At 42.0% G+C, this 285,062-nt stretch overlaps 19 protein-coding genes and 1 non-coding gene across 23 annotated transcripts; 13 read left to right on the forward strand and 7 right to left on the reverse strand.

Moving 5' to 3' along the window:
• Positions 1-8,261: 8,261 nt before the first annotated feature.
• Positions 8,262-21,180, forward strand: mars1 (methionyl-tRNA synthetase 1). 3 transcript variants are annotated; one of them, XM_068742246.1, is made up of 22 exons: positions 8,262-8,367; positions 9,488-9,578; positions 9,900-9,978; positions 10,209-10,340; positions 10,961-11,036; positions 11,149-11,333; positions 12,034-12,140; positions 13,254-13,370; positions 13,603-13,806; positions 14,677-14,878; positions 15,263-15,337; positions 15,485-15,655; positions 16,028-16,123; positions 16,653-16,770; positions 16,871-17,084; positions 18,156-18,287; positions 18,589-18,693; positions 18,999-19,194; positions 19,785-19,856; positions 20,125-20,151; positions 20,416-20,550; positions 21,048-21,180. In XM_068742246.1, the coding sequence occupies exons 1-22, from the start codon at positions 8,265-8,267 to the stop codon at positions 21,165-21,167; spliced, it is 2,757 nt and encodes a 918-aa protein (XP_068598347.1). In that variant the 5' UTR covers positions 8,262-8,264; the 3' UTR covers positions 21,168-21,180. The 3 variants fall into 3 exon arrangements, with proteins under 3 accessions (XP_068598347.1, XP_068598345.1, XP_068598346.1); XM_068742244.1 differs by having other exon boundaries at positions 8,265-8,367; positions 20,413-20,550; XM_068742245.1 differs by having other exon boundaries at positions 8,265-8,367; positions 20,425-20,550; positions 21,048-21,170.
• Positions 21,181-22,584: 1,404 nt separating this feature from the next.
• Positions 22,585-25,361, reverse strand: ddit3 (DNA-damage-inducible transcript 3). The gene is made up of 4 exons (XM_068742247.1): positions 25,338-25,361; positions 24,106-24,168; positions 23,539-23,747; positions 22,585-23,366 (listed from the first exon to the last, which is right to left on the reverse strand). The coding sequence occupies exons 3-4, from the start codon at positions 23,692-23,694 to the stop codon at positions 22,590-22,592; spliced, it is 933 nt and encodes a 310-aa protein (XP_068598348.1). The 5' UTR covers positions 23,695-23,747; positions 24,106-24,168; positions 25,338-25,361; the 3' UTR covers positions 22,585-22,589.
• A 5,569-nt stretch (positions 25,362-30,930) lies between these two features.
• Positions 30,931-40,893, reverse strand: dctn2 (dynactin 2 (p50)). Its single transcript, XM_068742484.1, has 16 exons — positions 40,725-40,893; positions 40,372-40,440; positions 39,604-39,612; positions 37,806-37,811; positions 37,042-37,138; positions 36,283-36,344; positions 35,988-36,086; positions 34,863-35,023; positions 34,619-34,772; positions 34,438-34,503; positions 34,240-34,278; positions 33,999-34,076; positions 33,611-33,682; positions 32,837-32,939; positions 31,823-31,914; positions 30,931-31,695 (listed from the first exon to the last, which is right to left on the reverse strand). Exons 1-16 carry the CDS (start codon positions 40,758-40,760, stop codon positions 31,609-31,611), a joined length of 1,230 nt encoding a protein of 409 aa, XP_068598585.1. The 5' UTR covers positions 40,761-40,893; the 3' UTR covers positions 30,931-31,608.
• A 2,335-nt stretch (positions 40,894-43,228) lies between these two features.
• On the forward strand, positions 43,229-75,333 carry kif5ab (kinesin family member 5A, b). The gene is made up of 25 exons (XM_068742049.1): positions 43,229-43,357; positions 55,507-55,594; positions 56,685-56,758; positions 57,085-57,189; positions 57,430-57,478; positions 58,586-58,641; positions 59,247-59,334; positions 59,454-59,578; positions 60,478-60,582; positions 61,678-61,826; positions 62,862-63,010; positions 64,816-65,030; positions 65,423-65,491; positions 66,547-66,753; positions 67,861-68,007; positions 68,899-69,087; positions 69,327-69,444; positions 70,130-70,194; positions 70,751-70,860; positions 71,260-71,361; positions 71,793-71,853; positions 71,945-72,016; positions 72,180-72,281; positions 73,139-73,355; positions 75,104-75,333. Exons 1-25 carry the CDS (start codon positions 43,229-43,231, stop codon positions 75,331-75,333), a joined length of 3,021 nt encoding a protein of 1,006 aa, XP_068598150.1.
• A 10,027-nt stretch (positions 75,334-85,360) lies between these two features.
• Positions 85,361-91,147, forward strand: soat2 (sterol O-acyltransferase 2). The gene is made up of 9 exons (XM_068742050.1): positions 85,361-85,439; positions 86,669-86,753; positions 87,241-87,286; positions 87,551-87,680; positions 88,100-88,197; positions 88,746-88,844; positions 89,244-89,379; positions 89,764-89,909; positions 91,097-91,147. Exons 1-9 carry the CDS (start codon positions 85,361-85,363, stop codon positions 91,145-91,147), a joined length of 870 nt encoding a protein of 289 aa, XP_068598151.1.
• A 3,256-nt stretch (positions 91,148-94,403) lies between these two features.
• Positions 94,404-114,713, reverse strand: igsf8 (immunoglobulin superfamily, member 8). Its single transcript, XM_068742052.1, has 7 exons — positions 114,548-114,713; positions 99,252-99,632; positions 97,464-97,925; positions 96,805-96,983; positions 96,182-96,434; positions 95,610-96,056; positions 94,404-94,787 (listed from the first exon to the last, which is right to left on the reverse strand). Exons 1-7 carry the CDS (start codon positions 114,711-114,713, stop codon positions 94,660-94,662), a joined length of 2,016 nt encoding a protein of 671 aa, XP_068598153.1. The 3' UTR covers positions 94,404-94,659.
• Positions 113,703-113,775, forward strand: trnaf-gaa (transfer RNA phenylalanine (anticodon GAA)). Its single transcript has one exon. It is a non-coding gene; the product is annotated as a tRNA-Phe (tRNA).
• A 7,975-nt stretch (positions 114,714-122,688) lies between the features above and the next one.
• Positions 122,689-124,814, forward strand: sp7 (Sp7 transcription factor). The gene is made up of 2 exons (XM_068742828.1): positions 122,689-122,709; positions 123,477-124,814. Exons 1-2 carry the CDS (start codon positions 122,689-122,691, stop codon positions 124,812-124,814), a joined length of 1,359 nt encoding a protein of 452 aa, XP_068598929.1.
• A 7,869-nt stretch (positions 124,815-132,683) lies between these two features.
• LOC137898648 (RISC-loading complex subunit tarbp2) lies at positions 132,684-137,044 on the forward strand. The gene is made up of 7 exons (XM_068742690.1): positions 132,684-132,766; positions 133,618-133,932; positions 134,076-134,145; positions 134,264-134,381; positions 134,611-134,738; positions 135,664-135,859; positions 136,887-137,044. Exons 1-7 carry the CDS (start codon positions 132,714-132,716, stop codon positions 137,042-137,044), a joined length of 1,038 nt encoding a protein of 345 aa, XP_068598791.1. The 5' UTR covers positions 132,684-132,713.
• Positions 137,045-137,328: 284 nt separating this feature from the next.
• LOC137898058 (protein TESPA1-like) lies at positions 137,329-143,610 on the reverse strand. Its single transcript, XM_068742054.1, has 9 exons — positions 143,466-143,610; positions 143,088-143,130; positions 142,333-142,358; positions 141,766-141,819; positions 140,811-140,919; positions 140,389-140,597; positions 139,192-140,309; positions 138,187-138,199; positions 137,329-137,684 (listed from the first exon to the last, which is right to left on the reverse strand). Exons 1-9 carry the CDS (start codon positions 143,608-143,610, stop codon positions 137,620-137,622), a joined length of 1,782 nt encoding a protein of 593 aa, XP_068598155.1. The 3' UTR covers positions 137,329-137,619.
• A 3,339-nt stretch (positions 143,611-146,949) lies between these two features.
• Positions 146,950-151,849, forward strand: sp1 (sp1 transcription factor). The gene is made up of 5 exons (XM_068742637.1): positions 146,950-147,021; positions 147,599-148,967; positions 150,256-150,397; positions 151,061-151,251; positions 151,344-151,849. The coding sequence occupies exons 1-5, from the start codon at positions 146,965-146,967 to the stop codon at positions 151,634-151,636; spliced, it is 2,052 nt and encodes a 683-aa protein (XP_068598738.1). The 5' UTR covers positions 146,950-146,964; the 3' UTR covers positions 151,637-151,849.
• Positions 151,850-153,090: 1,241 nt separating this feature from the next.
• Positions 153,091-156,629, reverse strand: LOC137898905 (cell division cycle-associated protein 7-like). Its single transcript, XM_068742960.1, has 8 exons — positions 156,510-156,629; positions 155,913-156,257; positions 155,623-155,718; positions 155,256-155,399; positions 154,689-154,832; positions 154,381-154,530; positions 153,792-153,928; positions 153,091-153,130 (listed from the first exon to the last, which is right to left on the reverse strand). Exons 1-8 carry the CDS (start codon positions 156,627-156,629, stop codon positions 153,091-153,093), a joined length of 1,176 nt encoding a protein of 391 aa, XP_068599061.1.
• A 4,203-nt stretch (positions 156,630-160,832) lies between these two features.
• LOC137898289 (anti-Muellerian hormone type-2 receptor-like) lies at positions 160,833-165,467 on the forward strand. The gene is given in 12 exon segments (XM_068742310.1): positions 160,833-160,869; positions 161,101-161,292; positions 161,459-161,623; positions 161,813-161,917; positions 162,600-162,697; positions 162,817-163,038; positions 163,663-163,777; positions 164,528-164,679; positions 164,814-164,930; positions 164,932-164,971; positions 165,063-165,199; positions 165,309-165,467. Coding segments are annotated over 12 exon segments (1,539 nt in total).
• A 1,615-nt stretch (positions 165,468-167,082) lies between these two features.
• LOC137898290 (proline-rich protein 13-like) lies at positions 167,083-169,882 on the forward strand. Of its 2 annotated transcripts, none has more exons than XM_068742311.1 (4): positions 167,083-167,118; positions 168,151-168,219; positions 168,327-168,883; positions 169,199-169,882. In XM_068742311.1, exons 2-4 carry the CDS (start codon positions 168,204-168,206, stop codon positions 169,229-169,231), a joined length of 606 nt encoding a protein of 201 aa, XP_068598412.1. In that variant the 5' UTR covers positions 167,083-167,118; positions 168,151-168,203; the 3' UTR covers positions 169,232-169,882. The 2 variants fall into 2 exon arrangements, with proteins under 2 accessions (XP_068598412.1, XP_068598413.1); XM_068742312.1 differs by having other exon boundaries at positions 167,087-167,118; positions 168,330-168,883.
• Positions 169,883-171,261: 1,379 nt separating this feature from the next.
• LOC137898291 (proline-rich protein 13-like) lies at positions 171,262-175,704 on the forward strand. Its single transcript, XM_068742313.1, has 5 exons — positions 171,262-171,360; positions 172,526-172,594; positions 172,761-172,964; positions 173,019-173,368; positions 174,929-175,704. The coding sequence occupies exons 2-5, from the start codon at positions 172,579-172,581 to the stop codon at positions 174,980-174,982; spliced, it is 624 nt and encodes a 207-aa protein (XP_068598414.1). The 5' UTR covers positions 171,262-171,360; positions 172,526-172,578; the 3' UTR covers positions 174,983-175,704.
• Positions 175,705-175,995: 291 nt separating this feature from the next.
• LOC137898936 (poly(rC)-binding protein 2-like) lies at positions 175,996-186,001 on the forward strand. Its single transcript, XM_068742990.1, has 13 exons — positions 175,996-176,099; positions 177,154-177,276; positions 179,076-179,099; positions 179,599-179,631; positions 179,768-179,884; positions 179,969-180,100; positions 180,469-180,597; positions 181,331-181,405; positions 182,311-182,352; positions 183,316-183,415; positions 183,719-183,771; positions 184,915-185,084; positions 185,566-186,001. The coding sequence occupies exons 2-13, from the start codon at positions 177,208-177,210 to the stop codon at positions 185,999-186,001; spliced, it is 1,380 nt and encodes a 459-aa protein (XP_068599091.1). The 5' UTR covers positions 175,996-176,099; positions 177,154-177,207.
• Positions 186,002-189,782: 3,781 nt separating this feature from the next.
• On the reverse strand, positions 189,783-200,556 carry LOC137898542 (mitogen-activated protein kinase kinase kinase 12-like). The gene is made up of 13 exons (XM_068742587.1): positions 200,058-200,556; positions 197,944-198,127; positions 197,584-197,775; positions 196,609-196,767; positions 194,833-194,991; positions 194,516-194,624; positions 192,708-192,817; positions 192,499-192,615; positions 191,916-192,050; positions 190,982-191,693; positions 190,578-190,645; positions 189,993-190,293; positions 189,783-189,869 (listed from the first exon to the last, which is right to left on the reverse strand). The coding sequence occupies exons 1-13, from the start codon at positions 200,554-200,556 to the stop codon at positions 189,783-189,785; spliced, it is 2,832 nt and encodes a 943-aa protein (XP_068598688.1).
• A 10,126-nt stretch (positions 200,557-210,682) lies between these two features.
• On the forward strand, positions 210,683-221,916 carry myg1 (myg1 exonuclease). The gene is made up of 7 exons (XM_068742800.1): positions 210,683-210,961; positions 211,605-211,717; positions 214,690-214,849; positions 215,889-216,038; positions 216,846-216,968; positions 217,440-217,621; positions 221,470-221,916. Exons 1-7 carry the CDS (start codon positions 210,683-210,685, stop codon positions 221,657-221,659), a joined length of 1,197 nt encoding a protein of 398 aa, XP_068598901.1. The 3' UTR covers positions 221,660-221,916.
• Positions 221,917-227,185: 5,269 nt separating this feature from the next.
• LOC137898814 (leucine-rich repeat-containing protein 3-like) lies at positions 227,186-228,061 on the forward strand. The gene has a single exon (XM_068742864.1). It carries the CDS (start codon positions 227,186-227,188, stop codon positions 228,059-228,061), a length of 876 nt encoding a protein of 291 aa, XP_068598965.1.
• A 3,125-nt stretch (positions 228,062-231,186) lies between these two features.
• On the reverse strand, positions 231,187-263,704 carry col2a1b (collagen, type II, alpha 1b). The gene is made up of 54 exons (XM_068742294.1): positions 263,614-263,704; positions 260,274-260,483; positions 258,963-258,979; positions 258,586-258,618; positions 257,488-257,520; positions 257,197-257,250; positions 256,198-256,299; positions 255,527-255,604; positions 253,743-253,787; positions 252,761-252,814; positions 251,821-251,874; positions 251,208-251,261; positions 250,816-250,869; positions 250,669-250,722; positions 250,497-250,541; positions 250,320-250,373; positions 249,993-250,037; positions 249,788-249,841; positions 247,690-247,788; positions 247,512-247,556; positions 247,227-247,325; positions 247,054-247,107; positions 246,675-246,782; positions 246,247-246,300; positions 245,418-245,516; positions 244,350-244,403; positions 243,635-243,733; positions 243,352-243,405; positions 242,980-243,033; positions 242,559-242,612; positions 242,372-242,425; positions 241,836-241,880; positions 241,666-241,764; positions 240,655-240,762; positions 240,509-240,562; positions 240,300-240,353; positions 240,146-240,199; positions 240,008-240,061; positions 239,105-239,212; positions 238,720-238,773; positions 238,550-238,603; positions 238,101-238,262; positions 236,758-236,865; positions 236,120-236,227; positions 235,917-235,970; positions 235,714-235,821; positions 235,124-235,177; positions 234,771-234,878; positions 234,123-234,176; positions 233,860-233,967; positions 233,232-233,520; positions 232,890-233,077; positions 232,187-232,429; positions 231,187-232,001 (listed from the first exon to the last, which is right to left on the reverse strand). Exons 1-54 carry the CDS (start codon positions 263,702-263,704, stop codon positions 231,855-231,857), a joined length of 4,473 nt encoding a protein of 1,490 aa, XP_068598395.1. The 3' UTR covers positions 231,187-231,854.
• Between the last annotated feature and the right edge of the window lie 21,358 nt (positions 263,705-285,062).

A 285,062-nucleotide genomic window follows, 5' to 3' on the forward strand; every position in this document is an offset into this window, starting at 1 on the left:
GAAGAATTACATCATAGCACGGCTTCAAAGAAGTGCTCAAACTTACAGCAGCGCTAATTCATAAAATCTGCCCACAAACTGAGTTATTTTCTTCACTACTGAAAAAATGAAGATGAAACAAAAAAAGAAGCGGGAAAAGAGCACAGAATAAAAGAATTATGTCCAGCTTCATCCAACTGAACATGTGTTGAATTAGACACAGTTCCTGCACATGCACAAACACTTCACACAAGCAGAGGAGCCTACATCGTGAGATGTGATGTGCAAATTAGACAGTTACTGCAGGGTTGTGTTATTCACTGTTTAGGTACATTAAAGACTCCCAACGGGCTCTGTTTGTAAAAGGGAATTCAGGCCAATCTCAGCACATTACCGTACTCAAGATTTCAATTATTCCTGACTTATTCCCAAAAGAAGTCTAAAAGGCTACTTTAAGGAAATGCATAAGAGAATTAACTACATTAAAAGAGCATTTGTGATAATGGAGAATCATTAATTACTACAAAATGGGGAATAAGGTGAAGGCATGTTTTTTTTTTGGCAGGTTGGATGCCAGTGGAGAGGACACTGGCATCATGCGCCCAATGGTAGGGGGGGTGGGGGACCATATGGTGTCAGAGACACACACACACACAGTCCCATCAAAGCTTTTGATAGGCAAAGATGGTTTGTGCCAGGAGCTGAGGGCACAGGGCTGATGATACCAACAGCACACTAAACATGTTAAAGACAAGTCATGGGGGGAAAGGAATGGGAGAGGATGAGAGCGAACTTGGACAAGGGGAGTGGAGAAAAGCTGAGTGTCTGTCTTTGCTTGAGTGCTCTCACTCCAGCTCAGACGTTCGCCTGCAGGTCAGGCTGAACCACAGAAACAGGGGCAATGCAATTTGGGAGAGAACGACGGCAACTCACCACTCACTCCTGAAGTGACTCTATTTCAACGTGGTCGTCTCTCCACTCTGCAAGGCAGGCACAGGCAGCGTTGGTAACTGATAGCGGGATGACAAAGAGCATGGGGGAAACACAAACGAGCTTGTTGAGCAGGAGTGGCAACAAAGTTAAAGGAAGCAAATCTTGCAGACAAACACGCATCTCTCATGCCCGCACACACACACACACACAGCGTTCCTGCCGCTGTGCGTTCAACCTCTGCTGACCTGACCTTGGGTGACGGTGTCACCAGCATACCATGCACTCATAGGTGAACGATGTTTGAACATGGAAAAAGAGGAACATAACGAGGACCTGTGTGTTTCTCACGTGAAAGCAACCAGCGATCCAATTGATTGATTTGAGCTATTGATCCTTACACAGAGCCGACTGGTCAACACTGGGGGCATCAGAGATCGGGCATCAGAGATTAACTGAATGTTAGTGGAGGAGCAAAGGACATGATGTCCATTTAAAATGATCACAGCATTTGTTTGTTCTACTTTTGAGAGGAGTTCTTATTAAATAATATTATTAATAAAGAAATAAAACATGGATAAATATCTTCATACACAAAACAGACTCGCCAGGGTAAAGAGTGTAATTCTGAACCAGCAGCGTTTCAATTTTTCAGTCAGATCAACTATCCCAAAGGTCCCTGGATGGAATATTTCAGAGGCTTTAGGTGTTCCTGGTAGGTTTTCTTGCTTTAGTCATACATTTTGCAAAGCAGACATCAATTTTTATAGTTATAGTTCAGGCACAATGGTCAAAAAACCCACGAGAAATATTCTTGACATTTATAATCCATCCCTGCAGACATGTAATTGTATAAAAGCTTAAACAGCTGCTCCTGATTGGTGCATGATGTGATTGACTTTATATCTAACCCTTTCGAAGTTGTTGAAAATGAGGTGATGCGAAATGTGGAATGACTCCACTTAAAGGTCCTCTTCTAATGTTAATGTGATGGAGACGATTGGTGTTTTTGTTTTCTCCCTGCATGCCTGCACATGGAAAACATAGATTTAAGGTGAGCACAGAGAACCCCCCCCTTCAGCGACTCAAATGGCTAAAACCCTGCCCATGCATCATTGCACAGTGAAGGTAAAAGTGAAGCAAAAAAAAACTCTCTCTTTCAATCCGCTGGACAAAGTAGAATCATCATCACATGGTACAATGGCTGCAGGCAACTTTCTGTGTCGATGTTATTTGAGGTTAGACTGAGCTCAGGAGGGAGGGATGGATGGATGCAAACAAGCAGCACATAGATTATAAAGTGGCGGGTGATACATGAGAGAAGAGCACCACATTTTATGTGGATGAAGGGAAAGGTCTTACAATGCAATCCCCTAGATGACAGTTCAACTCCCTCAGAGGTTAAGATCTCAGGACCAATCAAAACTCAGCAGGACAGGAGAGGAATGAATGGCGCCGGTGGAAAGTTTGGTGTCGTATCACATCCATATTCATTCCAGACGACTGAAGTCAACCGAGGGTGGCTTTAATAATCATGGCTACATGGTCTTCAAAGAGAGATGAGACATGGGGAAGAGGAGTCGAATGAATGAGGAACTTCAAAGGCCTTTTCTTTGCGCGCGCTACCATATCCAAATACACAAAGCAAACAGACACACATACACACACACACGCGCGCTTGCACGTAGACTGTACGGTATTTACTTATGAATGTCTATAACCAACGGGCTCACAGAAAAACGAGGAAGAAGAATGGGCTGATCCACACGGCGGACATTGTTCAGTCACTTTGTTCATCACTCAAATATGTAAAACGTGTGACTGGATGTTAATAAACAGCCGCGCTCATGTCTGTATCAGCCAAACGGCTGCTATTAGTCCTTCTTAAAGTCCCATCTTGAAACCAAGCGAGGCAGAGAGGTGAAGTATTGCATCACGTATCCACGTCATGCATTATGGGTTACAGGAGTCGTAACAGAAGCGTACAGTATATCAGAATAGGAATCTAAAGTGCCTGGAACTCCTCCTAAAATCCAGTCACAAAATCAAAGCTTAAACTTTGACTTCCCCAGATCGTTTAATACTTAGAAATCATCAACTTTTTTTTATCCAGGATGATTTACAGCACTCTTTATCAAATGTATAAACACGATCAAGTGTTAGCTCTCCGGTAAAAAAAACAAAACCCAAAAAAAGGTAAGAACTTCCTGGTATTCATCAGTAAATAATCTCATCAATTTTCCAGAAATCAGTCCCCTCTCGGGTCGTCGAGCAGCCCTGACGTTCACGCAGTGTATGGATGCACAGTTAAAATAGTGGTGCTGATGTCTCGCTCCATGTGAGACACATGCCTCAAGCCTAAACAGTCTTTCATCCTCCCAAAGCCATGAATTATTGATGATCAGAACAGAGCGAGACGCTGAAACACACAGTGTGTCTCCCTGTGTGATGGCTGGCTGGCTCGCTGGCTGGCTGTGCGAACGCGTGTCTGAAAGCACATCTGTGTGTGCATGTGTCGTGTATGCGGCTAAACAGGTGGGCTGGATTCTTTCTGTGATTAGCTGTGTAAATGGAGCCAATCAAACAGCGGATGATGACAGTGGAGCAGCCATTGGCTCATGCCCCCTACTATCATCATGACAACAGCCTCTGTCACCATCTACCATCATCAGCGTCTCCGGCATGCGCGCTATTTGTTTCTTGTGGCTCATAACAGCTCGTGTGTGTGATGCCATCGTTTCAAGTGTTTGCTGATGCAACACTTGTGTTTACAATGACGCCCGCGGCCTGCATCGACACATTGCAAACTTTTTCTGAGAGTTTGCTTGTATAATATTCATTCATAGTCTCATCCCGCCCCCCTTTCAATGTAAGCCACAAGCAGACAGAACAGTTGGGAGGCTTGCTTAGGGGCCATTTTCAACATTTGAGAGGCTGCAATTAATTCAAGCGTCACATTTTTAATTGGCTTATGCTTTTTATGTGAAAAGTTGAAGGTGAAAAATACACCGCTACTAGTTACTTCTAGTTAAATTACACTGAGCCTAATTCAGCAGCAGAGATCATCTTATGAAAAATGCTCATGTCCATAAGCAGCCTTTCCTTTCAGTATAAAAGTGGCACATTAAGCTTTTACCTTTAAATAATATCAAAGCATTAATTATATTTTACCTCTTGATTCTTCTCTGCATAATTTTATTATTATTATCATAGAATCAGGGCTACAAATAAAAAATAAATAGAAAATCAACTATTTAATCAAGTGTGGAAAATCCTCTTAATTATTTGCCAGAACGTAAAAATGCTCTTAAAACCTAAACATATGAAATTTGTAATAATTTAATAAGAACAAAGAGGAGCAAATTTGCTTAAGTCAGAATTTGACAGAGTTGGAAAATGTGTACAACTAATATTTTTTGAGTAGGAATATTTAATATTTTAAGGGATTTCATTTTCATGTTCTACAAATAAGAAATTTAACTAAATTGTGCCACATATAAATCTAAAGGCACCGGGAGAAACTCTATAGATTGCTAAATCCACTTATATGGCTATAAGGGCCATTCATCCAACATTGTTCACATCATATTCACATGTTAAGTTCCAACCAAAGATAAACAGCCCCATTTCCCCCCTTCCACCATATTCCCACAATATTGTCCAACTGACAAATATGAAAAGCCCCGCAGACATAAAGAATCATCTTCAGAGACTATAGCAAAATAAACCTGCTCTCTCCGACTGGGCTCGTAGGTTTGTTGCTGAGCCTGTGGGAATGTGTGGAACATTGATGTTTCTGATGAAGAGCGCTGAGCTCCATTGATCCGCCGGGGATGAGAGCGAGCTGTCAAAAGCTATCAGGCGAGTCAAAGACCCACTTTCACTCCTGGGCAGCCGAAGAATTGTACTGCTGGGGCACAGAGAGCGGTTAGCGCAGCAAAGCCTCCCAAGGCAAAGACTATAGAGACGAGAAACACGCATACAGAACTTTGACGGCTTCACAGGGTTGAAGGGGTTATTTGTTCAATATAAAAGCATTATAAAAATAAGAATGATGAGTAAAACATTAAAGGGCGAGAGAATAAACTAGAAATGTGCAGCACGCTGTCATCACAGTTCATCTGCTCGATAATTCACTGAAATTCATTTCACAAGTTGCTGCCAATGTTTCTGCCAATCATATAAGAGACTAACTGGTGCAGGATTAATGCAAGCTTTGATGCTTTTTAAATTAGGCCTGGGATGTGAATTGATGTTTGAAAGATATTGTGATATGAGTCTAGATATCATCTTGTATTTTGACTCACATTAAAGTGTGATCTTGGGCTTCAAAGCAAAGCAATTTTCTGAATTTATCAAGCTATTCCAGCTGATGTAACCACTGCGTTCACACATTTACATTCCACATCCTGGATGGCCGATAGATCGATATGGGGTATTTGTTCAAAAACAATGTGATATTTAATTCTTTCTTGAGGCCCTGCAGCTTTATCTTAAATTGGTGACAGCATATGCAGCAGTGTCCTTAGTTTTCAAATGTTGTTTCAATCCAGAATTCATCATCTTCTTGATTATCTGGGGTGATATTTCTAGTGTAGACGACGTGCATATAATAGTGAAAGCACAATACTATGCACAAAGTAATCGCAGGATTAAACTGGATTAAAACAGAGCACACATGTTGCTGTAGTCGGAGCTACTATTCCATACAGAATAAGGGAAGCTCTTTCTACAGACAACCCAGCAGGATCCTTTAACTCTTACTGGACACAAACTGCATCCGACTGCATTCATTTTGCTTTTCTGTCCAGTAGATTTATTTTACTAAGGCAAATGTCTTTGGAGAAACCCAACTAAAAAAAGACAATAGACTATAGGCAATAGACTATATTAAACACAATCTGTCTGTCATAATGCAACAATGTGAGTTGGTCAACCATGCAATCTTCATTCTCTTCAGTTTATCCATTGCAATAATGCATTGATTTTATATAGCGCTTTTCTAGATACTCAAAGATGTTTTACATCGTATGTGCATTACTCATTCACTCCATACTTGGTCAGATGACAGGGGCGAGGCTGCCAATTTGCACCACCAGTCCTCCTGACCCCCACCTACATTCACTCGATCACTACATTCACACAGGCAATGTGGGTGAATGTCTTGCCTAAGGACACAACAGTGTACACATGTACCCGAGCCGGGAATCGAACCGCCAACCTCGATCATAGGACGACCCTCTCAACCACCTGCGCCACAGTCGCCCCAATATACAGAGATGAGACAAACATGTCATCATTACCCAGTATGCTCCAATAGCAGTGGATAATGCACTTAATAAAATAACAAATTTAAATGGTTAGTTCAAAAACAGGAATATAAAATGAAAACAAAAAAAAGAAATGCTTTGCTTCACTTTGTGATCTGGTAGTGTAACATTTTGTTCCACAGCTGACTCGGTTCAATAATCTAACTCATAATACGACACAGCGTAAAACACTTGAGCCTCTCAATCTGTCTCTAATACTGTATCCACAAAAGTGAAGCAAGTAATTACAGCAAACTTGTAACCCCCACTGCTAAAGCTGCACATGGTACAGGGCACTTTTAATCAGCCTGTGTTGTAACTGGAGAATAATCTTTCAAGCCTGTGTTGTTGCAGGCTGGTGAAAAGAGGAGCAAATCTTCTGTTCTGCGTGGATTTAAGAGAGATTATGTAACGCCAAAAATGCAAAGCGTCACTCAGGCTGTCAGGCCTGTGGTTAACCCATCGGTTGACTTTCTGTAAAAACTCACAGCAGTATGCAAATATTTCTGCATCAATAGAGATCTGTATGTAAAGTGCTGACATCACATATTTATTTTGTGTCTAAAAATAAGGTCATGGAGTCAGTACCGTTGTGATGATGCCATATATGAATATGTATCATTGATTACATAGCTCAAAAGTAAATAATGAATTTGAGATGACAAAAAGTGTGTGTGTGTGTGTGTGTGTGTGTATTGGACGGGCCATAGGAAACTAAGAAATGGTTTGATCATGTTGTTTTCACTTCAGAGGGCCTTTTCTGGCTTTTTAGCTGTGGTTACAATACAACAGAGCTGCTTGTGGTTTGACATCTATACTGTGGAAAAATTAGCTGTTTTTGAAAAGTAGGCTGGTTATTGTAGTACTTGTATGATGTATTTTTGGAGGAAGTACTTCCTTCCTGTATGTAGCTTAATACTAAAAAGTCACCATTGGTCTACAACGTTTTTTCAATTTTCTGTATAAGAACACAATAATAATGTCATAATTCTATCAACTGAATAAAAGGTTTAGACTTGATCAGTCCAACTATGCTTTTCCAAAATAAAGAATAAACAGCTTCCGTAAATGGACAAAAAATAGTGACAACACAGTAAAAATAAAAAAGTATTGAGAGCAATAATATAAATTACATGTATCATGACTCTGAATTAGTTATAATTTTGAGTAAGGACTACCGGTAATAAATCTGGAATAAAATCTAAATTACTTTTATTTTTTTGTATAACGAACAACAGAAACGCTTGATGTTGCAAGCAAACTTGTGACATTTCACAGCAAAAATAAATTGTGACAAAACAATTCAGCAGAAATCATCTTTGCATTTAGCGACACAACATCACTCACCTCGCAGCGACGTGATGACAGCTCAATTGTGTTTTTGTAACGCAGTGCAGAAAAAACAAGAAGTTGAGTCTTTTTTCCTAGTAAGAATAAAACTACTGATGGCTTCACATAATTCAGGTGACGGTAGCTGAGAAGAACTCAACCGTGCAAAGAAAATTAAAAGTCACACAAGACCACCAGCCTAACCGACCTAGACGGTTTTATTAAAATCCCTCTGGCGCTTTAAGTGGATAAAAAATAGATTTCGCCGTGTGCGTTCGGTGGTGTACGATTGGCTGCCAACATCCAATGTGATTTTACCCTAAACCAATAAGATCGCTGAATCGCCGGTGACGTGGTGCGCATTATTAGATAGGACAGCGTTGTCCGGTAGGTAATATAAGTCGTAAGAGACATATACCGCCCGGTGATACCGTGCTGTAAATAAAACAAGCGCACCTTGTAAAGCGCCAGGAAATTATTTATGGGAAATGTGGTCCATTTAACATCGCTCTATTTCCCTGTAGCGACATAGACGCAGCTCCAAAACTACAACGCCGCCATTTGTAATAGGACGAGCGCTGCTTGCATCAGCCACTCATTGGCAAAGTTTGTTCCAGCAGTTGCTCGTGTTGTTGTAAAATATTTTTAATATTTTTAATATTCCCAGTTAAACCCGGTCTTCAGTCCCACCATAGAGGAATATCTACAGACATCCTGATGAAGCTCTTTGTCAGTGAAGGCAATCCGCATTGCCTGAAGGTGCTCGCTGCTTTGGAAGTGTCCGCAGTTACGTGTGACGTCCAGTATGTCAACCACGAAGGTAAGAAAGTGATTACAGCGACACTGTGTCCACAGAAAGCGTGATTTAAGTTTAAATTGAGTTTGTACTCTTGCTGCTGTTACGTGGAAAGCTAACGCAATATTTCAGCATCCTGACAGAGCCAAGAAATCCCTTAATAGTAATAATGCGTCAAGTATAACATTTATTGAAAGAAACATCAAATGTTTCACTTTTCTGACAATAGTTTGACAGAACTTGCTTTTGGTTGGTTGAAAGGCCAAGTCCAATTGTTTATACTTTTTGTTTTGCGCTTCTTGATTTACCTCGACTTGGATGACTAACAGCCGACACAGACTTCTCGACTTTGTTGTTGTACGTCACTAAAATGAGTCCCGGATACCGCCAGACCAAAGGGTCCGCCTGCTAGTTAGTTCCGCACGCAAAGTCCCGCAGTTTGAGAAAGACTTCACTAATGCGTGGAATGAACGGTCTCTCTCTGTCTCTGCATCTGAGAAGAAACTCGAGCACTCTTACTGCTTTTTGTATTTTGATATAGTACTGTGTATATAGTACTGTGTTTGAACGCTTTGTGTAGCAATGTGCAGCCTCACACCTGACCTCTTGTACAATATACCTCCATGAAGCTGCACCGTTATGCCTGTAAAAATCCAACCCCTCTGAGTTAAAAAAAAATATCAGTTCCTTTCGTAATACCAAAAACTTTTGTTTTGATGTATGGCCTTCAATATGTAAGACCATTATTGGTATGAGATTCTGTGATCACTATCTGCCCTCCGCTTTGTTGAATTCCAGACCGAGGAGATCAAGCCATTGACCCCCCTCTGACCTCTGTCTTCTACATTAGTATGAAGTATTAAAGCTGAGAATGTCGTCCCAAGATTGTCCGTGAAGCGTTTGAGGAATCTGACGTTATTCGTAGACCATGAAGATACAGCATTAAGCTGTCCATGCACTGACACTAATTGAGTTTAATGAATGTATATTTTCATGCTTTCTCTCTCTTTAAGCACGGCTTTAGAAAGAGGATTATACAGGTGAACAATCGGGCGGAACCTGTCGAGAAACGTTCTCTTCTTTGTAACTATCTTATCTGTTTTCTGTGATCTTAAAAGCCATTGTGTGTTTTTTTTCTTTCCAGAGAGGGTGGTGCCCTCCCTTAGCCATCCTGATGTGCCAGTCCTGCTCCTGCCCAGCGGAACGCACCTTTTCAGCTCCAATGCCATCTGCCGGTGAGCAGCTTACTGTCCTTCCTGCTTGGTCTTTTATGAACAGCAGTGCCAAGTTTATAGGAATCGTGGATTTCAGAGATCATAATAGACCAATTCAACTGCAAAACTAAATCACTGAAATAGACGTATGAAATCCTGGGCTAATAAAAACCAAAACTATAACCATGCCTATATATATCATCAGGTATAAATGAGAAGACATTATTTTGTGTGTGTTCGTTTGTCCCACGTTAGTGTCGACTCTTTTTGTAACTAAGGTGGAGCTGTTTGACAGGACTTCCTTGTGTTCCCCCCCCCCCCCCCCCCGTTTTAATGCATTAGATATCTGTTTGAAGTGAGTGGACGAGACTCCAGTGATCTTTGCAATCAGTGGCTTGAATGGGAGGCCACAGATCTTCAGGTGAGCCCCACCTAAAGCAGACGTTTCAATTTGATGTTATCGGACTGCAAGGATGGTCTTCTGTCGACAGCAAAGTGCCGACATCGTTTCTACGCAGTCGTCGTTATCACGCACTGTCCCATGTTGGTGCTGACTAACAACAACGTGGATGAAAGAAAATGTCCAAATGCTTGTCCCGCCGTTTAATGCAATTCATTCTCATGAATCCCTGTTTTGTCTTGTTTGCATAGCCTGCACTGCTGCGGTGCTTTCACATGGCACTGCTGCAGGGCAAAGAAGCAGACATGTCCAGGGTCCTCCAGGGACCCCTCAACTACCTGGACCAAAGCCTGAACAAGGGGACCACACCCTACTTAACCGGGGTACTGCATTAGCATCATATTTTCTCACTGGTAGACGGTGTACTGGTGTGTCTATTAACACCATTAACCATTCTATGGACTTGAACAACCCTTTCAGTCTAAGATTAGGTCAAAAGTTCACGATGCCTTTTTGGAAACACAGCTGAGCTGAGATTATCGCTCCTCTGCCACATCGGGCTCCTCCAGCAACGTTTCCTCTCCTTGGCTGCTGATGCCAAGCTGGCGACGCACGGCTAAGTTAAAAGGATTTATCTGAGAAGGCCGTACGTCACTTTGCGGATGTGTCTGATTTTGTCGGGCGGGTAATTAGATTAGCGAGTCCTACGGGGTGACGTCTGCAGCACTTGTGACGACTCATCTGCGTTTATCATATATTTCGCAGGTGCGCAAATACGGTTAGTTAAAGCCTCTGCTGCCGTGGCTTTGCGGCACGATGTAAAGCTAAATAAAAATGTAAAAATGAAAAGCGCACAGAACGAGACACAAATGTACTATTTTAGTGAGATGCAGCGTTAAACAATCCTGCTGGAGATGGTCTTCCTAACGTGAAGTCACTGGAGTCTGCTGGATCCTTCTGTATTGTTTATGCATTTAGATTTTTAAACCACACTGTGTTTCAGGAGGCGGTTTCTGTCGCTGATGTTGTTTTATGGGCTGCGCTGTATCCCATCTTATCTGACTCTTCAGTAGTGTCGGGTACGTTTGAGTGAAATACAAAATTCTTTGCTCCTGGTCTTTTATTATTTGTCTATCCAGTTAAATGTCTTCTTTTTCCATTCCATCATTTTTTTTTCTTCTTCTTCTTCAGGTGAGCTGAAGTCTGTGAAGACTTGGTTTGACCGTGGCGCTGCTGTGTGCAATTTAGAATCTGCTGCTCAGATAGTGCTGCAGGGAAAAGGCCTTCAGGGCATGAAGAGCTTCACGCAGAGGCAGCCTGCCCCTCAGAGCAGCCAGTGCAGAGACGCACAGCTCTGCAGCAGCAACCCTGCAGAGGTATCAGCCTGATCATTGGAATAACTGTTTCACTTCTGTTTCGTGGAACAAAAGGCATTCTTTCAGTCTAAATATAGCAGCTGTGATTCATGCCGCTCCTCACGAAACATGCACGTCTTGTGAGCTGTCCAAGAAAATGTCTTTATTTTCCTTGCAGATCCACGAACGGCACCAAGCATTCATTCAAAGTGTTACAAATATTGAATTTACTTTGATTTAACTGAGCGAGGCTCTTATGTAAAACAGAAAGCGGTTTCGTGCCAGATTTACAATGGCTCTACGCGATGCAGCATGTTAAAGTACTGTTACTTTTTTTATTTACTTTCCTCTTTTTGTACGTGAACATTGGAGGATTTGAACGATATAGCAGCAGCTGCTCAGCCGTTTTGCCCAAGTTTGTCCATTTCAGTTCACAAAAGCCCTTTATAGAGATGTCCGGCTCCACTGGCCGTGACAAATAAAGAGAAATCGCCATAGTTGCATTGGAATTTGCTGATTTATTTACATGAACAGAAGTGAAATAGCTAATAGAAGATATGTAGATGAGACGAGAGTCAGTGGCTTTAGGTTGGTGAGTGAGTTGGAGAAATGGTAATGGAGCGGACAAGGAGAGTCCGAGAACAAATTAAATAAAACTCAATAGACAGAAGGATTAAAACACAAATGTCAAATGACTCAACGAATATTTATATTTGTTCAGGGTGAGGAGAGTGAACGGGTGGTGTCTGTACAAGAGATGGAGGAAGCTGCTCTTATGTGGAATAAAGGTCTGACTGCCTGCACTGCTCCAGACCGACTCCACCCCATGTAAGGACTCTACAGTCACAGTGTGTGTGTGTGTGTGTGTGTGTGTGTGCGTGCCTTAGTGTTGGAGCATTATATGGTGTGGAGATTCAAGATTGGTCAAAAGTCATGACACATCAATAGATACCAGTGTGTCCCCTGTAAGCAAGATCGATCGGCGGCGTTTTCCTTAATTGAGAAACCGATCTTATCCACCGATCCTTTTTACCTCCCCAAAGGTCTGAAAGTCGGCCACTGCCTCCTTCTGCTCTGCCGTGAGCTCACCGACAGGTCCGCCTACCTGCCCGAGCCTGTCGTTACACATGCTGCGCCATTTGTTTTGTAGAATGTTTAGCTTTTAGGAGCTTCTGTCCTGTAAGCTTGTTACAAGTTATTTTTAGATTGACAATTTTACATTGAAATCGTCACAAAGCTGCTGCATTTGAGCATTTTTTTTCTGTTTGCACTACAAGAAAGAACACCTAAAACTCAGGACACCTTATTGGTGGTTTCGGTTGTTTTGTCCGTTTGTCCTGTAGATGATTATTTTATTAACGACCTCAAACCTTGTGATTCCCTTGTATTTGTAAAAGCATGAATCCTGCTGTGCACGTTATCTTTAGTGAGAGGCTCTAACAGCTCTGCAGCGTAACCTGTTGCACAAGTTTGGTTTGAGTTCAATAAAATAAGATTGGAACATTGAAGCCGATCGGGGGGGGGGGGTATACATGCGTGCTCATTCGGACGCCACCTCATTTAATAGTAGGATGAAAAAGCTCCCTATGCTGCCCTTCTGCTGAGGATGGGAAGCTCCCCAGTATTCTTCTGGTGTAGCAGCAGACTCTTCCCTGTCTGGTGCCAGGTAAAAAGACCAGGGTTAAATATTGCATTTAAGTGTCATATTATCTTCACAATCTCCCCATCATCACCAACGATGTTCCGGGTGGCTGTTAGCATCTGCTCCACAGCCCAGCCAGGCCAATACAGTGATGTTTCCTGTTATCACGCTTCCTCTTGCTGCTCTCTGTGAGACAGTCAACGCTCTTACCCTCAGCCCTCACGTGCAGTCCCTAAAAGCATCCAGACTCTTTCAGGAGTTCTAGTCAGATTAACACGCCGCTGTTACTTTCCTGTCAGTTTGCCACAGGAGGGCAAGAGAAACCTTCTCGTGACCAGTGCCTTGCCTTATGTCAACAATGTCCCCCACCTGGGCAACATCATCGGCTGCGTCCTCAGTGCTGACGTCTTTTCCAGGTAGGGAGTAAATCTTTTCTGCATCTTAAAATGATGATCTAGAAATTATTCATTTTTGCTCCCGGCACATTTAAAAAAAAATTCCATGAGTATCCATAACATTATATCACCATCTCTCCTTTATGCTCTCGCAATTCTTTCACTTTCTTCTCTGGACCCACCTTCCTCATCCATCTCACCGAGCGTCTCCCATGCCTTACGCTTTTGCCTCCGTGCTCGTGCTCCTCTTCAGGTACGGCCGTCTGCGAGGCTGGAATGTCCTGTATCTGTGTGGAACAGACGAGTACGGCACGGCCACAGAGAACAAGGCTAGAGAGGAGGGTCTGACACCTCAACAGATCTGCGACAAGTACCACGTCATTCATGCCGACATCTACAAGTGGTTTCAGATCGACTTCGACTATTTTGGAAGAACCACCACGGAGAAGCAGACGGAGTAAGTTAAAGCTGGGAGCGGGAAGGTCCTGGGTTTGATTCCTTTCTGTTCTCCACAGGGCCCGTGTGGGTTCTCTCCGGGTTCTCTGGCTTTCCTCCCACCTTCTAAAAAATATGCAATTAGGTGCATTGGTCACATCATAATGTAGAAACGGATTAATTTTAGGAAGCGCTCAAGTCTGGAAGAGAAATTAAGACTCTTATGCATTGTTGCTTTAAGCGATTCCTGAGACGGTGAGAGCATGTAGCGAGTCTGACATATTACCATTGTGTGTAAGGACGAGCTGCCATCTGTTGTTTAGTTGTATCGTGCTAAAGAAAGATGGACGGATTTTCAAAGGGTTTGTCTTCCCACAATATACCGTACACTTGGCTGTGGGATAGAAAAGTGAAGCTCCTTTCCTGAGCAAAGAGAAAAAAGATTTATTGGACTTGTACATAAAAAAGGATTGCATTAGGTAAAGAGTACAACATAAAATACATCAAACACCAGAATGGACTTCTTTGAAATGAAAAGGATCGGCCGATTAAAGATTTATGACTTTATTCATAAAACATACTGTGGACGGTTGGTGTTATATTATCGATTTACTGTCAACAAAGAAAGATGGGGTTTTTTTTCATGGTTTTCTTCACAGATAAATACATTTTACATCATCTTCTTATAATATATTTCTCCATATTGGTGATTTCATATTTATTAATAACATTTACATAACAGTTGTTCCCATATAACTCTGGTCAAAAGACCAAAACACCATGAAAAAGCATGTTCTCCTGAATCCCAGACTCAACATCTACATGATCTTTGACCCAACTTCATCCCTCGCTATCCCTTCTTATCCTTTGTTGTCCTTCCTTATGCTTTCAGGATAGCCCAGGACATTTTCTGGAAACTCCACAAACATGGCTTCTTAGTGGAAGACACGGTGGAGCAGCTGCGTTGCGAGAACTGCCAGCGCTTCCTTGCCGACCGCTTCGTAGAAGGGACTTGTCCTCACTGTAGCTACCCGGAGGCGCGCGGCGACCAGTGTGACAAGTGTGGGCGGCTCATCAATGCCGTCGATCTCGGGGTGAGTTTGGAGGAGAATGAGCTCAGTCAAGCTGTATTACTGTTTGTTTGCTGCACAGTTTGATAGAGGTGATGGTTTAATCGCATCAGCACAAATTAGGCTTTTCCCAGAAGTGGAGGCAACAAATGAGCACGTTTTTCTTTATTCGTGCTGTTGTATGTACAGAAACCACAAACTGGTACTCTGTTGGAAACTCTATCTGTTTACACTTCTTGAAAAACCATAAGTCTACAAATAGTGACTTTCTCTTTCTAACCAGGAAGACTGATGCGTCAACCTTTTCTCATGATTACCTATTTTTTACTGCATTTGGAAATTTAGCAAATGCTTCTGCTCTGACAGAATTTAGCTTTACCTGTGCTTATTATTATTGCACCCTTCCAGGAACCGCAGTGTAAGGTCTGCAGGCAGACGCCAGTCATCTGCTCCTCTAAACACCTTTTCCTGGACCTGCCAAAGGTAAGTTTCTCACTGCAGTTGTCTGGATCGAACAAATTCCTTGGGAAACTATGTAATGATTTATTACAGCCATTCCTAGAGTAGTTTAGATTTAAGACCTATGGCTGTTTTCCTCAGCGTTGTCATTCTCCTCTTTCTGTCATGCAGCTTGAGGCTCCGTTAGAGCAGTGGCTTGGTAAGTCGACCAGCGCAGGAGACTGGACTGCTAATGCCAAACAGATCACTCGCTCCTGGCTGCGAGACGGACTCAAACCTCGCTGCATCACCAGGGACCTGAAGTGGGGAACGCCTGTGCCTCATCCTGACTTTAAAGAGAAGGTCTGCTGCTTCTTGCCCAGACTAGAAAAAATAATAATCCACAGACACTTTTATTCCAAACCATAGTTGTATCTTATTATACAATGGAAAATATGGAACCACCACTGTTGGTTTCCTCTTGTATTGAAGCATAATTAAGCCCTGCTGTTGAACCTACTAATTAACGGCTGACAAGACAAATAATGCACGCACGTATTATCTAAGGTCAGCTTCCTAATTAAACATTGAAAATGACCGTGCACTTCATTAAGTGTTTACAGGTGCTGCAGCGACTGATGATACTGCAGCGCTTTCTAATGCGTTCTCCTGAAACATTCCCCGAACACCAACGCACAAGGAAATTCAATTGAAGTCTCCTCCACCTCCCTGCAGGTGTTCTACGTGTGGTTTGATGCCCCCATTGGTTATGTGTCCATTACTGCCAACTATACTGACGAATGGGAAAAGTGGTGGAAGAATCCTAATCAGGTAACCTTAACCGCACTCAATGTATCAACTGATGCACAAGCTTGGCACCGCTTTTGTCAACACAGAATGGGTTTGATTGCTTTTTTTTTTTATTGCAGCATTAAGTTTTATTTTTTTGCATTCTCCTTTTAAACGACATCATTCCTAGTACCACGTATCCCTAATGTGAAATGAAATGAAAAGTACAAGCTTTTTAGATCATGACTAAAATGTGCACTCAATTTGTACGTACATGATGTCCCCCACATGCAGCAAGTGTCCAGCTGGACACATTCTAGTTGACTCTGTATTTGATTTACATGGGGACTTTTGATGCACCCTATAGATAAATAAGTAGCATATCTACTTCAGTCTCTGATTCTAAACCACATGAATTGAGCGTGATGGCCTATATATCCCAACACAGAGAGAGAGAGAGCGAGATGGGGGGCTGGGGGGGGAGCTGATAAGTTGTCTTTGAACTGCATGATGTCATGATGATTTAATATGATGTCATCCTACCAGTGCAATACTGTTTCTGTGCCATCAGGTGGAGCTGTACAACTTCATGGCCAAAGACAATGTGCCGTTCCACAGTGTGGTGTTCCCCTGCTCCCTACTGGGAGCTCAAGACAACTACACTCTGGTCAGCCACCTCGTCGCTACAGGTAAGACTGGCAGGTGTCACCAGTTGATTATTGATTAATTTATGTTTGATATATAATAATAATGGGCCGTGAATCCCCCCCCCCCCCCCCCCCCCACCAGAGTATCTGAATTATGAGGACACCAAGTTCTCCAAGAGCCGGGGTGTTGGCGTGTTTGGAGACATGGCGAAGGACACGGGCATCCCGTCTGATGTGTGGCGGTTCTACCTCCTGTATGTGCGGCCAGAGGGACAGGATTCTTCCTTCTCCTGGTCTGACATGGCTACCAAGAACAACTCTGAGCTGCTCAACAACTTGGGCAACTTCATCAACAGGTTGGCATTAGTGGCATGTCATATGGTGAATTCCACCAATCACCAATTAAAACAAAAAAAAATGGAGGGTTTACCACAAGAAGTAAAGTAGTAAATCACGGCATAACGGTCAGTCTCATTAGTAACTACGTTTTCCCAGTGCAGATGAACGGTTGGAGCAATGACTGTTCAAAGTCGCTCACCCTATTAGCTAAATTTGTTTGGGATGGTGTAATTTAGCCCCAATTACAAAGTCTCAAATGAGTTTAACAGATCAGGGTTAAATCTGACATCAAAGATTTTTCGCCGCAAATTCTTTTTTTCCCTCCTCAAAGTACCTTGATCTTTAAATATTGGTCTCGGGTAACAACTTCGATGCTTAATTGGCTCAAAAATGTCTCGTAGATTGCATCCAGCCTGAGGTTTTAGATGTAGAAAAGTATTCTGCCTCAGAAAATGAAGTCTGTCCTCTCCTGGATCCAGTTACTAAATCATTACATCATTAACAGCTATGTGCCCATCTCAGGCCACTATTCAAACACTGGCTGTGAGAATGTCAACTCGATGAACAGTTTGCATGAGAAAATATGGCTTCATTGATTGGAGTTCTGCCGTTATTTTGAGGATGGGAATGAGAAAAACCGTACGGCTTGGCAGTTTCGTAAAATCAGAATATAGGTCACACAAACATTCGCACTCATCAGAATCATGGCTCAGTGTAAGCTTGGGAGTCCTGTGAGGCAGAGATGTGCTAATCATAGACTGGTCTGTTGCATCACGTGTGACAAAAACCGTGGGAATAACTTCCTGTTTAATACACACAACTTGAAAAAAATGACAAAGTGCTTCTGACACAGCTACAATGTGGAGACAAAGGGATTCAGCACACTGTTATGCTAATTTCCACTCGTCGTATTACGACGAGAAACAACATTTATAATTTATAAACTATTAGCAAGTCAACTTGCCCTTTTTTTTTTATTTTACTCCCTCATCGTTTCTCTCACTGCATTGCCGACATTCTTCCCTGACCCCTTTTGGCTTGTCTTTTTTGTTTTGTTTTCTGAAAGCCTTTCTCCCCCTCTCCTCCAGAGCTGGCATGTTTGTGGCCAAGTTCTTTGAAGGCTGCGTGCCGGCGATGGAGCACCAGCAGGACGATAAGAAGCTCCTTGCTGTGGTGGGCTGGGAGCTGCAGCAATACATCCAGCTCATGGATAAAGTCAAGTAAGAGTGTTCTAGTCGCATACCTGTTGGGAGGATCGTGTTGGGATTTAGCCATTTAATTGAAGTGTAAATAGTCTGTTTTAATTTGAACGTATCATGGAATTCGTAGCATGTCATGCTTTGTTTTTGTTTTTTTAATTAAACTCTCCTGTCATTGGTAATTCCTTTATCTTGCTATTAAAGGGAAAACAAACGGGTAGATGAGTTCATTACTCTGGATATTGGCGTTTTTGCTGCCCACTTTCCTCCGTTTAGATTAAGATTGGTCTGTCATCAAATTTTCTCTCCCATGTTCCACCAGAATCCGCGATGCTCTGAGACATATCCTCAACATCTCTCGCCATGGCAACCAGTACATTCAGGTCAATGAACCTTGGAAGAAGATCAAGGGAGGAGATGTGGATCGGTGAGGTGGTCTTGATCAGGTTTATACAATATGTGACCGTTTAGTTCCGTACTGGTGGACGGGTCTATGTTGCACTTTGTGACTCAGATGTGTAGGACTCCTTTTTTTATTATTATTATTATTTTTTTTACAATTATGTATCTCTGATGACTGAAAAGGTTCAAGTAATTTATCAAAAATTGACTCCAGAAAATAACCTGAAGTAAATTCTTTGCACTTTCTTTTTTGCATTCCTGTTGGTTAATATCTGCTGTTATCATTTAGATTAATGATCTTTCTGACGGCCTGATCTGTCTCGTCTTCAGGCAGCGGGCTGGCACGGTGACTGGTGTGTCCGTGAATATCGCCTGCTTACTGTCAGTGATGTTATTTCCATACATGCCAACGGTCAGTCAAACTATCCGGGATCAGCTCAACGCCCCTCAGTCTTGCGTCAATACCATGATGCAAGGCACCGGCACCTTCGTCTGTGCCCTGAGAGCTGGCCACCGTATCGGCGCTGTGAGTACAACCTGGAAAAAAAACAAACATTCACGCACGGTTCATACATGTGGAGACACACAAATCAGTAAAACCAGCCGTATGTCGACGCTAGGTGATACAATAAGGATGCAATCGTCTGTCAATATGTCAGCGCTCTGGAGGAAATTGTCATCATGTGAACACATACTCACCCCCCCCCAGTTAAACATAATGGCGTTCCCAGGCTTTAGCGTTTCTCTCAGGCTTCCTTCAGGCCAAATTGTGTTGACCTGTCTCAGCAGCGTCCTGCCACTGCATTCAGTGTCCACGGCTATCACAAATCCGCTAACGAGGTCTCTAGAAAAGGAGCAGCAAAAGACACCCATGTCACAATAATGCACGATGCTCATGCACACCTGAGCTATCTGACAAAATCAGCCTCATGTCACGACTGTGCTGAGGAGGAGCAGAGCATGATCTGTCATAATCTGCTTTTTCCAGCTACGCTTTCCTTAGGCTGGATCCACAATTACAACAAATTTTCTTTTTAATGCTCACGTATTGCATGCCTGTGTGCGCACTTTCGTTTCTTCTTTTCCCTTTCCTTTGTTAACCCGTGTCTTTCCCAGGTCAGTCCGTTGTTCCAGAAGCTGGATGTGGACCAGATTGAGGCTTTGAAGGAGAGATTTAGTGGACAGCAGGTATTTGATGTTTATGATGCCTAATGGTCTGTGTTCAGTCGGGGCTTTTATGAATCCTGAAATAAGAAGTCGTGATGCACAGCTGATCACGAGCTTGTCGGACTGACACCGTGAATAAGAATTTATCCTAAAGTTTTATCTTATTCTTTTTTTTAATATTTTTATTAATTTGTTTGAATAATCATTAAACAACTCATCTCGGATAAAAAAAATTTTTTTATTATTATAATCCCTCACTGAACCTTCATCCCCAACTGCTTCTCTCTAGCTCGAAGACGAAACACTTCAACAGAAGGTATCGAGTGGTCTCCGTGTGTGAAGTTGCATTGTTGTGTCAATGTCTCTTCCCTAATGCACGACTTTCCTAACACGAGCCGATCACTGTTTTGATTCCTGCCCGTCCTGGTTTGTGGACCACTGTCCATTCAGACGTCTGACTCGTATAGCATTTTGAGCGATGAGTGTTATTATATGTGAAATGAAGTAAGTAATCCCTAGAAATAATAACCATGAAAACGTCTCAAATTCAGACGTGTGTGTGCGTTTCCTCCCACAGAAGACGGCTCAGAACGCTGCCAGCTCCCAGCCTGCCGCCGCCGCCGCCGCCGCCGCCGCTGCTGCTGCTGGGGTGGAGACGGTGAACGCCGTGGACCCAGAGAAAGCCAAGCAGCTCACACGGGCTGTGGCAGAGCAGGTGAGCGCGCTGGTGCCAATGTGTTGTCGAGCCGTGCAATAAACTCGTGTATTTGTAGAGATTTGTCTTTTTACAATATTTTAATTGTCTGGATTGTTTCAGTTGTTTTGGATTAGATCATCTTCGCTTAAAAAAAATTCAACAATTTAGAAAAATCAAACGCAATCTATATTCTAACGCTTGACGAAGTGAGCGGCGCTCATATTTCCGTGAGCGGCGCTCTGGAAATTCATCAGCAACTCTTTATTTATTTATTTTTTCTTTAATAAACTGGTGCATATGTATGCATCTAATAATTTTACACTTGCATAAATTCACTGGTAAGTATTTTTAGTTTTGTATCTCTTACAGTTGTGACATCTGCAAATTGTCGCCTTGTTTTACAGTGTGCTGTTTGACAAGAAGGCTGCCAAACCTCTCTTTGTCTATACAAAGCGAAGTGTTAATGCAAAGCCAAACGCGGGCGTGAGACGTCTATAATAAATATTTTCTCACAGGGGGAGAAGGTGCGCGCTCTCAAAACCCAGAAAGCAGAGGAGGCCGTGATCACGGCAGAAGTGGCAAAACTGTTGGACCTGAAGAAGCAGCTCGCTGCTGCCCCACAGAAGGGCAACTAGTGGGAACCGTGGAACCTAGTGAGAGGAAGGCGAGTGGAATGTTTGAGATATGATAATGGGGAATGGGAACAAGATGTACACTGAGAGAGATGTAAGGGTATTAGCTCAAGGCAAAGCCGTGACAGGATCTAAGACAATGTGGTTTTGGCACTGAGGACTAATGAAATGCTGGATAGGCCGGCGGGGAAACGGAAACGCATAAAGAGAGTGAAATGAATGCAGCTACAGAATGGAGGGATTTTACCAAATCCCTACACCAAAAGAAACCGATTTTATAGTCTCCCTGTGATAAAGTCAGCATGCGATATTAGCTTTGGAAGGTGTGTTACGCATTTAAAAAAAAATGTTTTATATCCTCAAAAAATATTTTTTTTTGCTGTGATTCATATTTCCTTTTTAATTTTTGTTCCAGAAAATTAAGTTCTGTCGGGTCTGCATCCATCCCTGTTGCTCAGTTACCTCCGGTGTACAATCCTTTCTGTAATGGTCGCTAAAAAGACAGACAATAAACATGAAGAAAGTTGAAAGTTGCACTTTTTATTATTGCAAATTCAGGATTACAATGAAAGGTAAAATAAACAGTATGGTAAAACATGTATATGATGCCATCAAAGATAAACGCCATGCATATTATTGTACAATTAACGGGACTACAGTGAGAAAATAACAGAATGGGGATATATACATTACAGTTAAAATATAAAAATAGTCTATCAGAGCAGGATAAATTCTGATAAGTCTACCAAAAATGTCCATATTGATAGAAAAGGTCACCATAGAAAGTATAGCCGGGTCCTACTTTATCTAAATACAAATACACCCAAGTCACGGGTTGTAAAAAAGTAAGAAAGAATGTGAATTCTCTCCCAAAAACTCAACTCTCATTTTCACACCGCACTGGGCACGTTCATACTTTTCCTGAGCTCCTTAACTCCTCACTGATGGGGCAAATAATCTCTGCGAGCCGGATTGCAGCCCTTAACGTGGAAGTTACAATTATTGCAGTACGCTGGGAACGGATGACAATGAAACGCACTCTCAAGATCATTTCTGTCCAAGACATAAATCATCAAACGGCCATATTTGGTGAGACTTCAAGTGAGACATTCTCTAAAACGACAGATCCAACAACATCCCTGCATCGTTTGTTCTGCGTTCTGTTCTCCTTCAACGTTCGGTTTCTCTTTCATTTGCCACACTTCTTTTGCAGCCCCCCCCCCCCTCTCTGTACCTTTCCTTACCATGACTTTTGTCACTTTCTTTCTTCTTCCCTTCTAAAGCTCTCCATCTTTTCTAAAAATCACCTTGCTTATAAAATCTTTGGTTTCCATCCCGTCCTTTTTAAGGAGGCAGACTTCTCGCCCCACCATCGCTAATTCTAGTTCTGTAGAACCTTCCATCTTCATCCATCCTTTCCTACCATCATTTCCTGGTGTTGACCAGCCTCTCTATCAATGCTCTCCGTGTCCGCTGTACTTCCTCTCCTAACCTTTCGATCTCTGCTTTCAAACGCTCGTTCTGCTCCGTCAGCTCTTGTACCTTCCGCTCGTTGTCCTGCTCTCTTTCTTTGCGGCTCTTTTTGGCAGACGAGAAAGACGAGGTCGCTCGTTGCGTGGATGAGGCGAAGGAGGACAAGGCACTGTTGACCCTCTCGCTGGCGGTCCGCTTGCGTTTCCCCAGGCGGGCAGACGGGTAGACCGAGGGAGAAGAGACGGGCGAGGATGGAGAAGAACAATTTTGAGACGGCGACAGGGAGGCGGAAGAGGAGCAGGATGGAGAATCCGGGACGCAAGGCAGCTCTTCCTCACTGGCCGAGGGAGACGCGGGTTGCGCGTCACTAGCCGGGTGGTTTTGATGGTTGTGGTAACAGTACACGCCGCTCAGCACCGTTCCACTCGAGTCCACCATTCCCACTCCTCCTTCACTCAGCAACTCAAAGAACTCAGGCGGCAGCAGATCGCTGCCCCCTCCTGCCGACCCGTCTCTACTCCTCCCACCCTCAGCCTCAGCTCGCTGCTCTTCCGTCACAGCTGGACTCATGCAAGAGGAAGATGAGGATGACGATGAGGTGTGATGCAGAGACTGGGCGTCGTGGACCTCCTCCGTTGCCCTCTGGGCGCCCTCGCCCCATGTCTGGTTTCCGTCAGTCAGCCACGTCAGAGAGCAACTCTCCAGGACATCCAGGAACTCTGGCTCCTTCTACAAGCACAAAACAGAAACGTCAAAGCCGGGTCGCATCGCTGGGAGAAGAAGAAGAAGAATCCTGTCGCACGAAAACAAAACCAGATAAATGAGAAATGTTAGCGAAAAGCAAACTCACGAAAACGCTCTCATTCATGTTTGTGGTAGCAATTTCATTCCATCGACTGACCTCGATGCACGTAGGGGCACGTGCCAGTTTCGCCCCTCCTGCATCCGAGCCCAGAATATCTTGCAGGTCCTCATACCACGCCTCCAACTCTGCACCACACAACGGCCCAACGGCAGGGGGGTACGGCGGGGGCAGGTGGAGCCACTCGGCAGTCATCTCGCCAGGCAGTCGCAACTCACAGGTACTCGGCCACGCGTTTCACACTGGACCTGAAGAGGGGGGGGGGGGGGGGGGGGGAGAGAAAAGGAGAACAATAAACGGAGGAAGGCATCGCAGCCGCGCGTCGGATCGATCTCTGCTCTGTTCGTTTCATCCATTCTAGTTACGTCTCGTATGTAGGCATGCAAAAAGAAGCTTTATTAATATTAAAAGCATTACAAAGAGTGCATTTAATCTGCTTCAATGTAAAGAAAATAAATGACAGTTGCTCAAATTGACAAAATGATTTCACCACTTTACAATTGCTCGTAAGAGGAAATCTGAGGATTCAAAATATGTAAAATACTTGAGTTAAATTTTACAAAATCAACATGCAGACTTCAAATTGTCAAGTACGATCCAATTTACCTTTATAAAAGTCTCAGTTTATCAAGTCTGCAGATTTGTTGGAGACAACTTGTCCCAATAATTCTGAAATGAAGAAGAAGGAAAAAAAGACACAAAATTGATTGATTAGTCGAACATAATGTGAGAACAATCTCTTCGTTGTCTGGAACTTGCTAAAATTTCAGAATTAAAATTATTTGCACAAATGCATAGCAAAAAAAAATGAAGACTTCTAAAAATTTAACACTAATTGCTGTTTGAAAAAAAAATATCAAAATCTTAAATGGCTATAAAAGTGTAAAATTTTCATTTGTTGCTAAAATGATGAGCGAGGACTGAGAAAATGTATTTCTTGTAAACAAAGACCAGAATGTTCTCTCCTGCGCCCCCTGCTTTCCACGAGGGGCCGAAAAACAAGTGGATCTTTAAATGAATGAAGGCAGTCTGACAGGTTTCCTTTTTTTTTTTTTTAGTAATTAACTCAAGATATCTCATTAAGTCCCAATATTATGGTTATTGTTGAATGAGCCTCGTGCTAAAACATAAGAATGTTGTATTTTCTCTAATTGAAAGATAATATTATCCAATGAGAGGCAGCGTTGGCAGCAAAGTTACAGTCTGATAAATGCTTCAACAGCTCTCCACCTTGATTCAGGTGTTCGCTTATTGACGGACTACATTGTCCAGCGTGCGCCAAGGCGAATGACGTCATGGAAATGTAAGTCCAGCAGAACGAATGGACGAAACAAAAAGGGAGTTGGCTGGGAAGCGACGGGACCGAAGGAAGATCCATCGATCCAGCGCTAAAATGTCGACTTCAGACCGGCTCGTCGCGGCAACAAACAACGAAAGCGCGTCAACAAGCCGGACCAATGACAGACGTGTTTTAAACGTGCGTGATTTTATTCTGTGCGGGGAAATACACGCTTTAAATTTCTCCGTGTCAGATGTCAAAGCGACATGATTCACTAATTTGTTTTTTTTAATAGTATGTTTTATTATAATATCTGAAAAGTCGAAAAGAAAAACCCTCCAAACTCCTTTCAAAAGTTCTTCAAACAAAGCGTGAAACGCATGAAAACATCTCGGCGACGCAAACGGATAGAGACAGCTGTTGTTCTAAACACGGCACCGGGACACCTGCCAGAACCGGAATTCCTTCGCCCCGGTTCGGAGACCACTCGGGGCTGCGTAAAAGAAGCTTTCACTCAACGGAGAAGTCGAGAAAACGGTTGACACGAATCGCTACTTACCCCTTTTTTTTTAGTCGTTCGCCTTCCCGACCGTCTCGAAATCGAATGTGGATATTTTAGTAAAGATTGCTGATGGCTCATGTTAACCATTGTTCAGTCTTGACGGCTGAATGTGATTCTACGGAAACTCCCGGCGGTGTTTATAAGGATGGAGAGGCCAACCGAACTATGCATGGGGAAGTGAGCGCCGTCAAAACCGGGTAGCGCGAGCCTGATAGATGTTCCCGATGGCCCAATCAGGACAGCGAAGTTAAGATCTTTCCCTTGGCGACATCCAATTACATTGCTCTAAATCAGCACTAAGGGCGGGGTTCTTAGAAGTGTCTCGTGCGGTTGTTCTTTCTGTATAGTTTGTGTGAGAAAGCAATTGTGATGCAGTCGTAAGACGGCCAGGACGAATTTGGGGCGTATGGGAGTCACATGAAAGGAATGATGCAATGCTTGGCAACCAGTTTCTAGCTGGGGATAACACCAGCAGAATCAGAACATGTTTTATTAAACAGTATTGGCTCTAACTAAAAATCTAAAAATATACATATATGCATGGATATCTAATGTCGAAGAATTGTTTGTTTCCGCACATAAAAGTATATTTTTCTCTCTCACGAACTATCTTATAATAAATACATATAATGTGTCAATTTACTGCTGACTTTGTGTTTTTTAATGGCTGTGCTGTAATTCGCTTGCTTCCATTGGGCTTGTCTAAAGTTAGTTTGGGACACGGACAATGCACGCACGCACGCACCCACGCACGCACACACGCACACACGCACACACACCCCTTCACTCCAGTATCCGCGAGAGGGAAAAAATAAATGCTCCCCGTAGAAGAAGCGCTTTTCTGTCTGGAGGGCAGATGTCCTTTATACGGCAGGAATGTCTAATATGGCGCAGTCGCGATGCTCGGAGTCGGTGTCGCGTTCTCGTTCATTTCATACCGCGCGCTCTGCCGCAGCTCCGCGAGACATCACGCGGTGCGGTGCGGTGCGGTGCGGTGCGGTGCGGTGCGGGGCAGGGCGGTGCGGGGCGGTGCGTGATACAACACTCTGTGTCCGGTTATATTTGAAGCTGTTGGTGATGGAATTGAGCAGGAATCTTCTTTAGTCTGCGATTAAAGAAAAAGAACATTATTTATTACACAGGCCTATTTATAATTTCCTTATCGCCATCGTTTTTAAATGTTGTAAATCAAGTGATTATCATGTTTTTACGTGCATTAAAGAGCGACTCCACGTGTCTGCTGGCACGTGATAACAAGCAGTGTATCGGAATGTGTTGATACAAATATATATAAAAATTCAAAATATTGTTTTTAAATAAGCAATGCAGTTACATTATGGTGTTAATTACAGAGATATAGTTTAAAAATATTTGTCCCAATCCAAATTAAGTCTGTATAACGACACATTTGTCAATATAAACAATCACTATGATTACCATTCAGATAAAATTATTTATAAAAAACAAATTAATAGATCCCTTAAGTGTTTGTTTGTCCATAGAGGATGTCGCCCAGTAAATATACAGATATAAATATCTGAGGAGAGATTTGATTTTTAACGTGAGTTAACAGAGATTCACATGAACATCACTGCGACACAATAAACTTATATCACAATATAATTCATGATTATTATCTAAACACACAGTTCGACAAGTTACACACAAAGCTCTGGGTGTCGCTCCGTCTGTGGTGCGTTCAAGTGCTGCTGGATGACCAGCAGGACGGCAAACAGCAGCAACTCTAGTGACACGGAAATAAAAGCGCCCTTCACCACGCTCCCGACACTTTCTGCCCTAATCCCAAACTCAGCACACGCAAAGTGTTTCCCATGCACGCCGCAACGCGCACGGCTAAACATGCACAGCCCCATAGCAACAGCGCCAAGCAGCGAATAGAAAGCTCAAATACTGTCTCTAGGACCCGGGTTAAAGCGCTGCAGGAAGCACCGTGAACACGTCACGGCTTGAGTGGCTGTTGCTGAGTAGTTCAGCACGCACCCCCCCCCCCCCCCCCCCCCTGCACCCCTCCCTCTCCATCCCGGCCCTCTGTTTATCTTGTCGGTTTCCGTCGTCTGTGTTGTACTCATTAGAAAACACTGTTTACAAGCCCAGATCAAGGATGCCTCTTTGTCAGTTTACATATTCATTTGTCATTCCAAAAAAAAAGATGCAAAGAACAAATACATTGGATGTTATTGAGATATTATTCATTCTCTATTCTGTCGTTCACTTGTTGTCTTGTTTACTTAGAATTGAAGTAAACAAGCCCTTTAAAATGATTATTTCCAAATCACGTGGATTAGTTTGAAATTAGATTTAGTGTTGGTGGTTGTATTTGGAGATATCAGTCACTGTCATTTACTCATTTTTATCCGTCTAGACTCCCGTAACCAAATACAATCCTATAGTATTAATTTATATGCTTAGTATACCTTCATTATTCCTATTCTACAATTACAAACACAGTTTTTATAGGGGAGTAAAGAAAAAGATCCCATTTAAATACGCATATGTTTGGGAGACACAAGCGATCAAATGAACTCAATTTTTGCTGGATTTAAATTGATTACAAATGAGAGACACTGATTTTAAATCTCGAAAGTGTTTGAGTGTGAACTGAGGATTGTTTTTTTAGTTGCTTATTTTTTGTGTGTGTGTGTGTGTGGTTTTTTTTTATGCTGCGGTATATAGAACAATGCAGGTGTTTGGAATGAAGATAACATTCAACGCTGACGGCGGTGGCTGTTAATGTGTTAATCTGTGGACCCCCCCCCCCCCCCCCTAAATCACACTTCAGCTTTAGTTTTTTTCTTTTGTTTCACAGGCAGGAAAAAGTCTGTGGAATTTCCAGCCGCCACAGTATCTTCTGTCTGTCCTGTGCCCTTGGTCAGAGATCCACACCCTGCCCCCCCCCCCCCCCTCTCACACACACACACACACACACACACTCGGCAGCTGTCAGAATCCTTCCCCTCTCTCAACTAAGTCTCAACTGATACAGCTGTCATCTTTCTGTCTTTTGGCACACGCTTTATCTTTTCTCTTTGTTTTTTTGGGACTCAAACAACCAACAGAAAGACCCTCCTCATTGTATCATAAATTCTGGCTGATCGATGAGATGTGTGTATGCCGCCTCACACACACACACACACACACACACACACACACACACAAATACAAATCTAGAATATGAATAATATGTTTTTTTCCAACCAATATTTTGGCACTTGTTCGTTGAGCTTTAGGTTCGTCTTCAAACATTCATCTCATTTGTCAATCGATGTCTCAGTGGAAGGTCAATATTGCAATTCTCTTTCGTCTGACGAGGCCCATTAATCAAATCATTTGTATTTTATGTCCTCAGGGGGTTCTGCTTTATCCAATATCTAGTATTCAAATAAAAAAAAAGAAGACACCGAATTGGAATGACCTGAAAGTTGAATATTGAGTCCAGATTTAACAGCATCGTCTCACCTGCTCAGGTTTCTGTGTAGGGAGCTTAAGGACGACTTTACAGACGATCTTGTTAAGTCTATAAAAGCAGTGTTTACCTCGCCGCTGTTTATATCCTCCTTTTATTCTGTGCAATGTAAGCCTCGTTCTGACACACAACGGTGTCCCTTTTTTTTTTTACTTGCTTACCTCCTCACCTGTCCAGAACATATTAAAGTATTCATCTATATATATGTCTGTTACCTGTGGCACCCTGTCACTCGATCTTTCTCTGCTTCTACCTTTATCGGCACCGGCTGTCTTGGAAAGAGTTTCCATTTTAACTTTAAATGTATCTGTGACATAGTTTCTCCTCAAAGTGGTTGTTGGTGTGATTTGATCTTTTATCGATTCTTTCCTGAAGGCTTTGTCTATCTGTTCTAAAAAAAAAATGCAGCTGCATGTTCTGTTTGGACCCCACTGATCTATCTCAACATAACTTTGCAACATTTGCTTAGAATTTGGTTTTTTACATTTACTCTCCACAGACACAACCATTTCAAAGGTTTTTAAAGACCCTTTTCTTATCATTGATGGTCCTTGTGTATTTTTTTGATCTTCTTATTATGGTCTTACTGCTGCATTTGTCACAGTGGTCCATCAGATGTTGCTCTCCACCCTCAAGCATCCACGGCAGTCATAAATTGGTTTAGGTCTATTCACACTGATAGAATCCCTTTTATCTGTGTAGTTGATTTCTCTTCTCAGTGGATTCCTTTTTTCCGGAGTGTGGCATGAGGGTCCATGTGTGTGTGTATATGAATCCCATAATTTCACTTCTATGCTGATGATCCCCCTGAACCTTGACACAAACTGGTCCAATACTTCTTTAACAAGTGTATATACATACAGTATATATAGATATTTCATTGTTTCTTGGGCCTACAGTGCCCTTCTGTTCACCTCATATAAAGCATCTTGAATTTAATTAATTACCTCCAGCTAGGTTATGCGGAGGTATTGTAATCTCTGTCTTTGTCGGTCCGCTAGCAAGATAACTCTAAAGGTTCTGGATGGATCTTGATGAAATGTCCAGGAAATGTTGGGAATGTTACCAGGAACGGATGACGAAAATTTGGTGACAATCCAGAAGAGATCGTGGATTCTTGGTCACTTTGAATATTTCTGTAACATTTCAGTCAATGGAGCTTCTAAATTTGAACTGGACTTGAGTTGTCACGGCGCTGACCTTTGGACAGCTGTGTGGATGACTCATCAGAATCGTCTGAGCTTTCACCTCTACTCTGCTTATCTGTTAATCGTCTGATTTCCTGTAGTAAATAAATGTCAAAAAGAATTCAGGTTTACTTAACAGATGAACTGAGTGACTTGTGTTTTTAGACTTTGAATGACAATGATGGTTTTGCTTGTTGACCGTGGACTCTGTGATACTTGTTGGTTTTCTCAACAGTAACTGTGGTTGTGTCCACAGTGGGGGAAAAGTTTGATCCATGGGAATAATGAAATGTTTAAGTGCAATAAAACCAAATAAGCAGTTAAATGAACCTCAATTTGAACATCATGTTTACATTTTAAGCAGTGTGTTAAAATCATCCTCTCAATGTTTTAATTCAGTTGGTCAAGAATCTCAATTTACTGATTTAATCAATAAAGATTTAAGATTTTAGGAGTGTAATAATCTTTGTCTTAGGAAAGAGTCCTTAAAATATAAATTATTTACCCTGATGGTATTTAATGTCCTTGAACGTGGAATAACTACGTCTGGGGATTTTTAATAGATGCCATGCTGCCCCCTTGTGTTCACAAGGGGCATAGCAATTCATCACAATGGAAATGTTTTCCTTTTATATGTAAAACTGTATTTTTTACAGATTAAAGATGAAGGCATGTTTGGTTTTCAAGCATATCCCCTTTATAAAACGTATTTCTGTGTAAAAGTACGGCTATAATTTGTCGTACCAAAGGCTGGTGACTCCTTTACCTGTACTCTTACATCATCCCTTCATTCTTCAGTTGTTTTTCAGTCATTTGGGCATCTGGCCAGACAATGTTATCAACATAATCTATATCGCCACATTTTTCACGAGGGCAATTATGGCGTGATCCTCATCTTATAAAATGAAAGGAGTCGAGCTCATTGCACATTGTTTTATTGATGTTTCCATGAACACAGAATAATACAGGTGACATGTAGGCGGTGACGGCGCAGATTGAAAGTTTGTCAGCTGTGTCTGGTTGTAGTCATAATATAGTTACAAGCGCCGAGCGTGAGGAAACGATAAGGTACACGGGCATATTTACAGGCATTCCTTCTTTGGCGCTCCCACAGACGGGCACCAGATAAAACGCTCCAAAAACAATAGAACCTGATCTTTGTTGCATCATCTATGAAAACCAACATGACTCTAATCCATTCAATTTGTATTCATCGAAATGTACAGTGCAAATTCAGTAATAGACAGGTTCCAAAATGGAGGAATTTAAAGTATTTGATACTAATACTTATAAAAACAATCCGGTCTAAATGTCTCAGCTGAACGGCAGACTCATTTGGTATCGATCAAGTGGACAGGTATGGATCTTTTTTTTCCATATATAAATTTTATACCAATGAGTGGACAAGAAGAATATTTGGTGTACTTTTTTGTTATTCCATCTCTTCCAACTTTCCCAACATTCCACTTCATGGAAAAAAAGGCAGAGTTGAAGAAGAGGACAGGAGAGGAAAACCCAAATTGCTCGTGTGTGCTCTCCGGCCACCGTCGTTTGTCCATGTCCTACACGCTTAGATCGGTCCAAACTGCGTCACCGTTTATTTGCAGAGCTTTTTAATCCTCTGATCTATTGCGACAAAGTTCTCCTCTACAGCCACCAGGTTCTCCTTCATCGTCTGCTGGACCTGGAGAAAGGGTGAAAATAAATACATTAGGTGAGAGAGGGAGGAAAAGAGGATTTGGAAAGGCCCGCTAGACACATATTGATGACACAAAGGCGGGGGGGGGAATAGGAATAGGAATTCTTCCTACCTGTGTCAGCAGGGTGTTGTTGTCCTTCAGAGAGTTGTTCATCATCTGCTGCGTGGTGTCCAGGTGGGTCAGCAGCTGACCAAACTGCATGGCTGCGAGAGGATGAATGAATCAGGAGGGCGAAGCACAGCGAGAAAGAGAAGTAATAAATAAGGATTCAATATTGGCCGTCACGTTTATAAATTTGAGGTTTAAAAAAGGGATAAAAATGAGCCAAAGCGACGGGAGGAGACACAAATAGAGCAATGCACGCGACATGAAATGGATTACTGACTGCGTGACGATTAAGGAATATTTTCTTTGAGTTGTTTACCTTCATCTATAAAGAAACATCAGGAAAAGCCGTATTGAGCAGAGAACACTTCAGCTGCAGACTGTGACAGATCGGTACAGAGTCTGGATGATAAATGACCTTCTGCAGCGCTCCGAAACAAATTATCGGTATAATCTATTCATTCCAAGGCTCTGGTTTTCTGCCCCAAATAATATCAAGATGATCATATGATATACAATAGCAGCATCTCCTTCTGTTTGTGTGTGTGCAGGGGGGGGGGGGGGGGGGTAACAGGACTGATGGATTTATTCTCATTGCATATTTTGGGCATCTAATAGAAATGCATGGTTCTGGAAGATCACATGATCAGCCTGAATATCATCCTCTCTTAGTTTCCATCCTTTGTCTCGCAGATTATACTCAAACCTAAGAGCAGTACTTTGTTCTTGTTTTTCATCCTACATATTTTGAATCTTTAAGCCCCCCCCCCCCCCCCCACTAACCTACATACATCCTCTCCTTGAACTCTCATGGGCGTGATCTCAAGGTTCTTACCCCACAGAAAACAGCAGGCCATAAATTATCCAGTTTTTACTCTTTATTATCCTGACTGGGAGAACATTTGGCCTCAAGCAACATTAGAAATGAACTAATTACTTAAGACCTTTTACAGTGAAGAGCCACACTATAACTACCTTTATATGAGGAAACAACACACATTTTAGCGCTCTGTTTTTTACCTTGCTCATGCAAGTCCTTTACAGCAACAAGCCTCTGCACCACTTGAGGCGTAGAGGTGGACATGGCATCCCACTTTTGAACCACGTCATAAAGCTGCGACACCTGGCAAGTAAACACATACAGGTACATAAAAAAAAAGCATGTTCGTTTCACCCAAGGCCACTCATTGTTTCCTGATGCAATAATTACTGAGCAGGAAATACTGTGAGAACACACTGGTTGCTAAATGCATTCTACTCTCTCTCGTCAACAGGGACTGAGTCCATTTATTATAATACGCAGGACCTGTATTTGATTATCTGTATTTGATAGCTAAAGACGTGCAGCTAATTTAACATACAAAGGCATCCCCACTGATCATAACATCATGACATGCCCTGCCCCCTACTGGCCATTTAAGAATACAGCACTTCAAAACAAGAGATATGAACGTCATAAAAACGTTCCGTTCCGTTCCTGATAATGAATTGAATAAATTAACTGAGACAATATTGAAAAATACAGAAAGCACAAATATGATGCAGCTCTTAACGCTCCCTGCTGCCATTTCTTATTGATCGTAATTATTCTTCAGATAAATACTTCCTGTAAAAGGTCAGTTCTCATAATTGTAGGAAACCTCTACTGTGACAGAAATCCCAGGTGGACTAAATGGAAGTGGTTCGAATATGCCCAATAATTACAATTTTCTTATGATTATCCTACTTTTTAAGACTTTAATTCTGAAAAATAATTACAATCATAACACATTGATGGAGGCAGAGATTACAAACCTTATTTTGTGTATCTGCATCCTCGATCGCTGATTTGTGTTTAGCAATCTCATTCATCTTCCCGAGAACACTCTAAAGGAGAGGGGGGGCATATATTTTTTATTTTGAAAGAAAAGCAGCATATTGGAATCATTCAGGTGTAACACAACAAACAACTAAGGTTAAATGTGTTTCTAACAACAGACAAATACCGTTTCAACACTGCATGCAGACAAAGGGCTAAGATCAGGAAGAAAATATCACTCCTTGCCTCATATTTTACATTAAAAAAAGATATTGACTTTTTGAAGCGCTGGATTTGGGCTGTGCCTCTGCCACAAATATGTTTCAAATACATTTTACATCAAAAAGGTTCTTCCATATGCTGCACATTGATTCGCTACGTTACCTGCAGTCTAGCCTCCACTTGATCCAGAGTAGCAGAATCCAACGCATTGACCCTCGCCTGCAGCAGCTCAATGGTGTCCTGCATGAACACGAACCCCCCACACACCTTGAGTTACATACAAGCCTGTGGACAACACGTTTGTTCTTGCTCCCACTCAGGGCGATTAGATAAAGGCCCAGTTCTCGAGTTGCACGTCAGACGTGCTTTTACAGTGCGTCCAAACAGAAAGAGGTCGACTCACCATCAAACTGACTCCTTGTATGCCAGAACTCAGAGGTCCCTGCAACACAACCACAAAGACGGAAAGTGCAGCTCAGCGAGAGATAAAAAGGCCAACCCCATCATTTACACAAATCACGTGGAAGCTCTGAGTCTTCTGAGATCTGTGTCCGGGTGCTTCTCAGAGTGTGTCTAAGTAAAGAACGCGAGTTGGACGTACCTGCTTTTCTGATCCTGAGCCAACGGCGATCTCCATCTCAGCAAGACGCTTGTCCAGTTCCGCCATCTAACATGGACAAAACCAGGCAAGGCATGATGGCGACAGCACACAGACCCCCCACGAGACAAAATACAGGTGAGCATAGCACCGAATGATTCATTCACATCCCTCCGTACTCGACCTTGGCAGACTGGTTGAATTTTTCCTGCTCTGGTCTGCTGTGCAGCTCATAGAGAACCACTCCATCTGGGCCCTTAGCTGAAGCCATTCGCTTCCCGTCTCCTGCACTACTGACATGGCTGCTCTTGGCCACCTCCAGCTGGGTGAGCAGGCGTCTGCAGGCAGAAAGAAAAACACGTTTCAGTTTCCACATGCTTGTCCTTTTGCGTCATATCTACTGTCCCACCACCATCCTCTCAGCTCACCGGGCCAGCGCTCCATCCGGGTCGGCCAGGTTAATGTGCGCCTGCGGTCCCAGCAGCGAGTCCAGGTGGGCGGAGACCAGCTGCTGTTTGAGCTGGGCTGCCTGTTGGGCCAGTACCACGGGGGTCAGGCGCTCCTCTGCATTGCTTTCTTTTGTAGCTGCCTGGAAGCAGAGGAAGACACAAGATAAATGATTTCCTTCAAACCCTGTTGAGGATAAAATGCACAGAAATTTATTTAAATGTAATTTGCAAAATCCAATGATTCGTGTGTTTACATCTGTTTCTATTCAGACAAGGTTGACCTGCTTTTCCCAAATATACCCGTGTTGCTGTTCGTGCTTCCTGAATCTCATTGACGCAGACGGCAACTGCCAAAATATTTTCATTCAGACCCCATAAGATTTCTGCTAGAAAACATTCATAAGAACAAAGCAAAGCTCATTATCAATCAAATCAAGTACCGGCACATCGTCTTGGATACTTCAGAATCCTGCATTACAATTGAACAGAATATCCATTATGTTAACTGCCTGTTCATTCATCATGTGCATGTCCAGCAGGTGGAGGGATAGTAAAAGAATGAGCTCTAATAAAGCATCAGGCACCCTAACGAACACCAACTACGATCTCAATCGGTCGGCTTCTTGCCATTTATAAATTACATTAAAGGGTTGCCTACAACTGCTGGCACGCTTTAACACATCAAACTAAACTCATTAAGTTGATTTAGCTCCAATTATTACTTACACGATGTGATGCAGTATTCTGGAGTAATACAGACGGTCCTCCCTTACTGACGTACTGAGTTACGACGGGCTTCCCGAAGCGTAAACATTTGTGTTAAGTGACAAGGAATCGCTGTTAGTTTGAGTGCGAGTGAGGACGCACACATGTACAGTATAAATGGCCTGTACGTATGCAAATACTTTTTCATCCATCAATTTTTTGCACCTTCCAGGTCACAGGTGTTTTGCTCGTGCCTATCTCAGGTTCTCTATGAGCGAGAGGCGGGATATAAACAGGAAGTGTCTCCAGCGCATCGTGAGGTAAACATTTTGAAACAAGTCCAGCTTGGCATAAAGACAAGTGTGTCTTGAACCTGTGCAAAACTGGCGGGCAGTTTACCTGGATGGCGTCCACCTCCTGGGTGAGTTCCTGGATCTCGTTCAGCAGGCGCTGGTACTTCTGCTGAGGAGTCTCTTTCACGCCACAGCCCTCTCCGAGCTAATCAAAGAGGACAGAGCAGCGACGCTGCATGAATATTACACAACAGCAAAGTGAGTCTATTCCAGAGAGCAACCAAGAACAATCCCACAATTAGGCCAAACGCCGTAGCAGCAAAAATTACAAATGTAACAGTGGCGTTTATCTTCTGAACATTTTTGAAGAAATGAACTTCCGCTGAAGAGACAGTACTCACAATTTCAAATTCTCCTGATTCATAGCCCACTCTTCTGCTTTTACTGATTCTGTCTGAGAAGTCTGAACGGGGGGGGGGGGACAGTTGTTAGAGAAGTTGACAAGGCAAATTGGTTGCTAGTGTAATGTCTGAAACCGAACAAGAATAACTTGGTATCAATCAATATTGCCTTCATTCATTCTGTCAGGCCTAGTCATACTCGTGTTGGTTATTTTGGTGAAAGGAAGGCTAAAACAGTGTAATCAATAATTCATTACTCCACACATTATATCGTAAAGTTTCTACATCAAAATGACAAGCATCTAATGTGCAATATTTCTCATAAAAAAAAAAAAATCACTTGCACAAATTGCTGCCTGAACATCCATTAATCTGTTGCTTTTGTAAATTGTATCCCAAAAAGATGTTTCTGACGATATGAATTTAAGCGGACACTCAACCTCCTTGCCACTGATGAGGGAAATGGACTCAGTTGCCAGCTGATGAGCTAAACTTATTGTCTCTTATACAACCGTCCAGCAAAGATCTGTACGTCAAAGGTTAGACTGTCCCACTTTTTACTGCCGTTGTATTCGAGAGTTTTGGTTGGTTCTAACCAAAGTCAATGCTGGAGTTTATGGTGCTTTATGGTTTAATAATTTCTTACACTGCTATATTAATATATAATCTAAGAGTAAGGTGAATAGCAGAAGCACTTAATTCATAAACTGGTTAAGATTTTGTGGTAAACAGATAGTGATGAACCGAACACGAACTGACCAAGTCCCTTGGTGGTGACGTGCTTGTCTTTGAACTTGTCATAGGCTGCGTTGGGATTGACAACAATCCTCTCCACGCTGTCACTGCAGAGCTCCTCCTGCCATTGAAACACCAATGAACATAGATGGATAGAATCCTAAAAGGGCATGGAAAACTACCCAGATGGCAAAGATGTAAAAATCGAAATCAATGAACCCAAGGTTTTGGCAGACTGATAATAAAGGCATTCTATGCTCGTTCGCTGCTCCCATTATTACTTTAAAAGATCAGGAATTATGCAGTCAAGTCAACAAATTAGAATTTTTATTTCTCATAAATTAAAAGCCAGAGGAGAAATGACTTGTGAAAATCAGCCATTATTAGAGGCTATTTTGGGGAGATCCAGTTTATCCCATCGTAATGTGAAGCATCAGCAGGCGAGAGATAAATACTCAAAATGACATTTACATGCATAGTTTAAACCCAGGCCTGATTGTTGGTGCTTTAGTAACATTAAATAGCACGGCACATGAAAGAAAAAGTAAAGCCAAAGAAGGGGGACATGGTCACTTCCTTCACTAAACGAATGGGGGATTGATTAGTGATTATGGGGAGCACATATCGATCAAAAGCTGCAAACGATCAATGATGAACTACAAGGCTTTGACTAATATTAACTCCCCACAGACAAATACAGACATGTGGCATGGAGCCGGACCAAGAAAACACACAGTTACACTAATGTAGTGAGGAGGAGTGACGAGGGGAGTTAGTCAGGCTCTTACCAGCTCCTTGGTTTTCCAAAGAGAATTAGAGAAAGCAACGGAAGAGCAGAGGGAGAGAAAAACAACACACACAGGTGGGAGAGAGAGAAACAACACAGATTAATATGGTTATCACATGCCATGCACACACCGGGGAAACATTGGCCAGGGTCAGGATAGACCAGAAAGAAAGCAGCGTTCTGGGACTGCTGCTAAAAAGCCTGGAGACGCACTGATCACACTGCTGACATCTGCAGTTCTTTCTCTCTTCTCCGTTTCAGGGTGCCGAGATGCTCCCCAGACACCAACAAGTTACTTTCTCTTTTGATACCGCATTGAGCAACATGCTCTCATGGAACGCACGTCATTATTCTATGTATGCGAGTCCATCGGTTAGAATGAAGGGTTGAAAGTGGCTTCAAGGTGTCTGTAAGATGTTAAGAATCTTAAACTGGAAAATAAACGTTAGTTAGTTTAAAGTAAACCACATCTGCTAATGAAGTGTGCGGTGGAACCTCGATAAACTCTGTTATGAGATGATTTTTGTTCATTAATCCAAGATGCTGTTTTTAGATCTCACTGATGGTTACCATATTAATGATGACTGATTATGACCATGAGTGACAAAAGACAGAGGACAGTGTCAGAAATATAGAATTAAATTCTTGCTATGAGCCCACCTGCTGCTGCTGATTTATAAAATAACTTACGGGTGTTACGTCACGGTTCAATATCGCAACAACAGCAGCAAAATGTAACAGGCATATAAAGTTTAAAATTTGTTTTCTTTTTTTAATGTGCAACCTGCATGAGTTATTGAATACGTACAAAATTTCATTCATTAAAATACCACCATGAGCAGCTCTGCATTAAAGTATTAACCAACTGGCCAATTGCAAAATGTGATGAAACCTTTTCCCAAACTTACGTAGGACCCACAAGGTCAAAGACAGTGGGGAACAAATGTGTGTCCTGCAGCCTAGTGCCACATATTGTTACTATGGAAACAGTGAATTCTATAATGAAGCTAACAAAATGTCAGCTTAATATGGATTCGTCATGCTTGGCTGAAATCCACTTGTTAACATCAATAGTGGTGCTGATACTAATCTGATATATCATGTGAAATTAGATCTTAAGTATAAATGTTGTATGTAACAGACATCAATCAAAGATGGAGAGGGAAAGGGGTCTTTGTGGAATGCAAACTAAGAAGGAAATGTTGCAGAACCACAATAAAACATGAGACAAAACCACCAAATGGATCAAACGCATACACGAGGAACTGATTTTACAGTCCGACATGTGTCAAAAACATATATTATTATCCTCTAAGTGTTACACTAAGTGTAGTAGTGCAGCTCCGTGATGTTATGACACACGGTACAGGAGCCATTAGACAGTAAAGTGTAGGAGGAGCTGTTGAAGACAAGCTAAATTATGGAAAGAGGTAAAACAAACCAAAACAAACTTCTTTCTCCTGCAAGCATTTCACACACAGAGAAACAAATACTTGAGCCTTTCACTGCTTTGTTAAAGCATCGCTGCGTGAAAGAGGGAATTAAAGTACTTCTGAAGACCCATTAACACCATAACAACACTCACACAAGAGCTTAAATATACAAGGCCAACAGGAGGAAAATAATCAATTCCTTGCACTTCAACAATCAAAAAAAGTGATGAATTAAAAAACTGTCACATTGATCAATTTCTCATTTCATCATCCCAGTCAGTAAAAGGTTAGAAAGGTGGATATGATATTTAAAAACATGCATAAAGAGCATGACATTAAGCTCACGGAGTAGAATACATGCCTTACTTGTACAAACTAGGGTCCCAGGAGGGGTGGGGAAGAGTCAAAAAAGGGCAAGGGTACGGGAAGAACGAGTGAGGAAACATGTCAATTGGGATCCACTCAGGTGATCAGTAAACAACCCAAAACTATTTCAAAGCCATTTCAGCCCAGCATCCCTCCCCTGTGTAGAGTGCCTTCTAGCATCTAAAAAAATAATATATATAAATATCTATAAAAGACTGTGGCAACGTGACCACAAACTACTTCTGAAGACTGCAGTTAGATGACGGTGAGCGCAGACAGTTCAAAGAGACACAAAATATTAAGATACATCTAAAGTCATCAACCGGCTTTCTAATATGTGGTACTTGAGAGTGCTTCGCTTTCTTTACCTTTCTCCTTCAAAATAAATAAGCAGATACTATATACCACCATAAGCCATATAAAGATGATGTATTAACCAATAACATGAACGGGCAACTCGGCTCTGTGATGAACCATTAGCAAAATAAACATCTTTTTGGAGGTACAATCTTTATGTCTAAATAAACCTTTGTTTAATTTGTATGCATATCCAACAGTTAGCACAGCAGAAACTTTATATTGATGATGTGCCATTTCAAATCAAATCAAGCCGCATTCCTGTATGTGTGTGTTTTTTTTTTTTTTTTTTATTCAGTGCATGAGTTATGAGCATGATAGAAATTATTGAGTGTAAACATTTGTTAGCTAGTACCATTAGCTTCAGATTCAACAATCACATCCAGGGTCGTGCTATAAACGTCCACTCACCGACTCGAACTGAGCCTGGTCGTCCTCTGGGAGGTCTCCCGTCTCGTACACGTCCGGCTCGTTGAAGGCCTGTTGGAAGAACAAGGAAACAATAGTTTATTGTCATTAGCTCGGCCAACGCCCCGTCCCATCAAATACTCTTATTTTACAGTGACTTGAATCACACCAAACAACACTGCATGGCAAGTATATGCAAATAGGAATCTACAATTATATAATTAAAATATATAACAAATGCAAACGACGTATAACCTAAGGGTTAATGGGAATATTAGCTAGCTTATCATAGATTGGTGCTAGCATTGCAAAATGATTTAGCTAGCCTGTCTGCTTGCGTTTGGTTAGCCACTTACAATTCCTGGCAGGTTTGCGTATTTAGGATCAGCCATTGTCCACGGGAAGAAAAGAGTAGATAAATAAATCACAATACCAGTTTTTAAATTAAGTAAATGATCGATTAACCAAATCAAATCGTATCGTATCAAATGCTAACGAAAGATGAACCAGCAGTGTCCTCTTAGCCGGCAAAGGTTTTCAGGCTAGCTGAATTCACTAGCTTGAGGGTGCGTTAGGTTTGTGAGAGGAGCCAGTCAAGAGCGCGATGCTGTGCTTGCTTCATCCACGACAGCGCGTCGACCGGCCCAGCCAAACCATTGAAACAAACATACCCCTGATGACGCGTCGTTACGCACACGGTGTTACGCACACGGCGTAACAACGTGTGCGACGCACTGATGGACCAATATGATTTTATATGGCCTTATGTTTTTGCCCGTTGTTTTCGAGTTTTGTTTGATTTTCCCAACAGTTATAATGTTTTCAACAAATAATTTGATATAGCACCAATATTAATCTCTCATTTTTAAAGGGTAGTGCAGCAAATCGTCACACAGTGGCGCTATAGGAACAAGTATTTAAACACCATTCAATTGTCACAAATGTTTGATTTACCAGATGTTTCACTGTGTAGAACTTGTTTTTCTTATTTGTCAAAAGTGGTAATTAAGTTTCGAGGTACATCCAGATATTACCACAACATTCGTGTAGATAATGTTGATGTATGTGTCTATTTTTGTAGTTTCTGGATCTTTCCAGGTCTCTGCTTGGCTGGCCATCTCTTTTTTTGGACTGTTGCCTGAAAACAACAATATTTACCTGTACTGTAATTATTTAGAATAGCATTATCTGTACACAAGTCCCCCCCCCCCCCCCGCACACACACACACACACATGTTAAAGTACGTGTCATGATTTTTAAATGTTTTAATTTACTGCATTTCCATTATTCACATTATTTATCCAATATCAATTAATCTCATTTTTTTAGCATGTCTGCTATTTATATATCCTATTAATTCTATTAATTAATGTGTTGTTACCAATATCCTCCTATAATATCAGATGTTGGTTGTGTTAAAGTCTCCCTCCAGACTTGTTCAGTGATCTACTTTAAAAAGCTCACACGATTCCTTGATTATGACAAGAGAAAAACATAGCAGTGATCAAGCAATATCATACAAGACATCTTTAAAAATGTAAGGATGTATAAAATACCATGATGCACATGGTCAAAGCATCAAATAAATTCTCCCCACTCTCTTTAATAAAATGATTCGCCCTGATCTGGTCCGGTGCCTCACGGGCTCGCCGACTTACAAGTCCACAATAGACAACAATCAGAGAGCAGTGAACTTATGGCACTGTTGCTAGGTTATGTTAATGTTTCCAGCTGCGTAACAACAACCATTTGGACAGCAGCCTTGACTCCCTTCGCTACGTGGTCAGAATTCTTCAAGAGCAGTGGAACTTTTTGTCAAAGCACAGTTATTATTCTTATGCTATAAATAGTAAATGGCATTATGAACCACGGTTGTGTGAGAGTTCAGGATAACATCTATAGAAAGGTATACAGTCGAGCCCCTTCCATCTTTTTGGAGCTTGACCCCCATATAATTAAAGGTCAAGCAATCAGGAGACTTTCTGCATCTTCTTCTTTCAATCTGGCTTCCAAGCTTTCCCTTTCAGCTTGATGAATGTGGTGCCGCATTGCTGGAGTACCTCTTTAATTCCCAGGACACACATTATTGAGCCTTTGGTTCCCCATGCTTGTCATGCAAAATAGCATTGCCATGACGACCAGTCTGGTGCAGACCTGTGGTAAAAAAAAAAAAATCATATGCTCTTCTCGTAAACTATCAATCACAGTAAATATATCCGTTCATAATTTGAGGATTTGTGTGCGACTGAAAGTGAACGGTGAGAACTTCCCTCTAGAGGTCGGTGCTGGCGCGTTTGCAGAATGCAGAGTCGCATCTCTTCTCCTGACTCCTCGATCCCCGTGCCCAGTGGTGCTGATGAGAGTCACTACTTGTTCACGCCCCGCCCCCCCAGTGAGAGAGCACGGGTGGCGGTGATGCAAGGCATGCTTCCGAGCATCCTGCAGCCGATCCAGACGCAGCCGAGCGGACCACATTGGACTATACTCCCGTTTACGCACTTCATCCACGTCTGTTCTCCGCCTCTCAACTGCACCTGAGTTTGTTTCGAAGGCATCGGAAGCAAGAGGCATTCTCCCAAAAAAAAAAAAAAAAAAAACAGGCTTCCTGTCCCATTCGTTTCACGTCTCTTTAATGCATTTGGCTGTGGTCTTTCCAAAAAACTCGCGGTGCCCATTCATCCAAACGCTCCACCCCGCCTTCCTCGTTACGCGTGTGGATATAGCCGACCTCCCGGTGCTTTAGGGAAAAGCCTCGCAAAGGGGGGGTATTTTTCTTTTTCAGTTAAATAAAGACATCTCTCTTTAGCTTTTGGAAGCGTATATACCCACTTTTTCTTTTCTACATCTTTATTTTCGACGATGGCTGACGCTAACGCGGAATGCAACATCAAGGTGCTGTGTCGATTTCGTCCGCTGAACAAGTCCGAAATTATTCGCGGAGATAAGTTCATCCCAATATTCCAGAGGGACGACACTGTGATCTTCGGGGTAAGTTATTATTCGTAACGATCCCTTCCTTGTCCGTCCCCTCTCCGTGCGCACGATGGACGCTAGGGGTGACGCTCGGCGTTCGGAACAAACACCCAAACGCAGGACTGCGTTATTTAAAGGTGTCTGACGGGGATCAAACGGAGTATCGCCTCCGTGCTCTGATCGGCACGTTGCGTCTTTCAGGTGTGCTGCTGCTTCCATTGCAATTAAAGCGCGACGCAGCTGTCAGATGGCACAGACAGCCATACCTGTTATCCAGGAGCCTTGAATGACGAGATATACTACATGCCATCCATGTCTTTAGCTGATTTGTCAGAATCATTCCTTTCTTGGTGAAACCAAGTGCACTGAACTCCAAAATGATGCGTTTGGGAAGGGCAAATGATTTTGGGTGTGTAAACCCCCACCTCTGTGATCCCTTGCCCTGGTTCCGTATTTCCTTTTTTCATTTGTCTGCTAAATTTGAGCGCGTTTCATGACTGAGGGAATGATGCAGGATTGATTGCAGATGTTTGCAGTCCTTTAGACTAGAGGATGTTTGAATGTTCAGGTGTGGCGTTGCATTACCCAATGAGAAACACAATTATGGCTGTGTCTGTTTTATCTGTCCAGGAGACAGGTTTTTAGTGCAAAAATGCATAAAAGCTGATGGTTGCTGTAACTGTTGTTGGAGCAGTAGTGAAAATGAACCAGCATATAAATGTTCATCATTCTGAGTGCTCTTAATACCAATGGAATATACAAACACACATGCACACACAAATTGGCACATATGCACATATTACTGTCTATTATTCATGCATTTTGCCCCCATAACACAGCCAGGGAGAGAGATCCAGCCATCAGCTTTCTTTGGTCTAACACACAACACAATTCTGGTTGTATAAAGAGGATGTCCAGCAGATTGAATGCTCGCATCATTTTGATGACAGGCTGTCATCGCTGCTGCTTGAAATCATTGATTGCCCTGTCGATCCTAGCGACTTTATTACAATGTGTTCTGGGTGCATTTAAAGGCAGCAGAAGGATGAAAAATTCATTTGGTTGTTCATTCTTGTAGATTGTGCGAGCTCGCCCTCAGCATTAAATTCAACACTCCACTCTTGCATCACTGTCTCATCTGGTATATTTGATGTCACTGCTTCTGTTCCATTCAGACTGAATAGGGAAGGGGAGGGTCAGATGAGAAGCCTGGAAACTGCGTGAAGAAATAAAGTCAGATAACTGCTACCTTTCACAATATAAAGACAACATGTTGTTGCTGTGTCGCTGTAATTCCCCAGCTACACGTCTGTATAGTAGCAGAAGGCTTCAAATCAGGCGATGTCTACAAACATATTTAGTCATTCTTGTACTACATATGGTCTGCAAATTCCAGATTAATTGATTTAATAACAAAGTAATGTGAGCAATCTTCATCTGTCTGAATGAACGTAAATCAAAGGGGTGTGAATTTTCAAGTTGTAGCATTTCTCTTGTAGCACTGGAATACTCTCTGAGGAAGTCATAAACATACAGCCCATGAGAGCTTAAAATGATGCACCGCGTCAGATTGCATCAGGAATTAAAATAGCAGGCCAATGGGCATGAAGCTGTGTTGTGTATTTGCACTATGCTGATAAAAACAATTTGGATCTCTGCAGTGTCGATGGCCCAACATTTGTCAAGTCCTCCCAGAAGTTTTTAACTGACAGAGGCAAAGAGGTGCACTGTCACAGAGGCTAGACTGTCTCTTCCAATCTGCTGGTTCAGAAAAAGATAGCCATGAGGAAACTCACCTTTGACCCAGTTCTATGAATAAACGAAAGATCAAGGCCACCACAGAGGCAGCCCAAGTGTGGGACATTTGCTTCTTGCTTGCAGGCACAATGTGTACCGGTACATACCAAATGCAAATAAAAAAGTTATCCGGCTGCAATTTGTTTGCCAAGTTGTCTGCCATCACCCTGAATGACTGCACATATGACTACAGTGTGATATAAGGAGTTAGTCCTGAGTCTAACTGATAAAAGCACATTAAAGAACCATTTGTCATTTGATGGATTCCCTTTCCCAGGCTGCTGCTCTCTTGTTTGCTTACATGTTAACCATAGAAACTCCAGGGTGTAAAAAGGCCTTGGGTACATCTTTAGGAAGAAAGGAGGATTAGAAAAATCTTGACTCGTGAGTATATTGCACTGAACATAATACATTTCATTTACGGGTTTGCTCTTTCCACTAGAATTATCCTGTGGTCTACTGAATGCATTTTCTCTGATTTATGAAAATGAATTATATTTTTTATTTTTTTCCATCTGCTATAGTTTTCAAAATTCAGCTTTTAATGATAAAACTTCACAGATTTCTAATCGTAAAATAAATGTTATTTGTGGATTCTGTTCGTGCTTTGGCTCTTTTTTGTCCTCACCTGAGAGCTGATTTTGTCTTCTATGTATCTCGACAAAGAACCATGGTAAAGAACAGAAGACAAAACAGCTGCTGTTGGAACCAACAGTCAACGGTTCAGCATAAAGTCATCTACCTGCATTCTTTAATTTATGAATTTATCAATAACTTTGTGATTGATATGTTTTTGCAACGGGCGTTGCTAACCAAAGGATCCAAAGGGCTCACCTCTTCAATGCACGTCTTTGAGGTGCACATACAGTATCTCCCATCAAACCAGCTGCCCCTTCAGATCAGACCTCATCTTCTCCCCCTATTTTTCCTTTTCTCGCTCCCTCTTTTTCAATATTTTACGGTACAATGATCCTGCTGCTTATTTCCCCATGACTCAGCAGCAATTTGGGGAGGACTTGAGCAACTGAGCTCAGTTTGTGGTCTCAGTGAGATCAGCAGAGGCTGCTCGCTGGTTTTAATGGTGTCGAGGCCGGTGAAGCTCCTGTCATTCAGGAGAACAAATGTCAGGAGATTTTGGTAACGATTCTTTCACGGCTGTTCGTTGAGAGCTCTGAGAATGTACAAAATGAAAAAAACAACATGCTGAGATAATTTTTTATATATTTCAAGGGGGGAAAAAATTAATTAACATTACTTCAGTGAATAAAAGGACCCACTTATCTATCCACAATCCATACTAGTGATGGCTGCCAGTTCTTCCTCTCATATATGACAAATAAATAACATTATATTGACACAGATTTCATCAGCAGCCACACTCTTTTGCCATTTGCTCTCATTTCCTTCTATTTATCTTTTTTTTTCTCTTGACGTGCATGCACGGTGGGGTTAGATAAGCATGTACCAGCTTGCCAACACTTTTTTCCTTTTGTGACAGAAGTAGGCTGTGAATACCAGGCTTTCAGCTCTGGGGAACGTTAACGGGCTGCGCTCTGCTCATTAGCCACGGTCCTGCCCATGATGCTGCCTGTTCGTCATGTCTGCCCTCTGTGCGCAGTGCATTGTAATCAAGTGCACGTGTTCACACACGTGTTTTCACATGTAGCCCCTCAAGCAGTTGATGCTATAAATATATCACAATTTAGTCACAAATAGCCTGTTGAAAAAAATGTTTGTTACTGTCATCCATGTATCACAGCGTTCTGGTAATGCAACCAGATCACTCTTCCTTACATTTGGATGACCTCAATTCCAAATGTACAAATAAATACAAAACGCAAGATGCAAGAGAATTTCAATGAGATGTTTTTTTTTTACTTTAACACCTTTATAAAACAATGGAATAATAAAATGTTAGAAAAGTAAATGGGGAAAAGAAAGATTATTGGACTCAAAAATGATTCCTCTTGTCAATATTTTGTCAGGAAAATGTCTTTCATCTTAGATTTAAATTTAGGATTATAGACGCAGCTGCTCTGCGATTTGCTAAGTCTCCAACCAGGAGTTGAAAAATATAATACTTTTTTCCTAGAAAACAAATACCCCCAATGAAACAAAAGCACATTTGTTCTACATAATACCTGAAAAATAAACACAAATGGCTATTTTACTGTAGATTTAAGGGGAAATGGAAGTTTCTAATTATTAGCATATATTTCACAGTAGTCCTGAGCGATTGCTGCTGGTGGATTGGTGCATTCAAATGAATCATGTGAGTTATTGAAGGTAATGGGAGTTGGTGGAGGTGAGGTGCTGGGCTCATAATCATCAAGATTGGTAGTAAATATTATATCCCTACCAAAAATCCCCTATTGATTATCAGTATTATCTGTAATCCTTTTCCATCTTTTATTTTTCTTTAATGGAACCCAATTATCTCTATTTATATCCTATGTAACACTGATCTGTACAATCTGCTAGTCCTCAGACCTCAGATAGGAATGAGTAAAATTCCAAGGAGTCAAAAGGAGCATCCTGTCCTTGTCAAGGACGCCGATTTCATTCAAGTAGTCGCAATGTATTGATTTGACACTTGAGACGACTGACATTTACCGCTAGGTCACTGAGTCCTCTAACTGTCACAGGAGATCCATGATTTCAAGTACACTGTCCTAAATGATTGAGTTCCTTTTATAAACTTGTACGTTTATCCAATAATTTAAATTGAGGTGATTCTGTTGCTTGCACTAAAAATCAAGGAGTAAACCTTTAAAATCACTTTCACCATAGACAATGTAAGATTGAGAAGCAATTTACATTGCCGCGATTGCGCATAAGAAAAAGAGGCAAAAATATAATGTGCCATTCTTGGGAGACTGATACTTTTAAGGATTGTAATTAAACAGCATGTCTACATAGCAAACATTCATTTCAAGCTTGGTCTGGGTCCAAGCCGAGACAATGACAGCACTTCTCCAGGCTGCAGAAAGCTATTGCTTTGTATAGCTACCGGTAGTTACACCAATAATCACTACACAATTACTTTTTTTTTTTCACTCTCTTAATTCAATGCTTTTATCTCCCAGAGTTTAAAATTAATTACATTTGTGCAAACTCTTGATATTGTTTGCTTGACTTTCTACAGGCTCTTTATTATACAAATGACAAAACTCAGTGCACAGCCCTTTCATTAGTTGTGGCTAATTAAGTAGAAAAGCTCCATAACCATGCTGCAAATTTGCTTTGTGCCTATTTTTTTAAATACTACTTAACATTACTTATTCGATTACTCATTTTCTACCAGCTATTCCCCTATATTCACAGACTTTAATAAATGCTGGCTAATGCAGGTGTTGATAGATATGTTTTATATATTTCACTATAACCTATTCTCCTATGATCTATTTCATTCTATTCTTATCCTTTTCACTCAGACAATGTGATCAATAACAACTTGATGGCGTTTCTTGCCATAATTAGTGGGCTACTGCCTGTGCCGCTCTCTGGCTTTCGAGGATCAGAGAGTTGAGGGTTGACCTCTGTTTCTAAATTTAGCAGACCTGGACATCTGCATTCATTGCTTGAATGGTTGCCTGCATTATATTCCACCTGAGCTCTTACCTAAATTAAATCAATGCAGTTGACTCAGTTTCATATAGATTGAATTATTGGTAGTCGATTGATGGCTGAGTTAAGTGCTTTGTTTGCTAACATGACTTCGCCAACAGTCCATATTTGTGGACTATTCCTGGATGACTTCATACACCCTTTAATACATAAGGATACAATTTCCAGTTCACCTGTTTTGGTGTTGTTTGGGATATTTTACACTTTCAGGGCTATATTAGCACTTCAGCCTTTTTTTGGTTTTACTTGCCTGAGAGAAGAAGAAAAACACCCAGGCACATTTATCATCCAATACTGAATTGAATGATAAATGTGCCTGACATTGTTCCCCGTTCAAACAGCACACACACTGAGACAAAGCTGCTACCAGGAGTGATCCTGTGCAGTGTGTTAATTAATTTTGATTGGACTGTGCAGGCTGTATTGAAGGAAGGGAGGGGGCTGTAGGCTGGCAGAGAGGTAATGACTTCAAGTTGGCATTCCTCAAGTCCATTCCTTATTCAGTTTCAGAGGGAGGACAGCTAAAGGTGGGCTCACAGACTGTCCCATGTTATAAAATAGGGCTCTTTATTAAAAATTGCCATATTTTTGTCCTTATCGTCCATATTTCTTCTCAAATTCCAGGTCACAACAATGATCTACCCCATTCTGGATTTGACTCCCTAACCCTAACCCTCTTTGCTCCAGGTTGAGGCTCGTGATCACAGTTCTTGTCAAGCATTTCATTTATTTGTCAAGTTTATTTAAATATATTCCATGATATTTCCCCTGGGAGGCCCGAGTCTTAATTTGGTATCCACTTCAATCTCCCTATGGCAGAAATTATTTTCTAAACAAATGTGTAATGGAGCTCCCCTTCCGTACAAAACATCTCTTGTTCTCTTTATCCTGATGAAGACCTTGAGAGGGTGGCAAAAAAAGGAACACTGCATGCACTGCAAAACCGGGTTTTTGCTTTGGACGCCCTTTGCCTTTAGATGATGTTCTGGGATCTCTCGGCTGTTTATGTGATCCTGACCTATTTTCAACGCAGTTTGCATCTTCGAGTCAAAATAACATTGCAGCATCTATGCCAGCTGAAAAATAAGACTTTCTATCGTGCTTGTCTTTAGAATGTAACAGTTCTCAACCTTGACATTTGTTTTCATTGAAATCCAATGTACAAGAACTTTGGATGTTTTTGGACTCCGTTGAAGAAGTAAATGTTCACATCTTTTTACTTTGTGAACGTCTGCTGCTGAATTGGAATTATTTAAATGGTCCAGCCGACAGGCGAGCCTTTTAGATTAGCGTGTCATAAAGAATGGAAATGAGGGTTAATACACTCTGCTCATCAGCACCTCTAAATCTTGATCATTAGCATATTGTATCTCACTGGCTGCCTGGAATCCTCATGGTGACAAAGTCACGTCTCGCAGAGACCAATGTGTCATTTTTATACTTAAACACTGCATGATTAAACGCAGAAGATACAAAGTATTTAGGCAGTTTTAGCGTTCATTTCCGCAAAGTAGCTGTTGGTTAGTGGGATGAATCTCATCTAATTCTTAGCAACAGAGAGAAAAATAAAATGTCCCATGTCTACCCATTTCTTGAATTAGTCCTTACCCTAAATGTGTAATTGTATATATAAAAGGGTATGAGTGGTAAACCTGCAGAGATTATCTCCTGAATCGAGCTGTTTGACCAGTTAACTGTTTTGGTTCCTCTACAGTTTTCTCATAATAAGGCATTTTATTTCAGCGACCCCCCCCCCATTTGCACACCCTTGGGTCTAGGTGGGATATATAGCGGAGGAGTATTTAGCAGCTGAAGAGCCAGAGATTTCCCTCAGGAGTTGGTGGAGATGAAAACAGAGACAGAGTGAATTTTGACTTCCGTTCACAAAGTGGCGAGAAACACAACTTAAAATAAAATGAACAAAAGTGGATGAATTGAAGAAAATGGCACAGAAACAAAAAGCATTAACATGAATAGACATTTAATGGCTGCCTTCACTCCACCTCTGTCTCCCTGTCATGACTATCGTCATCAGTTCCTGCCAGGTCTGTCTCCTCACAGTGATGCTGATGAGAGGCTCCAACGCTCTTTTCTGTTTCTTATTCCATTATGTCCATCGTGAGTTTTATGCCGCTCCTATTTTCTTGTCTGAAACTCAGCGGATGAAGCCTCGTCCCCTTCCCCCCCCCTCTGTTCTCCACTCGTCTGTATCCAGCTTCCCTCATTCATCCTGGTAAATTATGCAGGATATTCCACTTTGATCGGTGACTAATTGCTCCAGTTCAACATGCTCCTTATTGAACAACTTGAGTCGGGGGAAAATAAGTTAGATTATTAGCTGAGAGATGAAAATACAATCTTCAGTGGTAAACTTTGTTTCATTAAGCTTGTGATTAAGTAAAACAACAACCAGGCATCATGTATTGCATTGGAGATAACTTGTTACTTATAAATTATCGCCCATCATTGCATTTGAATTGCGTATCTGAGGCAAGGCTGCTTTGCCCTCAGGGCATTATCAGTCCATTTTGCCCATGCAGGCTTGTCAGCAGGGTAAATTAAGAACTACAGTAATGTTTGGTAATTCAGCGTGACTGGAGCTTTTTCATTCGTGCTGGGATTTCTGTTATTACTAATGATGTTTTCTGAGGCTTGAAGCCTGATTAACTTGACGAATGGTGCAGACTGGCAGCCTGGGCTCATCATCCTGTCAGTCTCACTGCTTGTGTGTTTGTGCGTGAAGAAGGGAGGAGCGGTAATGAGTTTGTTGGGGCAGCCTGATTTGGAATCCGATGGGAAAATACTTTCCTTCAGCCCCTCTCTTGTGATACTGCACACCAAACACCAATCCGCTGCAAAGGAACCACGGACCAAACAATGAGCAGCCGTTGGCCTGACAGCCCACCAACATGAAGGAGGAGTGAATGTATGCTTAATCTTCTTATCGACTCATTCAGTTCAGCATTACATCTCCTTCTTTGGGGAAGGGGGTTTTCATATGGAACTATAGGCAGGAGGGATGAGACAAGAATGCAACCTTTCTGAATGGGAATTAAATGTGTGTGGTTAGTTCTGTAAGTGCAGTCACCAAGTATTCACATGCAGAGAAAGGACATTTTGCTGCTTACGCCTAATTTTAGGGATGTTTATGCAGCATGCCAAAGGAAAAATCGTCAGTTCTTCATTACCTCCGCCAAGGAGGGTATGTTTTTGACTGCGTTTGTCTGTCATACTTTTTAGCAGGATTATGGAAAAACGCTGAATGGATCTTGATGAAAAATAAATCTGAAGATGGGTCTTTGTCTAATTTAGATCCAATTACATTTTGAGAGCAATTCGGATACAAATGAATCTGAATTTTCCCATTTACTTATAATGGAGGCCGAATGTCCTGACTGAACATCTTGAAATGCCGTGAACTAAAATACCTCCATTTAGATTCCACTGCTCCAGTGACCCTTTATCCCTGCATTCTCTTTGTTTTTTTTTCGAGTCTTGTGAAATCATTTCCTCGGCTTCAGGCGACAGTCTCGGTGAATGTTCCCCACCTCCTCTGCATGTCTCTGTTTCTGCTGCATGGATATTTTTATTTTTCTGCTCCCATAATTTCTACTCACTCAGTGTCTTTATTCTGTTCAACTATTCTTTGCACATTGACAACGACATTCAGTTTTTTAATTAGCCTTTCTTCTGTCTCTCATTTGTGCCCCCTCCTTTTTTTCTTTGCTTGCCTCCCATCACTTCTTTGTATTTTTGCACACAGATTGAAGGCTTGACAGGGCATGTGGATTCAACATGGTCAAGCATTATTGGATGTATTAGCTTCTCATGTACTTGTACTCACACGTATAGTGCTGTGACTGCCCATAATTCAGTAAATGTTAAAATATACAGACAAACATGTGTCCCCAAATTAACAGGTTGATGGACACGTACACAGAGTGCCAAGTATTCTATCGTATTTATGCAGCACATAATGAGATTAGCACATTAATGGTGGGCTATCAGAAAAAAGAGATAGAGGTAAAGCATCTCTTTTTTTTCCAGCCCACTGCAGACTGCATCATCGCCTCACCCCAGCCCCCCACCCTGGATGTGTGCAGCATTACAAGTAGCTCATTGCTAACCGAGCCAGCGCCAATTAGCTCTGATGGGAAGCTTCTTTATACCTGCAGCAGTGTTTAAAAGCACTTGAACACAACATTTAACAGCTCTTTCATCTTATCAAGAAAAGGAGGAGAAATAGTTGGATTCTGACAAGCTTTCTCCACTCTGGTTCATCATCAAATCATTATGCGGACATCTAATACTGCAAAGTGGGAGGACATTTCTGGAAATATTCCCCCCTCGATGTCTTTCAGTAACGCCTGGCTTTCAGCTACGACTCTTGGGACTGACAATTTGTATATTTCCTGCTTTGTGGGCAGGAAACAAGAATGTTTATAGTGAGTGGCAATATAAAAAAAAAGAAAAACATTATCTTTGTCAACTGAAAAAACAAGTTTAAGCTTAAAATATCAACACAACCAAACTAGGACTTGAACCCAAATGCACGTCTCTCGAGGCAAAGTAAACAATCTTTATTAAAAAAGTACAAATAAAAATCACAAGTAAAAAAACAAAAAGCTAATTAATACAAAATGTAACTGTAGATTCAAAGCAAAATAATAAACAAAGACACAAAACCTGACAATGCTTGGAACTTGGAAACAAAGACAAAATCTGAGTTGGCATTGAGGTTGGCATGGAAACGGCACCGGTAGTCTGACAGATGGGACAAGACGAACTGGCATAGGACAAATGAGATGAACTACCGGTATACACAAGGTGAAGGGGTGGAAACAATCAGGATGGGGCAATCACACTGCAGGGAAATGCACAAGGGAAGGAAGGAAGTTGCCTGAAATGAGAGGAGTTAGATCTTATAATAAAACAGGAAGTCATGGGGCAACATGAACACAAGACTAAATCAAATCGGAGTAACTTCTTTGACATGATATCAGTTTGTTGCGTCAGTATATCATTTGATCAAATAGTGCCAAGCAGTGTTAAAGAAATCAAAAATCTATAATTATGTATTTTGATGAGTATCATTCATATTATTTCAACTCATGTTTATATTGTACATTTTGGCTTGAGCTTAACCCATGTGCATGTGAGTCTGTTGGATGGGTGTCTTCTGCTACAGCCAAGATTTAACTGTGCATTACAATTAACACACATCTCACATCTAAAAAATTCTAACTGTGAATTTGCTGTCTCTGCAAATTTGCCTCAACAACGAATTGTTAAAATTAAAACACAATCATAATAAATGTGTTTGAAAACAAAAGGAGGTCGATAAATCAGGTGTCAAGCCATCAAAGCAGCCATCCATGAAAGCCCGGCGCAGAACTCATTAATCAAAGGAAGACCATGATGAATATGTGTGCAATGGGGTTTTGTTTCTCCTTGTTGACTCTGCTATTCAAAACGGTGTGAGAGGAGCAGGGCCTTATGTGAGGCAGGGGATTAAGGATGTATTTAATCCCAGATCATGTTGGTTTAAGCGTGGTTTACAGCATTCGCTTGTGTTGTATGGATTCACATGTCCTAAAATGTCATTTTGTTGAGACTATGTTATGTAACATTAATCAAAAATCTAAATGTCATGAAAGATGGTGAGCAATGAGTGGGACCTCATTGAAGCGCTCCACTTCTCCTTTCCTTTTCATGTCTTAATGGTTTAAATCCTTGTTTGTTTGTTTTTTAGTATTCGTTCTTGCTGTTGAATCATCAACATTGATATTATCTTGATAATAATAATACAAATAATCATAAGAATTTCTCCCCAGTAGAAAGAAATCTACTCTCTGCTAGAACGAGGATATTAGTAGAACAAGGCTCACCGAGCTTGCTTGGATTTAATGCCCTACTTATGCAACATGATGCTCCCACTCACTATGAAACCCTTAGGACTACTGTAAAGCTGCTGTGGCCAATATAAATGTCCTGTCTGTGATACTGTACATGCAGATTACATAAGATATATTTATAGTCCATTATTGTCCTACACTGGCGGCTTGTCCAGGGTGTACCCCGTCTCTGGATTCGAAACCAGTGCCTCGCCTAAAGTCAACAATGCTACTGTCTATTTATCATAATGTTTGATAGGGTAGCACACTTGACTCCCAGCCAGAAGGTTCCGGGTCCGTGCAGCATACAGATTTGATCAAACTTTTTTGTTATTGCTACAGTTGGGGGGTTTCCTCACCAACACGGTGGCATAGTTCAAATGGCCCTGATTTCAAATCCCACTACGGGAATGAGATGGAGCAGGGGTGGAGGTGGACCGGTCCAGTTCACTCCATCAGTCCTCTGCTCTACTCCACCACACTAGTTCTGCTCTTCACTCCTTTCTTTCAATGCTGCCGCTAATGGCCTCACCTTAGACATGATAGCACTCTCCTTCTCTGTCTAGATTTGCCCAAAGCTTCATGCGGCAGAGAATACATGCATATAAAATCAGATGTTTCAGTCAGTATCCATGCCTGTGGAAAGAGACACAGAAGAAGGGGGGAGGGGGGGGGTTACAGTATGCATCCTCTGCCATTAATGGCTGACACACTCACATGGACACAGCTTGATGTCACAAGCTGCCCAGGAGTCCATAGTAAATCACAGGAGGGGTGGATGAGTGCTGGGAATAAAGTATTCCTTTACTGTCATATAGCCAAGTGTGTTTGTGTTGGTCTTCACAGAAAAGGTCATATGTGTTTGACCAAGTGTTCCCCACCAACGCCAGTCAAGAGCAGATCTACAATGTCTGCGCCAAGCAGATTGTCAAAGGTGAGTCACAAGCATGTTAACATTTTTGAATACAGACGGCACACGCTGGCAGTACAATCCCAGCATCCTCAGGTTCTCCTCAGCGTTGTCAATTTACTGGGTCCAGCCGATGGTTGCATTCTTTGCAAGCAGTGAGAAAAGCACTCTTCATAATGGTTATCATATCATGGATCAAAATGCAGTGATGAAAAAGACGCTTTTCACAATGAGTCCATTAGCATCCCCTGTCAGCCTCAGCACACCTCCTTGCCTCTTTGTCCTCCTGTTAAGAGCCCTTTTCTGTGCCACGCTCGAGTGTGGAACTATTTCGATGGATTCATGACAAAGACTGATTTGGTGTGAAGATTACTTTGTTTGCAGAGGGAGAAGGAAATCAAAATGCAAGATAAATTTGGTATTGGAAATTAGTATTGGAAAATTTCATGGTTGGGCCTTTAGAAAAGTGAGAGACTGAGATTAAAAATGAGAGCTGGAATCTGTCAGAGGAAAATGGAAGTAAGCAAGGACAGATAAATATTTGGACACTTATCTGTTACTCTGTTTTGCGCTCTTGTCCTTTTGTCTGTCTTCATTTTAAACATGCTTGGTCTTTCCCTGTCGTGTTTTCCCTCTGGGTCTCTGTTGTTTAGTGATCTCCTCTTTAGTTCTTGTTGGTGAGGGCGCTTCCTATTTCGATATGAGAGCCTTTATGGTTAGCCTGATATGTTTTTCTTCATTTACATTATACATGGCTTTAATTGTCTTCTCAGCACGATGACATCCAGGCATGCAGCAGAGTCGCTGTGTCTCCAATTACATTAATTGAGGGAATAACATAGGATAGTTGCTCCTTGGTGCTGCACTGCTGTTGACGTCAATATTACAGGTAGATGCTGCATATCTGACCAAGTTTAATCAAATAAAGGTTTTCTGAGGCAGAGCTTGAGCTGACTTTGACATCAACGTATTTGTCTTACGTTTTTTTGTTTTTACCTTCCTGACTTTACACACTTACACACTACAATCCGTTTTCTTATTGGTGTCTTATTGCTATTCTATATATTTTTTTCTCTATAATTAACATGCCGCCCCCGCTCTTTTCTAATTATAGATATACTGAGTGGATACAATGGGACGATTTTTGCTTATGGGCAGACCTGCTCTGGAAAAACACACACCATGGAGGTACAGTGGAGCTAAATATTTTAACTGGTAGACTTCTTGCTGTGCCACAAACATTTGTGTAGTACCTACTGTATAAGTATCTGCTCCTTTGCTGGCCCTGATACATATCTCCATCCATCATTGCCATGTCTTCCTCTCTCATTTTATCGTACTTCTGTTAGAACTAATCTTCTTTACAACTCCCTCTGGGGAATAACCTCTCTCCCTTTCTCATGTCAAAAAGCAGGATTTCTTCTTTTCATTTACAATTTGCTCCACCTAATTCATTCCAGAATCAGCATTCAGTCTAAATATGTCATTCCTATCCTGTCCCGCTCTCCTCATAGGGGAACCTTCATGACTCAGAAGAAATGGGAATCATCCCCCGAATCTCAGAGGACATTTTTGAACATATATTTTCCATGGATGAGAACCTGGAGTTCCACATAAAGGTTGGCCTCGCTTTCCATGTTGGACAGCTTATTTGTGAATGTGGATTTGTCCATTTTTAATCCTGTAATATTTGTTGTGCTTTTCTGCCGTCGACACTGTAGTCATATAAGAGATGACAACACCGCCTCAAACATAGATGAGAGCAGATTTCTGCAACATCATTTTACAAAATTGCACACAGCCTGCACATTTAGTCTCTATATGTAATCAGTGTCCCCATGTTGTTGTTGCTGTTGCAGGTTTCCTACTTTGAGATCTACATGGATAAAATTCGGGACCTCTTGGATGGTGCGTTTGTACATGAAATGCATGGCTTTGCACAGTTCCCATTTATTATTAATACTCTACACTTGTCTTCTAGCAAACGGTTAGCAATTAAATCTCCTATAGCTGCACTTAGGTACAGTAACCTTGCCGTCGTGCAGCAGAGATTTATGGACTTTGTTAGCCCTGGCTTTTAACTTTCAGTGCGCACGCAGTCTGGTTTTTATTTTATATAGGATGTTGCGGATGATTAGAGCCTGAGAGGATGAAAATGTGCCTTCACCATGTTTTCATATTTTGTTCGTAAAATAAAAATGAATCGAACCCTTGCTCACTGTTGTCACACATATAATTGTGATTTAGGACAACTCTCAAATTAAAAGTTAAATGACCAACAAGCATCCTTATACATGTGTATATCTGTTTTAGATGACACATAATTGTCCGTGTAGACACACAGAAGCGCCACAAAATTTCAGATGGTTGTATAGTAGTATAAAATGACAGCGAGGCTTGGACAGGGAGTTGTCGGTGGCGTTTTTGTGATTACATCTTTAAGTGAGTCAGAGACAGTGGTAAAGCTTCCATTTGTTTGCAGGTGAGCTTGTAGTAGCCGAGGAACATGTAAGCGGTCAATGCAAAAAATAGTCAACAACAAACAAGATGGATTGAGGCAGTGCAGAGAACAGCACCCAGAAAATGTGATTGTATGGTGATAAAAGAAACACACTCGCTATAGGAAAAGAAGAAACCTCCACCCTGTTGTTAGATTTAATTAACATATGCGATTTAGTATCCGTGCAGACTAATGCAGGATTTAGCGGCAGCATTTACTTGTCCGTTCACTGCATTAGCTCCGGGGAATCTGCTTAACCTCTATGTGGCTCAAAATAATTTAGTTTCACTGAAAACATGCAACACTGACTTCCCTATACAGCGGGGGCATAGACAGGTCTGATTAAAACTGAATTGAATTGAATTGATTATATTACACCCCCCCCCACCCTGAAGAGCAAAGAATATATGAAGATTCTCATTTGCACACAAACACACACTCACAGATCAGATAATGTTTGGAGATAATGTTTGGAGTAAGACAATGACCTCTCTTCGTTTGCCCTCACATTCTAGTGACGAAAACCAACCTGTCAGTGCATGAAGACAAACACAGAGTCCCTTATGTGAAGGTGAGTCAAGCGCCGTTTGGCAAGATTTGGGTCGACTGCTCACACATTTATAGAGGAAAACAGTGCACTATTATACTCTTGTAATGGGTTAGGAGTACCAGAATCCAAATGGGAAATACCATCAAAGGTGTTTGAGAACAACAGAGCCAAGGCTCTGCGGGACATCACCTTCTAGATCTAAACTAACAAACAGTTGATGGCTAACCAACCAGACATAGCAGTGGTGGGCAAAGAGCAAAAGGGGGCGGTGGTGATAAATGTGGCGATACGAGCTCTGTCACAGTTCCAAAGGATAGAAGAACAGCTGGAACAGATGTGAAAGGTCAAAGCTAACATAGTCTCCATGGTAGTAGGAGCACTCGGGGCGGTGGACCTCCAACTGAGAGGGTGGCTTCAGCAGATTATAGGAAAAACATCGGAAGCCTCAGTCGAGAAGAGCACAGTTCTAGGAAGAGCCAAGATACGGCACATAAATATTAACCAGGCATCTGGTAGAGGACCTGAGCTTGATGATACAAATACGACCCCATGAGGGGGTAAGAGGGACATATATATTAATTTCCTTAAAGCACGAGTTAATGTTTGTGTGTCCGTCTTTCACTAAGGGCTGCACAGAGCGATTTGTCACCAGCCCCGAGGAAGTGATGGATGTCATAGATGAAGGGAAGGCCAACCGTCATGTTGCTGTCACCAGTGAGTCAAACACTTGACCTATCCAATGTTCTGATGCTCATGCTCTCGGAAAGCTTCATGTCAGAATTTTGTTTTCTAATACACATCATTAAATTCTCCTCTACTTGCTTTTTTTTAAGATATGAATGAGCACAGCTCTCGCAGCCACAGCATCTTCCTCATTAACATTAAACAAGAAAATGTGGAGACAGAGCAGAAGCTGTGTGGAAAGCTATACCTGGTCGATCTGGCTGGGAGCGAAAAGGTAGGATGATGCACTATTTTTTTCTCAAGACATCAATAATGCTGTTAGCTGTCAGCATTCACTGATCCTTTAACCATTGGGTTTCATCTCAGAAACGCATTTTGAGACACCCATGAACCAGAAACACAGTGCATGTCACCCTAAAAGCATTTGAGAGCAGTCAGTTATTGTTGGTTTTTTTATGCTCTCAGTCAGTGCTCTATATATTTTTTTAAATTCTGCTTCATAAGGGATCTGTCTCCGAGACGGGAGGATCCGTCCTTATTTCTAGGGAGGGCTCTCTGATGCATTTATGAAGATTTATGTTTGATCATTATGAATTTTCCAATAATTTTCACTAATATGAGCCAGACAAATATTTTCAGAGAAAAAGAGAAACTGATTTGTAATCCCCATTCAGTTCAGCCCTTAAAGAGGTTTCAGCTGAGAGTGGTCAAACTGAGGGGAGCAACAGACAACTATCTGTCCCCATGTTTCAGTGTCTTTAGGATGAAATCTGAGAGCTGCAAAAGAATTATGCCATGATGTGATATGCCTTTCTTCTTTGAGTCTTGCATCAATGCTTTCAAAAGGCAGAAGAATCTTTCTGCCTCCCATCTGTTTTTGACTTTTAAAATGCCAGGCAGACTGAATGTGCTTTCTTTGATGGGCCTATTATTTCTGTCAAATATTCTTTAAAAAAGGTCAAGTTTGATGACAGCAAATAGAGATTTCTGAGTCAGTAATTTTATTTGTTTGAATGGAGGCCATAGGCAGTAATAGTAAGTAGTAGTGGTAATGGTCAGATGAACATCAAGGAACTATAGTACCTTTTAAATGAAGTATAACAGGAAGATCAATGCTTTTAATGCTGATTAATGCACATTGTGAACGCATTCTTCCTATATTTCATGTGTCAGGTCAGTAAGACGGGTGCAGAGGGAGCAGTGCTGGATGAGGCCAAGAACATCAACAAGTCTCTATCGGCCCTGGGGAACGTCATCTCAGCCTTGGCTGAGGGAACGGTGCGTTGGAAACATCCTCGCCGCCTCTTAACTAGGCCTCTGGAGCACCACAGCTGCCTCATGCTTTACCTTGTAATTGCTTTGTTTTAACAGATGTGATACTTGCTGCCAAAGCAATCTGTTTTACAAGAGGGACATTATGCTGCAGTGATGTTATTGAACAAATTAGATGAGTGTCTTTCTCTTGTTTAAGCGACAGTGGTTGCTCAAAGTCATATTGCGTAAATAAGCCCAGTCTATTTATAGGAATAAAGCTAAACCTATTTGAGAGAAATGCCTTGAATGTTTTATGGAATATAATTACTTACTTTGTCGCTGAGGTGTTATCAGTACTCATGTCCATCTGTCGACATTTAGCTTACTTGCAGAAACTAGGGGGAAGACGTTTGTTGGGTTCAGTGAGCCTCTGGGACACTGACCAGTGCCTGTGTTAAGCTATAGCACATAAGGAGGTAGCTTTTTACCTGAAAATCATGAGAATGGCACAGGTGAATGATGCCTTTTCACTGCAGTCTGTGGAAGAATGCAAACGTCAAACACAATATTTTGCTTTCAATCATGCATGGAAAGTAATAATTTCAAAAGTGGCAGAGCGATAAGAAAAGTGTTGTTGCTGGATATAAGCCAGGATGTTGCAAAATCCTCTTATTTCTATTATGGAGTCATTGCAGTTTAATTTGGAATAATGCTTTATTAGCATGCCAGCTAACTATTAACCCCTAAATTATTCCCAGTTTGTAGCAAATAAAACATTACATCACCTACAATGTACCTCACATGGAATTCCTTGTCCAATGAATTGGCTCTGACTGAATCCCTCACAAGAATTCAGAGCTTTGCTGGCTTTCAATCTGAACTCATTAAGCAAGGTCATGGTGTCATTCAAGGTGATACAGTGAATGTTGCAGCAATGATAAATACATATTTCTCTCTCTTCCTGAAGATGCTCATAGTACTGCGTGAGAACACCTGTAAAAAGAAATGTGTGCAAATATTGATGCAGAAATTGAGATTCATCCTCAATCTTTTAATGCTTTAATGTCTTTGTCATGCCATCTTTATTCCACTCTCTTCTTTCCGTGATCTCTTTTTCAGAAATCCCACGTGCCTTACCGTGACAGCAAAATGACGCGCATCTTGCAGGACTCGCTTGGAGGGAATTGTCGCACCACCATGTTCATATGCTGCTCTCCCTCCAGCTACAACGATGTAGAGACCAAATCCACCTTGATGTTCGGCCAACGGTAACGTGCATCCATGCTTCAAGTTCTATGTTTGTTTCACTGAGATTCAGCTTTCAGGATGTTTTTATGCTCAGCTCAGATATGTTGTTCATTCATTCATTCATTCATCTTCCTAACACACACACACACACACACACACACACCAATGGGCACTTTAGTGTAACCAATTCACCTAATTTGAATGGCTTTTGGTGGTGGGACAACCCACGCAGACACAGGGAGAACTTTGCTTTGATCAACTTCAGCCTTCTTCAGAGGCAAGGGCTCCCTTGTAATTGGGTTTCAGATTGTGCTGAGATTGCTTAAAAAACCTTCCTTTTATCCTCTGGAGTTTCTGCAGTCATAGAAGCAGACATCTGTGTTCTTGCCAACTTTGCATTCCTACAGTTTGCTGTCAAATCACAGAAATGCACAGACGAGAAGAAAGACATCTTCCCGAAAGAAGAGAATTTTTATGCATCTGGAGTCTTTTGTTTTTCTCCTGACCTATGGGTTTCTTCAACAGAGACTGACATGACAGTTGGGTGAAATAAATAATATATGATGAAGAAAAGCAAGTAACAGAAACCACAGCAGATATTTTAAATGTCACTGAGTACTTTCCCAACAGAGTAAAATTAAGTGATATGAATTTCACATTTGGAGCAGAATGATACAGCTGCAGAATTATGAATGTTTGACATCTATAACGCCACAACTGAGTAATAATTTATAAACACATACAGTTCCCAATCCTCTGATGAATTGTGTGATTTCAATTTGATGTTAATATGTGTAATGAGGTCTGGTGCAATAAGGTTTTTGCCTCTTAGTGCCTCCCTTTCCCTACATGCGTCACAAAAAGCCAATTTGCATATACATTTATAACCATGAACATCATTTCCATTGAGCAGCTAAATCTCTTTTGGTAGTTCCTCTGCGCTCTGTTGTTTTCTCACATTTTCTTTCTTTGTTCCTTTCCGTCTCCCCCCTCACACCATTTCCTCCCCTTCTTCTCTTTTCCGCTCTTTCTCTGTTTCTCTCCATATCAATCAGAGCAAAGACCATTAGAAATACTGTATCAGTGAATCTGGAGCTCACAGCAGAGCAGTGGAAGAAGAAATATGAGAGGGAAAAGGAGAAGAACAGGTCACTGAAGGAGACGGCTCAAAGGCTGGAAGCTGAACTGAACCGCTGGAGGAACGGTAATACTGTTACTGATACACAGAATCAGTGCGTCTTCAGGTCGGGAAAGCACAGTCATCGCTATAAACATTTTATATCTAACAGTTAAGATAATAAGCAACAATATTATTACCTCCACAAATGGGATATGTAATCAGCCTGTTATTGCAGGCAGATGCATCATGGCTTGTTGACATTAGTTTTCAGTTGCTTTAAGTGTGAATTTAACTTCATGTGATATCATCTGCATGCACGCCAGACAGTGGATGATTTAGGACAGCAGCCAAACAGACTTGCTGAAGTTGCGCCAAAAACCGTAAACTTAAAAATCCCTTTTTGTCTGGTTTTTGTCTGACTATTCACATTTGACACTTTGTGTATTTTCATTCCCCATACACCGTGCTGAAGGCGACCGTGGATGCCTGATTTATGGCTTATTATGTGTAAATCATCCTCATAGCAGTGAGCGCTAATCACACCTAGGGATCGTCGTAACCTCTTCTGATCCTTTTGCTCTGTCAGCACCCATACACTTGCGTTTGTGCACACACACACATGCACGCATATGTAAAGGTTGAACACATTCATTCTTAATTTGGGTGCTCACCTTTCGAAGCGCCCTCCCTACTGGACTGTGGGCCCATTCGACTGTCAGCCCTCTCATCGGTAGAGATGGGCTGACATTCAAAGCTGTGTAATAAATCTTTTATGAAGATTTTTGTGTGTATTTTTTATTTTCCCTGAATTTTTGAAAAGCTCCTGCAGATCTTTATTGAACACCCATCACTGAAAATGATTTTAATGTATTGCTTCATCCCCCTTAGTTACGCTCAGTCTCCAACAGACACAAAAAAACAACAACTTAGTCTCTCCTTTCATTTTTTTCATCGATGCATCTCACAATTTAGTGCTTTTAATTTCGTAATGGATCATTTTGACAACACAGTTGCCTCCACTCACCCCCCTCTTAGGCTAAGAGCATCGAGGGATGAATGCTGCTGACCTCCGTACTGCACCGCATTACACGAGTCTTTAGTCAGGCATGGCTTGAAGGCAGGAACAGCTGTCTCACACAGTAAATTAAATTCCATCTTCTCCAGTCCCCCTGCAGACAGGTGGCACTTTAAAATGGACGAGAGTATGTGAAAGGTAGATTTACTGTAAGAGTCTAACTATTCATTTATTCTTCCTTTTCTCAAAGGGAGGCACAATTAATTGACACAATGCAATACAATAGTTGTCAGAGCAATAGCATTTGAAACAAATGCATTAGGATCTCTCACTGAAATAATGGTGGAAAAATACTCATAGTGATCATATATATAAAAAAACACTGATTGATATGTCAGCATTTAGTGCTTGCAAGAATATTTGATCTCACAAAATAAAATACTGTAGCATAACAGAATACACCAACCGAGTGCTTGGCTGCCTAAACAAGATGCAAACTCTTGATTTCTACTATTAACTCCTTGTATGCCATTCGAGAGAAAAAGCCAGAAAACAATTTAATAAAACTGAACGTACTTTTGGGAAACAGTATGGCTGTGTCTGTCCTCGTGAATAATATGACTAGTTGGCATGTTAAATATTTAGCTTATGTGAAAGGATCTTTGCATTTATCAGGAAATCAATAAGAAAAGGCTGTACTGTATATGTACTATTTTTTGAGGGGGCTATATTTATTTTGTTCAATTCAACAGAACAGATTTACTGTTTTAGCATAAGTCTGTTAATGCTTTTCAAGAAAAACAATCAAACCAGAGACATATACAAAGAGATAAGAACAACATCAAAAATGTTATGTTTCGTCCCTCAACTTTAGGTGAGGATGTTGAGTTAGAGGATGTGACTCCAGGATCAGAGGATATCCCCCTGGTGCCTCATGAATCCGAGGAGCCGCTTCTTGACATCTGCCACCCTTGCAGCCCCTGCAGCCCCTGCTCACTTGCCTCCTCCATTGTGGTTCATATCTCTGAGGAGGAGAGGCAGAAGTATGAGGAGGAGATCCGCAAGCTTTACAAACAGATGGACGATAAGGTGATGAACAGATGACGCTTGGTGATGTAGAGTCATGCATGCCACTCACGTATTATAAATGATAATGAATTGAGGATCGGGCACATAGCAGCAACTAATCTAGTTACTATTAGGAATAGGTGTCATTGAGGGAATAGTAATGTTTTGCATTAAAAAGGATGAAAGATGTAATTTACTAACAGATCTGTGCTGTGCTTAACGGGGCTTCGGTTTATGTTTGTTGTTCTCTAGATTTTTCACATGGGAAATAAGATGTAGAATACAACGTCTGATAAAATATGTCGCATGTTCAACACCTTGAAGCAGGTGTGCCTGTACTGTAACCAAAGCATGTAAATCAATAACACTGTACATGAACTGTTCCTATTCCATATGTCTCTTTGCCTCTGAAGGATGATGAGATCAATCACCAGAGCCAGATGGTGGAGAAACTGAAGAAGCAGATGCTCGACCAGGAAGAGGTAGAAGCCCTCGTTTTTAAATCCGTTCATCAGATTGGTTAAATGGCCCGTAGTTAGCAGCAGCTGAAAATGGTGCAATCAGAAGCCCGATCGGATAGAACCCATCCGTGAGCTATACTAACTCACCTTCAAGGTGGCTGAGGAAAAAAAAAAAAAGCAGTGTTCAGGTGGCAGAGAGCATTTGACTCAAGACACATAAAACTGTATTGTTTGTTGAGTGTGATTTGTGCATTCACATCACTTAAAATAGAGGTTTCACTGGTGGCTCAGAAACAAATGACTGCTGGACTAATCAATAAAAAGATTGATGAGCAACTGAAGAGCTGCAACATAACGGCCGATAAACGAATAAAGGAAGAGATCGCTACCTTTAGAAATGTTGCATGTTAGAGAGAAGGATTTTCAGCCCCTTTTCTCACATAAATCTGCAGTAAACAGGTCTGACTGTGTGTTTTTGGATGAACCAGAGTTAAGATGTAATTACGTGCATGCTGCATGCATTCATAGCAGGAGCTAAAACAGCGAGCTAAGCGTCCTGAGGCGAGGTTTGCCATGCAGTACAAACCGCCAAATAAATAAGCTCATTCATATTCCAAAAATGAGCCTGCTGGGGTTTGAACTGACATCATGGTAACTGCCCAACCTTAGCTTGTGTATGGTAATATCATTTTACATCCATTTATTCCAGCACAATGTGCGCCCAATGGTGCATACGGGCAGCCTGGGAGGAGGAACATCCACATTTAATGAGTTCCATTCAGCAAACCAACCCATGTTGCGAGGCAGCAGAACCAATGCAAGCCAGCAGCATTAGGACAGAACATTATCACCTCTGACTGTGTCAATATTTGGACTGTTTTTCATCTGTTCCTGTTATGGCGTGACACTGTTTTGCCTCTAATTAACAACACGAGATAGAATAACTTGTCTTGTGAAGACAGCAGAGGATTCTGCTCAACAGTCGACCATCTGTGTTCCTTTTTAAATCAGATATTTTATGAGTAGCTATGCGCATTCAAATCTTTTTTTTTTAAAACTGTTATTGTTTCTTATAGCTTTTGGCATCATCCAAGGGTGACAGTGAAAAGGTGCAGTCAGAGCTTGGCAGGCTGCAGACGGAGAATGAATCTGCTAAGTCTGAGGTGAAGGAAGTTCTCCAGGCCCTGGAGGAGCTGGCAGTCAACTATGACCAGAAGAGCGCGGAGTTGGAGGAGAAGAGCATCCAGAACAAACTACTGGCTGAGGAGCTTGCAAAGAAAATGGTAGGTTTTGCTTCAAGCTTAGCTCATAACTTCAGTTTGACATGGGGGGCCAGCGATCCATTTTGTTAAATTGTAAAATACATCTGGCACAGTTAACCTACAAAGCCAAATCTTAAAAAGGAAATTAAAAAATAATTATTTAACACAACATAATTTATAATCAGACATATGTCAATCTTTGAGGAAGGAGGCTTTTAATGTATTGAAAAAAAGTGCATTTTAAATTGGTGATTGTTTCCCTTTTGAGTTATGGGAATGTGGAGACAATGAAAAACGGCTTCCTTTCGCTTGACTGATGATCCGTTGGGGCAGTCACTCAAATACTCCATTAGAGAGGAGCTTGTGTACAATATTTGTGGCATTGTCCGATCCACTGATATAAAATGAAAACCTTCACGGTGTGTGTCACGCCACCACTGGACAAAAAAGTTCCCAAGCTATTGATATATTTGAAATGGTTCTTGCTCATGGTCGCACGGAACTAAACCAAGTACCAGGCTGTTGAATTTGGATATCCTCTTTGATGATTTCAAAATTGTAATTTTGAAAGCTGATTTTTTTTTTTTTCTTCTGGGGTAGCACTGGGATTATTTACAGATGTGTCCCATCCAAAAACAGACATTTCCACTTATGACAATATTGCCCTCCCTGATTTTGAATTGTCTTTGAATCAGACCTGTATAAATTGAACCCCAATTATTTCATTGGGTTCAAGCCCACTGGGGCTACAGTGCCGTTTAGAGGAGGCGATGGGGGTGTTGAAGCTCATCAGTCACTCTCCAACATTCTTTTATTCTGTGCTGATGCTATCAAACCCCATCTTGATCGTTTATTGTTTATTGATTTGTAATTTGGAGGCCATTTAATTTTCCTTCTTGGACGTCTTGGACGAGAATGAGGTCGGGTCAGTGTTTCATAGCCGTGGGAGCGCTCAAGTTAAAGGACTCTCAATTCTTCTATCTCAGTTTCTTGGCTACAATTTTTTATTATTATTATTACCCTGTTATTTTCCCATCTCCATCTCTCATACTCATTGTTACATACTTTGCTTGACACTCATCTTTTGTCTCTTTTTTGCTCTCTCGCTTCACTCCTGTCTTCCAACAGGCTCACCTAATGGCTTTAGAGATGGAGCTGTCGCATATACAGGAAGTGAGCAGCCACCAAAGGAAACGTATTGCTGAGATTCTCAACGGCATGATGAGGGACCTGAGCGAGTTTAGCACCATTGTTGGAAACCGAGACCTCAAGCTGGTGAGTGACAACAAGACAAACAAGCATGCCTAAATATTTAATCCCCATATTTCTATGCAGTCACATTCCAAAGATTATTTTTTATTTTTTTGGTTACAATTGATATCATTTGTATTAAAAAACATTATTTAAAAAAAAAAAATCCTATTCACCATACATGCACACTTCTGGGACCTTCACATTGAACACAAACTATGTCTGAATATAAATAAATGCCCAAACATAAGATTAGCATCTCATTTATAAAGTAATTAACATGAGATCCGATGCTACCCAATGATTGGAAACCACAACAATGCTGATACCCATCAGAGTTACTTGGTCCCCACAGGCTAATACTGCCATTGCCACAATTTAATAGACTTTCAAACTGCTGTGAAGACAATCTACACCGGTATCTGAAGCACGGTGATTGCAACCACTGTGATGGAGATCATGTGAAAATTAGATAATAAAATCTAATGGAAAAGTCAAGATGCACCCTCATGTAGATTAATTGACCAAGAGTTCAAGTGTCCAGGTTCCACTAGGACAAAACACTTTCCAATTTTAGATTACTATCTTGGATTTGGAACACGAGGAACGGGAATGCTGGTGGGATGCTTAAACTTATCTGATGGGACTTTAGATTCATTCAGAAAAGCCGTATCACACTGTAAAATATTAAGACCCAAGATAGAGTGGATGATTCTAAATCTCTTCTGCATCATTTCATACAGACATATGTCTAATTAATATGTGTGTGTTTAAACTGTATGCTGTTGACTTAATGGAGGCATAGCTATAATGGCAGAAAGAGCCCCCCCCCCCCCCCCCAACACTCAATCTGAACCAAACCCTATCGCAGCTCTTTCATCTATCACCACTTCTTCCCACTTCATTTATCTCTAGCCCGTGGAGATCACTGGTGTGATCGAGGAGGAGTTCACAGTTGCTCGCCTCTATATCAGTAAGATAAAGTCAGAGGTGAAGTCCATGGTGAAGCGCTGCCGTCACCTGGAGAGTCTTCAGATGGAGTGCCACCGAAAGATGGAGGAGACGGGCAGAGAGCTGTCCTCGTGCCATCTTCTTGTTTCACAGGTGAGGGAGGATTGGCAGGACCAACAACATAAATCTCTCAATCCAGAGCGAAATGTTGATACTTACATGGAAAAACCTAGACCTATAGCCACTGAAATATTCGCTGTCACCATTTTTTTTGCACTTTTAACCAGTTTCCAAGTGAATAATGATCATATTTTTTTATGGATTATATCCATTCCACAGTCAATGATATGTCTTTTTCTACTAATTATTATAAATTCTGTTCTGACTTTCAGCACGAGGCAAAGATCCGCTCTCTGACAGACTACATGCAGATTGTAGCGCTGAAGAAGAGACACTTGGAGGACAGCTATGACGCTCTGAGTGAGGAGGTGGCCAAACTCCAAGCTCAAGGTAGAATGATTACACCTTGAAATAAATAAAAATGAAAAGAGACAGCAAAATATGCACTTTCTTTATTGGTAATAAAACTGCCTTTGACTCTTCACTGGAAGCAATTTTACTGGCTTCAATGGATAATTTTAGTCCATGCCAGAGGCTTGTCTTTCCTGTCAAGAATGCGAAAAACAAGAATAAACACTGATGAACAACTTAGGCTTCCAAAACAGTCTATAGCACCAGCAAAAAATGTATTAATGTATATTTGAAATGTCCGTGAAGTCCAGCTGTCTGCAGATCCTCCCTGGATGCAAACCAGTCCCGAAGGCAATGCCGGTCATTCTTCCTGAAGAGTCACACAGTACTACATTAAATTACTTGTGGATTTAAGAGTAAATCAATTTTGGCCCTACTCCACAGTCAAGCCAGACAGTGCCCAGGTAATTACAGCGGTAGATTAGAACCAAGTGCTGGAGGTGATGTGGAACTCACAGTCTGATGTGAAGCAGAGAGACCCGTAATGTTATCAGCAGACATCATTGATAACACACCAGATTAGCATAAGACAATGCCATCAATTCTCCTTTTCGTAAACGTGCCTGCTCCTCTTCTTCCTAATATTTTTGTCATATCTTACTTTTCTTTCAAAAATATTTTCCCACTGTAATTTCTCCCAACTTTGTGTCTGCGTGTGTTTTAGAGAGCATGTCACAAGTGACCAGGGAGGAGAGTCGCACATCTGGCCAAGGCACTTGTGATATAAAGGTAATCATGGCATGACAATCATTTAGCAAGCCATTTCAACAATCAGCTGGTGTGTGTGTGTGTGGGGGGGGGGGGGGGGGGGGGGACGGTTTCCTGTCCTCATGCAAAGCTAGGAAAAGCTAACTGGCCACTAAATATTTATTGTTCAGGCATGAAAACATTCAAAAGGTCAATTATAAACCTTGAACTGGGTGGTTCTTGAGGGCCCCCCAGGAGCGATTCCTTCTCAGCTGTAATCGTTCTGCTTTCAGCTGCTAGTCACTCACGTGCAGCTGGGAGTATTTGCTGTTGTTGGTTTATGTTGTTGTTTGACAGGTTCATTGATCCCATGTCAGTGTGTGATGTGTTACCTTTCATTAGCCATGTCTCACGCCGTGCTCAGTGTCAGTGTTACGTATTCACGCAACCCTTTATATTCGTAGATGCACTGGTGTTTGTAATTTTATCCTTTCCTGTTTGTCAGTCATTTAATTTTCCCTCTCTCCCTGCCTCTGAACGATGCCGCTCCTCTTTTTCTATGTGTGACTGTCACCTCCTCTTGTTGTTCACACCTCAGAGGGCTCTGGAGCAGCAGATGGAGTCACATCGTGAGGCACACAGCAAACAGCTCGGCCGCCTGCGCCATGAGATCAATGAGAAGGAGAAGATCATCGACGACTTGACTGAGTCAGTGCCTCGTTGTCGTTCTTCTTTGACACATGAATTTGGGGATTCTTAACTCAGACTCCAACCTTCACTTCTGTGGGAGTAGAAAAAAGATGAGCGCTGGGGTTCTCGTCGGTAAACGGAAACCCCCATTGATCGACAACTTGGCTGACAGTGTATGCGGTCCAAAGATTTTTTTATATTTGAATACGTATAATACATTTATTTTTAACTTATTGTTAAACGAGTATGTCCAATAATTGCGAGTACGTAAGTGAGGAGCATCTGTACGTATCGCATTTTAAAGTCTTACACTTTCTAATGACAGAAATGCATAGTAACTACTATAATGACAATACTTAGAACCATAAATCTGTTCATGCTTTGAATCTCTGAAGAAGCTGTTGTCCACTTTTCCAGCTGCAACCAGAAGCAGCAGCTGGAGTTGGACCAACTGCATTGTGACTTTGAACATCTCCGGACCCTGGAGCATCACAAGAGCTGTCAGCTGGAAGAGCTGATGTGAGTCTGTGCTTTAACTGTCTTGGCCAACTTCCAAACATTTCGCCGCCTGGACTCAAATTGTTGCTGTTAATACACATCTAGCCCTAACCCTGTCTCTCCTCCTGTTTGTTGTATGCTGTATGCCTGTCTATGGAGTAATTCAGTTATATAGCCCGAGGGCTTATCTAGACACGATCTCTTCACTTCTTTCTCTGACTATCTTTGCACCTCCGTTATGGAGTTTTTGGCTCATACGCAGCTTTCTCCACTGACCTTTGCAGCATATTACATCAGAGCAGCAGATGGTGGCGTCCCAGAAGTGGGCCAGCTGGCCCAAGTTGCATTTGTTCTTTTATTTAGAAATTGTTTGGACACCGGTACTCATTTTCGTTAACTGGGATATAATTTGAACTGTTCTATCCGTCCTTCCTGGCAATATCTGTCTATAGATATCTGCATGAGCGGCATGAGCAGTCAAAGCAGGACCTCAAGGGGCTGGAAGAGACCGTTGTAAGTCATTTCTAACAGGTATCCCTCAACTGCACTGTCAATTTACTTTAATTGCTCCATTCATTTTCTTTGTCTTTCCCGTTATACAAAGGCTCGTGAGCTCCACACTTTGCATAATCTTCGCAAGCTCTTTGTTCAAGACCTCACAACCCGCGTTAGAAAAGTAAGACAAACACAAACTGAACTGCAGAACTCAATTAAAAGTTTAATTCCCTGCACATAACCATTGTAGCTTGATTATGTTTGTCTTTACCTCTATCGTATGCAAATGACAATTCTGTAGCTGCAACATTTGTGTCGAAGATCTTTATTGCTTCTGTCTGCAGAGTGCAGGAAAAGAGGATTATAGTGGGGGATTAATCATCCAGAAACAGAAGATATCCTTTCTGGAAAACAACCTGGAGCAGCTTACTAAAGTTCATAAACAGGTAACAACTTACAGCAACAAATATCAAACTGTTATAGTGCGAGACAAAAAATAACATTTATCACGACACCCTTTTCTTAAAATTCAAGATAAATCGTCTTTTTGTTTTTCTTTCGTCCAGAAGCCACATGATCACTCGGCATGGTTGCGTGGCTCAGCTAGAAAGAATATGAGACAGGCACAAAAACAGCAGGCTAAATAAAAAATTAGAGCAGTGTGCACCATTTGTCATTAGCCTCCTATGGGCAAAATGTTCGCCGGTAAAATCAGTCATCTCACGAGAGCGTCTGAGGAAAAGGAACCCACACAAAATAAAATCATTCTTTACATTTGACTAACACAAATTGAATTTACCTCATGGGTACATGCAATAATCCTGCATCGTTCTCCTCACTGCAGCCTTGCGTTCAAAAACACTGTACATACTGTAAACATGCACGCTTCCTCATTTTTCAATAATATTTTTCAATGCACTAAAGCAGTGGAGTGTTGATGTGTGAGCTGAAGTCTTTTTTTTTTTTTTTAACTACAGGGCAGCTTCAAATCACTCTCATTTTATTAAATCTGAGGAAGGCTCTTGGAGGAGTATATCACCAGAATGATTGAGAAAATATGCATGAAGTCATTATGTTAGAAACCAAGATTATTATTATTATTCTCATTCTTGCTTTTCAACTTGAATTCAAGAACAAAAAGTAAAACATGTCAGATATTAGACTAATTTGTTAAAAGTAGCATTTTAAAGGGAAGCATGTGATATATTACCAATAGAAATACACTCTTTTCTTCAAGTAATACATCCCATCAATACTTTCGAGTGTGATATCACTTCAGTCTGTTCTTGTGTTGCATGATTAGCTGGTACGTGACAACGCAGATCTTCGCTGTGAGCTTCCCAAACTGGAGAAACATCTTCAGTTTACAGCGGAGAGGGTGAAGGCGCTGGAGGGAGCGCTGAAGGAGGCCAAAGAAAGCGCCATGAATGAACGGCACCGCTACCAGCAGGAGGTAGAGCGCATCAAGGACGTGATGAGGGCTCGACCCCCATTCCGTCGGCCTAATACAGCACAAATAGGTAACACCTGCACTGCGCTTTCAGCATCAAACTTCTGCATGCCAAATAGCTGCATGTGCAATTTCCATAAAAGCTGTTTAATTGGAGAAGATGATGAGAACAAAGCACTATCCTCCGATTGGTACATCGGTGGTTTCCCCGTGAATCCATCCATCTGATCCGATCTGATGGTATTAAAATGCGGTATTCTAATATTTGTATTACATTCACATTGAAGCCATATGATTTACATTTATAGTGGTGTTAAATCCTTTGGTGGTCTCAGACTCAGACTCAGACTCAGATCCTTTGCATAAGCAGAATCCATAAATGCAATCTCAAGCTCAACACTTTGAAAAGCTCCATGTGTCGAGACATTAAATCCATCAGCTGGTGCATCTTAATTGCTCTTCTTCATTAGTTAAAAGGCACTACATTATCGAGGCCACAGTAACTTTATTTTGTTTCTCAAAATTAAATCACTCGTAATGTTTAATTTCCTTTGCAACTGAGCTGGCTTAGACTTTCATATGCAGAATTTTACCAAACCTAATTTCTTGACAGTATCTCTTACAGCGGCAGTAATATGCAAAGAAGAAATGGAGCGATGTCTCCGGATACTGCAAAATTCATGTTAGATTAGTTTAGAGGAACTGGAGTCGAAATCAAACCCTGTAAAATGTAAATCCTCCGCACCACCATATGTTCACTATTCTGTCTATCCATTCACACCATTCCAGTCTGTAGCTTTTCTGACATTTGCCCTTTAAATGCAGTGTTGTTCAAACATATGTTTCATGCCAGAGGCATGCTGCAGGATTTACATACAACTGCCCTGGTTGGATGTGCCTCCCTTCAGCTCCATCACCCGTTATCTATCCTTTTACCAGATCGTAACATATTCATACACAGCCTCCCCGTGCATGAGTGAGCTGTGAGACGTGACGGGTCTTTCTGCAGCAATCTTTCATATCTTTCAGTTCCAAATTCAGGAGCGCATCCGCTCTGACACAAAGCCCATGAGTATTACATGTTTTCTGCATTTCATGGTCCCAACAGAGATCCAATAGGTGTCTTATTGGAAAATACAGCTGCCGCCTACATTGTCAAGACAATAAAACGCTCATTTTGTTCACGTGACTGTGATACAGACTGATATTCGACTCCCACATTGAGAACATGAGTTCATCTGTATTTGATGGTTACATTTTTCTGATTATTTAATTAATTTCTGAAACTTTCACTGTATAATCCAAACTTCTCTGGATGTATTGTTTCTCATATAGTTTATGGAAAAATCTGAAAATGAGAATTGCAAAAATCCTGGTTGCAGCAGGAATGGCATGGGGTGTAAAACTAAAGTCTATACAGTGCAATTTGGAATGACTTGCTGTGGCCACCCTGTGAAACCTCAAACAGACGCTTTGAAAATAATGACTTTCAAGTCAAGTCTTCTCATTTTCTCCTCTCTTCTGCACAAGTGCTTTTAGCCTCCATTATAAATAACACCTTAGTTAGTTCATGGAGGTCATCGGCTCCACAGCTCTTACTGCACTGACAGGTTGATAAGCCTGAGAGAAGATAACCTGAGGCAGAATCCAGTGTCCATTCATCCTCTAGGGTTGTGTCTCCAGAGAGCCCTAAATCTAAAGCAAATGAGCAGATGATCTGACCGCCACTCCACTCAGACCTGTCATCACAACACAATCCATTGTCTTTTCTTGAAGAATGGATCAATCGATAAACCGGTTGGAATTTCTCATTAACAGCCAAGCCTGTTCGTGCGGGTCACTTCCCAGCACAATCTCCTGCCAACCCCTTCTTCATCCGAGGTTACAGTGATCACATCCCTTTCCTCAAAGCTGGTTTCCACAACAGCAACAACCTGGAAGCAGCTGCGTCTGCAACGACAGAGACCTGCTCCAACCAGAACAGCCCTAAAAAACACACTGAGCCCCGACATTCCCAGTCACCCAATGACATCCAGGGAAAAATGTGAGTAAGCAGTAGTACACGGTCGAATCCAGTAATGAACTGCAGCCGATTATGGTCGCATGGCTTTGTACTTCAGAGTTTGGACGACTCCATTGCTTTGAATCACATCTGCGTTCTTGACTTTATATCAGCCGTGGGTAAAACTAATCTCACTAACTAGCTCAAGATATCTGTGTACTGCAGTATATTGTGTTGCGCTCTAAAAGCGAAAAAACTGTTAAACTGCGCATTTTAAAGTCTAGTGTGCATACGTGTATTTTCAGAACAAGCATTTCTTTTAACAGTGATTTATTCTTTTGCGGCTGACTGAGCATTTGTGTGAACTTATATTTTCTATGTCATTCTACTTGAATCACAGACTGCCAATATCGATATGTTTAAAGCCCAACTCTGAGAGTTGCGTGTGTATCAAATATCTCTCTCTGCTGTTTGCAGGCTTCCAGCTGAACCACTGAGGCAATCAGATAAGAACGCTTCAGAGACGCTTGATTCAGAAAATGGTGAGCCCTGTTCAAACGAAGCCTGTTAAAATAACGAGGAATATTATGATCATCAGCAGGGGTGAAATCACTTCACCCCGGATTTTTAGTGGTACTATTATACCAGCCTTTATAATGGAGTTGAATGTTATTTTAATCGCTGTTACTGTTTGTGTATACTAAACCAGTTTACTGTAATTATATTTCCTGCTGTTTTCCTCTTTTTTATTTCTTTCATCTTCTTATAATGCGCTTGTAGTCAGCAGGACTGATCTTAATACTCTACCGTTGATGAGGGAGGGCTGCGCCCTCAGCATCAAACAGAAATCCTTTAGATAAAGTGTCAACAAATGTGTGTGTGCGTGTGTGTGTGTGTGTGTGTGTGTGTGTGTGGGGGGGGGGGGGGTCTGCTCCAACAGAGTTAAGAGGAAATCGATTAGCGTTGCAGCATCATTGCTCAGACAGACAGATAGCCAGTCAGACAGGCCACCTCAGCCTGCTACCCATAATGACGGGTGTCGAGTTGTGTTGTCTCTTTGATTCAACAGGAATATCAGTAAAAGTCAGAAACACTGTTAGACACGATAGAACACGCCAGCCTTTTTTGGGGGGGAGGGGTTAAATGATAGACATCAGTGATTCTTTGTACAGTGACCCTTTGTAGAATGTAACCTGGCTGGTTTTATTTTTTTGTTTCCCATGATGGGCTCAACCCTGTGAACATCAGGAAAAGCAAAGATTTACGTCTCTATCTTGAATAAGAACACTCAAAATAATCAATAATGATCAGTTCAAAATTGCACATAATTGCACTGTAAACAAGTGTTTAAGAGTATTTTCAATCAGTGTGATTTTGTTTTCAATATGGCATTCTGTCCTTCCTTCAGCATGGACAGTAATTTTCACATTGTGTCCTGCGTGTTAATAAAAATTTATGCAAAAGGGCCAAACTGAGGTTAGACAGCTTGGTAATTCATGCAGCCTAACTTATTTGCTGGTTGTATTCTGCAGAGGCGTAACCTTGACAGCTCCGTTTATTAACTGTCATTTTTAATAGAATAAGTTGAGCAGCCATATAATCCAGCCGAGCATGAGGCCCCTTGATAATAGCCTACTCCTAAAATTGATATACACTGTCTTCTGTGAATGACAGCGACTAAATGCATACAGTCTTCTCAGCTGCTGAAAATTGAGAAGCATCTGACATATTCTGATAAGTGATGGTGACAATATGTTGCATCACAAATTCTCTTTGTCAGGGTGGAACAGGCAGCGCACGGGCCCAGAGGGATCATATCTGCACGTGTTTTTGGAAAATTATTAACGTTAATCCAGCTAATAATTCGTGCGATCTTGATGCAAGAAGTACACAGAGAGACAACCCAATGGCCCAATTCTGCATGCGAGTACTGCTCCAGTGGTAATGCACCACTATGTTGCGTGGGATGGTGGAACAGATTGTGTCAGAAGTAAAATTGTCCTCATCAGAAAAATGTCAGCATTTGTTCAAACTGTGTTAAACACAAAACAAAGAAAAGACAGATGGTTTTTACTGTAACAGGCATGCAAATAAAAACCGCTGACTTGGCAGCTTGTTTATACGTTATGAAATAGTTCATACAAAACAGCAGATGGTCTGATACCGCTGTAAAAGCTCCACTGGAGAAGGTGGCGATGGACGTTACAAAGGGTTAACTCTCTCTCGCCGTCAGCAGCGTCTACCAGCTCTACAGAGCCATCATCGAACGACCACATCCTCTTTCCTTCAAGCCAATGTGCCTTTGTCTGGCTGGGTCATTGATTCGTAAAAAAGCACATTGGGGCTGTTTGCAAACGCAGTGACAAACATCCTGTTCTATCATTTATGTTATGAGAAGTTATTATCTCAGAACCAGCACCTCAGATTGTTCCAGAGTTGTGTGATGAATTGCTTTGTGCTCTCTCACAAACCCACTTCCCCCTTAATGCGCCACACTGCAGTCCCTCCACTGCGCACCTGCCTGCCTCCTCATGCACTTTTTTCCATCCACAGGAAACACCACAGATATCAATGACAACAGGTAAGACACGGTGCATCGTTACTGCGCAACTCCCGCTGCTTTTACTTGTCTTACTGAGGATCCTGAAATATTTGCTTTTGATAAAAGCTGATCAACAATCATTTGAAAGCAGGAAATGAGCCTCCAGTATGATAAATTATTGGAATAGAGCATGCTGAACAAAGACACTAGCACATGTATGTTGCATGCAGTGAGCCCCGTTGCTGTAACCTCACTGATTTGCCTCCTGCTCACTGCTGTTTCTCCATCGCCGCCGCCACGCTCCATTACTGCTGCTACTGCTGTGGATGTTGCTGCGATCACACACGTGATGGCCCCTTGACTGCGACGCGTTTGGTAGCATGTGTCTGAATGTGAATTCCGTGTCCCAAACTGACGTCTGCGACAATCGGGACCCAGCCAAACTCCTCAGCCTGCAGCCAGAGACCCCAGCCAGTTAATGATCCCAAAGAGGTAAGAACCACAGAAAAACAGAGCAGATACTCAGTTTGCTTGAAGACAGCTTCATGAATTATTCCTGGAAAATCCTCATATGTGCAAATCACAATGTACTTGCTTGTTGATTCCCTTCTTCTGGGCCTCTGGATTTGGTTTCATTAAAAAAAAACACATGTTATGACAATTGGAGTGGTTTTTAATTTGCGTAATGTTGCACCTCATCCATTTTTAAGATGCGACTAAATTGCACTGAATGTCATTGAAAATGCACTCAGTACGATGTGTGTACACTTTGGTCTTTTGCCTCAAATGGTTGCATTAAATATTGAAGACTAAATGCAAGGTCACGTGTATTAACTGATGCGAATGTCAAGTCTGACACATGCTTGTTCCCTGCAGCAGATTGAAGACCCATTTAAGAGTCTTGCGGGGCTTTTGCATGCTAATGCACAGGTCATAGAATCAGAATCAGAGGTATGACATTTTTATTAGATTACTGGGATACAAAAATAGACAGCCCTGCTTTTAATGAAAAATTACGGAAATAAATGGAGCATAACATTTTTCTGCAGAGTCCCGCATTAAAAATTCTTGCAATCCCTGACTGCTCTGTGAGACACAAAAATAGCCAAACAAAAAAAGCAGCTGCTCTCAGAAAGGAACCTTTTTGGATTTTATTTTTAAATCCCAGCAGTGGATTTAAAATTACACTCTATGAAAACATTCCTCAGGGAAAGATCCACATGAGAAAGGTGGATTAAATTATTGTCTCTAAGTCATTGCTTCATCCCATTACTTCAGCACAGGGTTCATTTAGTTCCTTTTCATGTATAATAAAGCAGCACTTGTCACATGCACACAGGGAGTGTGTTGGCCCCTTTTACAGAAGTAGTGCTGTAATTTAATTCAAGACATAATAACTATATTATTAGGTAAAACATGTAAAGTGCTGATATCCCAGACTTCTTTGTGAGACTTTTCAAGCTCCATAAACTGGTGATGTGGTAACGTTTCAACGGGGTTGGTAAAAAAAAAAGGAAATCCTATGAAATCTAAATTTAGCCTCTGAGTGCACTTCGCAGTGCAGTTCCTAAACATGAGTAAGTGATGAAACCAGAAATAAAATGACTCAAGACATGTTCCTTCTGGAAATTTTAGCATGTCTCACTGGCTGCCGTCTCATCGGATGCTCTCGCCCTGTTACTGTCAAATATACCTGACTGTTACTCTTCTCTCTCTGTGTCCCTCTCGCTCACTCTGTGTGTGTGTGCGTGCCTGTCTCTTTCTCTCCAGGCAGATGTCTTCTTTCTGAAAACTCCTCTGTAAATCTGCATGCAGCTAATCACTGTCCTCCTCTCCCGTCTCACCGACTGTAAACAGAACTGTCCTGCGTCCCTCGTCTTCCCCCTGCTTGCTCCCTTTCAATCCCATCTACTTCTTGTGCAGTGATGTGGTCCATGCGTGGGTATCATTATGATCCGTGACATCACTGCAACTAAAGTTCCTAGTTTGACAACTTACATCTGTATTGCTGCACACAGCGAGACGAGAAAATACGATGCAGTGCTGCAGATAACCACCAGGAAGTGCTGTTTTTCTTAGCGCTGGAATCACAATGGACATTAAGGCAGTGAGTTTATATTCAGCGTGCACATAAATCTGAATAATTTGAGTTAAACATAATCATCATAAAAAGTGTGAAGTCCAAGAAACCCCATATGAATCTTGTCTATGCATGAAAAGCATCATGCAATCTTTCTGTCTAACAGGACAAGCTGTAGGTGGACAAATCAGACTTTAAAATAGTTCTTGTTCCATATGCATTGTGCAGAAAGACCCAGATCAATTATGCATTCCTCTGTCTCAGTCTTTTCCGACTGCAGCCTGCTGCTGTTGACCGACACCTAAAGAGTATATGCATGCGCCGTCACAGTTTGCTGAAGTCACTGCAGTTACTCTCACCGAAAGGTCGAAAGTTATTACTGCGTGACTGATCTGCAGTGTCATTGAGAAGGTGATTTTTTTTTTTTTTTATGTGAACTTTTTGTTCTACAGTCGACTAAAAGCCAAAAGAAATAGAAGCAAAAACTGGCCTAAACAAGGTCAGCATAGATCAAACTGATATTCACAGTTTCACATTGTTCTAACAGGAAGGGACGTGAATATGAGGTAAAACAGAAAGCCTGAATATTTATCAGTGTCCTCATCACTTCAACTTTGCCACATTACCTTTGTAGGTCTTCAGTCTTTATTTTGGAAATGTTCCCGGTGGTTGAATCAGATCCATACAAATTTCAGGACACCAGATTCCTGGTACAATGTCCACATAAATGTCCATGAACCACTGCTGTGTCCAACTGCCCTAAATTTAAGGAGATCTTTTTGTTATATTTGCTCCTGTTACAGGTAGCCACACACATGCACACCTGTAATGCAACTTGTTTTAGATCCTTGCCAGATCTGATAGCTTTACGAAGCGGCAGAGACTAGTCAAAAGAGATGAGTCTTTAGCAGTGGGTGTTGACGGTTTCTGTCTGTCAAAATAATTTAATTCACATTTAAAAAAAAAATAGAACATCATCAGATTTCCATCAAAATCAGCATTGTAATAGTTTATAATCGAAACAGGAATTTCTATTCAGGAATATTAAGTTTTAGAAACAATGTCAGTAATTATAAAGTAAAATATGTACACAAGAGCGTTTCCCACATTTGAACTTTTTTCTCAAAATAAAGAAAAGTCAAGTTTAGTGTATACACACAGTACAGTAAAGTACATTACAGTACATTACAGTATACAACTATTTATTTTTGATATACCTGGAGGCTGTGTTTGAGATATTTAAATTCCTTCTTTAACTGAGAGGAATAACCCCTGTATATCCATATCTAGAGCCATTTCTCTGCAGTTTTGTACACGGCTTTATCTTTCCTCAAGCTTCCGAGGGGTGCGAGAAGAGAAACATACATCCATTGGTTAACATCAATTAGCACATCTGACCTTTGCGGCACTGTAATGGACTTCAGTGGTTGGAAAAGCAGTTCCATTTAACTCATGAAGTGAAGTCTAAAACACACTGTACCCGATTGTTGTTTTCAGAAGACCGTCGCAGTAAAGAGAATTTCAAACTGAGAATCATCCCTAAAAAAAAACCAGCCTGTCAGGGATTCTATGTCAGATATTCAGTTGTCACATCAACAAAAGCATGGCAGAGTGAAAAAAGGATTGAGTTGCAACTATTTTTATATTGCAAGTTAAACTTTAAAAAAAAGAAATAAATATATATATATATAAATTATCATTGGCTATATTTGAAATGTTTTTTGTTTGCTGTTCCTTTTTCATTTGCAACAGTTGTTGAATGTGAAGCTGTTGTGTAAATGTTTCTGTTGTGAGTTTGATGTTGAAGTTGTTTCTTGCGCAGCAGAAGCTTCAGACTTTAGATTTCTTCTGAAAGAACATACAAACTTTTATGCAAATGTCATTACAATCTGAAATTGTTAAGGATTTTTTATTTTATTTTTTAACCACATCAGATTCGTCTATACATAGACGACTCTGGAGCGAGATCTGATGCTGACGCAAGCCAAGGTTTACTATAGGATATCAGCAGCTGACTGAACTTTTCTTGTTTGGCAAATCGTATTACTAACAGACCCCGTCTGCTCATGCTAAAATGGGGCCTATCAGAATTAAATAAAGCACAGCATCACTTTATTTGTTAATCCTTAAACATTTTTAGACTGAATGTTTCCTTTGTCGAGTGTAATTTCCTCCGAAAGGTGAACCAGGTCATTGAACTTTACACTATCACTGAAGTTCAGTGAGTTTGCATGGCCTATAGAAACCACAAGTTGAATGAGAATGTTATTTTCTGTCCATCTGCTGTTAATCAGTGACACCAAGAAGATGATGATAATGATCCTCATGACTTGCTCCGTGGTTGTGTACTGAACTCTAAATGTTGGGATGGTTGAGACGAGAGGTTATATTCAGTCTTATTGTTGTCCGTTTTGTTTTACAGTACGTGTATCCAATCTAAAAATATCCTGGCACAGCAATATGGGATGCTGGAGCCTAAATATGCAGAAATAAAACTGTTATAGGAATGGCAGGGTGGTCAAAAAGAGGCTGTTTGTCTGTATCTTGGTGCAGTGGTTAGTGTGTTTGTAGCGTGTGATTTAGTGCATGCAGTATATTTTTCTGTAGCGGCTGAGAAACATTGGTATTATCGAAAGAAACTGCCCAATAAAAGTCCTCCTGTGTACATATCAGCAATGCTGTGTTGGTTGGTTATTTCTATGCTGCTCTAAATGTGTCATATTTTCACCCTCAAGTACACAAAAATACACATTAAATTTTTTAACATGCCATTGTTATAAAGAAATAGCAAATAACTGCATATATTGTTGTATTACTTATTTGTTTTTAGAATAAAATAAAATAAAATGTAAATCAATTATTGTTGGTGTTGCAAATAAAACTTCTGCACTTTGTGTTTTCAGCATAGTAGAACAGAACAGAAGCACAGCAACACAAACGTGTCTTAATTCAATTATTTGATAATGGAGATGTGAAAGCAGATGATCAATAAGCTGTCAATAAATCCTAGGGGTGGACTGGTATGCTTGATTTTCAGACTGTTGTGTCAAAAAGCAATATTGTTTAAAATAAAATAAATAAATAAGCCAAAAAATTAAATTAAATTGTGACACCCAACAAAAGAAATGTAGTCAACAAGCGGTTACGAAACAACGCAGACGGTCAGTCCTGCCAGTCAGCCTCGTGTCAAGAGGTTGATGTCTTATCTATTACTTGCTGTGCTTTTTGATGCGTTTCTCATATCTAGTAAATGAGTCGTGTAATCATTGTAAGTTGATATGTTTCTATGCAAATCTCTACTATTTGCCCAAGCTGTTCATTAACTAACCTGTGAAAGACCCGCACAGCAATGTCCTCAAGCCCCTTGTTTGTTTTAAAGAGAAAGATCGAGATCATTTGATGCTGTGGTGCCCATTTAGCTTTAGGAGCGCACCACAATGGGGTACAGCCAGTTTATTTGTTGATCATCAAATCACGTAAGACTATTAGGGCCTTTGTCGCTTTATCGGAATCGCAGCCTGCTGTTATGAGCATGTGGTTCTCATGAGCCGGAAATAAAACGCTACGTTTTAAAATGTGGTTCCAAGAGGTACATTTATTTAAAACATATATATAATTCCATCTTAAAAATGTTCCTCTGGATATTTGGATATTTGATCATTTCTGAGATGTTTTTCTTTTTCTTCTCCCTCTTCGATCTCAATTCCATGTTATAAATACTCAGAGAATCAAGCTGAGAATAAAAATATGAATTATGAAATATTGTTTGCGCATGCTACACATATACAGCAGGTAAATATTTATCAAAATGTGCACATCCATTATTCTGACGTAGTAGTTATAAACAACCTTTAACCTGTAAAATGAAATAATATTCACAAACTCATCAAGTAGAAAGTGCAAAAAAAAATAGCTGTAATAGCAGTAGCAGTAATATAATAGTGAATATGTTATAATATCAGTCCGTCTCCCAGAAAAGAAGAGACTTTAAGGCTAACTCTATATTTTGTTGCAGAAGAACAGAAATAGGGTTGGATACTTCTGGGCCCATCCTGCCCGGGAGCAGGAGGCAAAAAGGGCAAAGTGCAAAATGGCAACTGACAAAAGGACAGAACAGAGAGCAGATACCTGTGTCACAGTCTTACTCATCCCCGCCAACAACTCTCCATCAGTCGGACTCATCGAGTGAAACATCCCCCCCCCCCCCCCCCCCCCCCCCTCCACCGTGGACCACCAGCAGCCCGAGACAAGAAAACTGTGAGTATAATAAGAGGGACAATGCTTATAATGCATGTCACCACTGCCTAAGACATCTGTATCTATCTGACGTCATCTCAATGGTTTCAGTTTGCTTTAAAAATGCAGCGATGGATCATTTTGTTGTTGTTCTTAATTTACAAAAACAAAGAAATACAATAATTAAAGTATAGGCTACATCACTAGCAGAGGGACCGTGGACATGTTTGTTGTTTTGTTCCAGGAAATAGTCATTTTTAATCATGGATGCTCGTGAAGAGCGCACAATAATCAAAAACTGGGATTTTGTTTTTCAACTCCCAAATAATTAGATTACAAGATAAATGTGGAGAATTGATCAAGCAATGATCTCTCACTTTCAACTTGAATGAAAACCTAAGGCTGATCAGCTCAATAACAACTTCAACTTCTTCACTGATGTTTCGACCTCAGTGAAAAATGTTGTCCCCCACCCCCCATCTTAGACCATCTTTACCATATGTTTGCATGCTTTAGCCTAACTTGCAATGATTGGCGATAACGCCCTGCCAGAGGAAGATAACGTATTGTGTTATTTTTCAATCAGATCCAAATTTGTATGGATCTGATTCAACCACCGGGAACATTTCCAAAATAAAGACTGAAGGCCTACAAAGGTAATGTGGCAACTGCATTCATCCTGGCTTTTTCACTCGAGTTTAGGATTCAGGCGGGTTCTCTCACCTCCTTGGGAACTCCTTGGGAATATTAAGACTCTGCATGAGGCAACCTGCCAGCAATGGGCATGTGACCTCGTTTAATCTCTCAAATTGTAGTTCAAGATTCTCAAGTCTTCATCGTCAAACTTTTAACAAAGGGCAGCTTTGCATCAAACATATCAGTTCAACGTTTTTCCTGTACACTTAAAGTGTAAACGATAAAGTATAGATTTACCAGGAACTGAGCCATATCTCCAGTCAAAGTGTTGAAAGCTAAAACCTGGATTTGTCTGAGTTCAAAGGGTCAATAAACAACTCTCGATTGTTCAGCGTCATGCTAAGGTTGCCATAACCTGAAATAATACCTCCTATCAGTCAAGTATCAAAACATGATTCCAAATCAACTTGTGATAGCTACCATTTATTATGAGTGTGACTCTAACCCACGGCATATATCATATCCGCAGGATTGTTTGTGTGCGTCCCAGCAGAAAAGTGTTTAGGTCAAGATCGAGCCATGAGGTCTGCAGGGCCTCCGAAGGGACTGCATCACCGGAACACTGACCCCCCTGAGTCAGAACAGATGCCCAGCCCTGGTATAATCAAGAATATATTTACATCCATATAAAAACATATTTTCCTTTGTGTGTGTTTTTTTTTACAGATAATAATAGATTTCAGTTTGGTTTTTAATTATTATTTCATCCTGGATTTCTGGAGCTGACCAGTTAGCAGAACGCTCTCTCTCTCTCTCTCTCTCTCTCTCTCTCACTTTGCTCCAGTTTTTTGTCCTGCACCCATATTATCGTTGGATGTGCACACACCAGTCTGCTCTGCTCTTATAAAGCAAAATATGAAAATATTTCTCAAAATTCCTGAATTTGTAGAAGTTGAGCTGAGTGTAGAAATGCTACTTATATCTTAATTTAACTTATGTCTTAACTGCTCCTTAGCTTTGTACTTCATATTAATGATAATCTACAGTATGTTGTATTGTTGATGCCATTTTTTCTCTTCTTTTCTACAGTCTGGGGCCATAATAATGTGCAAGAAGATGATCTAAGACGGTGGCAGAAAGAAGCACAGGTAATTCATATTGTCCCTCCTCTTCCTCACTCAGTGGAAAGACTACATAAAGAAGCTGAGCTCGTACCGGGTAAACAGGACACAGCCCAAAATAACATTTTTAAAGTTTGCACTTGTACTGTACTTTATGTGTGAATTTTTTAATGAGGATTTTTTTCAATATTGCCTGACTTTGACTGAACCAAGCTCATAATCACAGGTGAAAGTCTTTCTCGTGCTGATAACTCAAACAGATCTCTCCACCATCCGAAGTTTTATCCTCCGAATATGTAGTAATGGATCCGCAGCCAGGGGCTACAAAGCTATGGTTAATTTCACAAGGTGAATTAAGTTTTCACAAATCAGCAATGAGTTCATTAAATGTCACTAGTATTCATAAGAGAGTAATAAAGCTTTTTTTTAATAAGTGCAGCTAATTTCCCCAAATAGATTAAAAGCTCAAATAGAGGCAAGGACATAATGGCTTAATGATTTTATCATAAATTCACTGCTATTTAATGTGAAAAACAATAATTTGTAAACAGGGCTCTGGAAGGGCATGGCAAATCTCTAGAAGTAGAAAGCAAATGGCTTTATGCTTCATATGTTGATGATGATGATATAATAATAAGTAGAACCGTAGATATTTCAGCAACCTATTTATTTTTAACCAAAGCCTTTTTCGCGCCAGTCTGAAAATGCAGAAAGCCACATTTTGGGAAAAACGATCCATGCTCACTAAATTGTGTTTTCTTTTCAGGACAAAGTCCCAGATTCCCAACATTATCCAGCTATCTGTACTTCCTCTTCTGTCCGACGCTCATCTACAGAGAATCCTATCCTAGGTAGGGAATCCACGTCGCTCCGGCCTGGAACCCATCTTTTGCTCTCAGATGGCGATTAGTGATATACTGTATTTTAGAGCCCATGCAGATGATGACCAACACATTGCCCCCATTGATCTCACTACAAACTGAATCATCCAAGGATTTAAAGAAATCATTTGCATTTAGATCCCAATCCCTGACACTGCATTTTACCAAACGTTTCAGGCATCTTCATGATGAGAGGTCAGAGTTGTATATATTGATAAGCTACAGTAGCAAATCATGTGTATACATAAGTAAAATGTATAATGGATTAATTCCATGTTCATGCTGCTTTTCTAACACACTACCATTCTGGAACACTTGAACACAACACAGATAGTTTTTGTCATAGACATCATGCATCATAGTTTAGATACGTTAAACTACTACAGATCGTTCCTTTATTCACAGATCAAACTGTATATTTATTCATGTTGAATTTTTTTTTGCCTGTCCTTCACAGGAACTCCCACATAAGATGGAAATATGTTGGTGTCACGGTTGGCATGGTGAGATGAAACTCATTACTTGGATCGTTGATGTCATTTTCAGTATCCCATGCTTTCATCTCTGTGTTTAATCAACTCGACTGAACTTGAAGCTTGAAAGACGTTTCGCCGCTCATCCAAGATCCTCTGCCTCTGGGTGTTGGTGGGCTGAAAGTGTACACAAGCCCAGCGACGTAATCCAACACAAAGGTCTAGCTCTTTTCTTTTCCAAGAATACCCGTGTAATTTCATTTCTTTATTTGCTTGTTATCGTTGATCCTGCAGATCTTGGGATGTCTGTTTTACGGCAATTTCATCCTGGTCCGCCTCTGTGTGCCCATCATCCAAGCAGAGAACAATCAGCCTTTTACTAATCGAGCATTCGTTCTGGCAGTGTTCAACTCGATACTACCAGGTAGTGGACTCTTTGTTCTCTAACAACATGTCATCTGTTTTTCTGGAAGCTATGAAGGAAATATTCAGAGGAATTCATGTGCAAAACAACCACGCAAATCTGTGGCGCCATCTCCGACATCACTTCTGCTTATATCCTCCATTATAGCTCCAGTGTACGACTCATCACTAGTTAATGTATCGCTTAATATGGTAATAGAGGACATGAGTCCCCAGAGGTTTCAAGTGTGTGTGATACGATTGAAGATGCTACGATGCACTCAGATGCTCCTTTCAAGACTGATGTGTTTACAACTCTCCTTATGTCAATAGCTTTTTAAGTAAGAGCCGATATGAGGGCATCATCAGTGTCAAGTTTCCCTGACGTGAAGCTGGATCAACGCCCAGAATTCAAGTCTCGCTCTCTGTCTGTCCTCTCAGGTATAATGCTGCTGCTGCTGTGTTTCTTTGCATTCCTGCACTGCTGGCTCAACCTCTTTGGGGAGCTGCTGCGTTTTGCTGACAGGATGTTTTACAAGGTGTGTATGTGTCACAAATGATTCTGCATGCCATCAACTCTCCTGTAGACACATTATTTCAGACATGCTCGCTTGGGACGGTAAAACGGCTGCTAAAAGATTGGAGTCAGGTGACAGGAACGATCCCAGAGCAGGTGAACTTTTCCATATCACTTTGGTTCACTTTGATCTACAACAAAAGACGCGACTGCTTTACGAAAAGTTTGAATATAAAGTTCCAGATTTGTTTTTGCTTAGTCAGACAGACTGTGGACACAGGTTTACAAATTGCATGGTGCTAAAACCTGAACTTGATCCACTTATCCATTTAAATACATAAAACACACTCAATATCAAATATACAGAATATATAAGAATAAAAAATAAAAAAAACTTCCTCTTCCTTCAGCTCAGTTAGTGCATCTCTGCAGAGGCTGGAGGCCATCAGCGATAGAACCTCCAACGTTTTCAGGCCACATTTAACGATGGGAATTAAGGTCGAACAGGTTTGGTTGTCTCTGTTCTTGTTTATCCAACACATTCCTTTCACCGTGTTGATTTATTTCCAGGACTGGTGGAATTCAACATCCTTCACCAACTACTACCGAACCTGGAACGTGGTGGTTCATGACTGGCTCTACTACTATGGATACAGAGATTTCCTCTGGGTGATGTCATCACAGCAAACTAAACATGAATATCTCACTAGGTTTCATTCCTCCACCGAAACATTACAGTCCACTTTAATTCAACTGAGGCAAACACAAACTCCCTTTAACCAAAATCTATAGATAGTTGCATACTATATACTTTATTTACCGGAAACCCCCCTCTAAAAACATTATTTAAAGCTGGTGGATCCTGATATCTTGGTGGAAGCATCAGTATTTGTTTGGTAGCTTTTTTCCTGCTTAAAAAAATAAATGGTGGATCCAAGAAAACAAGACTGTATGTGGGTTTAGCGTGTATTTCACTGCAGCATGTCACGCGATGAAGTGGATGTAGTAGTTCGACAGCTGTCATGTCACTCTGATCCAAGCCATCTGTCTTCTTTCTGATCCATGCAGCTGTCGGAGAGGAAATTCCGAACAGCTGCAATGCTCTCCGTGTTCATCGTCTCTGCCGTCGTCCATGAGTACGCCATGTCCATGGGCTTCGGCTTCTTCTATCCCATCATGTTCTTTCTCTTCGCCTTCTTTGGAGGTGAGAGTTACGCTCATTATCTGGGGAACAATCTCCAAAGTGATGGAGAGAGCAAATATTAGCATCTGACACTTTGACCTTGATTTTAAAATAATGCTGTGCCGCAGGAATGCTGTCTCTGAATTTTCTGCTCACTGCTTAAATATACAGAAATCCTCTCTTCCTCGCTGACTTCAAGTCGTCAAGGTTAAAATATGCAATTATTTCCTTACACAAGCAGTTCTCATTATATTTACAGAACATAGTCTTGTGTATTACATCCTTTTCCTCTGGGATTCATTGGACCCCCCCACCGCCACCACCACCACCACCACCACCAGCTCATGCCTCAAATGTAGCACAAAACACCCTGTTAGAACATTTCCTTGTTTCTTCCTTTCTCAGTGGTGTTCAACTTCACCATGAATGACAAGCGGAAGAGCTCGGTGTTCAACGTCATCATGTGGATGTGCCTCTTCATCGGCCAGGGGGTCCAGGTGTGTCTGTACTGCCAGGAGTGGCACGCACTGATGCGCTGCCCTCGGACGGGGGTACGTACCGTACTCGACCTGCAAGCACTGGTTTTCTTTAAGTTTAGCTTTACTCTGTGTGGAAGATATAGATTGATACAGACATATGATAAATAGATTGATCTGACGAGGTGACAAAAAAAAAAAAGATGGTCAAACCTGTTTTTGTGGTTGGGTTTTATGAGTTTTCAGGACTTTATCTGCAACATGTTTGATTTGATTGGAATAAATTCATAAAACATTCTGATTATGAACAGATTGTGAGGCTTATGCAACTTCACTGTGACTGTATGATAATATGCTGTGTTCGCCGGGTTGAACGGTAAAACTCTGGTACTGGATTGTGTTTCGGTTCGCCTCGGCTACATGACTGAAAATCTTTTCTGTAGACAGAACCTCAGATGCATCAAGTGGTACCAACAGTTTGTTTGTAGTGCAGTACTACAGTGACATAACATACTGCATCACCACAAAGGGCAGCATGGTGGCGCAGTGGTAAGCGCTGTTGCCTCACAGCAAGAAGGTCACAGGTTCAAATCTGACTTGTGGCCTTTCTGTGAGGAGTTTTCATGTTATCCCCGTGTCTGCATCAGGCTTCCTCCCGCCGCAAAAAACATGCAAACTAGGCGAATTGGTTACACTAAATGTGCGACACTAAGTGTGTGTGTGATTGATTGTCTGTTATTGGCCTTGCGATGAACTGGCAGCTTGTCCAGGGTGTGCCCCGCCCCGTGCTCTCGCCCACAAAGCAGATAAGAAGATGAATGAATTAATATATCTTTGAGTAAAAGAGTAGGATAATAAATTAATATAGCATATACACTGAAGTGGGACAATCACACATTTTAATAGACATGTGAAAATCTGACACGCATTTTTTTTTTAATCCTGTCTTTGAAGCCATAGATGTGAAGAGTTCACACGACAGATGTGTACTTAACATACTTAGTCTACTATGAACTTATGCCTCTCTGTATCTGACTGCAGCTAAGGCGTGTTCTAAAGCCAGCGGCATCATTCATGGCTTAACACGGATAAGCGTTGCCTAAATATAGAACTGTCATTCCTGAAGTGAGAACCCCCCCCCCCCCCCCCCCCATAGTAATGAGTGGACATTAAATTAGACTTAGAAAATAAAATAAAGACACAATGACTCGGAGGAGGAGTGATGTGTGAATATTTAAACCACCTCTTGCACTTTGTGTCAGCAGGGCAGTCTTCTGGAGCTGCTGACGCCGCGGTCGTGGTCCTGCAGATGAAGCGGCCCTTCCTCGAGGGCTGCCCGGATCAATGGCAGAATGATAGCAGCGGTCTGGACATCTTGATGGACTTCAGAGAGCAGTGAAGGACGAGTTGAGAGAGATGGACATTTTGATATTGTCAGTGTTGAGACTTCTGGCGGTACTGTTGTATTCTTATACAACTTTGATGTATTTAAGTTTTATTTGTAGTGTCAGTATTGCACGTTGTGAATAATTCAGGATGTTTTTTTTATTTTTTTATTACTGCACTAAAGTAATTATTAAGTGTTAATATAAAATAGTACTGTGAGAAAAGTCTTGCACATTAATCAACAAGAATGTGTCCATGGCTTCCGTGTCTGGCTCAAATACACGACAGACGTGTTAATCAGTGATTCTTTGACCTTTGGACAGAGTCGACCCGACTGTTTAGCAGCTGTTACCAGTTTTTATTTTTTACTTTAAGCAAGGAAAACCAACCTATGTTTCCTGCATGGCGAAAATAAGTCCTAACACATGTATATATTCTCATCTCATAGCAGCGTTGCATGTTTTCCTTTCTTTCTATTGCGTGTAGAAAACGTGCCACAGGTCCAGTCAGCCGCGGCGCTCAGCTGGCAGGCAGGTAGAACAGGTATGCCAACCATCCAATGACAAGCAGCGTGTTATCAGAACTGCTCTGTACGACTGAGTGTTCCCTCTGTATCCAAACAGGAAGAGGATTAGCATTGCCTCTGTGTTTACATTAGTGATGTAATGCTCTGTAAACCGATATACTGTAATACCAGAGGAGCTCAGAGGGGTTTAGAGTAGGCCGTTGGGTTGCATATGATTGTACGTTTGACACAGATATTCAAATCTTATGATAGAAAATATAATCTTTTGTTATTGGGTTTTTTCTACTGTTTAACATTCTTATTTTTTCTCTCATCTGACATACCTGTTGTCAGGTAGGACCAGTGTGGAGTTTGTATGTTCTCCCCGTGTCTGTGTGGGTTCCCTCCGGGTTCTCTGGCTTCCTCTCACCGCCAAAAACATGCAACATAGGTGAATTGGCGACTCGAAACGGCTGTAGATGCATGTTTCTGTTGATTTCTCTGATAGAAGTAAGGGTCCATATCAGCCATTAATAAGCCCACGTCTCCATCCAGGAACCAGATAAATGTACATGACATAAATGGGGAAAAAAGAAGTCGTTTGGGACCATAAATCCAAAATCTATAAAAAAATAGACTGTAGGGCCAGCCGCTCATCATCATCAATGAGTTAATCAGACTCACCCCTTTATAAACTGATCCGCTGCTAATGAACAAATGCTGATCATTTCAAATCTCACCACCAAGTATGAAAAGGAGCTGAAAAATCTGGCATGAAGTGAATGGAGTCATTTACATTCAGGCCATTCTGCATGTTTACCTCTAAAACTGCAACACAAAGTGCTGATAGTTAACTGGATCTGAAACGCAAACCTCTGCTTGGCTGGTCGTCGTGGGGAAATCAAGTAAAACCACAAGAAATATTTGGGTTTTTTTTCATGCTATTCAGATGGAAAATATGCACAAAGCAGACAGAGCGGATTATTTTTCTCCACACAGAATGTCCCACAGTACCCCTGCTGTCTGCAGAGGGCTCCGGTACGAAACGCTTGTCGTAGCAGGAGATGCATAGTGGAATAAATAGCAAGGCAAGCGGCTTCATAAATCCAGAGTGGTTTAATGGTTTATCAACTGGCAGGTTTGCCAAAGCACCGTAAGAAACAAACATCTTTAAACACTTCGATGGCAGCAAGATGCAATCAGAACAGTGGTTTTAAAGGAAGTTAAGACAATGCAAACCAAGAATAACACCTTCATCAAAGGGGTGAACTCAGCAGCAGCTCTCATACTTTGCATGCCATGTGTAACACTCTTTTATAGCTGGCCATATTTCTCACTGGGGCAGGGGGGTGCATCAGGACACGCTGCAGCTGTAAACGGGGATTAGAGGTGAACGCGCAGACACACACTTCTATCAGAAATACCAGCCAGTGCTATCCTGCTGCTGCTGTGTGTGTGTGTGTAAGTGTGTAATCGTGTGCTGGATGGGTATGTGAGGGACCAAATCAGCTTTGAGAAGATGATCGGGAACAAAGTGGTTCAGGATGTGAGCAGAGCTACGGTTTTATTCTCAAATGTTAGTGAACAACATGAATAATCCGGGGGTTTAAACAGCACAGGTTAGGGAGGACGGGCAGATTTATCAAAACCCGACCAGGAGGCACAAGACCAACCAAACTGTAGCACAGCGCGAAGAAAAGTGGGGAAATACCACCTGAAATAGCCTCCCGTGGAAATCACTCACTCACGTATCCTACTTTCAGTGATGCCAGTCTTGTGAGTTAACTTTGTTTTTGTGAGTGCTGTTCTCAAAATAATGGATTTTGCTCATGGTAAGTGCACAATCTAGAAGCAGGGGGGGTGATGTTCCTAACAAGACTGATAACTGTAGGGAGGCTTTGAAACATCTGTCAGGTCAGGCGACAGCATCAGGGAAGCACATTCTACACCACATGAACAAAGAGACAAATTCTTCTCCCAGTACTGTTTTTTTTTTAAAGCCCAGTCACTTGACAAAAGTAACAGGAAGCATTAAATGCACACAAACAAAACAAACAATAAACTTCTTGCTCAAGCACAGCAAGTAAGAAACGGTCTCGCTGGATGAAGAGCAAGCAAAAAGGGATTTTTGTTTATATATTTCATCTCAGTGTTTGTCTTTATCGAATCTATAGAAATCTGTAAAGAATACTCAGTATAAATTCTTGTGTTTAAATCTCGTCCTCACCGGGTTCTTGTCAGTAGAGCCCCCCCCCACCCCCCACCGCCACTGTCCTTATTCAAGACAGACAGCCTGGTTCTAGACTGCAGGCAGCGCCGCTCATGTTCGGTTTCTCGTGACTAAACTGGTCCCATCAGCATTCATGTGACCATTAGTGGCACTGGTGGAACCTTGTTTGCAAAAAACAAGGTTCTTTAATACTACTACTTAAAAAAAAAGTAGTTTCCGGAAAGACAGACTGGAACGCTATTTTCAACAATTTGTGAAAAAACATACACATTAAGATGCTTTTTTTTCTGTGTGGAAATAAACGCATCAGTGAAAGCATCATAAAGTAAAGATGACTCCTGGAGGGAAGTTCGCACCGAAACAATCTATTTTTTATTTTATTTTCATCTGCATTGTGTTAAATTAATTCTGATCTTGTAACATTAATTTGCCCTCCTGTTCTGACTCTTTTCCGGTAGGAAGTAAATGGGAAGATGAGATCTTCTGGCCACTGTTTGGTGCCTTCAATAATCTCAGGAATTGTCGTTGTTGGTTTTCAGGGAAGGTTTGAATACAAAAATACAATAGAATATTTGGCAGTGACGAATAGGTCGTAAGAGAAGCTCGTCTTACGGGTCGGGAGGCCTTCTGTCTCATCCGATATTTTCTGTGTGCCACTTCTTCGTGAGCTTCTCGACTTCAGACGGGCTTGCAACAGCGAACACCTACTTTCGCACGCGTTGCCTCGCCAGTCGCTTCATGAAGCAGCAGGTTACTGTCGCGATGATGATGATGCCCACAAACAAGGCAGCAGAGACTCCAATAACCAAAGGGAGAAGGAGGAGGTCAATAGCTGAGGAAGAAAAAAATACATCTAGTCTTAACTTCATTTAGTCACAGAGTAGAAAGGAGACCAACTGGTAAAGCATGATCTGTGTTAAGATGCACAAAGTATTTCAACAAATGCCCTCTAGTTTTTATGCTGTAGCTGGATGGGACTAAAATGGATAAAAATAATCAATACATGAACTCTGGCAGACGCAAGTCCACAGTCCTTTCATTCAAGATATGATTCAGCCATTTTTACTTTTATATGATAATTGGTCAAATTACCATGAGCAGATTCTAATTCAACATTTGATTGATTTGATTGATTTCATGAGAAAATATTTCTTCCTTTACTGCTTAACTTTTTCCATTGGACAGAAAACAAAATATCTTTGGGGTTTTATAGCTAAGATTATCAATCAACACTATAATAGGGCATTCAGTGATAATTAAAATGGCTGCTAATGTCAGTTCTGCTTGTAAGTGAGGCTTGAACTGGAGCCAAAACAGGAAAAGAGTCCCACAGAATTTAATTACAGCTACATGAGGCCATAACAAGGTGAATATCTACATATTTAGGATGCAATTACAGAGAAGCCGTGATCAACGATCAACAAGGGAGGATTAATCAATGTACTTAAAATGTGTAGGCGCCCCTCTAGGTCAAGAGTTAACTCTGGAAATCTGCACACAATATCCTGAAGTATGCCTGATCGATGATAAATATCCAAGGGAATAGTTTATTATTATTAAGCTCACATGGCTGGTGTACCGGATAGCTTCCACACACCTAAAACAACCTGGTATTTCTAATCTATTACTTTACACCAATACTACTGAAGCTCACCTCTGGCATACAGGTAAACCGTTACTGTGTTGGACTCTGCTTTGGCCCCGGTGTTGTACCAGCCTCCATGTGGGTCCCGACCCCACGCCTCAGCATGACAAGCATAAAGGCCCTGATCCTCCATCGTCGCCGTGTGGACCCTCAGCCTGTAGCTGACAGCAGACAGGCGGTCGACGCTAACCTCGCTACCGTTAGCGTAGATCTTTGCCACGCCGTCGTGCATCATTGTAGCGACGAGCGCAGGGCTTTCCTTAACAGCGGCGTCCGGCAGACTAACGTCGGATGCTGGCTTCTCCTTGATATTCGGGATTGGCCAGCGCAGCCACTGCACCTGTGCCTGGGTGGGGCCTGTGGTCGTGACGGTGGCGTTGCAGATCAAGACGATGGTGCTCCCTCTTTTTAACAGCGGGCCTCGAGGGAGACGAGCCACAGCCGAAACCAACACATCTGGGGATGTAGAGGGTGCGTTCAAGGGTAAACTGAAACCTTTGTGGGCATCATTTCAGAAGAAAGCTGAAATGAATGAATATCAGCTGTGGCCAATCAGATGTCCCCCAAGTGTTGTGTCTCACCTTTGGTCTTGAGGTTGACTGTGACTCCATCGGACCTCTGGGTGAGCGTTGCAGGAATGGAGGGGCCAGGGTTTGTTCTTCCAGCGTAAACACTTACCACACAGCGGTACAGCCCTGAATCCAAGGGGCGGGCTGAGAACAGCTTCAGGGAATACCTCCCCTCAGCCACTTTCTCCAGAGAGCCCACGCTAGACCGGCTGAGGTCATCCCCCCAGCTCACAACTCCATCTGGGCTCATTCGGGCCAGCTCCACCTTCATGTAAAACACACGTCTTTGTTTTCAAAGGTAAACGTAATGATTCAGTTCAAGCATTTATATTGCAGCTGTGTCCTAAAGCGCGTCATAGCTTCATAGATTGATGACGTTAATGCGAGTCATATCAGTGACAATATAACGTTGTTTTTTTTCCACTTACACACTTAAGTGTCATTTTTCAGAGCTCTGCCTGCAGCACTTGAACGCAACACACATTAAAATACTACATGAAACAATAATGTAACCTTGACATAAATAAATGGCGCTTATTTGTGAGTAGGATGGATTAGCTATCCACCTCTGAACCTCAATCAACTGACATGTAAACTGTATTATTCAAAGAAGCATTAAGTATGAAAAGTGGAACCTCGACTCCCCCGGCTCCCGCCACATCGCTGCTCACAGATCCTCTCCTCATCCACTGAACCAGCAGGCCCGAACTGACTTCGGATGGCAGCCCCAACACCTCACAGGTCAGGATGAGAGGCAAGCCGACCTGCAGGGTGACCTCCCCTCTGGGTGAGGACGTTACACTGAGCGACTCCGCTGGGAAATGGAAAAAGGAGAGCAGAGATAGTCTGGTAAGAGAAAGCAAATCCTCCTTTGTGGGAAAACCTCTAACAAGCACTGCATTATCCTTTCTGTGAGAAAGACATCCTGCCTCGTGCATCCTATAATTTAATGGACAAAGCAGAGCTGGACAGTTTCCCAGTCAGTTACTGATGCAACAAACAAGACTACAGCGCCATGGCGACTAAATCAGCTCATCTATCTGCCAGTCAAACTGGAAGCATCCTGCAGGCTGAGGCAGGCTGAGGCTGCTGGGAAAGAATGACGAGTCCTCGACTGACTTGTAGAAACAAAACCTCAGCCGCTCTACTTTTGTCTCCGGTTTGTTTCGTAAACCAGACCAGCCGGCTTTCGCTCTACAGCCCTGTGTGCTACCTGTGGAGCAGTCTAGCCTGCGATGATGTCACAATTCACACAGCACAAACGATGGCACCTGCTTCAGGGGGTCACACCAACCTAGCTGCCGAACAGTCAGGTTCCCGATGTCCATGGTCCTCTGTGCAATCTTCTGCCACGATCGATCGCGGTCCCGCATCCACTGAGAGGCCTCGCAGTAATACGAGCCGCCGTCGTCCGGCTGCACCGCCCTCATCTTCATCACGTACACGCCCAGTCCAGTGTCCCCGGCCCTTTTCTCCAGCGTGATTTCTCCGTCATCATACCTCTTCCTGAAGGAGCGTCCGGGGACGACCTCCAGCATTTTGTCGATGGAGATGAGCTCTCTAGCGGTGCTGACCTCGGCCCCCGTTACGCTATCCAAACCCTCTCCGTTGCTGCGCTTCCCAAATGTGATGGACAGGTGGGTGAGCTCATCCGATTGGATACCGGCGGAGCAGGTCAGCGTGAGTTCAGACCCCTCTGGGACGGGCTGCCCAGTGAGGGCGCGGGTGTAGCTGATCCGGAGAGTGTCTGGGATCACTGGGAGTAGAGACACAGACAATTCTATTACATCAGCAGGCTACGGGTGCCAGATGGTGGGGGGGGGGGGGGGGAGATGAGTCAAATCTAATATGTGTGGCCTGCGTCTCTTTGTTTAGACGTTTCTATGTTTAGAACAATAAATCATTCGCCGGGGCTCCTGAGGGAAACCGAACGCCGTCACCACCTCTGGCTCTGGGCTTTACCGAGGAGAGGAGGATTAGTTGACTGATAGAAAGATGACACCCATCAGTGTTAAAACCGACACCCAGAATGCCTCACACTTAACCTCAGTAGAGCACACAGACGTGGAGAGCTACAGATTCAGTGAAAACAGGAACGATCGGATCGGCCCAGGCAGAGAAGCAGGAAGCATGAAAGCGGAACACGCCCTCCAGATGGTGGATTAGAACCAAGTCAAACACAGAACGGTTTATTAATGAAAGATAGCATGCATCTGTTCTGAATCTGACACAGAGTCAATATTTGAAGAAACATTAAGCATGTTTTCTGCAACCCCCCCCCCCAATTCATTGTTTCGAAGACACCGAACGCTTCTGTGGCCGTAAAACAGCTTAACTTCTATAAACGTAAGCCGGACTCACGTGAGCTGAAGGAGAAGCAGCTGTGTAACATCAATAAAATGACAGGACAGCGTAGCTGTTGGCCTACGTTGTACAGAGAAATCCACAGAGGAAATGTTCGGAAAGCCGTGATCAATACTATTTATCCCTGACAGATCGTCGCTATTGGTTTGATAGCAGCTCACGTCCGTCTGACGCCTTGGCAGCACCGTCAGAGTTGCGCTCCTGAAGTCACGCATGTTTGAGCGGCCCTGGGGCGACACTGACTGCCAGGAGTGCAGATCCAGAGTCAGCTTCTGGTAGATGACATTTTATCAGCACATTTCCACCCTTACCAATGCAGGACAGAAGCGGAGGCTGATCCTGATGAGTCTTCATCCAATCAGACTTCTGGGATATTTTACAATCAGCAGCATTGGGTTTTAGTCCATCTTATTGTCTACATTAGTTGCATTTCTCTTGTCAGTGTTTATTACGGGAGTTATTAGTATAACTTGATCATTGCTTCTTTCGTATTTGATTATTTCTATGTCATTTCTGTCTCACACATTCTATGTCTGTTCAGAACGAGAGCTCTCCTGGAGGAACTGATTTTTTAAAGCTATTTCATTAATCTGATTATATTTTCCATTTTTATTTCCATGAAGAGACAAAACCAATCATTAACAGATCACAATGCATCTTTCAAGTCTCCTGTTGTCAGAAAGTGATTAGACAGAAGTGTAATAAGTCGCTGCTGTACCTTTGACATGCACTGTTGCGCTGTAGTTGCCCTGGAAGGTGCCGTCCGTGCTGGGCGTGTAGCACTCAAACTTCCCCTGATCTTCAGCCCGAAGCCTCTGGATGACCAGCCGGGCCTTGTCCCCCGAGTCCCTCTCCACCCTCACCTCCCCATTCCTCACCCGGGGCTGGTAGGGGGCGTAAGGAAAGCCCTTGTCTCTGGTGGACACCACTCCCATTTGCCTCCCTCCGGCATCGTCCTTGTAAAGGAACCACTCAAAATCCTGCATGCGCGGGCCTTCATAGCCCGACACGACACAGGGCAGGGACAGGGGGAACCCTGCGACGCGGTAGAGGGGTCCGGGGGGAAGGGTTACATCACGACACACAGCATACTGGAACACTGTCGATGAAAATTGGAGAGAGAGGAAGAGAAAGGTATTGATGAGTGATCGAGACAGACTGGAAACAGCCTTACATCGCAGCATGCTCGATGGATGGACTCAGCAATCAATATTCTGAGCTGATGACCGACTAACAGGGGATCAATACATTACATAGCTGTGGGTAATAAATAGGGGTGAGGCCTGCCTTGTTTTTTTTTGCTTTTCACTCACAGAAATGACATTGACCAATTAGTCCAGAACCAAATGATTAATCCAAGAATTAAAACACATTTCTCAGAATGGTTTCCGGTTCCAGAGACTTGCTCTCGTGCGGAACATCTGGTGGCTTCCTTCCAGAGGTGCAGCAGGTGGTTCGCTGGTGTTCGCTAAAGCTCTGTGAAGCTGGTCTGAGGGTCGCTGCGAGCAGCTGTTGTGTTATTCTATTCGGAAAATATGTTGCTGATGAATTATTGCACTTTTTAGTGTGCAGGAAAGCCCAAAGGTCTTTGACAGCATCGTTGTGGAATGAAGTAAACCTGATCTCTCCAAACTGCATATCACAAAGAAACGGAGTGAATCCACTTCCCTCAGGCCAAAAATAAAATATCAATGCACTCTGTGGCCTCGCTGTTTAAGAGGAGCCCAAAGACTTCCTCATAACGAGCATTAATATTCAGTTTGACGGCCTCTGCAGCGAGAAAAGCCAGCTTCAGGTTAAAATGTGATTTTAGCTCATTTTCTGTCAACGAGGTTATCAAAATCCTGGATCTGTCTTCCAGCCACAGGCACTCCTCATTCCAGTAGAAACTCTTTCATCATAAGGGCAGTCAGAGCATCCCCAGGTGGAATAGGGAGAACTCAAAGGCAATATAATATGGGTCCTGAGAGGAACACAAATAGTCAACAGGGATATAACATTTACCGCCTTTTTAATAAAATGATGATCGAGCCAAATGTAAATACAGACGTAAGAGATTTGGGGGGAAAAAAATGAACACAAGAATATGTTAGTAATACTTTAAATTACATAAAACTCAAATTCCTCATGCAAATCAATACTGACTTAAGGAATTCTGAAATGATATCATCATTGCAAATATTGATTTTCTATATTTGGAGTTGTGCCCCCATCGCTCACACAAACTCATTACGCCTTTCCCACACAGACTCGCCGTAGTTTTATAAACTATTTATTTCATCTGTCAGGCAGAATATTAATTGAGGATGCAGCCTCGGAGGCAGCACGGGTAGCGTCTCCCTTGAGCCGGTCCCAAGCCCGGATGAATACCGAGGGTTGCAGCAGGAATGGGATCCGGCGTAAAACTTTGCCAGAATTAAACATGCAATCGACTAGGATGTGACCGCCAACTTGTTCTGTTGTTGGCATGTAAGTGCATCCGGCCGGAGGCGCAGTCATTAAGAACCACATTGGGTTTAGCTGTTTATATAGGCTGCGTCATGAACGGGAAAGTCTTCTCTAAATGAGGAATCAGGAGTGAAGAATCCATCGGCTTGTTCTTCGGTTGGATAAAACATCCTGCTGAAACCAGAGACCAGAGGTGTAGATCTATGGGTGGGAATGAAGGAATGCTAAAATAAGTTATTTAATGCTGAGTTATTTTAGTGGACAGGCAGCCAGAGGCCAGACGGAGGAAAGAAGCTGGGAACACATTCAGCAAACTGACATCCGCAAAGTGAAACTGAACACAAGATCAACGCCGAGCAGGATTTACGTCACCCAACGCTGATAACTACCTGGGCAACCAGAAATACCAGACGGGCGTGCTGCGGCACTCCCCTCCCGTGACTGTGAGTCAGAGCGGAGCACGGCCGGAGTTCTGTCACGGCCATGCCGTAGCCTCATAACAACACGCCCATGTGGACGAGGACACGCGAGACAAGAGGGACGATTAAGAGGATCAAGTCCTAATTATCGTCGGGCTCGGAGCGATAGGGATGAGGGGCCGCGTCAATAATGTCTGGATTAGAAACGGCAACAAAGAGGGCGCCCCGGCCGTCTGATAGAGGACATTCAAAGAGACGCGCGTCAGACAGCAGAAGGATTCTGCACCAGGGCAGAAATTAACATGATCAATAACACTGAAAGCAGGGAGGGGACATCCACAGCATGAAATGAAGTAATCAGTTAAAACACGAGTACTTTCATCAAGTATTTAAGTGCATTGCTTACAGTTGGAAGCAAAATGACTTAAATCTCATTGTCTACAAGGTGTGCTCTAATGAGAGATCTTCATATAGGATCAACGTCGCCCTGAGCAGGAGGTTGAATGTCTGCAAAGCAGATGATATAATATATGTGCAAAGAAGTCTAGCAAACCAGAAGAGTGTCGTAAAAGATCCTGCACAAGTTAGAGCAGCCATGAAATGACCAGAGTGCAGGGGGGGGGGGGGGGGGTCCAAATGAATGGACACGGTCACAAACTGCGCAGCGAACGCGCACAACAGGGCAGACTCACTCACTCACCCAAGTGGAGAAGCACAAGCAGCGTCGTTTCCACGGAGGTCTTCATCTTCATCTTCATCTTCCCCCGCGACGTCCCGCCGGATTCGACCGATGAAGATTCGCCTCTCTGTCTTCTGATCGCTTATCGCCGATCATAGTTCATTAATGATTAGCGGACAAAACGCAGGCTGCAAACAAAAACCCGCAGACGCGATGGGATTATTTGGAGGAAAAGAAATAACATTATGCAACAATTCGATTCTAGCTATTGATCATCCGAGGTATCAATGCACGGCTGTACGTGGGATCACCTTTCTCATTCGCAGTCGCGTTCCGGTCGACGCACCTCCTGCCGCGTTTCCCAGGCCGGGCTTCGATTCAACAGACGGTGCCGTCCGGTCCGGCCATGAAGCGCTTCAGCATCACAGTGGGGGGGGGGGGGGGGGGGGGGGGCGTCGGGAATGAGAGGGGGAGGGGCTTGTATGCTAAAGCCTCCCAGAGAAGGAGGAACTGCTGCCATTGGTCAAGAACGCGACGGTGACGTTTGGAACCAATAATTATAACGCGGGGGGGGGGGGGGGGGGGTGAAACACTAACAGTCTACCGCCAGGGGGCGCCAGGCGAAAACAAACCAAGTCCACCCTGGATTTTTTTGTTTTACAATGTGTTTGCTCCAGATTTGCACCGAATAGCATGAAGTCACCGGATATACAAACTCCTCTAAATAATTAGGATCAGAACACTTTATTGATTCCAGAGGGAAATTTTATTAGCAACAGTCCTCTATTCAACAAACAGGAATAAGAAATTGAGACTAGAATAGAAAGACTTTATTGTCATTGCATAGTAGTGGATATACAACCTGATTAGGAACTATACGCACATAGTACAGTGATAGAAATATAATAGAAACAATATAATGTTTACAATGATGCATTGTTTAATTTTATTGCCAATTAATTGCAATAACATTTTATTGAAGAAAAGACCTTCTCTGGCGTTCAGTTCTTGAGGGTGTTGGTCTCAGTCTCAGTCTCGGTCTGTGTGAAGAGAACAGACCTGTTGCTAACAGTTATCGCTGTGCATGCTTTGGACAGTAGTATTGCATTATTGTGCATTTATAAAAAAAAATTGTATCTGTCTACAAATTGTGTTTGTTTTATTGTAAGCTTTTATTATAGACTGTCAATCGTATACTCAAAAATAACAAAGGTTTGAGATTCAGCCACTAGATGGCGACGACCAATTGCTGTAGACCTCCACACTGACTTAAAATTTAATAACACAAAATAAATAAATATAGTAAAGAATAGAATATGTGCTACTCTTAAAATGATACAAATACATAACAGTTTTTGTGAAAGTGGGCTCATTATGTATTCACATTCAACTTCCACTGGTCCTCCCTGAACCGTGAAGCAGTATGTCAGCTTTCTCAAGCTGACAGTGATGTAAAACAGCGATAAAACCCAACAAACATTTCTGTGGCTTGTGAAGGCAGTGGTGACGTTTCCACCATCTCTGTCTCTTTTTTCGATTCCTTCAAATGCATTGCAAGAAATGAGAATATTAAGTTCTCTAATTATTTTTCCACACTTCAAGTGGCGTCAGAAGAAATATTAAAACCTAAAGAGATCTGGTCCTGGGAGTGTAATGGACTGTATATATGGGTGTTTATTGGTGGACAGGAGTCCTTATTCGGCTTATTCTGACGATGTCTTCCATCAGAACGCACCTCATTAAAGGTACCAGTTGTCAGCCATACTGGAGTTTCCTTACCTTGCCTCCTCACTCCTGTCCCCTCCTCCGTTAGGCATACATGGAAACATGGGTGACTTCACAGCGTGGCTCGGCAGAGAGAGGGGAAGTCATTAGGGTATTCTGGGTTAACAAGGCGGCAAGCTGGATATGCAGACTTCAGCAGGAGCCCACATCAGCACTGAGGGATGGCACTCATGCAGAGTAAACTTCCTCAGCTGTATAGCTTCCAATATATCACAGTGAGCGGATGATGTCGCCTGATCCACTTCCAGGGAAAGAAATCTCCAACAAGCCTCATTTTTCCAGCACTGGGTTTTGTTGCTCACGTGTCTGTGCATTACTTAGAGCATGCAATTATAAAAATCTGAATTTCTTTCTTGCTATTAATGGGTGCACGCTTTAGTAGTTGAGTCCATATTTTTAAGCTCCTCAAAGTGTCTGTTTTATATTCCCAGTCAGGTCCAGTATCTATATTAAAATACTGTCCTCAACAACAGTTAGGACATGCAGTATGTGCCCTTTGAACTATAATGTTATGCTACTTTATACTTCTATTTTACCGCTGTATACTTTCAGAATGTCAAGTGTTAGTATTGTACTCCTCTACATTTCTTTGAGAGTTACTGATGATCTGATAAATGCATGAATATAATGCTCTGACATACGCTGTATCTGATACTATGTCATTTTCAACCTATTGCAACAATGAAATTATTTTTACACCCTAGTATATCACACACACACACACAGGATGGAGCACACACACACAAAGGGCACACACAGGCTGGAGCACACACACACACAAAGGGCTTGTAGACATGCAACAATGGAGAGATGGTAAAGAGAAGGGCAGACACATGCTGGCGCCCTGGGAGCAGTTTTTTGGGGGGGTTCGGTGCCTTGCTCAAGGGCACCTCGGCAGTAACTGAGGTTAACTGACACCTCTCCAGCTACCATTTCACACTCCATACCGTTGCCCCCCCCCCTCCAGTCCCAAAGCCAAGTCCATGTCGACTGAGCTGCTGCCGCCATAAACAAACATGAAGTAGAATTTGTATTTATTATGACATATTTCCCTCAATGCACAATATCAATTTTCCTCTTAGATATATATTGGTTTCCACACATGCCTGAGGGAAACTTGTACATCTTGCCAGTTGTTTGACTTGCCTGCTGCTGCTGGGAACTGCTGGGATCCCTGAAAACATTAAAAGCTTTTTAGAGCTGAGGGCAACTGGGTCAGTTCGTAATTCCCCGTGGGCTGGTCGGTAGAAATAGCCCCTTTCTCATTCACTATTTACTATCACAATTCTGCAGCACAATGGACGATCGTCATCACATTTTACCTGCAGTTTGCATACTTGCTCTTCTTCTCTTCTTTGTGTACTCACTCCCACTCTGTCTCCTTTAGTGCCACGACAGACTAAACTGTGACCTACTGGAGACCGTCTCTAATTAGTTTGTGCTGCAGTCACTGTAGTCAGGAAAACACCCCTGTCATTGGTGGGACTTCACCGCTGTCAGAAAGGATCCTTTCACTGTGTGTGGCATTGCTTCACACATATTGGCACCATTTGTTCATTCATCTTGTTCATGTTGCTCTGACATTATTTTTTTCGGTGCAGACAGAGGTTCTGTTTGTTTCTTTGTTCTCATCTTCCTCCTGTTACCGTGTCTTGTGTCAGCCATGTTTTTTATGTTTTTCTAAATCATTCCTCGGCTTATTTCACACACACAGGTATAGTGAATAGCAACACGTCCCGGTATTGACTATAGATCATTCTTTCGCGAGGCAAACACATGTACACATGTTCTATATCTGTGGTTCATTTGTTCTCCAGTTTTACGAGTGTGCCGTTACAAGGGGGCATCCAGTCAGCAAGTCACGGTGATGGAAGAACCATCGCTAGACAAAACAAAGCGCAGGAGCAGGGACCAACACTTAATTTACTGCTGACAGGATATTAATACATTTCGCTCAAAGGGGCTTTGGTTTTGTAGGTTACTTCTCTTTATTACAGAATGCAACAACAATGTTTGGCTAAGCAGCCGACCGCATCGTTTGACTTCTCCTGGTCACCGTCTTGGATTGTAAATTTGTGAGGTTGATCAGGCAGTTTTTCTTGGAATAGAATGTTGATGTATGTATGCCTGTGTGCAGAAACCACATGTAACATTATACCCCTATGAACTGTGTTTTTACAGTTTTACGTTCAGCTACATGATGAATATAAACCAGAAACTGGACAGATGAGGTACTTTATTGTCCACAAATATTAAATAGGTACAAATCCCTCAACTATAACACAAAATGCAACCTTTTGAAAGACGCCGTGTTTATCATGTCTTCATGAGGGATTCTGTTGATGCTTAGAAAATACAGTACAATGGAGCACATGCATGTCTGTGATGCATGTGTGTGTGTGTGTGTGTGTGTGTGTGTGTGTGTGTGTGTGTGTGTGCACGCAGCAGATATGTAATGTAAAATGTTAGAAGTGGTCTCCCATGGTGTAAGTAGCAAGACCGGAGGATGATTTTAGTCGGCTGCCACACCACAGACAGGCAGACAGCAGATAGAAAGTCTAATGGGCCATTTGGTGGACATGAAAAGAGGATGGAACACAAAGAGGAGAGGAGAGGAGAGGGCACAGGGAGGCCAAAAGAGGAAAGAGAAGGTCTGAAAGAGGGAATTAGAAACACATGCCGTTGTCTGACTGCTGGTCTTCCCCCCCGCCACCACCTCATCCAGACAACCGCACACAACAAAGACGGGAGACGGGCCAGAAATGGTGTGAGGCTGAGTGCGAAGGTGATGATACGTTGGCCAGTGTTTTCCTCCAGACTGGCGGTGTTTTATGGAATCAAGATGGCAACCAGCAAACGCTGTAAGCAAATGCAGAAGACACATTGGATTGTGTATTGTGTTGTATGAAAATAAGAATAGCTGGGGTTTCTTTTGTGTATAGTTTTGACAAGTACGGTATGCATATATTGTTTATTGGCAGAATGAAACCCCCCCAAAAATCATTTCCTCATTGTATGAAGGGGAATAACAGCTGTCGCACAAAGCAGTCTGAGGTTTTATGTGTAACAAAATATTCATATAGTGCATATTCATAGATTGTCTAGGCCTTTTTTTAGAAGGGCTGGGAGAACAAATGAAGCTCTACTGAAAGTTCAGAAAGGAAGATTATCCCTTTGCACACTTAAGCATGTCAGACATTGCAGTATAATGTCCTGCTGTCGTTGCCTGGCGCTGTCAGTTGAGATATCAGCTGTGATCAACAGCTGGTTGCCTCTAACCGACAGCTCGATGAATTCCATTGTTAGTATAGCGTTGCGCTCCTGTCTCTACAATATGGTTCTATCTGTATCTCAAGTTCTTCATGCGGCTGTCAGGATTCAGAACACTTTATTAATCCACCCTTCATCCTCCTCCATCCTCAGTCAATGCAGATCTACAAAGTTCATGATCTTATCAGCCTCAGCAGAGTCATCAGCCGCCACATCCAGTGTCTGAACCCTATTCTATTTTTGGCTGGATTGCACCTCATCAGTTCAGTCAGGTGATTTGACAAATGTGCCTCAGATAGTCACTAGTCACGGGAGAAACTAGTCAGGTAGAAGTCAAATGTTGCTGACAGAGAACTAACGGGGCAAAGAAAGGAGTTGACAGGAGATTCTCAGGCCAACTTTATGATTGTGATATCAGCATTTTGAATCATTATCAATTTAAAACGGAAGATTTAGGGTTTATTTAGTTCCATGGATATTTAATCCATATTTAGTACTCATATGTAATGAGTGCTTCCAAACGTCACAATAAATTTCTTTCTTCTAATTAATGCCAAATTATTTGAATGACTAACTAAAAATAAATAAAATACAATTTCAAAGATTTTGTCATTGTAATGTTTTTTTTTTTTCATTTCTGGTTTTTGATATTCATCAAAGAAAAACCAGGTTATTAATTGCATTATAAAAAGTTATAATGTATGAGAGGATGAGACAACAGCTTTGCTGGAATCTACGTAGCTCACCTCACAGTTTGGTTGCTAAAGTTCTGTTATACTTTCCCATAGTGGAAGAATGATGTGTACATCTGAAAAAGGGAATATACAAAGAGACAACACGTGTTATTACTGTGCAGAGAGATGAGAGCTGTTAACCTGAGTTGACTTGTAACAGAAAAATATTGCTGTGATTAACCTACATTCATAAAATATTGATGTTAACTTATAAAGCTTGATGAGTACAGGAAATACATTATCACTTCCTTCAAATAAAAAAAAACCTGATTTAATCATCTGATGCTTCACTTCTTCATGAACGTACTACAAGTACAAGTACTGTATCATACCTTATGAAAAGTTTCCTTCACCCCTCTGTATTTAAAATTATTAATCATTTTAAATCACAAGATTACATAAACAACCATTTCTCATTTTTCCAATAATGTTAAGGAGTAAATAATATATTGCAATAATAAAAACAAAAAATCCCATTACCGTCAAAAGTGAGGTATTTGTACTACTGAATTACTGTAAATTATTCCTCTTAAGTTTCTGTTCACTTTCATAAAAATAGAACCAAAGGCAGAAATGATAAATTATTCATGTCCTGTATACTGGAGCTAAATTATGCCAATCCCCTCTGTCTACAAACATGTGTGCATAAAGCTGCAAGTTGCCCACCTGTGTCCAGGTTCTGGTTTTGTGTAAGAACACTGTGTGTGCACTTTGCGCAAGTGTGCGGCTGCAGTCCGTGCTGTGATTAAAGTCCACAGTGAAAGACTAAGAGAGTGTAAGTATCATCGGCGCGGTGAGGGTGGTGGTGGTTAGAGAAGGAGGGGGGGTCGCACAGAGAGACAGACGCCAGCATTGGTTTGGACCTGAGCCTGAGGAGGACTGTGGCTGATGGAGCGTGGAGGAGCCGAGGAACAAGAGAGAGGAGAGGAGGAGAAAATCTGAAATATAGACGAATGGTAGGGGAGAGGGGAAAGTTGCAGTCGCAATTAATAAACTGAATGGGTACAAAGAGGCAGCAAAGACGAGAGAGTATGAGTTACTTAAGTTTGAAGGAGCTGAGGAGCAAGGGAGGAGGTGGGGGGGGCAGAGATGAGGAAGAAGAGGAGGAGAAGGGGGATAGGGGGCTCATTAACCAGTGCAAGATTGGAGCCTCAGTGGCTTGCTCGCATTTAACCACACTCGGCCTTTGATGAGGGCTGGATCCTCAAGCTCAATCAGTCCCACATGAGTCCAACTGAGAGAGGGAGACTGAAAGAAAGAGACAGAGGGGGTGGTGGCAATGATGAAACTGAAGGAGGGATGGGAGACAGGAAAGGAGAAAGGAGACAGGAAATGGTAGATGTATAGAGGAGAAGCGGAGGAGAAGTGACAGCCCAGGGGGAACAGAGGAGTAATGAGGGACGGTAGCATCAGGACATGGCTAAATGGACACTCACAAAGAGCCACTGAGAACTGGTTCTGGGTCGTTTCCTTCTGAAAAACAAACTACAGTCTGGGGTGGAAATGTTTTCATAATGCAAAAATGTTTGAACGGATACAGGAGTCATTGTGAGGGAGGATATACACAGGAAGCCAGTGACTGTGCATATATTGCTGTGGACTGCATGCTTGAACATCTGTTTTATTTTTTCTTGCTGTGTGTTAGGTATTTATGTGTGTCTGCGTACTAAAGGCACAACAAGTGTAACTATTTAATGTAAATCTGCATTGAGATGGTCTGGTTTCTGCATATTTTAAGTGTCAGCATGTGTATATTCATGCACAGGATGCACATCTGTGAAAAGTAACTTAAAAAAGCACAGTGGCTTCATTTCTGGACCTCCGAAGCTGAAATACGACTGAAATGCATTGGTCAGAAACCCACTCCACTCAAACCGCTCACTCACACACAAGAATGACATTTTTCTGTGACTTTACAAAACAAATTTGAGAAAGTAAACAGTGTTTAAATGTCTCTCTCTCTCTCTCGCTTGACCTCTTATTTCATTTTTCTCAAACGAATTCAGTCTTTTTTTTTTTTTACGTGAACAACCAAATGCGCCGCCTTGAATACCTCTGAGCAGAGACGGACGAGGCTACAGAGACATACAGCAGTTAAGAGTTCTTGGAGAGAGATGAATGCTTCCAGTGAGACATTAAAATGGCTGTAAGTGTTCTGAACATCTAGAAACATCTATTTCATGCTATCTTAGCATGCCGCAGCCTTTACGGTCCGCGTAGCAGCGTTCTCCTGGGCTTTCGGTGACATCATGGAGGTGTTTTCTCATCTCAGCAGGACAACACCATTTGTCTGTCTCCCAAGAACATTTCATGGTGGAAAAACAAATGCTTTATGATGCGGTGTCTCTCTAAGTTTGAGACACTGTAATACAGTCATCTGTCAAACCTTGCTGTATAAGACTTGCATTGTTTTCTACATTTGCTTCATGTTAGTTTTGTTTGTCCCACATTTCAGCATCACCTGTAAACATGATGAAAAATGAAACACTCACTGAGCTTCTTTGTCACTTTGTCGGCCGCTGTACCTGACGTGTGTGTGCATGTGTTATAAAGAGGAGAGGATGGGAGCATGTGTGTGTGTGCATGGGTATACATGAGCATGTGGCTGATCGGGTGACTGGCGTGCGGCATGGCGTCACTGGGGTGGATGAATGTGGCAGCATTTAGTGGTTCTACCAAAAGCTCAGGTCTCTCTCTCTCGTTCCCTCTTTTCCTTTCTCCTTTGCTCTCTCAACACCGCATCGGCACCAGAGGGCCACACAACCATTACCCAATTACTGCGTCTCCAGCATGAGGCAGAATCAAGCTCACTGCCCCATCTGATCCTTCCTTCGTCTTTCGTATCTGCAGTATTCTGCAGGAAGCAATTAATGGCAGCAGCCATGAGGATCACAATTAGCAAGATCTTCACTAGAACCTGCTCCTCTCACTACTCCACTGCGCCATAGTGGGGCAGCCGGCGGACATTAGCAGGGATTGACTTAATTAAAGGCTATCGAGCTGCCTGAATTAATTTGTCCTGTTGGCGCAAACTGACATGCAAGATGAAAAGATCAATGAAGAGCAATCTCATCCCGAGGGAAGCCAAAATCTGTTTTATATGACGTCCTGCTTCTGCAGCGGCAGCGGGGAGGACAGCAGCAGAGACGTAATTGCATCCGTGGAATAATAAAAGTGGATGATGTTATCGGGATGATAACCTAAAGGCTGAATGTAACTCTAAACTCTTCGGTTGAATCCCCTTTACCACTTGGCAGAGGTATAGAACTGAGGTTACTTTATTGGTTTCCCTAATTGGTGCCAGTTTCCATTTTCGTTTCCAAAAACTACAGCGGCATAGATTTGTGTTCACTCTGTGCACATCCACGCTACGTGCGCATTAGAGAGCAACAGGGAGATATGAAGAGGGAGAAAGAGAAGGGGAGGGTGAGGAAGAAAAGCAGAGCCGGGGGGGGGGGGCTGAGAGACTCTTCGCTGTGCTGCATGTGTAAACGTATGCAGCAGCCCTATGATGACTGTTTGTGCCTTGTTCTGTTTATGTGTGCGTTATGAGTCATCAGTGATTGGCCAAGTTGATGTGGTCAGCGATGGAGGCAGAGGGAACACTTTACTGTAAGTGCATCAATGGAAAAGAGCCTCTCTGGGAGGGAGGAAGAAGGGGAGGTAAGGATGGATGGTGGCGGTGCAGGGGAGGGGTGGTCAGAGCACATCATTTCTCCAATTGTAGGAGTAAATTACACAAGCGTTCACAAAACTCACCACAGTGGCGCTCAAAAGTCACTGCGACGAAGGAGCAGAAACAAAAAGGGTGCTTTAGCTTTGTAAACACACGTGCTGGGGGAGTAAACAAGAGATTTAAAAAAAATAATTTGCTGGGATGAATGCATCAGAATTATGAGAAGGGGGATGGACACATTTACGCGATCTGGCTGAGGAGAGCATCATTTTCTGTTATGCTCTACTCAAACAGGAACTCCTCGTCATCGCTGACTGCTCATCAGATGCATTCATGTTCAAGCAATTACACACAAAACACACCCTGGGAGGGGGCGGATCAGCATGGCTGCCCTGCAACTGCATGCACTGTGACCCATTATTCAGCAGCTCTTCCCTGTAAATGTGATAATTATATGCTTTCCCATTCACAGAACAGCACAAATCTACAAACCGTGTTGCTTCTGTTTATTCTCCCTGTAATTCCTCCTGTATTTCCTCCAACACTTAGTAAATGCATTATAAACCATCACATTTGCAACGCTTTGCTGTTTTTATGCACAACATTATTTTAGCGGCTTGTGTGCAATTATATCTCCTTTTTTTCCAGATGCAAAATGCAGTAAAATATAGAATATAAAGCTATTAAATGTGATTTTATTTTTAATTTTTAAGACGCAGACATCCGCCTTGTCCATCAGTGTGTGTTTAAGTATGCACAGCTCACTTGTGCGAGTGTGTAGGTGAACGTTTGAGCAGCCATGTGTGTACCAGTTTGTGTGTCCGTGTGCATGTGAGTGCTGATAGGCCAAAGCGCCATTGTGCTGCAGCGACTACAGCCCCCCCCCCCCCCCACCACACACACACACACCACAACAAAGGGCAATTAAACGCCGCTGCCTTGCCAGCTGAGGAGCCGACCGCCAGCCACACTTCCACAAACAGGCAGATCTGTTTAAAACCAAAGGGGAGAGGCAATAAAAGCCAACCTACCGGGAGCAACCCCCTCCAGCCCCCTTCCGCTGATTCAAACCAGAACGTGACTGACTGGCTTCACCCTATCCTTCATTGTCACTGATTCGTCCGCACGACAATCAGATTTGCACTTTCTGCATGTGAGATGCAGTGATCTATTATATACTGCTAATGCATATTGACCATATGGGCAAGGATGATCGGCAGCAGAGGAACTTTGATGGCAAACGTTGAAACATTCCAAGTTTAGCATGAGAGCACAATTTTGTTTTCTCTGGTGTTACAGGCTTCTAAGTTGAGCTTAGTCTGAGAATGTCCTTCAGGCTTTGGTGATGCATGTTTCCTTCAATGACAGGCTGCTCCTCTACAGGATGCGGAGTTGAAGCTGTGCTGTGTTTGTTTGACCTGCCAGAGCCCCTTTAAAAGTTTAAAGCCTTTCCCTTCACCGCTTTAAAACAGTGGAAATGATGGTACGCTGCTCACCAGCTCATTTCATTCTGTCTTTTTTTTTTGGCATCAGTCATGCCAAGAACCTACTGGCTGCAAATATTGTCTCCATTTTGTTTGTTTTTACTTTAAATGTAATGTTGGTGGAAGTCAAGCCCTTGCTGGGAAAAAGTCCAAGTTTGGCATTTGCTATTTTAATTAAATTGAGTTTAGTTATTTTCAGATAAATTTCTTCGCAAATATTTCATAAAAGAAAAGTGTTACTGATACATTCATGTGTAAGATTTTTTTTTATTTACCTTTAGTAAAGTTCCATTGTATTTCCCAAATGTAGTACTTTTAGCCTTATCAAATATCCCAAATATTTTCTACATATTTCTAGTTGAAAAAAAACATTTGTCATCTTTTCAATTTACAAGACAAGATTTTCAATTCATCTTCTAATGATGACTTTATATTTTGGGTTGGAAAAACATTGAGCAAGCATTCAGAAAAAGATCATTTGGGAGAATGTTTGACTAAAGATCTAAAGGTCATTGGTTCAATCCTGACTTTCTGCAGCATAAAAGTGATTTTTCACATAAAATGTACTGTGCTCAGTGTTTTTGATTCTTATTACTTTGTCAGGTTAAGTATTTAAAAAGGTTTATATTGTTGAGGTCACTTTTTCATGGGATGGAAGAAGCAGCACACACGGAGCTGAAATAGCTCAGTTGGGAGAGCGTTAGACTGAAGATCTAAGGGTCCTTGGTTCAAGCCCGAGTTTCAGCAACTACTTACTAAATTTTTCAATTCCACTGAGATAAGTCCAGTTAATTCTTACAAGTCTGTCAGATCAAAAGGTCATTGGTTCAATGCTGACTTTCTGCAGCATTAAAAGAAAAATTAAACTTATTTCTGCAGAATAATTGCCATTGAATCTCAGACCGGCTTCAGGTCTTGCCCTGTTGATTATACCAAACCTTCAAAGCAAGTTTGAAATTTAAGAGCATTATTTACTCATCAACTTTTCCTAAATAGTTTTTGGAAGTGTTCTAATTATTTAAAGCTTTTTTTGGATGCAAGAAGACTGAAGTAGCTCAGGTTGAAGAGTGTGGCTTTGAAGGTCCTTGAATCAATCCTGAGTTTTTAAATAAAACAGTGATTTTTCACATGTAATTCAATGAATAATGTAATTCCGATGAACTGGCGGCTTGTCCAGGGTGTATCCTGCCTCTCTCCCGTAGACTGCTGGGATAGACTCCAGCAATACTCGCAACCCGGATGTTGGATAAAGTGGTCAGGAAAATGAATGAATGAATGAATGTGAATAGTAATACATTGCAGTGCATTGTATTTTGTACATCCACTGAGGACATGGCTGATGAATATCCCAGTAATACAAATAGCTTAGTTTAATATTACGGCAATGAGTTTAATAACACTAAAACAAGCCAAAGCGTGTTTTAATTCTTTGTTTATAAAATTATACATTTTTTCACAAAAAAATGTTGTTGTTGTCTTAGTTCTCTGTGACCCCAGCAGAGGGCAGGAGCACAGGAACCTGCCATTGAGCGGCAGTTGGGCCTGTCCTGGCTCGGGTCTACCCCAGCCAGGCTCAGCCTGAGTTCAGCGTGGGCCACATCGTGGTGTCTCTGGTCAGGCAGCCTGGAGCCCTTGGGCACTGGCAAGGGGTGCGGGCGTCCGGGAGGGGCCCCCTCAAAAGCCATCTACGAGGGGCCACACCCACACGGCCATTACGGTGAAGGCTGTTCTGGGCTTCTCCCGAGGCCGCCCGACATCCATTTTTAGAGCAGGAACAGAGTAGACCACATGCTGTGGCTTCAAGCAAGTGGGGGGAAGGACAGTTTCTTTATTTTCAGCGAAAGCGCTAAGGACTTTAGAAGAATTTTGACATTTGTGCTCCAGTAGTCTCAGCGAGCACGGAGACAATGATCACGTCTTAAACTGAAAAACTGAGACGTAAAAATTAATTTCAAATAAAAACAACAAAAAATCTCATCTAATTTCCCAATTTTAAATTTGGTACCAAATTTTGTGTAGCGGCACGACCTCTTTCATTCCTTTAAATTCAAGAGAAAGTACACAGTCATGAAAAAAATAAATCAACTTAATGCATTACGTTTCGAGATCATGCGAAACGGGTGAAGTATGTTTGATTCAGTCCTGCGCGGTGTTTCTCAGGAGACCGTGTGGGTGAAGCGTTGGGTGGTCTAAAGGAGAGAAGACTTGTAGCTTCCTCTTGCACACATGTGGTGCGGCTAGGCCCTTTTGTTTTGCTTTTGGGGGTTTCAGGTTATAAGTAATAAAGTCTCCTTTAGGTATGCTTATTTTACCTACCTATAATGTCGTTCTATTTCTGTATGACATGCCCTGCCCACACCCCTCTCTGTTTGAGTCCTTACTGCCTTTTTCCAGCTCCAGCCGGCTGCTTCAAGTCCGGACCTTTTGCATCTGTCAGGCACAGGTTTTGACATATTTGAGGCCTGCTTTAATGTCTTGATTCCCCCCCCCCCCCCTCTCGTCTCTTGATCAGTATCACCAGGAAGTACCAGTCTCCTCTCCAAGAGAGGAAACGCAAGTCAAGAGCACTTCACTTCGGTACCACACAATCACTCAATAGACGGGGACACCGGATACTCCTGGTCACTCATCCAGGTTCTCTAAAACGAAGGCCTGTCTTCGGCCTAACTTGGATATATTATTCCTATTCTGCAGTCCAATATGTGTCTGATAAACAAACAACTGTTCCGGTCCTCCAAACCACATTGTTATAGCACCAAAACATCAAGTGTGAAGCTTTGAACGACCGTCTCTTTGAAGTAAAGCAGCCAGAGAGGCTTTGTCCTTTGAGTGGTGACAAAGCGGATTCGATTAAAAACAAGGTCTACACAGACAGAAACACTCACAGTAATAGTTATTTTACAAGCTGCAGCGCAGTGTTCTGGTTTGCATTTTTGGAGAATTCATTAAGGAAAGCCTTTAATAGAAAAGTACTCAAATGCAACCATCTGACAAATTTAGAGGGAAATCGCTCTTTGATGGAACAACCGACATCTGAAGCAAACATGGGCAGCAACCTTTTTGTAAGGCCCCCCCGAGTCAAATAGGTTGAAGGCAACTGAATTATTCTTTAACAAGGCGTTTTATTTCATGAGTTTAATATGCTTTAATGTCAAGAATGTAGTCTGAAATGTAATTATTAAGTGCAGCTGTCAAATATATTTGTGGTATAAAAAGTACAATATTCTAAAATGCAGTGAGTGAATTTCTTTCCACCAATGAATTTAGAGTATAATTCTCTTTAAACTTACAATAAAAAAATAACAAATAAAATGTACAAATCAGTGAGGACACGTAGGAAACAAATTATATCAATATGAAATTTAAATGTGTACTAGCAGTAAATATACATTTAAATTCCATGTAAAGATGCGTAGACAAGCTAATCACGGACATGTCTGCAACATTTTAAATACAACAATCCATAATCAGTGACCACAAACATTACACCAGTTCACGCATAGCCGAGCTCAGTGGCCACATTTAGTCTTCCTTTGTCCACTTCTTCTCTGAAAGAACTTTACTACATATGCAAACCAAAGCATAGAGATGACAAATGTTGAGCCGATTTAGTGAGATACATGCAATTAGCTCTATAGACGGCCCCTTTGAAATTTAAATACTTTGGTATTTAACTTATATTTAAGCTTTTTGTTACATTTCAAGACTGCGGCTTGGCATAATTGTTAATGGTAATGTATTAAAGCATTGACTATTTCTAAGAAAAACAAAGTTAGACACAGACACAGACTCCAAATGGTGAGAGAAATACTGATGATTTCACGTTCAGGAGGGGAGTTCATTAAAATGAAGGAGAACGGAAGTTATTTCCAGGATGAGGGGAGTAGAAAAAGACTGCTGGTCGCGCGCAAACACACACACGCGCGACACATGGAAGAGATCACACAATGTATGGAGTCGGATTTGCACATACGAATAAAGCAACTTAAAAAAGAAAACCTCAATTTACTCCCTTTAAACATCCCGTCCTTTTGGCAGGGCTCCACTAACGAGTAATGAGCTCCCACCCAAACCTCAGCACCAGCTGCTGTCAGGGTCTGGGGGCTCCGACTAAATATGGATAAACCAGTGGGGGAGAGGGGAGGATGGCGGACGGGGTGTGGGTTACATGATCACACTTTTAAAAAGCAGATACTTGATCAGCAGGATATTGGTTCTGGACCAGTGTCCAGTGGGTTCTGCCCACTGGACACAACTTTGCATAATCAGCTAAAATGTGCATTATAGTCAATGTATTTATTTTTTTCCCCCAACACTTTGATTGTCTATAGCTCTGGATGGCTTACCTTGTTAGCTGCTAGCATTTATTTTATTTTTATTTATTTTATTTTTGCATGGCTAGCGGTCTGAATGGATATATTCCTTTGAGAACAAAACATGGCAGTACATTTAGCTTCAAGTAAATAATTAAGTCTTAATGTCAAACACAGCAACCTGCCAAAAGATCAAGTATTTTATAGGCAAAGTTTTTTTTTTTCATCAAAAGAGTAAATGTTATCAGCACAACAACCATAAACTCGTTAGAATATAAATCCAAGCATGGACAGTGTAATGCTTTTGGGTTTTTATCAGATACAATTCATGCGCTTATTACACATCCGCACTGCATGCATGTTGCTTCTCGGCAGGCCAGCAGTGTCCAGTGAAAAACACGGCACACCTCAAAGTCCCTCTCATTTCACAAAGTACTGCATGTATAAAGAGATATTGAAACGAGACTGTCATTGTGCCATCCCGAGCAATTGCATGCATGACGCCTGTCAGGGTCATTAGGCGGCCACAGGTCTTCTCGACAGACGGAGAGATTACAGACCAGATCTCAGCTTGTATACACCAAGAAGGCGGAGGACTGGGATTTGTTTGGGAGTAGACGGACTTCTGTGTTTCAAGAGCTGATACTTGTATGCAAGCATGTTAAGCGTGTTGCACAACATTTCAAAGTTAGAGGATAATGTTCTCATTTTGCAAGCAGTAAAAAAAAAGAATCCTTATAGAGGGGAAACTCGACTTGCCTGGAGGTGGGCTGTCAGATTGGAATTGGAATTGAATCTTTAGAGACCTTATTCAAAGGAATTCTGTATGAAATGTTTTTTTTTTTATTTCTTTTATTTCTATTTGCTGCTTTCTCATTGCTACATGTGACTACCACCATGTCAGATAAGTGAATACGTTCGCTCTACGGTCGAAATGCTGCCTGTTTGTGGCCGAATTAGTGAAAACCCACCAACATGAGACAGACCGCTCCAGCCAGGCAGGTCATTTTATTAAAAGCATGTTGTTGCTTTTTCATGTCTGACTCATAGCGCACGAGGAGACAATGATCAACAGCATCAACAGCAGTACAAATAACACAATATTCACCTCTCTCTCCCTCTCTCTTTCTCGCTGTCTGTCTGTCTCTCTCTGTCTCTTGCAGTCTATCCATCTTTTTTTTGTCTCTGTCTCTCTCTCTTTCTCTGTTGTCCCCCCCCACACACACTTCTCTTGCTCTCTCATTTTCCGTTGAAAAGCTCTGATTCTTTGACCACACAGCCTGGAAAAATAGCACAGAGTCATGCTGCAAAGCAAGTATATCCCTGACCCTGATTCCCTCTAACCACATTTCCATCAGCAGCAAAGTAAAACACATCTAATCATTTCAATTTTCCCCCTCCGTCACAGTATTATTAACATTGTTAATTTTCTGAGGGTTGCAGCCCAGAGGGGAATGTCAAGGGAAATGCATTATGGTGAGATATTCCATTGATCCACCATTATACACACTTATTTGGTTGCTTTAATGGCCTAACGATACCGAGAGGCCAATTTAAATCCAATGTAAAAAACAGAAGAGCACCCCCCCCCCCCACACACACACACACAAACTAAGCAACATGTAGACATCAGAGGAGTTTCCTGCTTTTGTTTCCTGCTTGTTTGTACCGCTGCGCCGCTTTCATGGCACAACCAAGGCAGAGGATCTGGTATTATTCACTGCTATTTCAAGAAAAATGCCTGCTGGATGAATTTACTGGTGCTAAATTGTACAAAAAGGAAGCTGTTTGAAGTTCTGCATGCCTGCACTGCTTGGGGTACATAATATTTAACTTATGTAGTGAGTAAAAATAGTTCATAAAAAATTACAATAACGAAAAAAAAAAAATTATTTTTTTTTTATAAAATTTACTAAAATACTTAAAGAAGATGTAAATTACAATAAATGTAAGATGTCAAACAGTTGTGTAGTTGGTGAGGCAAAAAGCATTTCATTTAATTTACTGTAAACAGGATTCTAAAAATTCTACTGACCCGACACAAAGCAACTGTGCAAGAGCTGAAAAAGGAAAAAGCTGAGATCAGTTGAGTCTAAACTGCAAAAGGATTGTATCAGAAAATTAATCTCACCGACAGCTCATCACTTTGAAAACAGACAGTTTGAAACATCCGATTCCAGAGATGCATTTCATTTGAAACTCTACACATTCAGTACGGCGCCATGGCTACAGGGGTAAGTATGACTAAATAAATATCAGAGAGACTGAAAGGTATAAGCAAACAGCATGCCCACTTCCATCCCTCCTTTATATGTGTTACAGAGAGCGGTTTACTTTCTGCAGAGCTGAGTGACCAGCGTGAAAACGGCTTGACTATAAGGTTTGAATGGAAAAGTTGACCATGGATGAACAGGAACATGAAGCGTGGGAAAAAACTACAAATGCATTACATATGCTTGAGACCATTGTCATAATAGGCTTTCATCTTTTTCTAATGACATTGTAGCTTTCTTACGTGATAGTTTGATTATTTTTTTAGCTTTTGATGGCCATTAATTACACTCATTGTGCTGCAATTTGTTTTCCCCTTTTATAATAAGCCAAGTTCAATGTAATCTATAAAGGCCACTCACTATAAGTAACACATTGAGCAAGCCAAAACCTAAGTAGGTGCTTGCCTGATGCGCAGCTCAAAGACAGAGAGCTGAGGCCTCACCTGAAAATGATGAAATACTGGCTGCATGGAAAGACAAAGGTGTAACGTGTTTGCTTGGGTCATTCTTGGGCCAGAATAAACCAGAACATTACAGTGAACATTTGGGTAATTCATGAAAAACTGAAGCAAGGCTTTTTTTAGTAATCCAGCAAATCACATGTCGCTTGCCTAATGAGCAAGCAGCGCTACCAACACATGGAACTACTGCAACTACTAATAATCTGTCCAAACGAAACATGTAATCAGACTTGGTAATTGTGCTAATCGTGCCCACCCAACGCCCCAGGGCTCATCAAGCCTGCAGCAACCTACGGTGCACATCCCAGATCTAAACCGCGCAGAGTAGAAAATAGTAAATAAAGCAGAGAAAGCTTTTTGAAGGGGCTGTTAAGAGCTTAACGCATTCACTAATTATAGATCTCACTTGCTCCCTTTTGAAGAAACCTGTAAAGGGGAACACGCCAAAAGTTTACATTACTACAAGTCTTATAAAAAATGAGGAAAAGCAACCCAGTGCAGACCGCACTACAGCAGGATAGGAGCTCTTTTACCTCCCCTCTCATTTCACTTGAATGTAAAACATAAAGCGCTGATGAAGAAAGACTAAGAAGAGAAGGAACGGTTCACTTACAGACACACAACAGTAAAGCAGCATGTGTCAAATGAGAGGGGGAAGAAGAAAGTGTGAAAAGACTGCCACATACAACACATATGTAGATAGATAGATAGATAGATAGATAGATAGATAGATAGATAGATAGATAGATAGATAGATAGATAGATAGATAGATAGACAGATAGATAGATAGATAGATAGATAGATAGCATCCTCTGTTCTCCTCACGCACCTTCTAGAATAAGGAAATAAAGCGATGAAGGTCAGTCGGAGAGCAGACTGCCAAATATAGCTGCCGTGTTCATGTGAGGGCTAGACTCTGCAGAACGACAAGCCCAGCGCCGACCATGCCCTGTAATTGAGGAGAAAATAAGGACAGAAATTATATGTTTATTTTTGACAACAATTTTAATCTGCTGTGCTCTCCTCCTTCAGAGAACGAGACTCCCACAAAACAGCACTGAGAATCTGTCTCATGGCTGAAAGTTGAGTTTTTGACTTTTCCCAAACATAAATGGGTAAAAGAATGAATGTGACTGTTTTCTTTGCCGTATTTTGGTGTGTCTTGAGTTTAGACATTTCCAAGTTACGTAAAGTAAATAATGTTATTGCTATAAACCTATTTATTTGTCCCAGTATTAGGATATGTGAGTCTCCTTTTCCTGTGACAGTTTGTTTTTTTCCATGTATTCTTCCATGTATTCCTGTAACGTAGAAAACAGCAATGTAACACATTACAGGAACTGTTTTTTAAATGCATGCATTTCATAGCCAAATGTTTTAATAGAGTTAAAAATGTGTTTGTTTATTCTATATATTTTAATCTATATTTGTTAGCAAAGGGAAAATAGTTTGTGACAGAATGTTGTCAGCATTATAATTGCTCATTGGAAAACAACACTAAAAAACTAAATTGAGCTTTTCAAGTAACTGATAGGTGAAGCATTAAATTGAATTAATGTGGAGCCATAATTCTGTATTATATGAAATAGGTGCCAGGTCGACATTTTTTTAAATGAGAACTGACTTACCTGGTTAAATAAAGGTTGCTTAAAAAAAAAAGTGAGATCAGAGTAGCTCAATTTTCATCCCATACTAGAAAATCAACAATGCCAAAATAATAAATAACAAAAATAAAAAGGCTTATTTGACAAGACAGCTTTCCTGTTTTTAATGTTTTCCTCTTTTCATCAACGGTCTGACTTGAGGAAACAAGCTTCACAAGTTTGTTTTTCCCCTCCCTCTCGTGAATCCGTCATTTGAGTTCATTTAATTTGAAGCAATAATCTCCTCTTTATTTGACTTAATGGCTTTTTTTTTTCACTTGTCTCTACAGTTCAGTCTCTTTAACCATCACAGCTAGTGTCTGAAAGGCAGTTAACTCTATAAGAATGTTGGAAAGAGAGAGAGAGTGGGTTGAAACCAGAATAATAAAATCCTGATGGAAGCCACAGACTCAGTCAACGTAATTTTTGTGATTTATGCGGCGCAGGCCGGGGCTGCGTGTTCTACTGTTGCTTTAATCGCTTTTCACTTCTTATTTACAGCGACGTGTCTAATGGCTGGGGCAGAATTTACAGCACGCTCTTTAAGTTGAAATCTGTCGAGATCATTCTTTGTGAGATGATGTTATAGCCCCGTCAGACTCCACGGGACTAATCCAAGTGGAAAAAATAATACCGGTGTATAACTGAAATGATGTCGGCACGGTGATTGATGAGCAAACCCATTCATGCATTTATCTTGAGAAGGGATTGGACGCCCTCCGCTTGGGGAGGTGGGATTGTCTTCCGTCTCTCCACCAATCGCCATCCATTCTCCTCCATCTCTGGGTTTTTATTGCCTCTTAGCGTGTCTTCAAAGAGCCCCGGGGGCTGTAATTAGGGGGGCGGGCTCATGGAGCCTCAAAATACTTCCCCGCGTTGGAGCCCAACTTCTCCCAAACTGTCCCGGGACTCAGAGCTGCGCTTCTCCCCACTCCCCTCAGTTTCCTTATAGGATTTTGTTTCTCAGGGATGGCCGCATCTATTCTGGAGGTAGGGAATGTAATTGTAAGTATATATTTATTTTTCTCTTTATTCTTCTACGTGTACTGAAATGTAATTCCAGAATTCCAGTCTAAAGAATTGCCACATGCAAAGAAAAAAGATCCTGTTAATTCTATATGCAAGAGGAATTATATCTGGATGTCAAGTCATCTCATATGGCAATGAAACGGAGAATGACATGAAATGGACAGACGGTATTGTCAAGTTAAAGTTAAAGCTGCACTGAAGCATCATTAACTTGTTGGGAAAGAGAGACCAGTGACTGGAGAGGCAGTCTGAGCCACGATCATTTGATTTCTGTTACTAATTGAGTGAATATTATATCTAAAGGAATTACAAGAGATGCCTGGTTGGGAAAATCTTCTTTTTTTTCATTCTTATATGATTTCTCACACGCAGTGTGTTGAACAGTAGAGCGGCAGAACTCTTCAGTGATGTGCTAAGAGGTCAGTGACCTGCCACGTGCCAAAGAGAAGAGCCCTAATACAAATTCTTAGAAAGTGGAAAATGTTATCTTATTTATCCTGATAATAAAGAACTCCTACTTCATTGAGCAGGACCTTATCAAACCTGAGCGCTCGAAACCGCTCTGATCACTTTGAAAACAGAGAGAGTATGAAAACGGCGGCGCTGGCAGTCAGACATGAGTTTGTTTTATTAGAGTTGACACTGACAGAAGCAGCAGCAGCAAGCAGCAGCAAGCAGCCATTTCCTGCACACAGTCTCATTTTCTCCCATGTCTCCTCCTGTCCCAGGAAGACCCGCGTTATGGCTCCAGTCCTCTGGCTATGTTAACCGCTACCTGCAATAAGTTTGGCAGCACTAGCCCCATCGGGGATTCAGCTACACCTGGGAAAACCGGCAGCACTGCTCCAGTAAAGAAGCCCTACAACATGACCTCTGACCTTCAGACAGCGAAGAACGGACGGACCGCAGACGGCAGTGGCCTGGCGGACTCCTACACTGGCTCCTTCACTGCAGCTGGAGGAGGAGGCAGTGGGCTGCTTACCCCGAGTGGAAGCCCCCCTCATTCTGCTGGAGGCTACGCTACAGAATATAATCCCTTCTCCCACTCCTTCCAGACCTCCGCCTCCCAGGACCCGTCTCTTTTGGTGTCCAAGGCTCATGCCACGGCCGACTGCCTCACCAGTGTCTACACCTCGCTGGATATGACGCACCCCTATGGATCCTGGTATAAAGCTGGCATTCACCCAGGCATTACTGCTGCCCCGGCCAATGCCACGTCCTCCTGGTGGGATGTCCATCCCAACTCCAACTGGCTGTCAGCCACCCAGCCCCAGGCAGATGGAGGTCTCCAGGCCTCCCTGCAGCCTGTGGCGCCACAGGCCTCCCTGAGCCCACAGCTGCCCAGTTACACCACCGACTTCACGCCACTCAACCCAGCTCCTTACCCTTCTGTGGGGCTGGGCTCCTCCTCGCACCTCCTCCAGTCCTCCCAGCATATGCTGCCCCAGGAGATGTACAAGCCCAAGCCTGTGCCGAGCGCGGGGTTGATTGAGAGTCCCATGGGCCTGAAACCTGCTAGGGGATCAGGGGGCTACAGCGGTGGTGCCCCCACCAGGTCCTCATGTGACTGCCCCAACTGCCAGGAGTTGGAGAGGCTTGGGGCCTCAGCTGCATCCCTGAGAAAGAAGCCGGTCCACAGCTGCCACATCCCAGGCTGTGGGAAGGTCTACGGCAAGGCGTCCCACCTCAAAGCCCACCTGCGCTGGCACACCGGCGAGCGGCCCTTCGTCTGCAACTGGCTGTTCTGCGGGAAACGCTTCACCCGCTCAGACGAACTGGAGCGGCACGTGCGCACGCACACGCGGGAGAAGAAGTTCACCTGTCTACTGTGCAACAAGCGTTTCACACGCAGCGACCACCTCTCCAAGCACCAGAAGACCCACGCAGACGCTGCAATGCCAGGGAAAGCTGTGGACGGAGAGGCCGATCCCCGGAGCGAAGAGGCAGCAGAGCTCAACGCCAGCACCGTGCCCACCAATCCCGGCGCCGAGCAAATCGCCAACGGAGATGACAAGACTGGCACGCCCAATGGAGTGGAGAACAGCAGTGGGCTGCTGGAGATCTGACCTTTTCTTTTTACAGTTTTATTTTGAGATGTGGTGGGTTTATTCATGAGAGTGAAAAATGCACCCTTCAAATAAAAGGACAGCATTTCCTTTCGAGACATGCAGAGGAGTGTGTGTGTGGGGGGGGGGGGGGGGGGGGTAGGACCGTGTTTAAATAGACTTGATATGAAAAGTGACTGTGCATGTGCAGGGAGCGATCACTTTGGTGTCTCTGGACCACACACAAACACACACACACACACACACACAGATGCCAGGCTATACAGTACATGAACTCAATGATAGCGTGCACACAGACTGGCACACAAAATAAACACACACACAGTATATATATATGTTCTGCCTTTCAAATGAGACAAACCACTGGGGAAATTTAATCTGTAAAAGCAGAAGGAAAAGAGCTCCAAAGCCGCAAAAGGAAAGTTCTTTTAGATGGAGACTTACGGTCAGGATGATGCATGTCGAGAGAGAAATCTGATTTACAGCTGTACTTTGATACTTCTTCATTATTCTTGAAACAATCAACTGACTGCCTTCTGCCTCTCAATGCCAAAGACATTCTGATGAACAAGGTTTTGTATTTCACTTTTGTTTGCTGTTTGCATTTAATTTAAATACAAATCTACAAAAAAAATACTCTAATTTATGTCTTAAATTATACACATGTAATATTATCTTGCACCACGCAGTAAATATGATGCCTGAGATAACGTAAGATGTTGAAGCTGGCCAACAAGAAAATAAAATGCATTAAATTAAGATTTGTTTTTTTCCCTTATTTATTAGCTAACAGGATGAGTTTAGGATTATTTTTTAAAGATTTATTTATAGATCTTGAAGTTTGATATGTGTGTAAACTATTTCTATATAATCTTTTAATTGTGAAGTTTTCCACACCTGGTAAAGAAATGATAAATAAGGCTTGTCCTTGTTTGTACATACTATATATTTACAGCAGTATATAGATATTGTTAGGTGTGTTATTTTTCTACTTTTTGTGCATTTAAAAAAATATTTTATGTAACTTTCCAAGAAAAGTCTCTATGCATTGCTTTAAAGAAACTAACACTAGAGCTTAATGTGATGCTCATGTTGTTGTTGTTGTTTGTGGCAGAAAGGAACAACAACCTTTTATTGACTTGTGAAATGAGTGTTTACAATACTGTAAATACAGATAAAGCATTAAACCTCATAAAGGTTCACATGTTGTAAAAAAAATAAAAAATGTTGGTGCTTTTAAAAGTAAAGAAATTTCAAAATTCTTTTTTTGCTGGTGTTATTATGAAAAAGAAAAGCAGCCATTGTTTTTGTTCTCCTCACTTCATCCCCTGCTCTCCTCACTCAGTGTCGACCTCTTCATATCTTACTATGTTTCCACATCGTCGTAGCCAACCAAATACTTTCATTACCTTTAGCAGGGCAAACAAAGCCGTCCACTGAAGTGAAGTCCTAACTCTGCACAATGACCCCTTTGAGAGAGCCACTGTAGTTACACTCAAGACAATTACTCCACTCTCCATCTTGAGAGAGGTAATTACTGAGAGCGATGCGCCGGCAGAATCTGCAGAGAGGAGAAGGGAGATTAGGACAAGTGAGATGTGGCTCATTGTTTGGTGAGGGAGGCGGCCGAACAAAGGAGGACGCAGGATGGAAGGAGCAATGAAGAGGTACAAATGTAGAGGAGAGGCTGTGCTGGTCATGAAGGATTACAGCGTGTGTGTGTGTGTGAGTGTGTGTGTGTGGGAGCGTTTAAGTCACTCCAAGTGGCACTTGCGTCTCTGTCCAGTTTTCTGCCAGGTCACGCGGGCTCCGCTGCAGACTAATAAAAATACTTGAGGTGGGTGGACTCTGCATAAAAAGAGAGATAGCCTCAGGAATGAGGCCTGAAGTGGATGTGCACTCTTTCCCAACAGTGACCTTTAATAGCATGTAAATAACCATCATAGTTGGCAGGTGCCACTTGAAATAGATGCCGAGCACATAAAACAGAAATAGGTTCCAATAATCTCCTCCCCCAAAACAAAGAAGCAAACGGGATTTTCCAGTGGCAAAAAAAACAAAAACACACACACATTCCTGACAATAGTTGACATATAAAGTGTGTCATCCCTGCGATGAAGACCTGTGCAGCTGGAAACCCCTGGCTCCACTGCTGCAACATTTACACTTCCCAGGCTGCATGGTTCCAATTTAGGGCTTCTAATGGGCTGTAGTTGAGGTCAATTTATATAAAACCCATCCCCGGGCCGACTCTGTCATCAAGGCCCGACATGTTTATGGTGGTCTGCAGTAGGCGTACGGTCGAGTCCGCAACATAAAAGACAAACAGGAGAACGGGGTATGGGCAGGGTGTGTCAGGCCAGCGGAAGGGGGGGGGGGTTAAGAAGACGTTCAGTGGCATTTCAATCCTCTGCTGCTCCTGGTAATGTCTCCCCCGGCAGCGGTGGTGGCGCAGGGTAGGCTTAACTTTATTTTTACTCATTTTATTTAGAAAGCCAGGAATCATCAAGTGTTGCCTTCAAATATGGTTATAAAAGAAAAATATACATGGAGTGACGCATAGCGGCAAAGGAAGATGCGAGACAATCTGTTCCATATGGCGTGCCCACATGTGCTCCTGTACTCCCCTTACAGGACTACGTCGCTCCTCTGCAAGGCTTGTTATAGGACTAAAGGCTATTCCAGAGACACACCTGTTAAAGCCATCGCACAGTCCATTGCAGACCCGGCGAACACAAAGATGTAATTTGAAAACATCCACTTGAGCCATGTTTAATTTAGCCACAAGACTTGATGAGTTACATAAACTTTTGCTTAATGAATTACTCCAGGGAGTTTCGGCTCACTGAGGTCACAGCTGTTTAAAACGAGGGAACCACTCCGTGTGATGTGTCGAGCAAAATGCGAATGAAGCTCCTTTCCTGTCATTATCTGGCGGTCCCAACTGAGTGGGCAATTAACAATGGGCCATGCACTGACGTAGCCACAGGCACATGAACGCCGGGGTGGGGAAGAGGAGAGGGGGGGGGGGCAGGACAAAAGCACAGGTGTCTACAGGTGTAGGGGGGCAAAAAGGGAAAAAGTCAGCACGGCCAGAGGCTCTGCAGTCAGTAAACAACAAGATAAGAGCCTTTTGTTACGGGGTAAAGGTTTATTATCCTGAGTGAACCATGACATCGGCGAGAGAGGGGGTCAGCTCTCAGGAGCTGGAGAGGAAGCCCAAACTGATAAGAGAGGGCAAGCGGTAAAAAGGTCATGCTGTCTCCAGACTTACTCTGTAAGTCATTTTCAGCATTTGTAAGGAGTGGAAACAACAAAATGATTCCTTTATGTTGTCGACTCCGGACACATTTTCGCTCCTGGATCAAGCTGACGCAACAGTCTTGCATCTTGCAGCAGCACCTCCTGCGTCTCCTCACCGAATCCTTATGATGCCGATGATGGAGGTTAGACCACCCTCTCATTCTTAACGAAACTAGCAGCACCCTGCTCGCTGCAAACTCGGAGCGTTTCTCATATTTCCAAATCCTGATGTCACAGCCTTTTCCAGCCTTGGACTACTTTTAAAGTTTTAAGGGAGTCCTCCCTTGCTGCCCTAATGCACCAAATGCGGTACTAAATGAGGCCATTTTGTTTATAGGAGCTGTGGGAGGGTTGTGGGCAACTGTGCCCCTTTAAAAAAGATAATATGCTTCCCATTTAATGGCCTCCGGATGACAAATTGCTTCCAGGGTAAAATGAAGTTAAGAAAATTGCATGGGCGACACATGAAGATGCATATCCACTTAAGTGAAGATGTTTGACATCCATAATTCAATGATACGCAGCACTAGGTATAGGAAGGAGTTAGTTTGGAGCACATGACCATCAGACATGAATGAAAAAAGTCATTTTATGGCGCTTTCTCAGCGATCAAAACTATTTATCATCAGGAAACATTCTAGTAGAATTTACTTTCCAGATTTCGGATCTAAGGCCACCAGAATGAGCCTACAGAAGGACCACAAAGAGCAAAGCTGACACAGTTTACTTCATTTTGTAGAGGGTTTTTTTTTAAAAAGGAGTAACCCTAGAAGTGTTTGACATGGTTGGAAAGAAACTTGGTCGTTTATACCCTAATATGCTTACAAATGTCTTAAAAAGCCCATAAACAGTTCTTTCCTTTTGAAAATGCTTACTATCTTGATGCCATTCTGACTGACGTCAAGCCCAAACCAATATTGTTTGCTTTTTTGCTCTACGTTCAAGCCACTAAAATACTTCCTTGGAACATTTTAAGTGAAGATATTTGAGAGGGTGAGTGCAGAAAATGGTTGGTGAATATGCAAAAGCGCAAAATCCTCCTGAGAAAAAAGGTAGAGGAAGCCCAACCGGGGTGACTTGCCACTATAAGCATTGAGAAAGCATAATTGAGAAAGAAGAGGAGGCCAAATGGCAAATAAATCTGGATTTTGATCAAGGGAATGAAGAAACTGAAGGAGGAAAAAACAACCAGGGAGGATAGAGAGAGAGAGAGAGAGAGAGAGAGAGAGAGAGAGAGAGAGAGAGAGCGAGAGCGTCAAATGCAGAGAGACAACTGAGTGATTTGGATTGCGAGCAGGGAGCCAGGGTTGGCAGGGTTTTGGTGGAGGAGTGTGGTGGTTCAGAAGTCCTCCAGCGCGAGGCGCCAGTGTGTCCGGCGGGGGCCCTGACCATGAGCTGCCTCACCCCCCCAGAGCCATGGCCACAAACCCCCCTCTCCCCCCTTCACCACCATGCAGCACCGCCACCCATCCAATCCAAAACCCACTGGCAGGCAGCGTTCCACTGAAGCTGCTGCTGGATGTTTATTTAATATTCTGAAGAAATTGAAATATCTCTGTGGGTTAACACACACACACACACACACCCACACACACACCCACACACACACACATACACAATTACATACTCACTCAGCTGCACACACATATGTGCATGCACACATACGTTCACAGGCATTACCGCCGTGATATATAAATAAATAAAGTACAGTAATAATGTTCTCTTGATCTGGGGCCAAGAATCGAGATGGAGAAAATCTTTTTCAAATGGCGTTTTCAGAAGCGTGGAAGGAGGCACGTGAATGTCTGACACTGCATGTTGTCTGAGCAGACTGATTCCCATGGGGAAGATTTAGCAGCACCAAAAAGGGTGACAAAGGAGGAATAGTGCATGTGACAGAGAAAATAAATAAGGCTAAATATGCTCCGGTAATGAATGGCCATAACTCACGGATGCTAAAAAAAACTTTGTTGAGCAATGTGGCTAATCTGGGTGTGTGGTCGATCAGCGAGGATATGTATGAGGTGCTCCGTAAACGTTAAAAGAACAAATCTAATCTACATGCAAGTCCTTTTCTGCATGTGTGTGAATTTATCCATGCAGGAGAACATGCACACACACAAATACATAATAAGTCGCTCATCATTACAAAGCAATTCCTTCAGACAGAAATCCCTTAAACAGTCTCTGGTTTTTCGGGCTTCATGCCAGCCCCCTTCTGTCTCCTCTCTCCTCAACAGCCACCAACCACTGCTGCTGCCAAAAATAACACAGGAGCGCCACTCGAACCCGCGCCTCACCACAGCACAGCTTGGCCGCAAGAGAGGGATCAAAACACACACAAAAAAGGAAACACATCATATTGTGGAAGGAGGGAAAAAGAGCATTCATGCAGATCCATGCTTGAAGATATCTGCTGATGATTTTGGCAACCAAAGAACCACATATACTAATGCATTGGGCCAGGACAGGAAAAGGAAAGTGTGTTTGTGTGGGTCTACGTGTGCATATGCTTTGGATGTACAGTAACTGCTAAGGTGGCATTCATTTCCAAATTCATTTTGTCAGGGATTTAACAAATGAAGGTGTGTGAACAAAGCAAGTGAATGCTGAAAGCATGAACGATGGGGTCCACTCTGATCGCAGGTCAACCAGCGTGCTGATTGTAGCTTTGGGAGTTCAAACTGGACACAATTGGCTCATTGTCATGAGTAACTTTTTGTTGCACTTGGCTAAATGGATTTATACACGAGTGATGCCAGCGAATGAAGCCATCAGCGTCGAAACGTTGTCTCAGTGGTGGCCAGCAGGGATTAACCAGCAAACCGTTAAGGGATTAATCGTCAAGCCACAAAAACAAAGGAATTGATGGAAAGTGTAGTGAAACATTTAAATGGAAGTCCTACTAAATTAGTTGAGCAGCAGGCTCCGTACTTCTCGGTTCAAATGCTTTTAAGGGTCTGCACACCATGACAACAGGATCGGCCAAACTAAGAAAAGCCCCTAAAATTCCAGTTGTAAGTCTTTATTCGTTTCCTTAGGCACTGCTATACGTAATTATGTAAACATCTTTCTTCGTTTTGTTTTTGATTTTCTAGATTAGGATTATGTGAAAAATGCCTTCCCCTTCAGACTATAAAAAATAAGGGTGAGGTTTGATTATGACTGGATAAGTACATGTTGTATTTTCAGCATTCATTCTTGTTTTGTTTCATTTTAACATTTGGCTGCACCGTTTTCATTTGTAATTGAGTATTAACAAGTCTTAATATGTTTGCGTACTTTAATTGCCTAATGGTCGTGCAGAGATATCCTAATCCTGATGTTCTCATGTAAAGCATCTTGTTTTTCGTCCACCCAACAGTAAACACGAGTAATGAATACACAAAAATATACATTCTATATAGCTTTATTGAACACTATGATAATATTAACACTGATTAGCAGCTTTGCCTTTTGATATTTAGATTTTTATATACAGTGATGCGAGTTATCTGAAGATGACTCTTGCAGTTACAATGAAGAGGAATAGCGATGCACATTTTTGAATAGATATGCCGCACTTATTCTGAGTCATCAAATATTTTATGTTATTTACATTTAGGATGTCATTTTACCAAAATAGTAAAAATAGATCTGGTTCTGTGTTACTGTAATATATTAGTTTAAAGGCACCATGAAGAATGTGGTGACTGAAAAAAGAATTGCATGGTTTTCTCTATGTACTATAATGGACATTTTTATTTTTTACCTATTAATGCATGTGATTGGGTACCTTCTCCAGGGCTATCTGATCAAATAGATTTCCTGGTGATATAAAGGCATAATACAATAAAAAAAAATAGTGAAGACAGATGCCAGGCAGCGCATGGCACCGCAGTACAAAGCACCGATTCAGAGGCCGGTACATACGGAGATCACTGATAGTATGTCGCCACCTTCTGGTAACCTTTAGTCAGGACAAAAATATATATCATTTTTTCTTATTTACTTCTTTTTTTTTGACAGATGCACATTGATAGGTGGCCGGGTAGCCTGCAGCAAAGATAATGATAAAGCATGTTCCATTTGTTTTTATACAACGTTAATCATGTTAAATATGGCATAATAACTAAATAGTTTGGAACATTGTAACTTATTATTATTCATAATAATTTTGTCTTTTTGATTAGCAATTTTTTTTACCGGTAAATAAAACTTCACCTTCACGTCTCATGAAAAGGTTCGGGGACGTTATAGAATTGTGCCTTTAAACACTCGTCGGTGTTTTCCAGTGACCAAAACGAACAAACCCATAGCGTCTACGGGAACCAATCAGAATTCGACTTTCGTGGGGAGCCGCCTACGTCATAACTGTGCTCCAAAACGAACAAACCCATAGCTTCGACGAGAACCAATCAGAATTCGACTTTCGTGGGGAGCCGACTACGTCATAAATGCGCTCCGAAACGGACTGTTGTGCATTCTGTCCGAGCAAAAAACAGGGTCTGTCAGCATTTCACGTCTGAAAAATACCGTCAAATGAGAGAAACTGTTTGTTTTGTCGGGAGGATTAAACATCCGAAAGCGATCGGCACTGTTTGCGTGAAATAGGGAATGAACGACGAGACAGCACCGGACAGCTGGAAGAGAAACTCCGGGTGCTCCAGGTGAAACAGCAGAGAAGCTAAGCTACGTTAGCACAGCAGCTAAAGAGGGATACCATTGATCATTTATTTATTTTCAACATTACTACTGCGTTTAATCCTGGCCACCCACGACATTTCATTTGTATAAAGAAGTTATTTTCGTTTTTGAAGTGAATATCTGCTGCGTTATTGAGTTACTGCAGATGTGGCACTGAAAATATTGTATTTAGCGTTCGCCTGTGTATTATGAGAAGCACACACCCAAAGTTACTGCAGCCAAGCATGTCTCTGTCATTGATCGATTTAAGTTGGATTGTTTACAGATGAAAACACTGGGCTGCAGCAGATTCAACAACTAAACAGAATTATTTTATATTTGGATGGTACACTGGAAACTTTTATTTGTAATGCTGTATTCTATAAGCTAGCAAATAAAAGTACATGAATCTATATCTGAATTAAACTATTAATGCTGTCAAGACGCACTGTATAGATCATTCACCGTTTCCCATTGACTGACACTAAATGTGGCGGGACCGGTAAATGCCGGTTATATTTCTCTGGTTATAATATAAAAGACACTAATTACTGTATCTCTTGCAGTTTCTTTCACAAATCAACATTCAAGTTCATTTTCTTCCTCATTTAAGTGATTACTCACAATCAACACACACACACACGTCCGATCTCTGACCATTTCATCTCTTTAAGATGTATTCTGGCGCCGATTAATACATCTGTCTGGCTCAGCCAACTTAAGTCTATGAACAGGAAAGATGCGATTCATTTGTGACGGAGGGAGGTGCAAGGATTAACACTATCTTCCAAAGCCTTCTGTAAATCTATCATGTTGGTGTCTATTCATTTACTAGTATTGAGCAAATGCTGGCTGTGAATCCCGGAAAGACGCCCATCAGTCTGCTGCAGGAGTATGGAACGCGGATAGGCAAGACCCCAGTGTACGACCTTCTGAAGGCCGAGGGACAGGCCCACCAGCCCAACTTCACGTTCCGTGTCTCCGTTGGGGAGATCAGCTGCACCGGTCAAGGGCCCAGCAAGAAGGCAGCCAAGCACAAAGCAGCTGAGGCTGCTCTGAAGATGCTCAAGGGAGGCTTTGGAAGTCCCGCCGGAGTTGTTGTTGGAGTAGAGGAGTTTATTGGGGTAGACGTGACAACGGATGAAGACGGGTCAGTTTTCTCTCGCATTTCTTCTTACACTGGCCCTTGCATAATTTGCCACATTGGCTAAATATGGCTTCAGAATAAATCTAAGTTGGAGTTCCGTGTTGCTTCATGGCTGCTTCTGTGTTTGCTTTGTCTCGTCTATACAGCTCTCCGTCAGAAATGAAGACCTCGGGCACCTCTCAGCAGTCTGAATGCAACCCTGTAGGAGCTCTGCAGGTGAATAACTGGACATGTTGTTTGACTTGTCTCCTTAAAATATGCTGCCATTTCTGTCGAGTCTCTTGGCGCACGCTGCGTGTCTTTGCAAGTATTCATCTGTGTACGTCTCTGCTAGGAATTGGTGGTGCAGAAAGGATGGCGTTTGCCAGAGTACACAGTCACCCAGGAGTCAGGCCCAGCGCATCGCAAAGAGTTCACCATGACCTGCAGAGTGGAGAGATTTGTTGAGATTGGTACTGAAATGTTTATCTGCCTTATGCAGGGTTACACTCTAACTTCTGACCCTCACTGACCTACATTTGAAAAGAAAGGTGTCTCTCATAGAAATATTAATGTGCTATTTAAGTGGAGCTAAATTAAAGCACACATCAAGCAAACTTGTTTCGCGTGTGCCTTTTGGCGGATATCAGTAAATCAGACTCCGTGTCAGTGAATGTGACTCATTTTCCTGTTGCTCACCAGGAAGTGGAACATCCAAGAAGCTAGCAAAAAGGAATGCAGCGGCTAAAATGTTATCACGTATCCACGACGTCCCAGTAGACCTGAGGACCAGCAACGACGCTGACGTAGAAGATGACACCTTCAATTTGGTGAGAAACACAGAGATAGCTTTAATTTGTGAATGTTGGAATTATTCTTCAAATTACTGGAATGGATGCACAACGTTGTGCTACGTAACTTAAACCCATGCATTCATCACATCTTTACATATAAGCCCCGACTGGGAGGCTGTGCAGAACATGGATAAAGCAGAATATGATCAATTTAAAATTGAATTAATTATTTTACATATCATCTTTGTGTAAATGCTTACGAAACAAATTTGATACCACATTTCAAACAAGTTGGGACAAGATCAACAAAAGACATGAAAGCTTATGGAATGGTTAGAACCCTGATTAGGTTGGGAAAGGCTCAGTCATTAACAGATGAGGGTGAGGGGAGGTTCATAACTTGGTGAAATATATGACAATCAATTAATGAAGAAGAAAAAGTTACTATTTATTTATCCATTATTTGCTATAATTCAGAAAAATCAAACAAGAACAGTAAAAACTGCCAAGACAGTGTATATACAAACTTTTCCCAAATACAACACAAAATGCTACTTTACTTTTAGTTTGGCTTAAATATTCATAATGGAAAAGTGGGACTGATGTCAGAATGATGACACCTTCCAATAACTTTGGACCGCAAGGACACTGGCACGATGGGAGAGAAAATCTCAATAAAATATAGCAATAATAATAAAATAAAATACTGTGAGCAGAAGAAGATGAGTTTTTAAATATATTCATTTGCCATAGTCTATTTATTTATTTTGTATATCATAGCATACTGTATTAATTAACAGTTTACACAGCGTCCCAATTGTCTCATGACTTATTTTGTTCCAGTAAATGTTGTGTAGCATAACATAAAATATACACTTGTCATTCTGTTGCCTCTTGCTTGGATTATAATGGGCACATAAAGGTGTTCATTTCATGGATATCATCTCCTCTGCACACACAGAACATAGGCAGCCGGGTGGAGTTGGGGAAAAGTAAAGGCTTCAGCTGTACGTGGGACTCGCTGCGTAACTCTGTTGGGGAGAAGATCCTCCAGCTCCGCAGCCACCCTCTGGGCATGCCCGCTGACTGCAGCTTCTGCTCTCTGCTCAGTGACCTGTCTGTGGAGCAGCGCTTTGACGTCAGCTACCTGGATCTAGGTGAGCGCACGCATGGCGTTAGTTGCTGCTTGCACAACAGCTATAATTCTTCCTGGAGCAGGAACATGTAAATGATGAGTTGAGCGCAAACTGAGTGTACTTTATCAATGCAGAATTTTATTTTGGGTCTTTAACTCACATCTGGTTTGCATCATCTGTACAAACTAATACTTTCAGCGTATTATGGGTACCACTAGAGGCCACTAGTGTGATTTTTCTTTTTTTTACCAAATCTGATTTGAGATACTTTTATATGTGGTCCTGCTTTGAATACATATCTGATTAAGTTCAAGGCCACTAATTAATGTATTTAGGTGTGAAAAATAAAATCTCATATTTTTTGTTGTTGAGGATAATACTACTACTACTACTACTACTGTACTTTTGGCTTGTCCCGTGAGGGGTCGCCACAGCAAATCAACCTCCTCCACTTCACCCTGTCCTTTGCATCGTCCTCCCCAACACCAGCCACTCTCATGTCCTCCCTCACTACGTCCATGTATCGTCTCCTGGGTCGACCTCTAGCCCTGTTCCCTGGCAGTTCCATCCTCGGCATCCTTCTACCGATATAGTCCCCTTCTCTCCTCTGGACATGTCCAAACCATCAAAGTCTGGTCTCTCTGACCTTGTCTCCAAAACGTCTAACCTTCACTGTCCCTCTTATTGCCTCATTTCTAATCCTATCCAACCTGGTCACTCCCAAGGAGAACCTCAGCTTCTTCATCTCCGCCACTTCTAGCTCCGCCTCCTGTCTTTTCAACTAATGCAAACATTTTACCAATGTATATTTGACTTCCATTTTAGTGTTCAAATTAGCACTGGATACAAATACTTAATTAAATAACTTTAAATTATTAATGTCCTGATAACAGATAACTTCTGAATACATTTCCAAACCGGCTTTTGTTTTACTGTAAAATAAAAAATAAAAAGCTTGGTGAAATCAGCTTTTGAATAAAAGTATCCTAAAACAAATGTTTATTTATGGTTTATTTATTGGTATTGGTATTTTTTGGTATTGTTTCAGCGGAGCGCAGCCTGAGTGGCCTTTGCCAGTGTCTGGTGGAGCTATCCACGCAGCCAATCACAGTGTGCCATGGCTTCGCCCCAAACGTCGACGCCGCTCGAGCCAACGCTGCCCACAATGCACTGCAGTACCTAAAAATCATGGCTGGGGGGAAGTGATGTCATGTGTCTTCCTGCAGACTTGAACAACAGATTTACACATTGAACAAAGGAGGCACTTATGTGATGAGTTTAAACAACATGAATTACCTCACATTTTGGGAAAAAGTCTGTTCCCGAATGAACCCTTGGAGCTTTTATCATTCTTTTTTATTGTTGCCAATGACATTTTAGTTTCCCTGCAAATGCACTTGACATTTTGCAGAAAGTATTTTGAAATCTGCGCATAAATACATTTTCCAGAAATTTGAAGTATAAAAAAAAAAGTCTGAAGACATAAATGGTGCTTTTGTAGGGAGTTCTCTAACAACCGCAGATAAATTCTGATGCAAAAAAAAGTGCAAATATCTCTTTTGGTGTTATAGAAATTGACCTACGGAATTGCCAAGTCATAGTTCTTCAATCTTCATTCCCATGGATCAACGATGGAGAAGATTTCTAGCTATGTGCAAATGTGAGGCAAAAAATGGACCGCTGAATGGCCATCAGAGGATATTTATTTTATGAACTGCCCTGTTTTCACACAAGCTCATGAATATCCTTAGTTCACAGGTCAGAAAGCTCTTTAGAGCTCTTTATTCATCTGCATAGCCGCTGCTGTCTGACTGCATGCTGACAGTGTCAGCCCGGACCGCCTCACCTACACATAGACACAAACAGTAAAAAAAAAAAACGTTAACTGTATCACAGCTCAAATTCATTCACATACGTTACATTCATACGCTACATCGTCAGCAAACATATATCTAAACACTTCCTCAAGCACCATGTGTGACACAATATAAGATCTGGACTACAGGAAGCAACAAGTAAAATGTTTAATCATGAAAAATAAATATTCGCACACAAAGGTGTGTGAATGCTGAACGGACACCCTTTGACTGGCACCTTTTGCTTCACACATTCACACAATGAATCGGATGAAAGCTGTTCTTTTTGGGAATGGAGTCAGCGTTTTGGTGACGGCGAACAAATAGGAAAAGTCGTGTTTCTGTTGGGTATGTCTGCAGTGCTGCCTGTGCTGTTGCCGTGCAGCGTCACTCCAACAAATGAAATATATTGCTCCGTACTACACCTTTGTGCTGACAATTTTTGGACAATGGAGAAGTTAATGCTGTAGTTTTGTCCAAAATCATCCTCACCTGCACTCTGCACCTAGAAAGACAAAAATAGTAAGCATTTATTATAAAGTTTGGCTCTTTTGACTCTGACCAAACTCATCGCACAGCACACTCAACGACAACCCTTTAATCAAAAGGATATCAGTGGCTCTGTCCCTCTCTGTGTGATGAATAACAGCCTGTCTTTCAGCCTAATCTAAATGACATCTTGTTACCTGGTTTTGCAAGCATGTCACGTCTGAAAGATGAACTACCAATAAGATCTCAACAAGAGTTAAAAAAGGCCGTGGAAAAATACTGCCTTTAATGAAAATGCTGTCGAGCAACGATGGCCCCAGTGGTGGCACTTCTTTATCACTGTTGACACAACACGAGACTTATCCGATCATTTACTTGAGACAAACATGCTTAGCCACTGTTAGCTGGCAAACGTCTCCTCAGACTTCCCCCGGAGCAAACCTTGGATCCACAAACCACCGCGACTGTTCCAACATCAATAGAGTAGAACCGGAAGCATGTTAGCCCGCTGCTATGTGTTAGGCTGTCGCCCAGCGCCACAGCTGTATCTCATCATGTCTCTCTGAAAACAGGAATATTTATTTTTGGTTGTTATAAATTACATTGGCAGATGCTTATAACCCTATTTGTTCATGTTTTTTCCCCCCCAATTGTTTCTTGATTATTTGGAGCAGTGTTCTAAGAAATGTTAAAACCATCAGACGTGTATTCTGTATTCATATGTTTTTTGTAACTCAGTCTATTTTAGGGCGTACACTACAGCATAGCGCTGCGGCTAGCATGTATTATTGTCATTACTTCACCGAGGAAAATTCCTAGTCTGTGAACCCTCATTGACAATGTCAATAAACTGATTGATTCTGATTCTGACATTACCACATGTTGATGATTATCTAAATGATCTTTGCTGTTTTTATTTATCATTTGTACCATAAAAACAAAAATAAAAAATTTTCAGGCCTCATCCATCCCCTACTTTCATGACACACGAAACAAAGTCAGTATTACCTCCTCCAGCTCAAAGGAGTTAGCCTGCTGAAGGTTAGCGGCGGTGTTCCCCCGCCCCTGATATGATGATGGATTCAGCAGGTACCGGTGTCTCTCCTCGTTAAAGGACTCCTCACACATTTGGGCAGTTGAAACACGATTAGGATCTGGTGCATTCGGGGAAGAGGAAGTCACAGTGATGCAGCAGGAGGCGAAGGCATCATTGGAAGCCAGAACAGGAAGCGATCTGGTTACATCTGAGTATGAGTCCTCATCATACTCAGATGCTCTTTGAGCACGCAGCCCAGGATGTGATCGAACTGCGTGTTCCGTCTCAGAGCAGATAAGAGATGAAGCGTTAACGTTCCGGTCACGGCTGCAGGAAGGCGCTCGCTGCTTGCCGTCAGCTCTCTGTGGGTAGATTAGATCGTGTGCAGCAAAGGCTGCTGGTTTCAGGTGAGCAGTACTTGAGTCACTGTGAGCTGAACAGAAGCCCAGCTCGAGCTGACGTGAAAGAAACCTTGTTTTGATCACAGTTTCTTCTGATACTGATGTTCTTACACCGCGAGTCTTGCTGTCGAGGCCTGCTGCTTTGGCTTTGCCTTCATCTGAGTCGGCAATATCTCTTTGTTTACTGTCCTGTGTCTCCTCATGACGCATTTTATTTCCAATGCAAAGAGCATCCGTGTTGGATCGATCCATTTGTTCCTCCTCTTCTCGCCTGTCACAGGATTTGTCACCATCCGTGAGCAGGTTCACATCCAGAGCTGAACTACTCTCGCATTGCCCAAAACCCACTTTCCCTATCGCCCCAGACTTCACTTTCTCTAACGCTATATCCGAAATACTGGGGAAGCTGGATCTTTTTTTGGGTGAGGGCTGTGGAGAGGTGGACTCGGACCCGCGTGGCGAGCCTGTGTACAAACACATCTTGGAGACGGTGTCTTTCAGCCTCTCCACCGGAGACCGTGGCTCGCTGCGGACGCTGCTCCTGAAGCGTTCAATCCTCTCCACAGGAGACGAGGAGAAGGAAAACTCTGGTGGAGGCAGCTTCTGCAGAGGAGTGCGTGTCACGTGGGAGTAGAGGGAGTAGAAAGCGTTGGCCATTGCTGTGAGCACTTGCACTTGCCTAAAACGACCTGTGGAAAGAAAATAAGTCTCAACAAGGCAGAACAATCTCACCAAATTCAACTTCAAACCCTAATCCTGCGTTCTTACTTGCAAGAGAGAGACTGGGGTCTTCCTCTCGAATTCGCTGCAGCTGGGAGTCCAGGAAGAGGCGGAAGTTGATGCCCCGAGCCAGAGATGGGAAGGTGAAGAAACGAGGAGGAACACGAACAGTGACCTGTGGCTCATCGCAGCCAAACCCCAGCTCATACAGCCGCTCCTCTGCATCCTCCGAGTGCAGCTGCAGAACCTCTAATAAACTGTTATGAACATGAGAAAACAGAAAGTTGTTTTTTGACTGATTTTCGGAAAGCACTTTAAAGAAATATTTAGGATTTGACATGAAAGTTGGATACAATCGTATACTGTATTGCAATTAAACAAGAGGCCAATAAAAGGGAATGAGAACCGTAAATAAATTAAAGATATATTATTTCAGAGAGCTCGTTACTCAGGTAGGAACAAGACGTCACCTAGATGCAGAGGTACAGGTGGAGGAGGAGGGGCAGCTGGAGGCCATACTGTGGCCCAAGTTCACTGACGGGAAGCATAGCGCCTGGTGAGATGTACTGCAGACGAAACATTTGAAGAGTTCAAATGCATGCGCAGATCAGAAACACACATGTTTAGTGAGAAGTTTCATGTTGTTGAACTTGAAGAGAGCTCTCATAGACTATTAGACCTGACTAAACTGTGAGGACAGCAGTTCAGCTCCCTCCTGAATAAATGTCCTCGTGCACAAAACAGGAAATAGGGAACTGAACTACAGAAGGAAACCTGCCAAGTAAACAAGTCACCAACACAACACACCTCATTTCTTCTTCTTAATTCTGACTGACACTGGAGGATTACAGCGTCCACTCACCCAGTTGCAGGCTCATCTTCTCCAACGTTTATAACGGAAGCTGAAATATAGAATATAATATGTTGAGTATTTAGTAAATGTAAACAACACCAGAGAATAAAAGGCTACATATTTGTTTTTGTTTTTTAACTAAAGACATGCATAAAATAGTACTAAATGGATTACAATCTTTACTATTTTCTCATACCCAAAGTCTTAATGTAAATACATTTCTTTCGTTTTTTTGTAAAAATACTGAAAGCAGATATTTTATATGTGTATTGCAATCGTTTGATGTACTAACAAAATAAAAAGTTTCTAACATACATATTCATTCATAATATATATTTTCCTTGGCAGAGGTAAAGTTATATCCTTTAAAAAAAAGTAAATTCTGGACACCACAAGGACATTTTAAAATTGAAAAGTACAAAAAGTTACAATACAACATGCAGAAATAGTTCAGTCTTCATATGTCACCACTTTTACAAACTATACATGAGCTCACTTCATTTTCCTATAAGAACACTTCCTGATTGTTTGGATTCCTTTCAGTCTGTGTGTGTGTGTGTGTGTGTATTTACCATCAGCACCCAGACTCAGCTCCTCTTCAGAGTGGTTGGCTTTCAGCGTTGGCTCTGCGGAAAGGACACCCAGTTACCGATTAAAGTCATTTTAGAACTATAGCAGCGCACTGCATCATCATTTTCTGAAAATAATCAACCAAACAAAACTGACAAATTCCTTTTCGGAAATAGTATTTGTATGAGTTAAAGTACAGTCAGCTCATAGGGCTGTTGTTAGAAGTTGAAAGGTTATATGCTACATTAGTTAACAGCAACAAATGATTTATTATTAGCTATAAGAAGGAAACACACATTTGATGAAGTATGCTTGTAGTTCGTAATGCTATTAAACAAAATAATGTTTGCTGCGAAGAAGTGTCTTTATGTTGCAATGTTTGGGTTCTTCTTTCACCATTGCTGATGTGCATGGAGATGGATTGCAGATTAGGATAAGAGAAGAGAATCTGTATACGGTATATTTCCATGGAGTTAATTTGGAGTTACAATACAACATGCAAATAAAAACCGTGTATAGTGTATGGCAGGTCGTTATTTGTGCCAAGTCTTTGTTTCAGATCAGCTTACCAGAGTTTGCTGAACATTCCTCTGACCTTAAAGATACAAGTACAACCCAATATTCATTACTCACACACACACATATACACACACACACAGTACATGCTTTGTTGAAATGACAGATATGTTCTCTAATCAGCTCTAAACAGGCTGTCAACTTCCTCTAGAAGAAATGAGCTGCATCTGGGTGAAAACCTAAACCGATCTGGTCCTGTTATCTTCTCAGAACATGTGAACCATCACGCCACTCCTGTGACTGTATTCTGTCTTCGTGTTAGAAGCCATTTACGTGCTGACACACTGGGTCAGTGGCCTTGACTGGAATAAGAGATATTATTATTATAATATTCTCAATGCGAGTGAGGCATATTTCTTCGATCAGTTTCTAACACAAAGAAGGAAGAATAATTTTATATTTTCATGTAATTAGTTTGTTTCTAACAGCGAGGAGTTTTTGATAAAAACTGCATCTCTGGTTACACGTTTTTACATAACCAGTATCAACTCACAACAATCACTGTGGTTCTAAAACTGTGATAAGATTTTCCAATGGAACTGCAAAAAATACATCATCGAAGGCAGTTGTGGGCTAAAAATAAAACACGGTCTTCCTTGCGCACCTGATCTCGGAGACTTTGCATTTTCTACTTACTCTTTGCAAACAAGTTTCCAGTGATACATCTTTACACCTTTTCAGTCTGAAAACAAGATGCAATCTAACAAAAACATTTAAAAAACAACAGTACTACAGCAAGTTAACTCACCCACACCCCAGGAGCCAGTTCTCAATCTTTCCTGTGGTGCAACCTGTGGAAATCACACACGTACAACACTTTGGATTTATAAGTATCCTTCATTACACTACATAGAACCTCATGTTCTCATACTCGCATGCACGCTGTAAATGTTGCCTTTAGATATACTCTGCAATAAAAAAAATGATTGGAGCACCACTGTCTTTTTGGTATTTGTAAAAGATGTGATCCAAGTTTCTTTTATTTCATGTTTGTATGTAAACAGGGCAGAAAATCTCCAATTAAAATCTACATTTGACTGAGGCCATCCTCCATCCCAGTGAATCATTTGGTCTACTGGATGGATTTACGGTGGGATCCCTGATGCTCTCTAAAGATTGGACTCACCGTCAGAGAAAACATCGTCGTCTGCTATGGAGGCAGAGGGGAGGCTGCACAGCGGTTCTTCTGGGTCCAGCTCCTCGGGGGAGTGCCACTGTCGGCTGCTGTTGATCCAGGCTCGCCGCCTCACTGAGGATGATGGGCTCTCCATGGCGTCACTTCAAACTCAACCACGAAGATTGAAGTTGCTATGGCACATGAAGAAGCGTGATCAGATCTATTTTAGGTTCTCATCAATGTTTCGGTGTTTTCGCCGCGCTTCTTGCAAGTTACACACATCAACTCCGATTCACTTTTACGTTTCATGGTTGGTGTTTAAAGATACCAAGAACAGTTTGGAACCTTTTGATGATGATCCAGATCACCATGTGGACGGTGTAAATCCAATTAGGAGGGGAATGAGCTGCTTGGCGGAGGTCTGCGCTCTCAGGGTGCTTTTCTAGTTTGAATTAAGTTCAGGTTCATTTCAAACTACAGTTAGTTTAAGTTGTCGGACAAACACAGAACCACAAATACTTTCAATAAGTAAAGCATATCAATATATGAAATCCTTACAAGAAGCAGACTGTAAAAATAGAGGACAAAGATTAAGGATAAAATGTCAAAGAGTTTGCAGGTGAAAATCCTGAAATTGCACAGTGTCTAAAACCAATGATAATCAGCCATTGTTATAGGGTGGAAGATGTTGAGGAACATTATAGATGCATATAATGTTTTTTACTTACAGATAAATATTTTAAAGCTTGTTATAAAAATTGTTTGAATGAAATATCTTTTCTCCATAATTTATGACACTGACCACATTATCAACACAATCTGTTAAGAATGATTAATTATAGAATGTTTGTAGGTTTTTGGAATTACATAGATAAATATTTTAGTTCCTTCTAAATGTTTATATTTGCATATTATCTGTGTGTACAGCACAAAGCAGCTGCAACTTATTATTATTTTGTGCTGCATTATTTCATAATGCAGCACAAAATAAACCACCTTGACTCACTGATAAGCAGCAATAAAAAGTGTGTCTCCCTGTTGTGCTGGCCTAATTGTTAGTGTCTCAGCTAAAATAAAAACCCGTTCAAATGAAAAAAATAGCAAGGAAAAGCCACTTTTACCTTGATCGACGTTTCAGTTCAGATATTTACACCCTTTATGTTGTTTCCTGTTGTTGTTGTAGGTTGATCTCAGAAACGTATCTTCAGGTAATGCTCAAACTGGCGACAGTCTGCTCTGCTTTTCTTTTCTCAATGATTTATAGTTTGTGGTGAATCTCTGTAATTTATTGTGAGACAGCCAGTACATGTGGCTGAATCATGAGCAGGCTGATGGGAAGTGACTTTGTAGCTCGAATGCAATACGGCAGTGTCATCTGCGTGGGATGCAGCTGTCTGACATCCTGCAGTCACACGGCAACACCGACATGAGAGAGTTTTTCAACGGCCAGTGGTAAAGGCTGAGTCCACAAGCTATAGCCTCCCTGAAATGAAAGGGAAATTGGTATAAATGATGACATGCTGCAGAGCACGAGTGAGTTTTTATTTTATAACTGCTCATTTGATTTGGAGCCCATATCCTAGAACACAACTTTTAAATGAGGGGGGGGGGGGGTAATCTCAACATATCATAAACACTGCTGACAATTGTCATTCTATGTCATTTCTTACTTTATTAAAGGTAATGGAAGGATGCTGCTTCTTGTCCTCCATCATTACTTTTGTAACCATGTCTGGATGTCTTCATTAACAACTTCATAGTACTTTGACTCATCTGGATGCTATGCTGATGTATTAAAAATAACGTTATCAATATCATTGAAGGTGTACTGGAAAGTGAAACATACTTCACTCATTGGGGTATTTGATGGTAATATATGGGTCGTTATGAGTAGGTTAGACTGAGGAGGGCCTCCACCTTCTGTGCTGTTTACATGGCCACATGTGCTGCTCCACTGACAGCCGCCTCGCACATCCCAACAATAAAAGCCCTCCCACAGGAAAGCCATTTTCCCCTCCCAGAGCTGCAGCAGCCAGTCTGTCTGTGTGATGGGGGAGCTTCCCCACCTCCTCCCTGCCTCCCTCCCAGCCCACATGGCGACACCAGGGAGTGGCCAGTGGCCACGGAGGCAAGACTTAAATTGTGAATACGCCTTCCTCTCGTCCGTGTTTAAAGGAGTAAAAACACGACGCGTGTGATGGCATCGGTATCAATAATGACCAATAACACAATACCACGGATAAATAGGAATGTTTACGGGCCACATTTACTAATGGCGCCTTTTGAAAACATTACTGAAAGTCAATGATACTAATCCGTGCAGCCTACCGTGCTTGGTCCCGCCCTCCTCCCCAGCTCTAGCGCTATTCATTTGCTAGTTGCTTCCGCTTGACAGAAACGCCCATTTTCATTGGAGAACAGGAGCAATCAGTCAAAACTGCCTCCCAAATAGGTGCGCTTCTTTTGTGTATATCATAAAGTCCAATAGTGGAGTCGATATGCTCGAAATTAAATATGAGTTTTAAGTTGAATCAATAATTTTATTTCAATGAAATTGAAACATGTATTTTTGCACAAACACTACATGTAAAGCAGTTTTCTATTCCAACTATTTTTAACTAAATCTAAATATTTTAAAAAGGCAGAGGGCTCGTGTCACCGCCAGGGCATTGTGCTCCACGGATGAGGAAAATGTACGTGGGCTATGAACCGAAAAAGTAGCTTCGCACAGCTAGCGAGCTAATCAGTCATTAAATCGAACGCACCCGCTTTTCTCCTTCATAGGGCAGCACATCAAGTTTCTGTGAAGTTGTGAAAAGTTGTCAACTCGAAAAAGACCAGAGAAACTCCTCCCGTCTTCAAATTATGAGCAGTAAGCGAACTTTTTTTTTTTTTTTTATTAACGCAGGGACATGTTGTGGACGAAGGGTTTGATAAACAGAAGCGTATTTACCGCTGAACGCTTGAGATTGTGTTGCTTAGCTTAGCGGCTCGAGCAGATTCAAAGTAAAAACTACGAAGCTGCGAGTTGTCGGTACTCGGGCAATCACATTTCAGCAGCCGAGGACAGCTAGCCAACGTGTTCACAGCAATGTAACTGGTGCTACCGTTTAGTCAAATAATACTTTATAACATGCGTGCGCTGCGTTATTCATTTATCGGGTTAGAACTGTAACAGACCGCCCTGTGGAGCCCATTCCTCAGACTGCTAGCGAACTATTACTTGTATTGATTCTAATGCTAGCTTTAGCCAGGGTGCTGGCTAACTGGTTCCCGGAACACTTGTGGCGCGGCTCTCTCTGCATTTCTCACATTAATCAACAAAAGTATTCCCGGTTTAGCTTTTATTATTAGCCCCAGAGCGCCGATTACTGAATTGTGACGTGTTTCGTCCCGATCGCAGGAGAGTGACATTAACATACTTCGAAAGCTTTCCACGCAACTACTTTGAAGATAAGCGATCGAGCAACAACTCTCCTTCCCTTCCGCAGATCAGCAGCAGGGTGAAATGGCGGCTGCGGAGAGCGGCGGAGGCTTCGGTCAAAAGAGAAACGCAAGTTCACAAGTAAGTTATCCGGACTTGGGCTCTTCGCAATATCGGCCAGCTCACGCTGTTTGTTTCATTCTGTAATTCACTGTGGGTTGTTGATTTTCTTACCGGAGCACATGTCACCGGGGTGGGGAAAGGGCAGGTAGATTTCGCCCACTTGGGGTGTTGCCATTAAACCCAGGCACTTTGCGTGCAATTTGCTCAGCCCATTTGGCCGGGCCTGGAGGGGTGGCTAGAGGAGTGAGTCAGTTTATAGGGCAAGATAAAGTGTGGGAGGGCGATGGGTGGGTTTGGGGGGAGGGGAGGCCAAGCCCTCCCCGATACTCCCACCCTGTCATTGCCTGGACTCCTTCCCCACAGAACTGGTAGAAGGAGACTTGCATGGAGGGAATTCAAGCTATTATTAAGGTGATAGTTTTGAACACGAGTGCAGTGCAGCGTTTAAAAAGGCAGTCACACATTAGTTTGCGTTTAATGTTAAACTACATCACGTGGCATCAGATGCGCACACTATTTGTCATAGCTGCATCATTAACAGTCATGATAGTTTTGTATAACGTATTTTTGCGAGTTGATTTTATTCTGCTTCCAGGATTCGCAGCAGCCATCCCCCCTTGCCTTGCTGGCGGCGACATGCAGTCGAATCGACACTCCGGGCGAGAGCGATTCGCCTTCAGAGCAGCAGAACCAGCAGCAGCAGCTCGAACAGAACCAGGGCGTTTTCGCTTCAAGCCCCAATGGCTGGCAGGTCATCCCCCTCAGTGTGCAAGCGTCGTCGGGCTGCGGCACCGTCGCCACTGACTCCACAGGTTGCGTGACGGGAGACGCGAGTAAGAGCAGACAAGCGCTGGCATCGTCCGCGGCTGCTGCGAGCACTCAGGGACAACAATACGTGGTGGCGCAGGCCCCGTCGATGCCGGGTCAGCAAGTTCTTACCGCCATATCGGGCATGGTGCCCAACATTCAGTACCAGGTCATCCCACAGTTTCAGACGGTAGATGGCCAGGCACTGCAGTTGGCACCGGCCCAGCAGGATTCACAAGCCGCAGCGCAAGGACAGCAGTTTCAAATCGTGTCCTCTCCTAATGGCCAGCAGATCATCGCTGCAACCAACAGAGCTGGTGCGACAGGAAACATCATAACCATGCCCGGTCTCCTGCAGGGGGCCATCCCCATTCAAAATATAAACCTGGGCAATAGTGTGTTACAAAATCAGCCTCAGTTCCTTGCCAATATGCCCATGTCACTCAATGGAAACATCACTTTGCTGCCTGTCAGCACTGGGACAGGCGGCGCCGGGGGTGACTCGAATGGCGGAGGCGACACGGCGGCCAACCAACTGATACAGCAGTCGCAGCGGCCGGCGTCATCCGGCGGTGGTACGGGCTACATGACGAGTGCGTCCGCTGTCACCACGCAGAGTTCCGCCTCTTACGGAATGACCCAAGCGCAGAACGGCAACGGAGTAATGACGGGAGCGTTCCAGCAGAACGCCGTGTCCTCCCTCGGTGTCCCGATGCAGCCGGACAACAGGGATGGACAGCAGCCACAGCAAATCCTTATCCAGCCTCAGCAGGTTATTCAGGGGGGGGCGCACCTCCAGACCATTCAGGCGGGCGCGGGGAGTCAGGTATTCACAGCGCCGACGCTCAGCCAAGAAGGGCTTCAGAATCTTCAATTTATGCCAAACACGGGCCCTATCCTCCTGCGCACTGTCGCGCCCAACGGCCAGGTGAGCTGGCAGACCATTCAGATCCAGAGTCCAACCGGACCTCAGATCACACTCGCCCCAATGCAGTCTCTGCCCCAACTGGGACAGGCTCAGGGAGCTGCTGGAGGAGTAGCCGTCAACACCGTCCAGATCCCGGGCATCCAGACGATAAACCTCAACACGCTCGGAGCCTCCGGGTTGCAGATGCACCAGCTGCAGACGGTTCCCATCACCATCGCCAACTCTGGAGGTCAGTCGGTCGCTAGCTGTAAGGAAATAACCGGTTTACTGGTTTTAAAAGTACACATGTACACCATTTACATCATGTTTTGAATAGTGCGCCAAATGTTGTACAATATATAGAATTGCCTACTATTAAAACATTTTGAGCTGTTGCAGTATGTGATGTACTTGTGTTCCGAAATACATTAATCCTCCTGGGGAAATTATTTTATTATTTTACTACTTGCAGTCTTTACTTTTTAGATGTGACCACATTTACCTTTAACAGATTTACCTTTCATTTTAAGCAGGAAAGATGATGACAGTTAATGCCCGTTAAGTACGCAGGAATTCTTCAGCAGGACACGAGCTGGCAGTTTGGCAGAATAAATATTTTAAGTCATTGAGACAATTGGGTTTATTTGGGGTATGAGCTTTTTCCATTAGGTGGTGATGATGAATATATTTATTTTTTATTATTATTAGATAGAATGTTAGAGTACAAGTACAGTCACACAGTGGCATGTATTACAGTACAAATAAAGTCAAACATCCTGTCTAAGAGGAGCATTTCATAAAAGCCCTTGCGGTCTTGTTTCCGTTGAAAGTCCTTCGTACATAAATCATCGACATTTAACAATACAAATGTAACAATACATTTGGTTGCTCTGAGATGCAAAATATCCTGGGTCTTTACATTTGGTCTCTTTTGCTCTTTTGTGCGTCGAGAGCGCTTTACTGGTTTAACCAGTTCTGTTGGCCCGGCGACACCTGAAGCTGCATGTTTGTCTTAAATAATAGGGTTGCTTTCAATAAATTAAATGAAATGCCTACGTTTGTAAAGAATACTTGTCTGCTTTTACTGCATTCACTAGCCTCCAACCAGCTACCTTTTTATGTGGTGAGCTTGTACTGACAAGTTTTTCTAGAAATCAGTCGGTACTGACCTGAAACTGATATTGTTTAAAATTTTGTAGGTAAGGTAGCTTCGATCTGGTATTTTGGTTACAACCCGTATTTAAATAGTACTTTGTGCCTGACGTTCTGTGTTGAGCAGGTTTAGTTTTTGAGCAGTGTTAACTGAAACTATTGTAAAGGGTTTGAAATGAGGAAAATATAATAACTGGTGAAATTCTTGACTCTTTACGTAATAGAAAATGTATTTATTAGTTGTCGACATGAAATTGAAGCTTGCACGCAGTGCGTACGTAGCCATGCTGTATATGTGTCTGTGTGGAGCATGTTATTAACCAAAATATCTGAACTCTTGTGTATAGATTGTTTCACAATGGAGTGTTTTATATCGCTTACTACAGGAGAGCAGGCCTTACAGACGGGTGGAGAAAGTTTGGACGATAGCGCTGCTTTAGATGAGGAGGACATAAGCCCACCACCGCAAGGACGACGGAACCGTAGGGAGGCCTGTACCTGCCCGTTCTGCAAGGATGGAGAAGGACGGTATGTCGCGCGCCGCCACCTACAATTACTCAGTTTTAACAAGTCATTTAATCAATTCGGATAGAAAATCAAAACTTCCACATGTCCTCTGCTCTCTGTATCACGCAACGCCATCTTGCACGATACGCAGAGAAGAGAACAATATGCTGATGTGTAAATAAGTTTGTTAAAAGAAAAAGGTGTGTCCCCCACCCCCACACACGCACACACGAGGGAAACACTTGTGTGATGCTAATGAGGTTGAAGTATGTGCCGTGTACTTACTGTCAAGCTCTCCAATGTTGGAGGTGGGAAGACCAGTTATTCTGGCAGCCCAATGTTATTTTGCCGGACATACTATGTGATGTATATAATAGTAGTTCATTTATTGTCTGTTTATATTTAGGATCAAATAAAGAAAAGCAGAGCATCACTGTCCTGTTATTTGATCAGATGTGTAAGAAACAAAATATTACATATAGCATGATTATATATATCAGATTGTAATATACTACACTGTTGCAAGCTTTCCACAAAACCTACTGTTTAAAATCTAGCTAAGCAATGTATGTATTCCATGAAAGTGTATATCTTCTTTTGAATTTTATCAAGTGTTCCTGTCTTTGAGCCACAGGAGGGAGCTCGTTATCTCGAATTCTGATATCTTTCTTTTTAATCAACCAGTGATCCAACCAAAAAGAAGCAGCACATGTGTCACGTCCCTGGCTGTGGGAAGATCTACGGCAAGACATCCCACCTCAGAGCACACCTCCGCTGGCACACAGGAGAGCGACCCTTTGTCTGCGGCTGGTCCTTCTGTGGAAAACGATTCACCCGTTCAGATGAGCTCCAGCGCCATAAGAGGACACACACAGGTGACATTCACGTTCTGAGAAGGCCTGTCGTGGACCAGCAATATCTGCTGCAGCTCTTTGCTTTAATAATTAGGTTTCTTTGCATTTTTCAGGCGAGAAGAAGTTTGCTTGCCCAGAGTGTCCCAAACGCTTCATGCGCAGCGATCACCTTTCAAAGCACATCAAAACCCACACGAACAAGAAAGTAACCAACACTACAGGTTCCACTGATGCCACTTCCACTCCATCCAGGATAAAAGTTGAACCCGGAGCCATGTCGGCCAATGACCAGCACACCATCGTTGCCATGGAAACCTTATCTGCAGAGAGCATAGCTCGATTAGCCAGCAGTGGGATCAACATGATGCAGGTGGACCTTCACCAAATGAATGGCAATAATTACTAAGGACTGTGGAGGAGCAGGAAGACGGCCTTAATGGACAATACATTCGGTCATTTGGGGTTAAAAAAAAAAAGGGCATGCAGAACTGCAGACGCCCCATTTCTCAGAGGTTTCAGACGGGACACAACACACTAGCAGATTTGAGAGTATGAAAGAAACCAGGCGTTAGAACGCTGGGGTAAAAACAAACTCCCATCTCATTTCCCATGAGTGGAAAAGGCGTCACACTAACTTCCATCACACAAATGTGATTGTCGGTTTGCAATAAAACTTGGAGACCGGATCATTTGATGTCAAACATTTTTTGTCGAGATAATGCCGATAAATCACTCGCATCCATTTTTTCTCCCCCGAGGATGTGAACTTTGCTACTTGTCCCTCTCCACCTCAGGTGCCTCCTGTTAGCCCCTCGGCTTAACTGGCCCACAAAAGTTATCTAAAATAAAACATTCTAACCATCTTTAACTGAAATGATCTTATCACGTGTTCACACACTAAAGAAATAAAGCACAGTATCGTAGGCATTAAATGTGTAGTGTAGGAGTGCTGGTATGAGTAGCCGGACATGCGTGAGGACGTCGGCGTGTCGGGACGCCACTGAAATCCTTCCAATAATACTTAAACCTCATGCAGGTACACACATTCAAGCCATTATGCTTTGATTTGATCATTGCATTGTTTTTTATGTGTATATATATTTTTTGTAATGGAAAAGCTACAGAAATCTTGGCTTATGCGAGATCGTCTTGCACATGTGATAACAATTTGCCTGTTGTATGAACTTCTCATGCGCAATCAATCATCTTATGTTACTTATATACAGTATATATATACATGTAGATTAAATATGTACATTTATAAGCCTCTGTCATGAAACGGTATTCAATAGAGTACAGGCCTTACCTGGGAATTCTGTTATAGTTAGGTCTGCAAATGCTCGTCTCAGATGCTATCAGTGTGTTTATTCATGATTATCTTTCTTTTTTTATGTCCATACAGCATACTTATGTAGGCTCAAAACCAAAGGTTCATACTGATATTTACATTCACGTTTAAAATGCAAAACTAAAATGTTTCTTTGGCTAATGTACTTTCTAGCTGTTTTTGGTCATGCAAATCATTTGTTTAAGTTTTAACTGGAAATAATAGCTGGAGGTAAATCTCAGACAACGTTGCCTAAATACACAAGTTTGTGTTTTGGTTAATTTTCTGGAAATAACTTTCACAACTGTTTAGATTCTCTGAATAGCAAGTATTGTTCTTTGATACATTTGGAAATTAAATGATTTTTATTGTTTAAAAACTACTGCAGATGCCAACAGCTGGATTAAAGTAAACTTTGTCTCATTTGTTTGTTCTCCAAAATCTCTTATTCACTTAAAATCTCAGGTCGTGAATGGCTCACTGATTCCCCCCCCAAAAAAACAGAAAATAAAACCGTTGCTTCCCATGGCGAGTCACATCTCTCCGTCATTGTCCTCCAGTTTGTTACGGAGGCTGTGGGAGAAGAAAATTTGAGACAGTTCAAATGAAAACCGAAAATATTTATGGTTTTCTGTTTTTCCTATAATTGATCCATCAACATTTAGAGGTTTAAAAGTACATTTGCAAAAATAAGTAATATGCATGAAATTCCAAGCTACAAAAATACACCACTCCGGAGCTTTAGGCATGTAGACATAGCAACTTGTCCCAATCTTCACTACACAAATTCCACTCACAAATTCAACATGCAACAATTGGGGGGAAAAAAGGTCTGTGGCATACAGACCTTTTTGTTTATATATATAAATAAAAATTTTAAAAGACAAACCCGTATTTAAATCCTTTGAATATATAAAACTAACCATCAGAATTAAACAAACTTGAATTGTAACAATGGAAAAATATAAATGACAGCTGTCCATAAATGTGCAATATTTCACTTCCTGGTATGATGTGTCAAGAAGGTTCCATGAGTTTTCAAGTAATGGTCTGGAAATGTGCAGGAAACAGAACCATAAGAGTCAGATGAATATTCCAATATACTTTTCCTTATTTTGTTGCAGGGGATAAAAAAAAAAAAAAGGCCATTTGAATTCCAGGTTGTTATTATAGCAATCAGCAACTTGAGAACGCTTTAATTTCTCCGTGTGACTCTTATGGTTTCATTCCACACCTGCTGAGGTAGGAGTGGACATCAGAGAAGCCATGGTACTGAGCCAGAGGGAACAGAATACCGGTCGGGCAGCGCCCCTCACGCTGGCGGCAGAAGCTGCAATTGCAAATGCCACGACAGGGAGGGCACCTCCACTCCTGAGGAGGTCAACAAATGGTCAAAAATGAATCTGGCCAGAATTCAAGAGAGGCAAAGGAGATAAAGTAAAGGTGGCAACACTTAAGGCAGTAAAGGTACATCATGACGATCAGACACAATGTGTGTTGCTGTGCCCGGAGTTCTCTCAGAGGCCCTTTGATAAATATCGCTACATGATATTCTTTTGACATAGCCTAGAAAGGGTTTTGCAGATTTTCGTTACAATACCGCGCATACGATCACAACACCTCCTGCTGTAACCATTGTTTCCGCTCTCGAGTCTCCAAACTGGTAAAGTTAAAAAGTGCTGAACAAAAGCTGCCATGTTTAGGCCACGCCCCCCCGTGAGTCAGAGCACAGCAAGGGCAGCATTGTTCAAGCAAAACCAGTGAATGTTAATGGCTTAAATGCTTCATTTGTGACTATAGAAATGTGATTTTAACAGACAGACCGGATCAAGCAGCGCCGTCCTGACGTCCTCTCCATATCTGTTCCTCAGACACGGTCCGCAGAACTGACCCTGAATCCCCCGACACTCCTGACTGCGACAGCAAGTCTTGGTGTCGACGGTTTTCTGACGGCACTGATGACACGTGGACCCCTGGAAAAATGCAAACAAACATCAGCAGCAGAGAGCGGGCAGGTGGTGGAAGTCTCAAAACATTTCATGCTGAATAACGACGCTCATAGTTCCTTGTTCACGAGCACTTGGATAGGATTCCTAGGCTTTGGAGTGAAGATGTGCAGGTCTGTACTCACTGTGACTCTGTTGTAGACTTTATCAGTCATGTTGTCTGCGACCAGCTCAATCTCCTCCTGTGTGACATCTTCCACAGGACGGACAAGATGAGGTTTGCTCTGATTCGGTCGCGGTGCACCATGGCGCAGAGGCGCTCGGCGTACCTTAACCGAAAAACAAAACCAAGTTTAAGTTTTACACAAACTATCAATCGATTTGTCGGAATGCTATTACAAGTCAAAAAAAAACAACAAATCTGACTCTTACACAGTAAATACGACAAATACAAAATGAAAGAACACTTCCAGATAAAACATTGTCTCCACTTCTAACCGCAATGACTGTTCCCACTCAAGATTTATGAATGGATCAACGCAGAATCCTGAACGTGCTGATGCTGATGTGAAATGTGGATTTTGTTGCCTATAATGTACATTAAAACAAATAGAAAGCAAGCATAAACACATTAACAGTATAGGTTTTAATTGTAGTCCAATAATAAATGCTTTCTAAATATTCTTAAATAAAAAGTTGTGCAAAAATGGTGGTTCAAAAATCCAGTCCCCTCGCTCAAAGGTATAGCTGACCTCCAGCAGCTCCTCCTCCAAGCTGAGCTCCAGTTCTTCCTCCTTTGATGGAGTGACTCCTCCCATGGAGCGGGTCTGTCTGCGAGACATCCGCTCCGGATTCCTCCTGATCTCTCGTCCAGCTGCACTAGAACGTGGTGGACGCTGCAGCCAGTTTGGACAAAAGTATCTCAGTGTCTCGGTCTATTTAAATCTATCCTTCAGACCCCTGAAGATAAAGGATAGGAAGCATGTTTTCTGAATATGCTTCACCTTTTCCTTATTCCAGAACTTTCACAAAAACATGTGATCTAAATTTCTGTCCACCATCCCTTGTGGTGAAAACAAAACTATTTTCCCTTGAGATATTTTATGATATTAAACTCACAGAACCGCTCTCTTTTGTCCTGGGTTTTGCGGTTTGCTTTTCCAGAAACCCTGCACCTCCTGGCATCTTCTGCAGGTCTGCCATCAACTGAGCCAACTGGAAATGGGGAGGATAAAAATGGGTTTGAAATATGGCAGATTATAAATAGGTGTCCTTACCTCAAACTAATGTTACAATGTCCTGAGTTTTGGTTTTGTAGCCCTGGAGAAATCTATGGCACCAATTTGTGAACAGCCACGTGTATTCATGTATGCAAAGAACATGTATGAGTGTTTATGAGTTTGAATTACCATTGCTTTGTTGGCCTTAATGTTTTGTTCTCTCTTGGCCACGAAAGAACCGGCAACGGCGTCTCCGGGGTCAGATCCACGCTCCTCATGCTCATCTTCAAATGTAACGCATCTCATCTTATTTCCACCATTGGTGTCATCTTCCCTCTTCAGATGCCTCTCTTTCATCCTCTGTTCTTCTTCCTCTGCCTCATCATCATCAGTGGACTGTCGGAGAAAGGAAGACTGTCGAAGAACCACCCTGAGTTTGAAGGTGCGGGCACCACAACATGATTTGGGGCTGGTTTTCTGCTCCTTAGAAGAAAGGCCAAGCTGGACTTCATCTTCATGTCCAAAACTTGAGTTCTGGTGGTTTATAGAAGAGACTTCAGGTTTTACAGTTTATTCACCTTTTTTTATGCAACACATCTTGTCTCAAAATAGAAAGAAGGTGTGTCCAATCTATTTCAGTTAAGATTAATAAACTACCACTAGCCCACAAAAGAAAATCGTTCCTGATCTTATAATTTAAACAATCTTGGTCCCTGTTATAATTCTAATACATAGACAATCTGGTGCTGGCAATAAGAAGACTTTGATTTAAATAAAATTACTCACTTCATCGCAGAGTTCGTTGATTTCATTGTCAGAAAATCCGTAAAATGTTCGCTCATTTTCAGAGTCCTCTGCAAACACATCGGCTAACGCCAAAGCCGGCTCTCCTGCGACGTGGTCCATCTCCAGAACCCTGAAGAGAAATAGAGCCGAGTAAATTTTAACTATCCTGTAAAATAAGTAATAGTTATTAAGCCATCTTTACCGTCGCCGTGCATGAACCGCAACTCGCTATCTTGATCCCAGCAACACAGCAAGTACCTGTCCTAATTATCTGATTGGCCATTAGAAGCGATTGGCTGGAATTAGGGCAACGCCCATTTAAGGAACACCTGAGACGAAAGTTGCTTTTTCTAACTCCGCCCCCCCCGCGGGGTGACCTGCTTTTTTAAAAACAAGCAGCTTTTCAGGAAAGTCAGGCCAATGGTTTTTAATACGTGCGTGTTGTTTAGTGATTATCGGAAATAACGCACATAAAGGTTAAACACAAATCTAAATGTGGACGTTTATAAAACGATGAAACAGCAGGAAATGCTCTCTGATAAAAGTAGGTTAAATAAATAAAGATTCAAAACAGATGAATGGATTTCATTGCTTACCTGATTCCTTCCAGGAGGTCATTCTAGAACTTATCACAAAGCCTAAATGCAATCGGCCCTCTGCCGAAGGAATTTACAAAGTATAAGGAACTAAAAGTTTACATATAGGAGAGAGGTCATGAAGGGCGGTAAAGGTAGAGGTGGCAAAGGTCAAACAGAGGGCATCTGATGACCTGTGTGCAGGTTAGATAGTAAATAGGGAGAGAAGGATTTCCAGCATGATAGAGTGATTAAGGATAGAGATATCAAAGTGTTGACAGAGGCCAGCAGTGTGCTAGGAAGATGGAGGAATTAATGAATGAGGAAAATGAGAGAGCGTAGTAGAGGCCATGAAGTAATAAACTGAACAAATCTGTTAAGGCGTGCAGGTCTAGGAAAGAGCCGCTTGGAGTGCAAAAGACCAAATATTCTGCTCGTGCTCTCTTTAGCCTCTCGTGGGCTTCTTTATTCAATCACTTATAGTGAGCACAGCGGAACAGCCGCGTGGCCGCATACATCACCAGGAAGAAACGTAACCTAAAAGGGACGTCATAGGTTACGTTTGTGCTCCTACAAAATAAAAGCCTCTTTTTACACAGAGAATAAGAGCGCTATAAAACAAACGCTTAACACCCCCACTCGCTGTTAGCAAAATCTATCCCCAAGCTATAAAATTGACATAATTTTGAGGGAGATCTGGATCCAGCTGGGGGGGGGGGGGGGATATTCAGGAATATAACAATTTACCAAAAAACAGAAAGTATAGACAGATTCTGTAACAAAAAATAAGACTAAATTAAAGCCGCAAGCGGCGTTGTAGGCCCTCGCCGGCCGACAGGCCGTTGAGCTGACCCGCCGACGCGCGCCGCTTTTGTCCTGAGTGCTTCGCAAGTGTTTAGATTTGAGCTGCATGAGTTGCTCACAGTTTAGTCAAATCGCTATTTGGATTATATGGCCATCTGCCATCAGGAGTTTCAATCCAATATGGCCGCCTTCCTGTGTGTCTGGGGGCGTGGCTACAATACATTTTTTTTTTGCCCTGACATGACGCACGTCTGTACCGAATTTCGTGGCTGTCCGACAAAGTTGGCGTCAGACCCCTCCCCATAGGAGGGGTTGCCATCGCCATGGCAACAGCGTAAAAAGAACAACATGGTTACGATTGTGTTTTTTGATCGGGACCACATGAGGGACTTTTCTGGTCAGTTTCAATCATTTCTGGCAAAGTATTTTTTTAATTCCCATTCAATTTTTGTTATCGTTCTCTAGGGGGCGCTGTAAGGCTGATTGTCAAAGTTTCCCTTTTAAAGTGTCCAGATAGGAAGGGTCAAGAAGTGTTTAAAATTTGGTTTGGATTGGAGTGTGTGTGTGTGCAAACGCTGACTCAGCAGTTTTTAAGTTTCAATCCAATATGGCCGCCTTCCTGTGTGTTTGGGGGCGTGGCCATAATTTTTTTTTTTTTTTGCCCTGACTTGACGCATGTGTGTACCGAATTTCGTGGCTGTCCGACAAAGTTGGCGTTGGACCCCCCATAGGCACAATGCATTGTGATTTTTGTAGGTGGCGCTAGCGCGCCACTTTTTCATGCCCAATTTTAAAACACATAAAATAATTAATTTTTCGCCGGTTCTGAGCTTGGTTCAAAGTTTGGTGAGTTTTCAAGCATGTTCAGGGGGTCAAATTGCCGTTTAAACAGCAGAACAAAGAAGAAAAAGAAAAAGAATAAAGAATTTTTGCAAAAACAATATAACTTTTTTTCTGAGTATGCGATTTCTACACAAAATACATTTTCGGAATGGTCTCGACGAGGGCTACGCGTCTGTGGGGGCACACAAACACGAGTTGACGAGCTTCGCTCGTCAACTCGTGTTTGTGTGTGTGTGTGTGTGTCTGTGTGTCTGTGTTGTTTAGTGTCGGGGTGTGTGTGTGTGTGCTGTTGAGTGTCGTGGGTGTGGGCGTGGGTGTGTTGGTCGCCCGATGGTTGACTCGCTGCGCTCGTCAACCATCGGAAGACAGTTACAAACACGAGTTGACTCGCTGCGCTCGTCAACTCGTGTTTGTGGATCTCTGTGTGTGTGCGTGTGTGTTGTTTAGTGTCGGGGTGTGTGTGTGTGCTGTTGAGTGTCGGTGTGTGTGTGCATGGGTGTGTTGGTCGTCCTCAACAGCATGGCAAAGTTGGATGCCGAGGGTTGACGAGCTGCGCTCGTCAACTTTGTCGAGGGTTGACGAGCTGCGCTCGTCAACTCTTCGTCTTCTGCGTTGCAAAAGCAATAGCCCCTTACGCCTAGGATAGGCGCTCGGGCCTAATAAAGAATAAAGAAGAATAAAGAATTTTTGCAAAAACAATATAACTTTTTTTCTGAGTATGCGATTTTTACACAAAATACATTTTCGGAATGGTCTCGACGAAGGCCACGCGTCTGTGGGGGCACACAGACACACACAAACACGAGTTGACTCGCTGCGCTCGTCAACTCGTGTTTGTGTGTGTCTGTATGTGTGTGTTGTTTAGTGTCGGGGTGTGTGTGTGTGCTGTTAAGTGTCGTGGGTGTGGGCGTGGGTGTGTTGGTCGCCCGATGGTTGACTCGCTGCGCTCGTCAACCATCGGAAGACAGTTACAAACACAGTTGACTCGCTGCGCTCGTCAACTGTGTTTGTCGATGTCTGTGTGTGTGCGTGTGTGTTGTTGAGTGTCGGTGTGTGTGTGTGTGTGCTCTTGAGTGTCGGTGTGTGTGTGCGTGAGTGTGTTGGATGCCGAGGGTTGACGAGCTGCGCTCGTCAACTTTGTCGAGAGTTGACGAGCTGCGCTCGTCAACTTGTCGTCTTCTGCGTTGCAAAAGCAATAGCCCCTTACGCCTAGAATAGGCGCTCGGGCCTAATTAACTTCAAATAAAAGCCAATTACATTTTGTGTTCAATAAATCGACTAGCTAAACTAAACTAAAATGGGCTGGAGATCAGAGCGTCAAAGAGTCAAATTTAAGATATTCAAAACTATTCTTATCAACACTCAATGGCCCACCTCCGTGACCTCCGACCACCGACCCTGGGTTGGTTGGTAAAAGCAACCATAGTCTGCTGATTGATGAGTTTTGATAGATCAACAGGATATGATCATTAGTGTGCTGCCAGAAATTCGCTGAAATGTAAAATCAGAGTTAGCAGATAAAATATATATATTTTTAAATATAGTCTTGGTCAAGAAGGATGTTATAATATTTCAAAAATAGTTTTGATTAACTGACGATTTATGCTAGATTCTTTTATATCTAAAACGTCTCTCTCTTTAGTATCTCATCATTTCAATTTAATTAATTTAAAGAATACGTTTCATTATTGTCTCTTTAATAGTTCAGAAATCTTCCTCCTTTTCCGAGCATAATTGACCTTTCATTTATGGACTGAAGGGGAAAACAACAACCCAATTGCTGTACGTTGTTAAGTTGAATCGCTTCTTTCTGAGACTCCAGTGACTTTGTCAGAAACCTCTTCATCATTAGAGTTTAGCTGTGGCACTATAGAACTGAGGCAGCCGAAGGAAACATTCCTATGCAGAGGCTATTTCTCACGTTGGAGATGGTTAAATTGATCAAATGTATTCCCACAGTCCTCAATATGGCAGGTGGTGTGTGCTGCGTATGCAGCCAGCGTGTGTGTGTGACAGTGGGAGTCCTTCTGGGAATCGTGTGAACTCCTCTCACATTCCCAAGACTGATAAAAAGTCATTTGCTGCCTGTCTCAGACTGATCATGATCCTGCCGACATGGCTGCTCGTTTTTCCTCTGGGTGAGTGTATTCAATGAAAAAAAGATTTGCTTTCTCTGAGGCTTGTTTAGATTCATAGATTCTTATTTTGTTTCTGCTCGAACGTCTGGATTATCAATAAGCTCTAATTTAGACCGTCGCTGCTCTCCTGCTTTGAATCATTGCATAATGTAATACTTTCCCTGTGTGGATTTTATTAAATGATCTTTAAACGGCATCTACACAGCATCGGTTTTTCTTTTATCCTCCCAGAATTCCTCTTTATACGTATCTCAAGTCAGTCCTCTGCTCAGAAGAGGACGTGTGCATTCCAAGTAAGTGGCAAAAACAAAATATACAGCACCTTCGGCAACGTGAGTGGGTCGACGCAGCTCTGTGAAAACACCCTCTGCTGTGTGGGCTACTATATCATCACCGATGGCCAGCCAGAGATCGACGTACTTGGTAAATGACCCTAAACTAAGACTTGTTTACTCGTCCGCATGTTATAAAAGTAGCCTAATGTGCATCTGACTGATACAAGATGCTGAGAATAATATCTACTATGCAGTATATAATACTTTTAGATGAATTTAAAGGGTTAAATTGAAACCAATTTGTTATGTTGCAGCTTGCGATTTTGCCGAAAGGTCCTGTCCGCACGTAACCTGCAAGGCACAGACGCGCTTCAAGGGTCATGCCATCAAGTGTGTGTGCAACACAGACCTCTGCAACAGCAACATCACCTTGCCCCCGGGCTCAGAAGTATCGCAGCTGAACTATTCTTCTTCTGGAGGTATGAAATAGTTAGAATGCTAACTAATAATGAGTAAACATCACTTCCAACAGCACACATACCCTAACCCTGACCCACCTTGCACTGTTCTGGGGGTTGAAAGCAATAAATACACCTGATAGACTCAAATAGGGGCACCAGTCAACTTTAACAGAAAGCACTAACTGATGCTGTGTAACTTCTTTTCAGATGACACCAGGATATCGACGATGACTGTGGCCGGAGCTTTGTTAGTCCTGGTCCTGTGCTTTGTGATCGTTTTTGCCAAAAGGCAAAACCGATTTAATGGCAAAGGTGAGCAGTTTTTAAGTTCTCAATATGTTTGGAAGCAAATATATAAATATTTCTGACTAGAAAATACATGTCATTTTCAATATTATGCGCCATTTCTTTACTCCAAATGACTACCTTAGAAGTAGCCCTATATGTTTCAAACCCTGCTCCTGTCAAAGTGATAAATGGCAGAATATAAAAGGCGTCATTTCTAGATTTGTTAATTTTCTATGAAGGCGCACTCAACCTGCAAAGACTAATCTAATGTGTTTACTACGAGTTAAGTGTTTATACTTGTGGCTGTTGACGAAGCGCACACAGAGGAGCGGCTCATTGCCTTGAGACCTCAGATTTTGATAACAAACTATTCAAAATAAATGTTTCCCACTTTGTTGCTCCTTATACCTTCTCTGGTTGAAGGAATGTGTTCGTCAGTCATGTTCGTACGTTTTCTTTGTTTTTTGTTTTTTTCCCCAAAGAATGGGTTCTCATTGTGTTTTTACTTGAACTCGGAACCGTTTGTTCTCTTTGCTCAACCGGCCTTGGCCTTATCTTTGTTTTCACGCTCGTTTTTACCTCATCCTTATTTTCTCTTGAATCAACATGTCTTCAGACTAGATCAAAACTGAAAGTGATTTTATAGTAAAGTCAAGTCCCTTGCAGTAAGTGCATTTTAAGGTGTCTATATTATCTATTATTTCAGAGGAAAGTCAGCTCAACTATTACGTTGCGGCACAGCTGTGCTCCTTCCAGACAGCACAACCCTCTAAGATTGATGTTTCTAGCATTGAACTGCAGCAGGTAGGCCAAACAAGAAGCAGGAATTTATTCTGTATGACATGCTTATGGTAAATCATACAATTCGGTGATCTAATACTGCATGTACTGCTACTTTACCCGAATATCCATACTTTTTTCAGCTTGTGGCAAATGGGAACTTTGCAACTGTTTGGAAAGGCAGATACCAGGAAACTGTGGTGGCTGTGAAAGTTTTCCCCGCGTCCAAGAAACACATATTTACAGCAGAGAAGGAAGTGTATGAGCTACCGCTAATGAAGCATACTGGGGTCGTCCACTTCCTGGGCTCTGGGAGAAAGCCAAATGGAGGAAGTTGGTTGATTGTCCTGCAGTTTGCTGAATATGTAAGTGGTAAATGTATTTCATTGCCTCTGTGGATGCCTGAAAGCGCTCATTCATTAGATCTGTTGCGAGCAGGTATCCTCATCACAGCACATTCATTAATTGTCTTATCCTATTATACCAGGGGGGTGCGAGGTAACATTTTAAGTGGAGCAAACCTTGAATTATGCCAGTTAGCATCTCTTACATTGTTTTTGCTAATACCTTTCAACAATTGGCTAAAATGAATTTGTTGCTCAAACTTGGTATACATTGCATTCTTCCTCTTCATATGAGATATTACTTTTGTAGGGGTTGCCAGAGGTGTGAGGCATGAAAAAGGTTGCAAACCCATGCTGTATGTGGGTCACAAGGGGGCCGGAGCCTATCCCAGATGATTTTGGGTGGGAGGCGGGGTACACCATGGACAAGTCATATTGTATGTTGATGGTGGGAGGACGCAGACGTAGATTTTAACTCAGAAGGCAACAGCACTACCCACTGCACTACTGTGCTGCCTTCACATCACATTTTCTCACACTCATATCTTTATTGTATACACAAAGCCAGTGAGGTCACACACTTTGAAGCACTTTTTTTTTTTTATCATTCATGGGCAGAAATGACAGCCATCTCTTTGATTTCAGGGTTCTCTCCGCTCCTTCCTGTCCAAAAACCCCTCTAACTGGAAATCATCTCTGAAGTTGTGCCAGTCTTTATCGCAGGGACTTTCCTATCTTCACTCTGACCTTCGAAGACACGGTACTGGCCAGACGTGTGTGTGTGCGTGTGCGTGTGCGTGTGCGTGTGCGTGTGCGCGTGCGCGTGCGTGTGCGTGCATGCGGCTATGCATGACTATATTATAGAGGATATTTCTACACTCTCACATGGCTTCACATTGTAATAAAGACAATGTAAATAGCACGTTGACTCAGATCAAGGCTCAGAATGTTCAGGTAGGAAGTCATTAATGTAAAGTAATTTAAAGCTGACAAATTAAAGACCTACTTTTACTACTTTTAAGTTTTAAACAACTTCTTGAAAAACAACAACAACAACAATGTTATGCCAATAAAATACAATTTGGAGTTCAGAGTGCGTAAAAATCTTTGTTCAGCTATATTCAATTGAAAATAGCTAAGTAAGGGGGAAAAAAGATTTTGTTTTGCAAAGAGGAAGAACTCATTACATTTTAAACAGCCTGGTCCTACTTCTATTATCTGCACCAAGGAAATTGCTTTCCCCATGATTGGTAGTTGGTAGGTTTGTATGTTTGTGTTTGTTTGTTTGTTTGTAAGCAGGATTTCCAAAAACTATACTGAATATCCTCATAAATTTATAGAGGCATGGCCATACATACTTTATATTGCGAGAGCAGGAATGTCGACACATTTTCTCCAATCACACAGAAATTAAAAACTCAGCTGTGTCTTTCTTATCTCAAAAAGTCTGCTGCAGTTACTTATCCAAACAATTCTTCTTTTAATCGCAAATGTGTGTCTTTTCTTGCAGATGCACATAAACCTCCTGTTGCCCACAGAGACTTAAGCAGCTCCAACGTACTTGTGAAAGCAGATGGTACCTGCACACTCTGTGATTTTGGATACTCTACCATCTTGCACTCATTATCAAGGCATCATGGGAAAAACGGCACAAATATGCTGGTGAGACCATCGGGGGGGGGCACAGCTTACTATTGAAAAAAAAAAAGAACACATGAAAACCGAGAAACGTCAACACAATGGCAACATCCAAAACATAAAAAAAGCAATACATTCACATTTCTATTGGTCTGCAGGGTCCTACTCAGAGGGGCACGCTACGCTACATGTCGCCTGAGATCCTGGAGGGCTCGGTAAATCTAACAAACTCCAGTTATCTAATGCAAGGAGACATCTATGCTTTGGCACTGCTGGCTGTGGGAAATCTGGATGCGTTGCATTGATTTATTTGAAGGTAAACTCTGTAGACTCTTTTCACTCTATACACTTGGGGACACTCTGCGTCTTCATATTAGATGAATTCACACGAATGTTTCCATCTACAGGCGGAATCGTTCCACGGCATTTGCTTCCATACGAATCCGAGCTGGGATCCACTGTAACCAAGGAGAGCCTCACTCTGCATGTGTGCCACAAGGACTGCAGACCCTCCATACCGCCACACTGGGGACTGTCACCACAGGTATTTATTTTACAGGTGCTTCTTACTTGCATGTATTGACTGGGTAACAATGAAAATGTACAAAATGTCTCAATTGTCAAAGTATTGATTGCATTTTCACAACTGTCAGGGATCTGTGCTGCGGGAGGTGCTGACCGAGTGTTGGGACTGTGACCCAGATGCCCGACTGACTGCTCAGTGTGTTGCAGACAGATTGCTCTCTCTCCAGGCCGGCTGTCATAAACATGTCAATCATTTGCACGCTTCTCTTTCTGTCACCTCTGTTTAGCTTTAACGTATGTTTTCATCGGTGTGCAGCTGCACAGGTAGCCCCTTTGACTTGTAAATGGTTCCTTCCCTTCTTACAGCTGGGCATATGAATTGTAATTTGTGTACGTTAAAGAAAATTGTGTTGTGAGATTTGCTGTTTTTTTTTTTTAATACAGTGTTATTAATTCATACTCAGCGGCAGGTTGTTGTTTTTTTACCTGGTTTTGTGCAACTGTGATTATTATGCTTTTGGTTTTGTGTTTGATAATAATAAAAAGTAAAATTTAAAGTCAACGGGCTCAGCTGATTTGATGGCACGGGGGGGGGGGGGGGGGGGGGGGGGGGGGGGGTCTTTCTGTCTTTATAGTTCTCAGGCAACAAAGGAGCAGTCACTTAGTTTTACATTTTGTTTTTTGTTTTGTCTGAGGCAGGCAGAAGGCTCTGATTGGATGATCTAAGAGGGTTGTCAGGGGTGTCGGGGCTCAGTAGCTAAAGATGTTAACAGAAGTCATGTTAATAAGTGCCTTATAAGTCACTAAGATAGCATTAGAATCAGATCTGGATTTTACAGGCAGCCACTGTAAAGAAGCTGAATTGGGAGTTAAATGAGATCTCTGTTTACTCCCTGTTGAAAGTCAGCTGACCATCTAACGAAAGCCTTTTACATGTCCGACGCCTTTAGCAAAAGGTCTTCAATTTGATTTGATGTGTAATTCATTACATAAAATCCATCTTTCCTGGATCAAATCCACATTGATCCATCTCAGTTGCATTTCTCATAATAGTTTAAGCCCATTAGCTGATATGGATTATTTTGTGATATGTGTATGTGTATATATATATACTCCAGCAGGAGCAGGAGCGATGTAACAACATATAAACGCCATAGAGAAAGGCCCCAAGTGAAATCGAACCAGGGGCCTTCTTGCTGTGAGACAGCAGCGCTACTCACTGCGTCATCATGCTGCCCATCTTTGTGCTCTAACACGTAACAATAAGACAAATACGTGTAAAAAAAAAAAAGAGTTACCATCTATTACACATATCTACTTTCTCACATGAAACACTTTGACTGTTACATTTGAGCATTCCAGTGAGCTCACGTGGTCAGCAGCTTTCTTTTTCACTTCTAAGGTGACTGCTGCTGTCAGGGTTTACTGGGACACCTGAATGGAAGAGAGGCACTTGAATTATACAATATTAGGGTTTTTATATTATTATTATTATGCTCTACAAAATTTCGATTTGTAAAAATAGACATTTTGTTGTTTTGATTCAAATGAAATGCTTTACAGTTGTGTAAAGCCCCTTGCTTGTACCTAGTTCACATAAGGGGAACATTCATGTTCCATGATGGGATGGATTTATCCATGGCTATGATGAAATATGAATCATAACCATAAGGAAAGTTGGTGACCCCCCACTGTAAATTATCACTGACAAAGCTCAGGAGTAAACACCAGTTCAATTATCTCTAGTGCGACAGAAACAGGTTGAACAACATCATCAGACTGATTTACTGCTTATAATGTGTGTGGTCTTGAGCAATGGGAACGGCAGAATGACGCATTGATTACTGCTTTTGTGCAGCTCAATGCGGAAGTGAAACAGAACACCTAGATATTCCACTCCAACTCAGACAAGACACAGACCTCAGGCGAAACTCTAAGGTAGGAATATTTCATTATAAACAGTGACGAATCTGGAATAAAACAATATAAAAGGATATTTCACTGTAAACCTACTTTTGTGATACTTGTAACATAGAGTTAAATTGAGGAAGTGCTGCAATACAGCTGGTGGATAAGGAATATACAGTAGTCACGTAAAATAAAGGATGAAGTCCTGTTCTATACTTTCATGCTAGTACAATGAAATGTTAGCAAGTACTAAAACTGTACAGTATTAAAAACAGTGGTGCTTCGTGTAATGGCCTGCCTGATTAACTCCAGCTTGTTGAATTATGATTATGATTATGTTTACGACTATGATTGTGATTATGATTATAATAATGATTATTACTATTTACGGTTGTAACTATGATTATGAACTTCCATGGTATCTCACAAATAACTTTCCCATCTGGCTTGGGAATCTAGTCAAGTATTATTATTTTAATTTTAATTAAATAACAAAAAAAATAATAATAATGGAATTGATGAAATTCCATAAACATTGATCAATAATCAACCGTGATATTGAGGAACACATTTTGAAGTTCCATTGCAATGTTAATGACATTTTTTAAATTGATTCAGAATCCAGGATCTCTTCTCGATCATCACCAACATTTAATCATCTGATTCCCAACATTTTCAGAAGATTTCATGATCATCAAGATCTCTCCGCTACTTTTTAGTTATGTTGCTAACAGTCAAACAAACAAACAAACCATTGCCGGCGAAAACATAACCTCCTGGGCGGAGGTAATAAATAAAATCAACCATTGCAAGTGCAGATGTTCAAGAGTCAGATCTTCTTTTACTGTTTTCTTTTCAATACCAAATGTTATTTTCTGGGAAATAATTCATCATCTTTACTCAAGCTTCATAAAAATGGTGGTCATATCATTTTCTCGTCAGCAGTTCTGAAACAATTAATTAGGATTTTCAATTATTTAAAGTTGAAAGATGTTGGTGATCTGGTGGACGGATATTTTAATTTTATCAAGCAATAATTGAATGTATTATCTAACTCTACAGAAATTTTGAGGGACGGCTGAAGTATTTGAATCTCGAGGTCAGAAAACCGAACCATGTGGTCAAACCAAGGTGGGTATCATACATTACATGCATATATTTATTCTGCCTCTGGGCTGTTTTATGTTATTGATGGACTGAATAATACTAATAGTGTCTATGTGTGCTTTTATGTAAAGCAGGTCCTCCCCCTCCAATTGGTCTGCAAATCCCAGCCTACCCTAACTCTGCATATCCTGCTGCTCCTGCACCAGGAACATTCCCACAACCCGGCCAATATTCCTCTGGTATGAGTCCAGCAGCCATGACACCAAGTGCACATCTTGGGCTGACGCCTTACGGAGCACCAGGACTTCATCCTTATCCTGTGCCTCCTTATGGAGCGCCAGGATCTTATCCTTATCCTGCAGCTTCTTATGTAACTCCAGGACGTCATTATTATCCAATGGCTCCTGGCAGATCTTCAGGAGCTCATCTTTATCCTGTGACTCCAGTTGTTTATCCAGGAGTGAGTCCTGCACGTGTTCACTTCGGTTCATACCCACATACCCACACAAAATGGGGTCACCACAGAGGTCATCAGCACTGTGGGGTGCATCCCACAAGTGGAGCCCTAGTCAGTGGAATGGCTGTAGTAGGAATGGGGTTGGCCGGACATAAGGCCAACAAAAAGATGAAGAAGATGAGGAAGAAAGCAAATAAGGCCTACAAACATGGAATGCACAAATACTGCAAGGTAAGAGTATGTTAATAATACATCCGATTTGTATGAACACAAAGTACATTTTGGAATTTGAGTAGCTACGATATGCACATTATTCCTAACAACAACTATAAATAGCAAATAGAAATGGTGTTAGGGTGTCAGACAGTAGAATTCCATTAGAAACCAGTGGACTTTCACTCACGTGATGAAGGTATTCACTGATCAGTACAAATGTAATTGATAATTTTGCAATTGAAAATTACTCTTAAATGAAACATAATTTTTAATTGTTTAAACTTAGAAACATGACTGCATGAATTCATATTTTTCTTTCTTGCTCCACAGTCCTCCAGCAGCAGCAGCAGTGACTCCGACTAACGCCATGGATACAAGAAACTGTCACAGAAATACTGCTTTTTCAAAAGGGCTTCCTGAATATCTTTTACCTTTAAAATGGTGTCTGTGAAAATGCAATTATCACATCTGTCACTGGATCTTTTTATACTAGAACTTGATGCGTGGGCTGTTACTTTGAACAGCCAGCTTTCCCTTCTTGTGATTCATATTCATATCTGGGGCAGCACAGTGGGGCAGTGGGTAGTGCTGTTGCCTCACAATAAGAAGGTCTCCGGTTCGCTGGCTTCCTCCCACCATCAATAACATGCAACTTATGTGAATTGGACACGCTAATTTGACCGTAGATGTGACAGTGAGCAAGAATGTTTGTTTGTCTATGTAATGAGCTGGTGACTCGTCCAGTGTGTACCCCTGATCTTGCCTGTGGCCAGCTGGGATAGGCTCCAGCATAACACCCTACCCCTATTTTGGATAAGTGGCTGAAGAGGATTATATTACAATCATCTAGTCCTCAAGAAGATGAATGAATTAATGAATTAATTTACATACTGTATCTTCTTACTGCAACACCGGGAACTGTTACTGCAGGTATTCTTACACCAGTTGCATCCTGGTAGTACATTCTGTTTTAGTATTGAGTAGGTAGCAATGACAATAAAAGCTGATCCCTGACACTGCAGGAAATACTACTTTGACACTGACATCTGACTAAATGTAATGGGTGTTATGGACAGATTTGTCTTTCTTCAGTCTTATTTTATCCTACATATCAAACATGTGAACTATTCTAATATGCGATCATTTTTTATTTATTTTTTTCATCAGTTTGCAATCCGCAGATAACTATTTCCATTATTCTTTTGTGTCTGTTACATACTTACAACTGGGTAAATGAACTGTAATCTGGTACATTATAGTACATTATACATTATCAGCAAAATGGGATACATTATTTTTCAGAGGAAAAAATAATGCATTTTTTGTTTTGGAATTATAATTGAAAAAATGGTACTGACAAATGACAACTATGAATTACCCTTACAAAGTAAAAAAAAACATTTTTCATGGTTACATTTCTGATTTCTCAGTTTAAAAAAAACAGTGGAGTTCACACAGCTCATGATAACTGTTACACTATGTATTCTAATAAACCAGCTGTGCAGCAATTGTTTTTTTCACTGAAAATCTTCTTCATGCTACTGTTGGAATAGAACTTGTGTAAATGACACAGTAAGATCATACCTCTCCCCAAAAGATGCACAAAACTACACACCTGGTTTGCTGATCTGACCCATGCGGCAACTTTCCAAAATGTTTCATTGAAAGTAGTTCAGTGCCTGATTAAAGTTCCAAATATGCCCTATCATGGTGAATTTTCATAAAACTAAAGTTTTTTTCTTTAACTTTTTAAGAGTATAAGAAAGGTTCTCTTTCACTTTTCTCATCTAGTACACTTATACACCTGATAGCTTTTGATTGAATTTGGATCAATGGCTGGATATGTGGCAAGGAAGAATTAATACAATTTGGGAATCAAGGAAACATGGGTGCATTCAGGAATCTTTCCACCCTTTTGTCATTACAAAATAAACATTTTCTAAATCATTAACCATTTCCCTTAATTCTGTTGACTGTGTGAATAATGAATACAGGCATGTAAGTCAAGAAAGTAAAGACTTGAAACATGCATTAGGGATGAGATCAAAGTGAACAGAAGATACTCTGTAGATTAGAATGTTTATCCTTGGCCTTTATGTTTGCTTGCATTGTTGAGTGCGTCTCAGCGAAAGTTTTGAATGATATATTTGTTGTTTTTCTTCAAATAAAATCCATCACAGCTCCAGAAAACCTGTAAACCTGTTTTGAGTGCCTCGTTCACGTAACTGATGAGTCATGTTCCATGACGTAATGGGCATCTGCTGTCAAGTGGCGCAGGGAGAACGTCCCTTTAAGTTGTGTTGTCTTTGTGACGCAGAATTCGGGTAATATTTTCCAGGCCGACCGGTTTTCTGCTGTTAAAGTCCGCTGTTAAAGTCTTTAGGAATGGGCGTGGCAGCCCGACGCTTTCCTTGTTGCTTCTGTGCGGCTCCGATGCGGAAGTGAAACTGGGAACCCGCTGAGTTCAGCTGACCTGGGGGCAAGTCTCTGAGGTAGGGACGCAAACTGCGTCAAGATGAAAGTGGGACAAAATTGTAGATTATTCGGTTTAATGTCATGATGTATGTCCTACACCAGTTGCCGTAGTTCTGTTTGTCGTCATCCTTCTTGTAATGTTGTTCAAGGTGCTGCTACAGCACTTGTAGGCGCGTCGTGTGACGTCATACGCATTTCTTGTGCTTCGGTTAAGTTAGCGAGAATCGACACAGAGTTTGCCATTCAGGTGGTCAAGTAAGGGTTAGCTCACCGTGATCCTCGTGACTCGAGCATGAGGCTGCAATATTTATTTATTTTAGACACCCTCTGCTCTTTCATGAAATGTTTATTATCGACACACTACATTCTACAGTGGGGACTGTTCTGGGATCAGATCCTGAGGCGGCGAGGCTCCCATGCATGCAGAATTATCCAGGGAATGATCTCTTTTTTTCTGCTGCTATAACCACGTTCACCCTCTGTCTATTTCCTCACCTGGGTTTCCTTCTGCTTTCTTTTCCTGATTGCTGTGCATCACACACACACAATCACACACGTGCAATCTATGCTGCAAGACAATCACGTTGAAACTGATAATGAATTGTTCGTTGTGTAAATAGATGTAAGATGAGGTTCACATTTTGGCTTGAAGATATTGACACACCTAACAGCGCATGACAGTTCCTTATTTTGTCAGTTTCAATCATCAGTTTAAAAGGCTAACATGGACCATAATAAAATAATCTTCCCCCACCCCCCCCCCCCCCCATCACCAGTATTTGTTTCCTGTGTTTACATTTTGCAATGACCCTAGCAATGACGTCATGACAAATACATGCTACTCCTAATTGAGGGGCGCCAGCCAAATTAGTCGATGTTAGTCTTTCAACTTTTGACAAGCAGGTCAGCTGAGATTTCAAACAATTAGAGAAGCAGCCTGAGGTGACCTGCTGTTCTGCTCATAAAGTGAGTGAAGCGTAATAAAATAGAATTCTGTTATTTCCTTGCAAAAATAGGTGTTATACATGTCGGGTTGAAACTAATGTTTGACAACTGTCATTTGAAGCCGAGTAGGATATTTGAGATTGTTTCTCAGTCTAATTAGAGACATGATAAAAGCTACTGTTTCCCCCCATGAAAACCTTTTTGTTCATTGTGTTTCCCTTCTCATTGTCTCCTCAGGACGCTTGCAGGAGAGCTGAAGTGCTTGACTTTTGAGGTCAAAAGTTTTAACCATGTGGCCAAATAACGGTGGGATATATATTTATATATATATATATATAAGTGTATAAGCGAGAATAAGTGTGTGTATATATATATATATATATATATATATACACACACTTATTCTCGCTTCAGCCTGTTTTACATAGGTGCTCTGATTAATAAGGCATTGAAATATTTTCATGTATCTCAGGCGCTCCGCTACCAAACCCTGCCTACCCTCCTGGCTACAACCCTGCATATCCTGCTGCCCCTGCACCAGGACTCTTCCCCCAACCTGGCCAGTACCCAGGTGGCATGAAGCCAACTACCAAGATGCCAAATGTACCTCCAGGGGCCATGCCATATTCAGCCCCAGGATCTCAGCTTTATCCTATGGCTCCGGGTGGATACCCAGGTGTCTCTCCTGCTGTTGGGTACCCAGGTGTCCCTCCTGCTGTTGGATACCCAGGGGTCTCTCCTGCTGTTGGGTACCCAGGGGTCTCTCCTGCTGTTGGGTACCCAGGTGTCAATCCTGCTGTTGGGTACCCAGGTGTCTCGCATGCAGGTGGATACCCTGGTAAATACCCACATTCTCCTAAAGGGGGTCACCCTGGTAAATACCCACATTCTCCTAAAGGGGATCACCACCACAAAGGTCATCATCATGGTGGGCTAAATCCTTTGAAAGGCGCATTAGGTGGAGGAAAGGTACATAAAGGCCATAAAAAGGGGAAGAAGTTGAAGAAAGGACACAAGGGGCACAAACTCGATCACCATGGCCTTGATCACCACAAGCATGGGCAACACAAACATGGCAAGGTGAGCTCAGTTTTAACGACGTCCCATTGAAGAATTCTTTATAATGTCCTTTCCCTCATTCAAGAGAAATATCAACGTCATTGCTGGATAAAAAGGATGCATTTAAACTTGTCTGCACTCCAAAGGCTCAGGCTCAAGTCTCAACTTGATTTCAGTCAGAGCTGCAAACACAGGTCTTCAACGAGTAATATACAATCATGACTCAGTGAGTACAATGAGACACAGTGCTGTTATGAACAAACAGGGCTTACCTATTGCTAAAAATGAAAATGAAAATAGCCAGCTTTACCCCCCAAGCATATGCAAATAGTATAATGATTGGCTCAGCATCACGAAGGCAACCAGATGGCGTTCCATCCATACATCCTTGGTGTCGCAGCCTAAACACTTTGAAAGCAGGTGGCAATGGGGTAAGGCAGCCGACCGACTGGTCTGAATGCCGATGGCCATTGGACAAGAAGCGTTTATTTGTTAATGATACATTCACGCTACATAACTTTCTATTGCCAGTGGAAGCCTCTCTCTAATTTACTGAGAACAAAGGGAACAAAAAAAAAGAGGTTATATCAATTAGGCGCGTCCTATGGGTGTGAAAATACGGTAATTAATTATTAGCTCAGCCTGTTGGTGTTGATAAATGCTGCAAGCCTTGATTTTAAGATGTCCACCACAGTTCTGGTGTTGGCTTTGCTCTGCCAGTCTGGATTTCAGCATTTTACACGGATCATGCTACTGTTTTGATTTTTCGAACACATAGATGCAATTTAGGTTTCCAGCCAGCATGGTGACTGTAAGAACAACATCTATGCAGTTTTGAGTTTCAGGGTACTGTGCAGTATCTTAGCTATTCCTAGGACTAAGGCCTCAGATGACTTTCCTGGGATCTGTTGGAGCCACTCTCCCAGTTTGGGGGTTACTGCTCCGAGTGTCCCCACTACCATGGACTGTCTCATGGACTGGCACAGACTCTGCACCTTGGGTCTGAGCTACTCTGGTAGATCCTGGCTTCTATGACTCTTGTACTTAGGGCCTGCACTTGTTTTGCCATGATGAGTGCCTGGATGTTGACTGACAGCCCAGCACTTTCAAGCCACTGCTGGGATTTTTTTTAATGTCTGCCACTTCTTCGACTTGATGGTGGTAAATGGCATGTAGGGGCTTGTCCCTCCAGATTCCCTGCTCCTCCTCCTCTGTACTCTCATTTGATTTCTGCTGCCTGACACAGTCCCTTAGCAGCTCATCCTTGCTGGCTATTTTCTATCTCCTCCTGAAACCAAAAATCTACCTACCTTCACAATCTGTGATAGATTAGTAGTCACTGGCTTGAAAAAGGCTGATACAATATTTTCCTTCCGTTTCCTATGACTGTATCTATTATGGGAATTATGGGACATAATTCTTAGATTTTTAACCTTTGCACTAAAGATATTCAATATCTGAAAAGGCAGCATAAATTATATTAAGCATTTGTGTGTGTTTAGTACTGTAATTAAAATATGTTATCATATAAATATATATATATATATATATATACCGGTAAATGTATTTTTTCCCCCACAGTCCTCCAGCAGCAGCAGCAGCAGTAGCAGTAGCAGCAGCAGCAGTAGCGACTGAAGCCAGCCATTACAGGCTTTCACACAAAATACTGCGATGAAAAAAGTGTATCTGTACTAAAGAAGATAAATACAGAACAGTCACGCCTCTCAATGTTAACAAGATATTTCTAAAAGAAAAAAAGTGGGTCTATTTTTATTGGGAATGCATACATAAACTGTTCAGGGGCTTCCATTGTGTGCCATATTTCCTGTATTTTTTTGTTTGTTCATTACTATAAAGACGTTGAAATCTTTCGTCGGGGGGAACGTATGTGCAGATAACTTTTACAAATTGTTCTGTATGTTTGACAAAATCAAACACTGAGGTCAAGTAAAAGAGAATGTAATTATTATTTTTTTTCATGGGAAATCAGAACTGGAGGTAGAGAATGGTGTATAAATGTGTAGGCTTTACTGTCTGTATCTAGTCCTGTTGGCCTTTTTTCTGCTCAAAATAACTATTTTGTTCACCACTGCACTCGGTTGTCAAGAAAATGCAATGCTAGTGTAAATTGCTTTGTGGCTCTACCAATCGTAATCTTATATAGAAGGTATTTTATTAATCTTGCTCAACAAATGTAAGTACATTAAAAATCATGGGCCCGTCTTCAGTATAAACTGCAGTACATTTTATGCCCAGTAGTGGAAGATAAATATTCTATTAAAGTTTTCAAATATGACCAAATAAGAAACAGTGGTAGATAATCTGTATTTGATAATTACTCTTGAAATAAATGTGAAAACACGTGGGTTTGTTTATTTATCAGCACAGTACACGTCGAATATAAAGCAACAATATTTGGTAAAAAGTGCATTTCTGAATTATACCTTTTCATTTATCAATATTGTAGCATAATGTTCGACAAATGTATTTCTGGAGCTTGTATTTATTGGCGTGATCTTCTGGGGCGTTTTCGTGTCAGGGTGTTTCTGGGTTGGGTGAAAGGGTAAAGTTCAGAGGTGATCATTTTGTTGTCTTTGTGTAAAGGAGTGGAGCTCGATCTCACATCACTTTCTTCCCTCTCCCCCCGAATCCTTTCGAAACTCTCCCCCGGGTTTCCACCCTCCCGAACCTCTCCCCTTCTACCCTGACAACCCCAACCCTTCCCCCGATCATTTGCGAGCGCGCGAATCAGGTGAGTTATCTTTAGACGTTTTCGTATTTTAATTTTCTGAGGTGGCGGTTTAGAAATAGCACCCAGGCGCTAGCTAGCAGGCCGCGTGACGGTGAGCACGCAGTCTCCTGCTAGCTTGTCTATCCACGGGAAGTTTGAATTTAATGCATCTTTCGAACGTCGTTCTGTTCTGTTTTGCTTACAATTAATTCAAAAAACGTCAACAGCCATGTCAAGAAGGATGCCGATATTTCTAGCAGTTGTTGCTGATTGAAGACTGATTGAACTACCGAGGTCGGGTTGCTAAGTAGCTGTCGCGCGCTTCATTCATTTCCACAGAACAGTGAGCTACCAAAAATGCTAATTGGCTAAAAGACTGGCAACAAGCGGTGATTGTAAAATGCGTTAAATCTAAGACCACACAGGAAGTAATTTATTAAATATACCCCTTTTACACGTTTAGAGAAACCTGATTCATATTTAACGGATAAGCCATTTGTTTGAAGCAAGATATCTGGGGTCGCAGCAGCTGTGAGATGTTGCATGCGTACAGCATGGTGTGTAAGCTAGCCGCCCCCCTATGTGTTCTAAATCGAAGCTTTTGACTCAGATGCTTCGTACCGTTGAAAATGTTTTTTTGTTGTACAGTATATACAACCTGACTTTGCAAATGTTTTCATCCAGTTTAAAGCTTTAAGGCAAATTATGATGCATGACCTGGAGTGTTTTAGTTGTAATAAGACAATTTCTTTCCTAAAACATGTTTATAAATAAATACTAATATTTAAATTATAGCCACGTATAAACCGTATTCCTTAAAATATGCAGTGGCATGGAAGGGACAGAATCAAAAGTCTCAGAAGGATTATGGTACAACCTTTTGCGTGTAAAATCTATTAAGTCTATTGTCAAAACGCCATGAGAAGTGCATTTCAGTCGGCTTTACCATGCTACTGTTACAAAATGAGGGCTTGACATCATTTTCTTTCATTACGCCTGATCTACATTGTAATATTGAGTGTTGTCGCTCTAACATCATCCTTGCATTTGTTGTCTGCTTTGTATTTTTGTTTAGATCCATCTCTGTGAAGAAAGACGCCAGTTCTGTACCAACAGCTAGTTTGCAGTTATGGACTCCGGTGTGATTGAAGGAGGGCTCAATGTCACCCTCACCATCAGGCTGCTCATGCATGGCAAGGTGAGGTCACCCATCAGCTGCTTATGTCAGCACTTTAGTGGTGTATGATTATAGCAGCGTGTGCCAGGATCCACTACCGTCGGAAAAAATCCAAATTGGCAACCCTGCGTTGGGAGCAGCAGAACGATCTCCTATTGTTGGATGGACTTGGACTCATCAAATCTGGAATTTAAGAAAGTTGTGTTAACATTTTTCTCTCTAGGATTGTTCTCTGATGTTTTCTGAATGGTCATAGATGTGGGTGCATCAAAAAAAAAAATCTTTCTGCTGCTCAAAGGAACATCTGAAGAAGTTTCTTGGCACTCACATCTTTGACTATCCGTGTTCAGATTAAAGCTAAATTTGTATTTAACATGCGGTTTCTCACAGCTTCATGTCAACACTGGTGCTATGCAACAAGCCCTTATTGTTCTAGTACATGCAGTACATTGTTATTTTGATCATGCATGAACGCTTTCAGACCATTTATGTTCACCCCCGTACATAGATCAAATTAGATTACTCGTAGAGATGGGTATGACGCAAACAAATACAAATTGAGAATTTTCTTTTTTCTGCAGAGCATTATAACCTGTCACCTTCAGCAATGTTTAAGCTCTAATATGTTTGTTTTTTTTTGGTCTGAACATCTTAACATCAGACTTTGTCTGCTGGAAAAGCTGGCCAATGGCCATTGATCTCATCTGCTCGTGTTTTGCTTTGACCAGTTATATTAGCAGTGTTTAATTAAATAAGTTCTCTACATTACTTTATTTATTTTTACTGCTAAATCATGTTTCCTTTTTTTAGCCTTTGGAACTATCTCTATGTTCTTGCTTTGTTAGTTAAAGCAACAAAAACAACAAAAGAGTCTTACCAGCAAGTTTTGACAATAATACTACGTTATGAGCAGGTTCGGGTTAAAAACAAAGGAGCAAAAAACATATTTTTGTTCTGACAAAAAAATAATCATGTATGCTGCTCGATTTTCTTATAATTTGATAACTATTGGAGACTTAATGGCATGATCTTATTTATGTTGTCATAATGGCTACTTTTGTGCTCTACAAATTTGCATTTAGTTTGTACCTTAGATTATACATGTCTGCTTGCACATAATTCAATATATAAAAGCTTTAACGGAAAAAATCAACACCCATCTCTAATTCCTAAATAACCATTTTTACATTTCTGTCATGATGCAACAGTAACGAGCATAACGATGCGTATGCCATCTCGCTTCCGTGACGGCAGCATAGCAGATGCACACATGTTGCATCACAGAGCCCCACTGTGGTTTGCTGATGGTTCTGAAATGTCGAGATGCTTTGTGGTAAGAAGTGGCTCATCAAATACCCATACTGTAGACATAGCCGTGTATCGATGCAAGCTTCCGCTGTCCTGAAACAGGCGCCAGCACACGCTTGAGATTATCTTACAAATACTGTGTGCATGACTGAATCTCTCCATGGTCAACAGCACCATCTTCAGACTAAAAAGAAAAGAACGGCCTATGTGATTTGCAATGTTATGATGGTCTTGCAATTTGGCTAATTTTCTTCAGATTGGCCTGTTTGGATCAAAGGCAGCATTGCTAATCTTCCAATGTTTGTGAATACAAACATTGGAAGATTTCTGAAGGAGATGCTCTGAGAGAAATAACCTTTCATCCTGACAAAGTGTTTGGAGAAACCATGTAACCATGGTGATTGACATTTCTGTTATATAAAAAGTTTGATGCACCCAACTCTCTTTGTTGAGATACGTGCGTTTAAAAAATCTATTAATATGCCTAATAGGTGTCTCTTTTCCTGTTTTAGGAAGTTGGAAGTATAATCGGAAAGGTAAGATGCCGTTTAAAATTTTGGATCTTATAATTAGAAAAGCGCTCGGCAAGCACAGACTTCTGCCAAGCAGCTCATTCCCCTCCTAATTGGATTTACACCGTCCACATGGTGATCTGGATCATCATCAAAAGGTTCTAAATTGTTCTTGGTATCTTTATACATCAACCATGAAAAGTAAAAGTGAGTTTTTACCTTCTGGTCGATTGCGTGCTTAATTCTGGCAAAGTTGTACGCCGGATGCCATTTCTGCTGTTTGAGGAACACATTTTGAAACTACAATGTTGCCGGAAATTTCAAAGTGATGCAGAATCCAGGAGCTCTTGTGGATCATCACCCGATTTTGATCAAGTGTTCCTGGTATGATTACCAACATTTCCTCAAGATCCATGCAGAACGGTTTCAGTTATCTTGCTAAAACAAACCAACGCCAGCGATAACGTTTGAAGATACGTCTTAAGTGGTTGTGATTTTGACTCATGGTCTTCTTTGCTAACAGAAAGGTGAATCTGTGAAGAAGATGAGAGAAGAGGTGAGGGTTTATTCTTTACTCTGGTTGTGGTAAAGCACAGCAGGATGTAGCATAATACTGTAATTATTGTGGAGGGGTTTCTGTCTTTCATAGAAAGTCTTCAAGTTTCATCCTTCAACTCGTTTTCTCTCCGTAGAGCGGCGCTCGCATCAACATCTCTGAGGGAAATTGTCCTGAGAGGATCATTACTTTGGCAGGTCCGACCACTGCCATCTTCAAAGGATTCTCCATGATCATTGAAAAGTTGGAAGAGGTATAGGTCCTAATTTGAACTGACATTTCACTCTGCTTTAATTAAGCCAGACACAAATTGGTTTAACCTTCATATTTGCTCCAGGATATAAGCAGCTCGATGACAAACAGCACGGCCACCAGCAAGCCCCCGGTGACGCTGCGCCTTGTGGTGCCTGCGAGCCAGTGTGGTTCCCTCATTGGGAAAGGTGGTTGCAAGATCAAGGAAATCCGAGAGGTATGCGTCATGTAATATAAAACACGTGAAACGTAACCGTCCATTGGGTAGCGCTGGGCTCACTGCAAGAAGGTCACGGGTTCAATTCTGCTGAGACTTGTTCTCCTTGTCTGCATGGGTTCATCACCCATTCTCAGTGGGCTCTTCATCTTCCTCCCACCACCGCAAACATGCAGTATACCGTAGGTGAATTGTTGCTTTAGGTCACCCACAGGTATAGATTTAAGAGGATTTTAAATCAAATCTGTTGTTTTCAGGCCATTGTCCAATCCCTGTAGTGTTTGCTGTCTGTTTATTACAGACACTGATATTCTGCAGGCTGCTCAATGCGAGTCTAATTTATATTTATCTCTCTCTTTGTGTTCCAGTCGACCGGTGCTCAGGTGCAAGTGGCAGGAGACATGCTCCCCAACTCCACAGAGCGCGCCATCACCATCGCCGGTACTCCCCAGTCGATAATCGAGTGTGTGAAGCAGATCTGTGTGGTCATGCTTGAGGTGAGTGAAAGCAGCGGATCTGTAAAGTAGCAATGAGAGTTGGTGTGATCATTTGGCTTAGTGAAGTCTGAAGCCAATATAGGATTACAGCTCTTTTTATTTAAAAAATTATTATTTTTTTGGAACATCGCTCTAATAATTACCATTGAACTCTGAAAAGTTCCTTAATTTTGGTACCCTGCCAAGGTGATGCTGCTTTCGGTGTTCGTTTAAAGATCACATATTATACTCTTTTTTTTTTTTCTCCACAAGTTATCACAGTTCCCAGACACTTGTATGAAATATCTGTAAAGTTTTTTTTTAATCAAAATAGCAAACAGCTGCTGCAGGACAGCATCCCTCTTTTCTGTCTCAAACAGCTCTGTCAGAAAAGCCTCTGAAAACATAATTGAAACGAAAGTCATTGCGTGCAGGATTCACTTGGTGGTTTATTTTGCTGTTTTTGGGTTGGTGGTGACCCAAAACCACCATAATAGTGTAGAAACATGGGAAAAGTGAGTTTTTCATGATATGAACATATTTTCCTGAAACGAAATGGGTTCAATTTAATGAAGACACTCCTAAGCTGAGTGGTTGTAGGACGTGTGGCTTTGAGATTGTACTTTTCTTGTTGCTACTATTAATGCTAGTAGCCGTATGCTGCATTTCTTATGTATTTTAGAGTTGTTATGACGTTGAACCAATTACTATCATATGAGTTATATGTTATTTCCATCTGCTTTGTCTCATGCAGTCTCCCCCTAAGGGGGTCACTATCCCTTACCGACCCAAGCCTTCGGGATCCCCCGTCATCTTTGCAGGTGGACAGGTACGTACGACACGTCAGAAGGTTCCACCGGTTCATTCACCGTGTTTTGCTGAGTCGTACCGGAGCTTTAGTCGACTGATATTTCTGACATCTGTTTGTGAAGCTTTTGTTTACTGAAAATTAGATTTGGAAATGTCGACATGATGAAAGGCTCTAATCGACATCCACTGTCCACATCATTGAGTATCGTACAGTCTGGTGGAATCCAGAGCAAATTGCTCTGCCATGAAATCTGCTTCGATGATATCTATACTGTTTATATACCGGTACTGAGGACATAGCTGGTGTTCAACTGGACTGTGTTGTATTTATAGAGGTGTAAGAGCTCATTATGATAGTTTCCATGGATGTGGCTGTATTAGGGGTATTTAATAGTAGCCATTTACTTAAAGTAAGAGCGCCTCAAATCACAATTCCAGATTTTATATCTGAGAGTGACCACTGAGGGAATTAGAGTCTAGCTGCTTAGACTTGTTATTTAAAGAGTATCACCGTTCTAGTCATTTGACATTCAAAAGACATTAACCATAGAGGTATCCTGTGGTATCTCTCTCTCTCTCTCTCTGTTTCTTTATTCATTGTGTCTCGGAGTTGAAGCCAGTTTCCCTCTCTACAGTCTTTTATCTTGCTTCTTCACCTAACAATGATCTTATGTCATGAAAAGTAGTTTTAATCCTTTGGAAAGAAAGGTTCTCCTTCTGATGCTACTTAATTACGCTGTGTATCTATGTATTTCTCTCTTCCTCAAAATGTGGAGACTTTGGACAAGACAAACACGGATCCTAAAGTTACTAGTCTAAAGCAAGATTCCATCTGTGGGGGTCTTGGGCGAGACGCAGCTGGAGATGTAACTTGACCACAGATCCGATGTTGGGCCTGTGAAAGCTTCTGTTCATTTGTTTCAGGCATATGCCGTCCAAGGACAGCACACGATTCCACAGCCAGATGTAAGTGCAGTAGTCTTGGGTAAATGCCCCCCCCCCCCCCCCATCACCCTCTTCCATAAATACTCCTGCTCCCAAAATATTCCGCTGCCCTTCCACCCGTCTTCCCTCACCTTGTTTTACAGCTGAACCTGCTTCTGATGTTTGAGTGTCGAGACGGCAGTGCTTCGGTTCCTCATGTTTGTGTAGTTCTGCTGTTTGCTGACGGTCGGCTTAAATCAAACTGCCATTTGTTCTCGTTTTTTTTGTTTGTCCAGAATCTCCACTGTTCCATCCCGAATAATAATCTGTCCCTGCTAATTGGTTCTGTTCCTTTTTCTCTTGTCTTTCATGGCTTGTTCGTTACTCAGTCCCAGATAAACGCGTTCCTTCCTGCTCCCTTCATTAGCCCTTCAAGATAGCAGTGTGCTCTCGGCCTCATTGTTTTAACTGACTCTGAGTTCTGGCAAAACAGAGTTTCATACCATTTTTTTTTTTTTTTATATATAAAATAATGGTATGAAATATGGCGGCATTTGTGAAGTGTAGATTTGTGTCGTTTCTTGGAAACGCGTTTCTGATAGCAGTGTTCGTTGTTAAAGCTCTTTTTGGTTTCTCGGTGAGGCAGAAACCCTTTAGCCCTTCTAGATTTTTATCGTAGTTCGTGATGCAAAATGAGAAATTAACACCGATGCCCGTTGTGCCTCGTCTGTGATCCCAAAGACAAGAAGGCATCACCGGGAGATGTGGCCTGTTGGTTGAAGGAATGCTAAGGGACAGATCCTAAAGCACACTGATTGTCTGTCACCAGTGGATCTTAAAGAACTTTGTGAATGGATTGGAAATCTGCGTGCTACAGTACTGAGTGCTTGGTGCTTTGTGTTATCTGTACTAACTGTGAGGATTTTTGTTTTTTTCTGTTTTCCCCTCTTCCTGTGTTTCCCATTTCCTCCATTTCTCCTCCTGTCTCCTCTTTCACTCTCACAGTCTTCCTCTGCTGCTATCTCTCCACAGCTCACCAAGCTTCACCAGCTGGCTATGCAGCAGAGCCCGTTCCCCATCGCACCTAGCAACCAGGGATTCGCTGGTAGGCACAGCGAGGGCCCCGTGCAACGTTTTGTCAACTGGCCAGGCACAAAATAATGTGTTGTTCGTGGGAGACAAAATTCAAATAGTGTCCGCCCTGTATACACGAGTTCCACGTCTGTTGGGTGCATGTCCTTTCAGTCCGATGACACATTTAATGTTTTCGCTAAGCATCTGAGAGGTAATTCACAAAAGCTTCTGAATTACTAACTTAAAGCATTAAATGTCCTGTCACCCGAGTCACACGTTGCATTTTGATATTTGTATTATTTTAATATCAGTTTATCATTTCCTTATTTGTTAGGGATAGATGCTTCTGCCCAAACTGGTTCCCATGAGATGACCATTCCAAATGATGTAAGTCAATTTTTTGGCATGTTTTCACACCCATGTTTTATTGAACTGAAGAATGGGTGTATGTTTTATACAGTAGTTTGGTCCCTTGTTTTATGTTTAATATTGGGCCCAACATTTCAGTGGGGGATGAGTCGGGACTTGAATCAGGCCAGTTCAGCACCCAGACTCTTGGAATGACTCCATGCTGCTGTAATTCATACAGAATGTGGTTCGTTATTGTCTTTCTGGAATTAACAGCCTTCCCTGAAAAAGGCATAAAAGCGCCTTCACAAATGTGCAGGTTACCCAGGCCTTGTGGTGCGATGCACCCCAGTCCCACCACAGATTACCAGCCAGGGTGGATCCTCTCTTCTTTAGCCCAGAGGATGCAGTGGTCACGATTTCTGACACGTCAGACCTCAGGACAGTTTTCCACTTGACCTCGATACATCGTAAATGAGCTTGAGCACATGTAGTGAAGGAATCGTTTCTGGATATGGTTTATCTGTGGTTTCCTCGTCGCACGGTAGAGTTTCAACCTGCCTTTGTGGAGCAGTGATAAACGTTGTTCCCAGACGGTGGCGCTTTGAAGTGTTCTTGAGCGCATGGAGTGGTGCCACGTCCAAAGGGTCCAGAGATACGCCTATCAAATCATGGTTTTCGGCCTTGTCCCTTGCATACAGAGGTTTCCTTTCTGAATATTTTAGTGATCTTGTGGTTGTACAAAATCAAATGCCCAAATTCTCTGAAATTTTACACTTGAGAAATATTATTAAATTGTTGCACTATTTCCAAGCACAGCCTTTGATAGAGTGGTGAACCCCTCGTCAGAAAGACTTGACCTTTCTTGTTACACTTTTTATTTTTTACTATTTTACTATCTTACTAAGCTGTTGTCGGGTGACGTAATTAAGTATCCAGGTTTTCGTCTAGAGTGTCGCAGCTGTTTTGAAAAGTGTCATCAAATTCACAAAGGCTCATAATAAAAAAAAAAATCTACATTTGAAATGTTGTCTTTCATGCATTTTTTTAAATGGGGGTTTCAGTTTCCGACAAATCACAGTTCTGTTCCCATTTACCTTTTACAATGTGTCTCAACTTGTTTGCATAGATCAACCTGTAAAGCATTTCACTAGCCCTAACTCTTACCCTTCTCCTCTACAGTTTATTGGCTGCATCATTGGCCGCCAGGGAGCCAAGATCAATGAGATCAGGCAAATGTCAGGTGCTCAGATCAAGATCGCAAATCCAGTCGATGGATCCACGGACCGCCAGGTCACCATCACAGGCTCCCCAGCCAGCATCAGTTTGGCCTCCTACCTCATTGACGCCAGGTGAGATGATAGTCTGCCTTATACGTCCTGCGTCCATGTAAGCATTCACACTCAGAACTGGGAGAGCTGTTACATGTAGCTCAACCATAAGGCCAGATATTTATCTATTATACAATCTATGAATTAATACAATTAATTGGCAGAAATGATGCATGTACCTAACATCATATCCAAATATACAGCAGGCCCACCAGCAGCATTGCCTTTCCTGATGTCGCTTTATGGACAGACTGTCTTTAGTTGATCCCTGACGATGCTAACTAGTCAGGATGCGACTTTACTTTGATCCATCGCTGAAGATGTTTTATTTTTCGACTGAAATGATTTCTAATAAAGCTTTTGTCTTGTGTTTTGATCACATCTGAGTAACTCCCCCACCCCTTCCCCCCCCCCTCAATCCCCACACACCCATTGCTCACCAGCCTGCCCTGTGACCCATCCCGACTGTCTTGTCCCTCTCTCCTTGTCTCTCTTTCTACAGTGTAGAGTCCTCTAAACCTCCTCCCTCCTCTTCCTCCTTGAACCCCGAACAGACCAGCCCGTGCCCTCCCTCCACCTCTACTACTGCTACCACCACTGCTACTACTACCACCACCACCTCTCCTGCTGCTACCTCCTCCTTCTGTTCCTCCTCTTCCTCTTCCTCCTGTGTGGTGCCCCCCTCAACCTCCATCCCTCTGTCCTTGTTGGCTGCAGGGCCGTCTCCTTCCTCTTCCTCCTCTTCTTCCTCCACTGATTCCCTGCTCCCCAGCTCTCCTACCTGTGTGTCGAGCCTCCTTAATCTCAAGCCCATCCCTCTCCTGGCCCTCCATGTCGTCAGCGGGGCCAGTAACCCAAAACTCCCAATCGCCATTGAGCCCAAAATCACCCCCGAGCTGAGCTCCAAGTCTAAAAGACGAAGGCTCTCCCCTTACTAACCAAGGAAGTATAAGTCATCCGCTCCCCACGTGCAGACGGTGGCTCCCTGTCGTCTGTTCCTGCACTTGCTTTTGTATCTGGTTGAGCCCCGCCACGCTTCTTACAGATAATTAATGAACGCATTGCTACACAGCCAGACCGATGGTTGCTGCCATATTTATAAACCCTATACCTGTAGCTTGGTTTAACCTGTCTCTAATCTCTAAAGGACTTTAATCTTAGCATGGGCAGTGAATAATTTCACTGATTTGTTGAAGCTTTTCTCTTTGTGTACGCTCTGCTCAGGTAGCGGCTCTTTAAGATGTCACCTTGTATTTATGGGACTACTCTCCTCTGTAGTGAAAAAACAAGTGATTCTTGTTAGTGGTAGATATAGTTTGTGTTTGTATGTGTATACAGTATATCCAAGTAAATCTGCCCTCAGGTATCAAGTACACCAAACCGCCCTTTGAATCACTTTGTTAATATGATCAATCTAAAAGCATCCAGGCAGTTGAGACTCGTTTTACTAAAAACATTTCATATCTTGAACTACTCTTTTGTTTTCTTGCCAATAATTAGATGAGAAGATGAATACCACAGTGAAAATAAAAAAATGAGACTCATTGTATTATATGGTGTGCTTTTGAGGTGCCAGTTGCTTATTATTATTATTAACCTTTTAGACGGAACAAATCTAGTTGCTTCCACCATTGTAAAATTCTGAGCTTTTCCTCTACCTCTTGGCGAGGCTCCGATAAGCACGCTCTTAACATGCTGAAATAGTCCAGCAGGTCCCCATCTCTACGCCAAGTGTCCGTTTGAGATCTGCCTCTGTCAGCTGTAGGTTCAACAATCGTCCAGCCGGACTAGTAAATCTTATCAGGAAAACGCACCTCCTGTTTAAACACACATCTGATCTTGTCTCGTATTTATTATGATGTAATGTACAGTGAATGATATTTATCCCGTCTGTCTGATTGCATGCCTTATTTTCTCTCCCTCCTGGCTCTTTGGCTGTCTGTCTCTGTCTCTCCAGGCTTTCATCTGAGGCCACAGGACTGGCAGACAACTGATAAGACACTGCATCTGCACTAAATCTCACTTTTAAATCATCGGCTACCATAATGCAGCAAATGCAACTATCCCGTTTTATATATTATACATCCTCTTGCTTCTTTTGAAATGTCAACATCATGTCATCCGTCTGAGTTGATCTGCTTAGTTCCTTATTTATTTCCTTTTTGTTTTTGGTTTTTAGGAAACAGGTTTTTAATTCTCTTCTGAGTGGAATTGGGGGTTTTAATGATTTATTAGCCTTTTTTTTCTTTTCCTTGGTTACCATATCAGAGGAGTAGAGTTGGAAAACTCTGAATAGGAATATAGATTTAGTTCTGTACAGTCAGCTTTTCTTTCTTTACAAGATGAAAGGCAAAATGAAGTGTCAAAGAACAGACTGTTTTATGCTGTGTTTATATACACACACTTCCCTTTCCTCACCCAGTTCCACAAGTCAGTTGGTCTTATGTGTATATTCACCAGCTTTAAATATACATAGCATCTCCCCCTTTGTCATCTCCGCAGCTGAAGTGCTTGTAACATGAATTCCACTTGCGTCACGGACTACGTAGCTGTACATGCACTGTCACTGACGTTCAATTACAAATCCATGTTCTCTAACATTCGCGACTGAATTTTTCCAGATGATTTAAGATGCGTATTATTACGCGTGACACTTTTCAACCTTCTACATGTCATTCCTTTTTTTCCCCTTGGCCCTGAGATAATGTGTTGACATGCTGAGATGGGAGATTCTTTGGGGTTTGGCTCGAGTTGGGAGCAGAGTGCTCTCCTCGCTTATTTTGTAAAGACTTATATATATATATATACACTTACAAAATGTTGAAATATTTGTTTTAAATGGAGGAAATAATTTTTTTTAGCTACCAGATTAACTCCTGGACACTGACTGATCTGTCTATTAAATACGATGAGGCTGAGGAATGAAATGGTTGAAGCTCTGGAATTGGACAAAGAAAGGGTTGTGAGTCAACACTAGTTTCCTGCTCTTTGCTTTGCTAAAAATCAGAATTTATTTTTTATTTGCAGGAAAGAAAATATTTGTGCACGTTTTTGAGACTAGACCTGGGTGCCACAACATTGTTTAAAAAAAAAAAAAAAAAAAGGAATTACAGAAATAAAGATGTGAAATGCTCAAACCACAACCTGCCTGGAGAAGTTTTGTCAATGTCAAAAAAAATACATCAAACTCAGGTTTTGACTTTAGATGTTTGGTTTATTTTAAATTTCATTCTTAAATACATGTATTGTACAGTTTCAGGAATGCACTATAAAAATGTTTAGGTTCCTACAGAATTATTTCAATCAGCTCTGGTGGAAATGAATGTACCTCCACAGTTGTGATACTAGAGGGCAGTAAGTTTGCTTTTTGGCAACATTCCATCCAGCAGGAGGATTATCAGATTCAAATATGGGGGGGGGGGGGCAAATGTGTTAAAACTGATCAACAAAACCAATGAAACAAGTTTACAAAAAAAGTAAGCTGCCATTTCTAGCTTATTGAGTGGGTCTACATCGGTTAAACAGTAGCAGAACAGGATGTCGTGTGCTGTTGTACAGTCAAAGTGAACCACAGGGGATGTGAATCCATCAGAACCAGTTGTGAGTTATTCTGAGCCCTTAGACGCTAGACAAGTCAGTTGGGACCATGAACTTTGATCATGTAAAAGTTTAACCTGGTCTGTTGGGTGAACACATGATGTAACATGCTTCATCAAAAAAAAAGGTGATCCTATTTTGTAGGTAACCTGCCAGATGTGGATAAAGGGAACTTTCACATCTGCCCTGACTAAACTCATCTGTGGTTCTGTTGACATCTTAGCGGTTCCAGAACTCGTCCTCCTAACTGCGTTTTAATCTTCAGACATGAACAATAGTTACAGTACATTATACTACCGTAAGCTTTTGGAGACTCACAAATGTAGTGCCACCTAATTAGAAATAGCACCTTTAAATGTATGCGATTTCACATGTAAAAAAACAAAAGTTAATTTCACAACATATTTACACTGAACATTATTTACATTAGAACACAAAAGTATAAAATGGAAACAATCTGACAAAAATAAATAAATGTAAACTAAAGTAAAAAATGTAAACATTGTTTTTAAGGAACATCTTAATCTGTTAAATTAATAAATAAGTGCATAAATGTAATTTAAAAGGAAATAAAAAAATGATCATGAGGAAATCAGTGCATTTTATCGACCAGACGTGAAAAGGAACAGTAGACTGTCCCAGTGATGCTGACGAGAGAACATTTAAAATATATATTGAAAAAAATCCCTGATAGGATGTATAAGCATTTTCCCGTATGATGAGAATGAGAATGAGAATACAAAGTGAAATAGAAGACAAAAGAGACATAATGGTTCGTACATGGGCTCTTGTACTGAGGTCTCTCTCGTTGGACATAACGTCCTTGCAAATTTGATCTGACACCGGTGGTTACGGAGATAAAGAATGGCCGCGGCTCCATCTGCTTAGCTAGTCCCCCCAAGTCCGCTTCACACCGCTGTGAGGAACTGATCTCAAAAGGAAGTGGATTTCATGTCCTTTTCCCTGAATACTTTTTGAGAACAGTCATCAAGGGTTTGTTCTGTGTTGCCAGCTGGAGATGAGGGACACAGGCATTTGTGTTCTGCTTCTCTGAAATGTCCACCATCTGTTTGAATCAACGAGACAGCACCCACAGGCTGTATCTCTTAAGTGTCTGACTTTTCACCAGTTGCTTGGAGGCTGGCTGGGTTCGCCGCTTCCTGAATGGTCCAGCTCAGCACTGTCACAATCCGAGTCATCATACAATCCCTGGTTTGAAGGGAATAAAACAAGAAACCCTTGAGTTGGACACGCTTTTAAAAGTTGACTCCAAAAAGCCTATATGTCCCTTCTTTATATCAGGCATTCTTTCATTCGCTCTCTGCAGCTTACCTCATAATTATGGTCGGTACTGGCGAGGTGGGTCTTGACTTGTCGAAGGACAGCTTCCTTCTCGGACAGCCCGTCGGAGCCCAGCTGGGTGGGCTCGGACGGGTCAGCAGGAATCTCCGAGCCTTGAGAAAGCAGGTCGTCGCTCTTGTCATCCAGACGCTCATCTGTGTTGGTGCTGACCACGTCCGGCGTGCCGCTATGTGAGTGATCAGTGGTGTTTCCCTCCTCGCCGTCAGAGACGGACAGGTTCTCTGAGCTGAAGGTGGACAGGGACTGGCACTTGGACATGCTCACTGGACGTCTGAATGGGAATTCAATAGAAACAAATATACAGTTACAATCGATTGACCGGTATTACGTTTATAAGGGATTTATGGAAAACAGTAGGCATGGATGGAAAACATTTTTTTTAAACCCAAATATGCTGTAGAACAAATTCTACCAAGCCAAAAAGGAAGATTTAATAAAAATAAAAGAAGTGTTATGTTTGAAGCCCGTTGTTATATGTGTCTCAACTGTCAGCAGCTAAGCTGGATGTAATTCTGGAAAGGTGAAACCATGATCTCTCTTCTATTTAACTGTTACCGTCTCCTTGGCAACTCCACTTCACTGTCCACTTCTCCTTCCTCTTCCTCTGATGACACTCCACGCCTCTGTGGAGCAAAAGGGGGAAAAAATGTATTAAAACCACTAATTATCTTCATGCCTGCCAACATGAACAAACGCCTGGTTAGACCAGACCCTGATGATGCTCCAGTTGCAATTTCTGAAGATGGTGACATGATGCTGAGGTTTTGGGATCGCTCATTCATGACTGTAGCTTTGCTGCTTGTATTATATTTACCAGTCATAGCTAACACGCAACTCTCGGCTAACGCTCGGAAGGGAAAGTTTCAGCAACCACTTCAAACAAATAAATACATAACAATACACAGAGGCTTGGAGTGACGGAGGTTAGATTATGCAGAATAGAGACAAGAGGGTCTCACCTGACTGCGCGTGACCGCCGCCCTGTAGAGCAGCGCTGCAGGCGTGAGGCGTTGACTCCTCGGTGAACGTGTGATCACCGGCCCATCCTCTTTTTCCTCACCCTCGTGGGAAATGCGGGGATTCCCGAGCACTGATGTTCTCCCGGCAGCCGCTCCCCTGCCACATGGAGAGTCCGGGCTACTGGAGAAGGGAATGGAAGCTGCATCCTCACTGGGCGTGTCACTGCGTGGAGGTGTTTCTGCCAGGTCATCGGCCCCCACACCGACATCTGCCCCCTCCTGCCGCCCTCCAGTACTCCTGCTCTCCCCGAAACCAGCAGAGGCGCTCTGGCTGCCCGCTCTATCCAGGCCTGGCCTGACCTGCCCCTTCCTCCGATCTTCAGCCTCCAAAGTGGTTGAAATGAGATCTGGGCTTGAGGAGTACATCTTCTTGAGCAGCAGGTCGTGCTGCATCATAATGAGGGCTGCGCTCGGGTCGAGATGCTGCTTGCTGCTTGGGACGGACGTGGTGGAGTTGACCATTGCTAATGAGGAGGACAGAGTCGCTTTAAGCTGAGCCAAGTCCCCATTGCTGCCCTTGCCAGCCTTCCTATAGCGGGGTTTTCCTCGGCGAGAGCGGCCTGGGGAGGTAGAGCCCTTGTTGGGGATTGTGACCTGGGTCATGGAAGAGTCCAGTTTGGGGAGGATTACCTCTGACTTTAGTATATCCGGCCTGGGAAGCATAGAGGCAGAATTTAAACAATTAATGTATGGAGAAAAGAATTACAAATGTTTTTTTTTAAGTATCGATTTTCTACCCGCATTATATCTGGATGTCAGGAGATTAAATCACAAATTTGGGAAACGGGACAGCGGACTGTAAATATAGGCACTTCCTTACAGAGGAAGGCATCCAGCGTAAAAACTGAACATGCAAACTTTGCCTTTCTCTCACCGCTTGCTGTGCGAGGGTAGCTTCTGAGGTACGTTGCGTTTCTTCATGAGTTTCTCCATGGAGTTGGAGGAAGCTGATTGTCTGGAGCTGTGCTTGAAGCAGCCCGGGTACTTCTTGTCCAGCGACTGCTCCCTCCTGATGTTTGAACATAACACCAATTATTTAACGGGTGGAGTTGACTAGACATCACAGAAAGAGTTTAAATATGTTCTTGCACCCCCTACAAAAGTACGGAATCTCTCATATGAAAATGAAGAATGCAATTTATACTAAATTTTAGCAACAGATTTATTTAAGATAAGCATTTAAAAGGTATTAGCATTTAAAGGTAATAGCAAAAAATCCCCCCCAGGGGGTGTGCGCTCCCCCTGGTTGCACCCCCCCCCCCCCCCCCCCCCCCTTTTGCTGGACTTGAAAAAGGCTTCTCCATCACAAACCCCCTGCTGTCTGACAGAACTGGAACAATTTTGCACTCCAGCATTTATGTGTATTTTCTTTTTTTCTTTTTCCTTATTGTGAAAGAACAAAACCTTGAAACAATAAAATCATCAGCAACATCTTGTGAAAGAATTGTGGTTCTTACTTGTGCAGTTCTTTCTCTTTGATTTCCAGCTGCAGCATGATGGCATTGAGCTCCATGTAGAGGTTGTTGGCTCGCTCCAGTTTCCTCTCATAGTGCTCCCGGATGTCCAATGCATGCCTAGGAGGGGCACAAAATAAAATCAATGGGCATTTATAGGTCTCCCAGTATATCTTGGTATAGTTCTGTGCACCTATTCCACCGCTGCTAACCTGAGTTCTTCTCTGCGCCGTTTGATCAGCTCCTCATCCAGCCTGTGAAGACATGTCCCCTCGGACTTGATCTTCTCAAAGTGGTGCCTCACCTCATCTCTCCACTCCACCTGGTGAGGCACGTGAAACACATCACTCAGAACAGATAACATCAAATTCACTCAATCTCACGGAAATGGAAATAGGAATTACAATGAAAAGAATGCAGGGGCGGGAGGGGGGGGATGGATCATTCTAAATGACAGAAATCCACCTTCGTCCCAAGAAACTGAAAAATTACTGATGCTATTTTTACTATAATCAGTGCTTATACTCACAAAAATTCTGCCATCAATAATACCGCCTCCAGCATTTTTAATATCACCACTGTGATTAATTCTAGGGCATTTATGTCAGTGCAACATAACATCAGTAGCAACACTTTGGTGACTGGAGTAGTCAGATGAACAGACAGCAGTAGACCAAGCCACTCCCAGCTTAACTAGGCATCATATACAGAATTAAATATTCAGATTTTATTATTCTCATTCAATAAACATTGAATTTCGTCTTTCATCTTGTACATTTAAAAAAAAATTTTTTTACTATAAAGTTCCAGATTCTCATCTATGAAATGAAACCCAATAAATTCTCAGATCATAATAAATGGGAAGTGAAAGCGACATGACATGAGCACAAAAAAGGATGCAGCATGGGCATTTTTCCAAACACTGGAGCGTGACAGCTGTTATCCGATACATGTCACATCAAAGGACAAAGGAAGCCAGATGCACAAAAACACATGCGTGTGCATCTTTCTGTCAGTGCATGGCCAAGGCTCTTCTTATTAAGCTAATGGACTGTGCTGCACTCTACTATGTCTGCAGTCCCCTTTCTCTCCTCTCTCTCTCTCTCTACTCCCTGCCATTAAAGCAATCAATACTCTCCAGCAGCAAATACTTCGTTCTACTGTCACAAAAAAAAATCCATTATGGGCAGAGTGGAGAGAAACTGCAGAGGGTGTATAAGAGGGGAAGGGGAACAGGGAGAAATAAAGCATCAAGGATAAGTGGGAAGGGTGAAAGATGTTTGCATTTTGCACAGTGAAATACAAATGGAGGCGTAGAGGAGGCAGTGCTTTGCTCTGAGGAGGAAAGGAAATTGCATTCGTTTTGTATGTTTGTGTGTCTCTTGATTTTTAAATGCTTGAGTTATAAATGGATCGGTGGTTACGCATGGCTGCGTAAACACACTTTCCTCACAATTATATTTCTTTCTCTCCTGTCCTGCATTCATTTGCATGCTAACATATCTCTATATTTTTCACGGGTTACCACCCCCCCCCCATCCAATTACAGGCGGAGACACAGACCTTCCTTTTCCATCACACTCTGATATGACAGAGGTTTATAAAGGTTTTCTCCTTGACCACAAATCAGCACTCGCATGTGACACGGAACAAAGAGCAAGGAACCAGAAATAATACGCTGCGAATGGAGGCAGGTTTTATTAGTGGGCTCCCAAGAGGCTGGGGGGGCCCCCTATGGAGCAGACTGGACACAAATGGCAGCGGCTCAGCAGCAATATGGACAAAATGATAATAGATGTTGTTGACAGCAGATTTTTATTCAGATATAGATACAGTTTATATATATATACACCCCATCTACTGTCAGTTTATATATATTTAACATTTGGTGGTTGTCAATTACATTATCTCTTAATCCCACATTTAGTGTCTGAATTAGATTCTGAATTAAATGCATTTTGACTTCACACTCGTTTTCCATTCATTTTCACTTCAAAACAGAGAGATTAAAGAAGCTCACTTGAGACTGAAAGTAGGTTTCCTGTGCAGTCGACAGGATGTCAGCCGAGGCGATGTCCAGATGCAAGAGGATCTGTCGGAAGGAAGGCCTGTTCCTTGGCTTGCAGTTCCTGTGAATGATTCAAGCAGACCTTTTCTCAGAAATGAAAAGGACCTGGAAGAGTCTCTCCTCCATTATTATTTGTTTCTTCTTTCTGATTCTAATGCAATGGCATTTAAAGCTTCTAAGAACATTGCATTCTCTTAACTCTCTTTTTCTTAATCCTTCTCTTTCCTCCTATATCTCTCTGTACGACACCTCCTCTCCTGCCAGCTCACCAGCATTGCCTCAGGAGCAGCTTGAAACTGTCTGGACAGCTATCAGGTACAGGCAGCTGCAGGCTGTTGTTGCCCACTCCCCAGATGATAGCAGAGGAATCCACGTCCTTATAGGGCACCTCCCCTGTGAGCATCTCCCACAGCACGACACCGAAGGACCTGCAGAGAGATGCGGCGCATTTACCTTCAGACACGTTGGTAAAGAAGCGACGTGAAAGGATGAAAGGAATCGCGGACTGAAATGTCAAGCGCTTCTCAAACTGATAAGAATTTAAGAAAGCCTTTGATGCATTGTGGGAAGATTAAATGGATTGTTCAGTTTGCATCTACGAAAGATTTGTTAGCGTGAACAATTTTTGAGCGCTGCAAACATTTTCTAACGTGAAGTTTGTTATCTCTGCAGATGTTTTTTTTTTTACAATGAGTGTGCATTAATGGATTCAAAAATTATTGGGTTTGAATATTACAAAACTTTTAGGATAATGCAACATAACCCTTCATTATATAAACAATTCCCTACGATCACCACTATGCACGCATCTGTATATCCACTATTATTCCTGTGTCAGGTCAGCTGTTCAACCTTATAAATGCATCACATCAACAAATCAGCAATGAAGTATGAAATCGCAACTTTTGCCAAAAACATGCCGTTTTATGTCTCTAGTTCAGAGCAGCATTGATCACCAGCTCTACGCCTGTTTAGGTGAGCAAGAGAGCAGCATCCATGGGGAACGTCGCTAAGGAAAGTCTGTTGCAGTTGACTCCCTGGGTTGCTGTGGTGACCATGCTCAATATCCAAGGTGGCAATACACCCAGGGTGTGTGTGTGAAGCTGTGGTTGAATGTATATTTTTAGAGTTGCTCCATGTAGTTGTTTGTCATTAATGATATAAAGTCACAGGAAGACAACCCTGATTTTAAGACGGACTATATAACAAAGTGAAGTTAGCTTTTGTGCCATTATAATTATTAGTCAATATACAATGCAGCAGCATAGTAATGTTAATAATATATGAATACATTGTGTCAGTCTGTCCTGTAAGTATTTTTTGCGATTCTTAGATATTCATTAAGAATCATTAATCTAAGATCTACTATATTTATCAGTGTGTTAAATTCTACTGCTTAGTATTTTAATATTCGTCTTCGTTAAGGGTCTATATGTATGTCGGCACCAAATAAAAATGAATATGATAATATGGTACTTTGCCACAGCCTCTTCCTGTTTGACTCACTCTTTTTCGAGTGTGGTTTAAGATACAATTTGCATAAATTTAAACAAAACTATACAGCTCACATTCATGCTTTTCTTTTTCCAGCATCAAAAGCTTTTTAATCCAATTTTCACTCTTCTGCTAATGCACCACTGGCTCTGGGCCAAACCATCCTCTGGATCAGAAGGTTATTCCAGCCTCTGTTGAGCACTGCGGCATCTGGCAAATCAATTATTAAATTAGCCGGCGTTCCTTTCAGGATGGAAAGGAAGAGTGATGGAGGGATATAGGATGGGAGAACGAGAGAGGGAGAATGTATCGAGGGATCAGGGACTAACACAGGGCCATCGCATCAGATATGGCAGAGGCCCTATACAATTTCATGTAATGAGATATTCTACATAATACAGAATAGATTTTCTGGTAATGTCATCTCATGCTCTGTACTGTAGTAGTATGCCGCAAATAATCTGATCCTATGACAGATAAGACAAACGATAAGAGGGAATTGAAAAGGTTCACTGATGCAGATGGAGGGTTTAAATTGATATGACACCTACCAAATATCCACCTTCTCTGAGACCGGTTCGTTGCGTATGACCTCCGGTGCCATCCAGGCCACCGTACCGGCAAAGGACATTTTGGTGCTCTTGTCGCTGAGCTCTTTGGACGTACCGAAATCAGAAATTTTCACAGAGTCGTCGTAGGTGATCAGCATACTGGAATGAAAAAAAACTCCGCCAGCTTTAGATTGACATATTTGAGAGAAAGCAGTGAAGCTAAATCAGTTTCTAACATTATATTCAAAAGCCAACATTTGAAATTGAATTGGTGAATCATCATTCCATGTGTTCTAAAAACTCAACCAGTGCTGGGTAGTTAAGTAAAAAGCTGTTAATGCCATATCATAGAAAGGTGGCTCCAGATTAATAGTGTGACACGGTGCATTTCCGAGCCTATTTTTCAACAAATAAGAATATAAACAGTTTGTTCACATTTCATTTTAAAGCCATCTTCACATAGGACTGGTAATCTATCAGGATATTGTTGCTCCTCTCGTGCCTTTACAATTATCATAGCTTTTATTCCTTGCTTGCTGCATTGTCTTCATATTTTTCATATTATTCAGTTATTTATCTTTTTTCTTTACAATGTTCTTCATTTCTACATGTATAAACTGGTTTATATAAGTAAAAAAACAATTGGTAATGCGTTGTTTTATTTATCAGGTTTGTTTTTGCTTTGGTGATTGGATAAGAACAAAGCAGCCTGAGCAGAAGTAGGTCATCTAGTATTGTTCTCCATGATTGTTAGCAACAATTGTGTTTCTTACATGTAGGCCTCTAAAAATATGCAAATGAACTGCATGCAACATATGCAATGAGAAGTTCTACATAGGTTGGTAAAAGTTGTTCTAAATGTTGTTACACGGTAGAAATGTCCATCCGCTTCATGTCTTACATATCACGTCAGCTACAGATTAGTCAGGCAAAATTTAAATTGCAGTAGATTTTTCACAAAGTCCACAAACTCACTTTGGAGACTTGAGGTCTCTGTGGATGATCTTGTGCAGATGCAAGTAATTCATCCCCCCAGCAATGCCCATCGCCCAGTCCATGAGCAGGGATGGTTGGATCTGCCTGCCTGCTCTCAGCACCTCGTACAGCTGTCCCTGGGCACAGTACTCCATGATGATGCAGTAACATGGAGCCTGGGTACAAATGCCCCTGAGAGTACAGAGAAGTGGAACACTTTGAAGGGTTGAGAAAATGTCACAGCCTTTTGGATTTGTAAACTTTCTGAAGGAAAACCAATCACGTACCCTATAGGCATGGAATTACAGTGTAATGTTCTGCACATGTGATCAGATAAGACAGTGGATCATTTTTACTAACCTGAAAGTGATGATATTGGGATGTTTGAGTTTGCGCAGGTGCTTGATGTCCGTCTCTTTGATATTCCGCACTTTCTTTACCGCCACTTCCTGTCCGTGCAGTTTTCCTAGAAAAACAGCCCCCTGGGCTCCGCTGCCCACCCACTGAAGGTCAGATATCTCCTCAAACGGGACCTCCCATGCCTCTGAGGTTGGGAAAAATATGGAGGGGAAACAGCTGGTGAGTTCATCTGTACAGTAAAATGTTCTTTATCAACGTAGAGCAGCGGGATGATCGTCATATTAATATTTACTGATTAACGAATGAAGCTGGAAGATCATATAAATTGTCTGTATAGTTAGCTTTCTTTATTGTCTGTGTTGTGATTTATATTCTCAAACTACATGTTCTGTAAAGAAAAAGCTCAAACTTACAAATCAAAAGAAGAAAAAATAGTTCCTTATCTACAATGTTGTTTTGCAGTAATCCACCTGTATCTGTAAAAGCTCTTACAAGTTGACACAGCCAAGAACATATCTTGTCGTGTAGTTGAACCTAACCTTAATCTAACACTCGGGGTTTGCAGCCAGAGACAGGAAGCTCTAATCTCCTGTGGGTAATTCCCCCTCAGCCTTCTAAATCCTGTTTAGTGCCATTGTGGGGTTGATGTGGAACAGGGGTCCAAAGCTCAGGAGAGGGTTTGCTAGGAGAAGGAGATTTAAGGATGGCTTTATGGTGAACAGGGAGGTGGAGCGGTGGTGACGGTTGTCGCTCTGTGTGCTTAAAGAGGGAAAAAAGTAAGGGGGGAGGGTGGGATTCCCTGTGGGTCAGCAGGGGTCCGTGTATCTGAGGACAGACTGTTAATATAGAATATATATATAGGCCTGCTCCACTGCTGTTCTCAACCCGAAAAAAAAGATTCAGGTTGATTTATCATATTAACAAGGACATGTGAATGATTAATGCTTTCCAGTCATGGATTGAGGGCTCCGTCTCTAATGAGCCCCTCAAATGTCCCACAGTAAAGACATAAAGCCACATCTGAAGCAGTACAATAACCCCAGGGCCACTTTTGATCTGAAAAACTGAGGAAATTTAGAACATAACCAGACAAGCCAAGTCCTTCACAATCAACGAACGACAGATCATTGTTTCTGCTTTCTAGTCTGCTACATTGTGCCTTCCAATCAAAGCTTAAAAGCAGAGCATTGTAATATTATGGCAGGCAGGCACTCAGCTGCAACAACCCTATTTATTTCACTCTTATTATATCCGTTTAGCCTTCAACAGTGTTTGTGCTTCCCCTGTAATGCTGCACAGAGGAGGGGAGCAGCGAGGTGCAGATGGGCTGGCAGTGATAACAGCCCGGGATGAAAAGGATAGGAAAGGAGACAATGAGAGATGGGGGGGGAGGAGGCGGACTGAGGGGAGACATGTAAGTCAAATGGGTGATAAAAAAAAAAACAAGAACACCATAAAGAAAAAAAGGCCCATAAATCTGATGGCGCCTGATGCGTGACGCTGTATTCATTTGATCACGTTTTCTACCGTCATTGTATGAGACGTTGTGTTTCTGTCGGTGATATGTATGAAGTGTTTCCATTTGTGGACGTGTTCATGTGTGTGTGCGGTATAGTTATCCCTGGGTGCATGCACACGTGTGTGTGTCAGGTTTGTGTTAATAGAGATGAGAGGCGCAGGGTCAGCGCGTGGCCATGCATAATTCATGCAGCAGATTTGGCAGAGGAGTCCCAGGGGAGCGCCACGTTATTGTAGTGGCTGCAGACATAAACAACACAGTGTTACAGGGAGCTAGTTTTGCTGGGGGGGTGGGGATTGAAGGTGGGGTAGGTACCAGCAGGTGAATGGATGGGGGGGGGGGGGGCATCAGGGGGAAATAAACCCTTAATAGAGTCTCTCGCTCCGGCTGCAACGCTTCCAACGTCAAAGTGTTTGTTTACAATGTGGCCTTAGTGGGAATTATTTTTAATGTAATTAAACAGTTGGGATAAGATCATTTAATTTGCATATCAAAGACTACACTTTAAATTGCTGCTTCAGCCATTAAAAAGCTGCCATTCATGTCAGCGTGTGTAGATGTGTTTATATGTGTCTGATTTGGCTGCTGGACTCACCATCCAGGTCGTGCTTGTGCTCGGTGGAGTAAGCTTTGCCAATCATAGTCCATACAGGCCGCAGACACCCAAACAACCCCTCCAAAAAGCCTCCTCCCCCTCCACTGGACTGGCATTGTAGCCTGGCGTCCCCCGCCTGGCTCCTGAACATGCTCCTGTCCAGCTCCGGCCCATCTCCCTCTGTCCTTCCTGGGCTCCCATCATGCTCGTGGAGCTTCAGGATGCTGTTGGCAAAGTGCTCCTGTTGTTCTTCACATGGCGTCTGGTTGTGCCCCACTCCTCCTCCTCCTCCTCCTCCTCCTCCACCCCCAGGCTCGCCAACAACTCCACCGTCTTTGGAGAGGACGTTACGAAGGACACACTGGGTCGGGGTCAGGTCCATTTCTGGGGTGCAGGGTGTTTCCGCATCAAGGTGGTGAAAGGATGGAGGATCAGAGAGGGGCGAGTTGAAGGCAGATAGAGAAGGAGAGGGGGCTCGAGGCTCGTGGATCAGCGCCATGGGGGCCCTTGGTCATCAGAAAAACTCGGAGCACTGGGAGCCTTAGCAGCATCAAACATGGAGAGAGAGAAGGAGAGAGAAACACAGGATGGAAATAGCTGAAAATCAAATTAAGTTAGAATCAATCTTCTACCCTGTGGGAGCCCAGAATGAAGGCTGAACGCTGAGTTTGTAGACTGTCATACATTTGTGAAGCTGATCGAAGTGACAAAAGGACTTGATGAGAGAACTTCCTGCTTCCATAAATCTCACTTAAAGACACATCTCTGGGTGTATAAAGAACTGGACATTGAGTTCCTCCGGTTCAGTTCAAGCATCTGTTTCAGTGCATGTCTCAAAGTCATTTGCAGGACAGACTTGTCCTTAGTTGAATGAGAAACACGGTCCAGGATGTTTGGTGTGGATTAACGACAAAAGAGCAGCACCATAAATCTAAGAAACCTTTGGGTGCTATAAATTTGATTATAGCCCCTCTTATAGGGTAACTTCAAATCCTTATCCATGCGCTGATGTATCATGGTAATCCAATGAAGACATTTTATTCTGCTACATGCATTCAGTCGCTTTTGGCTTGGCATGTTTGTGACCAACAAAACCAATGATGTGAAAGCAGAATGGTGACAGGGCTGGATATTTACATCCTGGTCAGGCAACAACACGGTGTATTCGAACGGATGAGGTCAAATGAAGGCTGTATCATAAAAATAATTCATGCAAGCCTCCTCGGAGCTCGTCATTTTCCCAAGGGCGACAGTTTATACGCGGTCAGAGCACAGAGAAAATGCATCATTTCATGTCAGAGCCTTTTGAAATGGTTGGCTCCTCTGCTGCCTCTAACAAGCTCGAGGTTTCACCTGCTTCCTAAAACAACGATATGAATGAAAATACTTCCTGTTGTATACGAAGACATGTGTGTTGTGTCCAAGGTTACGCATGTAGTCATGGTGATCACATCAGTGGAGGCCAGTTTGAGTCAAATCACTGAATCCAAATCCATCCTCATGCACTCAAAAATATATTTTTATTGCCCGTGTTACATTAGAAGGAGCATTCAGCAGCAGCCTCGGATGTTTGAGGCCCGCGGTCCTGCCGCTCCACTCACAGGATGGGAGAAATCACGCAGCTCAAAAACGAGACAGCAGGACACGTTAACCGAACCGCAACCATGGAGCTCCACGTCTGGAATACAATAATCATAATCCGCACCATAATTTGTGCGTCCTCTGAGACGCATCTGACTCTGGAATAATCACGCATCATTCTCGTTCGACTGAACCCGAATGCTATTAGTGGCGCTCGCCTCTCACTTTACGCGCTTGGAGGCATCAGCTGCAGCGCGAGCGGCTGGAGCTGGATGCGCTCCGCTACAGGCCGGCGCACCGTGCGCGTCTGTCCGAGGGGCTTCTTGCGCGCATCACCGCTTCTCCTCGCACCTCCTGCGGTGAAAATCCCCGGTGCCTCGCCGGCAGCACTGACGCGTCAGAGTCAGACTTGCTATACTGCGGCTTAATAAAAGACTATATCCGCGTTACTGAGGAACAGGATCCGCCACGGTGTCGCTGCGCTCTCCTTCCTTGGCGATCATGACGCGTAATATAAAACCCAGTGTCTCCTACCTTAGCGTCGACAGCCGAAGTTCATCGCTGATGACTGGAAAAGCGTTTTTTTGGGTTTTTTTTTTCCAATACGCGCTATTAGTCGCTGCACAACAAGCATCCGCGCATCCCGTCCTCCGCTCTGCTGCTCCGCATCCACCGAGTTTTCTCCGCCCTCGGTGACTGGAAGTCTGTCTTTCCTCCTGGGTTTATCCCAGAGGACATTAAAGACGCAGCGGGAGCGCAGCTCTAGTCGTTTTGTTTTCCTAGACCTCCTTTTTCATTCCCCTCTGAGAACGCGATCTGCGCACACTCAGGAATGTATACGGCCATCTCACCTATAGTAAACACGGCACACCGGAGAGGAGAGGAGTGGAGCGGGGAGAGGAGAGGAGAGGAGAGGGGAGCGTGATGGGAGGGAGGCGACGTTGGCGTTCTCCTATCCTATCAGAGCACAAACGCCCCGTGACGAGCTCAGTCCGGTGAGACGCGGGACAACCGCGCAGGTAACCGGGTTGATCTAGACTGGGGAGGAGGGGGGTCAGCCGGTATGTGAGGTGATCATAATGATGTCATCCCCAAAGCATGCAGCACTTGACTGGACAGCACCGTGTAAATCCCTTTCAATCCTATTAATGGCCTCCGTTTCGAGTATAATTGGTGCATAATCTGCGCGCTCCTCCGTCTGCCACAGAGCGCGCACGCAGGAAGGACGCCAGGTCGTTGTTGGATCCAGTCTCTCCACTGACCCATTTCTATCAGAACTAAATTGGGCTTTTCTCTGGCGAGATTTGGTTCCCTCGGCGACTCCAAATTAACCCGAATGTAATAAAGTGTCGCGCTAATTTATATAACTGTCATCTTTTCAACGCAAATCTTGTTTAGCGTATTTAACGACCCTGAAACATGTTCAAGGCTTCCTTTTTTAATTAACCCTTATTCAGAAAACCCGGCCCTGAGGCCATCCGACAAGAGTAAAGTTTTCACTAATAATGGATGGATGGATATTTGTGTGCGTAAAACATTTAAAGAAGAGGCCACAAGTCCCAAAATGAAGAAATCCCAATGAGATTTACAAACCTTTCAAAATACAACAAAATACATAAATTATGGGTAAAGCATAATGAATCAGATTAAGTCCACAACTCTCACCTTCTAAGGTGAAGTGTTAATGCTTTGGGGGTTTTGTTGAGCCATTTCATAGGAAACTGACTCTAAATCATCACGGTCAACCTGAAAGAAGAATAAAACAAAAAATGAGGACAATCAGGCTCGGTGGACGGATGTCTGTGAGTCTCCGCAGGCCAAGACGGGATCATGAAATCACTGCAAACATTGGAGAATCTTCCAAGAGTCAAATGATTTGGCTGTCCCAGAGGACTGTCCCGTTTGTTTGTCAAACAGCTGAGGAGCTCATGTCATTTACTGATGGTCTACATGGCGCATGACCCCTTTTCAGTGCTAAATCCAAATCCATCTTTATCTCCCAGATTAAGCTTGTGTTGGGTTTAAACCCCAACAATGACCTCATCCCGCTGCTTGCAGACGGCAGGGGAAACCCCAACTAGTGTGCTGCCTGACCATGCGTGAAACCTGCTGTCATTAAATCCTCCCTCTCGTCTTCTTTCTGATGAAAATAAGACCACAGCACCGGCTGCTCAGCTGCTCTAATTTATATTAAGTCGCTCTCTGCCTCTTCAACAGCAAGCCTTATCAAATTAAAGTAAGAGAATACTGTTTCTGTCAGTGCTGTATCATGAAACAGAAGCACCAGAGCTACGTTTTCAGACCCACAACAGGAAAACATAAGAAACAATAACACTGGTATCGCTCTTTGTCAGGATCATGCAATGGCTCTTTGCACCATAGCAACACTGAATTGCTTTAATGCTTATTATTATGGTTTATTTTTACAATCTATGTTTCCAGATGAATATTCATTGGCCCTTGGCCAAAAATGAGACGTATAAATATTTAATTTTGGCTTAAATATTACTTGAAATAGCAGGCAAAAAAAATGAGCGGCGTTCATCATGTTTGCTATTTAATTGCATCCGTATTTTTTTAGTCCTCCTTCTATTCTACCTTGAGGCGGTCTAAATGGAGCACGCCACCCTCTGTTCTATTCCCATGTATTCTGAAAACTTTTTCATGATTTATTTATTGCTGCTTGAAGTTGCAGGGTGGTTCCTTGTCTTGGATGGTTAAGTCCTCTGAGGCACCACGCTGCTGCTTCTGCTATTGACTGACACAGTTTCTAGTTTTGTTGGAGCAAATCCACCAGCAGACACAAGCAGAGAACGAAACGCTGAAGGCTACCAGACAGAAACTTCAAATGTACACAACAAATCTTTCTGCAGGAGCTTTGTGCATTCTCCTGTTGCACTACAATGCATGCTGCCTTGTAATTTAAGAGAAGGTATCAGCAAAATGTGCACAATTAGTTCCGACCTGAAAAAAACAACACTTCACATAATGCACCACAGTCTGATGTAAAATTCATCATTTGGCAACTTGCCTCACAATCCATAGGAGGGTATTAGCAGAAGGCATGCTAAGGAGCGTGTGTGTGTGTTAATTATGACTTTACAGTGAAATGGTGTGAAAGGCCGAGTGCCAAATGGCACAGATTGTTCCATTCCCGTGTAGAGGCGTGTATGTGTGTGTCTGTATGTATGTGAGGGGGGGTGGAGGGTCCTCTCTGCATGGATAACCTATTTATGGATCCCCATCAAGAGCCCTTAGTTGGTCCTTGCCACAATATTGTGTTGACTGAAAACGGAGGCATTCTCGATCTTTCCTGTTTGTCAGAGGAAACTGACACCGGATGGGTTTGCCATCAGTCAAGACGCCACCGCTGTGTGCTTCATCCACCAGGCACACTGATGGGAGTCAGAAAGATTGGCGCCAAGCAGCATCGGTGGGGTCGGCAGTGAGGAAGTTGGTGGGTGGGGGTTTCTCCATTTCAGCAAGATGATCTCACCTCCTGTCTGCTGCTCAGAAGGAAGCTTTCATTCACAAAGTTCATCCATTCACACACACGTGTGTGTTCTGATGGGTACAAACACACACAAACACACACACACACACACACGTAACCAATATATATTTCCCAACGGGACACAGTTGAGCCAATGAAGCAATATTCAGGTGAGATCACAGCCGGACGCCGAGGTTCCTCTTCCATTAAGAACTGTAAGTGAAGAGGGTTTGCTGCCTGCCATTGTTTGACTTTGCTGGAAAACTGAGTGAAACGTTACTGGGCGAGAGGCGTATCTTTTGTCATGTGCTGTATTTTCACATAAATAATGCTGTCTGATTTTCTGACCAGTAGGGGGCAGTTAAAATAAGATTTAACCACACAACTGGCATTATTATCTTCTGCGTTATTTCGAAGCAATTTCGACATTCAGCAAACAAAACTTTTAAAAATCATTTTCTTAGTCATGTTTCTTGTTAACTGATTAATAATGTTACATAATAATAACAATGACTCTCTTTTAGCTTTGTTTTTGTTCTCTACTAATGAAATGCCACATTTCTTTTTCTTGCCCTATAGTTCATTATTTTCAACTCTTGCTCACTAACTGTGCCTGTATAAAGTATAAGTGTGGAGTGGGTTTATATAATTTTCTCATCTGCTGTAGAGAAATAAACTACACTAATGAAAATATGAGAAACGACAACATTTGAACAATTTGAACAGTGACCTGAAACTCTTTATAAAGCTCTGTATATATATATAATTATTCATGCAATCAATAGTCGAGAAATAAGGGTTATTGTCACTTTAACCTTTAGAGATTACTCTCAGGATAACAGGATGAGTCCCAAAACAACTGGAGAGCCACACAGCCTCATTCCAGTATCTTCTAAAATATGCTAATCCCACATTTAGATCAAACACCACTTTGATCTTTCAGAAAGATTAGCAATGTGGCTGATTTCCCTTTGAAACCTCTGACAGGCCAGAAGCAACCAGGCAGCCTGCTGTTTGGAGCCTCTGGCTGCATTCTGGTCAAGAGAGGGTTAATAACAATAAAGGGGAGGTTGGAGAAGCGTTCCTGAAAGTCATGTGGTCTGTGCCGGGAAGGGGGGCGGGGGGAGGAGAGGAGGAGAGGAGGCGAGGAGAAGGGTAGGGTGGTGGGAATGGGGCGGAGTCTGGAGGATGTTGCTATAGGAACAGAATCCTCAGTTGGCCAGTGTGAAGTCAGAGGCATCGTATTAGGTGGTGACTGCAGTTAGATGCTGCTGGTGGTGTGAGGAGGATAGATGGGTGGGGAAGGGGATGTGCGTGTGTGGGGGGGGGGGGGAGTGACTCACACTGCAGGATGTGTTCTGCATTCTAATGGTGGGACACCTGGAAACACACACACACACAAAGTGTAGACCTCCGTAACTCCACCGGCTAGAAACACAAACCCTTCTCTGATGTTCCAATCTGTATCGACAGCATGGCCCGGCATCATCCTGCACCAGCCCGCATCACAACATATCATTAATTCATTACCTCAACGGAAGGTGCATTAGCGTGCGTCTCATTGCTTTTATAAAGAGCATCTATTAGAGGGAACTGAATGCTTAGACAGGCTAGTAAACTGTAGCCATGCAATTGGTGATGGTTCAATTGCATAGCACACGTAGCAATTAAAGCGCTAATATGTGTAAACCATGCTCAAGATTATCATTGGATTAACTACACTTTCTAAATGCCCACCCAAATGCCCTTGAGTAGGACGGCTCAGCAGCTGTTAGATGGGGGTGTTGATAATTATGCAGATGATTTTTAGTGCTGCTGTTCAGGGCCTTTTCATTTGGCTGCAGGGGAATCTGATTGCGCCTCATTAGATCCATCGTGGGGAAATAGTTCACGCTTGTGGCCTTTTTCTCTCAGGGTGTGGGGTGGGAAAAACACAAGCAAGCACCACTGAACTTATATTTTCTCAAATGCAAAAATGTGAATCATTAAAATACAAAAAAACAAACTATGAGGCTGGTGACACCTCAGGGTTGATTCATTACAACGGCAAATGTCCCCAGGGGTGAGAACAACTCAAGTCAAAATTAAGAATTCTCTTAATTTGTACTGTACATCTAGTATTTCCTTGAGCAATGTAATAAAACACCAACATTGCGCCAATGAAAGTGAACCGAAGTGATGAAGTAAGAGAGGGCAGAATAATTTTGTTCATTTATTGGTCATGAATTATTAATATCATTAAATAAAGGTCGTTAGGAAGCATACGAATTTCCATTCTCCGTCTTTTATTTCTTGAGGGGAGACATTGACATTTTATCTGCTCAAACTTTAATAACAATGAAGAGCTTCATCTCAAGTGTGTAATCATTAACATAAAGACTATGTCTTTGTCAGATAATCGCTCTGAACATTACTTGACAATAGGATATTAGATATTAGGAACGTATTTGTCATATGTTTTTGGCAGGCTTCTATTTTACACCCTCCGCCGGGACTACGTACTTTCTGTCATTTGAACCAGGCGCTTCAGTGCCATCCCGCAGGTAACGTGACGTATCGCCGCATAGCAAATAACTGACTTTTTTTCTGCTACCTTTGAAGGAAAGCCGAGGGTATAGGTTCATTTCCCGTCATTGCTGTGTGTAAAACTGGAAGCTGCAGGGACAATCAGATGCAGCGTGACGTTTCCTTGGTCCCCACCCACAACCGTATGTCATGGTTTGGGGCGAGCCAATGAAGGGCAGGCTGGCTTTATGATGCAGCACGGGCTGGTCGGCGATGGAGGAGGCTGGCTGAAGATCATTATCCTCAGTCTTGTTTATTTCAGTTTGCGTGTGACTGTGACTCATTCAATTTTTGGGAAAGAGGAGCTATGTTACACTCCAAGGTGGAAACAAAGAACTCAGAGGTTGTTTTTTATTACATTTTATCTGTCTCTGATAGTGCTGCTGCAAATAGTGATTTGCGACCCCCCCCCCCCCCTCATTTGTTAGTGGCTGGGCATGAGTTATGAAGATTCCAATCAAATAGTATTTTTTTCTCCTATTCTCCTATTATTTGATTTGAAAATTTTTTACAAGCGTGACCCCATAAACATATCAGATATGATCCCATTTAATAATAATAAATACATAGAAAGCAAACCTACCTTTTAAAATGTTCCTAATTTGCTTAATATATTCAGAATAATGAGGTGGTGGCATTGTTTCCTAAATTTGTATTCCGGATGAATACAATCCACCAATTATACTGAGTTATGCTAATTACCTACTTGACTGGATCACATATTAAGAGATTTAAGAGTCATTAATTCCGCTGACATAAAGAGGGCACCCATCAAAAAAAAAGAAAAGAAAGAAAAAATGACAAAACTATAATGGAAGAGATTAAACATTTAGAATAACCTGCTTCAAAAAAAAAAAAGGAGTGAAAAATACAATATGTTTCCTGAAAAACAAGCAGCCAGCATAAAATAAACAGCTGTTGAAGCTCAGAGTTCAGCTCATTGTTTCGCTGTCCATGGTGCTGATAATCAGCTCTCAGGCACTAATGGCACGTTTCCTCATTAATCTGTGAATATGAATGGGAAAAGAAGAATTGGAGGAACTGGAAATATTTAAACTGGATTTATTTTAGTAAGGTTTGTATCTTACAGTCACAATGACGTCAAATAATCCTCATTCAGAACAAACTGCATTAAAATGGATTTTTGTCAAAAAGGCGATTTTATGATTTCTCTCTCTATTTCAGAATTAACAGAAGAAGGTATAATTAACAACTTTTGACACTTTTGATCGTGTTAAACTTGACCTATTAAGGTTAAAACACTCAACACTGTGATCTCAGACACATGAAAATAAACGAGCGTTGTTTTGAGCAAATCAAAGATGAGCTGTCTGGTTATCACGACATCATGCAGAAGGACTCCAGGAGTCTTTGTCACACCCAGCACTTAAATCAATGTTTATCGATTTCATTAGGCTGAAATGAAGAGGCGTCAACGTCCTGGTTATAAAGGACGAGGGGCCGGAGCTGTTCGCCAAGAGGACCGATCTGCAGCGCCACCTGGTGGTCGTACATTTACCCTACATCACAGCCGCTGCTTTCTGTGCAGCTTTAAAAAATCCGTTTAGCATCAAAACTGCGACGTCCAGGAAGTTTGAACATTTTATTTCTAGTATTCCTAAAACGGATTCGTGAGCTATTAAGAACTACTTTACTACTACTACTACTACTACTACTACTACTACAGGAGGCGAGGGTCAGCATCGGGTGGAGGATGCATCATTCCTGTAAGAATAAGCTTCCGCAAAAATAAAAAATAAAAACAGCAACCTACCACTCTCAGGCTCTGCAATGTTGAACGCACTGACACGGCGGTCTGGTTTCCAAAGTTTGATTGAGTTGTGATAAAATAAAAAAAAAGAGCAGATATCCACATGAGAAAGAAAAACCTGAAAGACGCGACTCTTCTTTCAGCCCGACTGCAGGGTCCCATCTGGCTAATTGCCTTGCCCATGAATCTTGAAGTTGATACCGCGAGAACGAGACTTGGAGGGAAGCGGCGATTGGAATCCTCTCTCAATATTATTTGTCAATACATTTCACAACAATGCAAGAATACAAGTATTTACGTACTACATAGTTGGCAACAGCAGCAGCAATAAATAAAACGCAACTCAAAGAGATTTGTAAGGAAATTATATGCTTCAAGGTATATATATTTTTGTGTGTGCAAATTTAGTAGTAATTGTAAAATAAAATATGCACGAAATCAAGGATAATAATAGAAAAACGTATAAAATCATTATTAATAAATGTAAGTCCTGAATTACTTTGTAAATTTAATTTATGATTAATTATTTCATTTCATTTAAATGCAGCATTGTAAATGAGGCACAAAAGTCCAAAATAAGATGTAAGCTTGAATTTAAACATATTGATGATTAGTATTTGTGGGAACCTCCAATTAACCTCCAGCAGATGGTCTCAAACAATAAAGAAAACCATGCAGTTAGAGATATTTGTATGTAATAGAGACAACTTCAAAATCCCTTCTTGATGTAAGAAATACTACTAATGTAGTATCTTATATCAAATAAATGTAGGAGCAAGAAATAAATAATTGAAGAACAAGAATGTGTGAAAACCTCTCAAATTTAAATTCTAAAAGAAAAATATATTTGCTTTATCTGAAATGTTATTTCATTTCCCCTATATTAAATGTTTGTTGTTAATAAAGTTTTTTTATATATATATATATTTTGTTATGTAATATTTCATTGCTTCTAGTGCCATCTGTCGGTCGAATATTAGTTAGTATAAAATTGAAATTTTATCACAGAAATCATTTTAAGAATATTTCCCGGCTCTGGGCCTTCAAATATTCTATTATTAGAGCTAATGAAATGTTATCAAAAATATAAACATAATAAAAAAGGAACAAAGCAGTTACCTTGTTTGTCCGGTTGACAAAAAAAGACGCACCACATCCGGTCCGGCAGATAAATCAGTCCGCAACAGGCACGTTTACGTGTGAAGTCGTGCATTAATGTGGCCCGTGTTATTAACAGCGATTAATTTAAAACGAATTGCAGACCACATAAATCTAAGACAAAAGGCGACTGTGTCGAGACTCTTAAATTCACGCGCGTTCTACGATTTATTAGCTGGAGACGTCGCTCGTAAAGAAACAAGATACATGTCAAAGCAACCGAAGAGAACCTGCACTGACAACATGACCATCAAAAAGATCGGGACTCACGACGGCACGTTTCACTGCGATGAAGTTCTCGCTTGCTTCTTTCTGCGTCAGCTGCCCGAGTACAAGGTAAGTTCACTCCCTGCCGTGGAGTGTTGCGTTTTTATTTCATAAAAGTATCTAATTCTACTCTTCAATTGTGTTATCTTTTTGCAATTCAGAAGGGGGTGCTACTGCGCAGAGAGATAAGCGATAGTGTGTAAAACAGGCCGGATTAATGCTAAGGGATAAACAAAATATATATATACAACTATGTTTATTTGCTTGTCTTGTTTGTGCCTTATGAAAACAATAAATGAGTAACTGAAGGAAACACAACTGCAGTTTTATACAATCAGTAACTACTTTCCCCCTGATCAGCGTTAATTACAGTATTAATCCACCTCCTTAAAACACTTGCAACAAAAACGTTGATAAAAGCATTGTGAGGCTTATGCACTTACCTAAACCAATTGTTTATGCATGAAGACAAATGATTGCAGATCATTGTCTTCATTTTTTATTTGTATTGTTAAATGTCGATGATTTATGTACTAAGGACTTTCAACGGAAACAAGACCGCAAGGGCTTTTATGAAATGCTCCTCTTAGACAGGATGTTTGACTGTATTTGTACTGTAATACATGCTACTGTGTGACTGTACTTGTACCCTAACATTCTACCTAATAAATATATTCATCATCATCCACAAAGCTTTTTGTTCACTGTACAGGATGCTGAGATCATTCGGACCAGGGATCTGACCCGGCTGGCGGGGTGCGACGTTGTTGTCGACGTGGGAGGAGAGTTTGACCCAAAGAGGCATCGATATGACCATCATCAGAGGTACAAGCTCGGCTCTACGCGTCTGCAGTCAGTGGTAGAAACGTCGTAGTACATTGATATTCATTCATTATCAGTCACATGATTAACCAAACTCAAGCAAGTCCAGCTGATTCTTCTCTTCGTGATTCATGCTTGTTAGTTTGGCAGTTATACATGAAGAGCGGTATTTCACTAATTGCTTCAGGATTCAATTCAGTAACATTTGAGGACACATCCTTCTGACATCTAACTGAATCAACCAGTCTGGACTGCATTGTTACCGAAAATTCCAAATTGATCCAGAATCCAGGATCTCTTCTGGATTATCACCTACATTTATTCATCGGATTCTAGTAATCTGGCGATCTCAAAACCTCGCCTCGGCGGAGGTAAATATATAACAGTAAGAGCATGACACAAGGCCTTCAAAGATGTATTTTGCTCAATAAACTATTTACTCTTCTTTCATGAGATGGATGTGAAGATTGATCATTAAGAACCACTGAATGGCCATTTAATAGGAAGCTGGAGCCAGCAGCTAGTGTGGCTGTAGAGTGAAGAGACCCAGTCCAGATCCACTTTATCTTTACTGGAAGCTAAACTAGCATTCCATTAGTTCCATCTTTTTATTAGATCAGAGGATTATAGTGTCATGTAGACGGCAAAAACATCTTAATTTGAAGCCAAATTACAAAAAAATGGCCACCATTTTCCTTCCTTCTTATTTTGCAGTTAGACAAACTTCTAATTTGAAAGGCTACCCAGACATGCGATGTAGAAGTGGCTGTAAGGGTTTGAGGGAGGAGATTCATTCTGTCAACACAGATTGAACCTTAACAAATAAAAACAGATAAGATTACATTTGAGACTGTTCCTGCTAGCGATCTGCAGCCCTAACCGGAAATAAATCAGCCAAATATAATTTTGACACGGGTGTGATGCTGAATGCGGTCTTTGTTTCACAGATAATTCTAATTCATGAACTGTATTGGTACATTCTGTATTTTAATATGCTTCTGCTGGATGTGTTTTACTTCCAGGTCAGAAGAGAAAGGAGTCGACGTGACTTCTTCTCCTACATTCTCAAAATATCTGGAAAGCATGATAACTTGCAGCATGTGTCAACATAGGCATTTGTTGTTCTCCTAATTATAATGCAAAATGTTTAATGGCGTATCTTTGAGGTATAAATATTGAGTTATGGGAGGTTGGGTTGTAGAGCCAGCCTGGAGGTCTGGAGATCATTACAGCTTCAGTAAGACTGTTTAGTTGATATTTAAATGGATTAAAATGGATGGAAGGGAACATTCCCCAAGGTCTGTGCTAAAGTGTTAATAATTTGATGTACGGTGCTCTCATACAGCGTGTTTCTCCCAATCCCTCAAAATATAAGGATGACGTGAAATTATTGCCCATTAATAATATCCTGGGAATGTGCAAAGGCTCCTCAAGCAACCGGGAATACTGGAATTATAAAATTTGGGAAACATTCAATTCAATAAAGGCATTCTTTTCCATTGATAGGCAAAAAAAGAAAAGAAAAACGGTGCAGCTGATGCAGTATGGGAGTTGTAGTGGATTTTAGGTTAAAATGATGATGAGGTTAAAAATAGATTCATCCCATTTTGGTCATTTCCTATGAGATGCAAACATCTTTGACTAACTCATAACTTCCCTTCGATAGGCTTTTTGCTATGTCATTCTATTTTCCTCACATTCACATCCGTCTTCTTATAATCCGCATAGAAATACTTCAGCGTGGCCAATTAACCCTTTAATAGCAGTGATCACCCCTCCCTAGCATGTCACTCATTCATGTGACAGTCTCTGTTGTGCTGCAACCCATGCATCCTAATTAAGCCTGCATTAGATGACCAGCGACGGCCGTGAGCTGGAGCCGACCCGTTTCAATGTGGCAGAACCTCCGGTGGCTCTCCTTTGAAATGTGGAGCATGCTTCCTCTCTTCTGTCAATGCGAGCCACTCTCGGCAGCTGAAAGGAGTATTTATAGATTCATAGCCCTTTAATTGATATCTGATACACAGAGCAGCAGACATTTACTGAAGAGAACATTTACCTCCCAAACTCTGCTTTGGCACTCAGCCCTGAATAGCATCTGCTTATAAAAGCATATTTTAGATTTGACAATTGGTAGAAGCTGATTTCCATTCCCTTTATTGTACATGGATCCTCTGATACATTATAGTTACTAAGATGATTAATTTAGGGCTAAAGTTGCTTTAATTGTTGATTATTCTTTCTACGCTTACAGATTGGAATGCCTTCTATATCCTGATGTAGCCGCTGAGGCTATAAGAGGTTTGTTCACTGATATGACAATAATGGGTAAATATAAAATAAATATCAATAAACGGGTTAAATGTCAATATATATAAAATTACATTAACAGGTGTGTGTGTGTTCACATGAAGCTAAGAAAAAAACTGAACTTTTTTGCACATAGGGATGCAAATAGGGAACAGATTCAATCAATTATTTAATTAAATGTAATTGTAATTTATAAATCAAATGTGATTGCACCTCTCCCATCCAGCGTGAGCACTTGTTTTTGAACACGACGTGTTGCTAGTGTATGTCTTTGTCATTATGCATGCAAATAAAGATGGTACAAACACACACAATGAAATTCCATTAACACCCATAGTGGGCCCGTGTACACAATCCACACATACACACACACACACATATATATATATATGTAGGGGCCCCTTAACATGCAGAGGGGGAATAGGGTGAAGGCGCCGCAGCTGTCGGCGCGCCCGGAGTGTTTTGCAGGGGGTCGGTGCCTTGCTCAAAGGCACCTCAGCAGTGCCCTGGAGGTAGACCTCTCTCCAGCCACCAGTGCCCACTCTATATTTTCACTGGGTTGGGACTTGGACCGGTGAACCTCCGGTTCCCAACCGCAGTCCCAACCTTCTCACCCACTCTGAATATCCTCGGGTCAGCTAACGGAATGTCTTCCCTCTGTTCAGGACCTTTGGGGAGAGTTTCCACAGTCTGTGTCCGGAGAAGCCGTGGGTGACCAAGCTCAGCTCGGCCGGCCTGGTCTACCTGCACTTTGGTCGTCAGCTGCTGGCCCAGCTGACGAAGCTGGTGGAGAACGACAAGCAGCTGGATGTGCTCTTTGACAAGGTGAGAGTGAAAACGTCCCGTTTGGAGCAGCAGTAGATTATTTCCCTCACCTCACATGTATCAGAGACGTCGCCTTCACCGGTGAACTGAACCCGAGCATCTTCGTTTGGTCATGAAGATGGAGGACAGAGAACGGAAAGGTTTACAGAGACCCAAAGAGAAAATCCAGCTTGTCAATTACTTTGGTAAAATTAATTACATGGGAATTAAAATGCATTTATGTCCACACTGGTTGTTATAAATATGCCACCACTTTCTGTGGAAACCCCTTATTACTTATTTCATTGGCATTAAGCTTCCATCAGACAGCTGGCAGCAGAATGCGGTTAGAAATGAAAGGGGAGCGATGGGGGGGGGGGGGTGTTCCGCTGCCAGATTCAAAGCGAGCGCACTGCTGTTAGATCGAAGGCGTCTCAGACAGCCGGGCCAGGAGGCCCTGGCACACAGAACCGTCTCAATGTCCAAGCATGTTAAGCCGTCACATCTTCAGTTTCCTTTTATTACAACCGTTAAAACATTGGCTTTTTGATGTGTCCGTTTGCTTAAAGCAACACAGAATCCTATTACTCATGGCTGTGGCTTTCATAATGCTCAGATGTCGCATCTACCTACTTTAGACATTCTCAACCTCTAGTTTTGCCCCTAAACTCCGTTCTGCTTGTGAGGCGTTTATAAAATGTCAACTGTTTGGTGGTTGACCTTCTGTTGCACTGTGGAGTTGTCTTCTCCTTGCTAAATGTGTCTCTGCGTGTCCACTCATCTTCTATTTATGCTCGGAGTCTTTGCTAATGAACTGTAAAATAGCCACAATTTATCTTTACCTTTGGGTTTAATGGCCCAAACGTTTACTTAAGTCTTCACTTACTGCCCCGCACAATGTGACCCAACAGACTTCAATCAGGGTAATGTAATCCTAATGCATTATTCTCCGTACAGTCGCTGTTTTGCAAGGGCAACAGGGTTTATTGCTTTTTCTTTTTTTCCCTGTCAAGCTGGTTCTGCACCTCTCCTGTCACATGTGTCTTTTAACTACTCAAAGCTGTACGAGAACTTTGTGGAGGAGGTGGATGCTGTAGACAATGGCGTTTCACAGTGCGACGGGGAGGCCCGCTACTCCATCTCCACCACTCTGAGCGCGCGTGTCGCCCACCTGAACCCACGCTGGAACAGCAAGAGCCAGGACTCTGAGGTGAGGGAGCGTGGAATGCATAGCGACACAACAGAGGGAGTGTCCTGATGCAGGATTGTCTTTTACCATTTGACAGGTTAATGAGATTATTTGTTGATTTGTATTTATCATATTAGATCATTAAAATAAAAAAAAATGTTTTTAATTTTTAGAATCAAATGGCTTTACTGAGACATTATGAAAACCTAAAAAAATTAGAGTTAATTATTATTTAAATGTTTTTTCAGGAGTAAGGTTTAGGATTGATGTGAGGAAATAATTTTGCCTGGTAAATCTTCCCTTACGCAAAATAGAAAAGAATGTAATAGCATCACAAAATTTAAGAAACAACACTTTTCATAAAAAGGTGGTTGAAGTTTATAGCCAAACAAACGGATAATTCATGTTCTGTTGGATATTGTGCCCTGAATCACAGCGTGAGAAAGTTGGATTCACATTATCACAGTGCTCTGCGGAAGCAATACCTGCAGGGAAGCAGCGCCTCTATTATGCAGACTCGCATGCACAAGACTCCAACGATGGTTGAACTCCCAGTTTGAAGGCAGACTGGCCTGGTGAACTCTGAAGAGAGGCTGCAGTCCTGAAAGAACAAACCAAAATGAGTTCATCTCTTTTATCCACCACTGTTTAACCTCAGTTCAAGGTGGATTGACTTCACTGAGCAAGGACTAAAATGATTTTCAAGGAGTTCAAGAGATGTTTTCCCATCAAATTAATATCTTGAGTTTAGTACATTGTTTAAAATCAATATTAAATTCTTGCTCTACCTCTAACGGTAGCATCGATGTGTACACCTGATTTCACCAGGAGGGTTTCAGAAAGGCTCTGAAGATGGTCGGGGAGGAGTTCCTGGACCGGCTGGACTTCTACCAGTCCTCCTGGCTGCCGGCTCGAGCTGTGGTGGCAGAGGCTCTCAAGGGCCGGCATCAGGTACACAACTATTCAGTCTGAGGTGTAGTGTCATTTGTCAGCTTTTTGTAGCTTGGCTCTTGAGACCTGGAAAAAGATCATCATCATCATCCATTGTTATTATAACTGTAGTATAAAGAATCATTTATCAGCATTAATGAATGAACTTTTATGCTGTCAAAGCGGCTGTATCGTCTCATCGGCGTATATCGACATATTCTAATCCACAGTGTATTCAAAAGATGGCAAATAAAGAACTAAATGTAATCAGTTAAAATTGTTGATCCATTAGTTGGAATAAAGGGGTTCCCGGGTGATGTGGAAAAAACACTAGATTAATTATATTTTAGTGTGGATCCAAATAGATATCATTTTTTTATTGAGGAATGAAAATATTCATAAAATGTTTCACAGGAAGATTTCTTGTGCATTCATAAAAAATAAATTAAAACTTAATCTAAGTTTTTTTCTTTAATTCTCCTTGTGTTGCAGGTAGATGCCAGTGGGGAGATAGTCGTGTTCTCCCAGGGTGGCTGCCCCTGGAAGGAGCATCTGTTTGCCCTGGAGAAGGAGCTGCAGGATGAGAAGCCCATTATGTTTGTCCTTTATCCTGACCAGAATGGACAGTGGAGGGTCCAGTGTGTCCCTGCTGGGCTCAACACCTTCCATAACAGGTGGAAATTCAAGCCTTATTTTTTAGCTAAAGTAGGAGTAAATAAAGGTTACTTGTGACCCAACCTGAAGGGAGTCTCATGCAGGATTTAGCTTAGCATAGAACTCAAATGGAGAACTTAAACACAGTGACAGGCACAGGTCTTGAGCCTGTTGTTTTTAGAGGAGCTCTGATAATGAGCTCACAGAAGCTTGAAATGCTTAGCAGACCATTTGACAACTGTTGATGTGTTGTCCAGTGAGGGGATTCACCTGCTGCGAAAAAAATCACTTGTTTGTAGGATGAGCATGATCATCTAGCCAAGGTGGAGGTTTTATTTGCATATTGCTCTCTGAGGAATAAAAAAGGATGTAAACTTTCCATCACCTCAGCAGAGACGCTTGAGACGGTCCTCCATCAAACCCTGAGCTTCAAACGCAGCTTTCAGTTTTGCTGGTTTAGACAAAGAGCCAATGTGTGTGAGTTAGTCAGATGTTGACACTTTTCCAGTTTGGATTTGTCACCATTGAAGGGGAATTGTCTACCTGAGGAGCCCCTCGCGCTCTGACCGCCAGTGCTGCCTTAATGACGTCAGCAGCATCCCCACCAGAGTCCTGTAATGTGTGTGCTGCTGGAAGGCTCTGCCGTAAATCCCAGCGTAGCACCTACATGATGTATGGCCAGGAAAACAGGCCTCCGGTTTATTGTGCAAAACACATTTCAGTTTCATATTTCACCTATGTTGGATTCGGATGTTATGCTGCAGGGTTTGATGAATCATGTCTTTTATCGATCTGCGTCCTCCATGTGCACGAGACGGATGGGGGGAAAACACATTTCAAGGGTTATTGCTTTTTACAGGTAAAGAGATGGACAATATCGGTCTGTTTTGTTTTAAACTCCATTCTCCAGATTCAGTAAGCCCTTAATAAGAGAAGTCTCTTATTAAGTCTTTCGTCTCTTCTTGCTCCCTGTAAAGAGCAAACCGATCCTCAGTTTAGACTGACACTCGAGGCACCTATCTGCTCCTTTGATGAAAGTGATTCCATATATTGTACTGTTTGTGATACAGATTTGGGATTGTTCCATTTAAAACCACATATGTCTCTTTCTTGGCTTTAGATGCCACAATGGCTGCAGCTGGTCTCTAAGACACGAGTCCCTTGATGAGTCCGCCTTTTTGCTGCTGTCTTGGCTTTGACACATGTTGTTGCCGATGCACTGTGGGTTGCCCGGAATGAGAGAGGGGGAATAGCTTTTTGATTTGGTTCTGATATGACCAGTGACTGCTCTATTTTCACCTCTTTCGATGAAGCCCCTCTCCTCTTGGCTCTCCCATTAGAGTTTTTTCTTCATGTCCGTCTCTCATACTCCTTTTTCTTGTATTTCTGTCTCATAATAATCTGCTACTATTTCATCACCTTTTCCCTGTCATTCTTGTTTTTCCCACATGAATCCTATTTCCCCCCCGTTGTCCCTCCTCTACCCCCCCCCCCCCCCCAACCTCTCACACCTTCCACCTCACCCGTCCTGTGGACCTTTATTTTCCCCCTGACTGCTGCAAAATCTCATCAGGTGGCAGTGCTTTCAACCGAGAACGCGGGACATGACGTGTTGATGTGGAGCGCTTCAAAGGCGTAATTTCATGTAAACATGATGTGTGGTGCTTTACAGGAACAATGGCTTGCTGGTTGGATAAAAAAAAAACTAGCTACAGATGGCTCTTGCTTTGGGAGGCTTCCTCACAGGTTGTGCTGTATGTGCCAATTTTGCGAAGGGGGTGTTGTTATCACCTGTGTCCCTGCTACTGCACCTGTGGGAAACCTGGTCTATTTTTATCAGCATTACATTACTAAGGAGATGGGAGATGAGAGACGGAAGAGAGGAGTGGAAGCGATTCTTCCGTGGAGGTGGGCTGCATAGGATGATTCTATAACGAGAGCTGAACCAGAGAATGTGCTTGGCTGGTTCTGAAACACACTGGCTGCTGTCAGTTATCGCCTGTGTCTTTGCATTACGACTGCAACCAATGAGCATTCCTTTTTACATATGGAGTTCTTTTCTGCCACCAATAAAAATGTGATGTGAAAAAAGCCCGTCACAGCTTCCAAAAGCCCTGTGTGACATCATCAGGTGTCTGACAGGTAATCCAAAAAAAGTCCAACTGATTATATATGAGTGAAAGAAACGCAGCAGAATAATAATATATTTACAATTTGGTGTTTAAAATTCACATTTTACATTCAGCTTTGTCCATTATTCTATCTAATCAGCTAGACATTTTACATAATAAATATAGTCAAAACTTGATATTAAAATTTGCAGTGAGACTGAAATAAAACCATGATATTTTTTGCATTTTATTTTTAAAGCAGCAAAAATCTGTTCTTTGGTTTTTTTGCTCCCTCCTCAGCCTTCTGTTGATATCATTTGTGTAAATCACCAATGTGGTCCATATTGAGATGGACAAATCTTGAAGTCTAGAATGGGCAGTGCAGGAAGGAGGATTCACACCCTCTGCATGAATACAAGAATCTCTCGTCATCTTGCAGAGGGAAGCTGAACAGAAGGTAGACGTTCTGTTGCGGTAACACTAAACACATGCTGTCGATCGGTTTTGTGTTTCAATAACCAGATATCTACCGCATATCTAATCTTGAGAAATCTCCCCCCCCCTCCGAATGAAGCGTGATTCCCAGTATCCGTCTCGTTAATTTGCTAATTGCGGGCTTATTTTTAGACGGGTCATCTTGACAATCCGAGCTTCCTGGCCTGTCACAGCAACAAGTCACCCCCCCCTCCTACTCCTTCCCTCATTACCAGCCCTGTTGACCTTTCCCACTGAGCTGGTTTTCCAGCTGTTCTGTGGAGCTATCGATTGTCTGATTCATTTAGCAGGGATTATGGGTTTGCTGTGCTTCCCTCTCCATGCTGTTGTATGACCGCTTTAATAAGTAGAAGATTGTGTAGACCTGAGATGATAGCACGGAGAGCAGCCCTGAAGAAGCAACGATGAGCTTCGGCGCACATGCACACATGACTTATTGGCTCTTGTGGGTCACTAAATGAGCTGGTGAAGCTCCTTGTCCTCTGACTGGGACGGTTTTAGAGGAGGTTTTATAGAATGGCAAATATTCAGAAGGAAGCACGTCTGGAAATGACAGCCTTCAAAACAGAAAACAAGAGAAAATTTCAAGTTGCAGTTAGGAAGAAAACGATGAGCTGGAGATTAATGTAACATAAAAAAAAGACATCTGAAGCTTTGTGTGGATTTATCCAAGTTTTAAGGTATTTTTTTTTTATCTCCGTTTCAGAAGCGTCAGAGGAAGTTAGTGGTGAGCAAAGCAGTGATGAACTAGAATTAAAGCAAATTCTGAGTGAAGTCTTACTGAATACATGAAACCATTAAAAAAAAAGCATCCTAAAAGCACTTGAGGATGGGCACATCCTAAAGAGAACTACCGCTGTGTTTAGAGTACCGGTAATGGCCAGAGGCACAGCTCCATGCAGCGGGGGGTAAAGGAGCTGCTTTACATTTTTATGAATTTTCAACCTGCGAATGTTGCATTCAGAGACGCTCTGCCGACGTTGGATCGTAAATCCTCCGAGAGGCGATCTTTCCCTCACTTTGAAAGATTGCCGGTTGACTGGGTGTATGGCCTCCTCAACTACCGTGCCAATCTGTGATCTTTCAGGGAAAACAACAATATCATGATTTAAGTCACATGATCGTGCTGCAAGTGATTGGCTCCATCAGTCCATAGCTGGTCATAGCGAATGTTGTTTTTCACATGTCCAGCACAAAGCAATGTGTCAACAGGAAGTGTGTCCATCTGTAAGCCAACTTTCCCTTCTGTCTTCCTGTACCAGGCTGTCCCTGCTGGAAAAGTGGCGCGGCATTCGCGACGAAGCTCTGTCAGAGCTCAGCGGGATCGAGGGCTGCATCTTCGTCCACGCTGGGGGCTTTATTGGCGGCAATAAGACTCAGGAAGGAGCCCTGGAGATGGCGAGGAGGACCCTGCAGGCTGCTGCTCAGCCACCTGCAAATGGAAGCAGTTGAAGGGCCGGGAGAGGAAGATCAAAAATACAATTTGTTCCGGGATTCAGCTTCTAAAGAGGGCAAGAGCAAGGATTCAAATGTTGGTGTGCTACCTTGCAGTTTGTTCATCTCAGGCAAGGTTAATGTTGATTTGTTCCGAATGGAGACTGTATGGAAATAACAACCAAACCGTGTTGGACCAGATCTCTGTATTCCTACAGCATAATCCAACACAGAGCCACTCTTAAATACGTTGGCTCATGTTCGGCTTCTTGTTTCTGCCTGTTCCTGTGAACATTGTTCTGTTTGGTTGTTCATTTTCTACAATAAAACCAAAACAAACAAAAATATATGGCTCATATTTCTTCATTAGATTATGTCTTGCAGTAAAAGCGATTGATTTTGTTAGTCATGCAAATCTGATGCAGACAACCCGCCCCGCCAGCGTCTTCAAAGCCTGTGAATACTATAGACACCGGGACTGGTTCATCCTTTCATTCCCAGCATGCTGACATTAAATGTAGCACTACAAAGAGAGACTGGGGCTACTTCTGCCCGGTTCTAGCATCAAAGCAACAATAATGAAGCCTGATTAATTCTGAGAAATGTCATGTTCAAACGCCACAAAGAGGAAGCGCCTTCTATCAGCCAGTGTCAGGACAAGGCTGCTGGCGGTTGGGTGAGCTTGCACAGTGAATTTCCCTCTACTAAATTTGCGGGATGCATCTTGAAATTTCTCATTGATGCTTCAGATTCTCTTCATTTTTCCTTTACTGCTGGCTCATCTTCCCATTCATCATTGATTCCTCTGTGCTCAGCATATTTGACCATCTATTTTCTCGCATGATTTTTTTTTTTTTGCGTTTCTTTCAACTGAAACAGACATTTTAATGTTGTGAGAGTCTGACACCAAAACACAAGCATTTATTGCCTGAGTTACGGTTTACACAGAAAACACCTTGTCAGAATGATACGGCTAACCTTAGTTTATAACGTCTCAACAGCGAGCTGCTGACTCCTGTTTCCTGTTTAGCTAAGAGAGCACTGCTGTTTTTAATAGCTTTGGTAAGGTGCTTTCTCTTGCATCTAATTTTGCACACACCTCTCACACACACACATTTTAGCATTATTGCTCCGCTTTTTTTGCCCTGGACCTTCGCCAACCTCTCAATCTAATCCATACACATTTGTGACGGCCTTTTACAGTCACATGGTTCACGCTGTAATCTCTGCCAACCTGCATTAGGCTCTTTTTCCATCGTTAACACTCCCTGAAGCAGCAGGCGGCTCATGGCTGTTGAACGCAGTGCTCTAATCGCAAGAGAAACATCAAGGGTAGAAGAAAATATAACCTGTAGTCTAATATGTATTGATCCGAGTTTCCAGCCTCTACTATGCTCTTGCGTATTTTAGAGTTATTCATGATCAAGTGCACTTGCATTGCTTGCTGTAAATCACAAGATGCTCAGAGTGTATTTTAGTGTTCTCAAAAGCTTTTCCCTCCTACGGGACCCGATGCACTTTTCAGCACTATGTCCTCTCCTGTCACCAAAGTACCTACAACAAGGCAGCATTTTCTAATACTTTGCTTTGTCAGCACAGATGATTTTCCATCTGCGGTGTGGTTTCTAACAACACAGCAACAAACCAGGCCTCTGCTGGGGCTCTAGTTGTAAGCACTTTTATACACCTCCAGCCCCTCCAGTCCCAGTGGGGCCACACTGTGGAAAAATGGCTACTGAGAGCTTCAGCAGAACACCTGCCCTGCCTGACCTGTTTTCAGTGGAATCAATCCCAAGAGAATGGACAGGATAGGTATAAGAAATGCTCTGCTGCTTTTGTATCTCTCTCTCTCTCCTTCTCTCCATCACTCCATCAGGCGTACTCCACGTGCAGCCAGGATGTGTATTTCATGCTCCTGGTTCTACTTACCATGACACAGATAATAGACCATGCATGCACTCTGCCTTACAATCTGTCAGACATTCTCCACTGTCTTTATCAGTTTACAAAATTATGCCAAAGTTGACTAAGATAGGATTATAGAGTTGAAAATGTTTCCCTGGAGAACATCCCGAATAGTCGCTGAACAACCACTTCCTTAACAATCAGTTTGTTTTTTATGGCTATTTTTTTTGGCTTGTCAGCTGAACCCCTCACAACATCATAATTTCATTCAGTCAATGCTCAGTTCCCTGAAAAACAAGGTGAAACACATTTTTCTCTCTCCTCACTTGCATTTCTTCATTGTCCCGCCCTATTTTATATCGGAAAAGCTGAAATTCTCTTCCTGCATGTAACACAGACTTGTGCAACTATGCAGATAATCAATCATCATTTGCAAAACTGCCAAAACACTAAACACTAAATTACACTTACAGCTTTCTCTCTTATATGTCAGGACATATTGACATATTTTGCAGCAGGTGGATGTGAACAGAAGAGGCTTGGGAGACATAGGAGGGACATGAGTGTTCATCATGACAGCTGTGAATATAAAATATATAACTAATAATATAATATATATATCTAATAGTCTAACACCTACAGCTTTACAGGGAACGTTTTATATTTCAGGTATGAATGCTGAGTTTATTTACATGGCTTTTTATCCATTCATCTTCCTAAGCACTTTGTCCGTGACCGGGTCGTGCTGGAGCTCATCCCAGCAGTCAACTGGCGAGAGGCGGGGCACACCCTGGACAAGCCGCCAGTTCATAGCAGAGCCACACATACACAGACAATCATTCACACACACGCACTCACCTGTGGACAATTTAGTGTAACCAATGAAACTAATTTGCATGTTTTTGGTGCTATGGTTTTTTAGTTCCTCTTTTAATTTTATTCACCTGTGTTTCACCTGAATGTAATTCAATCAAATTGTGCAAGAAAAAATCGAATTATACCCAAAGGAAACTAATTTAGTAACTCATAAGTAGGCGATGTCTTCTTAGAGACGCCAATGGGTTAACCCGGAGAAAACCTTTAATATGTTCTTGCACCCACCTACAAAAACTAATATCTCATATGAAGATGAAGAATGCAATTTATTCTAAATTTGAGCAACACATTTATTTAAGATGTGCTTAAATATAGTCGCAAAAATAATCCATTAAACATTTACATTTATGTATATGGAACCGGATGGTTGGGGTTAATTGGGCAGGCAGGTGTGGGAGGGAGCACCTGTGGCCCGTTTACCACTGATTGGGGGGGCGGCGTATATAGGTGCTTCCCCTCCCTCGTTCCGGTGTCCTCATTTTGTGTTTTCCCCGTCTCGAAGGCAGGTTGGCCGTACAGACTGTCACTGCCGTGTCTCTCCTTGTCTTTTGTTAGTTTTGTTTTTAGAGTGTAAATAAAGGTTTTGAATTCCTAATGCCGTGCTGGTCATCCCTGTGAGCGGACCTGCGGGTGGGGGAACCCGCTAAAGCGAGCTGGGGACCAAAAGGAAAAACTATATCTTTAGGGGCAGGTCCTAAAGTGGCGTTGTTGGCGACCGTCGATTAGCCCCGTATTCACCACGTCACATATATATTATTTTTTGCAAAATGTATATTCCAAGGTTTTGCGCCCCCTAAAACCGAAAAGGTTATCTCAGCCCTGACTTAATGAACTCCTCCCACCCCCATGTTTGACTTTGCGCACACACGCGCACACACGCGCACAGAGGGAGGGGGGCGATGCTTGTCTGTTTATCTTGGTTGGAATTAATCCGTCTGCATTGACAAACCTCGGATCCTCTCCGAGCGCCCCTCCTATAATTTAATCCACTATGCATGAGCGCTGGAACGGAAGGCGCTGATGACGTCCGACACGCTGTCGGGGAAAAACCGAGGAAAAGCAACACACTGATTTTGAAAAAAGCAGAACAACACCGCTGTCCACCCTCCAGACATCAAACTTCACCAGAAACAATTTCACAGGTAAGACAATTTATAAAACCATTTAAATCTGAAATAGTCATGAGTCACATTGTGAGTTTTGTTGTCGGAGCCATTTTATTTTTCTATTTTATGTGTTAATATTTTATTAAAACAAGCGAAAGCTTCCTTTCAACTCCTCCACAACTAAAAGTAAAAAAAACATCACGATCAAAGCAGTTAAGAAAACAAAACAAAGCAAAAGCTTTGCATTACCTTGATGTGATTCACCCAGATTAATTTATTTGATCGTCCATATTCCATTTCTCCTTTAATTTCCGACTTCTATGCTATTTAACGTGATAAAATATAAGGTTACAATATGAGGTTCTGCAATTTTTTGTTTCGTCTACGTGGAAACTGGATCCATCAACTGTAACCAGAGTTACTGCCTGTATTCCATTCATAATCATGCAGCAGATGGTTATTCTTCTTAACTGTAGATTTGCATGCATCTACATTCTGCACCATATGTTAATGACAGGACGTTTAATGAGTGGTGAACCCAATGCACCCCCCCCCCCCCCCAAACACACACACCAGTCCATGGACATCAGTTTAGCCTCCACCTTTATCCCAATCAGGTGGAGCAGATAGGATGACGGCTTTGCTTCCATTATGAAGGCATAAAGTGCTCGACATATAGAAGAGGGTCATTCTCTAATCAAATTCTGTGAATGTCTTTGCAATTTCTGTTTTGGAGCAAAGGCATTAACCTGAACCAAAATGCTACGGAAACTCTGATTGGATTATCCAAATAGACGCAGCCACCATTTACAGAGGAGCACAGACAGAAAGTCACAGAGACAAGTGGATGAGGCTGAGGGACTCTAAATGAAATCATTAAACACACGGCGTTTCTCCAGTGAAACGTTTTCCTCTTTAATGCAAGCAGTGTTGTGCAGATGTGAGCACAGAGGATGCAAAATGTTTCCAGCTCAGTTATTGACAATGTGGGACTGATGTAGGGAGGATTGATGTTTGCACTGTTATTAGCGCAACAGGCAATACTGGGGATATTGATCGTAACCCCGTCGAACCGCCATCCCTGTTTATGGATTATGACAAAAGGACCGCGGCTTTTTTGGAGAAAAATAAAGGGAATCGATTAGATTGACTTGCAATGATGACTGTAATTTAATGCTTTTCTTATTTTCTTGAATTTCATCTGCACAAATCACATAACAGGAAAACAATGGGAGGACTGTGGCTCATCATGTATTATGAGAAATGTCCTTGTATTGCAGAAAGGAAGCTTTATCACATCCTTTATTAGCCCAATTCAACTACCATGGTTGCAGTGAACATCAAATGATGTGTATCTTTTTTTTTTTACAGAACTTTTTTTCCTCATATGTTTTGATACTTTTGCATTACACTGTGTCTGTCGTTGCAGCGTGAATCTGAGGAAATAGCCCAAACCCATTTCATTGTCATCTCTTGACTCTAAGACTTTTCTCCTGCTCCTCCACCTCCTAAAACTCCCACCTGATTCTGTTTAATCATGTGTTTGAAGGAGAGAAAAAAGCAGGCAGACAGAGGAAAAGTCATCTTTTCACCTCTTTTTGTCACTGTCAGGTTCTCCTGGTGTGAGCGTGGGTGGTGCCTGACTGGGACCTGGTGTATGTCAGGGGGCTATGGTGAGGCGATGTGCACGGGCTGCTGTGAGGACAGATGTACCAGCGGAGGAAGACGGGGCGGTAAAGGAGCGGATCTGTGTTTGTGGCTGTGCCTCTCGCTATTCTTTGCTGCCCTTTGGGGCCGAGCTTCTCCTCAGTGCCCAGAGAGCTGCCACTGTGCCTGGGACACAGCCACGGTGCAGTGTTCAGATGCCGGGCTCCGGGAGATCCCAGAGGGGATCCCGCCAGAAACACTCTCCCTCCACCTGGAACGCAACTACATCCGAAACATTCCTGAGAGTGCCTTCAGAGATCTCATCCACCTACAGGACCTGTACCTGTCCCACAACCGCATTGACTCGCTTGCATCAGGGGCCCTGCGGCATTTGGGTTCCGAGCTGCGCCTGCTGGACCTTTCACACAATCGGCTGAGGCAGGCCAGCAGGGAGGAGTTTGGCTCGACTCGTGCCAAGACGCGGCTCTACCACAACCCCTGGCACTGCGACTGTATCCTCCAGGAGCTGATGGAGACTCTTCACCTGGAGCCCGAGACAGTAAACGGGATCATCTGTGAGAGTTCCGTGCGGGGAGTGGGCGAGGGGAGCAGGTGGGACGACCCGGGGTCACAGGGGGAGCACGCAGGCCAACCCCTGGTCAAGTTGTTGGATTCTGGGGTGAACTTCTGCAGCATGCAGAAAAAGACGACCGACGTTGCCATGCTGGTGACAATGTTTATATGGTTCTTTATGGTCATTGTGTATGTAGTGTATTATGTGAGACAAAACCAGGCCGAGGCTCGACGGCATATGGAATACCTGAAGAGCTTGCCAAGCCCACACAAGTCTCCCACAGAGACGGACACTCTGAGCACTGGTTTCTGAAATACTGAGAGGAGCTGATAAAGATCTTTATGGCGTACATTTCAGGTGATTGTGGTCGATACTGACAAAGAAAAAGAAAAAATATAACCTTTTACATGTGTGCTTTGTAATTGCAACATTTCTGCTACAATCCCCAACATGTTTCTTTATATTCTAATTTTAATTTCTTCCTTTTTTTATTTTTTTGAAAAGTAAGACATTTATATTGGTTTACTCATTATGTATGTGCATTGAGTCAAAACTGAAAACAAGACTGCGCCGTCCATAAGAATGATTGTTTGTATATTACAAACTTTAGGACCCTGAATGCCACTTTATACTCTGTTTCCTTTCCTTTTCTCCTCCCATCAAACCTCACGCTGTGGTCTTTTATCTTTCCTTTAGCTCTAATTAGGAGAGCTTAACCAACTGACCTCGAATGGCCATTTGAGAGGCACTAATCAGCTAGACGTGTGTGTGCGTGTGTGTGTGGGTGTGTGTGCGTGTGTGTGTCCACGTTGTTTCTGTTCGTTGTTATGGCTGTTTGTACTTTGGTAACATTAATTTTGCACAGATGCTATTCCAAGCCTTTCCAATACACAATCACAAATCCTGCTGGACCAAATTCACTCTTAGGGAGCGATTTGAATCAGAGATGAAATATTTCTCACCCAAACAGCAGCAATCAGCTCTAACATATCTGGACAGCTACAAACAGTCATCGCTGGTTGGAACAAGACAATTCTAGACTCCACATTTAGAAGTTGATTATGGTATAAATTTGATTAGTATTGCTACTTATCTCGAGGAAAGCTGTTGGTTAAATTTGCCCTGCACTGACGGCTCCTTACGTATTTTTGTTTCTGCCATGCTCTATATTGGCTGTATCCTTACTGACTTTTTTTTAATGTTCTTCCTGTTCTGCGTGGGTGTTCTCCGGGTTCTCCGGTTTCCTCCCACCTCCAAAAACATGCAGTTTATGCAAATTGGTTACTCGAAGTTGCCCATAGTGTGTGTGTGTGTGTGTGTGAATGTGTGTTCGTGACTGTGTGGCACCACAATGTGCTGGCGAAGCATTTGAGGTGTACCCCACCTTTCGCCCATAGCAAGCTGGGATTGGCTCCAGCAACTCCTGTGGCCCACAAAGTGGAATCAAATAAATGAATGTTATAATATTCTATTTATTTATTTTTTAAACTAGAATAATTTTCTCAGCTCAGATTAATACCATCCTGACATAAACTATAATACATTTTGGCACCAATTAAAGAGTTTTGCACATTATTATTCAATTTGTTCTATCAGAATTCAAAAGAAATGTCCTCATTTTTGGCCACAATCTTTTCCAGATATGACATTATGCTAAAAGATAATTCTTTGTTTTTACACTCATCAGGTTCCAATCAGCCCAAATAGCCAAGATAAATAAAAAAATGTGTGTGTGTATATATGTATGTATGTGTGTATATACAGTATATATAATATAGCATTTTAATTATCATTCAATTATTATAGATAGTATTTTTTTAAAGTGTTTATACAACCCTTTAATTGTTCATAAATGTAATGTAACTGTGCCTCATGTCATCAAAGCTCTGGTTTCCAAGGTTATGAGAATTGAAGTTAACTTATTACCTGAAATAGTTAAATGACATTTTTCTGTGTATCCTGCTGTAATGTACTGTATGTGTTTTATGTGTACTTTGTAATTTATAGGGAAATCCTGTAATGTTATACAAGAGGAAGTCATGTGGTGAGTAAGAAACAGAACTTAAACTGGGTGACTGCTGTTGGTAGCTGGTCAATGTCAACACTTTGGCTTTGATGACTGGCTAAATGGTTGGGAGAGAAATCCAATAGCCGATTTGTAGTTGTATAAAAGTATAGAACTGTTGGAGTAGCTCAACGTATTTCAGGAGTTATATGTTCATCGCAAGTCATTCATCTAATTTTGTGCTGGGTTCAGTGGCCTAAATGCATCAAAACAATCTGTAAACACTTTTTTGGTCACTATGGTGCAAGCATGTCCTCTGTTTATTTGTTTGTTCTGTAGGTGCTTTATTACAATTATCATTATCAATATTATATATATCCTCATGAGACCCAGCCAGTTAGCATGTCATCTGTAGTGGACATTTGTCCATTACAGATCGCATGCTAACCCAAAGCTGGGTCTCAGGAGGATATATATATTTTTTCACCACCTCCTTTTTCAACTTTTCTTAACTCGTCAAACTCAATCAAAACCCGACAGTCATCCATTTCTCCACTGCCTTTTCTTAAAATCTGAGGTGTTTCTTCCCCTGGAAATATATCAATGCATTATCACACAGTGGAAGCAGGGAACAGTTACACATTTAGTGTGTCCATACCACTGCCCAGATATTTCAACATGGGGGCGGGGAACAAAACCGGATTGAAATAAAAAGAAATTTCAGCCTTTTACTTGTTATCATCTTTTATTTCCAATTTACATTAATTAAAACGTCACAAAAACAAGTCATGACCATAATATAATAATTATATTATTATTAATAATAGTACTATTATTAATAATAAAAAATATACACAACCCCACACAAAACGAACCCTCTGCGCTGGCTGTGGAACGAGCAGGCCACACCCGAGTCTCTTCTACTGTGTGTGTAAATGAAGTGTGTGCAGGCAGAGGGAACATCCTGCTTGAGGGGAATGGTGGGAGGAAGTTGAGAGGGATGGAGCTGCCAAGGATGACAGCAAACGGGGTGGGGGGGGGGGCAGCAGAATTGGCTTTCGCGACCGAACTCGAGGAAGATACATAATTAAAATATGGGAATTCATATACAAAGAATCAGGGAGGAAATGGGCTTAGCCTGATTTTTAAAGAATATTTTTTTTTAGTGTGAGGTAGCTTTAGAATATAAATACAATTAAAATCAGGATTAGTTCCAAATTAAACACGCATTGAGTGTATAAATTCATCATGGTCATGGTTGTTTACTTATGGGGATGAAGCAGGGAGGCGGGGTGAGGCAATCCTCGGGTGAGATACTCCCTCTGAGAAACTGTATATATATGTATACACACTCCACAGTTACATATACACATATACGAGTCACTGCATGTGAGTACCTGATTGTTAAAAAATAGACTGTTTTACAACAATAGCACCATTGATTTTTATTATAATACACAGTAACGTTTTGATACACACTGTGGTGGTAGAAATAGGAAGACCTGCACTTTCTATGAAGCTAGATTTTTGGTTTCAAAGAGTTACACATGCTGTCGTGGGCATGGCACAGGAGCGATGGGGTGATGAGAAAAGAGGAGGACGTAAGAGAGGAAGCTGATGGATCAGGTTTCTTTTTAAATAATGTGTAAGTGGGATTTTTAGTACTTAGCAAAAACTCAGTCCTACCACACCTGGGACCCAAACTTAAACAATAAATAAATAACGCCAACACATTTTTCTCTCTTTAGTTCCCTGGCATGTTCCTGCACTCTCCTCATACTTCCTCCTTCCTGTTTATGGGGTGGCTGGATTGCTGTTCGGTGGTGGGGAGTGGGGCTTTTTGGTAAATGCCGGCTGTCCATCGGGGCGGTTGTCTGGCGGCGATGCTGGATGATTCACAGATGTGGTGCCAATCAGTGCAGTTATCCTACGCACTTTTACTTAGAAAAAAAAGTCCCATTAAAAAAAAGAAAAAAAAAAGTGTCTCGATATTTATTTTTCACTCTTTCTTTCTCCTCTTTAATCTAAAGTGTGCACCTCTTTAGTTTTATGTTATTTTGTCAAATCTCCACTTTGTTCTCTTTTTCGATCCCTTGTTCTTTACAAGAAGCAGACCGAACCAACTTCAACTCCAAACTCCTGATTTGCTCCTCCAACATCCATGGGGGCAATGTCCACAATGGGCAGGCGAGAGGTCTTCTGCGATCTGTACTCCATCACCGTCTTGCCCCACTGCCCCGTGTGTTTCTGTGTAAAGAAAGAGAAACGATGGCTGTTAAAAGACCTGTAAATGCAGATAATGTACATTTCTTGGTGAGTTGAATTAACGGCAGAGGCTTTATATAACAGTTTTAATATCCTTCCTACTTCCTGATGGTCAGTGCAGGCATGTCAAACTGAAATGCTGTACGTCCATCTTGAGCCAGCCTTACCGTGCAGCCGTCCTCCATCACGCTGTAAGTGAAGCGGCTGTTGCCCTCGGCTCTGATTTCTACGTCGTTGGAGCCCTGCAGGATCACAGCCTTCTTCATGTTCCCCGTTGAGGCGTCCATGTAGGCCACGCTGTTCTTACAGTGGTAGGTGAGGTTCTGAGACGCCTCGGTGGACAGCAGCCTCAGGAAGGTCATCTGAATGGCAGCAGTGTTGGCTGCCAGGCTGTCATCGCCGTAGCCAAACTGCAAGACCAAGTGAGAACAGCAGTTCATATCAACAACAATCAGCAGATCAAATGCACAAATGAAGCCACTATGTGTGAATGCCATAGCATAGTGTGTGTGTGCCACTACAGTCGCCCTCGTTTATCGCGTGTGCTACGTTCCAGGATCCCCGATAGGTGAAAAGCAGCGAAGTAGCGACCTCATATTTATTGTAGTATTTTACGTGTATTTTTACCCTCCCTGCACTGTTACCTTTCCCACACGCCTACAACCGCTTTTGCATTATAATACAGTAACAGTAGTGTATATTTCAAAACGTTATGGACACATATGTTCAGCAAGACAATCCACAGTACGGTGAATCTGCGTAAAGTGGACCGTGATATCGCGAGGGATGACTGTATTTCCTTGCAGCACTGACAGCAGACGAGGGCACGTTTCATCTCATCTTAAAGGTGAAGACCAGGGTGCCACTTACATGGAATCCTCCGTTCATTGTCTCGCCGAACCAGACGTGCTTGAGCTCCTTGCTCTTGCTGGACCACCAGTTTTTGCGAGGGATGCTGGAAGGCTTGGGGCGGACGCAGGATTCTCCTGTCTCCATGTTGCAGAAGACCTTGATTGCATCAACAGTGCAGCCTTGATTGGGATCTATCCAGTAGTCTCCTGCAGAAAAAAAGAGGAAGAAGAGAGGTTTAGCATTTTATGTGTCCTTTTTTAATAAAAAAGCACCTTATAATGTAAAAACATATTGTATAGAACACATAATAGTATAACTTCAACTTCTGTTCTTGAGCATTCACTCACTAAAGTCACTCACCGCTCTTCCAGTCGGGATGACAAAGCTTCAGGTCTCTACAGGTGCGAGCCGGGTTCTTCTTGGATCCCTCCGGGCTGCGGATGTTCTCAATCTGATTGTTAAGAGACTTGAGTGTGGCATCGACCTCGGCATCGTGTTGACGGAGGTTACCAGAAGCCTGGTCGGCCCTCATGTACCTGAGGGGATCAGGGCCCTTTTCGGTCTGACCGAGACCAGCGAAAGCAGACATGTCAATACCAGGACCAGGAGGACCGGGAGGACCAGGGGGTCCTGAGTTTCCAGGCGGACCCTAAGAGAAAAGAAGAAACATGCAAGATTAATATGTTTGGATAGTTTTGTTTTGGGGGTATAGTCAACGATGGAGTGTCGAATATTCAGTGCAGAATGCAGTTAGAAAGAGAAGAAAGACATAATAATAATATAATAGAAGGCGGAGCCTATTACGTGGTGTGTAATGTTCATGAGCTGGGGGGCTACCACAGTTTGTGTTTGCATTCCTGTATATGTTCATGTGTTTGAAGTAACTGCTTTACAAAAATATTTAAATCACATTTTCTAGTTTGAAGTTATAGAATAATTTTAGAGTAAGTTCATCAATTGAAGAGAAGGAGCTGCCATGATTACTCACTGAGGGGCCGGTCTCTCCACCGCGACCGCGGGGCCCAGGGGGTCCAATAGGTCCTGGCAAACCATTTCCTCCATCCTTTCCAGCAGGGCCAACAGGTCCAGGTGGTCCCTGCATAAAAAGACAAAAGGAAACACTTTTTGCTGATGTCAAAGGACTAAAAACACTGATAAATAGACGTATTGCATTTGTAATTGAATTCAAAGCAATATTCCAGATTTGTATATTATTATATAATCGAGTCATTTGTTAGCATCAGCACTCACTCTTTGTCCAGAAGGCCCAGAAGGTCCAGTAGCACCCTGGTCTCCGGCTTGACCCTGGACAGATTATTACATTAATACATTAAGTTCTCTGCAATGTATGAAATGTAATAGTTTTGATTCGTTTTACCATCCAAACTGTGAAAGTATGGATTTATTCATTTTTTATTAGTGTAGTACTGTAAGCATTGTATTCTTTTCCTCAAAATTTCTATCTGTAACCGGATGATTGGGGTTAATTGGGCAGGCAGGTGTGGGAGGGAACACCTGTGGCCCGTTTACCACTGATTGGGGGGGCGGCGTATATAAGTGCTTCCCCTCCCTCGTTCCGGCGTCCTCATTTGTGTTTTCCCCGTCTCAAAGGCAGGTTGGCCGTATAGACTGTCACTGCCGTGTCTCTCCTTTTCTTTTGTTAGTTTTGTTTTTAGAGTGTAAATAAATGTTTTGAATTCCTAGTGCCGTGCTGGTCATCCCTGTGAGCGGACCTGCGGGTGGGGAAACCCGCTAAAGCGAGCTGGGGACCAAAAGGAAAAACTATATCTTTAGGGGCAGGTCCTAAAGTGGCGTTGTTGGCGACTGCCGATTAGCCCCGTATTCACCACGTCACATATCCATGATGGGTCTAGCCATCGATTCAATATAGAAACTTACTGGAGGTCCAGGCAGACCCTGCAGACCAGTGAAGCCTCTGTGTCCCTTCTGTCCTCTCTCACCAGATTCTCCGCCCTCACCCTTGTCTCCACGGGGTCCTTGAGGTCCCTGAAGTGCACAACAGCTTAATCAGAGTCTGATGCACTGGTCAAGTTTATGTATAAAAAAAAACAATAATATGTTTTAATTACTAACACTTCTCTGTTTGTCTGAAACTAAAATGTGCACTTAAAGTCACTAAGAACTTTCAAGGTTTTAATTGAGCTTTTTGGAATTTGTGCATATTTAAGCAAGAAAATTAAGATAATTAAACAATGAGCATGTAGATGTGTCTCAATGTCAAAGCATCATACGGCCATTCCCCTGGCTCCAGCAGGTCCTGGAGGTCCGCCAGGTCCTTGTGCTCCCTGCGAAAGAAAGATATAAGAATGGGATGATGGTGCCATAGAGACATAAATTATTGTATACAATTATCAGTCAGATTAATATTAACAGTTAATGTTAATGAATATATTAATACTATTAGTTCCTTTATTAATGTTTCATTTATAACAATATTCATCATTTATTTTACAAATTGACTATATTTTGTATTTTTGTTAAGCCTGTAATTTAAATTGTGCCATTATTTATGTCAATATTATTGTAACCATAAAGCATGCAGGTTTTCAAAATGTATTGTCAAGTCGATTGTGCCATGAAGTGAATTTGATGCCCAATTACAGTTAAAAGTGAGTCACAGAATAAAGAATAAAGACTTAAACACAGAATAAACACTTAAACCATGCTTGCACTTCCTTGGGTGCTATCAGGCTACCTGCTGGCTCAGCAGACAAATGTGAAACCTGCTCTACTTAATGGTGATGCACAATCTTCACCCCCCCATTATCAACTCGTATAAAAAAGAGACTAGGTCCGTTTTTTTGTTGGGCATGCTACTCACAGACTCTCCTCTGTTTCCCTGTTTGCCTGTGGGACCAACTGGGCCGGAAGCACCAGGACCACCTGGAGAACCGGGAGCGCCAACAGGTCCAGCGTTGCCACGGTCTCCCTGCGGCACCGAGGACAGAACGACAGAAAGGTCACTCATCACAAAATAGATTTGTGAGTATTGTATGTGCTGTGTATTGTATCTGTATTTCTCACCTTGATTCCAGTAGAACCATCTCTACCAGGAGGTCCATCAGATCCAGGGTTTCCCTGTGACATGACAGAACAACATGAAGTGTCAATAGCTTCCGTCTCCCCCAAGACGAATGCCCTATAGCTGCATAACCAACCATTCTCCATCAAAGCACATCTGAAATAAATATGGTACAAACACAATGCAAATGTATTTATTGTCTGACCTCTCTGCCCGGCTCTCCTGCAGGTCCGGTGAGTCCAGGTGGTCCAACAACTCCAGGGGGTCCACGGTCTCCGCTGCCACCAGGACCTCCCTGCTTTCCAGGCTCACCCTAAGAAGAAGCAAAAATAAGTCTCAGTGCTGAACTGGATCGCGTCATTCACCAAAGGTGCATTTATTCACTCTTCTGTAATTATAAATCCATGTTGAGCATCCCAGCGACCAGCTGGGGTTAGACCACCTGACGTGTTTGATATATCAGATTGATATAATGACGTTAACCACAAACGAAAGTCAACGGCACAAATCTATCTACATTAAACGAGAGTGGCTACACAACAATCAGTGCATTTAAAGGAAGGATGGAAAACCGGGAGGGGCGGAGCCAGTAGCCAGGGTAACAAAGATTTTTTTTAAAGTCACTGCTGATATTGTGGTTGGCTGCCACCGCTAAATGAGAGAAGGGAAACTGAGTTAGATACAGGATGTGAGGTCAACATCCTATTGACCCATAATTTCTATAACTGTGTATTGAATTTGTTGCACACAGCTTGATTGGTGATGGAAATAAACCTGCTTATGGAGCTGCATCATAGTAGAGTACATTAAATCACTGGATAATGTGAAAAGCGTTTTACTTACAGAGGGTCCAGGCAGACCAGGGAAGCCTCTCTCACCACGCTGTCCAGGCAGACCAACAATGCCACGCTGTCCACCCAAACCCTGAGGCCCCGACGGACCAAGAGGACCCTGAGAGAGGAAACGGAACGTTCCATCCTTTAGCTTCTATTTTTAACTAAACCAGTATCTGTGCCAGAGTTTCGGTCTCTTCCACATCCAAATAAGTTTATTTTTATCCAATAGTAAATACCGGTAAGTATTTAGCATATGGGAGTGGAAACATGTTAAATAAACTGTTTAAAATTCTGGAAAACACACTTATTTCCTTTATTGATGCAGGATATCCTTGTGATTAGTTCGGTACAAAGACTAGTGAGAGTTTGCCTCTCTGCCTAAAGGTTACAAACTCACCTCACAAGCACTTGTAAACCTCACTAATTAAATCAGTAAAAGCTGCAGTGCAAAAACAATCATTTATGTTTGTGACAGATAAAGTCTCAGACCGTGGATGTCTTAAAAGTTTTTGTCTTCTGTTCTTTTATTTCTTTTCTCGCCTCATTTGTTCTATGTGGGACTTTTAGAACAACCAATTTGAGTTGCACAGAACAACATTGATTTCTCATCACCTCTATGGTCTAGCTCATCCGCTGCCTACGCCTGGCATGCAACAGCCAGGGCTCGCTCGACCCGTGCACGTGATGAACACCTGACACCGTGACGGCTGAAGCACACCATTCAGCCGACTGAGACGCCGAGGTGACGATACGTGGTTTAAGATGTAATATATGTAATGCCCGGTGGAATGGGTTGTTATGCTCAGACATGAGCACTGGATAATGAGCATAACAACCATCTGTAGCAATCATCTGTGGAGTGCCATTATCTCGACAGGAATCGGCATCATGTGTGACGGGAACGTGTGAGTGAACAGCTGAAGTCAGGAAAAAACAAGAGCCTGGAGTCCTGCCACCAGTCCGCTGGGCTGCCGTGTGCCGTCACATGTCTAGGTCTGCTTCTACAGTCAGTGATGGACACTGACAGCCATGTTTTAATGGAGAGCGGGCTCAGTGGCAGTCCATTACTGATGAAATTGGCTCTTTGGGCTGACAGAGTGGTGTAAAAGTTTGCAGAGTACAGAAAACAAAGCAATTTAATATTGTTTTTCCCTCTTGACATTTGAACACCTGTGTTCCTGATGACATTCACTGCATTGTGGAGGCTTTAGAGAGAGAGGGAGAGAATACGTGGGTGCTAGTGGGATTAGCGTGGTATTTCAAGTGTCACAATCAATAGTTCAATATTTTTCTAAAAATGTGTTTAAAAGGGTTTTAAGGAGGAGTATGGATAAAGTGTAACCGACTCACAGAAGGACCATCCTCTCCAGCATCTCCTTTCTCTCCAGAAGCCCCAGCAGCGCCACGGAGTCCAGCATCTCCCTGCCTGCCTGGGGATCCACCGTCTCCTCTCACACCCTTTGGTCCATCTTTTCCCGGAGCACCGGCAGGACCGGCAGATCCAGGATTACCCTAGGACATATAAATACCGGTACACCTTATTACCAGGTGTCCATCTTTAAATATACTTATCTCATATTAGCAGATTCACACAGTCCAGCGGTCTTTAGAAAACACTGCTGTATCTGTTGCGCTGTACCTGGTTCTTAACATTAATCAAGCCCATTGACCTTCTTTCCCACAACATTTCCCATATGAATTATGAATCTAGTAGGTTGAATTTGGTTCATTACAAAATTATTTGTTATGCATTGTAGTGTTTTGAACTTGCACAAGGGGTAAAGTAACTGTGAACCTACATTGGGACCAGGGGGTCCAACACGGCCAGCAGAACCAGGGAAACCAGTGGCACCCTGAGAGAGAAAGATAAAAAATATTCAAAACAAACAAAATAAAACTGTATTTGTGCTTCTGTAAGAGAAGCATAAAACCACAACCGGATGGAAAGTGATTCCAAAATAAGACTTACCGACGGTCCCTGAGCACCACGGGCACCTTTAGGTCCAAACACACCTGTAGGACCCTGGATTGGGACAGAAGCTGTACATTACTGTCTGATGTTTAAATTACTGTAAATATATATATTTTTAAATCAGTTCAGACAGGTTGTAGGATTTGTTTTCTATTGTTCTTGGTGTGACGCAATCTGTGACCAGGTTTCATGCTGAATGAATCCCAGTAATTGGAATGCGAGATGATTTCTGCAAACAGAACATTTTTTGTTTCTCGTAAAAAGGCTGTCGCTCAGCGTTTGTCTTGATGTTCTGGAAACTTTACTAGGCTGAACATATCATCATGTACGGCTTATGCAAATACAGGAAACATGTTGTTAGTAATTGTGGAGCAAAACCCACTGCGGGTCCGGGGGCACCAGAGGGTCCTTGGGGTCCAGGGGCACCAGCGTCACCCTTCTGTCCACCTTCTCCTTGCTCTCCCTTGATTCCTGGCTGACCATCGCCACCCTGAAAGCCAACAGAAACAGCTGAATGATTGAATCATTGTTAGCCATTCACATGAAAAAAACGTGCATTTAAAACAAATTAAGGACATGTCTTGAAATCTATACACACTTTTTTTATTTTATAAATTTAATTTAGAGGAGAACTCCACTGGGTCTGCATGTTTAAATGCCCCTTGTGTAAGTACGTAGCACCAAATGCCATCTGTTATTAATTGATTCTATTTAACAAGATATTTTTGGGTCTTTCATCAATTATTTTGCTCACTATTCCACGTCAATCTCCAGTGTGTAGTGAGTTATAATGTTACAGTCTGAGCTGTGAAACAAAAAATAATTTAGACTCCTTTTCAAACGATTTTTCTTGACATACATTCAAACGTCAATCATAATTCAAAACCAAAAAAATTAAAAATAGATAAATTGTGTGTTGTGTCACATAAATATAGATGCAAATGTAGTAAAAACATTTGTCTCATGTCTCTGTGGTGTCTAGGGGAGGACGTAAATACATGAGTCTTACAGTGATGTCTTACTGTCTACATACTAATTTCTATTCAAATAATAATACACTGAGGTGAAAAGACATATACATTAACATAAAAACATTGTTTAAAAAATACCTTGTTCACAGAATTCTAATACGGTACATATATCCAAGATATTTATATATTTACCATATATCAGATTATTAATATATTTATAAATTAAATATCACACATATTTGTTTTTACTTCTGATACTGGAAGATAGTCAAACTGCATTTAATACAGTACCATATATTTGTATTATTACTTACAGGGGGTCCGGCAAATCCAACAGGCCCAGGAGGTCCAGTCTCACCTCTGTCCCCCTGAGACAGGAAGGAAGAAAGACAATGAAAGAGAGCAAAAAGAAGGAAAGAGTCAAGAAGAATGAGTTAAAGTGTGATTCTTACAGGAGCACCGCGAGTACCAGCAGCTCCAGAGGGACCAGAAGGACCAGATTCACCCTGTAAGAAAACAAAGACGCATCAGGAAATGTATTTTCGTGTGTTCATTTGCCGATGACTCTATAATGAGATGGAAATAATGAATTTATATACAACTCACCTTCTCACCGTTGGGACCAGAAGGACCAGGCGGACCAATGGGACCAGTGAGGCCCTGTGACAGGAAACAGCCAACAAGGTGTCAAGGTTCATGAAAGAAATGTTGCTGAAGACTAAAGATTTGAACTTCGCAAAGATGGAATGCATTGAATATTTGAAATTCAATGAGATGCTTCTGCCATTTTAATAAAAGGAATGACCGTCACTCACACGAGCGCCATCTTTGCCAGAAGCTCCCTCGGGTCCTTTCTCTCCAATGTCACCCTATGATGATAAAATCAGTCACCGGGTGTTGCTGAGGCACCAAAAACAATCAAGTACATTTAAAATACACAGACATTATGACTGTGACTTACTCTGTCTCCTTTGGGACCTGGGATGCCGGCAGATCCTCTTTCTCCTGGCATACCCTGTAGCCCTGGGGGTCCTTGAGCTCCACCCGAACCAGCTGGCCCAATGGCTCCCTATCATGGAGCAGAAATAAATGACTATTTCGTGGAGAGACAGCAACAGAAAAGCTATTTAATGATCACTGAACACTATGCCAGACCCAGTTACACAACTATAAAGCAAATCTGAATATAACAGACTATGGACTGTTCCACCGTCGACTGTGACCCTGTAGGCCGACTCTGTCAACCAATGTAGGACTGTAGAAAAAGCTGAATCTATGTTCTGTGTGTTTCTTCAGAATATGGTCCAACCTTTAATTCTATATTTTTATTAGAAAACCGAGATTTGTGTATTCATTAAAGCTAATGTTCTATTCCACATATCACCACAACACAAATAGAGGGAAACGCAGACTCGGATTTGGTTCTTTAAGTGGTTCCAACAGGCCAACGCTCTACCTGGCTTATCAGCAACGCTTTCTAGAGTAGCCTCAAACAGCACAGCCGCTGCCTATCTGCAGTCACTAAGCTGCAGGCAAGGGGCTCAAACAACTTGGACTTACTTTGGCTGTGAATACATTCAAACTGTGTTTTTTACTGAAGTCGGGTGAGAAATATTTTGTCATCCAGCTCAGATTACGCGTTACCATCCACAAACTTTCTGCTCATCGCTCTTCATCACCATCTCGCTCTGAGCTCTCTAACCCCCCCCCAAACTCTCTATCCAGTCTTGTCTGACCTCGAGAGAAGAGAAATCTATGAAGTGGGATTAAAATCTGGAAGATAACAAACCAAAAGTTTCAATTGAAGCGGCTTTGACACAAAGAAAATTGCCATATGCACTAACAGAGCCCAGAAAAAGGCCAGATCAAGAGGAACATTTTGCCCAAATGGACAATAATATTTATAGTAATACTTAGGGGACTGAAGCATGTTTGTCAGTAGCGAGAGAACAATCAGGAATCTTGGAATAACCTTGGGTCCATCAGTTCCAGGTGTTCCAGGCAGACCTCGCGGTCCCTGCAGACCTTGAGTTCCAGCAGCTCCTCTCTCTCCAGGGAAACCACGCTCTCCCTGAATGGAGAAACAGCGGCAGTCATTTTTGACAGTCAGTCAGACTGTTGAAGTAAAGACAGAACACTTACTCTGGGCCCAGTAGCTCCAGCAGCTCCTCCCTCACCGGGAACACCCTGAAAAAAAAAAAGAACCGAGGAGTAAAGTAGCGGCAGCTTACTGGTAGTTTCAATCAAGTTACAGCAGCGGCCTTTAAAATATTCAACATTTACAGGAGGTGTTACCTGGGTAATAATAGCCCTGTCATTCACAGTAACACAGAAATGAGTTGATTGGTTTTTTTTTTCATCAGCGTCACAGTTCACTGTTCATGTTTGGACATATAGCTTAATTAAAATCTTATTGAGGTGGTGGAGCAAGAAATAATGCATTTACTTCTGTTTAACCTTTATTTAAAAAGGGTAACTGTAATGCCATGGCAACATTACAATGAAAAATACTAATGCTGTTAATGCTGCAAGTTCAGGAGCAGCTGTATTGTGAAGTCATTCAGAAAACATTTCTTTTTTTAAAGGATCTCTTCTCTCCAAGTCTAGACAGAGTAAAGTTATTCCTCTCAGTTCATGTGACGTTTCTAAGCCATAATTCATAACAGAAGTGCACACACCTGATCTCCAGGCTTGCCTCCCTCCCCGGGGGGGCCAGGAGGTCCAGGAAGACCCTGAATAAAGCGAAAAACAAAAGGATGTCAGGAAAAAAAGCAAAGCATCAGTAAAGAAACATAAAAACCACAATGCATGCACATGATCAGAGGAATAATTGTATTCCTACAGAAAGTGAAGCGACGGACTCACCTGGAAACCTGAAGGACCGGGCTGTCCTTGCTCTCCTCTTTCTCCAGCAAGGCCCTAAACAGATGTTTCATCATTACAAATCAATTCCACTGGAAACAGAATGTCTTTGACTTTTAATGTTTTGGAAGCTTTTGCTTAATTTGCCATTTATGTGTGTCTCATAGAACAACATCGGGCTTATTGCAGGTACACTGTGACACATAGCAACAAGCTGCAGGCCTAAGAGTCATCTACCAATGAAAACGTCCGAACTTTTGAGTAAAGGAGGCTTTTTTTCATTTTTTTCTTGGAGGTAAAGCTATTTTCTTGGCAGTTTGATAAATTGAGATACCGAAGCTTGCTTCTAAGTAAGTGAGAAAAGAGGAAGACGTTATCAGTGGTGAAGCTATAGGGGGGGGGGGGGGGGGATAAAGGTACATACGGCAGGGCCCGGGGGTCCGGAGGCACCAGTTTCTCCATCTTTGCCAGGCAGACCCTGAGGGGAGAGGGAGAGTGGAGGACAAATAAATAGATATCAACAGTTGAGTCAACTGTGATGCTACAATCTGGATCAGCAACCAGAGGATGTGTAATATTTAAATTTAGTCTGGTCATTGTTTGGATATTGGAATAATTATTGCTGCACTTCAGCAGCTACTTTTTGATCGTGTATCTGCTTCATATGTGATTTTAATGACTGTGAATTCTGGAATTGGGGTAACAATAAGATCTTTGCCAACAAGAAGAGAGCCTTAAAATGTCACAAAATAAGTGGCTATTGTGTTTTCAGTTCTCAGAAGGTGAAGGAACTCACCCTCAGACCAGGAGCTCCTCCCAGTCCTTTCTCACCAGACTTTCCATGCTCACCCTAACAACAAGAAGACAAACGAAATGCAGCAGTTAAACTCTGTTCGGTGGCTCACTTTCTTCTTCCTGCAGCAACTTGGGTCACGAGAGTTCAGTTCATGAATACCGTTCACAGAAAGTACAAGTAAAACAAAGACGACGGCCAAACAAGAATTATTGGAATAACATCTACGTTATATTGAAACAGGTCAGCCCATTTATGCTAAATGTTATAAAATAACATTACTCACAGTTGCTCCTTTTGGTCCTGGGAATCCCATGACACCAGGCTGTCCACGGGCTCCCTGTGGGCCGGGGGGGCCTGGCCGACCGTCCTCACCCGCAGCTCCCTGGACAAATAAAGACGAGTTCGAGTCCACAATAACGCACAACGGCTCTGGTAGAGGGACAAAACTGGAAACTGCACTGGTAAATGCTAAATCACACTGGGAAGAGAGAGGAGGTAAAAACTTAGTCCTGAGGTTTGGACTTTGATCAAGTAGAGACAGATTTCTTTTTGAACTTTTGCCAAAGGAAGAGATGATTAAATAAAGGACAAATAGACTAGATCACAAATCATTCAGTGTCACTCAGATAATCTGATGCACGGGATTTAGACCTAACACTTAAATGGATTAAGAGATGTCATTAACAAGGATCCTATTCATAAAACCAGAACCAAGTGTATTTGAGAAAATATCAATAGTCTGAACGGCAGCAAAAAGCAAGATAGTTGTTTGAAACACAAACACCAGTGTGGATGGATAAATCTCCGATTCGACGAAACTGCTCACGAGTCATTATGTGAGGAGAGCACATTTAGAAATAGAACTCCATATTCAAAAAATAAAACAACAACATGCAGCTGCTCATTCTGAGAGAGGATTTACTGGCGTATAATTAGAATCACTCATTTACACAGACAAACAAAACAAAGCATGACAATAGGAAATAAATCTCACGTACAGATGGCCCAACTTTGCCTTGAGGACCTGCATCACCGGGACGTCCAGTCAGGCCCTGTCAGAGAACACAAAGACAAAATCTAGATGAGTCACCAGACAGTGTGATTCAGAAAGGTGGGAGCATATGGATGCGCGATAGACAATTTACACCTCTGAATGGGCCGGTGTTAGAAAGAAGCAAGTATTTAATGCGCCAGTGACTAAAATAAATGTGACAGGCAGCACTTCAAATCATGCTTGCCAGAGAAATCAATATTAATTGAAAGATCATGCCTCTCACTTCACACAGAAAGGTTTGTGCCTTCTTGATGAGGTGTGCTATACAATGGGTAAACACAGTTGTATGAGGTTTGAAGTGTGTTTACATGTACAGTAATGTACAGTATTGGGGGGAGTATTCCAGTCTATGTGAACAAGATGGAGCCCATTGTGCCTCCAGAAGGAGATTATCTTATAGGGTGCAGTGATAGAGAATAATCTCTGCAGGAGCAGCTGCTCCAAAAACACCTTTCAAAAGTGGGACGTGGGGGTAGGGGCATAAATGGGTTAATTAAGTCACACTGCTTCAATTTTGTAATTAAAGCAATTCACTTGGGCTTTAGAGTTAAGTTGTACATCCAGAATGAAACGATGCATGCCAGAGAGCTTCATCATAGGAAATAATGGTTTTGCCGGTGTCATGTGATCACTGCTTGAGACTATTGGCTCATGGCTGCGACTAGCAGTCGATCGCCAACCAAGTTGGAAGTGGTCTCGGGGCTCTAACATTTTTGAGGCCCCAAAACTTGGAATATCTTGGAATAAAAAATGGAAGCAGACAAAACAATTCCCCCCCCCCTCTTAAATCATTTTTAACAGCAGCATTTTAGTTAGATGGGAATTTAAATCCAACAATGGCTGAGAAATACAAATATCCTCATTTAAATATGAAATAGTTAAATATTACGGAATTGTCAGGGTGGAATCATTTGACTTTTGCACCTACTACTACTACATGTCTATGTTGGTGATTATTTCTGATGTTTTATCACATTTCTGCAGGTCACTAACATCCAGAGCAAGTTCTTACTCTGGCGCCGGGCAGACCAGATTCTCCAGGGCGGCCGGGGTCACCGTTGCCACCTTTGGGACCGCTGGCACCAGCAATTCCTCGCTCACCAGGGGCTCCCTGTGTGAGAAGACAGAACATAATAATTAGGGATGGTCACTGTAAATCACCAATTCAATTCTCAAACCCCATCTGTAATAAGTTTCCCTTTTCACAGCGTCAAAGCGTTTCATTGACCCTCTGGAGATGAGAAGATTAAATAGTGACAAGTTAATTTTAAAGACAAATGAAACTGTTCAGGGGAGATAGTCTTAAATGACATGCTGGCTTGACTGGTGGAGGACATCTAGGTCAGAGTGAGTCATGGGCCTATGAAGTCTGCTGCCACCTTAAGGTCACATGACAGAGTTACAGGAGTCAGAGACAGTGAAATCAGGAGCCACACTTATCTCTTGGCATTATCTGCTTAGTGTGTGACTATTGACAGACTAAATTCTTAGTTCATGATTAATTCCCAATCAATAGATAGATCTGTAACTCAAAGGCAGCCTTTGGTTTTGTCCACAGATATTCTGGGCCTGTGGAACTTGCTTTTGTAGTGTGGGACTCAGTTTAAAAGGGAACTCTTGGGAGCTCTGCAGAACATGATAACATATTGTCATTAGAAGATTGATAAACCTTTTCCTCTCTGCAGCAGCCGATTACATCAAGAAACTCAGATCTGTAGTGTCTAAAAGCTTCCTTGTCCATTTTCTCTGCTGGAGCGGATAATTCGTTGATTATTATTATTCACAGTAAGAATTTAAGCCGTTCTATAACAGCAGCTGTAACCGTTGACCGTGATACTCACCTTCGGACCAGCCAGACCATCTTGACCCGGGAAACCTCTGTTGCCAGGGGAACCCTACAGAAGGAAAACAAGAGGAAAGTCAGCATTGCGACTATAACGACAACATCTAACTATCTGAATCGCATTCTGGTCCTGAAACAGGCCCCTGGCGGTGTCAAATAAAAGCAAGTTCAAGCTGATTAAAATTTTATTTGATTAAAATGTGTAAAGTAGAAACAGTTTTACTCTGATATTACCGCCAAAGGTATAACAGACATAATAATTGCTCATCACTAATGCAGCAACATTCATGTGTGAATTAGTTGACATTAATAGCAAACATTAAAAATATCTAAAGCAAATATATTTGACCATATTTGGTTTTTATAAACCACAGGAGAAACTCCTATTGTGGAACGTGTCATTTTTAACTGTCAGATGTGACTCACTCTCTCTCCTGGGGGTCCAAGTGGTCCAGCAGCACCAGGCTCCCCCCTTGGTCCTCTCTTTCCTTCTTCTCCATGTGGGCCAGGAAGTCCCTGAAGACCATGTGGTCCCTGGAGATCACATCCATAATAGGACCAGATTATTACAGGAGGCAAAAAAATTACCACCACACCAAACCACCCTACAGCAGAAGACCTCCGACGTACGAGGTCCATTCAGATCGTTTATTTTGAAGCAGTAAATGGGTTGACTTCAAACTGACTTCATTCACAAAGGTGATTATCCAGTCTAATGATCTATGTTTTTATTAGCATTAAAGGTAGATGAGTGGCTGAACAGTTAAAGAATGCAGGGACTAGTAAAAGGAAACAATGCACTCACAATTTCTCCTTTAGGCCCAGCCTCTCCCTTGAAGCCTGCAATACCTGGACCTCCCTAAACAAGTAAGACAGACAAAGGGAGAGAGACAGGGTGAACATCAGGCTACCTTTTCTCTATTATGCTATTATCTGCAATGGCACCATTATGTAAGGATTTATACAGAGTGTACATACAGATGTTCCTTTGGGCCCGAGAGGTCCAGTTGCTCCCTGAGGACCAGGAGGACCACGAGGTCCAGGGAACCCAGGAGCACCAGCAATACCAGGACCACCCTACAGAGAGAGAGAGAGAGATCGTGGTCTTGAGTTTTTCATATTTACACTATCATTTGGCAACGGCTAATCCAGTACAAAGTAAATTTGCTCGAGCAGCTCTGAAACTGAATGTGGTGAAAAAAAAGTAAAGCACAGTAAAGAAATGACAATAAAATATGGACACCATGAGAGGCTCATACTTACAGACGACCCTTTGGATCCAGGGATGCCATCGGTACCAGGGTTTCCCTGTAGCGGACACAAAGCGAGTGCACAGCAGTAATCATTGGTACTGATTGGGTCTACATGAATGATTGATCTGATCACGTATCTGTCATTGAAATCCTCTATCTCAGCAGGTATTCTTAACAGTTTCACTTACAGAAGCACCAGAAGGTCCAGATGATCCAGGAGTGCCAGATTCTCCCCGGGGTCCCTGAGCCCCCTCAGGTCCACGAGCACCAGTGGGACCAGCTTCTCCCTGTTAAACACACAGAATAGAGAAGGGGAGTGACATTACATTATTAGAAGCCGATCTTAAATTTAATGAAAAAGAAATATGGTGGGGAATTTTGAATGTGCATTTGAATGGCTTCAAACTGTTTTGTTTTTTTACATTCATTCTTCCAATAAAAGAATGTAATTAAGCAATAAAACTGTGAAACAACCATGTTCACACCTACAGATAACTTTACAGTGACCAGTATGCCTATGCTGCATGTTTTTGGAGGTGGGAGGAACCCAGAGAACCTGGAGAATACCCCCCCGCAAACACGGGGAGAACGTTCAAACGCCGCACTGAAATCGAACCCTGGACCTTCTTCCTGTGATGCAGCAGCGCTACCCACCGTGCTGCCCTAAAATGTATTTTTATTTTTATTAAAAAAAAAACATTTTATGGTTTATCATTGAGACATTCATGATTTAAATGAAGAATTGTAACCATGTCAATATAACAAAACAAAACAAAACAGACAATAAAAGTTCCCAAACAGCAAAAGGCACCACTTGAGTACTTGCTTGTCTCTGGAAACCAAACTGGACAGATGGACGAACAACACTCCTCTATCCCCCTCTGTACTTCCCTTTTGGCGAGGAGCGATCATAATAATCTTCCCTGCTGTTATAAAGTGTCTTATCCAAAGTATTATGTTTATTCAAAGCTTTATAGATAATCTGGTTTGGTATTAAAATAGAGCAGAGAAACTGTGGACACGAGCCGGGCACTTTCAACACACTTGTGGTTTGTTTTGCTGAATGAAATTCCTTTTCCTTTTTGCAGCTTTGTATACTTTGCAGATTCAATCATATGACAGAATAGTATTTGCATCACACAATACTTTTCTGGCAGTGAAACCCGGATGAAAAATCTGACAAAGTGAGCAACATCTGCTATTATTTTAAAGTGATGGAAAATATTCTCAGCATCTCAGAAGCAATACTTTGGCTGCGGATAAATAATTCAATACTGAGACGCAACAGGAACTGGATAGAAGCTGTCTCTGTCAGATTTTTTACCATGGGAGCATAGTTTATGTACCTAGGTAGGGTGGCATGGCGGCGTAGTGGTTAGCGCTGTCTCCTAACGTCAAGAGGGGTCTGGGTTGGAATCCTATCTGAGTTTTTACATTTTCCCAGTGTCCGCGTGGGATTTCTCCTCCTATACCTTCAAAATCATGTCATTTAGGCGAATTGATTACTCCAAATGGTCCATAGTTGTTGTCTGTCTCTGTGTGTCCCCATGATGCGCTGGAGACACATCCGGGGTGTACCCTGCCTCTCGCCCATAGCGTTGTTGTTTTCCAATTTGTTAGTCTCTTTGAGCCTTGCACATACAGGGAAAGAGCATCTCAAAAGTTCCAACGGAGCTCCTGCAGCACAATTATGTAATAAGAGATCATTAATATTTTTTGTCTGCCTTCACTATTATCATAAGAAACTCCCGGACCTGATAAAGTAATACTCCAGTTTTAACTCCTAAAAGAATTCCCAAAGAGCACGAAGAAGAAAGTGGCCTGCCAGCACAGAGCTGGACTTGCCTGCGATGCAGGAAGGATAAATCAGATGCGACGCAGAGAGCAAGAAGTGAGAGAGGAAGAATGACAGTTTTAAAACCCCGATTCTCCATAACTTTCCACACAGATGGGGGCTTAAAGCGTTTCTCAGTGCAGTGCAGCCTTCTCATATTTCACTCAAGCATTTCAACTTGCCTCTGCAGAACCCTCCCTAAGCTCCGTGCTACCATCTCCTTACATATTATATTTAATTGATTAAAAAAAAAGTCATATTATAAGTATAAATAATTTATAAAAACAGATTTTTGCACCTGTAATACATTTACGTAATTAGATTTTTTTTAATGAAATAAAGTGGATGCTCAGTTATGCTGGATGGTTTTTGGATGACTAAGGTTCCGACTCTGATTGACAGAAGAAGAAGAAGCCTCAGTACTACAGTATTTATACAACTTCGTGACGTACCTTTGAACCAGGAGAGCCAGGGAAGCCTGGAGCTCCAGAGGGACCGATGGGGCCCTATGGAGAGGAAAAGTCAGGCTGTCAGCTGTGCTGTTCATCACTAACACATCCAGCTGTAGAGGCTACTGTCATACTGTAGATGGATACTGGATTATTTATTTAGCAAGCGATGGCAATGAATCAAACGCGACGGAGGAATAATACTCACAGGGGGACCGGCGGGACCAGGCAAACCGTCATTACCACGTGCGCCCTGAATAATCAATGACACAATATCAGCACATGGTATCAAAATAATTTGGCCTAATTATATTGATTAAAAATAAGAAATAACTAAATTGACATTTGCTACTATATTGGGGGGGGGGGGGGGGGGCACATTGTGGTTAATGTCTCTGAATAACAGAGGTATAATTCACAAGTTTGTGCATTAAATGAGACACCTGTCAATCAACACAGCTCAGCATTACGTTGATGACAGGTGTAAATCTGATGTTAAATTATTATGGATTACAGATAGAAAGATGACACTCACGGCAACTCCACTCGAGCCAGGGCGGCCCCTCTCACCGGGCAAACCACGAGGCCCCTGGGTGGATGGAGGAGAGGAGAGGCAACCCTCATAATGAGTGCAACGATCGGTAACGTCTTGATATTTGCGCGTCTAGTTGTGTTTTCACATGTTGTTGCTGTGATGTCACGTGTTACACACCATTGGGCCAGAGGCGCCATTCTCTCCAGTGGAACCACTTTCACCCTAAATAAGGGGAAACATTTGCTTTGTTACTACAGCAAAGGCCATTTGACTGCACTGCAGCATTTTTACTCGCTTTAGGAAACGTGAAAACAATGGATGCCCAGATTAATGGGTACCCCAAACCTACCTTAGAGCCCACAGCTCCAGTCTCTCCCTTTAAACCATCCAAACCAGGATAACCCTGTCAAGAAAGAGCGCAGAGACACAGTCAGAAATATGATAATAAAAAAAACAGAAAAACAGTCGGAAACTTGTAGAAATAGACACAACTCACTCTGTGTCCCTTGATGCCAGGCAGGCCTGGCGTTCCAGGGAATCCACGCGCTCCCTGTGATGCAACAAGAGAGTTGGTGATAAAGAGAGTTTAATTTATTTAAAGGCTATTTAAAGGCTTAGACTGTATTGTACCAAATGGAAAATTCTCTTCCAGAGCACAATATTTGTGATCATAGATCAACAACATACAATGACAGCAAAAACAACAAAAACGCAGGCTATTTACCGTCTACACAGTAATCCATGACGAGTTACGGTAGGAGCCACTCCATTGTTTAATCTAAACTAGTCTAAACTAGTTTAGTCTAAACTAAAATGTATGCAACTGGATGCAACAGAGACTAACAAAAGAAAAACTCACAGTATAACGAGAGTTCAGAGAAATCTCACCTGAGGCCCAGAAGGTCCCCGATCGCCTCCTTTTCCTGATTTGCCAGCCTCTCCCTAGAGCACACAGACAGCAGAGGACTAAGGTAAAAACTGAACTCGTAACTTTTATTGAGGCACTGCATTGAATGAAAACTAATGCACCGTACACTGAATAGAGCGGATGTGCACGCAAGTGCTCCTAGTGGTCACATTGCGATATATCAGGTCTGCTTCCATCACGTGGCCAAACATTAGAATTACATATAAGCAACAAGTCAGGCTATTTGTGGTCTATTTTCAGGTCGATGAGAAAAACAACATGAAATACGTCACATAATGCACAGCGCTGCTAAATAAATAAAGTAAATAAACAAACAAACAATCAAACAAGCAGACAGACAGACATCAGGTTTAATTAAATTAATTAAATTAAAGCCAAAATGCAATGAATAGAGAATTCATAATATGATAATTCACTTATTATAATCATGAAAGTAGAAATACACTGACAGTGAGTTTACAGAAAACACAAAGAATATGTAATGTCAGAAGTGCTACTATGTCTAATAATATGTCAGACTTTTCTTATTAAACAAGGTGTTCAGAACATTATTATATTATGACAGACACTTACATCATCTCCAGGTTTTCCAGGTGCTCCCAAAGGGCCACGAGGACCCATGGAGCCCTATATATAAAGAGAGAACAAGCAAAAGTGAATCACAGTTCTATTATCAAAGACAGTTTCCCTACCAGACGCAAAAAAAAAAACACACAGACATCTTGTTTCAGTAGCTAATTCATAATATCCTGCTGATAATTGCATGCTCTGATGGAGAACACCATCTTTGACCGACGGGGATTTAAAAGGTTAAAATGATCATCAGTCTTGACAAACACTGGGCCACCATTGTGAGCCCCGCTCACAATGGTGATTACCTGACAACTGTCAAGTAATTTTCTGGAAGGAGGCGTGATTTTAATCTGACATAATGATCCACCAGAACATTTTTAAAAGTGGGGGCACCTCAGAGGCTCCACAGGAACAGATTAACGCAGCAGAGGGAGAGACTCTGCATTTTGTACAAGCTGGGAAAGGACAGGCCATAATGGACAATTTCTGGAAGCATCCAGAGTCAGGGTCGAAACTGCAGCAGGGGGAAGTAAGGGGCAGTAAGAAATTAAAATGGTGTTTGGTAGGGAATTATCTGTGGAAATTATTATAAATAAAAAAGAATTACAAGAGAAGAAGAAATTTGGTGCCGACAGAGTCCGTCTACTCGGCTTTGACACAACATAAACAGTGACTGAATAAGGTCGATAATGTTAAAACTGAGAATAGAAGTTAATGGGGAACAATGAAAGCTTAGAAAGTGTTGAAGAACTTTATTGGACCTAGAGTGCGGCTAGCAGGGGCTTATAGGTTCCCCCCATGAAGCTGTGAGGAGAAGGAAGGAGTTAAACAGACATGAGGAGGGTGCCCAGTTGAAAAAGATTAAGATGATTATGTCGACAGGCTCTGAAGTAAGTACGTAGGGAGAAAAGGCTAATGGAGGACTCTGTGGGATACTTACAGATTGTCCAGGCTCGCCAGCCTCTCCTGGGTTGCCTTGGAAACCTTGTGGGCCCTGGGATGTAGAAAAAAAAGAGAGGTTGTTATATTAGAGAGAAACTTTGCTTCTGAGAGGAAGTTAAGTTAAAAACCACTTTGGATTTAAAAAAAACAAGCAAACAATTGCTGACAATTAAAATAAAGCTAAATAAATAAATAAATAAAATAATAATAACTGGCCGGCATCAGCTGCTTAATTCGATCTTTGCTTTCATCATCTGCTGTGTGTAAATTGTGGTGGCAATTCTATACATATTGATTAGAGTACTAAATATCTGTTATGGTTGTCTGGTTTAATTATCGTGAACATACAGTAGAATTATACTATAAACCCTAGAAGAGCAGCTACGCCTGCATCTGTATTATAGACAGTTATACCAACACGGTTCTGTGAAATATGCTGTGTCTCTAAGCCAGTTTGAATACTGTCTAAAAGCAGTAAAAAAAGAAAAAGGTGTCAAAGGATAAAATACGTTTCTCCAGATGAGGACTGCTTAAGCCATCAAGTTGAGGCAAGTCCACTGATGTGTACTACAACCTAACAGCTTCTACCGTAATCCACGAGGGCTGAATGGGTTAAAGGTGGAGCTCGGCTGCTGATAAGAGCAGGGTGTGTATTTGTGGATGGATAAACCCAAAGGCTCTCTGAACGCTAAACCGACAGGTGTAGGAAAAAGGCCCTGAGCCTCCAGCTGGGAGACAGGAATGTCCCGGAAACGGTCGCCGTGGCCGTTAGGCCTGTCTGCAGCCGCCGATTCCTGTCAGGCTGTGGTATTACATCCCTGCTACCAAAGTCCCCCGCCATGTAGGGCTCATTATTAGTTATTCAATACCCTTACGGGAAGTAGACTATGTGGCATACAAACACACAGCATTGAACACGTGACAATTGTGATATTTCACACAGTTTGTGTTGCTGTCTAGGCCACAGAGAGGGCACTTACAGGTGATCCGGAGGGGCCAGGTGGTCCTCGGGGACCCATGGGGCCCTAAGGGGAAGAGACAAAAAACATTACAACAGGCTTATGACACATTCGTTTAAACTTCATAAATGTCTGGTGCAAACAGACTTTCTATAAATGCAGTGCTGGGGATGGGAAATCTTTTTCTGACCAGTTGAATTCTACTATAAAAGTAAATATCATCTACCTTGCCCCAAAGGTTAATAAAAAAACCCTTGTCAAATCCATAAATCCTCTGAAATTCCACAGCAGCTTCTCCCTATCCTTCTTTTTTTTTTATCTTTAACTCCCTTCTTCTTCTTCTATCAGCTCGTTTTCCCACCTGCTGCTTGTTCCAGTAGTTCAAAATTGGTGAAAGATGTGTGTTTTAGAAACAGGTTGAAACAGGATGACAAACAACATATCATATCAATACCAAACTGTCGCATTAAAATGTTTCCTCACTAAATGCTTCAGGTGTCAGAACAGAAAGTGACATTCCTTACGCTACAATTCTCTCTCGCTGGATCATAATCTGCTCTGTTGGAGCGCCTGACGCCACACAAGAAAGGCCTTTCTGCTTGAACTTCATGCATCGCTGCTCACATTCTGAAAATCACATTCTGCAGGGGCGATGAACCAAATCCCTGTTGCCTTTCATATCTCATAAACACACATGCAAAGAAGATCAGCCGGGCAGGAACTGTGTGAACGATTGATTTCAACAAAGTTCCTTCGGCGAAAAAATACATTAAAAATGCATCAATTGTGCGAGATGTCCGACACGTAAACATTACGCTTGCGTTCTTAAAATCGGGACGGCCTCCGAAGAAAATGTCGCAGGAGGACACGGGGGTCCTCAGAAGCTAATGAAGCTAAGGTAGAGGTGCATCAATGGGGCTCGAAGACTTCAGCATGTTTGAATATACATCTGAGTGAGAGTGTTTGGTTATAAGCTTGTAATTTCACACCGGCCCAGTCTCCGTCTGTCGCCGCTCTCTCTTCCAGCAGTCCGGAGAACAAATGTGGGCTGGCTTCAGAAAGGCACCGGTTTTATAAGAGACATGTGGAAGGACACTCAGTAGGAGTGAGGCCACACCAACTGCCGCTAGCTGTGGAGAAGCGATCGGCTGCAGTCGCCCCACTCCCCCTCGCCTGGTGTCTGAGACTTCTGCTGGGCTGAGACGCTGCCAGGCTGAACTGAAATAACTTACAGGAGGCTCTTCAAGCCAGCGAATGGGAGCTGCTGTGCCAGCGAACCGACTGCAGCTTTGCTTTTTCAAGCCTGTATGTCCATGAGCGACGGCTGTTTCCTCTATTTCTAAGATTACCCATCTGCGCTCCATGCAAGGTGTTTATTTTCCATTAGGATCCAACACAGAGGGTTTGACTTTTAATTTCTTAAGTTTCACCAATATCCATCATTAAAGGAGGGAAAAATGTGTTCCCTCCTATCTTGGAAGATTTTAAATACTCCATGAGTATCGCCTCCTGGGAAGAACGGCGATGAAGATGTGTCCAGCGTGCGGTTTTGATATTGGCAGTAGATTGTGACCTTCCATAAAAGTAAAGATGCACTGGGATCGAGAAGGAGTCAGAAATCCATTGAAACTTCAGGAGGGCCAGCACATACTTTAATCGCAGGCCTCCAAATGGAAAGACAGTCTGTCTTGATCCCTCCAAGACTGTAGTGTCCAAGCAGATTCATATGAAGCCAAATGCAACCGCAAAAAATAAAGTGAAATGAAACGTGGAAGCCGTAGCTTGTCTCATCGTGGCTCTCTCACCATTGGTCCTTGCATCACACCCATCTGTGCGCCGCCAGCCTTCTCATCAAAACCGCCAGCCATCTGAGCAGCGAAGTTCTGGTAGGAGAAAATAAACATGCATTTTATTGTCATTAGTAAATACAAACGTGTCCCTCCGTGATATCAAAATAGAGCATTTATTCTGGTTTCATTTGATTTGCAGCGTTTGAAGGATGTTGTGCCGTTTTGGCAGTGGAGCAGCTTTTAATAGGCTGCAGAGCTCATTATGCCAACCCTGATGCAGACAGAGGAGAGACAGAGGGCATGTGAACTGTTTTCATCTCCCTCGCCTTCACAAAGAGTCTCCTTGTCCCCCCCCCCCCTAAAAAAGCTCCCTTCCCTTCAAGGTCTGTCATACTGCCTCCTGCCTTTTCACCTCCCCTCCCCTCTCAACCAGCCTCCTCCCTCCCTTTCTCCTGCTAAGAATGAGAGGCATTCGCTCTATTCTCTCCCTCTCTGCATTATCCTCTGTTGTCTTATTGCCCCCTCCCAAGCATCAAACCTTTCCCACGTCTTCCGTGCTCCTGGAATCTCTCTGCTTATTCCATCCAGTCTGAGTGAAGCTGTTCTCAGCTGTCATCAGGGATCAATCTATCTGCTCTTAAGCCTGCGGTGAGCGCTAATCTCCTTTTTTGTAATAAAGCACTTACTCCACCAAGGCCTGGGGGTCCATTAGGTCCTGGAGGCCCAGGGGGGCCAGGGTTTCCGGGTGTGCCAGGCTCACCATCTCTGCCACGAGGACCCAAGTTTCCCTGAAATAAATCATCCATCCAATACAAATTAATTAATCAAACAAATACCAGTTTATGTGACAGAAAACAGCAAAAGCTATCTGAGATCTGAGATGCTAGAACTACTGACTTTTGACATTTGTATTTATTTACAAATGAATAAAGTATTTATATCTCTCCATTCATCAACTAGTCATATATTAATTTCCAAATATATCTACAAAGATATTTGCCTCTTATTCCTTCCACCAAATCTTTTGACTAACTATAAGATCACACATAAACCATCGATGTTCTGATCGGGGGAATCATTCAATAATAATAATTCTTACAAGTCACTGGTTTTATGTCAATATTTGAGCTCAGTTGCACTTTTGATAAATCATCACACGGTCACTGTGTCCAGTTAGCATAGTGCTGGGTTGTAATTGCCACATACTAGTTTAATATTCAACTGAATATTGTCAGGGTATAATATAATCTAGTATAATATTAAGGGTCTTTACAAGAGAATCCAACTCAAACAAATGTAGAGGTAAAAACTCCAAAAGAGCTCGAAGACCGCCAAATACAGCCCGAGAGTCGTAAAGTGTGGAATCAGCACAAATCGGACTACCTGGCATACCTGTGAGCATGTAGTGACAAATTACCCTTCTACGGGATCCTGAGCAAAGAATGTGCTGAACACCTCAAAGGCTGTCTAACCTCTGCTCGCCTGGTGCTGCATGACCAACATGGCAACCCAACAAGCTCATACCACATCAAAGTGATTTTACATGCAGTGGCTTCTGTTAGAGAAGCAGCATATTACACTGTGAGTCTCACATCTGTGAGCGATCAGATTTCCTCTGATGTGTTACACCTCCCATAAATGAAGAAAGTCATGTCTCGTTATTGGAATGAAAATGACAAACTGACCCTCTCCCCTTTCTCGCCTCTTGGCCCACGGTATCCTTGCTCTCCTGGTGGGCCCTGGTGAACGGGAGACGGCGAAGGAGTCAGTACCTTCAGGTGATTTCTTAGAAGAAACAGCTGGAGTTTGTGAGCTCTGCCGTTACTGTCATGCAAGATCAGTTTCCATTTCCTGGCACTGCTACCGACAATTCAATATAATACCTAGTTATATGCTAAATGCAGTCTTTCTCTGTACACAAAAAGCTTCTGAAGAGAAATTAGGGGAAATATGTAATTGCAGAAATTGGTGCATACCATTGGGCCCGCTGGTCCTCTTGGTCCTACAACCTGCACAAGGAAATAGAGAAAGCATGGCTTCTATAATCTTTGAAAAAAAAAGTGTCACATTTGAAGCGACCTAGCACACAACAGCACAAACTGGTTTCAATTCAGGGCTGCTACCGACACGATCATTCCTATTGGCTCATGTGGGGATTAGCTCCACATTCACTGGGGCAGAAACATTATCTTTCTTCTCACAGAGCAGGCCTGTTCATTGCTCTCTTCAGGCAAAGCATGTGAAACTTAGAGTAAACAATGGCGACTTATTTTCTGCTCTGAACTCACGCAGTCTCAGAAGGGTAAAGCACTTCCAGGTGCAGCTCAGCAGCAGCAGCAGCAGTTTTACTGTTTGTCGTCCTCTGCTTGAGAACTTCATGATGATGATGATGAATATATTTATTAGATAGAATGTTAGAGTACTGCGGTGGAGCCTCACTGTGTCTGACTTCCCGATGAGTGGGCAAATTAACCCGACCCGACCTCGCTGTTCATTAGACCAGTGCTGCTATTTATTTATTATTACTACTATTTTAATTAGATAAATAATAACATTATTATTACTAACAACAGTACCTGCATACATTCACACAAGGTTTGATTTGTATTTATTAATTTCCTTTTAGCAAACTAGATTGCGATTTTACATAAAGCATAAATGGGATATAAAATGTGTTGCACTGGTATGAAATAAACTGTCAGCAATATTTAAGTGAAGAAAACATTTTCAGTTAAATGCTAGTGCATCAGTAATAATGATATGAATATCTCATAGAATGGCAGGCATTACAATGTGGTTTTAGTAATTACTACTTTTATTTGCAATACTTTAAGAAGATGTTGATAATACAATGGCCATGTTTTCACTTTTCAGGAAATAGTTTTTTATTTTTTTTTATTTTAACAAAGACTTTGGATGCGTCGTCCATCACTGGCCACCAAAAAGGCTTTGTGAGAGGTTTGTATGAGGATGTACAGAAACTTTAGTTTTAAACTGCAAAACAATTTACAAATATACATTTTCAATAGAAAGTTAGCAGCATTTTTTTTTTTTACTGCTGTTTGTCAACTTACATCGGTAATGTCTCCAGGTTCACCTTTCTGACCCTGATTACAAAAAGATAAAGCATAAAAACACCAATTAGGTTTCAAAGAACAAAATGATTTGCTCTTATTTCTTCTTCTTCACCTGTCTTGATCGTATTTTTAAAGCCCTCACAGTTTAAATCCAGAGCGTGTCAGAAGAAAAGTAAGTAATTGTTACAGTATCAAAGAGAAAACAGTTTAAATCCGTCTGACAGAGCTCTTTCATGCCACAGTCCATCTAAATCCATAAAGTACTGGTCATGCACCGCTACTATCAGCCTGGGATAGAGATGTAATCCCAGGATCTGCATCTGCTTCCTTTGACACAAATGCACAAGGCATGCTAATATCCTGCAGGATCTCACCTTAGCTCCAGGTGTTCCTGTTAATGTGGTCAAGCAGAGTGAGAGAGGAGAAACAAACCACAGTTAGAGAATGGATAACATATGGTAAACCAAGGTTGGAGATCATTCCTTGGACAACCAGAAAGTCAGGACGCTGATTGTCGGATGTGTTTTCCTGAAATCAACTTCTCTGAAGACCACCACCAAATCACATTTATACCTAAACAGTCCATCAGGTTTTGAAAAAGTGTTGGCTGGTTCACCATCTTAAGAGCTCAAAGCAGAAGCAAAGCAGCTGCACGGAAAACAGGGATGACAGGAAGCATAAGAATAGGAACGCTGTAACTATGCAGTCTTCTCTAGGCTGCTCTTCTCCTTCAAAGCATTATAATTAGCAGGGGTGCGCAGCAATGTTGATAAATCTGGAGCTTTTATATGTTGTATATGTCAGCTGAGCATCTATAAAACATCATTAATTAAAGGCATGCAGACATATGAGGCATTTACCCTCATAAAATAGAATAGAAATTGGCAAAATTAGCATTTTTAAATTGATCTGATCAAAAATGAGATACAATATTCCGGATTTCTAAATAGCTGGCGATGTTAAATAGTTGCAAGTTTCGACACATATTTATTAATAATAAAAAAAAAGAAGTTACTTCACAGCTGTTTGTAGATTCTTACTAAAGTTATGCTGAATGTGTTATGTTCTGCTTACTCAGCACTTCATTTAGCAATGAATGTAAGATTCTATGAAAGCATTTTAATCCACAAGAAAGCAATGCTAACAGTGGCACTTCAGATTTCAGCTAAGCTCCTCAAGTGACATTCTTTTTTTTTTGTTCCCAATGATCACAGATACGCTCCTCGTTTATCAGAGCCTGCTCTGATGACAGTTTTTCTTGCCATCAGCTCTACAGAAATCAAAGAGGACACCGAGTAGAAATTTAGAACACGCCTGCTTGACTGAGGCCTTTCCTTAATGACTCTCACATGTTTTCACATTACTCTGGGACAAAGCACGTGCAAATGGAGCCAAGGTGAGCCAGATATGGAAAAATGTCATTGAGGTAGCATTTCACTGAAATTTGGTCAGATGTGCCACTGTTGCTTTTTCTCATCATGTGCTTGTTTTGGGGTAGAAAACTGAATTACAATCAAAGGTTGACCAGTAATAAAATGTTCTGCTTTTACCCTTTACACTGAGAGGATAAACTGCACCCACCAAACCTTTGATTAATACCAAACTGCAATTTTCTACCCAAAATAAACACCATGATCTTTGAGAGTAATTTATTTACGAGAGGTGTGAAATAAATAAATTACAACCAATGGATGGCGGCTGGTCAGCAGCGCAGATGGGGCAACACTCTCCAAAAGGGATTTCAGGCTTGGGGCAGTCTCTTAGCTCCTCGCAGACAATTTCATCACACAGGACACTTCCAGTGTCACACACACAGATGCGACAAGGCTCTGGCTTCCATACGTCCTTGTCGCTATAGCGATGTCCATCCTGCATACAGCTAAAAGCATCGCCCTCTGTGTGTGGGGTCACAGTAAGAGACACAGGTGGGACCATGATGGGAGGAAAAAGGAGATTATGCATCAGGTATAAAAACATTTATATATACAGTATATATATATATATATTCATATCGTAAACTCAATCCGTTTTTCACTGGGAACGCATAGAGCACAGTATAAATTCTCAATGCAAACATTGTTGGGAAGCTTGGATCTAAATTAAAATATAAAATACTCCAAAATACAGAGAAGCATCTATCATAATATCCCACAACCCAAATAACGATGTATTCAACAGCTTGTTTGATTCAAGAACAGTTTAAAAGACATTCAGGTTACTATCATACTGAATGGGACAGACAAGCAACACATCCCCACATTTGAGAGCTACAACCAGTCTTCATACTATACAAACCACAAATGGGAGGGTTTCAATCAAACTGTCCCTCCCTTCTCTTCCTCAATATGTCTTTGTGTCTCTTAGCACGCTACAAAAAATGACTATAACATGACAAAGGAGCTCAGAAAAGAAAAACAAAAGCACTTGCGAGATTAAGCCACTTATTGATTACCGCCGCTCAGTCATTTAATTAAATTTAATTGGTATAAAAGCATGCATCCTCTCAAACAGCCACAAGGGGTCAGTGTAGCATCGCGGGATCTGTGTGACGCTGTGCAACACCTGCAGGAAACTTCTAACAGATTCGCAGGCGCTGGAGAGTGGAGACCATGCGCCCAAATTCCTCGACATGTTAAATATAGGGCGAGTCAACAGTGTGGGAGACACTCTAATTTACTGCAAAGGAGACAGACTGACTTTGCATTCAGCAAATAAAATAAAGAAAGAAATTGCATCTTTGCCATGGAGTTTATAGCTGAACGTGCTGGAGGAGGGGCACGTTTAAATACAGGTACTGTACGTGTTCTAAATTGCAGTACTGGAGAAAATGTAACAAAGTTCCTGCTCATTTTCCAGTCTGGCAGATTCCTAAAAAGTCAACAGATGGCTAAACAGTCGCTCAAAGAAACGCTCTGATTGGAGCCACTAAACCAGAACCAAGGGGCAAAAAAACCCCTAAGAAAAACTCAGGGTATAGAGCAGCTCCAGTGTGCGAGGAGAGGGGGCAAGTGCAGTAGCCATATTTACCTTAGAGCATTGCTTATGTTTAGGCAACCTAAGAGACCTCAGCAGCAATGAATGGGGTCTTTCTGGAAGGGGACAGAGTGGGCAATTCACAAACTATTGCCTTGTTCAAACACGGGGCGCATTTTAAAACCCATCTGGAGTCCATAGCCATAACAGATGCCAATTGAAACCCATCAAAGAAAAGAAAATCGTTAGCGTTCATGCCTGGACGTTTTGACATTTCGTTTAACAGGGCTTGATGTACTGTCAAAGGGCTGCACCTGTCCTGGCTATGACTCAGATATGAAAGACTCTCCTGATAAGGATTTATTTTTCCTGGGACAAGGGCTCCTCTGTGATGGAGAGCTGATACAAAGCTGGCTTTTTGTCGCTGAGGGATATTTGTAAGTTTCCTCTCCCAAGTATTGGCAGCCATGCTTTTTTTCCTGAGGAGACTAAAATGAACAATTCAACTTGTAAAGTGATTCCAGGTGGAAGTCAGTATAGAGTCACTTCTGCTCATCGCATTTAGTACCTTCTGGCCCTTAATCCCTTCCTCTACCTCTGTTTGATTAGTATTACCACCCCAAACACTAACAGCCAATCAATATTGAGAGTTATAGAAAGGACCTTAAGTTAACGTAAGGCTGATTTTGCTATTCTGAAGTCACCAAGATCCTTCTTTGCCACTTCAGTGTCTCCCTGAAAAAATGCTGGAGAAACAATGGCTCACATTATTTCCAGGAGTCTATTTTCTGAAAGAGTAACCTGAGACCTGCACTTGCTTTGGCATTTGAATATTCCTCCATTTTCTCAGTCTTTAAAACACATATTTTCTTCATTTTAAAACATATATCTGTTTTTGTGAACTGAGAATTAAAATAATAATGCCTCGGTCTTAATATTTTTCCAGTCACCTCTCTTTGGCACCTTGTCGCTGTCTGCTTCTGACAGTCACAGCTACTGGGTAATCCTTTAAACAGATGGAAACCCTGATATTATGTGGAACAAAATTTCTGGCCTAAATCTGCTGGTGCACATTCAATTCTCAAATTCTCTTGCTGGTGCTAAAATCAATAATGACGATTAATCATCACCACATACTATTATATGAAGAACTGCATTCAAAACCGCATAAAGATTGGTAGCAGAAAATCTGCAGGTATAAGGCTGGTAAATATTATTACATGAAATAATCCTTTTAAAAGCACCTTTTATGGATACTTTGGTTATTATTCCACCATTCTGCCTCAGCAAGCCAGGATTTGTCTGGATGCCCTCTGACAGCAACGGAATGTGAGCATTTTTCACCACAAGCCCTTGAGCCTATAAGCACCTTTTCCCCTTTCCCCCATCCCATCCCCCTTTATATTGGGAGAATCTGCAGTCAAAAAAAAAAGAAAGAAAAAAGAAGAAGAACCTGTCAAGGCCCATAAAGCATCCACAGGTGTCCAGCAGTTTGACTGCAGGTCGCTACGCACTCACTACTGGATCGCATCCTTTACTTCTGCAGAACGTGAACGTCACAGAATAAATAATTCGTAATAAACACGCTCTCAAGAAGTCACTGACTTATAAATGAGATCTAAATCAACAGAAACAAGAAATAAACAGATCCTGCGCATCATTTGTTTTGGTTAAGATTGCCACAGCTCCATCCATTGGATCACTTTTACGCACATCAACAACTCTTCCAAGCAAAGGTTAATCACTCCTTTAACATAAAGCAAGATCACCGCTGTTGGTAGATAGAAGGTCCACGGTTGTCAACAAACAGTATTTTTGATGCCACAGAGAATAAGAAGACCAACAACTCTGTGCGTAAAAGGGGCTCGTTAATGACCTAATAAATTCAGACACCTAAACAAACACCAAAGAATTGAACGCTTTGGTTTTGCGCTTATTGCTGTGCGTATTTTTCCAATCACTTGACTAAGAAGGACACCTGCTCACCCGATGCATTTAATGGCAACTTTCATTTTGTGTGTGTCATTTTAGAGAAATGAAACTGACACTTACGGTCGTCCTCCTGACATCTCACAACGGCTAATAGACACACCTGGGCTGCTACAAGTAGCAATACAGTCCTGGAATCCATAAAGTTGAACATGTCTAAATATTAGACATGCAGGGCTCTCAAGGGAGAACGAAGGGTGCGATGGAAGCGGAGGCTTCTCTCAGTATTTAGTGTGTGTGTGTGTCCCCGGTTACAAAAGCCAAATCATTCAAAATTCTCTCTTCCCAAAAACCGATGGGGGGGGGGGGCAATCCAGCGGCAGGACCCGGACCTGCAGCAGAAACTCAGCACCGACCGCTTCAGGCCAGACGCTGTAGTTTTATGTCCACGATGCCTTCAATGAATCCTCGTATATTCCCAAATGTCAGCCCGGCCCCTTCCATCCCCGTAAGCCTGAAATCTGAGCCCCGCTTCCCTCCCATTCCGTCTCCCAGGTTCCACTATCCCTGTCCCAGACCACTCCTTTCCACGCGTGCTGCTCCTGAACCGAAATCACTCTCTCCGGTGCCCTCCCCTCTCTCCTGCCGTCACTTCATTGAAAGAGTAGTTCCCCTATTTAGATCTTGATCTATCCACAGGTAAATTCCCGTGGTTACACTCATAGGTCCCTCAATTTATGAAATTCAACTCCATGGTCAAGCTGAATACAAGGTAAGGGTTAATTCCTGCTCCTGTGGTCGCCCTCTCATAGTAATAATCAACAAGCTGATCACATTGAATCTTTATGAGTTCATGATGATAACCTGAATACTGGAGTTCAAGCTGCAGCAGTTAATTGACTAATTGCTAATTGGTAACTATTTACTAACTTATCAAAGGGGTAAATAGTTACCCCCTTTTTGCATTCTTTTAACATTATGTAAATTGGAATAGTTCATAGATAATAAAGGGTCGAACCGTACATGAATGACCTTCCTCACTGTGGATGTGGAAAGCACAAACTGAAAAGCCATCACGCGACTGACAATCAAGTGCAGCCGACACTGAGCTGATGCACTTGTCCATGCTAATCATATGCAGAGGCCTGACTCTCCACAGCCAGATGTAGGATGTGGAGTGAAGTGTCTGATACATGGAAGACAATTGTAGGAATATGTCCTAATCAATCAATATGAATGTCCTACCAGTCATTGGGTGTCCAGCTGGAATAATAAGCTGCCACTGATATATAGACATACACACTTTTAATAATATACAGAGGGTTCCACCCAAAATAAAATAAAAAAATAAAAAATCTAGTGACTCTATGAGCAACAAAAAGAGGAAGAGTGAGATTTATTGAACGTTGGAGTCACAATCCTGGGAGTAGCTCATGAATGCACTAATAAGAGAGTCCACAGGCAGCAGGAGACAGAGGGCGATGCGAAGGAAGGGCCCCTGAACGGGGTTAGCATCATTAGCATACACAAGAACTGGCAGCTGTAAAAAAATATCCTACCACTGGATCTGACCATGGCAACACAATTACTGGCCCTAAGCACCATGGGAGCCAGGGGTCAACCGCAGCGAAGACATCCGAAGGTGCAGGCTATGAAAAGAAACTTCTGAGACAGCTCAGCCGATGCTGGAGAAGTACTACGAGATGGACAGAACCGCTGGAGCAGATATGGAAGGTCAAAGTGGTTCCAGTGGTGACACAAGCATCAGAGGCTGTGTTCTCCAAACTGGAAGAGCGGCTCCATCAGATTCAACATCTCAGTCGGGACGAGTGCCACCGTAGGAGGAGCGAAGATACTACAGGAGCCTGAAACTCGCAGCACTCTGCTAGAGGACTCGGTGCATGTTATGTTTGTGCAGTAGGTAACCAGAGATATGCATGAGGCATCTGTTGAACATGTTGTGCAGCATCACCATGATGACTAGCTACACTGAGGTCAGGAAGTAGAAGTGGTAGAATAGAGTTGACAGTGGGTCGCATCATTGCCTCACAGCACAAAGTAGTGGATTCAAATTCACCTGAACGTTTTCTGTGTAGAGTTTTAAGGTTCTCCATATTTCTTGCACCTCCAGAAACATATAGCATTGTTGAATTGGTGACTTTAATTTGCCCAAAGTCATGAATGTGAGTGTGATTGGTTGTTTGTTTGTCATTGATTCTGCAATATAGGGCTGACCCTCTAGGCTCCTTAAAGAGGACAAGCAGATAAGAAAATGAAATGGGTCATATTTGCTCATACATTTCTTTTTATTTCATGGATATGCTTGTTTAATTGTTGAACATATTGTTTTTCTTGTAATCCATCCCCACAAGCTTGTATGAAAATGGTGTAACTTGCAATGTCAGATTGTTGCATGTATTTTCTTCATGAAAAGGTTCGTGTCAGACTAAGTCATGCCATGTAGTCTTCCCTTTGTGATCTTAGGGCATGCCCATAAACCCTGCCCAACCCATCAAAGCCTTTGGATCACTCAACCACCAATTATCTATTTACAGGCCGGGGATCTAACATCAGCTGCAGCTCCTTATTATCGCTGGAAGGAACGGGAAGTTCGGCTACATCAGCCAGTGGTTTGCAGACTCAAAGGTTTGTCAGCACTTATGAACATTTCTTGATAGGGCTGTGTATGAAGGGGATGTGTATGATGGCATAGGTTTTGTGCCTACAAACGTCTCAGTAAGGACTCTTTGAAGAGGAAACAACACCCAGTGTGTCTTCATGTCTGGAATACAGCATGCATGGTCTAAGGCTCACCGGCGAGCAGTCAAGACAAGACTCGGCTTTGTTTCAGTCCTGCATGCCTGAATTACATTTGGGTGTAGAGATGGGCTGCAGTGTCTCACTGGGGTTTGACTCTTTGGTTTCTTTCTTTGATTTCTTCATAACATTGCTTTGGTGAGGAGTTCAGGGTGAAACAGCCCAGGGAGCTTGAGAAAAGACGAGAGAATAAACACTATAAACACTGCCAAAAATCATTACTTACTCTTTTTTTTAAACAACTTTCTTTCATGTTGAAAATGTTAAATTGAAGGCAGTTCTTTCCTCCACTACTTTGTACTTGATATTTATAGTACCCCCCCCCCCCCTTTAAATTTAGGATGTGTTAACAAATTACAGCTGCAGGAAGTTCAATCCGCCATGCCTCTTATACAATTCACAGTCACACTGAAGACCAGCACTTTATTAAAGAGGAAAAAAATAAAATATGAGAATGCTGTGAATATAGGTTTGAAGCTGTTTAGAAATGAAGTCCGTCTGGAAAGATAATCAGAGACTATGGGAGAAAATAAGAGTGGGGTGTCAGGGGCGAACCGAAGGGGATTGTAGAAAAATGAAAAATGAGAGAGAGTAGGGAGGTGAGGTGGGGTGGGGGGTGGGGGTAAAGGGGGAGATGGAATGCAGGAGCAAGGGAGGGGATGGCTGAAGGAGGAGAGGATGGGAGGTGCATTCAGCAAGAAGAGGTTTAACTGAGGCCATGTGAGACTGCCACAGCAACAACAAAAGCCGTAACATCACCGTGTGAAAGAATGCACTACTACAGGCTTAATGACAGTACGTCCACCAGCCTGGTTTCAACTGCTGCGCCAACTTTACTCCCTGCTGCCTACCATATAAGAAGTTTTTTTTTCTTTACCTGTATATTTTTAAATGAAATACTTTTTTTTATTATTAATCATCATCTGCGGACACACACAATGAAATCGAATTTTCACCCTAGAACAACGGGCCCCTGACCATTAGACACCTTATTTTACAACAGCACATGTGTAGGTCTTACTTGGAACATCTGGGAGATTCATCCATGCAGATACACCTTGCTTTAAGGATTGATTCAGTTCATTACGTTTGAACATTATTTATGACATTTTGAATGACTCCTGATTAACATTTAATTTCTCCACCACAATAAACAATATAATCCGAACTTCAATGATTGTTGATGGAAGATTAAGAATGCTGGGAATCAGAAGAAGAAGGTTTTTGTGGCTTAGTTAGTGAAACTACATCAAACCGATTTCATCATGTAAGATATTAAAGCAAATAGTTAATCGTGTCTGTAATAATTGATGGTTCTGCACAGTGTTCTTGGGGGTTTTCTGTTTTACGCAGGATATTAAAAGGCCTCCTCTGTTAAGGTGAAGCCACTGTCACGCTTTTCTGCCCGTTATATGATCTGAGTTGCACGCTGAAAAATTAGACTGCCAGAGAGATGAGGAGCTAAAAATTAAAAACTTCATGTGTTTCATCGGATTATTAGAGTGCATGTGTGTGAATACAGACATGTGTGTGACAGCACTGCGTGCCTGATGAGCCAGACTGAGAGACACCCCTCTGTCTGGGTTTGAGTCAACAACACAGCCCAATTTATGTTTGCATAAGTCAATGACCGTCTCGCACAAAGCCCTCACTATTTGAATTAGCAGCAGTTAGCACCAAATTGTGAGCCAAGGGTTGATTAAACCTTTTCTTATACTTAATTAAAGGCATGGGGTTTGATAATTGACCTTTGACTTTGAAAAAAGAAGCAATAGATTTTCTGTACGATATAAACAATGTGATCAGTGTGAATGAGTTTGAAAGTCAGAGTCTGAAAATGAAGGGAAAATAGAGGAAAGCACTAGAATGTGGCAGCATCTGTGGAAATGTCTTCAAGGAGTTGGGGGTGGGAGGGCGCTCTGAAATAGTTCAAATCTCTGGAAGAGTTTGGTTTCAGTGATCCATGTGTTTTTGAGAGAGAGAGAGAGAGAGAGAGAGAGAGAGGAGTGATGATGATGAGGGAAAAGGGTGGAGGAAGTGGAAACTTCATGCACATTCATGAATGCTGGCATACACATTATTGAACTGCTTCACATATTTCTAAAAGTGTATTTTTGAAGCATTAGAGCAGGATATCATGTCATATATGACCTTAAACGTAACGACCAACATTCTCACAGGGTTAGTGTTACTTATGTCTGGCTTCGGCAGACATGAGGCGCATATCAGCTATGAGAGGCTCTTTCAGCAGAAAGAGAAAGATAAAGATTTAACTGTTTTTAATCTGCGAATGTTTTGTCTTTAGCATTCACAGCACTAGTTTCTCTAACTTTGCTCTGTTTCTCGCTCTCTATGTGGATTTTGATCAGTGTTCCCACTTCTTCACGCGGCCCAGTCTTAGGAGTTTTTTCTTCTTTTGTCTCTGAGCTGTCAGGTTTCCTGTTAGTCGTTTTCCACAATTCAAGTACATCCAAAAGTTTCAGTATTTCTAGTTCTTTTACCAACAGGGTTGAAACACTGGGCCAACAATACCTGACATGCTGGAAAAAAAATCTTATATTTTAAATATATTTTCTCACTTGAATAATTCACATTTGTTTATTAGAAATATTGTATTGTATACGTACCTTCAGTAATGTCTGTGTGACCTTACCAAAGAGACACAGACTTTCATAGAAAGAAACTTCCAAACTGTGGAGAAATCAGAAGATACTGTAATATTCATAATAGGATAAAAAAGTACATCTGAAAAAAGCTGACAATTTGTCCAGGTTTCTTAAACACTCTTATGTACAAACATGGATGCTCTGAAGAGTTTATACTTTCCAAAATAGCTGATTGTGACAGGACTGCAAGCCAATCAGAACACTGAATAAAAACGCTTATCTATAAAGTACACATTGTTAAAATAAAATAAAAAAAAGGCTCATCACTGATGCCTTACCGATTCATGAATTAAAAGCAGCAGCACATGTAATTTTGAATGTACGTACATACTGTATAATAGCACCCAGCATATTGGCCCTTACAACATCATCATAACACACACAACAGCAACACAAATGTATTGATTGATTAATTAAAAACAAGAAATACAAATTCCAACCTATGGAATAATTTTGTGTATTATTTGTAACACCGTGATATGAATACGTTGCGTTAACAAATGTTCATTTGACTTAATTATAACCTCATTTTGAAGTGCTGCTTACCCAGGTTAGAAAACCCTGCTGTACGCTGGCCAAACACGCCAATGAAGCATGGTCGCAGGGTTTTCTGGGTCCAGTTTGTGATGCAGGAAAATAAGATTGCGTGTGCATAAAGAGGTGAAACAATTAGATAAGAAATAAAGCCTAAGTGTGCAGAAATGTAGTCTTCCTAGCTTACGTTAGAGATAATTTTTTTATATTGATGCTCAACATTCAGATGAAAGTATTATATTGAAATCATACAAGAAAACAGTCATGAAACGGTGCAATAATGCATTTCAGAAATGTGTTGTGTTGTGTTGTCTGAAGGAAAATGTCCTCTTGAAGTCTTTATTTCATTCACCTTCTGCAGAGAAACGTCCTCATTAACCTAACCATAAAAAAAGTTTACACAAAACTCTGTATTTAGTCCTCCCTGAAATTCTGCCTCTTGCTTTGAGTACTTCAATGCCACTCTGAGTGCCATGAAAGCACGGATTAGCCTTGTCTTGCTAATGAATGGCAGCTGCAGTAAAACATGTAATTCCCGTTATAGAAAAAAGACAAGCAACCAACCAGGTCTGAGCAAAAAAGGAGGAGTAAGTGACAGTGTGCCCCGTAAACTAGTCAGACTCATCTGGGAGTGATGCATTTGAGTTTAGATATCTGGCTGCTTATTTATTGCCCTGGTGGATGTTTTGACTTGGGGGGCACTACTTTTCAACCAACACATTACTTAGAAGGACCATAATCACCACCATTAAAGCGTTGTGTGGCGTCATCCGAAGAAAAGGCTGTCAGAGTCAGATGGAAAGGTTTTCTCAATTGCTGTTCAAGCATCTTAAGTGTTACCATACAGCACCGGCTCAAACACAGGCATGTTTGTTCTGAGAACCAAATTCCACAAGTGAGTAGCTAAAATCAAATTGTAAGCTTCTACTAGTGTGATACAAATGAAAAAAAGAGTTGAATCCACTCTCCCAACCCTGCTGTGCTTTGTTCACATTTGAACATGACAGCCAAACAAGGAACACAGTTTAGAACATCAAATATGCATCCTGGTAGGTGTGGATGCTCTACCTGATGGTTGTGACACAGTCAAAACATCCCCGGCCATATTAAGGGGGGGGGGGGGGGGGGGGGGGGGTACTGTATTGTGGGATCTCTGCACCCTGTGCATATGGAGCTAATTTCCTGCAGCAAATCAGTCCAGGTTAGGCACATGAATAGCACTTTATGTGGGACTTCTGCGGTCCTGTCGCCAGGTGGGGGGTTGCATGTATATGATATGCATGCTCTCCATTCATTCGTTCTTTTAAAACCCGTTGAATTTACTACTCCTGTTCGTCACAGAAAAGCGACGGGTTGAAAAGTAATTCCTTTCGCCCCAGAAAGATTTCAGGTTGTCTGTCACAAGGATTTGTCTAAAAACTGAAAATTGGAGGGAGTGCTGGGCGTGTATCAGGGATAATCAGACAGGATTAAAATAAGGGGCTAAATACTGACTAATGTATTTTTTGACTTCAACAGTGCAAAGATCTTTGAGCTCAAGTGACTGAGTGGTCGAACAGTTGTTCCATGAGTGAGTGACCTGTGTGAATGGTAACCTTTGACACTTTGTTAATGTGAGTAAATTAGGGAATGCACTTACTTGCCGTGAATTAAAAAATGCTTTGATTGGTCTGGATCCCTCATTGCCATCGCTACGTCATCTGATCTTTATTGAGAGGCTCCTGCTCACAGGAATTATGTGCAGTGCTTTAAAGCAGTAAGCACCTTCATTGTTGTCTGAGGCTCAGTCCCCTGGTGCAAACAGAAATGCCACCAGCTGGTCTTGTGCTGAGCTCACCAACGTGATCAAACTTCCTCTCTCCAGTCCACATTCTTACCCTGGTCGATGGTGGAACAGGGGAGACTTAGGCTTCAGCTTAAAAAAACATATAGGAAACACAGTAGAGTAGGAGAGTGAGGAAGGACAGCTGCTTCCTCCATTCTTCCTCTGCTGTTTGGATTCTTCTTCTGTGTCTTTCTGAGGAAAAACAATTGTGGTCATGAAAATGAAAAAAAATATATATATCCTTTTAATTGATTTGCTGGTGTAATATTAGTATCATAATCGTATTTCACTGCAACAATATATACTTGTGTGGCCTAAGTTGCGATTTGTACATGGAACTCTCCATTTTAACAGCACGGCAGCAGCTCCTGGCCAAACACTGTTGGTGATGGGATTCAGGTGGAGAGAGAGAGAGGGAGAGAAAAAGCCAGGAGCGGCTAAATAGAATATACTTTTCCTCCCTATTTAAATTGCTGTTTAAAATAAATGAACTTGGGCAAAGTTAGATGAATGACAGCTTTGAGTCTGAGGTGGAGCTGAGAGAGAGAGCGGCGGTCCAAAAGAAACAGACCCACATTTTAAGAAGAGGGACGGTACTCTGAAAAACAAAGACGCATTCAGTGCTGTGCCTGCGTGCTGGAAAGATGAACTGATTCCCGGTTCCTCAGCCTGGACTGGATTAAAGAGAGAGCGAGAAAAAAAAGGTAACATTGAGTGTTAATTAAAAACAGCAGAGCTGTGGGTTCTCTCTGTCTCTCTGTGAGACATCTTCGGCATTGCCACCCTCGATTGACTGACTGTTTTTCATGATTGGTAAACAAAATATTTTCCCTGGGAGGTGCTGTCTTCTTTCAACCCTGGTCTCTTTGCACATGATGTTGCAGCCAAAGACCAACCCATACTGAGCGGGCAGCAAAGTTCCACAGCTCTGTGCGTCTGGTTTGTCATGCCCTTAGAAAAGCTGTGGAAGATCTCCCAGCCTGAGCTCATCCTGCTTTTCATATCCAATCACTCCACAAATCCTCCGGCTCAAACATATAGTTGTCTGCAGGTCTGAGGAGAAACCATAAAAAAAAAAAATAGCTGGACCATTATTTCAAGAAAAATTTGCTTTTATTTTAAGGTTCAAAGTGGAGAAAATTGACTAGAAGTGCTTTCCTTTTTCTGAAATCTTTATGCCACCCGTTGTAGTTTACTTACATTTTATTTACCGGTACACATATTTTTTTCTAAACTGGATCACAGGACTGTTGTGCTCTCTTACCTGACCTGCATCTCTTACCAAGATTCCAATTTAGCCATAAACAGCTCACCTTAGAAATGACAAAAAAATAAACAATATGGCTGTTCAACCGCGCCGCCTTTGTTCAGGCGTCACATGTTCTTGTCAGATTTCATAAATTTTAGATAAAAATTTCCACATTTGTGTGACCGTTCACATGTCGTCTGAAGTCTCGGAAAGACAAGGATGTTCAGGATGGAAGAACATGAAGTTTCTCTGCTGTCACAAATCCGATAAAGGTGGTATAGAAAGCAAGACAAGGACCATTGAAGGATCAATGGAGAAAGAAGTTGCCTCCACCAAGGAGGTTCTGTGTTTGACGCCGTTTGTCTGTTGGATTACGGATCTTGGTCTAATTTAGATCCCATTTAATTTTGAGAGCAATCTAGATACCCATCTGGATAACTGGATTTTCCCATTTACTTATAATGGAGGCTTTTTCAAAAAAATCATATCTTGTAAAATTTGCATTCAAACATTCAATTCAGTCACAGTCATAAAGGGGTCCGATATGAACTATCATGCAAAATGTCTTCTGGATCTGATCCAGAATGAGGTCAGAGAAACGATTACATTTTAACATTGAAAACCCCATTTACAGATTACAGATTAAAAATACAACTCCGATTCACTCTTACCTTTCATGGTCCGTGTATAAAGATACCAAGAATGGAATTGAGCTGCTTGGCGGAGGTTTGCGCTCTCTGAGTACTTCTCTAGTTTTTGATGCTGTTTGATGCTGTCAATTTCTCATACCAGCTGAATCAATAAAAGTGACACAATGGTGCACCACTGAACCCCATGCTAACCTACGCTCATCTACGGTACACACTCACACCGACACAAACACACAAATATATGCTTAGTCATACAGGAAGGCATTGGCACACACAAAGACACACACTCACACATACAAGACACCAGACTTCTCCCAAACACGTACATTCCTCACACTCCAACGAGATCCTCAGCACTTTCCTCGGCCTCATGCCCTCTTGGAAAATGACTCTTGTTACGGGTCTAGTGGTGCAGTTCTCCCATGCACCATTGTGTTTCTGCAGATATGTGCTGACATCATGCTGTCAGCCCTGTTGAGAATTTTTGGCTGCAGCATCGTCCAAGTTTTACCGACCAATGGATTTCTGTATTTGTTGTTTTAGTTTCTTCCTTAATGTTACGTCTCAGGAACCTTGTACAAGCCAAAAACGATGTTAAAGTCTGAGACTTTATGAATGTTTATGGAATATGACACAGTAATGGATGGTGGGTACCTCTATCTCACCACCGAATTTCATCCTGATCGGATCCGGAATGCGGATAGTGTCGCAATCCGGATTTTCCCATTTACTTATAATGGATGATAAAAAAAATAAAATAATAATATCTTGAATATGCATTCAATTCACTCACCAAAACACGGTCAGGAAAAAATCTTCAATTTTAACATTAAACCCCATCTGTGAGGGTTTTCCTATGGTGACTTTTGCTGCAGGTTGATTTCTGCCCTGCACACCTGGGGACGCATTGTTGAATTGAACGAGACGCACCTGTTACACATCTCACCTGATCAGCTCCCGACTCTCTGGACAGTTCTCTGCCAGAATATCCTCTGTTTCCTCAGTATTTTCAGACTGTCCCGTGTTCCCTAGTTCTATCTTTAAAACTGGAGGAAACAGACCCAGTTGAAATCAGGTTAAATTTTCACAACAGAACAATTTGGTTTTGGACACTTTCAATAATGTCTCTCTTATGGAGGAGAGACATGTCTCTCCACAAAGGAGGCTCTGTTTTTGCTGGCCTTTACCAACACACTGTGAAATTAGTAGAAGGCAAACTGATTTGTTTCTTCAAAAGCTATGGATCTAGATCCAGAAGACTCCACCATTGCTGAAAGTGGGCTTTATTTGAATAACTTAAAAAAACTTAAAAAAAAATAATAATAATAATATAAATGTGAATCAAATTTCTAAAGGTTTGTTTTCATTGTTAAGGAATCTAAAAATATAGATAAAATAAATGTAGGGCCATTATTTTTGGTGTAAATCACAATATAGGGGGGCTGAGGTGCTTGGCGGGAGGTCTGCGCTCTAGTGCTTTTCTAGTTGTAATATGTTTTGGTGGGACTTTCTAAAACAAAGAAGATTCAGGATTAGTGGCTTTTGCAGGGTGTTTCCTTGATTGATGACATTATTAGCCAATCAGAGTCAGTTATAATAATTACAGTTGTTCATCTCACCTCAGTTCCATAGGTTTTGTCACCTTTTCAGACTAAAATAGTGCCACATGGCTCGCTGTCTTGTGCGTGTGAGTGGCTGCTCGTTCTTTTCAGCAGCCTCTCTGGAATGCTCAACCCTCAGCGTGTGAATTTTCCTATGTCTGTGGGTTTGTGATGTTCCTGAGTCCATTGTTATGATGTGTTGCACTATATTGCAGATGATAGTCCCTTTTCATTGACTTGCAGGCTGAAATTGTCATAGGCTTGACTCTGTACTCATGGAAATAAGTGTCTCTGGGCTTATACTTGGCGCAGAAAGCTTTTTTGTAGCAATAAAAATAAAATGTTGTTCACCCTGTTGGCCTTATGGACTCTCAGAGTCTTACAGCATCATGTATGCACTTACATTCCGTTTTTGTTTTGAAATCTTTTCTGGCTTATTCTGCAGCCTGCCTCCATTCATGAAGTGGTGCCTGCACATATTTAGTTTTACATTTCTTACTGCCATCATGCATGCATTCGGAAAAACGCATGTGGCAGAATCGAACAGGAAATTTCGTCAAACTGCCATTACTGATTGAACTCTTGAATTGAATTGTCACTTTCAGGAGCTCACAGACACACACAGCACTGAATAACAGGCACACTAATTTGGCAACTGGTTGGTGAAACTGGATCAACCTCCTTCATTTGGATATTTTCCATTTTGTGGTGTTTAAAGAACCACCAGCCTGGTTTGCGCAGGAGGATAGGGTGGAGTTCTTAGCTCTGGGACCACAGGTATTCTATACAGGAGAGCATGGTCCCTATAATGAAGCTTCACTTTCATCCCTCCTTCCTTCCTTCCATCCATCTACTTCCTTTTCGCCCTATTCCTCTGAGCCTGCTTGCTCTCTTGCTTTGAAACCTCAGAGTTTAATCAATGGCCTTTTTGAGAAGGAGTGCTCAGTTATAAAAAAACAAAAAAAAGGATGGTGAAGCCTGTTGATGATGGCCGATTTCCAAAAAACAGAGGACGTGTGAGCGGAACGGCATGGAATGAATGGTGGAATTGGAGATGGGAGAAGATGATGGAATGAAAGAGGAAATGAAGATCAAGAGAGGCAAGGTGTGTGTGTGTGTGTGTGTGTGAGAGAGTAAAAAAGGCTGCACAGTATCGTTTGTGCTCTCCTAAGGTGAGACCAAAGACAGCCCATGGTGAGACGTTGAACTGTATGTTCCCTCCCTAACCCACGGACACAATGGGGCTCTGTGTGGCAGACCTGAGGAATGCTGAGATGTGGCAGGCTTAGGAGGAGACAGGGGGACAGGGGATTTTGGGGAGGGATGAAGGAAGATAGGAGAGAAGGGAGGGTATACAGATAGAGAATATAGATACATGACTGAGGAAATAACACATGATGATGTACCATTACATATTCAGCTGCAGGCCCTTTTCTTCTGTCAGAAGAAAATGCAGATGTATAAATACCTTATTAAATAAAGAAAGGAACAGTTAAAAAAACTGCAGTTCAGAGTTTGCAGCTTATTTTTAATTTGATTTGCCTCAAGAAACATATCTAGACAGGTGACACAAAAATATGCTGTAATTGAAATGTTTTAAAACACTAAAAAAATGTTTTATATGATAAAAGGCTGCAAAGACTTGGTTGCACTTTTTGTCACCACCCCAAGAGTGAATGCCTTACATACCTCACTTTCAAACCTTACTTGTACCATATGTTATATTTGTTGAACTGCTCTAAAAATAGAGTTGAATTGCTATTATTATTGATAATAAGGAAGGAAGGAGGGGCTGGATAGGAGTAAGAGTAGGAGTAAGAATCGAAGGAACGACAGAATTGGTGCAAGTAATAATTAAGGAAGGATGAGGTAAAAGCAGAGAGAGAGAGAGAAAGAGAGGTGATGGCAGATTTGTGTATCGACTCCCCCACACTGAGCAGGCTCCTTGGGTCTTAAAGGAGATGAGGGCGCTGCCGTTAGATTGACCAGCTAAGTCTTTTTTGACATACAAGAACAAATTGGTTAAGATGTAGCTGCTGAAAAATAACATGCAGCCAAAAATACTACTTACATCTTAAATAGGGGTAAATAAAAAGTGTTTTTCTGTAATACAGTTCATACAAATAAATATTTAATACTTAACACATGAAGTAGTCACAACATGTCTGTGATAAAAGGTGATGTGTCAGGAATTACAGCAGAGGATCTGGCATAATTAGTCTGTCAGTACTTAATAATATATGGTAAATACAGGTTCTATCCGAGTTACAACCTGTGCGATTTACAACCACCTATACTTACGACCGAATACAGGTAAATACGGGATAAAATTTTCCTGTATTTATTAATTTCCACAGTACACCGTACTTCTCAGAAATCAGATTTTCCTGTACGAAAATACGGTGAAACTGTATTAGATGACAGGTATGAATTATTGAGACCACAACTTCTCAAATAAATGTGTGAGTAGATATTGGTGTAATAATGGTTTAATAGTTATTATAAATTGTGGGGCCGTACAACTAACACAGTTAACTAAGCTCTGTCGCTTCACAGCAAGAAGGTACCGGGTTCGAATCTGTATCTATCTGTGTGGAGTTTATATTTGCAAGCAGTAAAAATAAACTCTATGAACTATAAACTATTCTCCGGGTTCTCCGGTTTCCTCCCGCCTCCAAAAGCATACTCCAAATTGTCCAAAGTATATGAGTGTGTGTGTGTGAATGGTTGCCTGTCTATGTGTGTAACCCGCCTTTCGCCCAAAGCAAACTGGGATAGACTCCAGCAACTCCCGTAAAAATGGGTGGATGGACAGTTCTTGCAAGTGCTTAATTAATATAAGATTTAGTGGTTATATTTACATTCCCCTTTTTTCAATTTCATTACCCCCCCCACGCGCTTCCATCCTATGGTGTATTTCTCATTCCAGAGTACATTTGTTAATATTCCTAAATAAGTATGCGTTTCTCCTGTCACCAGGAATGGTTAGACGGGTCTTTGCTTGACCTTTGCAGGCATCTGTAGTCCAGTATACCTCCGGTTGAAGGGACAAGCACTTAAACCCATGATCAAGGCAGGAAATAGGTCAGTGGGCCAATGGAGAGGGGCTGCCTGCATGGACGGACAAAAGACCAGTGTTCCTGGACAGGTCAGAGTTAATGTTCAACACATATGGTGGTGATGGTTCTTAAATAGTTAAAAAGAAGCATAACCAAATTTTGGCAAACTGTTTTTTGTGGTTGGAGTTATTCATAATGTGTCTGTGGATGCGAATCTCTGACACAGAGAGGTGTGTGTGTGTGTGTGATGGCTGGCTGGATATAGTGAGCCATATTCGTATGTAGTTAAATATACACAGCTATATGTGTGTGAGGGAGCGATTCATAACCAATAAATGGGAGACTATGTGTGGTGAATGCTGTGTGTGTGTATTCAACTAGGGAACATGCATTCATAGGCAGGACAAATATTCAGTGTACTGTACAGTGTGACATGGCCAAGTTTCAGATTAAAATCCCTCCTTGTGGCAGAAATGCGCATCACCCGCTTCAGTGAAACAGCAGCAATCCTCTAAAATGATTACAGTGCAAGCTAAACAAAATGATTTAGAACATAAACACTCTCGCCAAACGACTCGGGTATCTAGGAATCGTAAAAAGGGAAGTACTGGCATAATTACAGTTGTAATGGGCTTATTCCACAAACAATGGCCTCAGTCACACACACAATGAAGTCTTTTGTATTTAGTTGTTTATTTTTTTCCTTTGGTAAACTAAATTCATATTTATGCTGTAAAAACATCTTTAATCCATCATATGCTTTTATGGCATATTGTCTAACACTGTGCAGATACATTTTTTTCACTTCTGATTATCCTGTGAAGTTCTTAAAAACTCTCTTACCCAGAAAAAAAAAAACCCTCAGTGGATTAGCGTGGCAGACCAGCAAGCTCTAATCGGTCAGTGGCTGAAGTCCAGTAAATAACTTCAGACATGATTTGAATGGCTGCTCTGTTCACCTGTGGTTAGTCATTTTAGGCCTTTCCTGTAAATCACATGAAGAGGCCAGAGAGATGAAAGAGAAGAACGTCAGAGGTGTGTGTGTGTGGGGGGGGGGGGGATTTTAACATGATGATGCAGTTTAGAGTCACAGACAATAATCAAATTATTTAGTACACAAATAGGGATTCCTGAAAGAAAACTTGAACGGTGTCTCATGCAAGTACAATTAGAATGTCAATCAGAGATTACAGACCCTCGCCTCCAAGTGCCCTATCTCGCAACGTTAAAGAATCCTTTAAAAAATTCTAGAATCTGGATCCAGATCCGGATCAGCACCATTCTCGGGGGGGACCGAGCCACGGACAGAACCTTGCTTGTGTAAAAGTTTCAAGTCGATTGGGTTACTAGTTTTTGAGTTATGCACGCGGACAGACAGACAGACAGACAGACAAACAAACAAACGGACCCAATTGCAATACCCTCGCCTCCCCTTCGGCGAGGGGAATTATGTTACAATAATTCCTATAAAACCATTCTGGACTAAATCCAAAGTGCCTCACATTTGGTATTTAGTTTAAACAGGAACAATCTATTGATTTATCTGACACGATGCTTAGATTCATAATGATGTCCGGTTCATGAAGTTGATTATTAAAAATGTGTTAACAATGTGCATCCTGGGTTAGACACTTATTCCGATGCTGAAAACGCCAAATTGGAGACTATTTCCTGGTTGTGTTGTTCTTCACGCCCACTGCACAGACAGCCTGCTTGACTAAATGGTCAGTGAAGTCGAGTCAGACACAGACTAATTTGGCTGATTATGTTTCTGCATGCTCAACTCGAAGGTGGGATGTTGGGCAACATGTCTGATTTATCTACAGACTGCAGAAAACAAAACTTCACTCAACCAATGTATGGGATAACCATGTGAGTAGAGGATTAACAGAGAGACAATATATTTGTGAATAAAAATAATTGTGATATCTGGTTATTTCATTGATTTCATATGTGGACATTTAAGCTTTTCCAGACATTCTCCACATGCTTTTCCAATACAGATGTCCTTCTCAAAGAAGGGCAGGCTAGAGCTACTGAACCCATATGTGGTTTCAATTGGTGCCATTTGTCCTCACTGGAAACAGCAGCTTGAGGTGGGAACAGTGGTGTGGATGCATGACATACATATCCTTCCAATGTTTTGGTTCCAAACAGTGAGGGAAAGTAAATAAGCTGAAGGAGTTAGTTAGGGTCCCAGCTGCAGTGATTCCTCCCCACAGCATGGAAACTCGATCCAACTGCAGGTTTACTGTGGCAGTAGAAAAAAAATTGCCTCTGTAGCTGCTCTACTTTCTCAGAGTGGGCCAGGATTACAGAATTTTAGAGTCGTTCTGTTGATGATGTTTCCATCGGTAAACTCCACTCTGGAGCAAAGGATCTTTTTGACACTACATAAACCCTGAAGACTTGGATGAATTTGGCTTCTCCTAAATGCTCTGTTGCTCCACCAAACAGATCAGTGCAGCGCTGGAATTGTTTGACAAGAGTGTCAGTTCCTTCTTGGCTTCAGACAAAATACTGCTTTCTCTCGCTTAAATGTGTAACAGTTTTATGGAGTCTCACTTCATTACCGTGGAAATTTCATTTTGTTTGTTTTTCTTGACATTTTAATTAACTCGCAGCACAACGAAAGGAATTCTTAGAGGGTCAATTCATTCAGAATCCGGAATACTTCATTCAATGAGTTGAAATGCAACTTCTAAAACTATTTTGATGCCATTAAATGCATAACAGTATATATATTTGGAAACGACCTAATTAACATGAACTTCAAGGATACATAGTTTCAGATGAAATGACAACAATCCTACAGCCATTATGTTTCCCTTATTAGTATTGGCTGTTGCAGACTGTTGCAAACAGGTCTGCTGTTGCAGACTTGTTTTAATCCTGTATTAATATTTTCTTGTAACCATTCCTTTTCTTTGTGTGTTTGTTTTTGGATTGCTCCATCTTGATTGCTCCATCTTGGAGTTGCTGCAGTATCTGAGCAACTTATGTGGGCTGCAGATACTGCCTCACGATGCCACCAGTGGCAAGGATGCTAGAAAAATGCACAACTAGACAAAGATCAATCAGAAAGAAGGGAATAGTTTTTGACCATCACCCACAAATTCATTCCTTTATGGTGTTGTCTTGCTTATTGCCTATTTTTCCACCGGTTGTCTGTCCAATTCGCACAACAGCAGGTGAAATTGATTCTCAATCTGTAATGCTGTCTAACTGGACAGCTTGATATCACAGGAGTTCGGTTGACTTGGAGTTACGCAATGATAATTATGTGTTTCCTTTATTTTTATTTTTAGCAGTACGAGCAGAACACAGAACGTTACACTTCTGAAGAGACTCAGATCTTGCTGAAGTCAGGGTCAAAATCCAGTAACCAACTTATTAGGTAAACCTCTACTGGCTAGTCAGCACATCTAGAGGGTTTATCTGCGTTCAATTTATGCTGTATCAGCCAATGTCTCACTCTGGGAAAACTCTGATAATGTCCAGTAAAGTAAACTGAACCATGTGTAAATGTCTCGAGCCTTCTTTTGAGGGGCTTGTGAGAATAAAGGACAATAAATAGTAACCTCTGTAGGCCTAAACAAAAGCAAATAGCCCCAGCCTGGCAGTAGCCTGATTAGAGGTCAGCTGGTTCCCATTAGGAAGGATTCGTGAACTGCGATCTGCTGTCAAGAATCCCAAACAAACTGACCGTCAGTTCTGTTTGTCTCCCTCTAACATCTCTTCACATCCGTTGTGCCTCTGAGAAATATCCCTAGACGGCCCCCCCCACAAACATTTTGACAAACTATATTATTAAAAAAGCCTCTTAGGTAGAACCGATGTTGAATGATTTGGGACATCTGGGCTATAATTCTTTACAGTTTTGTCCTACCGCATATCTTGTAAAATATGCATTAAATTCACTCACCAAAAATAACAGCCATAAAGGGGTCTGCTATGAACTATCATGCAGAATGTTTTCTGAATCTGATCCAGAACCAGGTTAGGAACAAATCTTATATTTTAACATTAAAACCCTGTTTGTGAAGGTTGCTATGGTGATTGTTGCTGCAGGTTGATTTCTGCCCTGCACACCTGCGGAGGCATCATTGAACTGAACGAGAAGCACCTGTTACTCATATCCCCTAATCAGCTGCTGCCTCTTTGGACCCGACTCTCCGGACGCTTCTCTGCCAGAATATCCTCTCTGTTTCCTCAGTATTTTCAGGCTCTCCTGTTCTATGTGTTGTCCCGTATGCCCTAGTTCTATCTTTAATACCTGAGGAAACAGATCCAGTTGAAATCAGGATACATTTTCACAACAAAATGATTTTGTTTTTGGACAATTTCAATAATGTCTCCCTGCTTACCTCCACAAAAGTGGTTTTGTTTTTGCTGGCCTTTACCAAGAAACTCTGAAATTAGTCGTTGGCAAACGGATTTGTTGTATTTTCAGAAGAATTCGCCACTACTGAAAATGTGCTCTTTGTGAATAACTTTGAAACTAACAATGATATAAATGTGAATCCAATTGCTAAATGTTTGTTTTCATGGTTAAGAAATCTAAAAATATAGGTACAATAAACGTAGGGCCATTATATATTAAATCATAATATAGGAAGACTGAGGTGCTTGGCGGAGGTCTGGGGTCTCCGAGTGCTTTTCTAGTTTTAGAGGCATCCTTCATGTCTCTCAAACAGGAAGCACTCCATCCAGAACCAGCATGCTGGAATACAACCTGAGATGATTATCACTCTCTGCGACATCACTTCCAACTCTCTCTGAGCTATCACTGAGTGCTAATTATGCTCTCCAACAGACCAAATAAAAAACAGTTAAATGCACCCCCACTTTAATGTGAAATGGAAATTACTTTATTGTTAAATTACGTGCTTCTCCCTTTACTGCTAGCTTGTGTCTTGTCTGGCCACCAGACTGTATCTATTATTAGATGATATTGGAATGAACTATAACTATATAATAATATGTAGAATCTCTCTATCTAACTTTACAATAACACTATGATCATGACTCTATAATAACTTTATATAGTCTTTAGAAATCTATAATTAAAGACGTATTCACCATTCTTGATTGGCATAATGTAATCATTTGAAACAACTAAAGACTACCCGCGCACCACCTCACCTTTACTTGATGAGAGTTTAAATGATGGCTTTGCGGTGCCACCAACCAAAAATTAACCTGAAACTATATGTGTTGATCTTTTGAAGATTTTGTTTCAACATGACAGCGTGCCTTTTCATCTAATTATACATTGAAGAGGGCAGTACTCATTTGGACAAATGCATGTTGAATGTGCTTCACTCAGTGTTACAGTCGTGGAATAGATCTCCCAGTCTGACAGGCGCAATTATCTTGTTGGTTGTCGCCACCCTCTTGCAGCAGTGGCATTTCTTTCTCTTTCCATTTGTGAGTGACGACAGGTTAATTAATGCACTCCTGGCCTGACTTTAAATTCAGTAGCACACTTACAAAGCGATGGTCGGAGACAATCCCAATCATCATTGTGTTGACATAATTGCTCCAAACATGCTAGTACTGAAGTGTGTCTGTGTGTCTGTCTGTCTGTCTATCTATCTACTCAAGGTGGATAAATTGACTGCAGACGAGACGATTGAGTCTACAAGAGCATGGATGGATGGGCGGGTGGAAGATAATAAGCTTTTTAAGCATTTCCCTATAGCGTGCAGCACAGTCGGTCAGATATGGAACAATAATAGATTTACAAAAAATATAGATTGAGTTAATTTGTCAAATCTCCTCCCACCTGCATCTACCTCTCTTTATTTACGTCTTTTTAGGGTCCAATCCTTCTCCATATCGTTTTACTTCATAGCAGATACCAGATGTCAGCTGCTGCTTTTAATAAACATGCTGTCTTTACTGAAACCTTATGCAAAATCTGTTTATAATGCAAATCTATGGTTCACACTCCAGCTAGTTTTAGGAAGCAGCAACACTTTGGTTAAAGATATGTAAAATGTTTTATTTCCCAAAACATCCCAAAAAACAGCACACTGAATTAACTTCCCCCCCAATTAAACTTAATGTCTCGGAGAGACATCCCACATTAGTGGGAAAGATTATAGTCAGTGGAGGAAGAGTTGTTAAATTTGTATTTATTATCTATGATAAACTCCTGCAAAGACATGTCAGTTTAAAACTAATAAGACAATTGTTCAGGGGATTATTTAATCTGTTACCAGCTGAGCACATTTCAGACAGCTGACCTGTTTCTAATGTGGGGCCAGGATATCTGTGAGCAATTTGCATTCTTTTCATTGAGATCTGACAATTTACCGTGACAGTGTAAAGGGTAAAAAAACCCCAAAAAACAATACAAAGAAGGTGACAATAAAAATAGGTGTGGATTTTCCTAAGTGGAACAAACTGTTCCATTAATATAACCCTATTTGCTTTTGAAAAATGCAATGTGCACTGAGGTGACATTTCTTGGCTAAATGAGCCCTGACAGGTTCTCAGCGGTGCCAGAACAAAGCGCTCATAAAGGGGAGTGGAAAACTAACCTCAGGAAACTTTTCACCCTAAGTAGAGATTCATGTAGTTTTATACTGTGTGTGTGTGTGTGTGTGTTGTTCAGTCAAGTGTTGTGTGGGCCGTACTATTTGGGGTTTTGATAGGGGACAAGCTAAAGGTTTTCATATTTTTCCTCAATTTAAGGGCTTAAATGTGGGCATCTTTTATTGTACTCGATCATGCACACTGATAAGGTCGCTTATAAGATGAATGTTTCACATCTTTGACCATGCAGATACTCTTTGTCAAACGTTTCGCTACAGAAATGAGCATCCTTTCCACTTGCATCTCTCATGCCTCCTTCTGCCTCTCTGTGCTTTCAGCAGACTTTCAGGTTCTCAGACAGAATCTGAGCCGCCGACCATGCGATTTCTGTCTAACTCCATCCTTCCCAAGGCCTTCTCACCTACCCCTCCTTTCATTTCAGTGCCTTGAGCTGCATTTTCAACACTCAGGTTTTTCTGTCTGCGTGCCCAGTTCTTTCTCTCGCTCCTCTGTCTGTGTCAAGTCTTTCCAGGTTATTAGATTTGCAAGCCTATAAATGTCACCCAGCCATGCATTTTCTGGAGGTGCCTACTTGCAAACTGTAGTGTTCATCTTTGCATATTAATCA

Source organism: Brachionichthys hirsutus, chromosome 8, assembly GCF_040956055.1.
Source record: "Brachionichthys hirsutus isolate HB-005 chromosome 8, CSIRO-AGI_Bhir_v1, whole genome shotgun sequence".
Taxonomy (NCBI): domain Eukaryota; kingdom Metazoa; phylum Chordata; class Actinopteri; order Lophiiformes; family Brachionichthyidae; genus Brachionichthys; species Brachionichthys hirsutus.

Excerpts from the sequence above, each read along its gene's own strand:
- mars1 (XM_068742244.1), top strand. The coding sequence starts at position 8,265 with ATGAAGCTCTTTGTCAGTGAAGGCAATCCGCATTGCCTGAAGGTGCTC. Across the intron at positions 14,879-15,262 it reads TCAATGCCGTCGATCTCGGG|GAACCGCAGTGTAAGGTCTG; the intron begins GTGAGTTTGGAG and ends GCACCCTTCCAG. Across the intron at positions 17,085-18,155 it reads TTGGGCAACTTCATCAACAG|AGCTGGCATGTTTGTGGCCA; the intron begins GTTGGCATTAGT and ends CCTCTCCTCCAG.
- ddit3 (XM_068742247.1), bottom strand. The coding sequence starts at position 23,694 with ATGACTGCCGAGTGGCTCCACCTGCCCCCGCCGTACCCCCCTGCCGTT. Across the intron at positions 23,367-23,538 it reads GTGCCCCTACGTGCATCGAG|AAGGAGCCAGAGTTCCTGGA; the intron begins GTCAGTCGATGG and ends TTGTGCTTGTAG.
- dctn2 (XM_068742484.1), bottom strand. The coding sequence starts at position 40,760 with ATGGCTGATCCTAAATACGCAAACCTGCCAGGAATT. Across the intron at positions 36,345-37,041 it reads CGTCACCACCAAGGGACTTG|ACTTCTCAGACAGAATCAGT; the intron begins GTCAGTTCGTGT and ends CCCCCCGTTCAG. Across the intron at positions 35,024-35,987 it reads AGGAGGTGGACGCCATCCAG|GCAGCTACAAAAGAAAGCAA; the intron begins GTAAACTGCCCG and ends CTCTGCTTCCAG.
- kif5ab (XM_068742049.1), top strand. The coding sequence starts at position 43,229 with ATGGCTGACGCTAACGCGGAATGCAACATCAAGGTGCTGTGTCGATTT. Across the intron at positions 66,754-67,860 it reads AGGAGCTTGCAAAGAAAATG|GCTCACCTAATGGCTTTAGA; the intron begins GTAGGTTTTGCT and ends GTCTTCCAACAG. Across the intron at positions 69,445-70,129 it reads GGCCAAACTCCAAGCTCAAG|AGAGCATGTCACAAGTGACC; the intron begins GTAGAATGATTA and ends CGTGTGTTTTAG.
- soat2 (XM_068742050.1), top strand. The coding sequence starts at position 85,361 with ATGAGGTCTGCAGGGCCTCCGAAGGGACTGCATCACCGGAACACTGAC. Across the intron at positions 86,754-87,240 it reads TACAGAGAATCCTATCCTAG|GAACTCCCACATAAGATGGA; the intron begins GTAGGGAATCCA and ends TGTCCTTCACAG. Across the intron at positions 88,198-88,745 it reads CTGACAGGATGTTTTACAAG|GACTGGTGGAATTCAACATC; the intron begins GTGTGTATGTGT and ends ATTTATTTCCAG.
- igsf8 (XM_068742052.1), bottom strand. The coding sequence starts at position 114,713 with ATGGCTTTTGAGGGGGCCCCTCCCGGACGCCCGCACCCCTTGCCAGTG. Across the intron at positions 99,633-114,547 it reads CAACTGCCGCTCAATGGCAG|TGTTCCAGTATGCTGTGTGT; the intron begins GTTCCTGTGCTC and ends TTTCATCGACAG. Across the intron at positions 97,926-99,251 it reads CGCAACAGTGCATGTCAAAG|TGATCCCAGACACTCTCCGG; the intron begins GTACAGCAGCGA and ends CTCTACTCCCAG.
- sp7 (XM_068742828.1), top strand. The coding sequence starts at position 122,689 with ATGGCCGCATCTATTCTGGAG. Across the intron at positions 122,710-123,476 it reads TGGCCGCATCTATTCTGGAG|GAAGACCCGCGTTATGGCTC; the intron begins GTAGGGAATGTA and ends CTCCTGTCCCAG.
- LOC137898648 (XM_068742690.1), top strand. The coding sequence starts at position 132,714 with ATGAACGACGAGACAGCACCGGACAGCTGGAAGAGAAACTCCGGGTGC. Across the intron at positions 134,382-134,610 it reads GGAGAGATTTGTTGAGATTG|GAAGTGGAACATCCAAGAAG; the intron begins GTACTGAAATGT and ends GTTGCTCACCAG. Across the intron at positions 135,860-136,886 it reads CGTCAGCTACCTGGATCTAG|CGGAGCGCAGCCTGAGTGGC; the intron begins GTGAGCGCACGC and ends GTATTGTTTCAG.
- LOC137898058 (XM_068742054.1), bottom strand. The coding sequence starts at position 143,610 with ATGGAGAGCCCATCATCCTCAGTGAGGCGGCGAGCCTGGATCAACAGC. Across the intron at positions 142,359-143,087 it reads AACTGGCTCCTGGGGTGTGG|GTCAGAGGAATGTTCAGCAA; the intron begins GTGAGTTAACTT and ends TGTATCTTTAAG. Across the intron at positions 140,310-140,388 it reads CCCCAGTCTCTCTCTTGCAA|GTCGTTTTAGGCAAGTGCAA; the intron begins GTAAGAACGCAG and ends TTCTTTCCACAG.
- sp1 (XM_068742637.1), top strand. The coding sequence starts at position 146,965 with ATGGCGGCTGCGGAGAGCGGCGGAGGCTTCGGTCAAAAGAGAAACGCA. Across the intron at positions 147,022-147,598 it reads AGAGAAACGCAAGTTCACAA|GATTCGCAGCAGCCATCCCC; the intron begins GTAAGTTATCCG and ends TTCTGCTTCCAG. Across the intron at positions 150,398-151,060 it reads TGCAAGGATGGAGAAGGACG|TGATCCAACCAAAAAGAAGC; the intron begins GTATGTCGCGCG and ends TTAATCAACCAG.
- LOC137898905 (XM_068742960.1), bottom strand. The coding sequence starts at position 156,629 with ATGGACCACGTCGCAGGAGAGCCGGCTTTGGCGTTAGCCGATGTGTTT. Across the intron at positions 156,258-156,509 it reads TCAACGAACTCTGCGATGAA|AACTCAAGTTTTGGACATGA; the intron begins GTGAGTAATTTT and ends ATAAACCACCAG. Across the intron at positions 155,719-155,912 it reads TTAAGGCCAACAAAGCAATG|TTGGCTCAGTTGATGGCAGA; the intron begins GTAATTCAAACT and ends CCCCATTTCCAG.
- LOC137898290 (XM_068742311.1), top strand. Across the intron at positions 168,884-169,198 it reads GAATGCACAAATACTGCAAG|TCCTCCAGCAGCAGCAGCAG; the intron begins GTAAGAGTATGT and ends CTTGCTCCACAG.
- LOC137898291 (XM_068742313.1), top strand. Across the intron at positions 172,965-173,018 it reads GGCTCCGGGTGGATACCCAG|GGGTCTCTCCTGCTGTTGGG; the intron begins GTGTCTCTCCTG and ends TTGGATACCCAG. Across the intron at positions 173,369-174,928 it reads GGCAACACAAACATGGCAAG|TCCTCCAGCAGCAGCAGCAG; the intron begins GTGAGCTCAGTT and ends TTTCCCCCACAG.
- LOC137898936 (XM_068742990.1), top strand. The coding sequence starts at position 177,208 with ATGGACTCCGGTGTGATTGAAGGAGGGCTCAATGTCACCCTCACCATC. Across the intron at positions 179,885-179,968 it reads TCATTGAAAAGTTGGAAGAG|GATATAAGCAGCTCGATGAC; the intron begins GTATAGGTCCTA and ends TATTTGCTCCAG. Across the intron at positions 180,101-180,468 it reads AGATCAAGGAAATCCGAGAG|TCGACCGGTGCTCAGGTGCA; the intron begins GTATGCGTCATG and ends TTTGTGTTCCAG.
- LOC137898542 (XM_068742587.1), bottom strand. The coding sequence starts at position 200,556 with ATGGCGCTGATCCACGAGCCTCGAGCCCCCTCTCCTTCTCTATCTGCC. Across the intron at positions 197,776-197,943 it reads CCCAATATCATCACTTTCAG|GGGCATTTGTACCCAGGCTC; the intron begins GTTAGTAAAAAT and ends CTGTACTCTCAG. Across the intron at positions 191,694-191,915 it reads CTACCCTCGCACAGCAAGCG|GCCGGATATACTAAAGTCAG; the intron begins GTGAGAGAAAGG and ends TATGCTTCCCAG.
- myg1 (XM_068742800.1), top strand. The coding sequence starts at position 210,683 with ATGTGGCCCGTGTTATTAACAGCGATTAATTTAAAACGAATTGCAGAC. Across the intron at positions 214,850-215,888 it reads TGGATGTGCTCTTTGACAAG|CTGTACGAGAACTTTGTGGA; the intron begins GTGAGAGTGAAA and ends AACTACTCAAAG. Across the intron at positions 217,622-221,469 it reads CTCAACACCTTCCATAACAG|GCTGTCCCTGCTGGAAAAGT; the intron begins GTGGAAATTCAA and ends TTCCTGTACCAG.
- LOC137898814 (XM_068742864.1), top strand. The coding sequence starts at position 227,186 with ATGTCAGGGGGCTATGGTGAGGCGATGTGCACGGGCTGCTGTGAGGAC.
- col2a1b (XM_068742294.1), bottom strand. The coding sequence starts at position 263,704 with ATGTTCAACTTTATGGATTCCAGGACTGTATTGCTACTTGTAGCAGCC. Across the intron at positions 257,251-257,487 it reads GAGGACCAGCGGGCCCAATG|GGCCCACCAGGAGAGCAAGG; the intron begins GTATGCACCAAT and ends CCCGTTCACCAG. Across the intron at positions 243,406-243,634 it reads CAGGACCAAAAGGAGCAACT|GGTGAGCATGGAAAGTCTGG; the intron begins GTGAGTAATGTT and ends TCTTGTTGTTAG.